We start from the raw sequence: 247,619 nt of genomic DNA, 5'->3' as shown, positions 1-247,619 counted from the left end.
CTTTATTTGCATGTGTGTGTATATATATGAAAAATAATATGTCTATGCATCACATAAACTGAATGTATTCCTGATCATGTCTCCATATGAACATGCATTATCTTGTGGTGCTGTAAGCTTATCTTGTCTTTGGTCTGGATAGTCTGTAAAGGTGTTTTAACATACACAGGATAATTGTGCTAAGTAAATTGTCTCTGTCATGGAATCCAGAAACCATGTATAGTAGCAACTTTTCCTCTGTGGCATCTTTTTTATTCTTCTGATTTTTCATATTGGAACAAATGCAAGGGGTTTCTATCCACTTTTTGCAGGCTCACTAAAAACAGCTTTTTCAGAGAAAATTTTTCAGAATACCCTTGTGAACAGCAGACTTTAATTAATTAATGAGCATAATTTACTCCGTTGGCTTGTAGTTTATGTTCCTTATTGCTTGTAGTAAAAAATAAGCCTATACCAAGACTGTGGGTCCAGTTGTATTGTTTGGAGTCTGGACTAAGATATTGTGGCTGCATGGTTTTAATCACCTTTTCAACAGCTATGACAGGTTTTAACATAGGGCATTAAACTTAAGTGAGTCTTACAATGAAAAACCAACTTTATCTTTGTATCCCAGGTTGCTCTTTATTTCTTGCTTCCTTGTTCAGCAGTGAGCTGTTCAACAGGAGCCTGAAGTTTGCATTTTTCTTCACTGTGCCTCCAGTACACAAGCCAGCTGTACCTTTAAATAGAAACTTGTTCAGTGGTTTTAGAGTTACTCCTAATTTAAGCTGTGGGATCCTCATAAAAGTCAGAAGGATGTCAGCTGGAAGTGAAGCAGCCCTTGCCTGTTGCTAGGCAGGCTGAGTCCCAACTGCATGGCATTTTCCAAGGTGGTGGCCCTATGTTCTTCCCTCCTGGTGTTTTAATTCAAAATTTACAGTTACCACTTTAAAACTTTGGGCAGCCAGGTGTGTCTTATATGAAGGGTGGGCAGCACTGTAATTGTTCCTGTTGCAACCTGTATCCATCTCCATAGGAGATGATCTGTTATTTTGTTAAGTGCAGCCTTGAGAAAGGCCTCTGAAATAAATGTGAGCTCATGGTAGAAATACCTTATTGGATGAGGCCTCAGCTCATGTGAACTCTTCCCTCTATCTGAGTGAGCTCTCAGCAAGAGAGCTCTTTGGGTAGAGGTAACGTCCTGAGAGAGCAGTCTTTGGGAATCATTGCTGAGAAAAGTAACTGCATTCTGTATGGTTCCCCATGTTGTTGCTTAAGTCTAACTTGTGTGCTGAGGCATGATTCTGGTGTCTAGAATTTATCCCCCCTGAAATTATGTTGCGGCTATAAATTGTAGACTGTTTGAAGGTGGAGAGGGAAGGAAAAGCTTAAATTTGATTAAAGGTAGTAGAGAAAATAAAAGAAACTTGATATTGTATAATCTTAAAGAATATTGAATTTAGAATTGCATTTGTGTCAGATTTCCAGGATGGCTGGAGTTTAATTACTTAGAAGATCCAGTCAAAGGTTTTATAATGCAATGAAATTATTTTCACAGCACTATCTCCTTAAAATCTCTTTCTAATATAAAACTGATTAAAACATAGACTGAAATTTAGTCATTGAAAATACTTTAGAAGAGTGGTGTCAATTGAGTTTTCATTATGATTCAAACACAAATTCTTCCTTGTTATCTTATGTAATGAACTGTAATCAAAAAATAGCCACATTATTCCATCACTCTGCAATTACCAAATACTGTTTGGGCTGCAAACAAGGATTATTATGGTCAGATGAAGCTTTTAGAATGTAATGAATTGTTGGTTAATTAATTTTATTCATAAAATTGTAATGTATAAATTTTTGCATCTCGCTTTAGGAGAAGTTCTTTTAGTTTTATATGGGGCTCTCTAGGGCATCGTATGTTAGAGCCAAGACAGAGTTTTCCAGCATTTTGAAATGTCTAGACTGTGTAGATAAACAAGCCAGATTAATTTTAATCTATTTTGTACTGTACCAAAAAGTAATAATGCCAGTCTCTACCACTTTATTATTTGCTACTGGAGCATTATTAATTTGGGATGTCAGAGGATGCAAGCTATTCAACTATCTTTATCTCAAAAACCTGCTAATTAGCAGACAGTTATTAGAATCATTGTGTTCACTCAGCTGAAATACTGTTGGTGAGTCACTATATTTCAGCTATTGGCTTCATCATAGAAATAAGGTATGGCATTACAATGGGGTTACTCTTTCTGTAGGGGCAGGCAGCTGTAAAGATACAATACTACAGCAGAACAGAACAAACCAGGCAGATCAAAAACCTGTAGGATCTCAAATTACCCATTATCCTTACATAAGGGTTTGGCCTGCATTCTACTGAAAATATTTGCTCTTCCTTCTTCAGCTAGCCTTGATCTCGGTCTCTTAATCCCAGCTCCTCCTAGTCACTGCTTGCATCCTCACCATTTAATTTTCATTTTTTCTGTCCCTGTCTCAGCACCTTGTCTTCTGCATTTAAAGGTATAGCAGTCTATGTGCTTACACCACATTCGTCTGCTCTTTTATTTTTTTTACTGTGCTCTGACTTGAGACTTTCCGGCTTTCATTCCAGCTGTCATTAGAAAGGCAGGCAGAAATCCCGGAGCACTCTGCACTCCATTCTTCCCTGTTTTCCACTTTTAATGAGGCTTATTGCTTTTGTAGAGTCTCCCCTTTTCTTAGCCTCTCCTCTGTCTCCTTTCTGCCTTTGATTACTGCTTTACTGTCTTGTAGATCCTTTTTATTATGTGAGTTCCTACAAGGTTTAACTTGTACAGAGTGCATTTTTTGTGGAAAAAGAATAACAACGAAACCTCACCCACCAACCCTCAGAGTTATTGTCACTTACAGTGCTTTAGTTCACAGAGTGCACAAACTACGTTGCCCTCAAACAAATTTAAATGAGGAGATGTGATCTAAGACCGTATTTAATGTGTCTCAGCTTGTGGGACTAGACTGGAGGTAGTTCAGAGTATCCCCTACTTCCCCAAATGCTTTTACATTAGATACTGTGATTTCAGAAGTGAGACAAACTACACATTTACTCCTTTTGGGCTTTACTACTTGCAAACATGAATGTAGTCTCAGGAGCTTCAAAGAGTCTTTGGTGTTTTCCCCTTTCTTTGATAAATTTCTCACTGCTCTCTTCATAACTAACCACTCTGTGCAGACTAGCCATAGTCTGATGTTTTCACACTTTGAAGAATTGAAATGCAGGGAGTTAGTTTATGAGGGGAAAGAAAAGCAACTTTAGAGGTGCTTGATCTCCAGTGGCAGTAAGATGAGCTGGCCCTCCCCCAGAGCTGGATGACTCCTGCCACGTGTGCAGAATGGCTCCCAGCTGGGACAGAGCAGCCTAGCACAGGATGGGAATGATGGGTCTCTGGAAAGGGTAGGACTCCCTGTACTGGATTTAGGTGGAGGTTTAATGGAACTCTGCTTATTCATCTCGTTTTCCCAGTCCCTGGATATCCTACACAAGCTTATTTAGAAGCCGACCAGAAGTTACCCAGGTACTGCACAGAAATGATAAAGTTTCATCCAAAGGTAATTCTCACTACATTTTCACAATTTTGCATAAGTGCCTCTTAAAATCAATCTAAAATTTTTTTCAGGAAGACTTTGAAGAGGGTTGAAGTTCACCAAGGTTGAAAGTGCCTGAAGTTATGGTCCAGACAGTTTCAGCTAGATCCATTTGTCTCCAATTTCCATCAGCAGGGCAGCAAAACTCAGGTAGCATCCTCAGGAAGATTTCTACCGAGAAATTGTTTGAAGTGCATCCTTAGAAGAGCAACTTATGTAACAATTTGTGCTAAAGTGTGCCTTCTTTAGTAGAAACTGGCTTATATTGAGAAAGCAATTTCCTTAGGTTCAGATTAGTACCACTTGTTTATAAGCAAGTAGCAAAGAATTGCCTCTGAATATCATTTAGATATATTTTCACCATGAACTATGTTATTTTTATGGTTTATTGCATAACCACCTCCTTTGATGGCTTGCCACTAAGAGTTGTAAGTAAATTCCAGAGCTCTTCCACCTCATGGTCCATAGGAAATTATTTAAGTTGAATATGAGGTAAAGAATGTCATAGCTTACACATATATTATATTTATATATATATTTTTTATATATATATATATATATATATATATATATAATAGAGCAAATGAAATATTGTGATTCGCTCCCTTTCCTTGCTTTTTAAATCCTTGCTAAGGCAAGTTCTTGTTCTTAAAAAGAGTTTCTTATAAATCAAAATAAAAGATCTATTACCCCCAGCCAGTCTGGATGGTTAATTTGCACATATTTGCTATTTGTTTTAATGCATGCAACTACTTTAAATGCAGACATCAGTTCAAATCACATACTGCTTTTAGTACAAAAATGAAAATGTTTATTATGCCATTAATATGAAACATGCAATCTGTGAACTGTAGGCATACCATGGACTAATTTTTCTTTGTTGAAACCTCAAACAGATAATGTTTTGACCAGATGCATAACCTGAGAATCTGGGCAAAAGCCATGAAGTGAAATCTTAATCATATCCAAAATCTCATCTTTACTCTTCTCTGGGCAGCAGCCTGGCTGGGCTGGACCTGAGCAGAGCTTCCACTTGTCAGTCTTCCATTAGCATCCTGGGGTAACTTCCTGGTTCATTTCAGATGGGGAAACCCTGCTGCACTCATGCTGTGACCTTGCCAGAGCTGTGAAGCTGCAAGGCAGGACTGGGACAGCCTCTCGCTGATAAACCTGCCCTCGGCTGTGTGACTTTCTCAGGCTGCATTGCCATGCTAGCCACAACCAAGAGCTTTTCTTTGGCCTGCACTGCACTTACTTATAAAAACTAACATAAATTTACTGTAATTTGTGGCTGTCCTTGCAGGACAACCTCTCAGCATTTCAGTGTTCAGTTAGTAGCTCTGGCACTGCTGTTGCAGTCTGGTCACGGCTGCTTCAGCGACAGGTGAATTGCAAAATTCACCTGAGAAGCTGTGTACTTCCTTGGATAATTGGTGTTCTGAGAGTTTACTGAGAAGGCAGTGGAGACAACATGTCATTATTAAAGTAAAGACAATGCTTTTGGGAATCCAGAATCTGGTTTAATTTACATTTGGACCTCTGGTCTCTACTTCAGAAGTGCAATTTTAAATAATTTTTTATTAATGACGTATACAATGTTTTCCTTGTTTTTCAACATAATAGCTGAACTACCACATTAATTATGCATCTTTGGGGATTTTTTTATTTGATGCATTTTGAATGCCCTTCAGAGAGAGGGAGGTTTGCAAGTCTGACAAGGTTTCTCTGAGGGAATGAGAAATTTCTCCTGTTACTTTTCCAGTTGCTTATAGTAAGTTGAATGCTCTCATTGGTGCAACTGAACTAAATCCACTGAAGTAACAGAAAATGTGTCCTTTTGTTACAAGAGAAAAGTGTTACTGAACCTGGGCTTAAATTCTTGCATTTTGGTCAACACTCATGGTTCAACACTTTTATACAAAATCCTGCATTCAAATTTGGATATGCTGATAGAAATGAGTCGGGGGGGGGGCTTAGTTTAGATATCAGGTTTTACATGCAAAAGGTGGTTGAGCACTGGAACAGACTCCCCAAGGAAGTGACCACAGTACCAAGCCTGACACAATTCCAGGACTGTCTGGACAATGCTCTCAGGCCCATGGTGTGACTCTTGGGATGTCCTGCCAGCAGCTGGACTTGGTGGTCATGGTAGGTCCCTCCCAACTCAGAATATCCTGTGACTTTATGATTCTGTGTAATGCTTGACATGTGAAGTGACTCCTGGGCTTGATGTTCCACCAAATGAAAACTCCTGCTTTCCTGGTGCAATGAGTCTGTTTGGGCCTTGGCACTACAGAGATTGCTTTGCTCTTCACGTTATGTTGCTGCAGGAGAATGTAACATGGAGCCCTGAGCCTCCTTTCCTCCCCCTATTTGCTATCCTCCCATTTTCCATAGATTTTATGGGGTACCTAAGCATTCCCTTGGAAACTGCAGTCCTAAAAAATGAGGATAATGACCTTTTCATTGTGTCTTAAACTGCCTTTTACTTAGGTGTCTGTCAAGGGTGTAATTTCAGAGAAATTGTATTCTTCTTAATCTGCCCTGAGATCTGATGGTACCATTTTAATTTGAGTTAGGAAGCCTAGCTGTACTTAGCTTTTCACCAAACTCCTCTAGTTTAATAAACTTGTATTTAGTTTTGTGTTAATTATTCCTGAACCTGAGATCTTCTTGAAAGGTGGCAACTGAATGAACAAATACAAAATAGTTTCATGAGAGAACTTGTCAGAGGAAAAAATTTGGCAGTAATTTGAGTAAATGATAGAAAAAATATCAATGGATTCTTCAGCTATTTTCTAGAGGGATGTTATTTTTTTTCATAACATAAGGAGTCATCATTTGCTCCTGAAATTAATAGCTCTGTTTTTATTTTTAACATTCATAATTAGACATTAATTTGCTCCCTGAATGCTTGCATTTCAAATTCTACAATCATTCCCTTTTGAGCAAGTACTACTCTGAATCTCTGGGAGAAAAATTCATGACGATTAACTATATTTGAAGTGTTACGACATTATCTGGGTGATTTATTTTTGCATTCACGTGGGACACAGTCCCATCCATGAAGTCACTGTAAGAGTGCAGGCAATCCAATAAAGGCTTCCACAGAACATCACTGTGCAGGTCTAACCCTCACAACATCCTACACTAACCTCTTGTTTCTGCTTTTAAATATAACTTTTGCAACACATCTCAAGAATTGTTTTCAATTGCCTCATGTTTCCTTGGGTTTTTTTTCCCCTCTGCTGGCTCTATTGTTTCTCTGTTTGTCATTCCTCAATTACTCCTCCAGGACAATGAATCTTTGAATGACTGTGATGCACCTTTCCCTTCATGGGCGCAACCACAAAGAAACCTCATGCTGGGAGACTTTCAGCCATCAGTATTTTCTGGCCTGTAGAGAATATACTGAAGTGTGGTGGAAGTATTTGTGGCTGGAACATTATTAAGTACATATCAACACAAGAGAGGCATCACTGATCCCTCTGTTTGGAATGCCATCTCCCATCAAATAATGTGATGCTGCTTTGTGAAGAAGGCATACATGAAATACATTCTTTCATGTTCATATAGGTGTGGTGCCTAGTTTTTCGGAAAATAGCCTGTTTTTCAGAAAATAGTCATCCAGGCAGCTCTTTAGGAACATTTTCCAGTGTTATGACCTGTACAACCAGTGAGATGATGAAGTTTGATTTCTCTTTAATACCTCTTGATATCTTGTTACCTATTGATGCATCCAGGATGTAGGTGGTAGATTTGAACCTCTTCTGCTTTATCCCTGTAACACACTGTAAAGGTAACAAAAATGGGGTTTTTAAATTGGATTGATTATAGTATAAGAGGTGCTGAAATCTTGCCCACAGAATGCCACTTCACAGGAAAAGGTATCAAGGTGAGAAAAGCATAATGCATTTGCCACTTTTTTCTGTAGCTTCCCAGATGTGGGGTTTTGTTTCAGGTCCCATGTGCTGGAAAGCTGGGTGCCAGAGCAGTGTCCTCTTAACAGCAGAGCCAGCTGTGTCTGAGCCATCTGTTGTGCCTGAACAGCTCTCACAGGGCTCCTCGCCATTGTGCAGAGGGAAGCAGGAACCAGAGGAGGCTGGAAGGTGAAGGTTTGAGTGCTCAGCCCTCTCCTGCATCATTAGGCAGCTGAAATACCCTTGTGAAGGCTGCAGGGGAGAACCTCCACTGGGCTGTTTGTAATTGAAAGTCTCTGCTGCATTTGCATGGGGTTTCTCAAGCTTTGGAAATTGTTCTTACAAGGTTTTGGAGAATCACAGAAAGGCTTGGGTAGGAAGGGACCTTAAAGCCCATCTAGTTGCAACCCCCTTACCATGGACAGGGGCACCTTCCACCAGACCAGGTTGCTCAAGGCTCATCCAGTCTGGCCTTGAGCACTTCAAGGGATGGGGCATCCAGAGCTTCTCTGGGCAACCTGTGCCAGTGCCTTACCATCCTCACCCTCAAGTAAAGAATTTCTTCCTAACATCTAATCTAAATCTCTTCTTTCAGTTTAAAACCCTTGTTCCTTCTTGACCTATCACTGTATAAAATGTTGTTCTCCTTCCATTTTATAAGATCCCTGTAAGTACTGGAGGGTCACACAGATCTCCATGGAGTCTTCTCTTCTGCAATTTGAACAGCTCCTACTTTCTCAGCCTTTCCTCAGCAGCTCCAGCCCTTGGAGAGTCTTCATGGCTGTCCTCTGGATCCAATTAAACAGGTCCCTGTCTCTCTTATGGTGAAGCCAGGACATACTCACCACTGGTTGTGTAGTCTACATGGTCCCAAGGCACAGGCACAGGGTGAGGTGTTTATTTGCACACCTTTATCCAAGATGCATCTAAGCCTGTGACAAAACTGTCCCTCTGCAGAAATGCTGGGATGCAGAAAAAAAAGGTACAATTTGAAGAAGGAAAGCAAACTGCTATACACTTTTGTATTGCAGCACTGTTTTCAGGAAATGTTTGGAATGCTTTAGTGCAGTAAATAAAAGAAATAGAGCTAATAGGTTGCCTTGAACCTGTTATGAAGAGGGAAATAATAAGCAGATCTCATATTCCAGGAGGTTGAACACATCAGGTGTCAGCCTGACATAATGACATCTCTGCTGTAGGCTGCAGTCTGTCTGAGGCAGGAGCATCATCCAGGGGAATCAGTTCCTCATCTTTCAAGGAATTACACTGCTTAATACACACATTTGTTTCCCACTGTAATGCTATTGTACAGTTCTCTGTACTGATTATTTTTGGTCTTTAAATTGGGGTTTTATTTGTGTGTTAGCAGTCTGAATTTAATATCTCTTTGCCTGGGGTAAGAAGTGAATACCTTGCTTTTATAATACAGCCAATTCACCTCTCAGGTTTCACACCAAATGCTGCAGGATTTGAACTCATCTAAATTACGAATAAAATTATTTCAATTGGAATGAAATTGTCATAATGTAATTATATAATAATATATGTGCATAATATAAGTATTGGGAATAATACATATACATTTGTGAGCGATATGGTGGAAAATATCTTCCTCCTATTAAAGATGTGGGCACACATGCAAAGATAAATGACTGGCCCAGCAAAAACCTCTGCTGTTTTTCTAGGCAAACAATTCAGTGGCAAACACAGCAGTCCAATGGAAAATTATTTGTTAAATAGAATTCAGAACAGGTCACTGTAGCTGCTGGGGGGGTTATGCTGATGAGAATCAAGATCAGTAGTTTATCTACAGTTTGTATTCTAATTTGTTGAAATTCCTGAATAATTTTAATGTGATTCAAATGTGTAAGGCAATTAAATGTGATGTTCCATAGCCAGAGAGCAAAGTCTGTGTGTCCTCAGTAGGTTTAAAATGAGCCCTAAAGCCTTTATAAGACTTTCTGTGTGGGAAGTCTCTAGAATGGCTAGAGGCATGAATTGAATGTACTGTAAATAAACTGTGGCATGAAAACTTTCACTAGTGCTCAGGGAAGAGAGAAAATGCTGATGAATGTCAAAACTGTAACATTTGAATGCAGTGGGTAGCTCCTGCCTGACACACATAGGAGCAGAGAAAAATTGATTAATTCAGCCAGTACAATGAGGGGGAACCCTGACTCTGACACTGCCATTAAATAGGAAAAATTCTGGCAGGTAAGTCAAGTTATGCTATGTGGGTTTTTCATCACTGTTGTACTTTTCTGAGGAGCTGCTGCCCTGATGCCTGCTCTGCAGATGTGATTCTGCAGCATCAGGGGACACCATGATTTTCTCAGGTCTGCCCTGTGAGCCCCCAGGAAAAGAGATTCCTCTCTTGATTTCCAGTCTCTATTTCTTGGACAACAGGAAGCAGACTCAGCAATAATAATGGCAAGATAACTGTAGCCTTGGTCCTGAGAGTCTGGGAGGTTCCCAGGCTTGGTTGCTGTTTCTCCCTTATTTTCTGATGGTCTGACTTCATTCTGTTGTCTGTTATTTGTGGCTGTGCAATGCTAGGCTAGGGCTGTGTACCCCAAGACATGAAATGGGGACATGCCTCTCTTTCTCTTGTGCTCTTGCTTTACTTTTTACCTCCTTCCACCCCCAACAAGTATCACAGCCATCCCTTGCGCTGTGCATGCCACAAACTTCAAAACCTGCCCAGAGAGCCCATGGAATCTCCATCACTGATGTAATGAGGGAATGTTGCTTTGTGGATATAACTATTACTACAGCATCTGTGTAGCAACTGAGAGACTTAAAGGCATCATCTGAGGCTGGTGCTGGTTCAATTGGGATCAAAATCTGACTGTCACCAGCCTCTGAAAGAGTAGCTGGGAAAGAGGCTTTGCTAGTTCCTGTCTGCCAGCAATGTTGCAGTCATGAGGCTTTTCCCAGGCTCTTTCTTGCCAGTTGTGCAGCTCCTGCAGAGAGTGAGTGGGCTCTGCAATGAAGTGGAAAGCCTTTCTCAGATGGGGGGTACTTCCTTATCACCTCCTTAGCAGCTTTCCAGTCCAATGGCCTCTCTAACCAGTCCTGCTTCTTTGAAGTCTTCCCTGTTTTGTTGTTTGCTTGGGTTATTTTTCTTCAATAAGAGCTATTTCTTTCAGTAGCTGTGTGAAGCTTTATCTACTCAGCAGGAGAATATCCAGAGCAATTCCTAAGTATCAATGTCTAGCTAGTGTGGATGGCACTAATGGAAGAAGGTGCAGATGTGCCAAGGAAGTTTGTGGCCAGGGTGATTCCTTTTTTGAATTGCCCTTTTTTTGTGTGAATTGATAAATAGCTTTAGCTTGCAAGTGACTATAAATATAAACTGCAGAATGTTGAGAAATATGATACATGCAGTCTCAGTATCTGTGGAAAAATGAGGTGGAGCTCAGCTGTTTCATAGTAATTTCCAAATACTGTATGCTGAGGCTTTTGCTCTTTCAATTTAAGAAGATTTGCAAGGAGAAAGGCCTAGCAAGGGAAAGGGAGAGCCCAGGGTAATGGACTTTCTTCAAATACTGGTAGTTCAAATAGTCCCCTTCATTTCTCTATATGAGATACACATAAGTGTGAAGTGAGATATTATAGCCCAGGGACTGACCTGTGACCAGAAAATGTTTATTTCACATCCAAGAGGGAAAAAATACCAAGGATAAGAAAACATGGTATTTGCTAATGGTAGGCAGGTAATGCAAATAGCCTATGCAATTATAATCAAGAAACTATTCTGTCAAGTACTGTGTAATGAAGTAATAAGAGACAATCCATCCTTCATAAGAGTAAAAGGTAAAAAGATAGAAGAATTATCCTAACTTTTAATAAGGATAAAATACAAATTTTGGACAAATTATCTATTTGGCAGGGCTTGGAAGTTGTGTGTGCATTTTCAATGAGCTGAAAGTTAGGTTGCTTGAGTGGGAGAAACACTTTCTCTCTAAACAAAGCAGAAATTTAAAGCTCAAAATAAAATAGTCTTAGAAGTCAGAGACAAGTGGAGTAAAGAGCTGAAGCAAGAAATCAAGTTTAATTGGTGTCATCTAGAGTGCCAAAAAGTGCATTTCATCTTCATCATCAATAGAGAATGAAAGAAAAGTAAAAGACAGTCCAAACCTATTTAAAATAAATGCTTGTTTGGGGTCTTTGCAAAATGTGACTTCAGTGGATTTGTTGTGTTCCCACACCTCGGCTTTCTGGACTCTGAAATCTCAGTAATGAGCTGTTTGCTGACATTCTTTTCAATTAGACCATTTCTCATTGAGTAGGAAATGTTATTCTGTTAAACTGATTTCGTTTCAGGATTGTTTTTCCCTGCTGACACAAGTCAGGTCTTTATAGGCAGGACTGACAGCTCTAGCAAAAACCTCCATATCACTGCAGCTTGCAATGATTTTTTTCTCTTTAAAAAGAAGTGGGGAAAAAATCCAAAATTAGATTGAAAGAAAATAGTCTGTTTCTAAAAGCCTTTTCCTGGGACTTTTTCATAATGTACCCTAAAAATCAGGGGAATACAGTAAATGTTGTGACTGGAATGTTTTACTGCATTTTGTGCTGACAGAGCAATCATTCTTGCTCTGCCCCCATTCCCTTATCTATCCTTGCAGCTTGTCAGGAAAATCCAAGTTGGTTCAAAACAGCAAGATGCAAGTTCTCAGCTCAGTTACATAATTTCTCTGGCAGTGTATGTATTCTCTGGGCAAAATATGGGAAAAAATCAGTTTTATTGTAGACAAGCATGACTGTCTTAGAAATAATTTGGCCTTTTAATGGTTTGGATGCACAGATTAATTTTTGAATTTTCTTTCTTCCAGTGTTAGGTCTTTCCTTCCTTACCTTCAGGCTGCTGTGGACTCTGAAAGCACAGGTAACTGGGGATGAATCAGAAAACAATGATTCAGTTCCTGCGCTAAGGCTGAGCTTGAAAACTTGAGCTTTCATTCTTTATCTGTTGCTCAAGTTATAGCATAAAAAAAAGGCCAAGAGCCTTAAAATCTGCTAAAACTAAAATAGCTAACTCCTTACTATCTCTCTGGGATTAGGCATGTCATCTTAGTGTAACTCCCAGGGCTTTGGGGATAAGAGCATTTCCCTCATTTGTGGAGGATAAAGACTGTGAAGTGCTGAAGGTCCATTGAAGTAAATTGACAAATTTAAGTCAAGTGAACATAAATCCGGATTTATCTCCTTGCCAAAAATAATCCCACCAGAGTCAATACTCATAATTTATCGGTTAGAAGTGCTGCTGCTGTTGTCCCCACTTCCTCAGGTTGGTGGCACAGTGATTTCCTGAGGTCAGAAGTTCTGTGCTGTCTGGACACTCAGTGTAGGTCTTCCTCCTCATGCCACCCTACACAACTGGTCTCCAGATTAAGAGGATTTCTACTGTAGCAATAAAAGCTCTACTTTAACAAAAAAACCTCTTGAGTGGGAGCCTGCTGAAATTTATAACCCTTATGTTCTGAGGATGCTTTTATTCCTTGTGATCTGTTTTTCAATGTCACATATGAAAACCTGGAATGGGAAAGGATGCTGGCTGACATTGACATTACAAATTTAATAATTCTGGGACTTGCTGCTGTTTCTCTTCTTCTAAATCACAGAGCTGTCATTGCTCGGCTGGGTGTAGTAAATACTGCTGTGGCTCTGCAGCTCGTGCATGTCTGCTCTGACTCATAAATTGCAAAGGGAAAATTGAAATGGGTGAATATATTTAAATATTCATTCATTAGAGCTGACTTCAAAAATTAGAATTTTCCTGAATAATCACAGTTAGAGTATTAATGTATATTTATCATGATGGGTGTGTTGTTGAGGAGGCACTTAACTCCCATCAGGGATATTTTACAACAGTTGCATCTTGTATTGATGCATCTTGTTTTGGCCCTTGCAGATGAAGATGTTCTCCCTACTCTGGCATAGAGTAACTGTCTGCAGGGGTGATCCTTGCCTCAGCAAGAAGGGGTGGGAGGGGCTTTCCCACTCCCCACAGGTGTGGGATATGGGGCTGACAACATCCTTAAGGAGCTCCTATCTGGCAGAAAACAGAGTACCCTCCTCTGCAGCACAGGGATTGCAGGAGCCTTGGCACGAGAGAGCTCAGGGGCTTGGAACACTATCCCTCCAAAACCTTGGCACCTTGGACATTAAGCTGGTGTCTAAGGCCTTGTGGGGTCCAAAAGGAGCAAAAACCTTTAATCGCATGAATATTCAAATTATTCTTTTTAACTGCAGCTGATCAAAACCTCTCAATCATTAAAATACAGTAAAAAGAAAATACCAAAGAGAAAATAATGTGAGAAGTGCTGGAATGAATGACAGGTTGTTAAAGAATGACTGAATCACCAGAGTTGTTTTCAAAAACAAAGTTTGTTTTCAAAGACATGGAGGAAAGATTGGGAAAACAATGAAAAAGTCTGGTAATATTGATATAAGACCATGTAGACAATGTGCCAAGGTTTGGTGCATACAGGTCAACGTGTCTGGTCATTTGAAGCTGTTCTAATGTCTGTAAGTCCTCTTCTTCTCTGACCAGCACTTTTGTCCGGGGCTTGGAACAACTCACTGTTCATATCGAAATGTTCTGGTGTTTGGCAGTAGAAACGTGAGGAGGATGTTCCTTGAAGAGAATAAGAAGCAGTTAGTGTCCTGAAAGGAATGTCTTCCAAGAGAAAAATTTGAGAGAACTACATCTAGACACTTTAAGCAATATTTAAGGAGACACATAACAATAGTCTGTAAAGATTACAAGGTTGCAAACATGAACGGGGGATAAGAATTTTGTATGAAAGTCCAAAGGATGCGAATTAGTACTTTAAAATTAAACAAAGGAAAATTAATCTAAGGACCTGCATAATCATGCTCTGTAATAGATTGTGAAGTAAAAATTCTTTTTAATTAAAAGTGCTGGAAGGGGAAAGAATTAGTTTGATTAATTTTCTAGTTTGAGTGAAGAAGTTAGAAACCGTTGAGTTGAAAATTACCTGTGTTATGACTTGCCATGATTTAAACTTGAAAATTTTAGCTATATCTAGGCTTCTAAAAAGTTTAACAAAAGTGGCCTGCATTATTCATAATTATTGCCATTTTGCACCTTTTTTAAAGAATAATTGGCAGGGAGAAAACATCTCAAAAGTGCATTTTCCTTCCATGATTTCATAACAGTTTTGCACTGTTATTCCTGGTGAATTATAACCCTAGTAACATTTTTGTATTCTTGTCTGTTTTGATATGTGATTCAATATCCCTGACTCTGATCTCTTTCAGTCCCCTTTGTTTTCCCCCTGATCAGTGTTCTGTGTCATATTCATTCTGTTTTCATCATCAAAATGACATTTTTTTATCTTCTGCTTCACTGCACTGTTGGGGACTTGCCACTTCTTTCACTTGCCCTCTCTATTCTTACTCATGGCCATGAAATAATTAATCAAATCAAAATTCCTGCCATAGTTGCCTACAAATCCTGCATATGAAATTTGATTTGGAAAAGTGAAGTTTTGTAGCAGCATGGATGCACCTTGGCATTCTTATAATGCTTAAGAGAAAATTGAACATTTAAGTCTTTGGGAAGAGGTATTTCATGGCAGATTCTGAGCCACTGGAGAGGAGGGGTCTTTGGCTGAAGATCTGTTGTTTTGCTTTCTGGAGACACTTGTTATTAAATGAACATAAGACTAGAGCTCATCAAACCATGTCTACTTGAGTGAAAAAGGGAGGTCAACTTTTCTGGGAAGGATCTTTCAGGTGCTGTTCTCTGTCAGAAATGTCCTACAGATGGAAAGTACTCTGAGGAACATGGTGGCAGACAGATCTACTACCCCTTGTATGTGGGTTCAGGTTTATTCTCTGCCTTTGTCTCTTCTTAACAAGGTTCTATCTCCTAAAATCTCAGTGACTGTAGGTCTGTACAAACAGGTTGTCTGATGGCACAGCAGAACTCTATTGGCTCTTTTCAGTATCTCCAATGACATAATCCAAATCTCATCATGATTTTTGTGAATTACTTCCTCCTGGTGTGAAAACTGAAGGCAAGCAAAACATTAAGACACTAGCACAAAGAAAATTTGAATTGATTGTGAAAACATCTATCATTGTTCTGTCCTTATGCTTCATATCTCTCTCTGTGGTTGTCTCAATGAATCTAAATTTATTGCGACAAAGTGAACCCCAAAATCCCAGGAATAAACCCTTTATTATAATCTTTCAAAGTTATTTTTTAATTAAACTAAACCATAGTATACCTGTAAATCTGAGAAAATTTTTGTGAATTATTGAAACTTTTTCTCATGTTCATAGGAAATTAGCAAACTTACCATCAGATTTTCTAATTAAGGAGAAATGTAAATCAACACATTAAAATGGAAGGACTTTTATAGCCATTTTGATTGATTCAGTTGAAATTAATTACAGGGTAATATATTGTTCTGTAACAGAATTCATTACAGAAAAATGTTACAAGGTTATAGGCTATTTTACAAAAAAAACCTGTACTAATTGGCTGAAAAGGTTGGGTTTAATCTATGTATTAGTGCACATAAACTGAGAAAAAGAGTTAAGTGAAGCATAGAGGCAGACTTTGAAACTACAGTAGTATGAAAGAATATAATAGAACAGGATATTAAATAATCGGAGATAGAATATCTAGAAGAAAGGTAATTTTGTGTAATTGCCAAAGTAGCACTTTAGGTCAAATAATGAACAACATTATAAAAGAATTAGTCTGACACTGTGTTCCAGTTCATAAATGACACAATTTACTCTTCCATAGCTTAGATATTTTCTTAGGTGAGGTAACAGTTAATTTTCACCTCTTCCATACAAATCCTTATATTCATTGACCAGAGAAATTAATGTATTGCCTTAGGGATTATCTACATTTTATATACTTGAATGAGTCAACAGTGAGGTTTTTTCACATTTATTTTCTATCTTGGTGTTTCGAAGGGGAAATAACAGCTCTTCTGGATCTCCAAGTCAATTTACTGCAGGTCACATCCTGCCATAAGTAGCTCTTGGCCTTTGGAAACCTTCACTGTATGTGTTTATTATCGACTTCATGGAATTATTTGCAGCCTGCCCTACCTCTCACACTCACTCTGAGCAAGTTTGGGAGCATAAAAATCACAAGGCATGTGACAGTTTTGTACTGAAATGAGCACCACTTTGGAGCTGTCTCGTGCCTTAACTGTGTGATGGGTTTTGCTACCATTTTTCTCCATGGTGCTGCTACAGACCCTGGAGGAGCTGCAGGGACTTGATGCCTGATGGTCTAAAGAGCACAGCAAGTACTTGCACATCAGTAATGGTCAAATTTTTACATTATACATGAAGGAAATTGAGAGCAACGGGAGCTATTCATGCCAAGTGCATTGAATCTGTGGCCCCATGACTGAAGATTATGTGGGAAATGAACATTTCTGTAGTCCTGGTTCATAGTTAGTTGCCAGGTAACTGCTTTCAGAGAATCAGCAGAAAAAGTATATTTTCTTAATACCTATTGAGTAGATCATTATGTTGGAATAACAAGAAGCTAGTTTTATATTTCCACAGTGATCCCACTGACTACTGATCACCACATACTGCACTAAGCAAGGTCTTCACCCATACATGAGCTGTCGAGAGTCAGTATTTTAAGTACAGGATATGTGAACATGACTTAAAATAATTATTAAATATTTATTGCTATATTTTACCTTTTACCAACAGGAATAAAGAAGCCAGGAAGAAAATCCAGAGGATTTCCCTTTCTCTCCTTTTTGCTTTTATTCTCCTCTTGTTTTGCTCTCTCCCTTTTCCTCTTGTCCCAGTTGTACACACCATAATGGTGAAATGGTGAGAAACAGAAAAATTGCTGGAGGAAATGCCAAAAGTACAGGTGAAAATACATCTCCTTGGAGTAAAGGCTACAGACGGCCAGACTTTCCTTAGGCTTTAGAAAAATCACTGTTAGAAATACCAAGCTACATGTAAAGAAAGGGCAGCTGTGGAATGTAACAGTCCTAAAGGCGTAAAAGATTGTGTCAAGTATGTTAGTGGTAGAGGAGGAGTTTACATCACTTGTTTTTGACTAATTTTCTGTTTTCATTCAGTATGCAGAACCCAGTCTAGTGAACTCAAGACTGTGCATAAACATTTTCTTTTCCTTGCTTACTTTCAACAGGCTGATGAGAAGTCATCCTCCCACACTCAGAGGGCACAGGCTGTGAACCAGTTTTCTCTGGAGCTTTCAGAGAAAGAGAGACACCTTTAGAAAGCAATCCAGTTCAGCAGCTTTAGTCATTAATTTTCTCTGGACTGATGCCCCTCAGAGCAATTCCATGTTCCACTGAATGAAGGGAAAAACAACCCCAAAATATATCCACTGGTGTCTTTTATTAAGTTATGCAAAATACAGTATTAATTATGACACTGCATGCATTTTAGACAATATAAATGCAAGCCTACAGAAAATGTGACAAAGAAACCCTCAATTACTTTTGAGGTAGTATACAAGGAGAAATAGGAAAGCAGAAACACAGTGGATTAAAAGAACAAAATATTAGTATCACTTTGTGCATACATTAGTCACTCATAAATACATTTGTATGAAATAACTTAAGATACAATTCCATTCTTGTTGAAAAATATACTTCTTCAAATTCACCATTCTTGTTTGTTTTGATTTCACATGACATTTTATGGTATTTTATCAGGTGGGTTTATTTTTTTTGTCACTGCCATCATGATTTTACCCTTTTCCTCCAAGAATTTAGGCACAGATGGCCTCATGCACAAAAATAAATAAGAAACCTGCTTGAAGGGAAAAGAATTCTGCTCAAATAGCTTAGGATAGTCTAATAAATACATTTTTGTTTATAAAAATATTTCAGGTTTATAAAAGAGGGGAGGGGACAGTCTCCCATGTGGAAAGGATGTCAAGTGAAAAGTGCTGTATAACATTTTTGAAGAGATTTTGTTTTAAACATATAGTACCATTATGAATATATATTTTATAATAATCCCGTTCCTTGGAACCTTATAGTTCACTAGAAGTATCAAATGCTGTTTTCCTCCTTTTGTTTGCTGTCTTATTGCCTTTTGGGGAGATGCCTAGTTCAGAAGGGTTCCGTATAGCTGTGCTTTTGTAAGGCTGTCCTTCCGACTCAGACCAGTGCTCCCAGTCCGCTGGAACTGCGGCTGTTTGCTGTGCACACCCGAATGGCTCCCTTGATCCATGGAAGACTGGTGGATTTCTGGAGCCTCCACTGAGCTCTGATTGAGTGACTCTGCTGAGCTGTTGGGGCTCACGTCCACGTATTCTCTTTTCAATACTGGGCTGTTTTCGATGTTTTTGCTACTGCATAACTGGACGGTGATCCTTTCATTTTTTTGGTCTCTTGATTCTTTTGTTTTGTAAGCGGGCAATTTGTCCTGTTTACAGCTCGTGCTGATGTCAATGTTCAGGCCACTGTCTGTTCTCAGGAAGCAAGAATCCACAAGTCTGCTTTGGCAGATGTCGTCTCCCTCTGAGCAGCTGTCTGCTTTGTAACTAGCATAGATGGGGCTTGTTCGACTGTCCCCCTTCTTGATGGGGCTGCTGTAGTACTGCTCTGAGAAACTGCAGGGCGACAGCCTGCCAGCATTCCTGTAGGAGTACGCTCCAATGTCCTCCACGCTCAGCTGCCTCCATCGCCCCGGCAAGTCTTCTTCCGAAAGGTGGGTGCTCCTGCACTCATTCCTCATTTTCTGGTTTGCCAAAGCCTGCTGTGGTGTTATGGCTGAGAAATGAAAAGGTTCATTTGCATATGGAGGCAGAGTCCTGGTGAAGGTGGGCGAGTTCTCATTGTCGTCGGCAAGTTCCATGTGCTGAGCGGGTTTGGGCTTGGCAAACCTGGGGCTGCCCTGGTGCTCGTAACCCGCGGGTGACTTCCTCTCAAACAGCTCCTCTCGGTTGCTCATGTAGATGGCCTGCTGGGAGGCTGTCAGGGTGTTGGCTTGGGCGTTCTCCTTCTCCTCAGACGTGACGCTGAAGCTGGAGTAGGAGCTGGAGGTTGGCAGAGAGGTAATGTACTCTGGGAAGGCTTCGTGGGAGAAGCTGGAATGGAAACCGTCCTCTTCAACGGTGCTGTCCGTGGAGTTTTGGGAGCGCAGGAACCCCACGTCTTTCACCTGCGTGTCCACACTCTGCCTCCTCTCCCTCCTCCTCTCCTCGGGGCAGTAAAGGGCCGTGTCACTGCAGTAGATGTCGGACTTGTACTGGGGTCTTTGTCCGACTTTTCCAGCAGAGTCCTGAAAATTGAGATCCCTTGTAGATGGGCTTGACAAGTGTGAGGACAAGCTGTTTGGGTCTGGTTTTTCCAGTACTTTGGCAATAACACAAGTGGGTATGGTATCAGCATAAGAGGTGTGGCACAAGGGGACAGAAAGGCTGCACCCATGTTTTTCCAGGTGGATGCTGACTCTTTCCTGAAAGTCAGTTGGCAACTGCAACATAAAGACATGGCAAGGAGAAAGAAGAAAAAGGTATATGTTAATAGAGGTGTCAGATGAGTGCTGTTTATGACATTACATAGCTAACCATACCTGGTTCTTTGGCTGATGTGATGGTCACAATCTTTGCATTTCTGGGAGCAAATGTAATCAAATTACTTTTGTTTGTTTACTTAACATTCGTACATCTTCATCTGCTTCTGCTCACAGATAACACTGTGAAACTGAAATGTTTCCTTCCAAATTAATTCAGGTTGGATAGGAATGATCATAGAATTGCTCAGGTCAGAAGAGGCCTCTATGCTCATCAGGTCTGGCCATTAACCCAGCACTTCCAGGTTTAGTTTACTGATGTAAATAAAAGATGTAGTAAACAACAATCTTAAAAAGGCAGGTAGGGAAATTACAGCCTACAGCAACACTTTCCAGACTGTGTGCTTGGGTGTGATTTGCAGTTGGAGTGTGGGTGTGCAGAGGTCTCTGCAGGGGTGAGGAAGGAGGAAGAGATCAGATTTATTCTATTCTTCTTTTGCCTTTCCTCGAGCTCATCTTGCCTACAACCCTATGCCAAATTGGCTCCTGCCCTCCAGCATCACATTTGATAAACAATGCTGTTTGAAGATTCAAAAAAGCTGACTAACACTTATAGAAAAGTGGTACTGGCTGCTGTGACAGGATTATTCCTGTGCTGGGAAGAAACTGATGAAGCTGGCTTCCTTGCCCCTTCAGTCGGACACTGCTTGTCAGATCAACCACCCACATAAGCCTCAACATGTCCTGACACAATGATAGAAATAAGCACTAAGACCTGAATCCACATTGTGATTCCTGTGACAGAATTAATCAATAAGTCTGCTTTGTATCAGAAATCATATAGGCCTTTTTTTAGGCAGTCAGGATCAGGGCTGTGGATGGTGGTTTCACCTGCCATTCTGTCATGTGGACTGGAAGAAAGAGAGAGATGACATTCCTTGGTGAAGCCTAGTCAGGTATCACCAAGCATGCTTTCTTGTCAAATTTTATCTGCCTTGCTCACTTCAGATCTCTATCAATGATCAGACAGCAGTATGAGAGAGGTTGTCTCTCAGTATTTCTTGCTGGAAATCAGAATTCATGTTTAGAATAAGTTTTGAGTTTGTGATTTTGATAGCTCCTTTGATATTCATGTTGATTTATGCCACTTGGGAATTTATCCCTTCAGTGCTGGGGTGAACTCCGATTTACTCAGCACTTTCTTTTTATAACTAGAAATCAAGTTCCTCTTTACAAAATAATCAGTGGTAAACCTTATGACCTTAGCAATCCCACTTTCTCCTTAAATTTTTTCCTCTAGAGGAGAGAACACTACAAATACCTGTAGTTGTTCCTTTCCCCTTTATTTTTGGCAAAGGAAATTTAAGGTGCCTGCTCCTTGTCATGGCCTCACATTTTGTAAGATATGGAGATCCTCTTTTAGCTTCAGTGGGAAGTTTTTGAAGCTGGTTTAATCCCCAAACATCACTGTGTTCAAAATATGGCATGTAGTGAAATGGCATTCTTGTTATTTGTAGTAGGACAAGTGTTTTTTCAACCAATGTACCTTCCAGGATATTTTGGATTAATCATTATGTTGCTAATTAACTCATATGTCTTCCATTGGAAATAAATGATATTGGCAGTCTGCTGGCAGACAGCAGCATTAGTCATAGTAAGTACAGATGCAACAAAAATTGAATAAACAGGTCATAAAATAGGCCTGATGTAAATTGCCTTAGAAATGAGAAAAAGAAATACAGTTAATTTAATGTGAAAATGCTGTATGGGGCAGCTCTTATTTTAGTATCTTGTAGCACCACTGTTTGATCTACTTTACATATGTCATTAAGATTATAAAATGTATTAAAAAGAACATTATTTTGTGGGCATTGCACTGGAAACTGAAATTACTAAAATCATACTGCTATCACATTACTATATTGTACAGTTTAGGTCTCTGGATAACATACAATATTTTATTAGGCAATATATGCATTTGTAAAGAGTTTATTGGCTGTGACAGCACATTCACACTTGCTAAATTAATACATTCCTGGACTTATGAGTGGAGACTGCCAATTTAACTGAGTATATGACAGTCTGGGAAATTGTGGGGAGATCTCACATCTCTGATAGTTTTCTGCAAATAAAGAATTAAATGCTTTTAAGGTGTTAATTAGAACAGGTAGGGTGCTTTCAAGTGTGAGTAATGCCACGATAATTCCTCCATACAGTTTACTAAGGGAAGTCAGTTAACAGGAAAAAATAACAGGACCAAGATAACAGTTAATTTGGAAGTTCTGTCTCTGTTCCATAAAATCGTTGCCTGTTGGCCAGAAGAATCTTGCTCCATCTTTATTTACCAGGGTTGTTCAGGGCTCTGAAGCCATCTACTGACTCAGAGATGGTTTGTGTATTCCAAATTTAATTTTGCAATATTCCATTGCAGAATTGCACAAGAGAGGCCATTTGGGGGGATGCTGACCTGATGGGACTGATGAGGGAAAGGCTCTTCTCTGTAACCTTCACTAAAGCAATATATGTGAGGAAGGTGCTATTGCTTTGTGCAGGGCCTGGATCCCTAAAGAACTGTCTTGTTTACTAAGATAATATTTACCTCCCCTTTAAGGAGCCTATTTCTCAAGCCTCGTTTCCTTGGAAGCGAGGATTATTAATTAAAGTTTACACCTTGGAAATCAATCATTCGGTGCTCTGGTTTCTTTAGAAAAAGATATTTGTTCTGGCAGCCCACTTTAAAATTCGGGTTTGGAAACAAGCTGGACTGGAAAATAGCTTCAGGAGGAAAATTGATTGTATCAGAATCTCTGACGCCTGTAACTTGTCATTTCCCTGCTCTCACCCCACTGCTCCTGAACAGCATTTTGCATTCTGGAGTTCACAGCACTTAGTGTTGCTAAAACCTTTGTTTTACAGGCAATCAGTGGAGGCGCATTCTGATGGCTAGGAGAGGTTTGGGGAAAGAGAGTACCTTCAAATTCCACCACGGGCTGTGATTTTGTCAGCACCTCTCTTGACTGCACAAACACCAGCAGGTGCACCAGGCCTCCTGTGGCTTAAAGAAGGGTGTGTGGAGGAATAAAAGCCTTGAGGGCAAACAAATTCTGGAATTGATACATGCAAAATAACCTGTTTTCCATACAATATTTATGTCACTGAACAAGTTTGGTCACATTACCTCTGAAAGTTTATGTGCCCTGTCATAGTTCTTGCTGCACTGGAGAAGCTGAGCAGCTAAATTGCAGTCCTTCCTGTAGAGCTCCTGGAAAAAAACAAAAATAACCTCTTCTTTACAGTTTGCAAAGCTCTTGTGGGTTTCAGCCTTTCTCCCATGCCTGATAAATCTTTTCAAAATTCACTTTGGGAAGATTTGGAGCATACTTTAATTTCTAAACAAATTAAGATGCGTTGTTGTTTCTTGCACAACCCAGAGATATTTCCCCCTTTGCTCTGTGAGAGCTGATAAAATTACTAAGAATAAACTTTTGAGACCTGATGCAACAGAACAGCAATCTGCATTTCAGAAGATGGATACTTACCATTAAGAACTGAATTTTATACTGTTAACATGCATGGAACTGTGAAGGCTAAAAAACCATGATCTTTTAAGCAAAACCATTTTTTTTTTTACTGGGTATTATCCAGACCAGCAGTAAAATACTACTTTAGAAAGCGCTAAAATAACCTTAGGAGACTGTGGGAGAAATTTATTACAGAAATATATGTTGTGTTGGTTTTTTAGAAAGGGAGACTCTTTCAACTTTTGATATTTCTTGATGGTTCCTGGCTCCTTTAATATTTTGTAGAATACAGCTATAGAAATATATTAAATCTCACTGCAAATATTTGATGCTGCAGAACAGAATATTTTCACTGGGCAAGAAATTACCGTGAGAATTCCACACAGGGAAGGAGAGAATTTAAGCAAGCTTCTTATACTATCTTTGTATTGAATGCCTCCAACAGCCTATTTAGTGGGAAAATTCAGCACACAGATTTGCCCTTCACCCAAATTTAATTTAGCACACATGACTGTGTAACTGTATCCTTCAACCAGTACCTCTGGCTCCCTGAAGGTAAGACCAGTATTTTGTTTTTTCCTTTTCCTTATCCAGTTGCATAAAAACCAAGGTTGGCTTCAGAACTTGACTTTATAGGTGGGCAGAGATGAGACATTCAAAGCATAAAAGTGCTATGGGCACTGAGCTCTGTTAATCTGTAAAAATTAGTATGTGTTTATAGACAAAAGGTGTGGAATACTGATATAATTTGGATTTTCTTGGCTGTTAATGTTATAATTTTATTGCATGCCAATTCTTATGGCTCCATTAATTCTTTTAAAAACTGATAAAGAAATTTTCTGTGAAAAAGATATTTACTCTGTTTTAAAATCCCATTTTAAGGTATTCTGTAATAAGAGATGCAACAAGATGTTCTTGTGAATCTTTGAGGGATGGCAATAGTTGTCCTGTGAACATTAGTTCATTTATCTTCATATTCAAGGACCTTTAGACACTTTCATTTTGCAATTTTTTTCTTTATCTTTGTGAGATTTTATACATGCCCCTTCTGCCTCAAATGTACTGGGGAGACATTAATTTGTGGGTCTAAAATTTTATATTAGGACACACTATTTTAATTCCTGAAAAAGAACCGAAGAATTCAATTTAGAAGTATAATCGGTTGCACGTGCCTGGAGATTTTGATATGTTGCATGCACATAAATAAATATATTGCTGCACAATGTATAGACAGGTACACTGAGTCCCATATGGCATTTCCAGGCCCACAGAACTGCTATCTCTCCAGAACCTAATCCTTTCTTCAAAAGCTCTCTGCCTCTCTTTCTGCTCAGCGGTTGTCATGGAGAGTACGAAAAGCATTTCTGACACTTTATTTTTAGCAGCTTTAAAAATTACTACAGAAGAATTACATGTGAGCTACATGTGCCACGTGTACTTTGTTCTCAACCTGCTGGGCCAAGCCATGTGACTGGGGTGACTTTCCCTGCTTTAATGTTTGCCTGAATGGAAACCAGCCATATCTGTGGCAACTAGAACAATAACTGGCAGTTAATGCCAGAAGTGTTTCCCACAGTTTAAAAATGTTTTTGTATCGAGAGCATCATTCTACATTTCTGTCAGAAGAGAGAGGGGAAATATAACTGAAGAAAGAAATATCACTGAGACAAAAACCTTCTCCCCATGTAGGATTCTTCAGTTGATCACTTCTGCACTTAATAGGTATAATATTAGCGGTTTGTTTTGTAGTCCTTTATTTTAAAATTTGGAATATAACCTTTACTCTTATTAGTGATACTACTACACATAATCATAGATTATCCTGAGTTGGAGGGGACCCACAAGGATCATCAAGTCCAACTCCTGGCCCTGCACAGGACCATCCCCAAGAGCCACACCATGTATCTACACTGTTCAAACAGTCCTCGAACTTTGTCAGGCTTGGGGCTGTGAGCACTTCCTGTGGAGCCTGTTCCAGTACACAACCACCCTCTGGGTAAAGAACCTTTTCCTGACATCCAGTCTAAACCTCCCCTGACTTAATTTCATGCAATTTTTTCAAGCCCTGCAAGGGCAGAACTTTGTCCATGAGCCCACCTCAAGTCTGAAGCAGTGGGACTGTTATTTGAGGCCTCTGGACCATATTCTAGTGCTCACAGTAAAACTGTGAATACTGAAAAAACTTCAAATGGAGCTCAAACCTGACTCCATCAAGTAGTATAAATGCATGCCAACTTAAAGGGAGAGTTCTGCAATTTTTTTCCACCTCTATTTTAAATCAGAAATAACTCCACTGATTTCAGCTGAATTAGTCTGGAGGTACACCTGTGCTTCCAAAACCTGGGTGTAGCCCATTACTTTTACCACACTCCATTACTTATAGTTAGAGTTATGAAGTAACTCTTCTTTCTACACAACTTCTGTAAAAGTGAGGGGTCAGACTGGAACTTTTTATTCCAGTTGAAAAGCTGTTAATTGCACAGGCAGAGTTCACATCAACAGGCATTTTAATGAGATCAAATGCTCCCAGCTATGATTAAGAGTTCATGTGAAATATGGGAAGATTGAACATAAGATGCTGGAAAATAAGTCCTAACAGAAACATGTCTTCTGTAGATGAATTTTTTATTAAATGTGGAAGGGATGGCACAATAATGAACTAAATGCCTGCAATATTCCTCTCTTTGCTGTCTTTTTAGGTTTGTCTCAGGAAGGATTTAATGAGCTTGTTGCCAGCTGCACTACTCATGCCATTTTTCAGCAGTGTTTAATGAGATGGAAGGTGACAATTGCCAGAGATGTTCCCTGTTTTGTCCCACACAGAGATAGGTACAATTTTACACATGAACAACTGCTGGAGAAAGCCTGGCTCCTGCTCCCTGCAGGAGTGGTCTGAGTGAACAGGCTGGGTCAGTCCAGCCTTCTGCTAGCACAGTTTGCTTGTGCTGGGCTTTTTGGTGAGCAAAAAAAGACCAGAAGATTAAAGAATTGCAGGAAATGTGGGGCTCTACACTGTGCCTAAAATCCTTCCAGTGAGTCCACACATGTATCCCTGCAACAGACCTGACCATATACTTGAACCAGTTTCCTGTACTGGTGGCAAAATCAATGTAGGAATATTGCCATTTCTTAGAATATCTTTTCCTCAGTTTCAGGCTGGACGTAAGGAAAAAAATATCAATGAAAAGTCTCACCACAACTTGAAGCTTAAGGAGAGCTGGATTTACAAAATGATGGGAACAAACAAACAAACATAAATTGTAACCGTCAAGGTAACAAGTTTCATTTTATACAAAGATAAAATATTCTAAAATTTCATGAGAAGTGCAAGACCTAATTTGTTTCTGAATATAATCTCAAAATGAATAGTTGCATAATTAAATACTTACATTGTCTTCTGACAACTTATCTATCGTCACCTTGGCTTCTATTAAGTGATTATTGAGTGCAATTATTTCATGGCTCAAAGCCCGTTTTTCCTCTTCATAATGTTGACCCTGTTAAGGAAATGGAGTAGTCAGTGTTTTTTCTACTGTCAGAATATTTCAGATAAAGGCCCACAGGTCGATGTTACTCTCAAATCCAGAGAAAAGCACAACAGACCACTAATTATTTTTTCTTTTTTCCCACCCCCCCCTTTATTTATTTTCTCCATTATTTTGCTATTTGTAGTTAGGAGATGAGGTAAAGTCCTTTAGAAATATGGATTGAGTTCAGATTAGGAACTCAGATTGAGTTCAGATTAGGAACTTTCACAAAAGCCTCTAGCTCTCTAGTTATCCTGTGCAAGAGCGTTATATTGAGCATCAATCAATACATCTCTTCTTTGTCACAGGACAGGGTCTCTAACATGGAAGGGACTGGAGCTGCTCTTTTACTACAGAAATGTTTCACTTATGCTATTATTTCCCATCCTCATAAGGAAGGAAGAACAATATTAAAAAAGAAAAGCAGTTATGTTTGAACCAATTTCATTTTAGCTGTTGGCTGTTCTGGTTGATTTAAAAGCCCTGATTAGGGTCGTTCATTTCTCAAGGTGAATGTTTACCTGATTGCAGGGTTAACCCTCATTAGCAGAACACAAGCCACTGTGGCATATCAGGAAAACAGTCTGATTCAAATTTCTTTCTGCCCACTAATTTAATCTTGTTACCAGTAGGATGTAACTTTATTATAAATGCAAAGAAATCAGTGGAAAGAATGAAATTCTACTGGCCCTTCCCACATTTTGTCTCATTTTGATTCATAGTGTTTATTGTACTGCCTCTCATATCAAAAATCATTGTGTAACAGCCATTTATAACCCTGCCTCCAGCCTTACATTGGTGTTAGAAAGTATGGTAGCTTCTGAGTGCTCTGAGATGAAGGCATCTTCTGTGCACTCGAGCTGCAACAAGAAGATTTGAAAATTATCTTGAGGGTCTTTTGGAAAGGTGCATTGCCATAAGAGCAGAAAGTAGGGTGAACCCTAGTATACATCTGCTTTGTTTAGTAGACTCAATCCAGTGACAAATTCAGTCTCAGTGGTGCTGAGAACAAGAGGCAACAGGTGGAAACTGAAACACGAGAAGTTCACCTGAATATGAGGAAGGAATTCTGTAATGTGAGGGTGGCTGAGCAATGGAGCAGGGTGCCCACAGAGGCTGAGGAGATACTAAAACTCTCACTGGACACAATTCTGAGTAAAGTGCTCCAGAGTACCCTATTTGAGCGGGGAGATAGGACTAGATCTCCAAGTGGATCTAGTGGATCTGCTTCACTAGAAGTGAAGTGGTCCCTTCCAATCTCAGCCATTCTGTGATTCTGTGAATGTCACTTCTCATTTTTAGTTGTGAAGGTCTGAAATTTCCCAAATGCCATATTGCCAGGGTCACACAAAAATCTTCTATCAACACACACTTGACCTTGTCAGCTAATTGACATCAATGGGAATTGGGTGTTTTGAAGTCTGAATGAATATCAAGGTTAATTATCCAGCTGCAAAGCACCAGCTTGTATGTATTAGAGGAGGGTGATTAAATTGGAAGTGGCAGCTCTCATTCTAAGCTGCTATTTAAAGAAAAACACCTTCTCAAATGGTCAAAGCAAACACACAGTTTACTTTAAACTTTGCAGATACGATTGAAGTGTCTTTGTGAAGGTCTGAGCTGGCCTATTTTAGTGTCAGTTTTCTGTGGAGTGTCTGTTCCCTGCTGTTGCCAGCCCTCTGTCCTGGCAGTCCAGCTGTGCCTGGAGGCTGGTTCAGGTTTGACACCTCTCCACTCCTCATTCCCATTGATCAGCCACTCCTGCCTGGGGACTACCTCACAGAAGGCCAAAGTGCAGCTTTGAGAGCTTGCAAGGCTCCAACCTTGCTGATGTTAACCAGACACAGGGCTGTGGTTTTTAATTAGGCAGATCAACGTGGTTTTATATGAGACCCTTAACTCTCATTGATTTTATAGTGAACTAAACAACCAGGCACTTTGTAAACCTCCTGGCCATCTGTGCACCTCTAAAAATCTGTCTCCTTTGAGACTGTGACTGAAGATTACATTTTCAGAGGTATTTAGCTGTGTAATGAGATAGACAAGTGACTACCTAAGTAGTCGCAAAAAATATGTCCCCTCAATTTTCTAAGTAATTTCATGCTTTTGAAGGATCCAGGTCCACTGAGTACAGACATAATCTTCCAAATAACCATTTGGATGGAAGATCTGATCAGTCCTTGTATGACCAGTTGTCATGCCAGGACAGCTGATTTGTAGAACTCTGTTGCTCTAAATCTCTCTGATCCCAGTAACTGTTGCTCTTGCCTAGCCAAATTGAACTTTGCTCATTCTGTTTTGCAGTTCAGGAGAGAATATCTGATCAAGGATTTATAGTTTTCAGGAGAGAAACTAATAAAAAGCAGCAGATTCAGGCATTGGAAGCACTAACTTTCCAGTGCATTTGAGTAATGCTGAATCTGGCTGAATTATGATTTCATTTTATTTCACTTATGATAACATTTGGATAATGTTTCCCAGATTTTGTATCTGCTGAAGCATGACTTTAAAAGACATTTTATATTTGTTGAACTGTAAAACTCCCCTCAGTTCAAATTTATACTATACAGGTCAGCAGGTGGACACCAAAGTAATAACCACCTCAGTAGTGCTGTGGAGAAGAGGGAATAAGAAGGAAAGGCTGGTCCCAATCTTCTCCACCATTATTAGTTCACATCTTTCTCTTGAAATCAGTGTTGTTGACATGAGCAAAGAGTCTGTTTTAATGTGGCAAAATGAGGTAGCCTAAAGGTGGGCAGGACACTGAAATCCTTTGGCATATTGGCCACACACTGTGTATCCATCTTTGGAGGTTCAGGGCTCCAGCCAGATATTATTGTGGTGCAGGTGTGGCAACAAGAGGACAAAGGCTTAGTCCTGACACCACCGATGGGAGAGACAGTATGGTAGTGCTGGATCACTGCATTAGAAGGATTGCTGGTCACTGCAGGCTGCAACTTTGAGCCCTCCAGGTGCAGTCAAGCAATCATATTTTCAGCATCAGATTGTCAGAGAGGCATGAAAAGAGGATGGTAATCATAATATTAATGCTATGATCATGAGTTGCAAATATAAATGCTTATTTTACTTGTAAGCACTTTTGGCAGATCCCTCTATTTCTGGTAGCTTATAGAAGCTTCGTCCTCCTACTCTTCCATAAGGCTGATGACCCCTCCTCCCTCCTTTTGGCACTGCTTTCTGCTCTGCAGGTGCTCATACCCTATCTCTCAAAACTCAGTAGTGAATTAAATCACTGGTGCTATTGATATGCCAATAGGCTGCAGCTGGGATGAGGGTTCCTGAAGTCCACTCCAAAATGCCAGAGCTACAGACTGCAGTGGGCTGAGTGGCTGGTGGATCCTTGTTCAGAAATCTTTGTTGAGTCAGCTCTGTGCATCTTCTGTCCCCCTCATCCCTTGACACAGGGCCAGCACACAAGAATACAGCTCTCTAGTGTCTGACTAACACAAGAGGACTACAGTCATGTGCCCACATCTGAGTCAGATGAAATTTGTTCTGCCTGGTGACTCCAGCAATCACAGCACCTAGGCTGAGGGTACCTTGCTCCTGTCCTGGACTTAGCATGACCCTCAGTGCTTCCTCATCAGATCTGAAGAAGGTATTGAATATCTGTTCTTCACAAAGGAACCAAATTATATAATAACATATATAATCTCTGTCTGGAACCTTGGGGCCTTTCTACTAATTTGCATCTATCACAGTGAAAACATCCCTCACATATTTATAGATCCATAAAAATATAAGTTGATGCTTTCAAAAGTGTTTGGTGCCATCTAGTCCCTACGTCTGAAATCTGTGACATAAGTGGGGTGAAAAGAATTTTGGTAGGTTGATTCAGCATGAAATAAGTACTAGGTAAGGGTATTTTTAAAAGTAACAAAAGCTGGACGAACTGATCTGCTTATCTTGCGTATTAGTGGATCCATAAATGTTCCTATTCTAGTCCTCCAGCAGAAATGGGCAGGCTGAAAGTTGTCTCTGTCTCTCTGGTAATGTTTCAGTCTCCCTTCATTGCTTTCCAGCAGCTGGAGGGTGTCCTACCATAAAGCAGTGTCAGCCTATTAGTCAAGGCTTGGTTGCTTGCTGTCGTCTCTGCTCTCCTGTGGGAGCTCTGATGTGTAGAGACCTTTGGAAAGCAGCCTCGGATTTGCAAATGGGAAGTGCTGGTCTGTGGAAATGTCAGACTTTTCAAACATGGCAAAGTAAATTGTGATGTTCCTGCAAGGAACATTTCTGTTGATAAAATTTCAGTGCTACAGTGACAATAATGTAATGGTGGTATTGGCCAGCAAGGTATTAGTGGCCAGCAGTATTCCTTTGGAAATTCTTCTTAATAAGTAATGCCCAAATGACAGAAAGAGAGGGACAGACTTTATCTGTTACAAATACCACCAGAGTGATACTGGTACCCCATCCTGAATGCCTTGACAGAGGTTTACTACAATGTTTTTGGATGAGGAATACAGGCAGAAATTTTTCCCCTTTTTTCTCTATTACTTGTCCAGGAGGAACACAACACTCTGACAGGAGAAATACACCTTTGTGGACCAGTGTAACACTGTTAATTCAGTACTTTTCTCCTAGACCAGCAGTCACAATCATTTCACTGTTTATGCTTTAAGGTATCTGCTAAGAAAATGCAGGGAGTTTACTATTCTATGGCTTGTAGTCAGCAAACAAGTGGTGACTACACAAGTGGGGATATACTTTCAATGTTTGTATGTTTTACGGTGACATTTTATAACCTCATTGAAATCACCTCATGAAGAACAAAATTGAGCAGCTGAAGATGACAAACTGGGACGAGTGGCTGGTGCAGCAGTGGGTGGTGCTGCCATCCACAGGGACTCACAGGCTGCAGAAATGGCCTGACAGGAACTGCAGGAACTCCAACGAGCAGAGGTGCAAAATCCTACACCTGGGGAGGAACAACCCCTTGCACTAATATGTGCTTTGGGCCACCCAGCCAACACTGCAGCTTTTCAGAAAAGGTTTGGGAGCTCCTGGTGGCAACCAAGTGGAACACAATCCATCAGTGTGTTTCCTTGCTGCAAAGAAGGCCAAAGGGAACCCTGGGCTGCATTAGGCAGTGTTGCCAGCAAGTTGAGGGAGATGATTCTTCCCTTCAGCACTGCTGTGGCCACACCCAGAGTCCTGTGTCCAGTTCAGGTTCCTCAGTACAGGTGGATAAGGACTTACTGGAGAGAGTCTATGGACATACTGGAAGGAGTCTAGGAAATGGTCAGGAAGACAATTAAGGGATTGGAGCATCTCTGTTCTCAGGAAGGACTGAGAGAGCTGGGACTGTTTAGCCTGGAGAAAAGACAGCTTGAGTGGGATCTCACCAAGTGTGGATAAATACCCAACAGGAGGGTGGAAAGAGGACAGAGCAGGCTCTCTTCAGAGAGTGTCCAGGGACAGGACAAGAAGCAACGGGTACAATACCAGTGGCACAATACATGAAACTCAAGCAGTGCTATCTGAACATGGAAAACTCTTTAACTGTTGAGGGTGACCAAGCACTGAAAAATGTTGCCCAGAGATATCGGGGAGTTTCCCATCCTGGAGATATTAAAAAACTGTCTGGACATGGTCCGTGATGACCTGCTGTAGGTGTTTGAGCAAGGAGTTTAAAGCAGCTGATGCCCAGACGTCCCTTCAAACCTCTGTGAGTTCTGTATGCATGGCTACCACATCTCACTGGACTGCTGTGATAACTGGGAGTTATGAAATGACACTTTAAATTTCTGTTATTAACAAATGCTGATATTTGCATATAAGTAAATGCTCTTATTTTTATGGAAATATGATTTAATAAACAATTAATACATCTCTAAGTCCTAATAAAATCGAGAACAAATATGCATGAAATATGGTACAAGTTCACTTATGTTTTTCCCTGGTACTCCATCAAGGCTTCCAAGACCTCAGATTTGACTCAATGCATGTGAATGCATCTCTTCTGGAGTCAGTGATGCAACATCTGGTTATTACTGATAATTATAGCAATCATGGAGGATGTGAGTGTGTTATCTATCATGAAGAAAGGGCCTTCAGAACCCCTGTGCATTCTCAGTGATAGTTCAGTGACAGCCCTTCAATGATGAGTGAGGATGAACTTGTTTTATAGCATCTGTCAGTACATATCTCATATTCTGGTGGGAAATGAATAAAGGTGGCCATTCTTTGTGGAATGTGAGATTGGGAGATTATGAAATGGTCTCTCCCACCAAGTGTGGAAGATTTTCACTGTTGCAGAGGGTACTAATGTGGATTATTTGAAGCTTAGGTGCACTCTTCTTCCTATGCAGGTGTGTCGTGGTCTCAGCTGAGCAAGGCAGCTTTCAAAGCAAGGGATCTCTTGTAAGCAAAGTCTTAAATAGAAACATATGTGGTGGTGGGCCTGGCTAGCCAGGGTTATAGCCAACAAGGTAAAGAAAACAATACTGAGAAATATGGTGGAAATAAAACCTTTTTTCCTCCTGTAACTCTGAAAGTTAATAGCTGCTCTATTTGCAGTACTTCCCTGTAGACCATATGCATACCTTGTTTTATCAATTGGCTCATAAAGAGGCAAAAGATGGTTTAGATTTGCAGGCCTTTTTGGATATTCTCTGCAGTAATTCCTGATTTTAGGCATGTTAGTTTCTGCTCTGCAGATCTGCATGTTTTTATGGCAGATGACATGTTTGTCTTTGTGCGTGTTTATGGATGCTCTGTGTGAGTTTGTCAGTGAAGAGCAGCGGATATCCCCTACTCACACTCACTTGCACTCATGGGGAAAAACTGTAATAAAAAGAGTGAACTGACAAGATCAGAAGAGCAAATAATAATGAAAGACTTTTCAATGAATAATGAGACTGTATCAACTGATACCAGTTCACAACATGATCCTTGGGGTGCAGGATTTGGTGCTGATAATTGTAGCATGAAAGCAACATTTAATACACATTAAATTTTTAGTTTTACTTCTTTGCATAACAATCTTATTTTGATTTAACAGTAAAATGAGTATCCAAAGGAGTTGTTCACCTACAGATTCACTGAACTCACTGAACCCTTAAAGTCAATTTAAGAATGTGCATCTTTACAAGCAAAAGAGGAAAAGAGCCAAATATTTAGCAGATTTATGAGGTAATTCTTTATCAAGTTACACACAAAACTGCAGGAATGTGTAGGGATGTATGTAGAGGCTGTGGCAGCACCCTGATTGCACTTCATCATCTACCACTGTCTCATCTTTTCTTCCCACTGCAGTAATCCCCAGGACACCCATCCTTGTCTCAATACCTCTTCAAAATGCTAATAGAGCCTGGCTTTCAGGAATGCTGCTACATTGTGGTAAAGAGCAATGACTAATTCATTATATTTATCCTACAGAATATTAGATATTTATTTAAAGTGATTTTATGTTGCCAAGCTGCCAAGGTTGCAGACAAGGCTGCATTCTTCAGAGACAAATGTATGGCACTATGGATTTGAAAACACCCATTTTTCTGGCAGGTCAGAGAAAATATGTTGTTGGTGTGTCTTTTGCCTTAGGCTTTACCTACTGCAAAAATCTGTGTCATGTTGGAGTTCTTCCACATAAAGAAGATTGTGGCAAGAACATTATTCCAATGTGACATGCCTTTCTTATGATGAACACTTGGGATAAAAGGAAGTGACAGATATATGACCCTTGGGTTGGCTCAGGAAGAGACTGGATTGTCTGTCCTTGCTCACAGCTCAATTTTTTTTTTTTTTAAATTTTATTTTGTAACTCCTCCTAGGAGCTCAGCAAAATAATTTAAAAGAATTACATAGTCATAGTGGTATGAAAGGAATGGAGATTTCAGCTGACCTAGTGGTAAGGAGCAAAACATTTTGCAAAAAGAAATAGAAGTTGTATGAAGGGGTAGAAAAGGAGAAGTTCCACTGCTGCAGACCACACAAGGTAAGATCTTCAGGCTTGTAGCTGTCACTCTCAGGACTAATTGCCTGACACCCAAACTTTCCAGCCACAAAAGCTCCTCTGTGGAAATGGAGAAAAACTGGAAACTGGATACTGCTTAAATGAGTTATTTAGATGGTCTAGAAAGAGGAGGTGGCATTATTTTTTAGGAATAAAGAAGTAAAATGGTCTAGGAGGAAAAATGTCATATTCTAAACTTTGGAATATTCATTCATATTAATTGCAGCTTATTTTAATATGCAAGTGAATTCTAATTAGAGTTGACTACCTAAACAAGGACAATTTCCCAACCAAATAAAAGTAGTAAGGGTCAGATTATTTACAATACTTTACTCTTTAATAATTTGTTCTGCTCAAGGAATTTTGAAAATTCGCATTTCCTGTCACCTTTTGACATTTTCTTATAATAATTAGTTGTGTAGAAGAAAACTTAAATTCCCCTCCTTTCCCCCTGTGACTAAAAGAATGGTTTCTCTAAATGCTCTCTTGGGAGCTAAAGTACTTCTCTCTCAGAAAATTGTTCTCTGATGTATCAAAGTCCTGCGGCAAGGCTGACTTTTCCTCTCTGGGTTTATCCTTGCACTTGAGTGCACAGAATCCATTCTTGCAGTGAAGAGCTGAGATGAGCTGGATTTGTGCCCAAGCTCTGCTTGGTGGACTCTGAGCAGCCCAGAGCCAGCCCAGCAGCTCTGCCCTCCCCACAGAGCTTGTCACAGTGGAAAATCTGCTATTAGGATTATTGCTGCATTATTGTTATACCTTAGACTTCTCTCTCCTCACTACTCCACATCTTGGGCTCTCCCTCTTGTGGATTTTGATCTTTCTAAATATGTCCTTGGCCAATGTGGGCATCCCTTTATATCCTGTTCCCCTAATCTCTTATATCTGTTTAATATACATTGAAACATCTGCTGGGATATCGATTGGGAAGATTTGGTAAGCTGTCTGAAAAATTGTAAAAATGTAGCACAGGGAATAAACATAATATACTTGTGTCTTTTCTGTGTGAATTAGCCTCTCCTTTTTTTTAATTAAAATATAAATCTGCTATTTACTTTCCAAAATCTCATGTTGGGTAAAGGTATTTAAGATTTGGTGTTTTCCTCCCACCCCAATCAACCCCAGATCCTTGAGAACATTTTGAGAAAATCCCTATAAGCTCTTTTCAAGGCAAAGCAGGGGAGATCCATTAAAATAAAATACTCTTTTCAAATATCCAACTCCTCAGACCCTGCTAAACAGTGTCGTTTTGGCAGCATCCCAATTCAAACTGCCATAACCAAATATAATGACTACATTAAATAACTATTGCAAAAAAAAAAAAAAAAAAAAAAAAAGGTATAGAAAAGGAAACAGCCACTATTCAAATTCCTTTAACAAAGACAGAACTTTGCTTCCAACCCCGCTAGTAGGTTACTCAAGTCTTTGTCTCTTAATGCAGTTTGGGGGGTTGTTGTAATTATTTTTAATATGAATTTAATTGTGACTGTTTGGAATTGCTGGGGAGCCCTGCATGGAGGGAGAGATGGGACAGTGCCAGAGAGCTGGAGGGGTGTTTGCTGCAGGTTGTGGTCATGGGAGGCTTTGCTGGACAGAGCCACCTTTGATCCCCACAGTGGGGACACTGTTTCTGCTCACTGTGCTTGAGGAGCAAACTCTCCTGGCAGAAGGAAAGGCTGGAGAACGGATTTCTTGCTGTAACTGATTAAGTTTTACTATAAGGAAAGTGCAACACTTCCTTCCCATCTGACTGCTGGGATCAAATCCAAAGAAAATTAAAGAGGGATATATTTTTATGAACAAGCAGATAGGAAACTCACTGCAGGGTGTTTCTTGTGTTGGTATTCAGGATGGTCATTTCAGCTGTTGCCTCCAGAGTTTGTGTAGAAGGGAGAGACTAATTTTTGATCAAGAGAAATGTCACAACCTTTGTTCCATGTCATAAGATCAGCTGTCTTGAATCAGAACTCCTCTCCTTTGTGCCATTTGAGTTTGCTGAAATTTCATTTGCCCCCTTAACTATCCTGAGTTATACAGTAACTTCACAATCTCTCTCTCTCTTTTTTTTTTTTTTTTTTTTTTTTTTTTTTTTTTTTTAAGTGGTGAATCTTAAAAGGTCTTTGCTGCCACATAACAGTTCACGACCCCATCAGCTGTGCTGGCACAACTTTGGCCATCCTGAAAGCCAGACTGACCAAAAATAACTCTTCAAAATTGAAAAGCTCTTGTTTGGAAAGAGATATTTTAAACTACTTTTTCCATTAAGAAAAGTGTACATGGATTCAATGTCCTCAGTATTTCTCCATGGCCTTCAGAGATCTGGCTCACAGGTTAGTTTAAATATTTTCCAATAGCATCCCAAAATTCAGTTATCTTTTGCCCTGGAGCCTGGCAAAAATTTGAACACTGTAATTTCTTAATTCCATTTATTATAGCTATTCATCTATTTCCTAATAATATTAAGTCTCTAAGGTATTATTTTCACAGCAGCTTAGAAGTATTAATATCCTCTTGAGAAGAGGCTAAAGCAAACCTTCCCTTATTTATATGTCAGGGGTGTCATTGTCCTGGTCTAAGCCAGACACCTTCCTGCCTTCATTCAATCAGCATAGAGATTTCTTCAAAGCATTAAATTCCTCATTGTATGATTTTTTTTTGGGGAGGAGCAGCTCTCCAATGGTGCCTGCTTCTCTCCACTGGCTGATAAAGATGCTAAGGATAATAAAGCTTCAGACGTACACATGCAAAATAGACATCTAGCATGTAGATATCTAAAAGTAGGTAAAATGAAGCTTACTTTGAGTAACTAGCTCAGTGACACACAAATTGGGTTTGGCAGAGGCAGGGACTGAATCCACACCTCCCAAGACATAAATCTAGTAATTCATGGGAAGCTTGTTTTTCTGGGTCTGTAACTGTCCCCAGGGAAGAGCAGCATGAAGAGATTTTGCAACTAATGTGAATCTATTTGAGACAGACTTTCAGTAAGTTGAATGTAATGACCTGTTTGACAGGAAAACCTCAGGAAATGAAGAATATGCTATTTCCCTGGATACCAGGAGCTCTATGCCTCTGCATGTGCTAACAGCTTTCCCCCTTTGAACAGGTCTGGGTCCTGAGTGTACTTCTTGTTTTATCTGATTAAAAAGCTGACTGATATTTAGCATTTTCTCTCTGTGAAGCATTTATATTAATCAGTTTTCTTTCTTCACAGCACAAGACGTGCGAGTTGCCTGAGTCTCTTGCTGAGGTAGCTTCTTTACCTCTCAAGTCTTTCCAATTTTCAGACAACTTGAATGATTTTACAAACCCTCTAAAAGTTTGTCTTTTTTCATCTCAGAAATTCTGCCCCTGTCTTCAGACCGGGACTTTATTTTGTCTGAAACTGAGGCAAAATTATCATTCTGCTCTATTCACTTCTCTCATGGTTACACAAACATTACTTTTGTTATTTTTGTCATGACTTGCTGCTGGGTGTTCATGTGAAGTTGTTCAACCAGCCTGACCTTCAGAGTCAGTGACCTTTCCTGAGTCCCCCCTTTCCAGAGCACAACCCATTCCCTTTACTTCTTCCTTCCCATTTTTTGTGCTTTGGTCTGCAAAGCACCCTCACAGATTTTATGCTTTTAAATGTGTGTGGAAAAACATATTTTGACTGAATGGGAACATTTTACGGAAGCCACTGGCCATTTGAATTGATTTGCTTATCAACATTTAACAACATTGCTAATCTTTTTAATCTCATTTTATCAGCAATAATTTTGTGTTTACTTTTAGGATACTGTTGAAAACATTGGTTTGTGCTGGGACCTCTACCAATCACTGAGCTGTCCTGATCCAGCCCTCTGAATAGACCCTTTTAAATGGAAATACCACAGCGCCTGCTACTTTTCGAGGTGACTTTTGCTGCAACCCTTATGCTAACTGCTTTTGATATTGTATCATGCTTATTTAGTAATCACAATCATATGAAGTGGTACTTGTCAGTTCTTACTACCCAAATATATCTACTCAATTGCCTTTTCAAAAGAAATTGTGGTTCACTTAGTAATTTTTCATAAAAATATGTTGACTTCCATCATTTATACCCTTTGGATTTAATTTCCCAGTTACTGAACAACATAGAGAGTAACTTTGTGTTTCTACAACCTCTAATTGCCCCATTCTATGCTTGACCTCTTGGATGATGGTACAGTTGGTTCAGAATTATCTCTACATTTAGAGTCTTATTTAAAATGAACATCACATTTAACATTAACACATTAGAATGTATTTCTAATTTAGTTTGGAGTAGGAAGCTGGGAATCTGTTCAGCTGGTTCTTTTATGAATCTTAGGTGGAAATTTATGTAGGCTCCTGTTTTATATAAGAAGGATTTTGCAAGTCTTTTCTAAGGCACATTGCTCAACATTGTCTGTAGTTTCCATTGACTTTGGAAGTTGGGTTGCAATCTGTAGTAAAAAAAAATGTTCAGCCTTAAAGCAAAGAGTGGCACAAGGTCTCTGCCTCCTGCCAAGGGCAGCCAAGTGAAGAGGGAAAGGTTCTCATCTGTTTTCTGGCTCATGTGGCAAGGCAAGGACTTGAAGTGCCACGAAATGGCCCAGTTAGGTCAGAATGAGACATTTCCTTGCACAGCTGGTGCAAAGAAGAACATTAAAGCTACTGTGCAGTCAGGAGGGGGCTGCTGCACCTTTGGACTACACAGACCCACAGGGACAACATGGAGGATCTTTGCCCAGCACAATTGTCCTTGAGGTTTGAGGTACCCCAACAGCAGAAGCATTTAGTAAATCTCTGGGTGCTACATAGAGAAATTTTGGAAATTTCTTCTGGAAAACATCCAGATTTTCCTGGATGAGATTAAAACTGTCCATGATGAACTTCCCACTCTAATTTGGGCACCCTTGATTTCTTTTCTTCAGTGTGGTGTCTGTCAGGTGCCATTGATTTGAAAATTAGTTTCTGCTTATAATGAATTCATTTACTTTCAGAGACAGCTCTCTGGAAACTGAGAAAAGCAAAACCCAAACCCCAAAACAAAATAAAACCCATAAAACTTCCTGGTAAACTCACTATATTGAAATTAATTATCTTTTCTCTCTTTTGGTAATTTGGGTTCTTTTTCCACTTCTCTAGGGGATGGTTCTTCACCCATAGATACTGAAATAATTTGACAATTATTTCCTTCCTGCCAAAAGAATACAAAAAGCCTTGACACAAATTTCTTTGGGAGCCTGGTAGGTAAACTGTTCTCTGCCATTAAGAAAATGATATTTAATGCTTTAACCAAGTCCTCTTTCAGCACAAAGAATACAGCTTTACTGGTTTATGGAAAACATAACTATTGGGCAGGGTGTTAGGCCCCTGAACCTGTCAGAATAGGAAGGAAAAGGAATAGACTCACAGTTGTGAACACATTATTTAATCCTTAGGGCTTTGATCACAGGAAGGAACTTTAAAGAAAATCTTTTTAATCATAGTTGAGGATGAAATGAGAAATATTTGACAGAGAATAGACCCCACAAAATTGAAGATTAAAGCCAGGCCCAAATGCACCACTCTACAAAAGCCCATATCCTTCTGGTCCTGTTGATTTTCTTCTGGTTCCTTCCATCTCACTGTTCTTCAGAAGTGTTTCTAGGAAGGTAGTTTAAAATTCAGTGAATTTTTTAATTTAGTTAGTCTGACTTTTGTCCTCAGCCATTGGTTTATGACTTTTGTTTATGGCTTGGTTTATTGACTTTTTTTCCCCCTTGTATTTCCACATTGTTCTGTTTGAATTTATCCTCCACACAATGTAGTACATTGCATGTACTAGTTGTCTTTAGAATTGACATCTAATTTGCTGTTCCTCTTTTTAATGCTTCCTGTCATAACATCTTACGCTTGAAGAGTGCAGATATAATTTGCTTTTCAGCTACTGAGGTTTATTTATTGAGAGCATTGTGCTAATGTGGATGGACACTGAAGAACTGTGTTGATTCTCATTAGTGATAAGAAATTTGTGTCAAGGCTTTAGACAAAATATCTGGTTGTTAAAATGTTTCTTTTATCCCAGTTTTTAGCTCTGTCTCTGAATCTTAACAAATACCCTTTCTGTTCTGCCACTCCAAAACAAGAAAATGAATACTTTCCTAGTCCATGAGTATATTTTGGACAAGAGGAAAAACTTCAGGCAACCTGACAGCTAGAAAGTGATGTTGGCCTCTGTACTAGTCTCAAGTTTCATCAGAAGTCATAAGAGTTGTTCTAAGAGATAAGGAGATCCAGTACATTCTGAACAAAAACTTTTAAAAATCTCCTTCTTTAACTGACTGTGGTAAGGAAACCTTCTGGTGTGCTCCAGAATCTAGCTCCAGTAAATGAGTAAAATCATCAGCAAAACAACAGTTTGGTTCTCTCCCAATTTATCTTAGACCACTGTAAGAAAATATAACTTAATATAGATATTTTAAATTTCCTGAAGTATATTTTAATCCATATAGGTAGGAGGAAAAAAATGCTTTCATTGAAGGCAATAGAAGAGCTATACTATTTAAACCTCATCACAGCCTGTGCTAACTGCTTTTGGTGATAAAACTAGGCACTACTGGAAGGTACAGAAACACTTCCTACCACTCTGGCAGGATTTCAAAGTCCATATTTTCCAGCAGATTAGATACAGAAGGTTGATTCTAAGCAATGTCTTAATTGCTATTTTATAGCTAACAAAGATGCAGCTTAAGAGCTGGCAGGAGATGCCATGGCAGATTTTAGGTTCTCTAGATCTGTCTGTGTGAAGATCCAGGCATTCATAAAATAATTTGGCCAACTCAGTCAAAACAACTTGGTTTTTTAATAGTTTTTCTAATCCAGCAAGAAGACCACTGTGATCACTCATCTGATCCATCTAGCTCATGTCATAAACATTTCAGTCAGCAATTCCTGTGCTTGAAGAATGCAAATTTTGCTTTCTATTGGTAGGTAACTGCCAGAATAACCTGCAGAAAGCTGGCTGACACTTCATGAGGAGATAGTTGCCTGGCTGGAGAAGGCTGAGTCTGACAGTGTCCTCTGCACGTCCTGGCTCAGTAAGGACCCCCCTGGAGGCATTTCAGTGCTCCACGTGGATGAAGGTCATCACCAGGGCAGCTTGCCTAGTCCTTGGGCTTGGCATCTTGTGAGATCTTTGAGCTCTGCTTTGGATGGGCATATGAGTCTGTCCAGTCTTCCCTGGGAAGTCCTTGTCAGGGTTTACCCCCTTCCACCCTCAGAGAAAAGAAAGGCTGCCCTTGAATGGGGCTTAGAGCCAGGTCATTGTCATGAGGGTGGATGGGTGTGTGAGGACTATAGGAGAAATGGAAATGAAAAATGCAAGTGAAACAGTGAGATCTTTAAACTGTACAGCGTGTAATTTGTCACTATTTGTCACTGTTAGGTGACCATGAACACGTTAGAAGCTTAGAATTGAAAACCTTAATGTATTCTTTACAGGAACAAAAGCTCCTGAATTATGCATCAGTTTAAAATGTTCCTACTACAGGTGACTCAGCTTCTAGATGCATTATTTAAAGAGTTCTGTGATATCAGTCTGCTGCCATGGAACTGCAATCTATACCTCCCTTTTTCACTGATGTGTCTTTACAAATCCTAATTCTAATCACAGTCATTGAAAACAGTCCTACAAAGAGACTTTTGCAGTTTGCATTCATCTTCACTCACCTTTGCAGCTGCCTCCAGCAGTGTTTTAAATATACAGTAGAACTGATGGTAACTCATTTCTAATTTTGGTGAATCAAGGCTGGAATCATATCTGCATTTCTAGTCTATGAAAAGATATTTCGACACCTAAACTCTGTTAAGGGATTGTCTGGAAGATGTGGAGCAGCATCAGAACAGCAGTTTAAGATGCTCAAGTGCTCTGTGAATAGGAAGGAAGAAGTGGAAGCAGAACCTTGCAATTTCAAAATATATGCCAAGACAGAGCCCTGTACCTTGTCTCAGGTCAGGGTTTTAATGATACTGTGATGGAGGAAGAAAAGGAAGAAAAGCTTAAGTTATGGCTTATCTTCAAGCTTCAATCAGTAAACCACTGAACAGAAGCTACATCTTGTATCACTTGATCAACTTTTACACATCTAGAAGGTCACAGAAATGCCTGGAAGACACCTCAAAGACCATTTAGTACAGATGTGTATTTCTTTTTGTTGTTGTTGTAGTGTTGCTTAAATAAAGTGGCCTGAACATACTAAAATGTTCAGGAATTACCTCTAAGGCTCACGTAACATTAGTAATCTGTTTCTATAAGTTTTTTTTTCAAATTGATGCTATAAAAACTCTGATCTGTATTTCAAAATGCAATGGACAAATCAATTTTAAAATAGAATTTGCTTTCCAGGCTTAAAACTTGATTAACCTGTGCTCATAGCATGAATGAGATGCACCACATTTCTTTCAAGAGAGGGTTACAAATCAACCATCTCATTGGGATAAATTATGATGCCAGAATGGAGTTGATGAGAGAACCATTTTATTATTATACCACTTGTTTGGAGGATGAACAGGAATTTCCAAATTAAAGAATCAAGTGTGTGTGAGAGAGTGTGTGTGAGTAAAATCCCTCCAGCCTGAACCTTTTCATAACACTGATGTTAATTTCTCTCCTCTCTCAAATTCCATTTTTGAAGGCACTTTTCATGGCACTCCTGAAAGTGGGAAAAAATATGACTGGCTACTTCTTTAGTGATTGCAGATGATGCCACCTCCTGACTACTGGGAAGAAGTGCTGGATAAGAGTCAGAAATGAAAAGTGAGTCAGAATAGATTATGTGTAAATTTTTCAGCTCCCCAACTACATGCAATAGAACTTCTTGATGATATTTACTACCAGGCCCAATTCTCAAAGTTACTCAAAGTTACTCTGCATATTAACCTGAGCAGGATCCTGAAAGCCATATAGTTCCCCTGGTATTCCTAACTATGAAAAACCAAGGGTTAACAAGCACTGAATATATTTGGAAAATGAATGGCGTGAGAGTGCAGAGGAGCTAATTAATGCTCCTACCTTTTCAAATGCCTGTTGAGATTGGGACAAGAAAAATGTGTTTTGCCCTTTAAGAAAAAATTGAAAACAATATCAGTTATGACAGTAATACTGGAAGAAAAAAAGCAGGTGCCATATGGTGTTATGGCATATACAGGCACTACAAGGATGATCGTTCACTCAAATTAATAGAAATTTACTGATGGGATGTTACTGCTTTCCCTAGTATTGCAGTAGTTCTTGGGAGATTTATTCATTAATCAGGACCCCAGTAAAGAGCAAAATGCCACGTAGAGAAGAAAAATGAACAGATCCCAGGGTCAGTGGGGATCAGCCTAAGATACCTGAGCCAAATCCTGTGTTCTAGTAGAAAGGAGCCTGGTTTTGTTTGTTAGGAGAGCCCTTTAAGATTTGTGCTTCTACATCTGCATCATTCTTTTGAATTCTTCCTTGAAACATGACTCTTGCCAAAGACAGAGAATTCTTTGACCTCATCAGCTGCTGGAAAATCTGTCATGTTTATGATATGTCAGTTAAAATATACACATTCTGTATTCACAGAGCCCAAGAGTGATAGGTGGGGAGTGCTGCCTTGCGTCGGAGATCTGTGCTGTCTCAGAGATGCTGATGTTTATCTGTATGGTTACATGGTCATGCTCAGAAGTGGAAAAATTACTTTTTGTGCTCTATTTTAGGGATTTCTCTGTCTTTGTCTGGATATAATAATTCTGTATCAAAACTGAGTATGTTGGTAACTCCTGGTATCTCCTCTTAGTCTTCCTGTTTGCTTTGCTTTGCTCTCTCTCTCCCCACTACCTCCTCTATCCAAACAATTCAGCCTCTGTTACTTTTGCCTTAGCCAGACTCAGCCTGCAGCCAGCTGGCTTTCAGCTGACTCCCTGACTTCTGTGAAATATTCTGTGCATTTCTCTAGCTTAGATTATTTTTGTTGTAAACCCTCAGCACGCCTTTATTTTCACTGCTGGCACAGAACATGGTCCCTGAAAGAGTACATGACATGAAAGAAAAGCCATCATCTGCTGCCCAGTCAACACATGAGTGAATCCAAGGACAGAAGTCCTATGACTGTAGAACACTTCCAAAAATTTGGCCTTTGTCTCTGTGAGGCAAGAAGGCCTTTGGAAGTTTGTCACTATCCATACAAAGGCATTGAAGACAGAGCAGTGTGGGAAAATGCTCAGCTCCCAAAGAGAAATGGTGGATTTGTATGTGCATTGGACTGGAGAGGACCCCATGAGTTAATGATCCTACTCCTTGGTGTTGCAAACAGCTGGGCTGGAAATGCTGACCCTAAACTGATCACCCTTCACTGATCACTGTTCAGCAGCAATGGGACTAGGCTGTGGAACTGATCCTAATAAAAGTTGTTCTAGTCCTCAGGATTTGCAACCTTTGTCTAATACACAGGCTAAATTTATTAAAGGCTAATGAGTATCCATTTGCTATTTCAGCAGAAATGTCTTTTAGTTTAAATAGCTTTTAGCCTCTGCTAAGTTTACAGAAACTTAGACTAATGAGTTTATTGAAAGCAGTCAGAATCCCCACAACCTTTATTCTCTTAGGCCACACAAGCCAGCATCTTTTAATCTCATTTCAGAAGATAAATTCTTCATTTCCTTGATTATTGTAGTTCTGTTACAGACTAAATTAATCTTCCTTGCATCTGGATGCCTGAGACTGCATATTGTATTCCAGATGGCCTCATCATGGTCTTGTTCTCTAAAAATGCCTCACAAGGGACATCTGAAACCAAATGATTTTTCCAGCTATGATTGACTAATCAAGCCAGAATTTTATTGCTTTCTGGCACCTCCAGTGGGCAATCCCCAATTTATAACATATTTTTTTCATTAGTTTGAGAGCACAGTTTTGTCCTGCCCATGGGTGAGCACAAGTCTGAGCAAAGTGGGGAAGAAAAGTGCCTTTGCTGCTCAGTCAAGTGGCTGCACTTTCCCCAAGTGAGTGACAGTTCCCCCAAGAAATTGATTCAGCATCAAATTCTATCTGACGTTGAGAGTGCTAATGTATTTCTATTGACTACAGAAGCAACATGGGAATTTCATGCTCCTAAATTTGGTGACTTGGAAAAGTAGGCTGAGCCTGTCCAAAGAGGTGCAGTACACACACACACACACACACACACACACACCCCCCCACACACACACCCCCCCACACACACACCCATACACCCCCACACACACCCCTTGTAGTGAGCCAGAGGCACCCATTCTCTTCTGCGCTTCCCAGTTCCCACCACAGCAGCACAACTGATGGAACTGATGTAGAACTGATTGTAGGAAGGCCTTATTATATTTGCTTTCTCTGATCATAAAACTCAGTTCCCTAGAATGACAGTGGTTCAGCTACCTTTTCACTTAGCATGATCATATCCTGTTGCCATGTGGTAATGTTCTGTTTTGTATCTTCTGTATGAATGTCTGCCTCACTTCTTTTTGGGCTATCCTGAACATCAATTTCTTCATTCTCCTTTAAACAACTTATTTTATTCTTATAGACTTTATTCTGTCTATTTACACAGATGAGGTTTATTTTGCTACATGTTTTATTTTCCCTCGTGTAGTCTAACATACCTTGAGTTTTGGCAATTTAAAGTTTATTTCTATGATTAATGACATACAAGTTTCTCTTTCCAAGCCTCTCAGATTCTCAGTTTATTCAAAATATTACCTGCAAGGAAATTTCTCATGCAGTGAATCTCAGAAATGCCCTATACAATTTTTCCTTCTATTCTGCAGTGCATAATTCTCTATCCTTGATTTCAAGACCTTATAGGTATTTTTCACATTTCAGATTCTTAAATTCTTTAGTCCAGTTAAACAACCCTTTTAATTCCCCTGAATTTTATTATAGTCTAGATAAATATTCCTCTCTGATATTCACTATTGATTCCGAAGTCAGATCTGCACATACAAATCTGATTACTCTGTTTCTGAGGTATCTCTCAAAAGAGAAAAAATTGGTTTTTTATACATTATTTCCTTAATGGTGACCATTTGAGTGCTTCCACAAGCTAGTACTGGTTGAGATTCTCAAACTGCCTTTCCTTGGGGTGGATCATGTCCTCTTTACAACTGCATGGACCTTCTCTGTGCCATGGTAGTGACTAAGCAACTTCCTTTAGCTGCATTCTGTGCTCTCTGTGGAAAACATCTCCAGTAGATATTCTGATAAAAATTAGTAGCAAATAAGGAAGAAAAGAAATGAACTTGCATTCTGCTACACTTCTAACTGTGCCTGTAACTGTTCCCATGACAATCAGTGAATTAGTTTCAGTCTAACCAGTATCACACATTTACTGGATTTTAGTTACTTCTTCTATCTTATTGGGAGCACTGTGGAAGAAAAACCTTATACCATGGGAACTGTTCTTTCAGGCCATTCACATCACTGTGAGATGAACTATTTCTCAGTTCTCCTTCCAAGTTTACAAATACAGCTCAGACAAAATGATATCTCTTGTGGGAGAGAATGAAATAAAAAATAGGTATTTTTTACCCAGAACTCAGTCATCTAACTGTGTGGCTTGCAACTAGATTGAAGTAATTGCACTGAAATTATGAGGTGTGTAACAGCAGAAGGACTTCGAAATTTAAGGATTCATTTTTTAGGTTTACAGTGCTATCCACAGCAAGTGATTATCACAGTTCTGTTTTTTCTTACAATTTCTTACCCATTCCTTAGGCATATGTATCGTTCCTAATACACCAGAGACTGAGAGGAGGATCTTTAAAACTCAAGATTTGAGCTAAAAGTGATCCTGTACAGGTAAGGCTTGAAACAGGCTTGTGTCTCCTGGTGACAGAGAGAGGATACATATGCTCATTTAATGTAAACCATGGGCTTTAGACTCTGCTTGACAGCTTATTTGGTTGACAGTTTAATTTCTGGTGTGTGTTGCCTTGTGTGCTCTCTGTCTCTCCCTCCTCTTCTCCCTTGCTCCTCCCCTCCTCTCCACTGAAATTAAAGGTAGGACCTTGGAGATCCTTGATCATCCAGTCAAACTTCAGTGAGATGTGATTTCTTTCTCAATTTGTGTCTTGGGATGTTGGGCTGAAGGTAATTTTATCTCCTTGAACAATGTTAAAGGAGGTTTGTGATTTCAGCTATGCTTGTAAGAACTAATTAATAGGTCATAAACATGTTATTGGAAGGAAATGTTTACCCATAATTTTGAAAAAAAGGTAAATTTGAAGATTTCTTCATCCTCACAGGAGGGAAAAAAGTCTGCTACAACACCACATGTATGTACCTTTTAATTAGGTTATTTAATCAAGATCCTTTTGATTTGAACATTATTGTTTTGTATTGCAGTCTGGAGGGACTGATCAGTCTCAGATTCAACTTCCCATGGATACCCAACAACACTTGGCTGCAATGCAGGATGGTACTGTAAACTACTGGGAAAAGTCTCTTAAGGGCTATCTCAGAACATGGGGATTAATCTTGAAATTGTATTTCAGCTCCATTTCAATTCTTTAACTCTTTGCTCTCTGGAAAAGAAAATAAACCTTTACTGCTGTTCTACCATTCTATGCAGGCATCTCTGTATTTCAAGCACATAGGAATTTATGTAAAATACAAGCTGGTGATTTAAATTGGGTTGTAGGAAGAGCACTGGGAAAGGCTGAACAAATAAAATGGAACTAGTTCATTCATCATTTTAACAGCATTTAGCTTGGCTCATAAAGAGAGTGGCAGCTTCTATTGCTCATACAAGGACTTATGCCACTATTAAAGAACGATGCCTCAGCTACTTCTGCTCCAAACTGCAGTGTATGACAAACCCCAGTGGACTGAATTCTATTTAATACTTAGCACCTAAATGCTAACTAATAAAGCAAAGTGGAAGGGTAGTGCTTAGAAGCAGCAATCACAATATTAAAACCTGATTTTAGGGAGAAGAATAATAGCTTGGACAAAACTTTTGGCTCTGCATGTTAAAATATGGGATGTTTCCAGATTAAAAGTTGTTGACTTTTACAAATTTATGTTCCATTAAAACAAGAAGATGTAATAAGATTAAAACTTCATTGAAACATGACTTCTGCTTTAAAAACTTAAGTGATATGACTTAGTCACTGTGGAGAAATCTTGCTAGATATTCTCTTAGGTTTTCCTAAACTCATCACTGACTTTCACCTATCTCTGCTTCCAAGGTTTTAAAGAATATCCTGTCAAATAATTTAGTCTCCCACAGATTCAGGACTTCCGCTGCAAAAATGAAGGATAAGTGAGGAAAACTCCCTGGTTTTGGCCAACAATGCCCTTTCAGAAGTTCTCCCTCCAGAGAACTGCAGTGTAGAAAACTCCTGCATGTTTCTCCTTTGTGAAATGGGATCTCTGGGCTGCTGATGTATCCTGTAGTCTATTTTTACTCTGAATCACGGTTGTACCTCATGGGAACTGTCATTCATTCAGGGCAGATGGTGCAGAGAAGTCATCCAGACAAGGACCCAAATGGCAAATCCCAGAGACGCTTTGGTGCTGTTTCTGACACGATGTTCAGTTGAGGCTGCAGCTACAAAATGAACACCTTTCTAGATGAAAAGCTGAAGTTTGCCCTTAATAATCTGACACTGCTTGAGAAAAAAGAATTCAACACCATCATTCTTGGAGATCAAACATCAGATTGTGTAATTTTCCATTGAAAAGTAGTTTAACCAAAGCTTTTCTACCAGTTTTGTAAAAAGCCTTCTAGCCTTTTATTCTCTGTGCCCACTAAGTTAAAATTACTCCTGCAGAGAGCAAGGTGAATGTCTGTCTGTCTTGGATGTTCCCAAATCATATCCAAACACTGATGAATCTTTACTGATAGCTTCATTTATGTGTTTCCCTCTTGGGGATTGCTGGGGGTAGCTCCTAACTGGCTGCTGAGGCCTTCAGTACAAACAGAGTTGCAATTTGCTAATGGGCTGTGCAGAAAAGAATGTGTCAGGAAAAGCTGTGGGAGGTGAATATAAAAATGTCCCAGTAACGCATCTAACCAGGGAGGAATGAAATACAAGCTGTTTATCTCTCACATTTGTTGTGTTTTCATAGTTAACCCTTCTAGCCTAAAGGTTGCATCAGTTTATGTTTTCCAAGCTATTTCAATGAAACCAATAAAAGGTCTAAACAAGAAAAGAACTGTATTTCTCAAGGCAGGAGTACATCTACCCTATTATCTGGTGGAGAGCAGAGGTGACCAGAGCAGTGTACAAGAGCAGACCAAGTGCAGAGTCATTGTTTCCCAGAATATCACTCAGACTCCAGGAATTTTCAATTCAATTACCTTCATATTTACAGGTGATACTATAAAAAAAGTAGTAATTTCTTATCACTTTCTTAATCCAGATATGATTTCAATATTCATGGTATCCTGTGGCAGAAAGATCTTTACCTAGGTGCTATGTGGGTAAATGCCTCCCAGGTTTTGTTTTGAATCTATCACTTGCCCCTGCCATTTGATGCTCTTTGGTTCTTTTGTTGGTTATGATGAGAAATAGCTTCCCTTTACTCATTCCTTGCTTTTCTAGGAATTTTGTGGACTTCTCCTGAGATCTCTCTCTGCCATTTCTTCAACAAGCTGGAGAGTCCTGTCTGTGCATTTGCCTGGAACACATGCCTCAGTGTTCTCATCCTGTTGCTCTTCACTGTATATTTTTTTTTTTGTTTGTTTGTTTGATATGTTTTTTGAGATGGAGAAACCTAAGTGGCATAGAATCATCAGATAAGATGCACCACTGACTTTTACTAAGGGGGCTTAATGAGAAAGAAGGGGACAGACATTTTAGTAGTGCCTGGTATGATAGGATGAGGGGTGATGGTTTTAAACTAAAGAGGGCAGATTTAGATAGAGATAGGAAGAAATTTTTTACTATGAGGATGATGAAACACTGTCATAGGTTGCACAGAGAGGTGATGGATTCCCCATCCCTGGAATCAGCCCTTCAGTCAAGGTTAGATTGGATGGGGCTCTGAGCAACCTGATCTGGTTGTGGATGTCCCAGCTTATTTCAGAGGGCTTGGACTAGATGACTTTTAAGATCTCTTCCAACCCAAGCTGTTCTGGGACTCTATGACAGCAGACAGAATAGTTTTAATTTGGTGTTTTATCAGAAATATCTCTTATAACTCACATCCATGAGAGGTAATACTGGTTACAGATCACTGAAGGCATGTGCGAGGTTAGTGCTGGGTTTCTGACATGCTGTCAGTCACTGCCTGGAAGTCCTTCTGTGGATTGTTGACATCACCTTTTAGCCCCAGGGCCCTGACTATCTCACTACTGTCGTTGCACTGATCTACCAATTTCTACAGGCCATCTCTAAATCCACACAGACCTGAGATCAAATCTCATTTTTCTTCACTGACAAAATGGACCACTTATACATTTCATTTCCAACCTTTCAACTTCTCTTAACAAGAGAAAAATACAGATTTATAACCAACATTATCAATTAAACCATAATTTAAATCTAATCACTCATGTCTTCTGTATCTTTTCTACATGGAACATTTGTTTCGGGTACAGTGATTTTATAACAATAACTACTTCAATGCCTCTGTTCTGGCTGCCAGTAAGCAATATGAGGGACATCACACATTTCTAGGGCAGACAATCAATAAGTATGATGATATAGATCTGGAGTCAGCCACTTTGCTGAGACGTATAGTTGTGTCATGTCTGTCCATGTGTTATGTCAGTGTCATACTGTGTCCACTCCCTTCCTTTTTATTTTGGAGAAGTTTTGTCTTTAGCCACTGAAGACATTGCTCCTGGATCCAGCAGTCTGTTTGATATCCCGTTCTGGTTAAGTACGTGCACTGCCAACTTAGGGGTTTAATTTCCCTGTTTTGCATAGTGTTTGGTTGGAGATGAAGTAGGAATAATGGGTGCAATAATGGTCTGTTCATGCCTACAAAGTAAAATGAACACATTCACAGGCTCACTTCCTTCTGCTGTTGGTGCAGACTGTTTTACTCAGGCTGATTTGCAGTGGAAGCTTATCTCTGGGTTCTGGCTGTGAGAGGAAAAGTAAATAAGCCCAAGCAATTAGCGTTATGTTCATGCAGGTGAAAAGAGCCTGCATAAAGCCCTATTTACTCTTGCCTTCAAACTCCTTTAATCATCATTGTGGAGCTTAAGTTGTACACGAGGCTTTTGTGTGGTGTACTTCCCAGACAGAGTATTTGAGTGCTTCTATTTCACATAAATCCTCAGCCCTAGAGACATATCTGCTACCAAAATAACTCTGAACATCTTCTCAGTCCTTGATGGAATGAGCCACTTTAGTAATGAGTGGACAAACTGTAGAATCTCCAAGGTCATTTGAAAGTTTATAGTACTGCTTAGTGGCACTGTAAAAAATAGTGCTGATCCATGTAATCCTACATACAATGAATAACTGTGGCAAATGTAAAGTGATGGGGACCAAAGGTTACTGAAAAACATCCACACTACCTTGGTAATTATCAGCACATCTAATGAAGTGTAAACCTTTGTGGAAATCAATATACCACTGGGATTGTCTTTTCTGTAATTTTATATTTCTTATAATTTTTTTCCCTAGTAATGGAATTTATTTTTGTTTGCTTGTCTTAATAGTACTTTAAAATTGAGCAGTTAAAATCTTGTTGAGATGATTTCCCAAAAAAACTTTATTCATGTTACTGAAATTCACAATAACTGCTTATTTCTTTCTCATGTGGTGCATCCTAAAAGTGAGCTATTTATCTATTAGGCTCAGATTAGTGGTGGCCTGAGAGGATAATTTCAGGCAAAAGTTCTATAATATTTACTGCAGCAAAGCTCTTCCTTTAAGGACAAAAAAAATCACAAGGCTATTGAACTGATGATTGTATTCTCTGGTAAACTACAACAACAAAAAGGCAAATTTAGCCCATTTATTAAGAAAGGCTTTAGGTATAAGCAAATAGGTGAATAATGTGAACATTGTGTACTTGAGATTTGTAAAATTGACTGAGTCATAGATTTTATGGTTAAAGATAAGTTTAATCAGCTAATGTAATCTTATCTATAAATTAGTTCATTGGATTCCAGTCGTGCACTGATACAAAAAAATGTGTTTGCTGAGGAGCATCTATAATGTGTGCAAGTTTATGTTCTTGTGTGTGTTTCTCTCTCTCTCCTTTTTTTTTTTTTTAATTATTATTTTTATTTGTATTTTTTCCCAAAAACATGATGTATCTCAGACACAGACCTTAAAGGTAGCTGAAAATACTGGGTATTTATCATCATCATCCCTGGTCAGTTGTCAAACTTTGACTCCATCAACTACCACATGTCTCATTAGTGTACATGTTTTTCTCTTGGTGTGTTCTCCTCCCAGGCTGAGAGAATAATCCATTTTTTGCTCCCAGACAGGGAATTTACAGGAAGGACAGAGAAAAATATTGTGAAAAGGGAGCTGGGGAAATAAGAGAGAAGAGCCATCATGAAGTCAGTCTTTCTATTCCCCCTCTCCCTTTGGGAATTTAAGGCTAGCCTCATGTCTGAGTATTGAAACTGGTCCAGATATCTCACTGAGGTGGGTCATATTGGCATTTTGAAGAAGTTGTAGATGATGGGACAGAAACAGGCAAGAAGGTGTTCCAGGGGGATCTACACAAGAGTCTCAGGCTTCTGACCGCTTACTCCCATTCCCCAGGAGTACAGGACTTCATCTCTCCTCACTGCTGTGTAGTTGACAATCCCTAGAATTTCCCACAAGAGCTCTCTTGGTCTCCCTCCTTCCTTTCCAAATTCCTGGGAGTGCATAAGATGGAGGAGGTGAGATAGGAAAAAAAAAGGGGAAAAAAAAGATAAAGGGCAAGAAGAGGAGGAGAAAGAAAGCTGTGGAGGGTGTTGGTGTGTAAGGCTTCCTGATCCTGGTACTACAGGTAGTAGTAGGGTTCTTGAGAAGTGTATTGGCCACTCCATAAATGCATGCCCTGCAAAGCATCTTCTGTTTCCCATGTTTGCATCCTGAGCCAGATCCTGGGCCAGAAAACTTCAAACCTTTTCTAGACCGCAAGACTTCAGGTTTGGGAAATTTTGCTCTCAGTGGTATTATTTACCCAGAATGATGACTGAACCCTGTGAAAATGGTAATTTTGATGATTGTTTGCATGTCATGCACTCATTTTTTTCCAATTACTTTCACATCCACCGTTCCAAGTCTATCCAATTCCAAACATGCACTAATCTATATTGTTCCAAAACTCCCCATTTTGGTACATTCTGTCCTTTTCATGGGGAAGTGATACACCATGTGCCTGAAATCCATGCGTGTCTCAGACACATTTCTGGTGTACAGCTGCATGTAACCAGGTCCAGGTGTAAGGAACACTGGCAAGAGCACCTCACTGGGTAGCTGGTTCTACACTCAGGCCATGAGTAATATCTGAATCACTGTATAATTGCTTCAAAGAGATGCAGAAGCCAGCTGCTACAGAAAATGGAGGATAGTAACTACTGACCTTCTTGGGAGTGTTTGTAGTTCTGTACTCAATGTATTTTCCCAGTTATGAGTTCATGTTAACTTGACAAGTGAAACAAAATATTTACTTGTCCTTTACTTTTCGCTTTTTTACAATTATATTAAAATTATCTTCTTTCATTGGTAATGCAAATGTAGAGTGTGTTTTCAATTATCATGAAAAAAATAATCTTGTAGCCACCTGATTGCTGCATCTTTTGAATTACTTGGTTTGCACACTTGTTTTTTTTTCTAAGAATTAAAAATTAGGGGAGATGTAGTTGAAAAACAATTATAAGAGTTGTGGGGTTGGCAAGTGAAACTGTCCTTTTCCATCTTGGACATTTTTCATTCTTCGTTATGACAAAACAGGTGTCTGAGTTTCAGCCCAAAAACTAGATGAATTCTGACAGTAAACAGCCAATCACTCATGAATAATCACTATTATGCTCAAGAAAAGGGTGAAGGTTTTGTCTATAACACATTTAACACAGGCTTAGTACAGGACTGCTGAGTTGAAAAGCACTGACTAAGTTGGAGTTTTCCTTTGTGAGCACACAGCAGCTGCAGAGATCTATTCTGGGAAGGAAATGTGGTGGACATGAGGAAAGGTGGAAAATGTCCAGAAGAAATAAATCTGAAGTCCATGGAGGTGATAGGACAACGACACATGGGAAGTGGAGAGTAAGACAGAGATTCTTCAGATCTAGTTAAGCAGTCTGCAATTCAACACCCGCGCTTTGAAATAAAAGGAAGTGCTTTGCAAACGAGCCTCTCCATAGGATAGATCCCTTCTATGGAATCCATTTTTAGCCCTTTTTGTAGGAAAATTGCTGGTGAAGTCACACAAGATAGCAGAAGTCTTAGGCTTTTTAGGTGAAGTAACATTAAAACCCTCATGGAGTCCAAATTAATTGGAATGAGTTTAATTGGGACCACCAGTTCACTGGGAAATCTCCTGGGGAACAGATTTAGTTTAATGAGAATGGATGGCAGAATCTACTGATTAACTGGGAGAGAGTTAGCACGTGTTGAGCTTAATGGGAAGGGCTCTGACAAGTTTCAAAACGTGTTCAAGGTTTTTTCTAGCTCAGAACGATAAGGTCTGCTTTTAGTTACTATTGTCAGAAGAGATTTTATTTAGGAATGAATCCTATTCACATTGTTTTCCCTAAAAATTCAACGTTCCACCAGCAGATTACACAATTGTGATATAATAAGGAAAATATATATCTTTAAAAAAACTAACCATCTCTCTTCCTGCATAAATATAATTAGAGATAGATATAAGGTACGTTAGCAGGGAAAGGAAAAGCAATTCTGCTGTCAATGGGCATAGCAGACAAGACAGGATTGACAGATGCTTATGATATTTTAGCAGCTATGTTCCTAAACTTTCTTTGCTGTCTGTATCTGTTTGGTGCTAAAACATTATTCCTACTCTGATCACTTCAGAGACTTATTATATGCTTAAATTTATAGAATTATTGAAACCATAGCTAGATGATGTATAAAAGTTTGTCTTCAAAGTTCCTTTGAGTGCTGTGTCCAAGACGCATCTCCCATACTTGCTCGTACAGACTTTTTGTATCTTTTCCCTTTGAAAAATACTGTGATTCTCCAAAATTCTTGGCATCCCTATTTAATATAATTCAGAATTTCATATGCAGTGTATGATGTCATAACTACACCTTAATATCTACTGATGTTGCCCTTTGGTTACCCTTAATTGCTTATATAAATTCACTTAAGAGTTTTACTTTGAGTTGAAAACTCTCTCCTAGTAGCACAATGTCCTGCTGAGAAGGTTTTGATTTAAGATCTCCCTCTGTTTAATTTGGCTCATGCTTAAAATTTTGTACTGTTGAATTTTAATTCTTTGTACTGTTCCCAGGGATCCAGGGCAGAAGAGTCTGAGTGCAACAATAATATGAATGATTGATACAGCCTCTATCAGAGTTGCCAACTTGCTAATCTCAACATTTGCAATGTTAATGTTTTCTACAAAATTGTCAGTTATCTTGTCTATTATGGTATTAAATAACCCTGGCTGCCAGAGCCAAGCTGTGCAGAAGTCAGCTACACAGTTATTAAACACATTAAAGTAGAAGATATCAAAAAAGAGCCTTTTCCCTTCCTCCTGGCACCTTTCATTTGTTGCAGCTGTTTGATCGTACTTCAGTTCTAGTAGAAAAATCCATGTAAACAGGTTACTCTCCAAGGTCCTGTTTTACTGTGAAGACAGCAGTTTATCCCACCATTCTGCTCCTTTTTCATTTCTACTGTCAATTCCTATTACTTCTTTCCACTTCACAATCCAGTGCACTCTTCCAGTGTGAGACCAGACCTCCCACTGACAAACTGTGGTCATAGAGAAGGCATTCCTACTTTTTTTCCAGTTATCATTTTCCAGACACCAGGCTGCTTCCATCAAGGCTGTCAATCATCTGAAGACTCCTTGGATTCAACCCCTCTATCCAGACTCAGAGCTTTTTCTTCCCTGTCAGTGACATCCTGCTCTCTCCTCAGCCCACTGTAAGCATTTTTTTTTTTTTTTAAATTTTTGTATCTACACTGTCCTCTGTAGGTCAAAAACTGGTCCTGTTTGTTACTGGGCACCTAATGAAGCAATTTTTATTGTGCAGCTCATGTTCTACCTTCAGCTTTTTTGCTCACAGGTGACTCTGTGTGTTACCAGGACGAAGGTACAGAATATCTTTTGAATCTAGGGGGAATGTGAAAATACAGAGTTTCCTACTCAGTAAGAAGTGGTGTAAAATCACAAGAATTTTCAGGCTTTTTCAGCATATACAAAGTGTCTGCCACAAAAGAAAAAAATTATAAAAGCAGCAACCCCCTGTAGTGAGCCATCCAACCTACTATTTCTTTCAACAGCTAAATGCTGATAAAAGAATTTCATAATCCAGAAGGAGAAATGTGGGGTAGAGTTTGTGATTTTAATAGAAAGCAGGAATCTCATTAAAAAGAAGAACTAATCTGATTACTGCGTGATTTTCAACATGAAAAAGTTGCATCTGAAAGTTGACTTATGTGCCTATATCCATCCCCCAGAATTTTGCTTATTGAATCCCACAGAATGTATTTAAAAATAATTATTGAATATATAATACAGGATCTACCTTGACACAATAAAACCTGATCATGTCAGTCTTCTTCTTCAGGGAAATAATTGCTTGAAAATCACTTGATGGCACAGTAGAAAGTCCTAAGTAGTCATTTAGAAGACAGTTTCAGGATTCTTGGTCTCTTAGCTGTGTTAGCAAATTTTGACAACCTGAGCAAGAGCTTCCCAGACTGCAGTATTAGGCATCTCTGCAGAATTGCTTAGGGCATCTGTTGTTGATGCAGGAGGAGGTAATAGAGTCTGAGTAGGATGGGAAAAGATGCATGGACACACTGCAAACTCATCACACACCGTAGGATACAGCAACTCCCTTCAAAACACAAGAAGCTGCTACAAAGCTGAGCTGACTCTACTGTATTTTGTAGAAGGAAGGTTGCAAGCCAAGATGCGAGAAAGTGGAGAGGCTCAGAAAATTTTTAAGAGGACCTTTATAGAAATGACCTTCCTCTGAGATTTCCTACAAGAGTTGAGGCATTAGGAGAGGATGATCAAAGCCCTTAGAGCTCATCAGATATTGATTTAAATACCCACGAGCTTTAGGATATAGAGACATACTTCTGTGGGTGTGTAAAGTCTTTGTTCACTTCAGGTTAAATCTGATCTCTACTTCATTATGAATCCAAGCTTTTATAAATGTCAGTCTTGGTAAAGTAACTATTTTCTTTAATAAAAAACCCTGTTGGAACTACAGGAACAGCTAAACCAGGAATGAGCAAAATATAACTTTGTACCCTGCTAAATAGAGTATGTTTGGAGATGCTACTTGTCATCTATATAACACAATGTCCTCTCACCCCAGCATGTTATCAAACACTTATTGACAATAAACTTGGAGAATCATACCTGGCTTATCACTATATTGCTTATATAGTCTATGTGAAAAGAAAACCCTTTGAAACTCTGCTCATAAATTCCCTAGTGCTGGGCAGCTATCTGCTAATTCTGCAGTGCTTAATAGAGCACAGTGAATATGAAAGCTGTATTTAGAAAAGGAAGTATCTTCACACCCTTGAGAAAAGCTCTGAATACTTAAGTAATGGTTCTTGACTTACTTTTAGTCATTGTGCTGCTATTCTTTCCATGTTGATGCACTGCTTTTAAGAAAACATGATTTTATGGTATAACTTTTTAATGTCTTGGACTATCTGCTCTACTTTAATTTGGAAGTTTTATTTTTAAAGATTCTTTTAAGTGTATTTCTCCTGTAGGACAAAAAGAAAAAACATAGATATTCATGGGGAACATAGGGATTCATAACTTTCATAACTTTGAATTATGGAGTATTGTCACATCACAGGAGCTGAGTATTCATTTCCCATAACTTAAATTCATCTCACCATGTACAGGAAAGACACTGGATAAAGCTGCTTGTCTAGTCACTGGTCAGTGGTAGAGAAGCCCAAAGGATGCTTCTGCCTACGTGCTTAGGCACCTGTTTGAAGGTGGCAGTCATGCTGTAGAGATGTTTCCATCTCTCATTGGAATGGAGGGGAGCCTGGGGTCCAGGTGAATCCTTATACTTAATTAATAAGCTGGAAGTAGGAGACATGAAACTCAAGTTTTGTCCCAGCTTCTGACTATTGCTTCCTTGTATTAATTTTCCCAAACCCAAAAAGCTCATTGACTTCACTTCCATGAGAGAACTAAACCCAATGCACACTTCTCCATGCCTAGGAAGTAAAATATCAAAGTTATTGTTTAAATTATTTCTACTTATAAGGACCCCAGCTGTATTATTACACCTACCTAGTATCTTACAGGTTATTTTCCTGTATCTTTTTCCTTTCTTTACCTATTCTCTATGTTTCAGACCTTATGACTGGTGCTGACTGCTATCAGTCCTTCTTTCTTCTTACTACTTGTACAGCTTCCATTGTATGCAGCAATTTTTACTTCTTCCCCTAAAGTTTTTTAATTATAGGTTTCTAGCCTTTTATTACTGGATGTGAGATTTGTTTTTAGCAAAAGAATGTGAAAAGTGATTGATAAGTGTTTAAAACCTCTTCTCCCAGATGGCTTGGCTCAAAAATAATTTGCAAGATTCACTCCTTTGCATTGGAAACAGGTATCATTGGTTGGGACTTTATTCTGTGTACCAATATCAAATGTAACAAATTCATAGTCTCTCTCTCTTTAGTTACAATTCATTTTAGTTCAAAGATGAGTTCCTGCATTTATCATAATGAAGGCAAGGAGCTTCATGTTTAAGGTAGCATTTTCATAATCAGGAGATTGTTACCATAATTTTTTAACCACTGGTAAGGAGCTCTGTACTGGCTGTAAGAGACCATCAGCATGGGTTGTTAAAGCTAAAGATGACATAATTTTCCCTCCTGTGTGTTATAAACAGTTTTTTATAGAGATTATGCACAACTCTGCAATGTTGTGGTCTGTGACCAACATGAGATCTACCTCTGCTGTCTATTTATATTTGAGTTATATTCAGGACACTATTTTAGAGTTGCCAGGCACAACACAGAGCATTATTCCCAAGCTCTGCAATCCACTTAGTCTATCCCAAACAAGCTGCCTTAACTATTTTATTTGAGGAAGCCTTTTCTATGAGGCTGGCACCAGGGCAAATACACTGCTTATAAATCTCATAGTTTATTACTAGATTCTTAGTTCTGGCATAGTGCCAGCTAAAGAGTCTCTTTTCATACATCTTGGTGGCTTGATTGGTTTTGTCCTTGGCACCTTGATTGTACAGCAAAAGAGAATATTTCTTTTTCACCCTTCAATCCCCTTTTTATTACCTAGGTTGATGCCTGGCTGGTATTGCCAGTTTCACAGGCAGGTCTTTCCTATTTGCCTTAGATGAATACAGCTAAACCAAGCATCTTCTTTTCCTCACAGCAAATAGATGAGGATTCCACAGAACCCAAATACTCCACCTAAAGCCACATGCCTTGCTATCAGCTCTCTTCCTGCTTTCTATTCTGTTTTCCATGTAGTATAGGAAGGCTCTCTGACCAGGATTTGTATGAATGGCTCCTGTCTTTCAGCAGTTTGCTGGGAAGAGGTTTAGAGACAGTAGAGCAAGCTGGCATTAACACCTGTGGGGGACAAACCATTCAAATTCCTCATTCTAATCTCTGAGTCTTTAGAACTGGTTAAATCGGCTTATAGGAGGGTGTATGTAGTTAAAATGTTTAAAGAAGCAGGCAGATTCATGCTTCTTTGGAACTCTCTTCCAAAAGGTCTTCTGGCCTGTATTTCTTCCTCCTTGTGGAATATATTCTCACTCTTTATTCTTTATCTCTGTCTATTTAGCCAAAAGAAAAATTCCTGGAAGTTGAGCAACAGAAAGCGGAGCAAGACCATGTAGTGAGGGTTTATGAAAAATCTCATTGCAGCAGATAAAGCCAATTACATGTGTCACCAAGGAGTAAAATAAGCCCTGTTCAAATGAAATTTCTTGCCTTGACGTTATATTTACAGAGCTCTTGCGTCACTGTAATTGGGAACACTGAGATGGAGATACATTAATATAACAGCATGAAAATTCACAGAGGAGCAGAGCAGGTACTGGGGAATCATCCAACAGGGAGATAATTCTCCAGTCACCCTGAGAAGGGAAGAGGAGACAGCTGCTTTCCCTGATATTGCACGGGACTGTCAGCATCTCTCCTGCCTACAGACTTCTTCCCTCCTCAGTGTGCTCTAGGAAGAAATATGTAACTGGAAAAAATGAAGAAGTGAATAAGACACTCAGACTGAGAAGAAAAAGCTCTGCACTCTCCAGCAGCTTACCAGGGTCTCTCCTGGTTGCAGGATTCCCAGGACTCCAGCCAAGGAGGGAAGGGAACCACTGCCCTTGGGGTGTCTCCAGAGGAGAGTTTTGCTTGCTCAGCTTCCTCCTCATGTCAACCCCATAAGGTCACATGGCTTGAGCTTTTAATGTGAGAAACTTAAGTGAAGGAGGTTGACACAGCTATATTTTGAATTCTTTACATTTTCTTACAAGGCTTACTTGGAGATCTAACCAAACTAACTTCCCTGTTGAGACACCTTTCATTTGCAACTTGAGTTGGGTATTGAATGGCTGCACCCTATTAAAAGAAACTAAATCTACCTTAATAAGATTGATTTAATAATTAGTAACTTAAGCTCTAATTTGCTTTCCTGGCATCTTGTATAGAAATCATAATTCTACTTTACTAGGCATTTTTGTCTATTTCTTTACTGAAATCTTTGATATCTCTCTGTATCCATGCTAGACATTTGAAAAAAAAATTGCTAAAGTATTTAAACAGGAAAGTACCAGAAGTTTTGATAGAAACCTTAAATTATCAGCTAATTTGAGATGAAAACATGCCAATGTTGTACTGTGTTCACTTCAATTAGTCCCTTCATACAAAAAAATTAGATTTTGTGACAAAACAGAACACATTACTACTTTAACATCAACCAATGTTGGAACAAATTTCACTGAAATTACTACAGTTGGTGGATAAAGATCCATTCAGGAAATCATGCTTTAAAAAATGCATTGAGAGAATTGGGCTAATTTTATTAGAAGTTTTAATTCAGATTCTCAGTCTAGTAGTTGGGTAACTGTGAAAGAACTATTTATTAATTTAAAGCTCATACAGCTGATTGATACATGGTAATGCATTTAAGATATAATAATCACATCTTCCTTAATTGAATTGTATTTGCTCAGACAGAGCATATAATTAAATCAAGTCTTTTGTAATCCTTCTCATGCCAGATTATTCTACGGTACATTGGGGAAGAATAGTCAAAAGTGTGAATTAAGTTAATTTAAGCCCATTGAAAAAATCTATAGTCATGTGAAACTTTGGCATATCAATAATTTTCCAAAATAAAGAGATTTATTCTTCCACACAAATGTTCTGCAATAATTAAGAAGTATATAGAGGTAGCAAGACTTAAAATACAACTAGGAAGGAACCAGTTGTAAGAAAACCCAGCAAATTTCTACAGCAGATAGTGAAATCCTTATACTACATGACCAGCAAGTCATTTTAGATAATTGCTCTCAAATGCTGTTATGGAGAATGAAGATATCAGAGGGACAACACAGAAAACAAAGCCAAGACATGTCTAAGAAATTAAAGAAGAGAGGAATGAGATAATGCTTTACTGGACATTTCAATGTAGTTATCTATACACTGTCAACTGCATGATGGAAGTCCAGAGCCTAGGAAGGGTACTCCAAGACCAAAGGATAAAAAACCTGGTGTCAATGAGGGGGAAAAATTGGTCAGAGCTGGAGATGGATTTCAAGAGATGCCAAGGGAAAGACAAAGCAATAAAGGTATTTTTCAGGAAAGAAATATATCCGGCAGCTGAAATTTTTTTAATCACTTTGCTCCTTTACTAAAAGAGCTGTAAGAGGAGGACAGAATTTAGGCATACAGAGGTTTACTTATTGAACACATTTTTCTGATTGCTGAGGACCTTTTGATAGGATAAAAACTATACCAATATAATTCATCTTCAAGATTGGCATTTTTTCTTTTTATGATCGATCAGAGGAATTGAATAAATGGACGTGCTACAAATGTATCTTCTGTGCCCATAACATTTTATACTATCTATTCTACAAAGCAGTGATATGGAAAAAAAGAAAAATCTTATTCTCTGATAAATGAGATGTTACCTCAAATCTGAATTATTGACCTAGTCTAATTTGTCCATCAGAGGTAATTATAGAATTTATCCTTTTTAGTAAGCAACTCTTGCTTCCGATTTTTCTGATTAAATATCACCTGCATCAGAATCTGATTTTTGCTCTTGATTTCCCAGTACTATAATTTTGTTAAAGATAACATCATAGGACTGTAGTGTTTTCTCTGAGGATTCTGATATCATGCTGTCTGGCATTTCACTTGAAGAATGATTTGCTCTTAATGTCATATTCAACCTTGTATTAGCAAAGGTCTTATAAAGATTTGTTTCCTTGACTACCCCATGAAACGCAATTCCATAGCTGTAAAAGGAAAAAAAAAACTTTTACATTGGTGTATAATTAATAACGTATCACAGAAAGAATTCTGTTTCACAAAGTGCTGTCAAGGTTCTGCATGGGAAGTAAAAACATGCTTTTCTTTCTGTGCAAGTGATTTGTAAAAGAAATGCAGGATGATTACTTTTCTTCCTGGTACAACAAGTACTAGTGTTGATCTTTAATGTTTCTTCATGGGGGCATGCCTGCACTGACTGAGCAGGGTATGTCACTTCATACAGCACTTCAGCTTAGCACTGACAACCATAGGAGTTTGCTCCCAATTTGAAATAATGCCAACCTACATGGCACACCCTGTGTAAAAGGGCATCACAATGAAATCTGCTTACACCCACACCTCCTGCTAAAGGTCATCTTGTCACACTGTCATCTTGAAATATTCCTGAGGTTTTCAGTTCAGTGCAAGTCCTGCGTCTAACATGAGCTAAGGGCAAAGGCACCTCTCACTTCTCATTCAGATTTTTTTGAATGCAAATCCAAGCAGAAAATTTAAATTATGAAGAGGGATACATTATCTAAATTCAATGAATGAAAACAAACCTGGCCCTAGGCTGAGGAAGGGTCCTGCCCTTCCTGGCCTGAGTTCTGCTTAGATGTGCTCTTTGGTATAAAATATGGATGAACAGAGTATCACTTCACAGGCTGATTGCTCCTCTAAACAGGAATTAGCTGGCTGCTCATTTTCAAGTGTTCAGGAATTTGCTCCAGGCACTGGATATCTTTTGTGACAAAAAGTTTTTTACCAGTTTAGAACTGTTTTATTTTGCTGACTTAGGACCAGTTCCTTGGGAAACCAGCAGCACTGAGGATCTGTTGTTTATAAATGAACATAATTAGTTCATTACCTAACCCAAATTACAGCAGGACAAATTTACTGGAAGCCAGAGGGTAGTTTTACTTGCCATCAACTTCCTTGGTCTCCTACATTGCAATTGTGCTTGAAAAAGGTGTTTTTCCTATCAGCTTATTAGAAGCCTTTCTAAGCCAGCCAATCATCCTCACAGCCTGTGCTTTCTCCCGGCACTGTAGAGGAAGTTGACAGAATGTGCTTATAGTCTTTCCTTGTACCTATCATCTCCCACATTTCACATCAAGGGCATGCCTTGCCAAGGTGGAGTCCTTCCTGATAATAAAATGCTAAATAAATTATAGCTGGAGGGAATAGAGATGGTGTTGACTGATGCTAATTCCCTGAAGTCAGTGTAATAGTATCTTCTGAGGCTGTGTTAGTGACAGGAGGTTGAAAGAAGAAATGTTTGTTTCTGAAGGAAAAAAAGAAAAAGAAAGAAGTACAGGATTAAATATTACTCCTCCAGTGAGCAAAGAGGATTCTGCTGGAGGTACATGCCACTTGTAATAATAAAGAAAATGTTTTATGATGTTGATGATCCTTCATATCTTTAGTACTGTTCTGTGAGCACAAAGTGTGCAACCAGAAAAAGAGAATGTACTAATTCATCTTTCTCCATTCCTCTCTTGATTTTCACCTCACAAGTCATTGTCTTGTCTCGATTACATCTGTATTCTCTCCTGTACAGATGAAATTAAATAGTTTTGGATTCTGTAGATGCAATACTATTTCCAAAAGCTACTTTTCTTTATTTAGAAAAAAAAATATATATTATGAAACAAATGATCTATAGTGACCTGGACTAAATACTCTAAATACTATATACTAACTGACTACCAGCATTCTGCTCGTATATGCTTGCTTGCTTGCTTTCTCTCTTATCTTTCTCTCTCTTTCTTTTTCTCTCTTTCTTTCTTTCTTTTGCTCTCTGATAAACCCTGTCTTTGTCATTTTCAGTTTATCTGAAATGGGAGATAAGCAGCTGGCATTGTAAATTGGATCTAAAAAGACCTAGGAAGTCTGTTGATATTCTCTGTAGGCAGTGGATTTGGTCAGAGAAGACCTAAAAGTTACTCATATATTTGCTTCTTGATGTCCTTGACCAAGACATGTAACTCTTCTATACCCTGTTTTTCACATTCACAGGTGACACCAGCTTTTGTGAACAACTTTGAGATGTGAAATGCCTGGTACAGAACACCAGGCTTTTCAGGCTTATTCTTGTTCTTGCGTTCCCTGCCATTGTGGTAAATTTGCTGATAATCACAAAGGATGGAGGAACTTACGAGAAATAGGTCAAAGCCACCCACATCCCATATATATATTCTGTTAGTCAGTATGGTGTCCCAAGGGGTCGTCCTGAGAGACAGAGACCAAACCATGGAGATCAGAATGAAGAAAATGATCGAAAACCTCAGGCAACAGAAATGCACATCAGTGGCCAAGAGATAAGACACATTAAGAAGGAGTTTTGCTGTCATGCAGCAGAGACAATGCTGGAAGTGAGAAGTGCCCAATGTCACTTCACAGCTTCCTTAGGTTGCTCAGAGAAGATGTCCTACTGAGGGGGTAAAAGAGAACAGAACAGTTCCATGCCTTTTGGAAAAATGGAAAATAGTTTCCACAACAGTCTCACATGATGTCATATCCATGTAGAACAATTTGGGAGTGGCTGGGCTGCCTTAGGTGTCTCTTGGGACTGGGCAACCGTCACTAAGCACATAACAATGGAGCAACAATGGGAGGTGAATCACTGTTCAGAGAGAGTGAAAGGACTGAGGATGTCTGAAAGCCTGTGCTCTGATGCTCATGTTCCCAAACTATCCAGGAGAATTCATTTGTTTGACTGCAAAACCTACTCAATCTGAGCTTGTGTGGTTCCTACAGGTGTTAATGTGTGTAGGTCCTATTGCCTATTTGGCAATATTTTTAACTTGAAATATGAGTGTGAAAAGAGTTAGTGAGAAATTGACATCTTTAGCACAAAGTGCCTGTAAGCATAAAACCATGTAGCCTTAAGTCCCCCTAGAAATGCACTTTTTCAACTGCTATTTTTATAAATTACTTGTTTCTGTGCCATTTACGGTCATTTCCTTCCTTAGAAATGTTATTTTGCTGTTTAGTCCACAAAGCACAAACCTTCTCTGGCTTCTGCCTTAACTAACCAACCAGTATAAATTTCTCTTGAAATTCACAGCTGTCTTCACTGAATGTGAGTAAATGAGCCTGCCAGGTTGAGCTGACTCTAAACTTTCTTGTCTTTGGGATGCAAATCCTTTTAAGTATATTTAGGTCATCTCTATTTCATTTTCATGGGACATGGGGGAGGGGGAGAAATTTCTTCTTCCATAAAGGAAAGAAAATTTAAAAAATGTCTTTAAATCACTCTGTTCAAAGTCACTATCAAAATCATCATGTTCCATTCAAGAACCCAAGGATGCTGGGCTTCTGTTACTATATTTGTGTGAGAAAAAGGATTTCTCTCCATTGTGTTCATCTTGCACTTATGATTTAAACCATATTGGGGTTGTGACTGGTAGGTATCATAACAGAGTCATGTGCAATCTAGTCACTGGTTCAAATTCCAAAGCCAAACCTCTGGTGCTTAGATGTTTTTAAAAACTGAAATTGTTCATCAAATTCTTCAGCACTTCCCATATTCTTTACCTTCTTGGCCTGGATATCCAGCAATCTGCTTCTTTTAAAATAACATTTCCCTGACACAAAGTCTCAGAGCACCACTTAAAACTGCCCAGTTCATATTTAATTCATATTTGGATTTCCCCAACTGGAAATGCTTAAGTATATATTATGGCCAGCAAACTTGAACCCCACAGATATTCAAGAGCTGGATAAATAACTCTTAATAACATAGAGCATAAAGTATTTTCTATACCTCTTAGTCCTCCTCCAACTCATAGGCAGAGGCAGAAATGGGATAAAAATCAGTGCAATGCTCAGAAAGTGCAGCATTTCAGACATGATCAGCCTTAACACAAATCCCTCTTTACTGCTGGTTTATATAATTTCTTCCAACTTTATGGCAGAGTCACACTCCCAGCCTGCCTTAATATAAATGAAAAACCAGACTTTGATGTGTAATATTGTAAAAGTTCTATGGTAAAAATTTAGCTGTAAATTTTGTAGATTTTTATTGTAAAAATGTAAGAGATGATAAAATGTATAATGCACTGTGTGCAGAGGGTTGGTGCTGGCTTTGCAGAGATGGGAACCAGAGCTGATGCCATCCACCAGTCTGTCTGTCGAACTTTGTAAAAAACACGTATTTTAGAGTGTTTCTGGATAATAAGGTCTCCTGTGCTCTTTGCAGCTGGATTTCTGTGATCATGTTTTCAAGAACATTCAAAATGCAGATGGGGGAGGAGGAATGGGTGCAATTTTCATTAGCAGTTGGGTTTATTAAGCAGCTATTATTAGGCACCAGTTCTTCCCAAATGAGGATACCATTAAAATGTGGCTTATGGTATTAAAGGTAGAACTACAGAACTAACTGCAACCAAAATTCTTAAAACTTCAAAAGCTTTTTAAAATGCATTGCTTAATTCCAGAAGGATCATACAGAGAATACAGCTGGATTGAGATCATATAAAGGATTTCTTAACTTGTGGCTGGGATGACTTGCAAAATCTACTTGTAACTGCTGTTTGTGAGCAGCAGAACTATGGCAGAGCATGCTCCAAAAACTCAAACAAGTGTAAAGGAAAGCAAAGATTACTGATGACAACTGGAACTAAATATCATAAAAAGTTATTTGATTGAACCATGCTGTGACAGAATTGCTCTGCAAAATGTGAGGACTCTGCTTAGTCTTTCTCCACATCTTAATGGAGAAAAGAGTTATAAAGATTAATTATTTAGGCAGACAGACTGTATATTTCACTTCTTAACCAGTGCTTACAAGACTAAAGAAATTTTCTCCGGCTGAAGACACTTACTGCGGTAAGAACAGGAGTTTCATGAGAAGTGACAGCAGAATTTTAACTCTGTGCCACATTCCTCTACTATTCCATGTGTTTAGTCTTACCCAGTTTAATACAGCAAGCTCTCTCCTGATTTCAGGATTGCATTTTTTGGCACTTAGCCAAATCAGACACCATGTTTCATATTTTATATTTATATAAAACTTGTATATCACAAGTTCTGATGTGACAGAGGTTTCAATTGGATACCATTTCCTGTGATCAGAAGTGTGTTTCCAAATATTTTTAAATATTTTATGGATTAGCACCCAAAAGGAAGCAGAAACCTAGAAGAAAAGTAACTGCTACATCAGCTTCTTTTCTGTGACTGCTGATGAATTAATGATTATCCTTTTACATCTCTTATACCAATAGCAGGCATGAAAGGCTTTAACATTCAGGATACCCAAAAATGCTGGAAAAGGGAGGTCACAGTGGAATCCTAGGTAAGATACAATGAGCAGGGACCAGTCACTGGGAGAGGGGGAATTGTGACTCACCTGCTAGGGCAGGCCTTTCTTTTTCTAGTTGTTGAATTTGAGCCCACCAAATAGTCAAAATGTGTAGGTATGTGTATATATATATGTGTGTGTGTATTTATACAGAGGGATGGGGTAGGGGAGAGAGGGAGAAAGTAAATACATGGTTTATATATTTGAATTTGTGTAAGAGTAGAGAAATCAAAAGTGTTTGATTTTAGAATGACAAACAAAACTATTAATACACACAGCTGTTCCTCCTAAGATGGAAAGGGAGAGAAGGGTATCCCAGAGCCCAGTCCACAATAAGCTATCTATTAACCAAACCAGCTGTTATTTAATTTCACTGTCTCTGAAGTATTGAGGGCTTTTGGAGTGCTCTGAAAATCAAAAGGTTTGACTTATCTGAATCAGACACAGTACTTCCTCCTCTTTTTCCTTTTAGTAGAGTTTCCATTTGACATTTATTTTGTTTTGTGTCTTCAGTTTCAATATTTCAGAAAGCAAAGGAGTTAAGTGGTATACAGAGCCTGATTGATCTTCTTGAAGCCTCTAAAGCTATCTTCAATGACTGTCATATTAGTGGGATAAAGAAAGGCACAGTGTTCCATGGGACTGGTGCTCAGTTTTTCTGTGCTGTGCTCTGAAATAATTTCTCAAGGATTTAACTGGATGCTGAAACAGCAATTTAAAAATTCTTTGCTTTGATCTGAAATATCTGATAAAAACACATGGATTTTCTGGAGTCTTTCTTTCTGTGTTTCTGTGTTTTTATTTCATTTACCAGCCTGAATGACTCTACTTTATTTATCTTTTATGGTGCATAGGTAATAAATGTTGGGCTACAGACGAAGACAAAATCCTGAAGTGATTTGGGCAAAAAGAAAAAGCAACAAAGAAAGAGTGGGAAAAAAAAGCAATAACCTGAGACCAAATGTTATTTATGCTTTTACAGTGTTAAAACATATATTTATGAACAAATGTCAGCTAAAACCCAGCTGTGATTTTGCCCTGTTGTTAGCCAGTTGCAAAAGCTCAGTCCCCTATTCATTGTTAGCTATTGAAACAGAATTGTGGCATAAGAACAATGGCCTTTTCAAACATTTATTTATTTCTAAAGGCTGGTGCCTGTCCTGAATGTTACTATAGCATGTGCATACTCAAAATCCACAATGAATTGTTCCACCCAGTCCGAGGTGCTCATCCATGCAATTGCCACCTGAGATCTTTGGAAGTTCAAAACTGTCATTCTTTCCTCTCTAAACCTTATCCTCACATTCCTTTGTCGTTTTACTCCTACCAGTAAGCACAATGTTCTAGCAGCAGTAGCAAAGAGCCAGGGCACCAATGGTTTTGCCATCTTTTTGGCATCTTCAAGCTGTTTAGAATCAGTGGTGCTGTGCCTTGCAATGTGGAGCCCACAAAGACTGCAGTGTTTTCTTCTCTCAGTTATTAATTGGTCTCTGACAATGACATTGACTTTGTGGTGGCAGACACATGCAGATTGGAAATTAATGTACTGAGCTCAAGAGTTACAAAAGAATTTAAAAGTTACACTATCCAAGCTCCATTAAACCACTTCATAATAGTTGAGTGGAAGTATCTAAGAAGCATGAGAAAACCTTGGATTACCTTATTTAAATTTGATACTTAATGAAAACATAAATATTTAAAACCCATGAAGTTATTAACTAAATTAACCAGAATTATTTTAAAGGTACAATTTACTCAGCTAGATCATCAGATCTAGGCAATCTCTATTTAAATTGGTGGAGCTATGTCATTGTACACAGCTTGAGCTCTTTATCATGATATCTTTTCTAAGCATAACTGCTTTTAGAGCTTGAGGGTGTTTTTATGACAGCTACATACATGCTTTTCCAATGACTTAAGAACCATAAACCCACATTTAATATATTAAAAAAAGGCATTTATGATAACTTACCATTCTGTAAAGTTTATCCTCCAGATCCTGATTAATTCTTTGTAAGGCTAGGTAATTGTTTTGTATCCTAAAACAAAGATGATATCATGTAACTGAATGCATTTCTTTTCATGTTGTTTGTTACCTGTATTTTCACATCAGTACAAAATCTTGGCTTGCACTACTTGAATTCTATTTGCTTATCACTCCTGTTACCAGTCAGCGGTTCCTTTGAAATGCAATTACCACCTGCTTCCTAAGCAAACGTCCAAACTTCTTTGTCATATTTTCTTACTATATTTAGCAGCAAATTCCAGCAGGAAGTGAAGATATGTTGGTCGTTCTGCACTTGTGTGCAGACACACATTATAGCCTAGGAACCCACACAAGGTAATTATAGTTTTACATCAGGCTCAAGAATAGTATGTAAGAGAGGAAGCTTGAGCTCTAGGCTTAGGCAGCACAAAAAAAGATTTATCATGAAATTACAGCAGAATCCTAATGACTGTAGCAACATGTGGGCATCAACATGTGACTTAGAAGAGAATATTTCTTCTTTCAACAAAGGTTCAAAAAGTTGCCTATTTTTTCCAGGAACTATATGTAGATTGCTTAGCTGAGACAAGATGGGTATTTATTTTTGTCAGCACTTAGGGACTGAATGAACTCACAAAATGAGGCTTCCCTACTTATTCCAGAGCAACACACCAAAGAAAAGTTTCAGCCTGCACATCTTTAGATTACTTAGATGGTAACTTTGGTATTGTAATGAACAAGCTGCACAGCCTGTGGGAAAACTATTGGTATTTTGGTAGTCACTGTGGCTTTCTCTCTACAGAACCTAAGGAGGATTGCTCCTTGTTCATTAGTACCCATCACCTCACTACAATGTATAACAAATGTAAAGCAGATGTTAGAAGCTCATCTGTGAAAGATTTGTCTGGATAAATCTATATGACTGTACTGATCGATAGATCAGTATTTATTTCCAGCAGTGAGAAGATTTTAGATAATGTGCAAATGTTTTCATTGTAAGTGTGAACACAGATGTAATCCACATTTATAAAGCAAAATGCACTTCCTCTGAGAATTCTGGATTTGGGTGTAGTTTCTTTGGTTATCAGGGTGGGACTGGGATTAAAGAAGTCTCTTTGTTTATCATTTGGTTAGGAGTGGCTGCTGAAACTGGAATGAAGATCTGATTTCCAAACATGCCGTAGTTGGGAATCAAAGGGTCCAGCCCACCCCTTCTTGGCAATGTGATGCTTATCTCGGCTTCTGTTGCCATGGAGATTTTCTTTCCACTTAAATGATCAGAATTCTCCATTCAGAGCAGGTCAGTGTCTTGCAATGCCCCTTTTAAGGGATGCAGAGCTCTGGCTGGGGCTCCCAGCATTGCAATGACATCTGCTGCATGGACCTGAGAGAGGATGTCTGTGCCAAGGAGATCTGCTCTGTGGATATAATTAATGACATCCCCATGGGTGAACCTCCTCAGGGTGCTGAGGGTCAGCCCACAGTCAGAGCAGCCATTTCCAATATGCATTGCAACCTGGGACAAGTCCCAGTGTTGCCTATATTTTACAGAGCTGATGAGCAGAGACTTCCTTTCTGCGAGAAGGATCTGTGGGTAAATTGTGTTTGCTGAGGTGGTCACCCAAATGGGCTGAAAATCTCTGAGACTTGTACTGTGAGACTTGGTCAACACTCACCAATTCTCACAGTGCTATTGTGTTTGTGTCCAGGGGACTTAAAGGATTGACTGAACTTCACAATTCTCTGTGTTGCCCATGCTCCTCACAGCATTTACCACTAAGCCTCTCTATAGACATTGATTTGTGCAGCTCTAGGTTTTCTTGGGATTTTCCCAGCTACTTAGCTATCAACACAACAGAGACAAATCTCAGAGTACTCTGTACCCATCTTTTCATGGTACAGAAGAAAGCAGAGATGATCTTGATACAAGAAAGGTTAAAATGGCTTTGCCTGCAGCTACTCAGCACAAACATTTTGTTTCGCTGGTAAGTATGCACACCATGATGCAGGAAGAAAGGATTTAGGTAAGTAAAATAGTGTCTTCTGGCTGAGCCCAGAAGTGCCCCAGCATCTCCTTTGTCATGGTTTATTTTTTTTGTCTAGTAAAGCAAAATAGAATAGGTTAAACTTTCTTTGCACCCAGGAAATTTGTGGTTCAAGTGGAGGTGGTGTAAAAACTGATTTAAACATTAGCACTTGCAATGCCCTAAAAGCTTTCATGGGTTCAAAAGCACTTGCATAACTTCCTGAAAGTAAAGGGGAGAAAAAGTTGGTTCAGGGATTTTCTAGCCCAGATGCCCCCTGTACCACAGGCTATTCTGCAGTGGTAACTGATGTGGGCAGCTCAAAGGAGACCCTGAAGGTTCCCTTTCCATAACTTCGAGACCATGAATAAAACCAGCAGTAGCAATTCCTGCTTGGATATCAGACTTATAATGGTAACAATGGGTTTGCTCCTCAGCTTCTGTTTTCACCTTTTTCTCTTGGTATGGATGATTGAAATGTTAATTATCATTAATTATTTTTCAATGACAACACTTTCATTCAAAGATGGTGGTAGAGGATTTTGCAAGAGTTTGTCACAATCTGCTTCTCTCTTTGTAGCTTCTTTTGCCTTTGCCCATTAAATTTTTGCCTGTTGTATATTTAGGAAAAAGTAGCCCACAAACTCTAGTTCTCTGACACATTCGTTTTGCACTGACAAAATGACCACCTCCCAGCACAGTCTAATGAAATCTATTAAAAAATCCACAGTAAGAAGGAAGCTGAGCTCCAAAAAAAGTGTTTCTATTGAGAACAGTATGCAAAGGTAGTCAAAATAAGCACAAACACATACACATGTACACAAGCACATACACATGCACGTATATGCATAAACCCCAAATCGGAAATTCACTGTGCCAAAAGAAGTGTCAGCAAATGTAGGTGGCAAGGAGAGAAATGGACCCAGAAATACATGGAAGAAAGTGTTAAAGTGATAAAAGAGGAGCAGAGTCAGATCAATCTTTAGGCAAAACTGTAAGATAAAGGGAAGGGGAAGTAAACAGTAGGGAAAATTATTCAAATTTGAAAATGTTCTGATGAGCAAATGGTAACTTAACCTTGTTTGCAGAAAAAAATACACCCAGATGGCCTGAACAGTGTGAAGTATTAAATATTTTAACCTTGTAAATCTGGCTTTGAAAATAAAACAAAGGATGGTCTTCCCTATGCTGCAAAACTGCTCTAAGGATAAACTCACCTGAATTGATAACCTATTATCCTGTGTTGATGTATTTTTGTGTTGTTCATGTTCATTAGGAGATACTCATGTGACTTCAGGTGCACATATGTGCATCCATTAAAAAAAATGTTTAATTCTTGACCAAATAAGGGCCTAATACAAAAATATTCTGACCATATTGAAGATGTCAGCTGTCTGTGCTCTAATCCACCAAACAACACACTCCTCACTAAACTGCAGATTACCACTGAAGAGGGAGTCTGCAAAGGCCTCCATTTCTCTGCTTCCACTCAACCTCAAGCTCTCTTCAGGCCATGAAATACATCTAAAATAAAACTTAATCTTGGGCTGATTTTCTTTAAAAAAGAGAATTTCTTCTGGAGTGTAGTTAGCTTTGAAAAGTGACTCTTGAAAGAGTAGCTTCTTGTTAAAAAAAATTATATCTCTGTTATCACAAGTTATACCAACATGCTTGTAAAAACAATAGTTTTTCCTTCAGGATTCCTGTTCAGAACACCCCTTCAGTCTGTGAAATGCCTTGCTTTTGGTGAAATAATTATATGTGTGGGCTAATCTCAATGCTAAATATATGCCTGTATGGGTTTACTTCTCACGCCTTAAAATAACTCTACTTTCTGTTAAAATATAGAATGGGGACCTCATCAAATTGTTAGCCAGGGCAGGCTCTCAAGGAAGAAACTCAAAGTAAACTTTGGAGTCCAGATGTGGTTCCAAGTTTGTATTTTGAATTTTTTTTAGATTTTAATTTATAAAAGCTGTGCTGATCATGTCAGATAAGGGACCAGTGTGAGGAATATGAAATCCCCTCTCTTTTCAGTCACTTTTCAAAGCTGAACCTATGCTTTACCATTATTACTTTCAAATCTAGTTAGCACTGTTCTCCCACTGAGAAAAAAGAAAGAGGCCATCTCTAAATGTTTGTAGAGAGGTTGAAAACTTGATCATTAAGCCACACAAGTGGCCTTCTCCCTTGAGTAAAAGTGGGGAGGTCTGGCAACAGCACAGGCAATTGTAGATAAATTAAGACAAAGACTTTTGGAAAGGATTACAAAAGGATAGTCATTCAGGCCCTTGGAAAAAAAAATGCACTTTGCAGAAAAGGAAATTTAATAACAGAAATGTTCTCCAGTGTATGAGTGGGATCTTGTTACACAAGGCCTGTTTATTTATGGGGGGATGAATTTCTCTCCCTGTGTGGTGAATAAAGGAAGAGACACATAATTGAAACTAATTCTACTTCATCATTTTTCCCACATTGATTTTCCTCTGTGACATGTTGCTGACAAGCTTTTGGATGACAGGTTTTTTTCAATCATCCTTCTCCAGGTTGACAAATCTAGATGTTCGATTTGCAGGATGCCTTGCTATTCTCAATAGAAACATTTTTAAAGCTCACCTCGTAAAACATTTTTGGCTTCCATTATGATATGTCTTCAGGGGAGTAATCACCTGCCTGAAACATAATTTTTAATATAAGTTTTCTTCATAATATGGTACAATGTTCTATTAGAATATTGGAAAGTCAGTTCTGCTAATGTGATATTCTGAAATGAGTGCTAGAGTTGGCTGTGAGCCCCTGGCCTGAATTTCAAAGGGTGCTTAACCCATTGGTGCCCAGTGTAGTTGATAAGAGGCTTTCTACTGACAAGGAAGCCCATCTGTTTTAACAGAAGTAGGATGGTCAGCCCTCTGCTGCTTTATGGCAACTGCCCAAATTGATATTTCAAGAGAAAAGAGCACCAGTGCTCCCTGTCCTGGGCTTTATTGAAGCAAAACTACATCATGAATGAAGTCACTTTCAGTGGCTCTGCTCTAAGTGAAAAGATAGGAAAATTATTGTTGATAATAAAACTATATGGAGAACCTCCAGACTGCTCTTGATAGACGTGTGCAGATTTCAAAATCACAATGACATCTGCATATTTTATTTTAATTTTGTGAAGCATCCCCAGTTAGAGAAACATCTAAGTTATAAGACCACACCAGGCTGTTTCCTAAATTGAGATCTTACAGACTGTTTATCCATTCTGTTTAAATTTTGCATAAAATGTTTTGGTTGACTCAGTTTATTGGTGGTTTCTGTCATTGTTTTGGTTTGTCTTTTGCCTTCTTCAAGGAATGAAAAATATTTCTTTGAGTATTGCCCTGGAATGATTTATTCTGAATTTCGTTTTGAGTCATCCAATGAATTAATCAAATAGTTCCATTAAGGTATCAGTTTAAGAAAGTCTCACAAGACATGCAAATACATTCCTGCATAAGTGGATAATTCTAGTTTCAGAAGATTCATTTGAAAACAAATGAAAAACTGGATATTAAGAATCATGATAAATTTTAGGCTAAGTCTATAGACCATTTTAATCAGTGCCAGGAATGTCAGGAGTGCCTGCTTAACATAATTTATCATTAACATTAACTAGGCTCCCAATTTTCAACAGCACTGTATCACAGCTACAACAGTTTTAAATAAAGCTTTTCAGCATCATTCCATTCTGCTTGAGACCAAAAAGGAAATTATTTGCTGTACTATAATGCAAAATGCTTTAATATTATTTCAGTTGAACATAATCTCAGCTTTGAGTGATGGAGAGCAAAATTCTGTTCTCTTGTATCAGTGCAATGAAGTCTAAACAAAGAAAATGTGCAAAGTCATTAAAAATATTTGTCTGTATATATAGAATATAAATAATATAGGTGTATGTATATATATATATTTATAGTGGGTTTATAACCTTTGTATGTGTAATGCCATATGGCACTACCCCACATGTATGTTTATACATAAATAGTGTGCTATTTGCACATATATAGGTGTATTTCTATTTGCATATTTGTTTTTAGTACAGAGACATATCATATGTAAATAACTTCATGTGGCATGCAGTATATATTCAGGTAAATGAAACCTATATATTAAATACAAATCACAATGTGTTATCAATAAATAATAAATCATGCATGCCTTCACCTGTGTTTGTTTTTACTTACATACGTCTTTAATGCAGTCACTTTTAAAATTCTGTTTATTTCAAAAAGTTCATTACTAACCTTCTCAGTTTTTCAGTTACTTTTTCAAGTTCCTCCTGAGCACGTCTCAATTCTATTTCAAGATACTGACGTGTAGAATCAAACTCCGTTTCAAGCATTTCCAGCTTATGGGTAGTGTACGATAGGCGCTTTCGTAATTCCCCCTTCTGTTCTTGCAAAGTACTAGAAAAACAAAGACCACAGCTGTAGAATTTAGCTGCTCCCAAAAAGCTTTTCATGATCCACTCTTTGACCAGTTCCCTAGAGTATAGCTTGGCCTCAAGCCAGAAAAGCGTGCTTAATTTTTTACTGCACTTTGAAAATCTTCTGATTCAGGCAGCTGACTATCTTCCATCTGTCCTTTCTGGTGCATTTATTGCTACTATCTCATTATCCAGAATGGAATATGTTGTGAAAGAATCTCCATTAAAATACAAAACACAGTCTAAAGTTTGGTTTCACACAGGACCTTCCATTTAGGATTATTTTACAATAATATGACTGAAGCAGCAGGTCTCTATAGAGCAGCAACAATAAACTATGCAAAAATATTTCCTTGCCTAAAATACAAATTATAATTCTCTGGAGGAAGAATTTTTCATCTTATTTGATTCCTTTTTTCACCCCAGTCATTTCCACAGAGATGCCAGAGACCTTATTATTCAGCATTTCATCTGGAGAATGGTAATCTATTAATAATATCACAATTTTAAGGTTCTGGATCTTTCCCTTTTCCCCCCCACTTACTTGGGAGCCAAGGCTTTCCAGACTCAGGTGTAATCCCTAATTTTTCCACAGTTCTTTTGCTAAAGAACTTATGCCCTCATTGTAAATTATTTTCAGTTAGAGTCTTAAAACTAAGCATGAGATTCAGGTGAGCCACTCAGCATATGCCTTAATTCTTATCTGCACAGCAGAGATTTTGTATCTTTGTCTATTTAGTTTGCAAGCTCTTTAGTCCTCTAGCATTTTTGCAAGTTGAACAGCAGCATGGGACTCCTGCCAGAGCTGGGATCTCTGGAGATGACTGGGACTTGGATCATATACTGCAACCTCAGTGTGGAGCTGATCTCTTGGCTCCAGGTGGGACCTCTGAGGCACTATGGAACTGGGGTCTTCCATCACCTGGACACAAAGTGCATTGTGAATTGCTGTGCCTTTTTTTTTTTTTTAATCATGTGGTAAAAATAGTTCTTCAAAAATGAATGGCAAATCTTGATTCCTTTTGATGTCAAGTGAGTGCTGCCATCAGTTGAAGCAGAATAATGTTTTGGGTCTTTAATTAGACAAGAGAGTTGGGAACAACATGTCAGTCTTCAAGGAACACTTATCTGAGCTGTCTGCAGTGTGACTGGCTTCTCTTCTGCAAGCTGTGATAGGAGCTCAGTAAGTTAATGCAAAAGCCTTACAATTGCTGCTTGCTTGATCCATGCAGCTTTGAGCTGGGGAGCAGCCGAATGTTTTGCCAACACGACGCTCTATTTCAATTGCACATATTGCGTGGTTACAGTTATACTTAGATTAACACTTGTGGTTATATTCTCTTAAAATAATCTAATTCAGACATTTAATGCAGCCCCACTTAATATAACCATTTAATTTTTATATTTTGCTTGATGAATTGAACTTTGAAGTTATCTAGGGAACTGAAAATCTATGCTGCTCATTTTTACATATCTTCATTGATGATGATGCCACATCATGCTACCTTTCACTGGCTCTGTTTCTGGCCTGTTCCTGCTACTCCTCTGCTCATCTTGGGAAAGAAGAGTAGTCAGTGCTCTTTCCTCTAGCCTGGAAACTCAAATTTTCTGCTGTGAAGTGGCAGATACAGTGTCAAAACTGTTTAGAGTGAAAGGAGATATGATCTTAAATCTTCTGCTGCTCTAAAAATCTAACCATTCGGATTTGTACAAAAAATAGACAGTAGGTCCTCCAGCTATGATTTCGGATAAAAATGCCCAGGCTGAGGCTGCTGGACAAATGCAGTTGAAGTCAAGCCAGATCAGGGAAGGTTAGAGCATCCTGCTGCCCTGAGAAGTTTCGGACACAGGGAGCATAACCTTGTGAGGAAGAGGAGCTATTGGCTACAAATATAATGGTTATGCCAGGAATCTTTAAGTAATAGCTGGAGAATGCTTAGTAAAACAGGAAAAAAAGGTAAAGTTAGTCACGTCCAATAACTTTGTTTTCTGCTTCCTCATGAATGTACTTCTTCCTTTGGGTATAAATTGTGAGAAGATTAAGCAGGAGCAAAACCCTTGACTCCTCAAATGAAGTTGCTTCTGCAAAGACCAGTCTATGTTCTTAGTGCTGTGTAAAGCTTAATCCTGAAGTGGAAGACAGTGCTGGTCTGAGATGCCAAAATGTGCTTTCAGATTCAGCTCTGGACAGTTTGGTAGGTTCTGGCAGGATGAAGCATATGCCAGAAGGATAAACTTTCAGGTCACTTTCTCCCTTGAAGTTCACTCGGAAGTATTTTTATTCTTGAATTCTTAGCTTTCAGAATGAGATTATTCAATCCCTTAAAATCAAGACTATTCTAGTGAGGTTCAGTGAAACAGTCCATTTACATGGATTCTTCCACATGATGTTTTGGGTAGTAAACCATAGGTGTAACTTTGTTCAAAAAATGAAGCAACTCCACTGATTAAAGCATAACTTAGGCAGCTTCAAAGATGAAAGTTATTCTCAACCAGCAAACCATAATTCTGAAAAGATCTACTCATTCCCACCTATGCTGCAGAGATGGAGTGACATTTTTAAACTCTCCCAAACCTAGGAGAACCCCTCCTCATTGTGTATTTTGTCATTTGATACAGCTGACTGTTTTTAAGAGGACATATAATTTTTAGATAGGAAATAATCCCTGATTTATGATGGGATTATTTAGGATACATTAGGAGATGCATAACAGTGAATCCTTATTAAAATACAAGTTATTAGATGGAAGGGCAAGAATTTTAGGAGGAAAAAAAACTACATTCTTACACAAATATGCTGAGTGGCAAAACACTTACAGTCACCTTTATGGAAGAAGAAAAAAGAAAGAGAGAGAGAAAAGATCCGAGCTGGGAAAGTGTTAAACCGTCTGCTTTAATATCCACCTTGAGTCAAGCAAGTTCTGGAAAGAGCTAACTTTAAGCAATGGCACAATGAAACTTACACTCGTGAATGGCACAATAGGGAAATTTTCCCAATTCTTAGACTGTAACCATTGAATGGGTACTAATAGCTGTAACACTGAGAGCAGATTTCCCAGGATTCCCAAGATGGCTTTGATTTCTGCATGAGCTGAGCCTTATCTAGATACGTTACTGGTTTGAGGTAAACTGTTGTTTTCTCTTTTGATTTTGGTTCTATATGAACAAGCATCTAAGAACCAAAGGCAAAACAATCAAGTAGAACAGGAGAAATAATAAGAGGATGCAATGTATCAAATTCTTCATCTTTAATAACGGGAAGAGAGTCTCAATTTTCATTTTGTACTAATCTAAGGTATTCCATGAGACTTTTCTTTGTTTGTTTTAATGGTTTGTCTTTTCTTTTTTTCATATCTCATGGAACAGATGTTCTTTCTCTGGAAACCTTCCTCTTCCCATTATCTTCCAGTGTGATCACATAATGACATGCTTGGATTCTCATTCCTTATGCTGTGTTGTGGTTTTTTTTCTCTAGAAATCTGAGGTTTCCATGAGGAGGGTGTAATTTTGTTCTGTACCACTGTAAATTTGATAGTGGTAGTTTAATCAGAGTTGAAAAGGGGAAAAAGATAAAAAGTCAAAACTTGGAGTTACAAAGTCAACCATTTAGCATTCTTTTTTCTTCAATCCAACTAACCAACTCCATAAATTAGCTGCATTTTGTTTCTGCTTGTCACAAAGCAGTTAATTAGAAAAGTTAATTGCACATTTTTTTTAATGCTACTAAAATCACTGTATTTTGATTGATAATTTATGTTCTATGCATAGTTGATCCTCATGGTTCTTTAGTTTTATATATATGTAAAAATAAGAAAATAATTAAATGGAAAAAGTACAGCCAGGAGAAAGGACAGGACTTGTTTGCAAATAAAAAGGATTCTGGTAGTGCTATGGCTTAGCAATCTGATAATGCTGTCTTAGAAAACACAAGTCCTCTGTTCCATGGTCTTCCTCAAACTCTGACAGCTTTAAGGAGTATGGAATTATGGGGCAGGCTCAAAGGTCCTCTAGATTATTCCACCTTTAGCATGAGGAATTGCCTGTTTCTTTTAATGATCTCTAATGTTCTGCTCCTGTCTGCTCTTGCAGACAATCTGGTCTGCAAGTCATTACCCACTTTACTTCATTAAAATATTTCTTTAACAACAAGGGCAGTAATAACAATATTAGATATTTAAACAGGTGAAAGAAAACCTCTCAAGAGAGGCTACTTTAAAGGTTATTAAAAAAGGGTTTTTAAACTTTCCAAAGTATTATTTTCACTGATTAGTTCTGTTTATATTCATAAAAAGTATAAAATAGATGAAACATATATTTGCACGGAAATTTGTGCCCACAAACATTATCTCAGCCTGCAGCTGTTGGTCAGGGTTAAGCTGTAGTGCTGGCTGGAGAAGCTCCAGGTGAAATCCATATTCCCACTGGATTTCAGACAAAGCTGAGATGCCACATGATAAGGGCCTGTTCTGAGGAAGGTGTGCTGGAAAACAAGCAGGTTTTTTATTGTACCTGTCTGATCTTCTGCCACCTCATCTGCCTGGCAGATGGGCTGATGAGAAAGGAGTGCTGGCATGTGGAGTTGGGGATGCTCAGCTGCCTGGAGGCCAGAGAATTTCTAGAGCCTTCTACCTTCAAGTGGCCCACAAAGAGGGTGCTCCCTGAGCCTTTACTCCCTAGGAGTTGATGTCTATGGGTCTGCCCCAGTAGCGGAGCATTCCAGCAACCCCACATCTCCACCTCACTGGTCAAACTGCTTCAGCAGCACTTTCCATATCTGCCTGCCACCCCAGGGCTCTGGCTTTAGATGGTTCTGCAATGCTGTTTAAAACCAGAGCAAACCCTTTTTTTTAAATTATTTTTTTATTTTTATTTTTAACTAGGGAATTTTTTTCTGAATGGACTGATTACATTCCTTCACACTGCTCCTGAAGTGAGTGAAAAAAAAAAAATTGATTGATGGTATTAGGAGGCAAATTAGCAGTGAAAGAAATGTGAGACGAAGGCAAGATAGATGGCCATGCCAAATATACTGAAAAACACCCATATCAAAGGTTCTCATTTCTGGGTAGCGAAACAGACATTTTAATGCAGCTGTGAAATACTAAGTAGAACTAATTGCATTTTGTGGATAAAAAGCCTGACTTGGAAGAAATAACGTGTAAGAGGAAAATAACCTGGACTGGGTTTTGGATCTCTGAGTTTTGAACATGGCTTTGACAAAGGTTGTGCCACTCAAGAGAGTTAAGGCAAGACTGAGTTTGCCTATTGCTGGTCAGTTCTGGCTCCTGTTCTTAGTCAAGAACAGGCAATACCAGGATGAAATTAACCTGACCTACTTTAGAAGCCTACTTTTAGATGAGTTGACGCAAATCTGGAAGTACCCATTTCCATTAATTACAAAAGGAATCTAGTCAAGTATCTCAGACGCAGACAATCACATCTCATCAGATAACTCCCCCTCTTCCTGACTCAGTTCTGTGTGTATGAGATGAGGTAATAGTATTTCCTTTCTTGTTTGCTTAGATGGCGTGGGGGCCCACAAAAAAGTGTTTATCAGATCTGCTTCATGTCTGAGATGTGTCACATTCTAAAAAAAAAACTTCATAGGATGAGGAGTTTGGGGGCATTGAGGAAAATTTAAAAAATGTGTTCTGAACAGAATTTCAAAAATAATGTTTTCTTCTTTTACCCTGGGGGATTTTGTCTAGGAAAAGGTCAATAATAGTCAACCCTTATAGAGGAGTTTTCTGTGAAAGAGTATAAAGATCAGGAGAGGGTCTCTGGAAAAGGCCAAGGGAGAACCTCTGCACCCAGTCATGCCATGCCAGTTTGGGCCACTGATGACAGACATGGCAGCAGCCAGAATGTTAGAGGCAGCTTTGTGACCTTGCTTTCCTGAAAGCACAGTAAGTCTGCTGTGGATCTCTGCAAAGAGATGGGCTCTTTGGCTCAAGGAAAGCAGCCCTCCACACCCCTGGCTTTGTTTCTGATTTTTAGATGCAACTGATCATCACAGAAATGAATATTATCAGCCAGGCAAGAGACAAGGCTCTGGGAAACACCTTCCTGACCTGTAGCTCACACCCCAGGGAGCAGCAAGTTGGGAACAGAGAGCTCTGGGGATGTTCACAGCTGGCAGAGATGCCAGCAGGTCCTCAGTGCTACTGCGTTACTACTCAACAGAGCTGGACTGCATTGCCAGCTTGACTTTGAAACTACCAAGGACTTTTGGCTTCAGCGGCTCTTGATGATCCACATCTGGTAGTCTGGATTACCCATGACTTTTTATTCCAGGATATCTTTGCTGAACATAACTCTGGAATGGGTCTGCATACTCCCCAAGGTGGACGTGCTGCAAGAAAGGCACCCAAACCTCAGCTTGGAGGAACAGCTTTGAGATGACAGTTGTGACATTGAATCTGACCCCTCAACAATATTTTTTCAAGTTGTAGGTGTTGGGAAATGAAGTCAAAGCATTTTACAAGTGTTTTCTAGATTAATGAAAGATTTTTAATGAAGCAGTAATTGGATATCTATGTTAATCAAGTTTTGATTAAGTGTTACATACTCAGGGTCACTATTTCAAAAGGTTAATGCCAAAACTATCTTCTTTGTCTGCAGTTTTTGTGTCTAACCTTGCTCTTGCTTTATTGATTAGGAGGGTGATAGGATTAAATTACAAAGTCAAGATTCAGAGTCTGAGAATCCAGCTGCACACTTGAAATCATAAATTTTATTGGGGAAAGAGTTTACATGCTGCAGCTCAGACCCACAGTCAAGCCCACAAATCTTTATTCAGCAACTTCATCTGTGCTTCAAGAAATTTGCTTATGCAAATGTGTATCCAAGTTCTTCAATAGGCAATTTCCTATAAATTCAGGCTCACACATGCTATGTTCAGCTTACCTATATTTTTTAAAAAAAATTTACCAAGATCTGTCAGGATTTTCTTCTTTACAGTACATCCACCAAATGTCTCCATTACTTTTGAAGAAGTTTCTTATATTTGAAACTTTGGAGTATGAACAGTTTGCCTGTCAAATTGCATGCAGATCTCTCTTTCTTGTAGATATATATACAAACATATTTAGACAAATAGCTTTTGAAGGAGTTTTTTTCCAAGTATTAAACCATTTGAATTTTCTTTGCAGTACTTGTTTTCAAAATAAACAACCTGAAGCTGGGTTTGGATTATGAAAAGGAAGGCCTGTACATATGTTTCAGAACAAATGTGTGGGTGATCCAAATCTGGAGCTCAGATAGTTTCCAAATGACTGATGGACACATAAAACAAGTAACAGAGTCCTTTTCTTAGGTTCCAGGCATTCTGGCTGAATTTAAACCATAGAATAGAGATCCTTTATCAGAAAAATTAAAGACAGTCATTTAGAATGGAAGTGGGGAAGAGATGTTTAGCAGTTGAAGTGCCGAGTGCTGTGCCATAGATCCTTAGCATGAAAGCCTATTTGAGGCACCTGTAGAGTTCATACAGCCACTTTAAAACAGATACATCACTGGATTTTGGAAGGTAGTTTTTCTTTACTTTGGACATGAGTACTCACTATTTCATAATTCACACAATTAAAAATTTAGACGTGACAAGTTACATCATATGGTAAATGTGTCTAAATTGTACTGGCTTTGTTCATAGGCAGTAGAAAAGAGTAAATCTCTTTTAAAAATAAAACCAAAGTATGTTTTGGTTATTATGACCTGACAGTCTTTCATTGCAGAAAGGTGAGCTCTATAACAAATATCAGAAGCCCACAGACACATCTATCCAACAAGATCATTCGGTATTAACTATAATATGAGGTGATAAGGATACAAAAATTCAGTTATGTGTTGACATGCAAAAAAACCCTTAGAGGACCATCTGTCAGCACTGAGTTGTTTTAAGTGAATGCCATTATTGTCAATGAAACGTGACAAGATTTTTAAAATCTACTCATAATAAAGACATACAAGTTTTCCTTTATTTAAAGGTGCTATCCATAACCTAAGGCTCTGAATGGATTGAATAGAAATACCATGAATAAAATTACAGCTTTCAGAAATAGACACTAAATGTGCTTTGATTGTTTTAAATGAAGTTTCTCCAGCAGATAATTTTTGTTCCCCCCCAGTGTACTGAAAGATACAAAGGGCAAATTTAAATGAACTGTGAGAATCCAGATGTGTGACCAGGGAGTGTTAATGTGCAGAGCACTAAACAAGGGTACAGAGCAGCTCATGGAGAAGGAAGGATGTGCACCTAACAAACCAGGATGTGCACTGTCACTGCTTGGTGCAAGGGCTGAAAAGGGACTAAAGGGCTGAGCCAGCTCTCTGAGGACAGATCTAATACTTCTGCTAACTTGATTTGGAACTGGAATCTTCCAAATAAATTTTGTCTCACCATTTTTGCTTACAAGACACTTCTGAGGATGAATACCTGAATATGTGAGAAATGAATGCAGTGCACAGCAAAACAGCAGGAGCTTTGTGCCCAAATTCAAAGGTAACTAAAGCAGAAGAAAAGGGTGGAAGCAGCAAAAGTTTTTACTATGATCTTTGCCTTCTTCCAAGCTACCTCCTAGTGTCTCTGTTAGGCTCTCCTTAAAGTGCAAACTAATTGGTTTCAGCTCTGGCAGGTAGACTCTTAGTAGCAGCAGCTTAAATGTAAATCTTTAGGCTCAGTAAGTGATCCTACAGAGGTTTGAATAAGGACTGTGCCTGTTCAATTTGTTTCTCTATATTGCTAGAAAATGAAAGGATGGGGAGCTGGAAAATTTGGTTCCAAGAGAAGAAAACCAACATGTGATTGCAGGAGGAATACATGCTTTCTGGCTCATTCTCTAGAGATGGGAAGGATTACTATAATGAAGGACTCTGATCATGTTCATGCCCTACTTCATATTTTCTGCATTGTTAAAATGTTGCCTAGTGCTTGGAACTTCTGAAATGAATCAGCTGATTAAAGTGGGAGCGAAGAGGGAAACTTGTGGTGTGGCCACCTTCATACAGCATTTGTCCAAGAGAGCAGAATCAGAGTGACACTGACTCCTTCCTAGGGCTTAAGGGATCTTCACTGTTTTCTGTCCACACTCTGCTGTTCATGTGTCTCTGGAAGAAGGTTCACCTCTGGAAGAGCTGCTATTTCCTGGCTTCCCAGAGGCTGATAAGTTTGTGTAAAATTTTGGCTAGCAGAAATGGTGAGTTACAGTGTACAGTTGCAGGGTTCAAAAGGTTAAGAAAACCAGCAGCAAAGGCTGGCTGCAACAAATGTGATGTAACACAGGCCACTGAGGAGGTTGCCTCAGACAGAAAGTTATTTGAAGTTGTTGAGCAGTTGTTGACTGCTTTCTAATGTCTGTCAGAATCCTTCCCGTCTGCACTGCATCTCACTGGGGAATCCAGACTACCAAGAGGTGATAAGAAAGGGGAAAAAAATAGTAAGGTATTGAAAAATTGAGGAAACAAAATTAGAGGTAGGCTTCAATTTGTGATTAGAAAGCTAAAGAGAGCTCTCCAAGTGATTAAGCAGGCTGCCTTCAGTTGCAATAGCTCTCCTTACAGCTTCGAGTGGCCAGCTTCTAGATTGCTTTGGTTTGTAGCCATGGATAAGCACTCCCTCTGGAAATTACTGAGAGCAGCCTGCCACATCAGCTCACAAGCTTATAAAGTTATATTTTAATTGTGTTATTAAACCTTCCTCACTTTTGTTTTTGTCTGTTTATTTCCCAGATTCATCTGGATTGAGCTGCGCTGGAACAGAAGTGTGGTTCCTCCTGAATTGTGCAGTTTATGTGTAATAGGAATGTAATGGGAATGGTGAAGCCCACTGCCCAGAAGCAATCTGAAATTGATCTTACTCTTTCTATTAAAGGACTGTGATTGGAAGTGTGGTAGGGGAATACTGGAGAAATGTGCTTTAGCAGTAGGGATAGAATTTTGTTCCTATTTTATTTGGTATAAAACATCCAGATATAGGTTAACAGACAGAGGTTATAATGTCTCTTCTCATCTTAACTATTTCTTTCCTTTCCCAATCCTTTTCTCTCTCCTCTGATTTGAAATTCATCTTTGTTTTGCTCAAAGGACTCATTTAGGTGGGTTGGCTTAACACTTCCATCAGAAAGGTTATGCTAAACAGCTAAAAAAATCAAATATAGTCTTCTGGCTCGTGAACCAGTCAGACAGAATTACTACTGGGACTGAGGGTAGGGGAGGAACTGCAGATGCTACTGCTTTTTTCCTTTATAAGTAGTGTATATTACTTTATTTGATCAAATTATTGGATTTTCCTTTTAACTGTATCTGCTACAGTTGTGTTCTGATCCTCTTTTGTGACAAAAATTTTGCAGGACAGAAGCTCCTGTTGTATCTCTAACTTGAATCCACAGGTGCTTGCCTCTAAAAAAGTACTCATGCTTGCCTGATGTTACTCCTAAAGAGCCCAGGGGAAAATGCTGCTCTTGCCAAGAGTGAGAGGCAGCACTGCCCCTTCAGAACCTTCAGAGGCCATGGGCGCAGTCAGTTCTACTGCACTCTGTTCTCTGGCATTTGGCTCCCCTCACACACAGCTGTATGACACTGCTCAGTGACCTGCCAGAGAGGTGAGCTCTGGGCACTTTCTGGAAGGCTTTCTGGCAGTAGAATAGATCACTGGTTTGTTAACACAAGCAAACAATTACATTAAATAACTTAAAAAATTTGATTTAATGAATTGATTAAATAATACTCCTAAGCCAGGACACACCCAAATTCTCAGCTGTGCATGTGTAATTCAGATTCTGAGGGAAACTATTACTACATATAGACTCATGTATGAGGTGTTGAACAGGAGCAATGAGAGCTACTGGCTCGTACCTGAATGAACTTATTTTGCCTGAATATTTCAAGATATTTTTAGTTTTCCTACAATAACAAATGATCCTCAGCTCTTTGATCAACTTGATATTACAGAAAAACAAAAGAAAGAAAAAAAGAGAAAGGAGTTGCCATCTGTCATCTGTAGCTAATTATTTCAAGCCCTACCTTGTTTTATACACTGCAGCACACTATTTTGGGACTTGTTAACTGAGAAGTCTTCTACTCTGCAAGAGTATAAATGAGTTCACCTCAAGCAAGTTCCCCACGGCTCAGCATGTTGTGCCGTCATTTCACACAACTTTCCTCCCAGCTGAATGTCATAATTTATTAGTTCAATGTTTTATCCTGCTCCCCTGGCTGCATTGGCTTTTCAGTGTAAGACTCTGTTTTGACACCTTTTTATTTTTTTATTTTTTTATTTTTTTTTTTGGTGGCTGTATGGGAAAGGAGAGGGGACAGGACTGTATTCCTGCAGACTGTTGTTACCTGTCCTGCACCTTGACACTGACTCTTGGGTAGTTTTTGGAGTGAGCCAGCAAATGAAGGATCTCTCTTCAAATTTTAGGGACCAAGTCAGGCAGCAGGAGTTCATCCAAAGAGCTGCTCACACCATTAATGTGAAAAGCAATGCACAATGTGCTCCTTCAGAGGGGACATGAGAGCCCTTTGATTCCACCTCCTGCAGATGTAGCACCCTAAGGACTTGTACAGAGTGAGGAGGCAGATTCATTAGTCCAGACTTCCCCAAAAATTCCTCTTGTGCCTTGAGATATGGATCACATAAACCCAGGCCATCGTTTTTGTTTGTTTTTTGGTGGGTTTGTTTGGTTTTGGGTTTTTTTTGTTTGTCAAAATAGAATCTATCCTAATTTTGTAAATGGTGTTACTTGTCATACTCACTATTTTTCAGTTACCAAACAAATGTTGGGTTTTTTATTAGTTCCTCCAGCAAGGTGGTATTTTTCAATATAACTAAAAAGTTGTTTCCAGATATTGTTTTACAGTCTAGATATGTTGAAACAATGAGATTAAGATCTGAGTTACTCAACAGGAAAAAAACTAGCTTTCAGGAAATACAAAAATTTCTCTAAAAGTCTAGATCCTTGTGAGCTTTTCAAAAAGCAGGTAGGAAAATGAAAATTATTTTTCAATAACTGATTATTTTTATTTTTTATGAAATGGCTGAATAGACTGAGCTAAAATCTTGAATGTATGCATTTTAAGTTGTAGTACACTTGGAGGTAAACTGTGGTATTTTCCTCTACAGAATTAAGCTTTTTTATTTCATAAGTAATAACTACAAGTAGACAGTGGTCGTAGGAAAAAAAAAATTAGTGAGCCCTACAAAACGACAACTAAGTATCATCCCAAAACTCAGAAATTCCATGTGGACATCCATTTTAAAACAGACTGTAAGATCAAACTCAGTGATTACACCATGGATGTGTGAATTTCTTCCAATTTTAAAGGATTTCCAAATATTCAACCGGGTTGGAATTAGGGTCAAACATTTGAGTTTTATATGCCTTGATTATGTTTCCCTTCACTGTCATCTCTTGATTTTTCTGAGAACAAGCAGCAGAGCAAAGCTATTTTTGCATCAAGATCTTCTAAACCCAAGTAAGAGTAGAGTGTACCTGCAGAATCCCAGGGGACTGAAAAGCAGGAATTTGAACCATTTTTCCAAGATTGCTGAGTTTTTTCATTCCACAGAGTGTAGACCGTGTGAAAAAAAATCAAAAAGATTCTCACTTATGTTTTTTTTACACTATCAGCACTCTTAAGATGAAATTTCTCACACATTATTATCTCTTATTCAGAGAAAATCAATAGACTGCAGGAACCACTCTGAAGCTTAGTCTGTCTCTATTTTTTAACCTAATTACTTTCATACTTCGAAATATATTACAATATTTCATATGTCATTGAAAGGTATAGGATTAGTGAATGACATTTCTTCTATGTACCTGCCACTTAAAATAAAGTCAAGCAAAAAAGAATAGATGGTGCATTCAGGAGAAAAGTAGAAGAGAATTTAAGCAAAATATGGAAGACTGAGTCATTATTTAAACTTATACTACATGCTGCATAGAAATGTAAACCAGAATCAGTCATAACTCCCCCATTCTTTCAGTACTCTGTACCTAGAGCATTGAAAAATGCTTAGTTCAGGAGACTCAAGATTAATGTAAACCTGATAAAGGAAAGATAAGATAATATATATATACATACCAGCAAGTAAGAAAGGTGGGTGAACTGCCCAGATAACTGTGGTACAAAAAGAGATTAACTAGTTGTAGGCAGCAGTGGATTTTGCAGCTTCTTAAACAACTTTCAGTTTTTATGCATGTTAATAACAACTACTACAGGCTTGGCTGAGGTAAGCATCCAGACTACTGTAACAAACAGATCTGCTGTTCCTCCACTAGTCCAGAAAACACAGTGCAACTGAACAATGAGAGACCATAGACTAACATGAAGAAATGAAACATTTTTATGGACATCAGAAAGTTAGAAAGAAAGCATAACTTCACAAAACATCACTTATTAGTTACCTGTCCCAGAGAGTAGGTGAAGATTTTGCGAGCCTGCCCTGGAGAATTCTAGGTTGCCATAGGCAGGTTGGCACCCAGGAATTTCGTACCCTGTAGCATGAATAGAGGATAAACCATGGCTAGGTGTGGCTCATAAGACATATGAGTGATAATCTAGCTAAATTTGCTTCATATTAGAAGGCATAATTTGGTACTAATTATTATTCAGGATATCTTACTTTAAAGCAGTATTAAAACTACAAAACAGAGTGATGCTACAGCACATATTTAGTAACTTTCTTGTCTGAATTTGTAGGGCAGAATAAGCATTTACAATTGACCTTGTGATGGCTCTAAATGGGTGCTACTCCATCTACTTTACTGCAGAAGCATTTGGTCTTAAGATTTGTGAATCAAGCCCTTATATTTTTGCATTCTTAAAACATCAGCTTAAACAAATTTATGCTTCATTGAAAGAGGGTCATCAAAATTCCTTCTGAGCACCATAGTGAGAACATGTTTAACAGCGTTAATTGAATCTGGGCTGAGGTTCAAGTCCTGTATACCAGGTTCTGTGCTCGTCTACCAGCTGAACAATAGCTGCAAAATGTTTGCTGGGAAAGAAAAACACAAAGAGAAGCAATCTGAACTAGCAATAGAAGCTATGAATAACACAGCAAAAGCAGATCCTGAGCCCAGGAGAAGGATGAGGCAGACAAATTAGCAATGAGAACTGTTGCCCAACATTAGCAACAGGTAAGATTCAGAACAGTCTATGCAGTCCTTAATCAAGCAAATCCTCACTGAAATCAAAGGTGGTTTTTCCTGAGTAAATTCTGAGTAAGGGCTACAATATTTGGCCATGCAGAACACCTCATACAGTATTGCTTTATTCTTTTGCAATATAAGAAATACAACATAACATTCCTGGAAGGGCAGACTCAATAATCAAGTTTTTTCCTCACACAAGCATATCTGTATTTACAAACCAGAATCTTTGCATAACTTTCCCTGTGGTCAGTGATCACTACACGTGCAGAAAATCCTACCTGCAAGTATTCACCATCAATTTGCAGTAGTTACTGCAAAGTAGGGGCCTTCTGGGCCATGAATACATTTTTCCATACATGACATATTTCAGGAGTGCTACTGAGAGCAGCAGAGAATCTTAGTGTTTATGGGAAAGCATAACCCTGCTGAGGCTCTGGCCACTGCTCTAAGTCTGCCCTGGGTTTGGCTTCATGTCAAGGACTACTGGCAGCAAGATGATGGTCTTTGAGACACCCTGAGGAAAAGCTGTAAGTGAATTCCAGCATGTCACTTTAGTTATACCACTGAGTTGTACCCAAGGAAAAAAACATTTCAGTATCTTTTAACTTCTTCCATACTGGACTTGGATTTAGTATATGAAGACACACAAGGAAGACATAAAAAATATGAGGGCCTAAGTATTAAGTGTTTTCATCACATGAATTTACAGCAAAAACAACTTTGAAATCAAAGTGGGGGTGAGAATAAATCTTTGCAGCATAGCACCTCAGTACTCTTGGTTCTTCAGTGAACTGTCAGTATTACTTTGGATTATGCATTTTGAACAGCTTTTTCGATGTTCTCAAACTGCAAATGTCATAATCAATAGGTGTGTACATATTTAATACACACAGTTCTGTAGCACTTCACTGTGCATTTTCATTCTTAGCTTTGGATATTAGGAAAGCAGCCAGTTGTAGAAACACAGTTATGGAAATGGTCTTTCTTTGGCTCTCCATTTTGTATTTGCATACTTTTAGGTAAAAAAATGTAAAGTACTCCTAAAAATCACCTGAGCAATCTTAATTTTGAAAAAAAAAACCCAACCAAACAAAACAGGAAATTTAGCCACAGGTTTTTCCAGAATGAGCAGAGGCTTTTCAGGTCAGTACATTTTGCATATTTCTCTGCACTTCGCTAAGAAACCCTCTATAGGAGTGTTCTAACAAAATAACAGAACTTGAAAATCCTGAGATGGGTTAAATGAAAACATTAGGCTTTTCAAGCCTGCAAAATTAATTAAATTTGGGCTCCTGGTGCAAAGAAGCCATTTGAGGAATGAGAAATCTCTGCTGCCTTCATATCCATTACCACTTTTCCTCCATGTAGTCTTAATCTAATCTATCTCATACCTTTTACTGATGTATAGCAAATGGCTTTGCTATAGGTAACCTTGACAAAATATTTTAAGGCTGTGAGGTTGTGAGATGTTTTGACAGAGATGGGAGTGGTGTAAATTCCACTTTAGCTATTTGTTCAGTGTTTTTCCTGACATTGCTTTTGTAGTAAGTCGCATGTAATTGCTCCATAAATGAGCTAAGACAGAGAAAAGCTCTCTGCTCTAAATGGGGTGGATCTTTCAAAAGCTCCCCAAAGGGATTTAATAACATCCTGTCTCACATAATCAGTGTCAGTTGTATTCAGTCTAATCCTATTCTCTTATGCAAGGTCGAAAAATAATTAGTAATGGTAAGATTTATTTGCCTGATATTAAACCACAAAAATTAGTTTGTCAGCCTCTGCAGTTTACATGGGATATTGTTTTAGCATTGGTAAATAAGAAATCAGCAATACAGACAAACATTTTTGTCTAAAGCAACAGCAAATTTTAAAGGAAACAAAATGGGAAAAGCTCGTGGTTCAGTCCCTGTGTTGTTTCCTTTCTGAAACATTTGTAAGAAATTTTTAAGTACGACAAATAAGAAACCAGCTTATTTAAAGAAATATTGCAGAGTCACTCCAGGCAATTAGTAGTTTACTACAGGAAAAATATCAGTCTTGAACAACCTGATGATAAAATTTTTCAGATTATCAATTTTTAAAACTACTTTTTATTATGCCAAGGCATTTTTCTCTTCTTTCTCCAGAGCTTCACTCATACTTCACTGATGTGATTGAGACCGACTCCAGTGTCAAGTGGGGTTGGAATTTGGACACACTGTTGTAATAGTCTGTGTTGTCTTGTCCTAGAACATGTAGTATGTTACTTCAGATTTTGTCGGTGGCTCATCTGGCAATAATCACAGAAGATACTTACAGACATATAGAGAATATGAAAAAAAGAGACATGCATTTCTCAGTGAAACACTGTCAACGCTGTCTAGAGAACAGCTAGCAGTTCATCAGTTTTGGTGCCAGGAGGTCATTGACCCACTGTGCCTGGAGTAGACACATACAGACTGCCATGTCTATCTAAGAAACAATTTGATAAGGAAAATAAATGCAGTGCCCCTCATGCTCCCCTCTCCATATTCTGTAGTTGGTGAATAAATTTTTTTCAGTTCTCTCTGAAACTGCAGCTGAAGAGGGGAGTGAGAATCTGTGAGAGAGGCCACCCGACAGATGCCAAGGTCAGTGCAGAAGGAGGGGCAGGAGGTGCCCCAGAAGCTGGAGCATGGGCAGCCCAGGTGCAGCCCATGGTGAGGGAGTTGTGCCCTTATTATCTCCCCAGGGAGGGACTCCACATTGGAGTAGGGATCATGAAGAGTCCTTCCACTGAGGAGGGAGGAGTGGCAGAGACAAGGAGTGATGAACTGACCACAGCCCCCATCCCCCTCCTGTGACACTTGAAGGGAGGATATGGATGACAGTCAAGAAGGGAGGGGTGGTGGGAAGGTGTTTTAAGACTTAGATTTTATATTCTCATTATTCTACTCTGATTTTATTGGTGATAAACTGATTTCCCCAAGTGGGGTCTGTTTGGCTCATGATGGAGATTGGTGAGTGATCTCTCAGGACATGAGCCTTTCATAATATTTTCTCTCCCCTCCTTTTCCAGTTGAGAAGGGAAAGAAGAAGGGCAGCTTTGGTGGGCACCTGGTGTCCAGCCAGGGTCAACCCACAACAGGACAATCTATGTCTATTTTACAAATTTCAAATACAAATCTGAAAGATTTTTCTGAAATGTTTTCAGAAGTTGGAGGATATTGTGGTTGCTCTACTTCTGAGAGGAAGACTTAGTGAGTGGATTTAAGCAGTCTTTAGACAAAAGTCACCCCAAATCTTACACCTGTTAGAGGGAGAAGGATCTTCTGTAAAGTAGGAAGGAAAGTATCCTGGTCTACATTTTAGTTTAAAGTCAGTGATTTTTGAGACATGAAGGGGATTTGAAAGTCACCCTGAAAGTGGGTTGTGCTATTATGATTTCTGTGCTTGCCCAATTTATCCCTATTTTACCCCGCTACGAACAACTTAAGCTCAAGAACCGCTATTTTTGCTCCTATTAACACCATGAAGCTATTTTAAGGGCAGGCTTTTATAAATACTAATAACCTGAGATGAAACATTGACAGAGCAAACTGGGAGAACCACAGGGGCACCTTAGAACATACTGTCACGACTCTACCTCTACATCCCGTCCTCCTGGAGAAGGCACGTGGCACTGGTGCTGATTTAGCATCACAGACTTACAAAATGCTGTCAGCTGTGCTTTCCTTCTACCTACTTTCCTACCAGTCATGCCAGGGTAGGTAAGTGGCTGTCATCTCCATGGAACAAAGGGTGAAGGTAATAAAGATGTCAAACAATCCATTTTCTGTGAGGAGGTGGTAGTTCTATTCCTGGAGTTACCAGAACTATCCATGACCACAGCATTAAATAGTGTAAAACTGCTGCACAGATTGCAACAATATATCTTAATGAATATTTTAATTATAACTCCCTAGTTGAAAACCAGGGTCCTATGGAAGCATGCATCCCACCACTTGGGATATTTTGCTGGGACTAGACAAAAAGCTCTGCAGTGCAGACACAGAGGCCAAATGTTTAAGACTGGAAATGTCCATGAAGCAGAAAAGGGAGGAAGATGAGGACACCTGTAATCAGTGAAGTTAATACCTACTTTACTACAGTATAGGAACACAGAGATGTTGCTCTGCCAGCTCAATTTGACACATTTTAGGAGAAGGTTTTTTCTCTGAAAAAGGCCTGCTGGCTTCCATACCTCTCAGTAACTTTCTGACCAGGCAAAAAAACCCATTTTTTTTTTCCACTCATCCTATTTCTTGTCTTTATTTTTTTCTCACTCTTCTAAAAAGCTCCTGCCATGGCTTCTCTTCATTTGCCCATCAGTTCAATCCCCAAATTAGATGTTTCTTGTAGTACGGCCACTCGCTCCTCTTGGTGCATCACCTACTGCTCCTGGTAAGAGACCACTCCCATGTGCCCTCTTGGGAAGCCAGACACTGAAAAACCTTCACCTGCCATAAACATTTAGGGAGAAGTCTTAGTCTTGAAACTCTAGGATCAAGAACACTTGACTGAGACTGAATCTACATGAGATCCAGTTTAAAAACTAATGCTTTTGAAGTGCACAACTTTGAAAGTTTATAAACTCTCCTGTTGTGGTCTGGGACACCTTCCACTAGACAAGGTTGCTTAAAGGCCCCTCTGCTACCTGGCCCTGAGTAATTCCAGGGATGAGGGATCCATAACTTCTTTGAACAACCTGAGCCTCTCACCACTCTTACAGCAAAGAATTTATTCCCCGTATTTTAATCCAAATTTATGCTTTTCCAGTTCAAAGCCATTCTTCCTCGTCCCATCACTGCATGCCCTTCTCAAATGTTCCTCTCCAGCTCTCCTGTAAGCCCCCTTTAGGAAGTGGAAGTCCTCCAGGATCTCCTCAGAGCTGTCCTCAATCCATTCTCTGCTGTAGCAATGTGGCAGGATGGAGAAATGCTCCTACCTTCTCAAAATGTCTCCTTCAGAAGCCACTCAGAGCAGGCCTCAGGAACAGCCATTTGGGGTCCATGCACACACACACCCCACAGACAGCTCAGAGGAGGAAAGACAGGAAGGGCTTCTTATATGTGTTACAGCTGAGGTTTATTCCATCATGCCAAAGAGATCAGGGACAAAAGACCCAGACAACGTGGTGCTCGGTGGTTAAGTAAGGGTCAGGAGCCAATAGTCTCAGGGCACAGGGGTGGTACAAAGAGCAAGGCAAAGATGTGAGGTTGGATGGATTGAGATTCCCTTTTCACCAACTTGGCAAGCCTATGCTAATTATAACACAAATTCCTGACAGTCTGGAAAGCTCCAGCTGCAAATCAGGCTGGTTGAAGTCTTCTTAATTGTGATAAACAGGTATGATTCGTGCTGATAAAATTGAAACAGTAATCAATATTTTTAAAATAATAAATAGAAGTTAAAATGTTACTCTGAGAAGAGGGAGGGGGAAGGTCCCCCCCTCATCTCCAGATGTTTAAGTGAAGAGCAGGAAGACAGGAAAGAACCGAGAAAAGAGGAGCTAAATTTATCTAGAAGACTGGAGATTTTGGGGAAAGTCCAGGAAAGTGTTAATTATATTAAATTTATTGCCTCAGTGTTCCCAGCATGGTATTCCCATATGTAATATAAGCTTAATACACGTGTGTAATTTAAGAGGTCACTGAGAGGGCACATGAAGAAGACAAGACTTCCTCCCCACAACCCCCAAAGGTGGGGAGACCCCCGAAAAGGGGATGGTGGAGCCTGCACAGTCAAGGCAGAAATGGACAGTGATGAGGGCAGTGATCTTAGGAATCGAAAATGGGAGGAGATAAGACACATATGATAAAAAGGGGTCAAACAGGTTATTCTGCTTTGTAAGTGAGGCAAGGGCCCCAGCCCTGCTCACTTGGTACCCCACGGTCTATTTGCTCTTGTATTATTTTTAAGAACCAATATACATTATTTATTGTTAGCAAATTATTGTAACTTTTAAGCTGCTCAAATTAAAATTGCTGCTATATTTAATTTTGTTTGGTTTTTTTTTTTTTTTTTAATTGGAAATTAGGCAGCACATGCATTTATAACATTAATGAAGAAAGTAATTGGCTATTTTTTCTTATTTGCTATGAGTAAACACACCTCTTTTTTCTTATTTATATTTTTTGAAATAGCTGAGGCATTTTAGCACAGAAATGTGGCACACACCATTCCCATTAATGCAGTCAAAATTTTGCAAAGCATTACGAAACCTGTCAGTTGAAAATTTTGGGTGGCCTCAGTGATCAATAATGCTGCTGGGTCATCACATCTCCCTTACCTGCCTATTCATCCACCTATATTTGTCCAACCATGGGGGTGGCCTTATGTGAAGTAAATGTATATGAATATGCATACACATATGTGTATGTATATGTATCTACAGTCTTTGAATCCACTGTTTTCAAGAAATATATGAGAAAAATAGTGCACAAAGACTTTGAATTGCCATGCTTAGGCTATAAATATGAGAATGGATAATTATTACTCTATTAGGCAGGTTGACAGAGCAGTTGTGGTAGAATTGGAACTATTTGCAATGTTTAATTTTGTTTGTTGATGCTTTCAAAAATTGTGTTGCCAAAATATGAATTATATTTCATTGAGACCCAAGGCAGTCAGTTCAACAGAGGTGTATGAACAAAATATAAGAATTTATGACTAATGAATAAATGAACTTTCTGTTCTCAAAATGCTAAGATGACTTACTCTCTGTATGATAACAGAAGCTAATCGGTTTTCATAAATTTCTAATTAACAACACATTTAAGCTCTTAAAAGTATCTGTGGAAACAGCTCACATTTTTCTGAACTTTTGTTTTACTACATTAATGAGGTAATCTAGTTTATATATGAATATCCAATATTGGCTTTAATCTAGTGGGTTATTGCAACAAAATCTAAGATTGTGAAGCTTTGCATGCTTGGTGATCAGTTTTCTTGGTATCACTGTGGCACTATATTGTGGCTATATGACTTCACATTTTGTCAGTCTTTAAATGCATGAAATATACTAATAGATCTGAAATTTAATAGCTGGATGAGTACAATGTTACTGATTATTAGATTTGCAGGAGAAAAAGAGAAACAGGTGCAGAAACACTCCCTCCTGCAACTGCAGAAAGATATGATAGGAATTAGTCATTCAGTATCTGCATGGAAATAATCATAAATTGTTAATAATATTTCATTTTGAATCTCCTTGAGAAGCTGATCATCTGCATATTGTGAAAAACATCAGCTTTACTGTCCTAAAACTTATAAACCATTGCTTTAAAATAAAAAATCAGTCATTCTTTTCAGGGTTAGAGATCATCCTTGCAAAATAATTCAATGACAGCTGATAGCTTGCATACTACTAAAATGCATTTTGTTATTTCCAGTGGGAAGCAAGAGCCATAAATGCATTGTATAGGTGCCAAAATATACCTGTTGTTTGTGGACATTTCCCATTGGAACTATACCTGCTAATGTGTTTTAAATGCTTCCTGAAGGGTCAGTATCAGCAGTGGTTCTCCAAAGCTGCCAGAGATAATACACAACAGCTTCTCTGAGGCATTTATTTTTGTGATGAGTTTTTGCATAATGGCAGGAAACAGATTTCATGAGGAATGTTTTTTCCTCATGCAGGAAAAACAAATATCAGATTGACCTAAGGGCTGTTCTTTTCTCCATTGGGTTCTTTTCTTCAACTAGCTGAATAAGAGTTGTTTCTAATGTAATTAGGCCATCACGAATCATTTCCCCCCTCCTTTTCTCTATCAGAAATGCTTTATTCCAGTGTCCCAGCAGCAGATCCTTTTTTTTTTTTTTTTCCCACCCTTTTTTAATGGCATGACTTCAGGCAATCTTTACAACACTCCAGCTGCCCTCTCTGAGGGCACTTAAAGCTCTGTTTCAATGTGGAGAACATTATGGGGTAGCTGTCAGTAAGTATCAGGTTGAAAAGATTTCTTTGTCTATGTGTGACTTTTTATCAATCTTAAGGAGTTGGATTTGAAAAGACATTTTTATTTCCTAGTTTGAAATATTAAGATGCTTAAGGTATCAGCTGCATAAATTAGTAATGTATTAAAAGCTACCTTCTAAAATCCTCTATTTTCAGTATAATTTTCCTTTTCCATAATTTTTCAACAGTCTTCCTTGGAGCCTCTAAGTTTGGGAGCTTTAGATAATCACTGACTCATTTTGTCATCTAGGAATGCACTATGTAAGAGGTCTTTTCTAAATATATGGCTGTGTTTACTGCATACATCAACTGTGCTTGTATTTATATCTCATACCTTTTCCAAAATCTGCTGTGATGGTTTTAAGTAGGGGGATGTGAATGTGTGAATAAAATCATACTGAATATAGAGTAAGATAATCTTTACTGAGAATAGAAGGTCTTTTGTGCAAAGACTGGGCTGTGCTTTCAGAGTTCCAGCAATCCACGCCTGGAGCCTCCAGAGAATCTAATAATTGCAAGACATCCCTTTAAAATCACACACACTTTACATGGTAAGAAGAATAAGGCTAACACGTAAGACTGAAACATACCATACCATAAAGAGGTATCCTAAATTATATCTGGTGGCTCAGTAACTTTCATTTAGTCACTGAATGCAGTACTAAAAAGGCTTTTAGGCTAAAGATCTGTTTTCTAAGCAGCTCCAGTAAACTATGGTGTGAGGAGTTTCAGCAAGAGAAGGAACATGCTAGGGAAAGGGCAGTGATGTTTTTGGGAACATTATGCAGAATTTCAGTCACCCTTTCTCAAGAAAGAGATTCAGTCTGGGAGAGATGCACAGAAAAGGGCTTTTCTGAGACTTTGGGTATCTTAGAAAGCAAACTCAAAGTAAAGTTTGTCTACGTCAGTCTAAAAAAAGAAAAACTGAGTGGCAATATGGCTGATATTGTAAATGTAACAGGGAGGGGCAAAAATTATTTCCTCTAAAGAAAAGTGATGGCTTAAGAAGAAACTCATCATGATTACATTTTCTACTGGAATTTTGCAGATTTCTAGTGTCTGAATATGATTCTGAAACAGCCTTTCAATAAGAGTAGCAGACAGAGAACCACTTAGAAGATGGAGTATAGGGTTGCCTGTAAGTGTATGATCCCCCAATATCCAGGTTCCTAAATGTCTTTTCTCCTAAGCTGATTTTTCACAAAAAGTCTATTGTCAATAGACATTTTATAACAATGGATCTCAGCCCTTCCAGATGTCACTCCCTTCAGTAATTGGTACTTGTGGGGGAACAGAACCAGGCACCACATTAATACTGCCAATGACTGGAGGCAGAAATGGAAGAAATGTCATTGGAAAAAACAGTCCTACCTTTCAGAACCTGATGCAGCTAATGAATTTGTCATTTGATCTCTGCTAGCAATGCATTTATCATCTCAACACTTTTATGTGTTTACAATACGAATGCTCTGCTACAGAGCAGTTGAATTTACAATTGAGAATACTATGATTACAGAGATAATATCTAGAGAAACATTCCCAGGAGATGCTTCCAGGCAGCTTAAAATCAATAGACAAGATGAGTATTTTACATCTTTTCAGATTTTTCTTCTGATTTGACTATTACAACCCTTATCTTTCACCCCTGAAGAGCATGGGTGCTTTCACTGTGGATAGATTTCTGCTTTCCTTTTGCTGAGAAAATTAAGCAGTGAGTGATCTGCTTCAGAAATCTGCTCACTGGAGAATTGGTAAATATGCATGTAAACAACTGCCCTAGAGTATAATCTGAGCTATTTTTATGTTACATTTTGGTAGGTTAGAAGAAGGAATTAATTAAAACAAGAGAGATTAGACTTCAGAAAGTGTTTTTCTGACTCCTCAGAAACCCAGTCAAGGCCTCGTTTTCTCCTTGCCACCACAGATTTAGATTATTTTTGCCAAATCCTGATTTTATTGAAGAATTTATATAACAGTGACTGTACATCTGGTAAAATAATTCAGTGAAATTGCCTGGGCTAGCTGGCATGAAGTTTATCCCTTATATATCCATGCAGGTCGTCTCAGTCCATCTTTCATTCTGTGGGGCTATTTGAATTGATTGTTTCTACCTTTACGTGCCTTCCATGCTACAGCACAGATTTTCTGTTGTCTTAGGGTACACTACATTCATTTTGCAGGCACTTCTCTTTGCCACGCACTGTCATATTGGACCCTTGGGTATGCCAAATAAACAATACAGCTCCCAGTATAGAGACAAACAGCTCGCTTTTCTGTTGCTTGGCTTGCTCCCCTACCCTTTTCCTTCTTCTCCATTTAAAGTATGACTTTATTGAGGGAGAGGAAATCTCTTGCTACTGTGGGACAACAACATGCTGTATAATGAATCCTTATCTCAGGATGGGACCTCAAGTGTAAAGAGAAAAACTCAGAGGAAGATTCTGGTGGGGTCACTTGAGTGGAGGGTCTTTTGAGAAAACAAGACTAAAAAAGCATCCAAGGGATGGCAGCATTAAGATGTGTTAAAATCATCCCAATACTCTGAGATCTGTTCAGTGTTATATTTTAGAATAGCTAAAGGAGAGATTTCAAAATTATTTCATTATCCTGCATACCAATTTAAACCAGACAAATATCAATCAAACATCTGAATCCAGGATAATGCAGGAAACAGAGCTGACTCAGAGCCAAAGAAAATGCAGAACTTCACTACCCTGTGGATGAGTTTTGTTGAGGGATGCACTGCAACCCAGGACAAGGGAGATGGCAGGGCTGTGGAGAAGTAGGCATGGTGCTCCTGCTTGTGCCAGGACAAGGGGCCATGACCACTGCTGCTTACAGGAAGGATAAGCAAGAGTTTTTAGTCTACTTAGAGCATCCTTTCCTTTGGCAGTAGCAGAGGCAGGTCTCTGGCAGAAGCAAAGCCAGCAGATGCCCCAGCAACTGCACACTTTGTCTATGTCTAAAGCTGGCTCTGCAAATCCCATTCCATTTATTTCAGGGCTTGAAACATCTACTATACCTGGCGCAAGGCCCATCCTATGCTTTGAAAGTGCTTTTGGGAAAAAAAAAAAAAAAAATGCCACAAAACAAAATTGCCAGGTGTGAGCAATCAGAGCACAATTAAATCTATTATGAATGGAATGAATTATCTCCTTTAAAAAAAAATAATAAAAAAAAAGCTGTTGTGGAACATGTCTCATTTAGCAATTAAAAGATGTGTATGTTCAGGTGAGTCTTATTACTGCCTGGCTAACTCCTGTCATGTGGTTCTTCAAACTTTCCCTTGCCAGAACAGGCTGTGTGGCAGAAAACAGACTCAGTTTTCATCCAGATGTACATCAGTGAGTCACGGGCATGAGACTGCTTTATTCAGTGTAGACAGTGTCTGCCTAGGATTACAGCTAATGGATACTGTTAAAACTAGGGAAACAGAAATGCAGAATGTGCAATGGTGAGAATCTGGCCACATGGAATACATCTCTCAAAGGGTGTACTTAGTAGTGCTCAGTGAGCACTAAAGGTGGGACGGGCTCAGAAGCAATACCTGGCTGAAGTGCAGGTCCTGTTTTCAAGCTATGAGTACAGGAAAATTGTTCTCTCTAACCAGTTCCCCGGACACACAGAATCTGGGGTTCTGGAGTGCCCTGGGACATTGTGCAGACACTGATCTGTCTGGGAACAAGTGGCCAGGCTCCCCAGCACTACTGAGATTCCTCTACAAGGCAAGAGGTACAGGTCCTTGGTGGAACTTGACCCATTCTTGGTGCTTCAAATGCCCCTACCCCACAGAGATGGGCAGTACAGACTTAGCACAGAGCTCAGCAGCTGTGATTTCTTGTTTTAAGCACCACTTGTAGTGGTGCATATCCCGCACTTTCAGTGATTTGAGCAGAGGGAGCACTGTTTTATTTCAAATTGAAGACTTTAGCCTTGTTTCTAATTTTCCCAGGATATCTCCTTGCTAGGTGGCTATCAGCACAGATTTTCATGCCTTCCACTTGAGACTTGGCAATGGATAACCAGGAATAGAAAGTCATGAAGGCAGCAAGAAAGGAAGCAAAAAAAACCCCAAAAAACAACCAAACAAAATAAAAATCACTTCTATATCTCTCCTTTTCCTAACTATATTGTATTTCTCTCTTCAGCTGTTTAAGGATTCTGGGTTCCTTTTTCAGGCAGTCTGAAAGTCCCCTCTGGACCCAGGGATCAGTTCTAGAAGCAGTGCCATGCCTGTATTTTGTGCCCAGAATACAATTTGGCTCAGGCAGCAGAAAGAGCAAGCATGTGTACTTTAGGTGCAGTAAACTAATGCTAACTAGGCTGTGCAAACAATTTAAATTTTAACACCTTCCTTTGAACTTGGATGCCAAGTGAAGCTGATGGTTAATTGGGCCTGATGTTTGCAACAGTGTTAGTTTTTTTATGGTACAAACATGGAAAGCAGAAGGTCTGGGAGCTGGTCCCCTCAAACAAGAAAACCCAACATATAGAGGAAGCCAGAAAAGCAGAATTTCCAGTCTAGTAGTGGGGCCAAGACACAGAGAAATCTGGTTCCTGCTTTTGAAAGCCCTGGTGGTCATGAGCAAATAGAGTCAAATTACCAGCTCAGTCAAAGGGTAATGTTCTAATACCTCCCTGAAGGATACTGAAACTCCGGCCAGTCCTCAAGGAGTTGGAAGATTATCATGTGGCCCATTCAGCCAAATCTTTTAGGGCTGCAGATGTCAAGTGAGCTGTAAATAGCAGATTGCACTTGCTTTACTCTCATGTAATTTTAGAGTCTCTTTCCCCCGGTCCCCGCTAAAAGGTATCATCATCTCCTTTGCCAGAAATGTGCTACTGCTTAGCAGCTGAGTAATGGGGTTTGTCTCTGCAAAATAACAGCTTTAGGATCCTGCCAGCTCCAGACCAAGAAGCTCTTGGCTTCTACAAGTATAGAAGTTATTGCATTAAAGCAGGCTAGATTAAAGGATTGTCTCTTGCTTGACTTTTGAACTGGGAAAAGCATCAAGCCTGATAAACAGACACCACAGCTGAGCTAATGCAAATGCCAGGAGTTGGGCAGCACTTGATGATGAGGTAAGCAGTCCTCCCCACCCCCCATCTGCTGGGTGGTATTTGCAGAAGCTGGTGACTACTTAATAATGTTATAGTCTGCAAGGGACCTCTGGGAATGTGAGATGAGAGAGGAAGTGTTTGTGGGAGAAAGAAGCACTAAATAAAGATAGCTCATGTGAGAAAACAGCAAGTCCTCAATTATCAAGATAGTTTATTCAGAACAGTTTGTGTTTTCTTTTTGATCTGACATGTTCTCCTTGCTTTGTAGAAAGAGAATTTTGGGAGCTGAAAGGCTACTTCCCCTCAGCTTCACTGGTCTTGCTTGTACATAGCTCATTCCTAACATCCCTTTGATTTCCTCTGCATAATGAGAACTGAGAGTATAAAATTAAGAGGTTTAACTTTCTCAGGTCTTTATATTGCATGTGTGCAGGACAAGATCACAGAAAGTACTGGAATTTCTTTACTGTCTGAGCAGTAGCTATTCTGCAGGAAGGCTGACAACCTTGACCATCTGCTCTAACTCACTGCTAACCACTGCACTGTTGCAACTAGTGAACATCTGAGCTCTTGGTATAATCTTGGTATAAGAATTCAGGATTTTTTTTTTTTTTTTTTTTTTTTTTTTTTTTTTTTTTTTTTTTTTTTTTTTTTTGTGCCTCTAAACATAGTTAAACAGTGTGTTTTGTTACTTATTTCAGCAGCTGCTAGTCACTTTCTCTCAATCTATGGTCTTTCAGAAAGAAACCACATTCCTGCTTTGCTACTGGAAGACTTAGGCTTGATCCTGGCAGCTGCATTACACTTTTAGATGAGCAATCTTCTTGAATACTTACAGGAATATCCACTTATAGCTTGTTCTAACAGAATCTTTCTTTTCTCACTCTGTTTCTCCTTTGAAAGTGTATTTTGGCATCATCCCTGAACTTCCTACTGGCAACTACCTCTTTGCTGAGAAGTGACATCCTTTCACGGTCTAATGCCCAGTATCTTGTTCCTGTCTTGTTTACATGTAATCCACTTTCAACAGCTCCAGACATCTTGGCAGGAGGGCCAAAACACACTCACTAACTGTATTTCTTGGCCTTTTTCTGATAAGACTTAGACTTGCTCTGTTCCCTGTGGACCCTCTGATGACTATGGAAGGGGAATTTAAAATCCTATTCCTTTTCTTCCTTGCCTTGTTCCAGTGCAACAGGAATGGCAGTTCCTGCACTCTGGGGAATACAGACAAGCTAAACTGTTTGGATAGCAAGAGGGTGGAAAGGCACGGGGCCAGCAGTGTCCTGTGTCTGCATTACTGGCTGACATCTGGGAGAGCTCTGCAGGAGTCTAGCAATAAAACTCTACATTTTCTCTTTAATGGGCTTTGTCTAAAAGGCACATTTTGATACGTTAGGATTAGTTTTTGTCCTGGTGTAGTTGATATTGAAGAGCCAATAGGAATTTGGGTTTTCTGCTTTGATTTCATGTGAATTCTCTGGCCAAACCTGTGGCCAAAATTGAAATTTAATAGTAATGTTTCATTATATGACAGGACTTTTATGCCCTTAAATGGTTGCTTACTAATATATTATGTATTTATAACCTGGAAGAACCATGATCTGCTACCTTCAGACTCCTGAAGACTAATCCAGGCAGATGATCATCTTTACTACCTCATTATTCAGACCTGAGTTAGCAAAAATCCCTCACATATTAGAAAGTTCTGACTGTTGGGCACTTTTGATTGTTTTTCACTCTCAATATATTTCAGAACCACTGCAACCAACCATTTGTCTTGGACAATTAAACCAGGATAAGGCTATAGGAATGGGAAACTGAGGAAGAAAAAGAAAAAATATTAAGGTTAGCTAGTGATGTGTTCAGCTAGTGTGCACATTTCTGGTTTATAGCATGAGTTATAAAGAGTTATTACATTGAGTATCAGTATTCAACGTGGGAATAGGTCTCTAAAACTAATATTAGTCCTGCACGCTCAGTAGAAAGCTGTGTGACCACTTCAACTTTTTCTAGATATTTCAGTAAGTGTTAGGGAAAATATAATAAGCAAATAATTTCCATTTTGTAAGGGTTTCACATCCTGGTGTGAAAAGGCCCTTCATTTCAGTCAAGACTTGCTTTTTGATTAACTCTCATGGGTAGTGTAAAAGTATTAATAGATTTTTCTATCCTCACTGTCCTGATGTTCAATCACAAGCTTTTTCCAACTCTGCACTTTTTTAGAGGACAGTAATTTGTTGAAACCATTCTTAGCAAGTTGATGTCAATCTGATTACAATTAACAATACATTCCATTTCCATTTCCCACTTTCAAATGAAGTTGAATGATGGCAGCACAAGTCAGAAAAGGGATTTAAAGTAAGCTGAGGTCTCTCTAGATTTCTATGAATACAAGGTTCATTCTTTTAGGGTAGGCAGCAATTTTTTGTATGTATTCCAACACTTTTCTGTTCATTTGGGCCTGACAAGGTAAATGCATAATGAAAGTGAAAAAAGAAAAATAGATGCAAAGCAAATGCAGTTGTTTGGATGTATTGAGCCCATTTGATGGTGTTGAAATTATTTTTCTTATTTTTATAGTAATTCATTTTGTTCAGGCCTGCTAGTGTATGTCAAACACAACGTAAATGAATAAAGAAAACAACCTTTTTTATTCATAAATGAATAAAGAAATAAGCCTTATGTGTCAATAAAAACGATGTACTCTAAAATTAGTGTGTCTACTGCAGCTCAGAATAATAAATAGAGAACAATTTGTTCCCTTTTATGTAAATTGAATTTAATTCTCAATAAGAAATCCAGCAGCTTTTGCTTAAAATGGACAGTCCCACTAATTTAGAAGATTGAAAAGCATGGGTAGCCTCAGGAAGGATAAATAGGGAGCTGGCAGGTGAACCACCCCAGTTGTGGGGGGTTGAATTTCACAGTTGAAATGTTCTTGGGGTATGCTCCCAGTAGCACATATGACAGCCAAATTCAGACTGTGATGACAGCAAAGGGCCATGGAAATGCTTTTCTTGGAGGCTTTGACTTGCAGGTTACCTGGTACAGATGGACTACGGGGAATGACCCCAAGGAAAGGAAACTCACTCCCAGCATTGACTCTCTATAACATTTTCTGGAGACTGTCTGAAAAGTTCTCAAGAGAAAGCATTAGTATTTCAACAGGCTGCAGAAAAAAGTGCCTGAGAGAGCTCCTGAGCAAGTTATTGGCAGCCTGTGCTGCTCCAGATGAACTGGCAGAGGAAAGGTCAGAGGAATCCCCATTTGGAGAGCTGGACTGAAGCAGGAAGGTTAAGGGGTGGAAGACAGGATGCAGAGAGAGAAACAGAGTGCACACTCCTTTCTTCAGTGATTTGCTAGGTATTTGTGCCTCCTTGGACATCACAGCTGAGATGTTTCTTGCCTGGGGCAGTTGTATCCTCACCTTTCATTTGCAGCCTGGGAAAGGAGCAGTGGGTGAGCTCTGTTGGTCACTTCATCCTTCCTAAAGCAGAAACCTGATGAGCCTGACACAGTCAGTAAAACCCAAGATCACCTGCAGAGAAACTTCAGGGTGAACCCTCAACTCACAGGGCTGACATTACTGAACCCTCAGTCACTTTTACTGGGCATGTCTTGGCTAGTGGTATTTCACACTGTTTTTGAGGATTGTGTTAGGAGTTTAGGTTTTTCTCCTCATTCCATTTATTTCCTGTGACTGGAAGTACTGAGAAAAATCTGAGATAGAGATATTTTAAGTATCTGCAGGCTTGGACCAATAACTCTACAGTGAAGCATCACCGGTGTGAAATACTCCAGTCTGCTAATTTAGGTATAAAATTGTGTTAGAACTTGGGTGCTTAAGGTCAGGGTGATGTGCAGAACCTTGGGTAAAATCTGTGGGTTTAATACTGAAGTATTGGTGGCAGACTGAAAATACTTCTCTTGTGGTACATGCCAGACTTGAAAGTTTTAATTAAGTAATGTACTTCGGACCTTTCATTTTTTCACATTATGTGCTTTTTTACTCTATTTGGAAACTATACTCGTGTCACACTGTTGGCGAGGAAACCTGTGTATTTAACAAGATTGATGTAGTGTTGCTGGTTCTCTCCTGTGGCCCTGGAAGCACTTTGGATGTTTGCAAATGCCAAATGAGCCCCATGAAATACTTTCAGGTGTGTGCTGTGGCAAACAGGCTGCAAGCACCATATTTGGTCCAAATTAGTGCTGTCGTGTCAGTCAGTGAATGAATAGCATTGCTGCTATTAAAAAAAAACCCCACAGTATAGTGTGTTTACCTATTTTTCATCCATAGAAGAATCTAGTATTCACTGAGAGACAGATTATGGCCACTTATGCATAGTAATTTATAGCAGAAATATAAATTTCTGCTATAAGCAGAGTATGCCTCATTCTTGTACTTTATGAATGAGATACGCTGTCACAGGAAGTATTTGCAGAATGGAAGAGGGGTGCTTAATATTTCCAGTCTCTGCCATCTCTGACATTTCAGAACCAAAGCAAGCGAGGCAAGGACCCTAAATTATGAAGCGCTTTTCTGACCTGCTGTTTTACAAAAATGAGGCACAGCAATGAATGTGAAATGGGTGCTCAGTAGTGAATTAGGTACCTCTAGCAGTGCTAAAGGTAAATGGCTTATTGCTTTCATCTCCCTTTTCTTACTGTTCACAAGTAAAGTACCATCATGCTTTAAGGTAAATCAGATCTGCCTTTTATGGCACAGTGTGAATAGACTCTGGGCTATACATTTTATCTCCCTCTGGGCTAGATTATCTGCCCTCCAATGCTGTTAGGCCACTGCACTTTATATGACTTTTTCTCTTCCTTCTCACCAAATCAAATCTCACAATCTGAAGAGCAAACAAGTCACAAAGAAACAGTTGAAGGCATCGCAAATTTTACTGTAATGCAAGACTGAAATAAGTACTCTGCACCACAGGGATGTGGCCCCAATTGTGTTTCATACTCCATTTAATCAACTATTTGGGATTTTTCTTAAAATTAATTTAGTTTTAGTCTTTCTCCCTTTTTTCTAGTTACAAATAGTCTTTCAACTACAAGACTAAATGTATTCCTGCTCAGTTTGTGCTCATTTTTTTTTATACCCACACTGCCCTGTCCCTTAAAGCATTTACGTACCTCTCTGCTCACTCATAACTTTTTTCTACTCATAAAGAACAATATGGGGTGGGGGGGAGAAATGAGGTAGTCAAAAAAATTACTTGTGAATTACTGAGGTTTAAGAAGGTATCTCCTTGTAATTGAGACAATAGGTGAATTTGAAGATTGGCCTTTTCTTCTCCTTTGTCCTCCCTGTTGGCTCAAGTCAGTTACATGTACTGATTTGTGAGATCTGGCTCCAAAGAAAAGAAATTGCAGAAATCCAGCTGAAGGGACATCCAGCATAGGGACAACCTGCACCCTAATACCTCAGGGGGAGGTTAAAGGTGACTGAGGAGATCAGGACAAGGCTAGGCAGAAGGGCCTCACCGAGAGGTGAACACTTTTGCTCTGTTTCTATCTCAAGGTCTGATCCAGAGTTCTACTTGAACTCTTGATGGTTTTGCTCTTGTCACTAAAGCAGTTTCATATTTTCAGTAAAGATTGGATAGTTATTTGGTCATTTTTAGACAGGACTTGCTGATAGCTGCTGTTGGCTCCCTGTGTTCTCCAAAAGGATGGTGTGTTCATTTACTGTTCCTGAATTCAGAGCACCTTTATCACCACACTACCAATGCAATGAGGTCTTGAATACCTTGTTTCTCCCATCAAAGATGAAAGCTGAGTCAGAGACACACAGCCTCAAAGTCCAGTGTCAGAGCTAAGATTCTCCTGCCCCTGAACTCTCTGTGCAATGGTGGTGTGCCCCTTGCACCAGGTGCCCCTGGTTTTGCCATGTGTGGCAGGCAAGATCTAGGGAGGTGGCTGTGAAATTAAAAAGGTTTCAGCAGAAATAATTTCTCTGGAGCATGTTTCCTGCATAAATGTCTGCATGCTCCTCAAGAAGAGAAAGATCCATTTTTGATTTAGGCTAAAGTGATTCCAAGGGAGAAGCCTGCTCTTCCTTGTAGCAGAAACATATGTGTTGTAAATGTCAAATCACTGCAAGACTTGTATTTTGATGTCGTTTGTAGCACAGGCTACAACTATTTTTCATTCAAATAATATGTCTTGGCTGGGAAGCTGATAAGCAGTCTCTGAGATTTAGTTATCTTTTTTTTTTCCCTACCTTGCAGATACTTTCTGTGTGACTTAATCCCTTCCAGTTCCAAGGAAAAGCTTTGATCTCATGTATTCTTATGAGCTGCACTAAATAATCTCACATAGATTTTTGATGTTGTGACCTTTGCTAGTGTTAAATTCTCTGCCTTTGCTGGTCAAGCAAAAGCCTCCAGGGCAGGTTCAAACTTTCAACAGTGGATGGCTTTACTTTGCTCTGGGTCACACAACTCGCCCTCACAAAGTTCAGTCACATAACTCTCCTTCCTGTTGGTGCCATTGATTTTTATTTTTCATGGTTTCTCTCTGATGTTAATTAAGTTTTGTTTTTAATAATTTGCCTCATCCTCTGGAAGAGGTTTTTATAGTGCTAAAGCCAAGTAACCTTCTTTCCTCTTGTAGTCTGATCCCAGTAATGAGGTGTTCACAGACTGAAAATGTTCAACTTTCCATGTTGGAGAAACAGCATTTTTGTGAGGTCAAAAAGTGGAAAAGAATCTTCATTAAAGAAAATTCAAACTAAGAGCCTACATCCTTGAAATCAGCCTGAAATATGCTGCCTGGGCTCATGGGATCTTGAACAGGGATTTTTAAGATTTCCTTACAATACTAAATGAATATTAAGATCTTTTCCAGAAGAGATTAAAGCCTCTGGCTTTCCAAATACGTGCTTCTTATGAACTGAAATGCATATGAAAAACTTATAGTGAGGGTAAGAAGGCACCGTGATGGACAAGCTGATTACACTATACTGGATGACCTATTGATTGGGCAGTGCATCCAGTTCAGCATGTTTAAGCATTTTCCACTTTGCACAGGCTGCTTTATTGCCCTGAGTTGGCACAGGTCTTGCCTGCACATCCGGGTGATGGAATAAAAGCAAAGGCTTCTTTCTGAGCAATTCTTGAACTTGAAGAAACAACATGTATTACAAGAAATCATCTGTTCTGTACTGGGTAGGTGCACATACAGCTTGGTACTGTTGGTTTTCTTTCTTTGTTTGTCTGGTTTTAATTGTTATTTCATTTTTCAGTATCAGTCACTTAAACACTGTGCCTGAAACCACACTGTTCACATCCTTTTACAAAACATGACTGTCATCTGTTTACTAGTAGTAATGGCAGTGCCTCAGCAGTGCTAGCAAAGATGATTGGAAAAGATGTCTGTGTTAATATGATAAATGCCACTGTTCAATTTCAAGCAAAAAACAATTTTACACAACAGCATGTCACGCATCAATTAATTTTTCCCTTGCTCCAAGGTGTAGCTAATCTATGCATTTGCAGCACTCCTATTACTGCACTATTTAGACATTTTCAGGTTTGGTGTTTAGAAAGGTTTGAGATTCATTTACTAATTGGGGAAAATAAAGACTATCCAGTTTCATAAATAAAAGAGCAAAAATGAAGAGTAACCATGTTATTCTGAAGTACTAGATGACCTAAGTTAAAATGGAGTTCTATACAAACATTAATTATGCTCTGTGCTTCCTGCTGGGTAACTGTGCTCAAGAAAAATTGCTCCCTACAAGTCAGTGCAAGCTGTCATTTCAGTGAGCATGTAGGGGTTTGTAATGGGCTGAAATATGCACCCTGATGTTTTATACAAGTGACTTCCACTACTCTGTTCCTTTTAGGCTCTGAGAAAAGACCATTCACAGGAAATGTGGGGCCTGGCTTCTCTGGCTTTTTGGAAACAATAGTGATGCTTTAGTTGTAGATGGAAAATCATTTTCCCCTGGACAGTGGCTCTCAAAGGTTTGGTTTTTTCTTATCTCATGTAAGTGCACACCATATTTCATGTATGAACATAAGGATATGAATAAATCTAACACTGGCATGTGCAGACATGGAATCAGTCACCCAGATGACCATGCACAAATATGGTATCTACACAGGAGGAGTGAGTTTGTGTTTATGTTCATGTCTGCCTACCTCTGACCACAGCTTAAAAATCCTAAAGGAAAATAAGGAACTTGCTCCAGTCATTTTGTCATTTATGTATAGAAACACTTTGTCTCTTTCTGGTAAATGCTTTTCTTTAAATGAAATGTTGCAGACCCATATAATCATAACTGATTGAGCTCAGTGTTTATCAGAAATTATTCTGCTGGATGGCATCTGTTACGGGGGTAAAAATATAAATATTTCTGTCCCTAAATTGAACCATGTAAAAGGAAAAAATACTGAAATTAAATACATCTGCAGTAGATACAGATGTTGTCCTTTAAATTCGCATTCCATCCAATAGGAATTTCAGTGTATGGACCTAGACTGGGAATCTGTAGAATCATAGAAAAATTTAGGTTGAAATGTGCTTCTGAAGGTCATATGGTTAAACCTCTAGTTCAAAGCAGATTCAGGCAGACCAGGATGCTAAGGGCCTTGCCAAGTCAAATTCTAAATATCTTTAAGAATGGAAATTTCATAATCGCTTAAAGCATTCTACATTAATCTTCCTCTCTCCTCTTGTCTGGTCTCAGACCATTGATACAGTCAGACTTAAATTCAACCAAAATGCACACCAAGAAAAATGTTCCATTTAGAGAAAACCCAAAACTGGCACTGGAAAATTTTTGCCCATCAGGGAAATCATTAGTGAGAACTGGCAAAGGGGAGACAGGATTTGATAGCAGAGCACTGAATTCTCTGTTAGAGAATTTCACACTTTCAGGGCTGCCTTGTAATTTCTAGTGGAAAGTTTTAGTGCAGTAATTCTTGCTTAGCCTTTTGTGTGGATATAGAATCTCAGAAAAGTTTGGTTGGGATGGGACATTTAAAGGTCATCCAGCCCAACTAAAGCCACTGCAATGAGTGGGAACATCTTCAACTAGATCATTTTGTTCAGAGCCCCATGCAACCTCAACTTGAATGTTTCCATGGATGGGATACCTATCACCTCTCTGGGCAACTTTTGCCAACATTTCACCAACCTCCTTGTAAAAAAACCACAACAAACTTCCTTTAAGGAACAATTTAATTTTTTTAGCCTAAATATACCCTCTTTTAGCTTAAAGCCATTTACCTTCATCTTCTCACAACTAATCTTACTTAAACTAAATAATGTGTCCCCTTCTTTCTTATAAGCCTTCTTTAATTACTGGAAGGCTGCAAAAAAGTCTCCCTGGACCCTTTTCTTTTCCAGGCTGAACAAACCCAACTCTCTCAGCATTTCCCTCTCCAAGAGGACATGCTCAGTCTATGACTAATTGAACAGATTCAGCCTTCCAAAAGAGTTTATCTGGTGTTTGGATTTACTTCTTGTTTTTTTCCACTGACATTATTAGTAGTTTGTCTGGCTTATGGCTCTTTTTCCTGCTGAAGGAAGTTGGGCAACTCTCTTATCGTGGCTGTCCATTGCATGGCAGAGGTGATTGCTAGGATCTGACTATGCAGACATCAATGGTGGCACTACTAGAATGAGAATCAGAAAAAAAAAAAAAAATCACTGTATGCTTATCCTCTCAGTGCCTTAATAGCAGCTGCATAGTGAAAGGTTGAGCATCCTTACATTTTCCATTAATGTAAAACTTCTTCACTGAACTCAATATAACTACACAGGACTAAGGAGAAGGCATGTCTGTAGCCTGCAGTAGAAAATCCAGTTTAGTCTTTGTGCTTTAGTATCATCACTGGTGTACTGCAGGAATGGTCAGAAGACAATAATTCTTCACCTGTGTGTTTTAAAGGTCTTCCCAGTGCAGCTGCACTGTTTATTCATTCTCATTCCAGTCATCTCCTTCAATATCCTTTTAATTTGATGCAAAACACCTTCGCTGCTAGAGCAAAATGCCACAAGCAGGCAAGGTGCTCACTTCTGAGGAAAAGCAGCCTGTTCTGCAAGTCACTTTTTCCAACCCCACACAGATTTTTCTCTAACATTTTTTTTAACTCCCTCAGATGGAAAGATAAAGCTTGCTTCTAGTATTGCAAGTATAAGCAGCTCTGCTTAACATTAGTTTTAGGGAGAACTTTTGAAAGTGTATTTTAGGAAGACTCAGCAGCTGGAAATGGATGTTTCTATAAGCACACAGACATATCTGCAATGTACCCAAGCCTGACACTTGAATGGATGCAATGCTGGTACAGTTTTTCTCTTGGAAACCATAAGAAGCTGGGGTTGTTTGTCTGGGAGCCACAGATAAAGAAGGAAGGCAGGTGAATGCCTTAGCTGAAACCTGCAGCTACAGAAAAGTGACCTGGAGTGCAGGATTGCCACTGCAGAACCTCAGGAAGAGGTGCTCTCCCATGCTGCTTGATGGCTTTGGGCTTGGAACTGTCACCCATAGACACTGGGCTAGGGGTGCTGCAGTTGCTGAGCTTATTCATGTAAGTGCTGAATGTTTTGTTTCAAATTACATGCTGAAAATGTCCATTTGTTCCCATTTGAATATACTCCATTCAAACTTGCCAAGATTTATGTTCTAAAATGGGAGCTGATGTCCCATTCTTTACAATCACTGTATTAGCACTCAAATAGTCTTGCTACCCAGCTGGAGAGTCCTTTGAACAATCACGGCACCTAAATATGGGAGATCCATATCTAGAATGCAGTTTATAATGCAGAACTTAGAGTCCAAACAGCACTTCTGAGAATGGGAGCAAAAGATGCAAGGGTTAGAAAAAATAAAATGCACTGTTTCTTTCCAAGTCAGAGTAAAGAGTACAACTTCAAATGTGAAGAATGCCCAGAAACTACTGCAATGCCTTATTTATCTAATGAAGACTGAAGTAACTAATGAGCTTTTAATGACGTAGAATCAAATAGCAAATATTAACTCCTATGCAATTAGTCATCTGCAGATCTGAATCTTCCTCTGGTGTCCAACTAATCAATAAACTCTCTTGTCCTACCTGCACCTGGTATATTTTAATTAGATAACCACTTGATGGAGGTGCCTCATAACTTCCTATATCCTTACTTCATGTTGTTTTTTTTTTCTCAAAAAGAGCTCTCCACCATTCCCATTATACAGATAAAAACTGAGGCCTAAAAATGTTAAAGGTGACATCCATACAGTGACAGATTTGCAGTATCTCTTTGTTCCTTTTTTTTCCTTTTTTTCTTTTTGTTTTGTTGTTGTTGTTGTTGTTGTTTGTTGTTGTTTATTTGTTTGTTTTGTTTTGTTTTTTGTTGTGGGGGTTTTTTGGGTTTTATTTGGTTGGTTTGGTTTTTTGGGGTTCTTTTTTTCTTTGGGGGGGCATGTTTTTTGGTTTTGAGAAATAAAGTATTTTTCTTAAAGTAGTCTGCTTCAAAAATTTCCCTGCAAAGATGTTTCCAGCTTGGATACAAAGTTCCCTCTTACTAAACCACCCTCTTGGTTTGTTTAACCCTCACCTGTAAGAACTGTGTGTGATGTACACCACGGCATCTCCAAATTTCTGCCAACATCCATCTCCTGCCTGGGTGCAGGATGCAGTGCCCCGAGTGGCTGGGCAGCAAAAATGCCTCAAGTTTTCCCTGATGGCAGAAGAATCTCTTTGCTTTGTGACATCCCTCTAAATGCCTACTTTAGTTGGCCCTGCAAAAAGAATAGGATCTGAAAGTCTCTTTGATTGATATTTCAATCTGTCTTCTCATTTCTTCTGCTGCCTGCTTCACCTATATTCTGTCACCAATAATTTGCTTTTAAATGTAATTGATAAGCTTCCAAACCATCCATCTTCTCCTTTAACCACAACTTCCTTTGGTGCATTAATGACTGAAAAGTTACATTTTCATTTAAAGTGAATTTGCAAAGCAACCTTTAGATAATAGGCAGTTCTAATATTCTGACATCGTTGCAGTTATTAGAAGAATAAATCAAAGGAAAATTCTCCTACTGCCTGCACAAAATGGGGGGAAAGATAAAGCAGAGGCCCCAGTAGTGTGACACTACACAACAGCAATTACCATAAACTGAAAAGGGCAGAAAAATGGTAGCTAGAATTGGGCTTATCTCCCTGAAGTTGAAAGGTGTCAGAAAGAGAGGGGGGAGGAAACTCCACTATTGAAACTGAAGTCATGGTAATTGCTTCATCTCACAGTTTCTTACTCCTTATAGGATGACCTTTTATAATGCACAGGAAAACATCAGAATAAATAATTCTGAACATTACCTGTAGAAACTACAGTAACTATTTTGATCCGAACGCAGCTCAGTCTGCTCACACTGGTGGTGGATTTAGCTCTTAAATATACTGGTAATAGTATTTGCAAGAATATATGCAATGATTCTTATCCAGTATCCCCTAAGTGATGTTAGGAGCTTGTATCTCTGCAATCAATAGCAGTGATTTTCTGGGGATTATTTGTACTTGGGGTCAAGTTAAAGAAAAGGTCTTTGTATCTGGATCCCTCCTCAAAAGGGTTCTCTGCTGTGGAGAGAAAATGAGAAGAAAAACAGTCTTTTTGAAATAATTTGTGAGACAGGGAAGAAATAAGCAGTTGGCATCTTGATTTGGCTGAGGGATGTTCTGCTTTTGAACTTGTCCCTGCTCCTTGGCAGATTGAAACTACTCATTGCAGAAATGGTTATTCTGCCCCCGGAGCAAGAACTTTGCTCTCTTGTTCTGTGTTCTCTGCCCTCTTAATATTATTACAAAAGATCCCTGCATGTGGTCTCTCAGCTTTGATAGAAACCCCTCAAAGAACTTGGAGAAGTCACTTAGCTGTTCTCAGCCTCGCCTTTAAGAAGGCAGAAGTACTCACAGGAGCCACGGAGGGTTCCTGAGACAGGGATGACATCTAGAAGCCCAAAAGTTCCTTTGTTGGTGAAACAAACCTACACAGTGAAAGCAACGATTTCAGATTTCTCTCTCTCGCTGCTGAGCTCCTGCTCTTTGTTCAGGGAAGGGTAGGCAAAAAGGCATGTTTTTTTCTTTCCTTTACATTACAATTCCAATACAACATTTGCAATGTGAAGGCTTTGCATGCTGGTTTAGAGGGTTTTTTTAAATGAGACTGATGTTCAAGTACTCTAATGATCACTCACATCACTCTTATTATGCAGGTAAACAAATGTGTCTACCTTTACAGGGCCTATAATGCTCTACAGCTGATGAGAACCATTAGTAACTTGACCTTCCTGTCTGATTTGTACTTTTGCATCTAATAATAAATAATCACATGTGGAAGAGTCAATAGAGAAATAATGTAACACACTCCTTTTAGTACCTAATTCAGCAAAATAAACCATGAGAACCATTTCAGTAATTTACTATAGTAAGTGCTCTCAGCAGCTTCTGTATTTCAGCTGTTTGGTGCTCCAGCATGAAGAAAATTATCTTGATAATTAGTTATATTGTTGCTTAATAGTCCCCAGACAATATTCTACTTTTTTTTTTTTTTTTTTTTTGAAGGAACAGGCCTTTCCTTCTCTGTCTCCCTTCCTCATTGCAAAAAAAAAGTGTTTATCTATGTATCTTTCCCTTTGCTAAATCACATTTTTTTTTTAATGTTTACTATTTTCTCCAAAAAGTTCTCAGTTATTGAAAAACAGCTTCTGATTAGCAGCTGCACTGATGGAGCTGCAGGAGACTCCCTCTTCTTGCATCTCTCTGAGGCTCTAAGAAAGCTACAGGAACAACTCCTGGGCTGGGAAGGGAGCACAGGTTGGGGGGACCAGTGTTGGCAGCACTGCAAAAAGACTGCAGAACTGTCCTATGAAACCTGGTTTCTCTTCAGCTGGGCTTCAAGGGAAATACAAAAAATGAAAAGGATAATGAAATAGACTGGCACTAAAGCAGAATAGTAAACATCAGTCTCTGTGAAGTTAGATGAAAAATAATCTTTGTTAAAGTCGCATGTCCTTAGGCATGGAGTTTTCAGCTATTTCTGGAGTAATATAGTGAAAAATAATAGTCTGAGGGTCAGACTAGGAGCACATTACTTCCTGGAAGCACTCAGGCTGAGGTGACTTAAATAAGAGATTAATCTCTTAAAAACTGCTGGAGTAGGAAATACCAGAGGTTAATGTTTTGCAGACCTAACTCAACATTTGGGGAGGGAAAGGGTGAAGTTGTTGTTGGAGCAGGAGGAGAATTCCTCCGGAAGGCAAATGGGTGGGAAACACATGAGAAAAACACACAAGACTAGGGAGAGATGGGGAAAAAGGCTGGAGACTTCTGCATTTGAGTGTGGGTGGTTATGACCTCAATAAAAAAAACACTTCCCCCAGTGTCACCCTCGGTCTCAAAGTGATTTTTATTCCTCCTGTTCCAGAGGAACAGACTGTCATCACTCTTTTTTTCTGTCTCACATCACTCCCTCTGTGGTACTATTTCTTACAGCCTTGGCAAGAAGCATCTTGTTTGCATATACCTCTTATAATAAACAACATAACTTCTAGTTTACTTAACGTCTCCAGATTTTGTGCTTTCTCAGTACTGGCCTTGTTGCAGTCATCCTTTCAAAGTACTCCCATTCAAAGAAACCAAGCTTTTGTCTCTAACTTTTTGACTGTAGAGATGTTTTGTTTTTTAAAAAAATTACTTAGTGACTCAAGCTGCACAAAGTACCATTCTTACTTCTCACCAGCTGGTGGTCCATATGCCGCTGCATCTCTGCTCTTGTAAATACACGTTTGAAGTCATGCTCATAGATCAGACTTTTGGTGGTTAATATGGCAATATGTTAAAATGTCAAGCAATGCAGAATGAGTGAGTCACGGGAAAAAAATAGAAGCAGTATTCTGCACATTTATAAGATTTTCCTTCTAAAAGGCTCCCAGTGGTCTGCAGACTTTGGGGGATTTCTGCTAGTCTGACAGGGTCAGCACAGGGCTGGGATTTGGTATCTTGATAGAAGCATCTGTGAGAGGCAGTGGCTCCCAGCTTCTCAATGTTGTCTACCAACATGTTTAAACTAAATTAGGAACAAAAAATACAGTCTGACACATTGCCCATGAAAGATTGCCAGCTTCTAACTCCAACTCTTCATTACTCTGGAAAGAGTGGTGAGTGTTCTCTGAGGAGATGGTAATTTGTGACTTGGTGCTCAAAAAAATGAAAAGAAAAAAAAAGAAGGAAATCCTTTGAACTTTGACAGTGCTTCAGAGAGCATCCTAATGACTGTGGCTGCAACCTGTGCCTGCACAGCAAGACATCAGAGGCTTCAAATTTTTGGACCTCAGTCCATATTTTCAACTCAGTCATGGCAGCACCTTCACCACCTGCATTTCAAGCAGAGGTACAATCTCTGACCTCTCATACTTCCCCTTCTGATTGCATAATTGCCCTTAAATTTGGCAATGACTCTGGAAGCCAATGCCCTAATTTCTAGTGCTGAAGAAAGTAGCCAGGGTAAGAATAGAAAATGCAGCTAAGAGCTTTCTACAAAAGAGCTACCACTACTAAAGGGATAACAGTTTTTGTTGATTTTACTGATTCTGCTGTTAATAACAATGCCTTCTGTCATTGTGAAAGTTGTCTACAATTCAGTGGCTCACAACAAAAGTATAAGGAAACAATTTGTGCCATAAATCCATGCTGCAGCTGTATGCCAACTATGGGTGCATGAATGCAGACTTATAGCTGGAAACACTCTGGATATGAATTGCAGGAGTATCATGTGAGTGCTTTATTGTTTATATGAATGTAAAAATGTATAAATAGCATAGCCTTTCAGAAAAAAGAATGTGTTGTTTCCTTGAGTCTCTTTCCAATGACATTAATGTCTCTGCAAAACTGTAGCGAACTCTTCAGCTTCTGTGTGGTCTGTGCAAACCAATATGTAATGTAATTAATCTATGCATAATGAGGTAGATAACACTCAAAAAGGAGTTGCTGTTCTGGGAAAAAATTGGAGTCCTCCAAGGATGCAGTAATGGATTCATTCAGTTACTTAGAATTCAGCATGCAACCATATCTGTACCTATTTATATCTTAAGACGTTTCCCAATATTGTGCCTATAGAGATGGTGAATAAGGAGGCAGGATGGTCTACAAATCCAGGCTGGCAATTTGATCCGAACTGTCTGCTCTACCTGCCATGATAATTAGTAGTTCAGTTCTATGGGAACCTTGAGATGAAAATCCTAGTCGACTTGGTTTTTACTGTTTTAGGATTTGGAGTTCTCTTTGGGGGATGGAGATGAGAATGCAAAGTAACTGCAAAGCCACAGTAGAGAAGTCCAGTTCATATTGTGTTACTGAAAAGCATTCATTAAAATTTTATTACCAAAACTGTAACTCAAACTTTCCATGTTCATTGAGCCCAAGTAAAATGACTCCTATTTGCTTCATATTCTTATGTTATAATAAAAGTTGTTTTTTACACTGGAGCACGGGAGGGTTATCACTGCATTAAAAAAAGAATGGTTTTAGACAAAAATAAATATTCTTAAAAGTGAAGTGTATTGAGCCAAACTGTCTAGGTTAACACTGTTTTTCTCAAACACCTCCAAGTCATTGTGTGCTTGAATTAATGGGACACCTATCTTGGAATTTTTTTCTTTTATATTTAGATGATATCCAGTTCTAGTTTGTAAAGAAAAACTGCCAGAAGGTCACAGCATGTGATGCCCATCAGTTCTGCTAAGTGAATCTGCTGAGGCTTTATCAATTTAATAAGCATAACACAGTTAGGGAAAAGTTAGGAAAGCAAGTTGAAGTCTACAGTTACTATAAAACTCTGCATCAGCAGCTTTGTCAAGGTGGAGAAAAAAAGGTTCTCGTTTTCAGAAGTTACCATTATCTAGAAGTCTTTTGCATCATATGCAATAGGCAAGACAGCTTTAGTCCTCTGAACTGACATTTGTTAGCAGAGTACTTGTTTAGTGATATAATTTAATGTATTTTTAATTTTTCAGAAAAAAAAAATCATGACTTTTAGGTTGTGATTTCTCTTGTAGATTGAGAAGGAGGGAAGTGGGGTGGGAAGGGGGGGAAGTTGCTTTGTTACTAAACAGTATAGGTCAGCTAAATTTGGCCCAAAGAAACTCACGTCAGTCTCCCCTACCTATGACTCATTTCTTCCCTCTCCTGCTCGTATGGTCTGTTGCCAGAGCTACCCCTTGAGTTGTACAAAGGCCTAATTAACCTTCTTCATGGAAAAGCCAAGACTCTTGGTCCTTCCTTCACATGGAACTGTGGTCTATTGTGTATCTCCTAGAGGCTTCCTGCTCTTGGTCCCTTCTGGAAGTGAAAGAGTTTAATAAAAACATTTGATGTAAAGGCAGGACACTGTCAGCATCTCATGAAGAAATAAAACAGGAACAAAAAACCATGAAAATATGCTTTGGGAGACTTCTCTGTTGGGAATGTCTTTTAAGCGAGGGGGCTGCAGTAGTTCCAGCTGCAGAGCAAGGGTACTGCTTTGCCTTCCACAAGTGAGAAAACAGAAAATTCTGTCATTCAAATTTTCTTCATCAGTACCATTTAGCTGGGGACCTCTGCAATCTTGTCAGCTATCTAGGGGCTCCAGAGCAAAGACTGGCATTAACTGGGCTATTCTAAATTACATTTTGAAGTGTGGGCTGAAAATCTACCTGGAAACCTGCCCCTCATGCCCATTGCCCTTGCTGACATTGGTGCAGTAAGGACAGGGATAAGCCAGGAAATGTGTTTCTTTTCCAAAAGGCTTGTGAAGGCTCAGAACTGAAGTAGAACTGGAGAGGTTCAGACTTGTCAGGGTCATGCTGCTGATGTGGCTTGGGTCTCCAGGTGTTTCTTTTACCACGTGGCTCTACCCAGCACTGTGTTTGCAGGGTTGCAAGGAGATGGCAAAAGGGGATTTGAGGGCCAGCTGCTGTGCACATTTGGACAAAAATAACCCAGGCCAGTCATGTACCCTGTTAGCAACAGCCTGTCTATGAATTCAGCACTGGAAAGGAGTAGGACAGAGAGCCATTTGGGCTCGTGTAAAAGCTTCCTGGCCAGTTTTGTGACTGGGACAGTTAAATTTTTCTGTGTTTTGAGGCATGCTGTTTCTTTCCAAGTAATTACTTAAATATTATTGCTGCTCTGTCTTTCATCACTCTACTTGCATTGCTTTGGGCTAGTTTGCTGTTTTTCTCACTTTTGCCCAGTCTTCAGAGTATTTGACTCAATCTTCCCTTCTTTATTTCTTGGTCTCTTATCAGTCTAAATCTTAATGCAAATAAAAATAAAAGCATCATTTTTATTCATAAGCCGAGAGTCAAAAATAAACATAGTTTATTTTGAATTCAAACAGAACTGTTTTAGTGCTGTAGATAGCTTGAATGTAGCCTCAAAAATCGAATTTCCCTATAGAAAACAGCACTTGCCTCATCATTAAGGATGAGTTTCTCTCCATGAATATACCTCGTTACTAGTTTCACACTGAATTGATGAGCATATTGGGCAGAGCTGCAAAATATTTACTATTCAGCCACTCATGGATCTGCTTTAAATCTTGGAATGTACTTGGTACACCTTGGTCTGGACTGTTTCTGATTAAGTCCTTGGAAATCTTCCTTGTTACAGGACAGAGATAGGCTTCATAAAAAAAGGAAATCATACCTCAAAGGGCAAGTGAACCAGCAGTTACAAACTTACTTAAATATGCACATGCAAAGTCACGTGCCACGCATTTAGTGCTACTTAAATGTAATTTCAAACACCTACATCTGTAGAACTTCTTAGCAGTAAGGCCAATTATGCAGATATATAGGCAATTTCTTTTTTTATCTGTAGACTACTTTGTACAGGTGAAGTACTGAATACTGTGTTAATTTGTGCAATACCTTGGTTAAGCCAGCAGCCCTGAGTTAAATAACAGAAGAAAGATTTAACACTTTTTAAACTAGAAAGCACAGAAAAGAGGAGTGCTGATTGCTTCTCTCTTCAAATTGCCTGCTGCAGGAATGAGCTCTTTGGGCTATGTCAAGGGAAAAAATTATGTAGCCATTCATTGTTCGGAATTCCAGTATAGTTCTTGGAATGCCTGAAAAAGAGAGCAGTTTCTTAAATGGATTCTTCTGTCTAAATGGCAGTTACAGCTAACAGAAACATAAAATGAGTTCATTTGCTTGACCTGATTTGTATAGAAGCTTCAGAGTTAAGACCCTTTGCCCTGACATGGATTTGAAACTGGTCTTGAACAGAAGGCAGCGATTTGGAGCTGCTGAGTCATGAGAGATTCTTGTGAGGATGAGGGTCTTTGTAGAACAGCAGTGACTCCCTGAAGAGCTCATTGGTTTCCAAAAAAGTTTCAAGCTCCTCTTTTCTATGACATCCTTCTCCTCTTTCTCCTTCTTTTGAAAATGGGAAAAATCAAGGCAAGGTGGTAAAAATTTGCATTTTGCTCTGAACAGCTGAAATGACATTTGTATAGTCAGGATGTCCTAGTATGCCATGCAAGTAAATCAGCCACTGCTTTGCCAACAACATGCTGCTCAAATACTGCTTGTCTCTTAGATGGAAGTCTGCTGCTTGAGTTGTGTGTATATGTTCACTTGAACACAACTTCTCAGTTTTGGTTTTGCTGACACAGTGGCAGTTGGGCAAGTTCAGGATGACAATTTGATTTTTCAATGATTTTCAGGACTTAAAAAAGCCATATATGAAGAAAGTCTTGCTATAAGGAACGACAGAGCTGCATGTGACATGGAGACCCTCACTTTTATCCCAGTGCAAACATTACTACAAACCAAGAAATGCGGGGTGACTCTGCACTGTTCATTGAGGTGGATCTTGTTTCTCCTGGAAGAGTTGAATAACAACAGTTGTGCAGTTCACACGAGCAGTAGAATGGTCACACACATGAGAGAAATCCGTCAAGGAGCTACAGGAACTTATGATCCTGCTGTTCTGCTGGAGGGCTCTGTATATTATACAATCCTCACATTCATGAATTATAAAAAACACGGTTCCACCTCACTATCTACTGTCTATTTTTCAGCACATTGTACTTCATGCTAAGCTGGCTTTAGGTCATCACTAAAACATAAAGACAATTCAGTCTTTTCAAATTTTTAATGTGAAAAGCTTAATAGTTTTGATATACTTCAGATGCTTTTGATTTTTAAAGAACACTGCATCAAGTGTGGTAATACAGTTTTTATTTGAATGCATTCTGTAGTCACTTGTGTGTAAATCAAGAATTGATTGGTAAATTAAATTGCCTAAGCCATGCCAGCAGCAGCAGAGCTGGAAATTGCAAAAAGCCTGTAATAAAGAGTTGCAGACAAGTTATCTCCTTTCTTTCATCAGTCTTTGAGCTGTAGCAGCATCAAGCATTCAAAATCTACTTGATTTCACCACAGAGCACACTCAAGTGCAGTTCACAAACTGTACTGTCCTTGAACCATCTGGGGTTCATAGCATGAAACCTCATATATTCTTCAGCTTATAAGATTGTTTTGTTACTGCTGCAGTGGCTGCCACTGTTTACTTTGCAAGTTTCTGCTTTCAGTGCTCAGCACATACCCCCCAGTAGCTTTGGTCAAAGTGTTTACATAAACTGAAGCCTAATAGCAATAAAGGGGATGGATCCAATTTTCCCACCTTTGGATTTCCTAGAATCATGGATAATTGTGACTTTGGAGCTTGAAGGGGGAGAACCCAACAACAACAAAAAAACCTGTTCTGTAAGTTCTGCTCCTTGTGATACAAAGTTCTGAACGTATTGCAAGCACTATACAAAATGGATTTTTCTTTCTTTTTTCCTTAATATTTGTCAAAATATTTATTTATTTTTCTTTCCTGAGAGCTCATGGCATTGCTCAGTGCTGCATTTTGCCTTGCAAGAAAGGGGTAGGCAGAACATTATTTGTAAGCTAGGCATCACTGAGGTCCAGCCTCTTCCCCATGACTCACTCCAGCTCCTGGCTGATGGCATGGCTCATCTACTCCTACCTACTTCCTTGGTCTCTTCAGATGTTTGCTCATCACCCACTTGTCCCTGCAGGCCACTTTACACAGCTCTACCTGGTTTCATTCAACTTGAATCTGTTCTGCCCTCTGTTTCTGTCATGTTTCTTGTTTGGTGGATGCTTTCGCTTCACTCAGTATTTATCTAGGACTAGAGGATGCTATAACACAACACTTGTTACATCCACTGATGGGGACAGTTCCCTGCATACTGACATCACTGCCTTTTAGATCATTCTTCCTGGCAGCAGACAGAAGCTCAGGGCACAGGATTGCAGGACAGCATAGCAGCAACACTCTTTCCTCAGCTGGAGTAGGGCTGGTTTGACTGACTAGCACAGAGAATAGTAATAGTGGAAATTAGGTGTGATAAGCTGCACAAGCATACTGTGCCTCTGACAGCACTAACAAAATTCTCAGAGGTGCTGGAATAGGTAGATCAGCATGGCTCTGTGCCTCAGCCAATCTAGTCCCAGGGATATAGCCCCCCTGGGGTCTGTGAATATATATCTGTGTGTCCATCGCTCCCATTGCTGTGTTTAACAACCACCAAACTCAAAACTGAGTGTAGTCTCAGGGGGAGAGAGAGACATGTGCTTTAGCTACAGTCACACCTTGGATGGCAGCATGAACAAACCAGATGTGCTGAAAACAGCACTGCAGGGCTGTCACTGCTGCTGGGACGGCCTGGCAGTTAAAAACATCTTGCAAAATAGAAGAAAAATGAAAACCTGTTTTACCTGTTTGAATATGTGTTAGGCAGATTTTTTTATCCTTTTCCTTTTCTTCTCCATCTTTCAAAATGCAACCAAAATTCACCCACCTTGATGACTTTTTACCATCACCTCTAATGACCCCAAACTCATGGCCCTTTCATGCTAGCATTTCCCTATGCTCTATTTCTTCCGAGCTTGCCCTGTTCCATCCCTTTCCCTGTGTCTGCAGCTGGGGTTTCACATCCCAGCATCAACTACAGCCTGAAGACACTGCTGAGCAGATGGTGGAGCTGCTTCTTGCACAGCCCTGCTGCTGTCCTGTGGCATTTTGCTTCTGTACAAGGCAGTGGCTCCCAGCATATCAGCTGTGGATGTGAAGACCAGACCTAGGGTAAAGTAAACCATGTTTGTTGGTTAATTTTCTGGGGGAGTTAAAAAATCCTCCCCTTGTGTTTAAGTATATGGTAAAAATAATGTAGATACAGGCTGAGAGAGGAATAAGGATAAGGTGGGGATGGCAGGAAATTGCAGCATGTTCATTAGCATATGAAGAGGGCTATATTTATACCAAGTGCAAGGAAGGCAGCATGATCAGGTGGGCATTTAGGAAGGTATTTACATTTCCAGCAAACCACGGCAGAGGCTTTTCTCTAGAACTGCATGTGCCTCTGATGTTCCTTTTGAAGAAACCAGTATTCCTTCCTTACCACAGATGAACTCAAACATGCTTGAGAAAAGTCCAAGTCTAAAAATTCAAGAGACTTGGATCAAGCTGCTGACTTACTACCAGCTGTGTGTGCAAAACAAACCACTTTGCTTTCATATGTTCTGAAACAAGGACTACAGTGAAATGAAGATGTTACCTCACAGGTTTCTTGAGGCATGGGTCACTTTTATCAGAGATCCCTGGGTAACTAGTAAAGTGACCCTACTGACACTACCTAAATAAAGTAATCCTCAGCTGAGGAATACCATGATTATATTGTAAAGTGGAAAGAAACTGTGAGCCTGGCAGTTGGTGATGGTCGTGATGTGTCCTGTTTTGTGTACTTTTAGATATACAGTTCAGCCTGTTGTGGATCTTGAAAGCTTAGAACTAAGAATATTGATTTATAGAGTTTCTGAATTGTCACTGAAATTTTAGGAGTGAATTAAATAAAAAAAAAGAAAAAGCTTTTATTGAACAATATCTGTCTCTTTAAGTGACATTTCCTGTGGAATGAGATACTCTTTAGTGTAAGGAACCCGAGAAGCTGGTCAATATTTGTGTATCAAGTATTTACAGATTTCTGTTTTGTCAAACCTTACATCATCCTCACTAGAAAGTTTAAATATTACAACCTATATTTCAAGCAGGATGGAATGGAAGCAAAGAAAAAGTTGTCAAGAGTCTGTACTGGAGTTGCAGTGGAACTGGTCTTTCATTTGCACATCTAACCATTCTATGGGTTCAATCTGACTTAAAGGAGTAGTTTTCAGTGTACTGGCAAATTTTTATGCCAGCCACCACAGATCTACAAGGCCTCAGGCTTGGAAGGATTGTGCTTCTCTTGCACCAAAGATAGCACACTGCTGAGTCAAAATAAGATAGTATAGGTATATTTGAAATTCACTTTTTTAACTAAGATTTTCAGTCCTTGTTTATAGACATGAAAAAGAATCAGATCCAAAAAACTGTATTTAAAAGGTTGGAATCAGGAGTAATTAATGCATAAAGTGACTCTATAACCATACACAGCCAACCTACATAAGTGCAGATCCTCGAGAGTTTTGTGATTAGTAGTTAGCCTTACTTCTGCCTAATATATTAGTACCTTGAGATGTAATGAACATTGTACTGCTAAGAATCATTTACAGTGAGTAAAATTCATTGCAAAAACTGATTCTTTTCAGTCAAAGTTTTTAGCACAAAACTGCATGTTTCTACTTCTAGAGGAAGGTGTCCCTGTGTCAGGCTAAATACTGACAACCTCCCACCTCTGCTTCCTACTGCTCCTTCCACACATAACTCCTTCACAGCAAGCCCTTGCTGAAAAGGACAGCATGTGACATTGCAGGTCACAGCAGCTCCTTGGTCTGCAAGGAGAATTATTGCTGCGTTATGTGAGACGAATCACATTGTTCTGGACAGATTCTCAGTGAAGGAATGCAACAATAAGGCTTGTATTAGTTTGCACTATTGCTTGTGCTGCCTGGCTCAATGAATTTTATGGCTGAACAAAAAGCACGAGCCATCAGTGGATCAATTTTTCAGGCTCCTGCATTCAACCCTCTCTCTGAATAGGCCTGGCTACCTCAGTCCTTGAGGATGCTCTAGATGGAACCCCATTCTCCTGGGCTGGGGAATGAACAAAGCTCACACAAAGACTTGGAGAGCTGCCTTCATAAAAGGTTTGGCCCTGTGAGCTCCCAAGGATTGTCACTTGTTCTTCTTATTTAGAAAACTTTCTTCTCCTAAAGAGCATTATGGAATGCAAACCTCTATTACCCCAACCCTGAGCATTTTCAACCTGGCTTCACTGTCCTGTGGTTATGCACCTTGCTCCTGCTGTCCTGTTTGTTTCCCTTTTGGTCATTACAGAACCCTTTTCTCCTCCCTCTGTTGCAGGAGCCTTGCACCCTCTGTGCACCCCAGCTCCATGCTCTAGTCCTTGGCCAGCACCATCCCAGGTGATGTGGAATGGCATCTCCTCAGCTGGTAGCAAAAAAAGAGTTGGGGAAGGAGCTGGGCACAGGAGATAGGGCAGAACACTATGAAGTGTCATGTGGGAATGGCTTTTCCATGCTACACTGGTTTCTGCATATAACAAAAAAATATCTCTTTACTCCCAGCCTGCCATTTTCCTCACTTTTCTTTCTTTCTTCTCCTAGCTTCAGGTTATCTCTCTTCATGACCTCTCTGAAGCCACTGTGATTAAAAAACACAGTAATTTGCTTTTTTAACTGAGTACCACACTTTGATAAGTTTAGAAAAAAATCTAATTCCTACCAGGCTGTGAGTTTACCAACTATTTCAGATAACAACTCCAGATAGTTTTCGTAAACTGCCAAGGATTCTGTCTGTTTGCATCCAAGAGAGTGACCATTGACAGGGAGCCTGGAAAATTTTGGGACAGAGCAGTGCAGCTCCTGCACTGGGTCCTGCTGGAGTTTCCTAGCCTGGTTTGCTTTTTGGATAGGAGCACAGGGAACTCTGGAACTGGCCTTGCAGCTGCTGGGATGATGGGGACAAACCTCAGCCAGAATCAACCTTTGCACACAAGAATTTTTAACAGAAAATTTCTTTAACAAACTTCTGAGAGAGCCTGACCCTTCTCCTTGTGGAGTTAATAGTGAAGCTCCTACTTAATTTCAGTAGGGCAGGTGTGTAGTACCCAGGGAATACTGAGGTAAAGACTGGCAAGCCTGACAGCTGCAAAATCGTGGTGTTTGGAAAATGGAACTTTATGAATGCTTATTCTCATCACAGAAAATTCTTTCCTTTTTTCACTACATTCTGCTCATTCTCCTGGGCTCTGCAGCCCATTGTTGCAAAAGAGGCAAGACTAAAAGCAGAGGCCAAGGTATGCTCAAGAAAGCATTACAAGAATTAGATTGCATTTGTGCACACATGCTTATCAAGCAAACATGTAAAAATGCAGCCACTTGCATCTTCTAAGAGAGTCATTCATGACAGAAGTGTGCATACACTATAGGTGATTGCTTGGAATTTTTATTAGACACCAGTCCATGTACTGAAGTACTTTCTCAGAGATTACTCAGGAAAAACTCACAGCTTTAACCTTATAGTGCTCAAATACATGAAAGTCCATCATGCATTGAACAGTGTTTTTCTTTCAGCACAAAAGTTACAATACTTCTGTTGTCATGAACCTCTATGAAAGTGTATAAGTTGAGTGCTTTAAAATTGCATTCTTAGTAACTTTTGGACATAGAGCTTCAAGTCCACTGTAAGAGACTTAACCTCCTTTGCCTCAAAAGAAAAACAGGAATCTGTTTCCAGCCCAGAATTCATTAAACACTTGATCAGATTTCTCTTTTACATTTACCATTTCTTCCCCAGCTATTTCTAGAATTTTAGAACTTTTCTGCTTTTCTAATTACTCAGGATAGCCATTCCAAAATGAAGGAATCTAAAAAGTTGTTCTTGGACAACAGTTGTCACTAACTGGAATTACCAGGTTCAGAGAAGGAATTTAGGCTTGTCCATTAAACCAGGTAAGATCATGGCCAATGTATTTGATTATGAAAAGAAGTTCCATAAAGTATTTAAAGGGCAGTAAAAAGTTCATCTCTTACACATCACTTTGATAATGTGTTAGTAGACAAGGTTTTACTAGATTTTAATTCATTTATTAAAAAGGGCTAGAATGCTTTCTTCTTTCTTTTTCTTTCTCAACAACATACACGAAAGCAATATCCCACAAAGCAGACTTGCACTAGGACATGAGATGGAAAACTTATAAAACCCATCTCCTTTTGCTTGAAGCAGAGAGATGTTCTGAGAAACTGGTACAGTATGACAACATTTTAAACACAGAGGAGACGAGATTTATCTGGCTGGTATACGATATAAAACAAAAATCGAACACCAATGTTACAGTGCTATATTGAAACAAACCACATTAATTAGATGCTTTGAAGTCAAGCCTATATTTTCTTCAGCTTTTTCATGAATTATTGATCCACTTTCCTCATTAAATGGAATGGCAGGCTCTTGCAGTAAATGGACAAGTGGCTACAACATTTATATAATCCAATATGCTCTGCATCTGGCAATAAAACATGTTTGTGTGTAAAACATGCTTTCTCAATTGACATCCCTTGCAAAATAGATTTACTAGAACAACCACATTTCTTTTCTTTTGTCTCTAAAGCACAGCTTGCCTTGCATCATCATGCAATCCAGCATTCTACTCTGATTGTATTAAGCAAAATATTTTCCAAGAGCCTGTATTGTGCATTGTACAACAGAACATTTCTTCTCTATAATGAGATGTAAATAAACTGTCTCACTTACCTTATTTTCTCCATTTCTGCCGCAGAGGCCTACAAGAAATCAAATAATAGGAGCAAGTGAATGAAAGAAAACATTCACTCTGCAGATCTATGCATAGTTAAGGCTTTCCGAATGCTTCTCGACAAGTGGCTACAGAGCGGCGGCGGGCGAGCCCCACATCTGCATCAGCCGAAAATCCCGGCGGCAGCTGGAGTGGGGAATGGAGCCGGGCGCGGTGGGAGCCCGCGGTACCCACGAGCCATGGGCACCGGAATGACTCAGTTGGAGCGCTGAGGCACAAAACGGGGAGGGGAAAATTAAAAAAAAAAAAAAAAAAAAAAAAAAAAAAAAAAAAAAAAACCAAGCAGCAGCAAGTAACAGGTTACTGAGCCTCCTGGGTTTCCCAGGGAAAGTTGAATTGCCGTGCTGCCCTGTGTGCGGTGGGCATGGCAGCGGGCTGGGCTGCCGGGGATTGACAGGGACTTCATCACACGGGAATTCGGAGCTCAATTCATCATCTTTCGCGGAGCTCGACAGATGGAAGGACACGAGCTTGCCTCCTTAGTGGGAGTTTCGAGTAATCAAATTACTTTCCTCAAGTAACACACTATCCCGACAATTGGCGTCTCGATACAAGGAGGCGTCTGGTTAACCCTTGCGCTGCCGCTGCCCCGCCTGGAGCTGCCGGCGCCCCCCGCTCTGCCCCGCCGCGCTCCCGTTCACCCCCCGCCCGCGGACAGAGCGGCGCTCCCGCATCCCACTGACCCCGCACAGCCGTGGGTGGTCATGTCATTCCTCTGCCTGCCTTCCTTTCACCCTATGGATGCTGTAAATCCCTACTTCTACAGCGCCGAGAGTCGTTAATGTCTCCAGCAGTACTTATGTGCAAAGCATAGTCTCGTTAACCCTTTGGTTTCTTTTTTTTTTTTATCATTATCTCGTGCGGATCCCAAATAGCTGCTCTCATTTCATTTTAGCACAGCGCTGGCACGGAATCTCATCTGTTCTCCCAGTCCCTCTTTATTGTAACTAAGGAAGGAGCACTCAGAGCAATCCTGCAATCTCTGGAGCCAGATAAATAAATCTCAGCATCTCAGAATCTCTTATTTATACTGAAAGCATTGGCCATTAATCATAAGCACTTTAAACCTTATTGATTAATGGCTAACAATCATATTTGAGTATGAAATAAATTAAAGATTAAAAATAGAGAAATTTAAATTTAATCAGTTAACCAGCAGGACATTTGTCAAACTGCCTAATAAAACATCCCAAATGATAAATTGTTGGTTCCTCATCGGGTCACTTGTCTTCCCTTTCTCTCATTTACTTCTGATTTGCCCATTACAGAAGTTGTCAGTCAGGCTGGTATGCCTGACTTGCTGGTAATTTTTGATGACAAACATTAAGGATTTTAGCCATTCACCATAACTTGGTAGGCAGGAAGCCAGCTGCAGGAAAAGCCCTTAGTTTCTCAGTAACATCTGTAATACATGTTTACATGGTCCTTGTTATGTTGAAACCACAAGATTGTATGTGGAATCTTGAGATTAAAAATGTAACCTAAAAGCCTATAACTGCTTTCTCTAATTTATCTCTGCCCATTGAACCCTGCATATTCTGTAGTACACAGGAAATAGATTCAACATTGCTGATCAGAAGATGAACCACAGAGGTTTTCTCTCTCGGCACAAGAAGCTACTGGCAGAGCCATAGGCTTGTCAGCTTAGCTCTCCAGACATGAACTCCTCAACACGGCCCTGCTCATCACATTTCTTTAATTTTGGGGGAGGTGACATAGTTCTTTTGCAGGGCTACTCTATTTGTTTGCCTTGAACTCTGGGAGTGACTGTGAAGACATGGTACTTAGACTATTTGATTTCAGAACTTCTATTATGGCAATATCTGCAGACATAAAGAGAAGATACCTGGCCTTGCTTTTGCCTAGTGTTTTGGATACTGCTGCACTCATGGGGTCAGTGTGGGGGTTGCTTTGTGTGATTAAATCAAAGTATTGAGAAGAGGAGCTGTAGACTGATGTTTTGCTGATACTCATCTGTGAATGCAAGTGAGTCATTGGCTGCCAATCCTGACAGGAAATTAGTAGGGAGAAAAAAGCACAGTAAATGCCTAACACAAATTCAAACAAGAAAACTAAACCAAGGTGCAATTACTTTTTTTTTTTTTTTTCTTTCCTGGTAGGACTGGGGTTTTACCTCCTAAATATAAAAGCTCTTTGTTCCATGTAATAGGGCCAATTTTCCTTTGGACCACTGAGGATGTTCTACCTCTGCCTTTCCCTGGCAGGTTGTGCAGTGAAGAGATGTCTCCTCTCTGACGTGGAAGCTGTGGGTTCAGATCAATCCTCCTCAAGGAGGATGCTGTGCCCAGGTCAGGGGCCTCTCTGGGCTGCAGCACTGCAATGCTCTATTATGTCTTTTGATGGAGATCCACTTCCAGTAAATAACAGGAGCACAGGACAGGACTAAAGTCTGTCTTCAGCAGATTGCCCTAGCTTTCAGCTAGGGAATCAAATGAGTACATAGATGCCAGAAACAGTGGGAAAAAAAATTACAGGAGTATCTCCAGAAACATGGCTTTCATCCCAAGCAGTTTATTTTCTCAGATAGCTGTGTCTTTCAGAAAGGCAAATTTTTATCCCCTTTTTCCCTTTTTCTTCTCCTTCTTCCATTTCTTCCTCTTCTCCATATTTAATTTTTTTTTTCATTTTCCCCCCAAAAAACCTTAGCAACTCACAACTATTTTAAAAGTATCTTGTTTTATGAAACAGCTTTGTAATTACAAGGTGACATTTCTACTAAGGCAAAATTGCTGGTCCTAGCCAGATCCCTGCCATTGATTTAGGCTGTGGAAGCTTAGAGGTTGCATCATCCTCCCACTGCTGTCCATGAAGGCTCCTATCAGAAATGTCTCACTAAATTGATTTATAAATATATTTTAAACAGCTCTGAATTGGAGACTTTAAGGACAAATCTTGTCCTTAAAGTCTAATGGGACCTATTTCAAGCAGATAGACCAAAGTTAAGGTTGGTGCAAGAATGTCCTTAATGATAAGTCATCCATAAATTGTTGCTTGCTAGTGTGTTGGTTCATTTCAAGTGATTCTTGATGTTTTAACTGAGAAGTGATTGAAGCTGAGTGATTTTTTAAATTAATATTTTAAATTAAGATCAGTAATTACCTTTAATTATAAAAATATCAGATGTGATTTATTTACATGATTTTTTAAAAACAATATCAACGCAGTATGACTAAAATAACAATTTTCACTTTTAATAAAAAGTTTGGTCTGAGTAACTCAATAGGCTACATTTCTATATGCAGTCTCTACTTAAAATACTGAGAAAGGTTTGAATATTTTAATTTTTACAGAACATACTTTATGTGGCAACTCTGCCTGGAAGCACTTTTGGGCAGTGCCTAATAATATTGATAGAGACCTGATTTTTTTCCAAGTGATTGAGGGAAGCAAGTGTGATACACTGGTCAACTACCAAGACTCACCTTTTTTGGATGTGTTAAACATTTCAAAGTCCATTTTGGGGCAGATATTAAAAAAAGAATCAGTTACTTTATTATTATTATTATTATTATTATTATAATACCCTGCTTCTTACTTATTCTAGATTGCAAGGTGACATTCCTTGATATCCTTTGAGAACAAAGTCATTTGCTGGCTTGAATGAAAGCATGGATGCTGTTAATGGAAACCCCAGAAAATTTTACTGTGCTTTTTTCCCTCTTTAGGATATGATTATTGCCTTTTAGATAGCACAACCACCTCTGGGTTGTTTTCAAGTTAGCAGAGTGAATAAAGGATATTGTGATCCTCTAATTTTTTCTCTTTCCATGTTTCATTAATAAGTCAAAGAAGCTCAAGACAATGGCAGCATATTTTTGTTCATTGACATAAAGCTCAGTATAGTGATCCAGTTGTTTGGGTTTTTCATGTGATCAGTGTCTATAGTATTGATTATTGAACCTAAACATTTTTTAATGAAAAAGTCATGCTGATGGTCTATCATTCTATTCAGTTCACATTGTGTTTATATTTTATTTCATTTATGATCCCTTTTGAGGAATAGTCAATCATGAGATTTCAGATCTTGTGGTTGTCTAATGAAATTTCTTTCCTCTTAAACCTTGAGGTTAATTTTTATTCTTCTACATCTGCCCAATGTGCATGTGAAAAGAAGAGGTACCCTGGAGGTGAATTTTTCATTTTACTTATTATCTTTTTTTTTTTTTCTTGGAAAAAAGCTGTTTCATTTTAGAGGGAAGGACTGGACCTGGAGTCTGGCTCAGTCCTCACCAAGTCTTCCCACTGTGTTCACTGACATTGGAGTCCCACGTTGGCTTGTTGCTACCAAAGGTACCAGAAAATAAAGAGTAGCAGGAAGTTACTCCACTCATTTATTCTGACTGTTTACACAGACTTGTTTATTATTGTGGAAGTTACTTTTATTTCTTTGTTGAGGAAAGCTGTCAATGAGAGCTCATTCACAACTAAAGTTGTCTGGACTTCTGGCATATTTGTAAACTGCCACATATTTTCAAGCCAACTATATTATTTCAACATTCTTTTGTGCTCCCCCTTGTAGTAAAGTGTTATTGATAGAAACCACTGTGGTCCATTTTCCTTTCTTCTCCTACAGAGGACAAGAGTTAAAGATTTGATTTAATAAAAATTACAGTCTACATAATTTGATAGGATCAATCTTTAATTAGATGTTGATCAATTTTTAGAGATTTCTTTTATTGACTTTAAAGTACCACTCAGGCAATGCCCAAAGAAAGACTAAAAATTAATCTATAGAAAGTTTAAAAGAGCTGAAGGAAGTATCCATTTGAATTTGGTTGTATTAAATGTATCTGATAGATGTTTACAAAAAGAACCATCTTTCTGTAAAACTCTTGCCTGAAATTTTCATGGAGATCTACAGAAAATTGATTCCAAGTCTCCACAGTTGCCACTGTAATAGGTATTTTGCTCAGAAAGCATGTGCTCCTGCCACACCTCCACACCATGGGCCATCAAACACCTCCACTATGCTCAGACCAGCTGAAGATAGTTCATATATAAAAGATGAAGAGATTTTACGCTGAGGGAAGAAGGCAGAAGCTGCCAAGAATAACAGCCTTTATCCTTTCCAAACTATTTAACTTGTTGGAGCCACTGAAATGAAAAACATTTTCTCTTGTGAAGAGGCACATCACACATATTAGAAAGAATGGGAGGGCTCCATTAAGCTGTGGTGGGTTTTCATGTTGGACATGAGGAAAAGCATTTGTCAACCAGTTTAGACTTACCAAACACAAGTAAGCCATAACAAATCTCTCAACACCACCAAGAGCAGCACTGCACTTTCCCAGCATTCCCTCCCCTTCTGGGACCAACTTCTGATGTTTCTTGGGGCAAAAGAAGAAATCCTCCACAGCAACACTAAGTTAAAAATGAAAACTCAGATTTTTGGGACTAACTGCACACGGTAAAAATATGGTAAAAATGGACTTAAGTCAGTAAACAAAAAGATAAATTGTCTTTTTAATTCTAAGGGCAGATGACTGAGTTCAACACCCAGAATTTTTACACTGCACCAGAACACCAGTAGTCTGTCATGCAATGTCCATAAGGCTGCAGGGATCCATCCTGAAACAGTTAGATTTCTTTCCACCTTGTTTTTCCTGAACACTACTAAATTGATTGAAATCAGAAGGTGATTTTAACCATGCTAAATTTTGTATGACCAGTTCTCTCTTTGATCTTGTACCAATTTTATGTTTAAAGCTTATTACTCCCACCTTATTTTTACATTCCCATACACATTTATGAAGGGATGTAGAGATGTAGGGATTTTCTGAGAAGGAAAACAAGACGTGATTCTCTTACTGCTCTCAGAAGATTGTACTCCTTTCCTTCAGTCATTTCAATATTCCTTCTCAGGATCTGTTCCAAATTCCCTTAAATCCAATTTGAAAATTGGTGATCAGAATATACATCATGTACAAAGCACCTTGGCAGTACCAAGTACGGTATATGTATGCTTCAGTGACTCTAAAGAAAATATATCTGCAGTGCATGTTAGGCTTGTCTCAGATTTCTTGTGGTTCTCTCTCACTGGAGGCTCAGAGATGTTTTACAGTCTAACAACACACCTGGATCTCTGTTTCTCTGCTTCTGACAAATGATGAGCTCCACAAAATAAAGTCTTGATGTGGGTATGCTGTGCTAAAATTCCATTATTCTGCTTATAAATAAACCAGTTCTTAAATGAGCTTCCTAATTATTGTCAATACCTCAAAATACCTTTATTATTTAGGCAAACCTGTTTATTGGCTCAAAGTCACTAACAAGTATTTGCAACAAAATGTGTCCAAAATCTTCTTTGAAAGTTCCAATAATCCCTTTCCAACATGACAGATTTCCATTTTTAACATTTACATAGGCTTCTCATTCAGATTAATCATCTTGAATTACTCTCAATTTTATAAGTTTTAGACAGTAATTCTCAACTGAGCACTTTATGAGATACTTTGTGCAAATCTAGATAGATCATGGCTTGTTCCCTGAGTATGAAATTGCTTCTCTTAACAAAAAGTTACTTTTGCAAAAGCTGTCATGTTTTATGCCACCTCTCCTCATCCTTGATTTCTCAGCTTGCTTGACCATGAAGCCTTCGCTTCGCTTCATGTTACATTTTCCCTTCACCACTTAAGATATATTTGTACCACTGCACACAGAGAAAAGCTTTGCTTCTGAGCTGGCCTATTCAAGTGTCAGTTGAGCAAGATTTTGGGCTGGGGATTACTGCAGGATCCCTAACATCAGCACAGTGAATACTAATCGTCTGAATCTGCCTAAATTATGATGGTTTCTGTTAAACCTTCCTCATCCTTCCTCAGACATCCTCCAATTATTCCCTGTTCCTTATCATTCATACTGAAAGACAAGGGAGAGAATCTCTTTAATAACTGGACAACCCCTAAGTTATTCTGAACTTCTGCCTGACCTTCAATATATACTAGGTCTTCCTCCTTCTTTTGTTTTGTTTCTCTGTTTGTATGGCTGAAGACATTTGCAGCACTAGTGTTCTAAAAATCATTAGCAAGTCTGACCTCACTGATTTTTTGTCTGAAACAGACTGAAGAATATTCATAACAGAAATAAGATAAAAAAGAAACGCTGGGAATTTTTCTCACAACACACATTTAAATTCTCCACGACACATCCTGCATGTGTGAACATGTATCAAACAACATATTAAATTGAAACTGTAACCTACAGGCTTCTCTTTTGCATGGTTGAGAAAACATAGCATTCTCAAGCTGTTTTATTTCCTAATATTTTAGAATCTTTGGTTTGCTTCCTTGGTTTCTTTTTCACTTTGTAAAGTCTCAAATCCACATTACCAACAGGGGTAAATTAGCAGAGCTCCACTGAAGTGAAGTCTTGCTGGTTTATATCACTAGAGGTTCTGATTTTAAATGGCTGTTTCAATGAGTCAAGCTGATTTCTGTCATACCCAGTACCCCCAAGTAGCATAAATGCTGTAGTTTCTCTCAAAAAATGGTCCCAAAACAACCTATACCTCTTTTCCATGTCACAGGGCAAACCATCCAGTGAAACCTGAACAAAGACCATTGAAAACAGGGGGCTTCCTGTCTTAAAATGATAGTTCAGACTCTACCTAAATCATTCACTATATTTTTGCTCAGTTAGATTATTTGAACCTATGTCTGTAACTACTGTGATTAAATGCTTGGGTTTTATGTAAACAGTCCTTGTAGTCATCAGCAGAGGTGAGGATCCATAGTGCTAGGAGCTGTATAAACTCTTCAAATGAAAAGGAAATGTTCCCAGATGACCTGACCAACTAAAATAGGGGCAGATGTGTACAGTATTTTTGTTTCCTGAATGATGCAATGACACAGCAGCACTTGTGACAATGGATTGATGAACTGTTTTCTTTAGAGCTGTTCATCATTCTATGATGCTGTAACATTACAAAAGGTTAAAACTGTGAGGTGAAGCCACACTGATTGCCCAACCAATCCTCTACACTTCAGTTCCATCCAGTGTGACCCCACTAGTGACAAGGTAGCTGTAAATACTGTGAGACTGTGGAGACAGAGGAAAATGCAATCTAGTTGACTAAATGGACTCTATGTCTCCTAAACTAATATATGACACTAGTAACTGCACATTGCCAGTACCCATATGTGGCTGTCTGTAATACAGACTGTGGTAACTGCGATTATAGACATGATATTGGAGCATTTAGCTACAGCAGTTGTCATTTTAAAAACTCCTGTTTGTCAATAGATAATATAAAGGTTATCTGAGACAGTCAGGAGTGACTGCAATATCCTGGTGCACTGACCCCTGACTGGGTAGGTGTGGATTTATACTGGTGGGACAAAGCTTGGGTTATCATGACCCAGGATGGCACATGAATTCTAACATAGCTGCTCCTATGAACTTCTGTGCTTGCATCTTTGTGTCTCTGCATATGTCCCTACAGAGTGAGGATGTTTTGTTCATAAATTTTGAGGATGAGAAGTGGGAGAGAGAGATGGGGGGGGGGGAGCAGAACTGCAAAATCCATACATCCTACACTTGTAGAACTGTTATAAAACATGCATTTTATGCTCTAAGTGCATCTATACCTGTCTAGATGATAAATCATATGGGGACCTGTTAAACAAAATTTCACCTTTAATTCTTGTGGTCCCTAGTTTTGTGCCCTGTGTTCAGAACCACCCCTAAGGGAAAGGTTCAGCAGAAGGCAACCAGAATCCTAAGACAGTCAAAAAACTCCCTAGCAAAACCAAGATTGCAATGAATAAAGATATTTGTCTTCAAACAGGGTAAAGATGACTGTAAATCTGCCATTTTTCGTGTTCGGTGTGGATTAAATAGGAAATAATGCATTCAAAGTGAAGATAAAAAATGTAGAGAAAGTGTTAGTGGTATTATTTTAATCACAGAAATAGTTATGTACTTTGGAGATTTCCCATATTACCTGTGGTATGTTCCATAAAGATTGGAAGGATTTACATACAACTTCCCTTCCTTGGGGCAGGAGGACAGATTAGACACCTATTATGGTCTTCCTGACTCTTTTGAGTCCATGAACAAAGGACAATATAAATCAGGGCAAATATTTCTTGCAACAAACAGAATTTTCTCTCTGCTTTACTGCCTTCAACACGAGTCAATTCCCAAGGCACAACTGCTCTCTGGGGCCTGTACACTGGAGTCTTGAGCAGATTTCCTAAAAGTAGGACATTTGGATTCATGACTTTTGTCACTTGTGAACTTGTCTATGGACAGAGAAGAGTAAACTAAATCAGGTGCATCAATATACCCAGGCAATATCACAGATACTTCCTTCAAAAGAAAGGCAAACTTCAAAGCTTTCACTTCTCCTGTCACAACACTGGTGGAAAACAGTATCTGTTTATTGATTCACCTTATTTTTCATCCTACTTCCAACCAACTGGAGTAGGGCTTCAAAGTCATACCAGTGGTGCTGCATCTATTTCTGGAACAAAAGTAATTCCAGAGAATAAAAAGCCATGGCCTGTGATAGATCATTTGGATTTTGCCTGTAATTGTTTAAGAGAACTTTACTTAAGCAATAAAAGAATGAGGCCAGAGAATAATGCTAGGGAGATCTTTGATCTTCCTCCTTCAAACCAGTCTCTCCACCAAAGGAATAGGAACTTCCCAAAAGATAAAAAAACCTCCCCAAACCCAGAGCAGACTAGAAGGGAATTAGGATGTTACTGGAATGAAATGAACTTGCTCTAGTCACAACTTTGACTTATGTGCCAGGAAAGTATAAATATGGGGAAGCAAAGAACAGATCATATTCCTAGAAGTGCTGTTCGTTGATGCTGCTTTTCTTTTTATGCCAGTGCAAAACCTCCCTCTTATATCAGTTGCCTTAGGGTACATGCAAATTATGCATCTGTAAAACAGGCATATCTCAGGCCTTCTTTGTTAAACTGTAGTGTCTTCTGCTATCCACGTGGAGGTCAAAAGATGAAGAGCAATCATATATTAGGAATATATTCCTAATATTCCTAATTGATTCCTAATATATATCTATATAGTATTGTGAATGTATTTATATGGACAACTCACTTAGACTCTTAATTACTCTGCTAGGTAAGATAGGGATTAGAGGAGTATCTCTAAGCTTTAAAGAAAACTTGAGTTTCTTAAGGGAGTCCCAAGGCCAGGCACTGATGTTAAAAGGCAGAAGAAATTTGAACTTTATCTTTCCAAGTTTTTAACTAATTTGCTAAGTACTTCATCTGTCTCTTTACTACTTTCTAGGCAGGGCATGAAAGTAAGAAAAGCTCCTTTTTCCAGCTTCCCTCTGCACTCCTGCATGAGCTACCCAGATCTTAACTCCAATATTGTCTAGGAAATATTTCCTAAGCTGCAGTGATTTTTGTTTCTGCGGAGCCACAATATTACTGGTGTGTGTCACCATTGCTGAGTCCACTGGTGTCATTGTAATAATTTGAAGTGTAATATAAGGTGACTTCTATGCTGGACTTGGATGGTATCTTAATTGCTACAGGGTCATCAAAGGTCTTTTTATTTTCACTGCACTGTGCATTAGCATTCTTCTCACGGGTTCTTTTCTGGGAGTTTAAAGAAGTCTGTTCTTACTCCTACACAAAACGTGGAGTTGCTAGGCTTTACTGTGGAGACATTAAATCTGACTCTGGAGATTCCTTTGTGGAAAAGGAAGCTGCATTGTTAAAATTACATCTGGCTTTTGCACGTGTCACATTTCACGGCAGCACTGAGCCTGTATTATCTAGTGGCTTTGCCTGCAGTCTTTCTTCACACAGTGCTATTTTTAGATTTTCATGCTGTTGGAATTCAATAGTCTAGTTGTCAAGGCAAGAACGAGAAGATAGTTAAGGTTGAATTTGTCAATGATTCAGCCATGTTCATTGCTACTATTACTATATAATCTTACCATAGTGGGGGACAAATACCACATTTAGAACATGTAATTGCATGGAACTGACAGGTTTTAGATTGAAATTATAAAGTACTTAAATATAATTACAATCCAGATTTGAATTATTACAGAGTAAGTAGAAGATTATCAGAAGACTCTGGAGGAAGCTGTAGTTTTTCTGAAAGGAATGACAGTCACCCACACTGTGACTTCAACTAACATTTTACCCTCTGTCCTCTCTCCTGCCCCTTTTTTCCCTATGGGCACTTTCTTTCATATACACTTACGGATACACAAATGAGGAAGAGTTTGGCCACGGTGTTAGATGAGGACAGTGAAGGATCAGATCAGAATTATTCTGTCCTGCTGCATGAGAAGAAATGAAGGCATTTGCAGTTAAATAGAATCAGGATTAAAATCCATAAAGAGGATGGCTCCAGTCACCTACAGATTGGGGTTTAATACTGTGATTTTACATTAAATAACTGAAAAGCCATGAATGAGAAAATAGACATTATTCTTCATAGGTGAATACCTTTGTAGCATATACCTATTTAAACCATACTAAAGGCAGTGATCCAGTAGAGCATAAAACCGACATAGAGCTCTGATCATAAGTGTTATTTCATTGAAAATAGCATGCTCTTGTGCTTAGCAGAGCTCCTGGGTCATAAAGAATACAGAATTTTAAAGATCACCAAATTATAGACCTCAGTGATTTACTATTCTCTCTCAGTCACCTCAATAAAATTACTCTGATTTAGCAGATATGGTATATTTCCTTTAATTTAGTTAAAATTAGGAGATGGAGTCAATGTAAAAACTCCACTGTGGCACCTGAGATGTTTAGGTGCCAGGGAGACCTATGCACCTCTGTTGCTGTAGCTGTAACTTGGGGGTCCTGGAGGTGCAGGTGGTAAAGGAGGTGGTTTCAGGTCACTCAGGGTACAAATTGTTTGCCTGTAAGGCAATGGAAATGGTAGGGCTGGGGATGGCCAGACTCTCCCTCTGAACTGACTTAAATGAACTCAGCTCTTCCTATGCTGGCAAAAACTTGTCAGCACGCTGGAAACAAGTTCCTAGATATCAGACACCCAAGGTATTATTGATTAAAAAAGGATTTGAGGGTGCCATATTACAGATACAAGATAAATACCTACTTGGAGAAATCCAAGGACTCTTAAATTTTCCTGCTGTACAAAGTTTAGTTTAAATCACAATTTTTAGACAATAAGCCATAAACTTCAGTTGTTTGAGTGCTGTCTGGCAGGAAAACCTGATTATTGCCAGTTTGCTCTTTGCAGTGTGGAAGATTTGCAGGATGAAACAGCAGTCTCCTAGCAACCACAGATCCTCTAAAAAATCTTCTCTTTGATAGTTCTTAAAATATGTTAATGCCACTAGATATTGCAAAATAAAACATTGGGATCCACACCTAATGAAAGGAGGAATTTTGGTTTATATCTTCAGTCTAGAATAACAATGCACTAGTCAGCAACAGTTCTGACAGTGACTCAACCCAGTTTGGGTTGCTAACCATTTTTGTTTTGTTTAATTAGAGCTGCATTACTAAATCCCAGTAGTGCAAATGCTTATACTAATAATTGTGTGTATGAGTAGTCCCAGTGAACTTCATGTGACTATTTATGTGTTTAATTACTTGCTGGACTGAAGATTTACTGTCTGAATTTTAGTGGGTAATATTTTAAAAGAGTGCTCCTCTCTCTTCCCCTGGTTATCTACAGGCATCTTATTAGGAGATTATTCTCTGACAATTTTTTTTTATACACATGCTGAGAAATAGAGAATTTAAATCTTGAAAGCAAAGTTCAAAGCTCACATTCTTATGGGAGATTTTGATTCAGCAATTATCTTGTCCTCAGAGCATCTACAGAGCACCTCACCCTTCCAAAGTGCAGTAAATCTTTCAGGGTGAGGCCCTGAGAGCAGGAGAGAAATAAAAAAGGAGAAAGCATGTTAATCAATTCAAATGCCTACTACGAGGGACAGCTGCAGTGGTGTGCCAACAGACATCAAAAGGGCTACACAGATGTAAGCCAGCCCAGGATGCAAGACTCTGCATTTAATGTAGAGTCCCAAAGGATTTATTCATGCTGCTGCATTGCTATTTTTAATGAATGAAGCAGGAAGGACCGTAGTGCCAGGCAGAACTTATTGTAAGGGAGTGAAATTCCTATTTCTGAAAAATAAGGAGGAGAGTTCACAAATGGTTTTTGTCCCCCCCTCAACCATGCCTTTCTGAAGAGACAAAAGAATTAAACAAAGAACAAACTGTATGAAATAGCTTCTCAGGAATCTTGGAATTAGCAAAAATGTATCTTCCCATATGGAGCTGAGCTATAAAGAACACATGCATGCTAAGTCTCTGTAGGGCAGTTGAGACAGTTAGAAAACGTATAGCATTTCTCATCCATTTCTACTGATTATTGTTTAAGTGCTAGAGAATCTCATTAGTTTGGTCTTTATTATGTTTGTTTTAGAGGTTTCACTAAGAGGAAAAAGGATTTTACTTATTCCTCTTACAGGCAAAGGACAACTGACCATTTGTGGTCATAATATCTGCTTGGCTTATTTTAAAGTGAAAAAAGAGTTGATGGAACAGAAGTGAAACATTTGAGAGGCAGTGTCGTGTCTACCTCCTCCAGAGCAGCCCTGCCTGAGCTCTTGAGTGCAAGAAGAAGGGAACTTTCCTTCTGTTTAAAGCATTTCTATTTGTAGCACATTGAAAAGAGCTGCCACGAATTTCTATGCATGTAATCAGTAAGCAAAGCTGCAGCAAAGTGGAAGGGGATTCTTCAGGTAGTGAAGTTCTCTGTAACTGAGGACTGTGGCCTTTTGAGTAATTGTAAACAGGTATTTCTAGATCTTCTAGATTTCTTAACCAGCTGAGAAATATTGCAGATATTTTATTGTGTCCTTGTATGGAGCTCTGACATTCAGAATCTTTTTAGAAGTTACTGCAAAGGCAAAGAAATTTCTTTCTGTGAGTTCACTGGTGTGTGCTGCCTACAGACACAGCCACTCAGATGATTACTGCAATGGTCTGAAAGGAAAGCTTTTTACAAATTTTATTGAATTAAAAGTGAGATTATAAGCAAAAAATGAAAATTGTAAACAGGTCTAAAATGTTTCTCTGTTTTTATCCTACCCCTTAACTAGCAAAAAAATGATGAAGGAATTTCAGTACTGTAGAGAAATATCTTTTTTCTCTGTTCTACAAGACTTTGTTACTTTATGCCTACATCACTGTTTAGCATGATAGTAAAGCTTGTCTCCAAGTCTGATTTCTTGTTAAAAGGCAGACAGATTATGCAAATTATTCTCTTTTGTGACCCCATGTTATTTCTGAGCCACAGACCATATGTGAAGCAGTGCTATTGACCAAGGTCAATCAGACACCAATTCACATCCCAGGTGGCTGCTGTTGAGTCTGGAAAAAGGGACTGAAACATAAGGAGAGGCTATCAAAAGGCCATAGAGAGAAGAAGAATACAAAGGTATCAAATAATGACAGCCTACACCAGCAAACTTGTCATGTTGCACTAAATAAATTTGTAAGAGAAGTATTATTGCTTTAGAAATGTTTCTTCCAGTGCTTTGCTAGGTTAATGGTTTTCTGATGAATACCTGACAAAGAGGTGGGGAGCAGGGATTCTCACTTTTCCCAAATTGCAGAGACATTACAGAACTGTTCTCTTTCTCAGGAGGTCAACAGAAAGTCACTGAATACTGAGAGTTTGTAGAAGAAATGCTTTTAATATGGGCCAGGGAAGGTTCTCCCTTACCAAGTGTCAATGCAAGAGACTGAGCAGAGCTGCATCAAAGTGACTTCAGCCAGAGTGGTCCTCTTAATTATTTCAAAAATGCTTCTGGATAGATACAAGTGGAAAAAGAGTGGGAGTCCAAGAGGATTTTGCTCCACTGGCACTAGAACTGCTTTTTTGGGAGTGGGTTTTCTTTGACTATTGCTATGTCAAAGGGGCTGGGTATATTTTGAACTGTGTTATACCCATCACTGCTATAGGAGAATGGCAGGTTTGGGCATCAGAGAGACAAATGCATAGGGATGAACAAGAACAGTCACTTGCAAAGACTCGAGGATATTGCACAGGCTTGGAGAAACAAACATCTAAATGGAACCCTAATAAATTAATGAACAGTGCTTTATAAATAGTGTCACTGCATGCTGACTTTCCAGTCAAGGCTAAATGAAGACATAGTGACTTCTTTTAAGAAGTCAGCTAAAAAGGGAGATTGTGATTCAAGCAGCAAAGAAACCTTGTTAGAAACCTTGATTCAATTCCTTCATCTACTTCACATTTCCTTTGCAGTAAGCTTCTTGAACCCTACTATTGCTAAGATAAATAACTGCTCTCACATGTGGAGGTTTAGGGTCTAAGTCTCCATCTATCTTACTATTTATCCCTCACCAGCACTACAAATATCACTGTTTTTTCCTGTTTAGTTATGTCGCAATCATACTGTGACAATTGTAATCATAATTTTATTTCAGTTAGGAAAGCTGTATTATTACTGCATTGATTTCATGAAAAAGACAAGGATAATACAACTAATAAAGATTCAACAAGTTAAACTCTATGAGCTGAAATATATTTTTATCTGTGAAAGGTTTTGTTTTGCATTTAAATTGATTTTTTGAATCAAAGAGGGAAGATGTTGCTGAGGTTCAAGACTTCATCTAGTTTCACAAATCTTGCTTTTCACCTTGTTTTCTGAGTGACAATGGGACTACTCAGGTGATGGATTTGTGTCTTAGCATCTCTGTATTGATACCTGTAAAGCAAAGCTTCACAATATCACAAACAAGGGAGAGAGAGAAAAAGAACCAAGGACTGTGAAATCTTCAGAAGTAAAAGGAGATGGACTCAGTTAAAAAACCCACTGGCAGTGTCGTATCTGTAAAACACTAATGCCTGACTATGGCAAGGAAATGGGGCATTAAATTAGGTGTAAATTAAACTGAAGGCACATTTATGTTGGTAGTGGTCTTTGGTGTGACAATACCGTTGTGAATACAAAGCTGTAAAATAATAGCCCTTGTCCAGAAGTAAACAAAGGGAGGCTATGCATCTGCCACATGCTTTGCAGTGAAGTAGAAGAAATTTTAGGGCTGAGAATCTGCCTGAGACATTAATCAGGGATAGGCAGATCGATTAACAGTAAAGCATATAAGCACCTACAAGATATGTAGGGGCAAATAGCTTTCTGGGTTGCCAAAATAAAAAAAAGTTACAAGGAGAACTTCAGGGTAGAAAATTATCATCTCATACAGTTCCACATTTCTTCTTCACACAGTGAAAATATGAGGAACTCAAGTAAGAGAACCAGAGAAATTATTATCACCAGTGTGGCAGAATACAGAATCCATTGAACCAAAAAAATTATATGAAGCATAAAATAAAAGGAAGTGAGACAATTAACTAAAATATCAAAAAGTTAAAAAAGAACATGTCTAGAAAATCTAGGAGCTAGTGGAAAATATAAGGCTTAGCAGACCAAAATTTGGTATATAATATTATGACATTTTTGAAATCAACATACCAAGAGACTTCTTTCACAAACACTGTAGGAAAATGTCAAAGCCAACCAAAGAAAGCTCTTCCTATGATATCCTTTTACAGCTGGGAAAGGATCTAAATTTCCAGGCTGAAACTGCCTCTATTGATCTCTTGTGTGATTTTTGCTGTTTGATGCAACTGTTTCCAGAATTCCTTCCAACAGGCATATTCCTCTAGGAAAGAGAATTCACTTTAACTTCCAGTTTGGTATAAGTATTTATCAGTGAGAAGATGACATCACTCTTCTCTCTCTTAAACTAAAGGGAATAGCAAGGCTTTCCTGTAAGCCTGTACTTCAGACATCACTAGGAAAGGGCTGTTGGGATCATCTCCTCTTTAAGGCTGCAGTGAGGCCAGTCCAGCATCCCGGCTATGACTACAAAGCCAAATGAACCCTCTGAAAGAAATATTTCATGCTGCCAGGTCATTATTTCAAAAAGAAAAGCTGTGGTTTTTTTCTCTTTAGAGCAATAACTGACACACATGAAATGAGCTAGTCAAGTTTTATAGGGAGAATTCATACATTTTATTACACCAGTTGGTACATTTCTGAAAAGCAAAGAGAAAAGCCATGACACCCTTGAAACTTTATTTGGGAGAAACAAAGGTTTAGACACAAAGAGTCTGCTGTTGCTGCTTTCTTTCCCCAGCTATATCACTTGGCCCAAAAAATTTCTCTTGTTCTGCAAACATTGTCTGCTAATATCCTTATATTATGAAAGCTAGAATAACTCTGTAAAAATGCATGGCATGGATTTATATCCTTCCATATTTTGTTACCAATGTATACAGTTGTATTTAGCTTGGTGATGACCTTAACACTCCTCTCTTTCCTGGTCTTTCACATCAGTGATCTCCAGAGTCGCATTTTGGGATTCAGTGCTCCTGGTATTGTAGCATCTAAACTAAAAGTCCTATCTCTAATGTTTCATAAGAAAATGAATGAAGTGACATAGTGAGTGATTGGGGAAGAATTCATAAGTAGGAACTAACTTTCAAATTCCTACCAGGTAGAATTTGAATTATGCCTTGCTGCCTGGGGATTTATATACCTTCAGATAAATGTCTAACTTCACTCTGATTCCTATTGATCTCTTTAGACCTTCAGGTTGTTTTGTGACAATAGGCTCCACATGCAACTTACTCTATTTAAAAATCACTTTTGATCAGTTTTGATCTTATTGCCTCTCTGTGTCATTTAAGTCTTTCATTCTTGCATTATGAAAGCAGAAAGTGGAACACCTGACAATCATTTTTCTACCCATGGTTTTGTATATGTTTCTCCTAAACATAATGTGTTCTTTTTGCTGTCTCTTCCTAAAAGAGTTTTTTAACTTTTAGTTCGTCTTTCCCAAAAGCTTTCTTTCTGATTGTTGTTGGCAAGGTGACAATCAGAATTCTTTTTTAATACTCTAAACCACAGTTATATGGTCAGAAAAATGACATTTTTCTCTGCCTGTGTAGTGTTTTGACGACAGCAGTGCTCAGCAGATGATACTGCTGGGTTTTCCATGGGAGTTTTTTGTTCCTGTGTTTTCCCCTAGAATGAATTTAGACTTTTGGTCACCAAGCACACTTGTATTTGTCAGGGCTGAACTTTGCCTTGTGCTCTATCTTCTTCCAGGTCTGTTAGTTCTTAAAAACTTTTATCTACTGATTTTTCTGAATAAGTTTGTGCATCTTTAAGGCTTTTTCCTTCACTTTTCGTCTACTTTTCCTACATTATTGGTAAAATATGATTCGGCAGTCCTCATGTTAACCTAGTATTAGCTTTTAACTTTTATCAACTTTTTCAACATTAGTTCAACAATTTTGAACATTCCTAATTATTTTGAACAACAAAAAATATTGAAATGACTGACTTCATTCTGTCTTCATTTCTGACTTCATTCAGCTGGTACACATTTCCCTGGGACCTACCAAATGTGGAATATGTAATCTTATATGACATGGAGAACAGTAACTTTAAGAAGTCTTTGAGAAGGAAGAATTGGAGAATTATACACCAGTCAGCCTTGCCTTTGGTCTGGAATAGCCAGGGAGCATGTATTCTTTGGATAGATTTCCACACACTTGAGTTTCTTCTGTCACTGGATAATTGCATCTTTCTTCAATGGCAGCCTGGAAGTTTGTCAGTCTTGTTAAGGCTGATCTTGCTTAACTCTGTGCAGAGTCCCATCTTTGAAACTTAAATGTTCCATCCCATTTAAGTTTCAAATCTAAGGTTATGTTAGATTCTTTTCAGCTAAACAGAACTCCTTAATCCTCAGCAGACTCTGTTTTATGGTCTCCTGGTCTAAAAGTATGATCTTAGCTTTATACACCTGGATGTATAATTTTATCAGTGACTATTTAAATGTTCTACCAGTAAGGTAGAGGTGAGATCACTCTGTCCTGATATCATTGTTCATTGGACTGTGGATGTTTGCATTAACCATGAATTAATCATGAAAGGTTTTCCTTGCAATCAGCAATGAAAAGGCTTAATAATCTTAGACCTGATTCTTCAGATCCTTGTAAGGTGATTTCCTTTGAAACAACTCTCTAAAGAGTAGTTAGTCTGTTTTGTATGCACTGTAAAAGTGTTTTATTGCCATAATATAGCTCCATACATTTTTCAAAAGAAAGCATCATGTCATATTAATTCAAATATCCGTAAAAGACTGTTACAGCTGCTCTTTTAAATTAATCAGTCCTTCGGGGAACTTTGGCCAGAGTGTGAAGCTGACATTGTCTATAGGGAGGGCAACATTACAGTACTTCTTATCAGAGTGATGACATTTTATAGAACTTTGAAAAAAAGCCAGTTTAATTATTTCCTTCCCACCTGCTGTGATTATGCAAGACTCAAACTGAGAAATCAGCTGTTACAATTATTTAGCATCATAAGCTGAGACTCAGGCTCTGTGAGGACTATTCAATGCCTTCTATTGGGGGTGTCCTTTGATCCTTACTGTTAAGGCTGGGGACTTGACTGAAGCACAGTTTGCTTCCTTCTGTAATGGGCATCTGTGTTTTCCTTCCCATTAAAAGAGTGACAGGACAGTGGAAGTAGAGGGAGTACAAACCAAAGTCTCAAATGATATATAATCAGGATTACTGGGCACTGGAATGCTGCAAGTTTACTTGGCTGCCAGGCTGACAAGCTCATGAGTGATGAGATTCCAGAGAAACATCAACAATTTTGTCATGGAAATCAATCCCAAAGATAGTCCCTCTCACCCCCAAGCAGTACCTGTCACATACATCTCATCCAATTTGGGAATACAACCCAAAGAATGAGGACAAGTGGTGACTCCAAGCACAGGCGAATACTTTCTTGCCTGTGTTTGTTTCATTGCCTGACACATCAGGAAGCACACTCCCCCACAGTGAGTGTTTGCAAGATTAGGTTCTTGAGCCCTACTGCTTTGCCTTTGACTTCACATCTCAGTAATGAGTAGTTCCACAGTGGCCATAATGCATAATACATTGATAATAACAGCGCACGTATCATTAGACTTCCTACTTACAGTATTTGTCATAATCCTTAAATCACATTTTTCCACAAATAAATAAAACCCAGCAATAGATAATTTCAGGCTTTTATATCAGAAGTGCACCAAAAGCTATAGTTCTTTCAACACTTGGGTTTGTTTCTTTTCCCTAGTTGTCTTTTAATATTTTGAGAGGTAAAGCATTAATATAAAACAGTGATGTAGCTGTCAGTTAACTTTTAATGCATTTTGATGGAGAGAGGTAGAAATACATCACTGAATAAAAAGACTTTATTTTGAATTACTGTAGGCCCAAGATGAACATGCAACACCCCATTGCACCAGTAGAAAAAAAAAAAAAAAAAAAAAAAAAAAAAAAAAAAAAAAAAAAGCAGAAGTATTAAAGAGAAGCAGAGCTGTGAAAAAGGTCTGCTAGATCAGGTATAGTATAGATGACAACTGCTAGGAAAGAGTTTAATGGTGCACCTATCATCTGTGAAGGCAATGGATGATAATGGAAAGCAAGATAATAAAAAGGTAGATTTATTTCTCACAGTACCAAGTTCTGCTGCTCTTCTACTGAAGTTAATAGTTTACAGTTAATCCAGACACGGTAATTTAGCTGCAAAACTGTATTACAGGGGTTTGAGTGCTGTACTTGACATAGAAATGTAAGATATTTTTAACTCTGAGCTATAAAAGGAAAGTGCAAATATAGAAAGTCTGCAACTGAACTAAGTCTGAACCACAACAGCTCTGCAGGCTGCAAGTCCTGCCAGTTCTGGCTGGCAGAAAAGACACTGACTGCTGGAAGACCCAGGACAAACTTGAGACAAGACAAGTAAAATGTACCATGACATGCAGTCATTCTATGTACATCAAAGTTTTCAGGGGGTTACAGTGCATGGATGTTATAGATGGACCTAATTTAATTTATTAATAGGAATAGGCTTCCCAGGGAGTTTGGAGAGTTACCATCCCAGGAGCTGTTCAAGAGGTATCTGGGTGTGGTGCTGGATGATGTGGTTTAGGGGTTACAGGGGCAGTGACAAGTTAATGGTTGGGTTGGATGATCTTAAAGGTCTCTTCCAACTTTGATGATTCCACGATTTTATGATTCTGTTTTATTTTTGTTGCATCCACCCCTACTGAAATTACATAAGAACAAAAGAATAATCTCTTCAAGGAAAGAAATTTAGATGGCACACAGAGGGGTTAATATGCCCATAGATTTAGATGCTCTTAAAAAGACCAAGGACGACAGCATAGCAGATTTATTTTTGTACATCCAACACCTTTGTTAGAAAATCCTGTTATACTCAATGCCCAAGGAATTTCCCTAGAAAACACATTAGTGCCATTTCTAAGGTTTACAGAGTTGATGCCCTAATCTGGAACAAAAATAATGAGGTTATGTGATAATAGGGTGTAAGTAACTTTGAAAATAACAAGTCTTACTGGTCTGGAGCTAAAAACTATCAACTGCAATACAGAAATTTTCCTTTCAACAAACTGAAGTAATTGAGAAGCTCATAATTCCCTAGTTACCCTAGAGAAACACATCCATGTTTTTGTAAAATTGTGTTATGACTAGGAGGCTCATAAGCTATGCTAAACGTGAAATAATATAAAATATTAGTGACACAATTCAGTGTCAATCTATGTGCTCTGGTAAAAAAAGGAAGGTGCACAGACATTTGTGGAAACAGGTAATTCTTCTGGTGAGTGTGTTTAGTTGACCTGGAAATGACACATGCAAAACTGCCCTCTGAAAAAAGACTGCTCATTTTAAATAATTTTAGGGAACTGCGGAGTGAAATAAACCTATGTTCTTGTCTTGGAGTACTAGGGCACTAAGCACAAGATTCAGTTGTCCCTCAGTGCACAGGACACCCCAAAAATCACCCCAGGTGCCTGAGAGCATTGGCCAAACACTCTGATGGGCTTGGTGCTGTGTCCGCTTCCATGGGGAGCCTCGTTCAATTCTTAGTTGTTTTCACTCAGCTATAAAGATTATATGATATACTAACACTCATCATAATGTAATTATCTATTTAATTATCTATTCCAGGAAAAGATCACATGTTTTCTGTTGCAGGCTACATCTCAAAAGTTTTTTACAAAAACCAAAGCAAGGCATAAACACTTCAGAAGAGCAAGAACAGAAACACTCCTAAATATCATAGATTTGATAAGTACTATAGGGGAATAGGAAAAATTTCCAGCATATATTAGAATAAGGATTCCTCATTTTTCTAAGGATGTTTTTGCAACACATCCATTTTATAAGAGGATCTTGAAACACTAAACAAACTGATTAAGAGTTATTTTTATTTTGCAGCTGGAGAAACTGAGGAACTGCCAAATTTGACCCTTACCCAAAGTTACACAATAAATCAGTGGAGACAATTGTAAGAAAAAACAGTTTCATTCCCTATAAGTCTGTTTCTAAATTTACTTACATTTTAGCACAATGTTTATCTGGAAAATAATTGTTGGCACAATAAGTAACAATCAGAGCTGGAGCAGCTGTGGTGTTAGCAATTGTTGTTCCACACAAAGTAAGGATTTAAAAGACATTTGTTAGCCAGTTCGTCCTGACAAATTACAGCAGCAGATATGCACCTTCATAAAATTCCATTATAGCTTAGAGGACACATACTAATATTTATTATAGCTATTAGGCGTTATAATTTTGAGAAATGTAAAAATCAAATATTGATCTGTGGTAGTAAAATAACTGAGTTACTAGAAGAGTTACCTCTTGTTTTTCTTCTGATGATAGAAGTTCATTAAGAGTAGAAAATAATCCCTGCTTGTCATGACGTTTAGCTAGCTATTGTGTTATTAAATAGTGATTCAGCCAGAAAAGTTAATTTGTTTCTTCCTTTTCAACAGGAAGAACTTAAAAGCTTATGCAATGAGAAAGTGAAAGCTGAAACTTTCTTCTCAGCATCCCACTCTTTGTTACTCACATTTCCCAACACGGGGGATGTATTTCCTTCAAGGAAGGAAGGAACATTTAAGATGTGAATGAATACAAATACAAGAAAAGCAGGAAACCAACCACAGCTGTCAATATACAATTTATAGAGCTGCAACACTGCTGGGGTAATATCAGTCAGTGATGCAATCACCTGTGAAAGGAATTCCTGCAGACCTGAACTCAGAAATGAGACATTAGCTCTGTTAGTACCCAACATTTGTTCTGAAGGCCTGGTGGTTGAAGGACAAAGCCTCTTTCCTTCCTAGGTTACTTCCTGCAATGTTAGTTTCTACACTCCAGAGCGATTATGAGCAAGATACAAAAAAGCTGCCAGTAGCTTGTGAGTGGAACAGTCTTACTTCTTTCTGCCCTTGCCTATTTCCAACATAAATAAACATATAAATAATAATTTGCCAAGAGCTTCCCTCCTGCTGTAGGGAAATGTTTCATGTTTGGTTGGAATAATTAACAGGCTTTTTGTTATTTTCTACCACCATATGCTGCTTTCCTGCTCTGTATTTGCAGCTCCTCAGACCAGCTCCCAATTTTGCAGCACTGGGAGTTGAATGGCAGATTAGTTGTGGAAGGTGTGGAGAGAAAGGGGAAGGGGGGGAAGGGGATCTTATGCACTTCCACCTTAACTCTGGAAGGAGAACTTGGGGCTGCAAAGGTCTGCTTTTTGTAGCTATCAATGAAGTAAAAAGCCATTTACTTTTAACTGGGGACTGAGTGGCTAAAAAAAAGAGCCAAATTAATTTTGGTTTAATTATTTATTGTGTTCCAGTTCTCATGACTGATTCTGTTTTAATTGTATTTTTAATTAACTGCATTGATTGCAATGGACTGTACACTTCCCTCACAGAACTGCTGACTGGTTTAGCTTCCATTTTGTTTTACTTCAACATCAAGAAAGGAAGCAAAGTAACACAGGTTTATCCAGGGAAAATGAAGGGTCTTCTCTGCATTTCGCTGGTGAATATGGGCACTTATGAAGTTAATTTTAGGAAGGTTTTGTTAGCAATTTGTTACTCCATGTAAATTTATTAGCAATTTGTTACTCTGTGAGTAACTCTGGTTTATCATGGGTTACAATATGGTAGTTCTGTTTCCTCCTTATGCTAACCGGGCAATATTTAATCTGCTGCTGCTGCTCAGGGCTGGACTGGGTGGGAGTGGCAGGAGGCAAGTTGCTGGCACAGCACAGCACTGCCTCCATCCCTGCTCTGTTGTCATCCCACCGTGGGGCTGGGGCTCCCCTGACTCTGTCAGGTCAGCCAGGGGCACAGGGGGCAGCTCTGGCCCCGTGCCCTGGGCACCTTCCTGTGTCATCAGGCTCTGCTCATGCCCTCTGGCCTCTGACTGCTCACAGCTGCTGCTCCTCTGAATTCTGCTCTCTTACCAGCACTCTTGTTTTCCCCTTGCAAGACTATGAATCAGCTGTGAGTCTCCAGAAATAGGACGTGTCTGGTGCTCTCCGTGCGCTCGCAGTGCCGCGCAGCATCGCAAGCGGAGCGAGGGTCTGGCTGGCTGCTGGGGAAATAAGTGGTTGTGAACCAGTTTTTGAATTCTCAATAGCTGCTCATTTTAGCCGCGTTCACACAGAGGGTTTTTGCTACTACGTTTATCCAGGGAATAGCTGTTCTTTGGGGGAAATATCTCTTAATTTTTAAGAGAGCAAGTGTAGCTGTGTGAACAGGCCTGGTATATATTCCTCATTCTCTTTTGTTTAAAATGCTCTCTCTGCTCAAGCAGGGAGCAGAGGGCTGAGAGTGCCATACCCATGATCATTCTTGCCCAACTAACATCAAATATTAATGCAAACAGCTCATAAGCTCGACAGACGCAGATGTGATTTGAATAATTTTAGTTTGTCTTTGCAGGTATTGAATTTACTGTTAGAAATTGAGAGCTGTTGGCCAACAGTGTCACAACAGAAGGTTTTGCACACTACAGTCTAGGAGCTAGTTGTTTAGCTATAGGTGCTCCACCACTGTTGTATCCAGCTCCCTTGGGTTTTTTAAACATTAAGTTCCTAACAACATTTGGAGATTCCCTTTTGGAAACTGTGACAGAAAAAAACACTTGAAGGCTTTTCAACCAAGAGTGATTTTCAATACAGGAAAGCTTTCTTTAAACTTGGTAAGTACCTGCTACTTTTGGGAAATCAGCATTTTTGAAATTTCAAAAGCATCCTCTCAAGAGTATTACACAGGGGCATAAACACACTTCTGTAGTTTCCAACTCAGATAAAGAAACAGAATTGCCTGTTTTCTTTACTCTCTGTTGACAGAAGGTAGCGGTATCTCAAAATAAATGCACTTCTTGCTAATAGCAAATAGTTTTGGTACCCCTGAGACCCTGGTCACAACTAAGGATTATGAACTACTCTCTCAATAAGATTTTCCAATCAGTTTTGCCTCTACCTTTTAATATTTCCCCCTTTATCCTCCCAGGATACTTTTGAGAATATCATGGGAGACTTGTTTTAAAGTCAAGATTTATGGCATCTACTTCTTCCTTACCCACAAGATGTCTTTTCCTGTCACCTAAACCTTCTGGCATTGAGGAGTTTCATCTGAGAAGGTCAAATTTAAGCTGCTTTGTAAAGAGGAAATTGTTGAAACAATGCCTGAGCTAGTCTGTGAAAATACTTTTTTTTTTTTTTTTTTTTTGAGTTTTATGAAAAACTATATATTTTATAAATATAAAATAAGTTCCCAAATGGAACCTTCTCCTTATCTGACCTGAGGTCAAAAACAACAGCTCCTGATATTCTGAGACATGAGTCATGCTGTTGGGGGAGCTAGGCTTATTTTCTGGGACCCACATTGAGTATAAAAACCTTTTAAACCACCTCATAATTACTAAAAGTTTCTATTCTTTGAATTTGTTGGGCTCAAAGTTTTAATGCTACGTTTTCTGATGAGAGACTAAAATCCATGGATCACCAAGCCCACAGAGAAAACAGAGTAATGCAAATGCAGCTTTGACAGATTTAATGTAATTCTGATTCCCTCTTTTCTGTCCCCAAAATGCTTACTGTGACGGGTTCATATTAATAAGTAAACTTTTATTTTACTCCTGTTAGATGTTAGAACACAGTGGGAGTGCAGGAGCAAAGTTACATCTATGTTTCTATTAATTGCACGCAGTACATCACTGAGCAGAATTTTAATAGGACTGAAAGCCTTAGAATGAGTGGAGAAAAATATCAGTCACTCACAACTAAAATATAAAGCAGAGCAACCTCTGGCTCTTGGCAGTGCCTTGCCCTTTAATCTTTTCTTGGTTCAGAGATTTTCACTATGTGGACCAGGAAAATACCTGTGTTAAGTACTGCATATGGCTGTGTGAGAGAGTCACTGCATAGCCAGGTCTTTGCTTTTCTGATATGCCACAGCCATGCTGTGCAGGGCAAAACCCCACATTTTGTAAACACGACAAACACAGGCTGCTGGATGAAGGAAGAAATGAAAAATGAGTTGAAGCACCTTTAAAATCTTTGTCATAAATAACACTTGTAGACCAAAGCTGGACCAGAAAAGAGAGATCTGCTAACCTTTTCTACCTCTTGCTCTTTCATCTTCCCTTGCCTGGCTTTGCAGTTTTCAGACATCTCTACTGATGGTAATTGTTCTAAGGCTGTTGTAGCTTCCATTACTCTGAAAGCACCATTTCTTTCTAAAGGCATCCAAAGATAAAGAGTACAATTGAGGAGTGTTTTTCAAACTCAAAGGAAGGGGAAAAGTCATATTAACAAAAATCTCTGGGAAAGGAACACTAAACGTTTCTGATGGCAAATTTCACTTTGCTGTTGCATGTGCCAAAAGATACCAAAATCAAGGTGAACTGCATGTGCTCAGGATTTTTCTCTGCTGAGTAGCTAGCTGCTCCTCTGAAGACAAATAGTAGATTTGGCTGGAAAATGAATTAGTTTTCTGGTTGGAGTTCTGAATCCTGTGCAGAAATTCACCATTATAATATCGGAATTTCTTTCCTTTATACAAACATGTCCCTCCTGACTCACTTACTGCTCTCCTTCTCTAAAAAAGAAGGGGTGGGAGGGCAGAAAAGGGAGGACAACTGAATTAAAAACCCTAACAATAAAAATGCAGGCTTTACGGTGAAACAATTTCATTGAAAACACATTCTTGTTATTGGGAAGCAGCTCAGACTGCCAATTTTAGCCTGTCTTGAATAAATAGCTTATTCTTTTGAGCACTGGCTTATAGACATCTATGCTCTGCAAAGAAGATTTTGATCTAATTTGTATTTGATGAGCTGGGAAGCTGTAAATGACCATATGCGTCATCTTGGGAACATTGTAGCTTTATGCAGCCTTCGAGGAGACAAAGGATCCATTAGTGACCCAACGGAGGTGTTTTAGAGGAGGCAAGGAGAACTCTCTAAACACCATCTGCTCGTACTGTTGCTTGTAAAACGATGTCACATCTGCTGCTCTAAAAACATTATGCTGATCTGCTACAGTAGACGGCTGCCGTGCTCCTCTCAGCTCTGGGAAAAGGAGTCGGGGCCACAGCACTGGGACAAGAGGTGTTGACTGTAGATGAAATTGCACATGGCCTGCTTGGCTCCCATATCTTGTGACTGAACCATAAATGTCACCGAAAAAAAAAAAATTACGGAGAGGATTCAGCGCTCTGCTTTTAACTGGTGAAACTGGGTAAATACTGTGACTCTTGGTTTTTGCTGAGGTACATCTTGACCCAGCCTGGCTGCTGCTGGTGCAACTAATACTGCTGCATGCTTCAAGCCTAACATGGCTAAGTTCTCTCAGAGACTGAGAAGATATTTGAGATAGCTTGATTGGTGGAAAATAAGATTTGTCTTTGATTTCAGATGAAATGAGCTCAGAAGGTACTACCATTTCCTTTGGCCATAAGATTTTATAGCTTGGAGTATTTGGCTGCCTGACACCTATGAGGTGTTATAAAGCTAATTTACCTGCCCTGGAAGCTCCAAGTGTACACACTGGTGTAGATTTGCAGTACTACTCATTACTACTATACCCAGAGTGATCATTTCATAATAGTGGTGTATAGGAAAACAGCACTGGTATCAGAGGAGAGAGGTTGTAATGATGCAATAGAAATCCTTGGAAGTACCAAGGAACTGCAGCCCCAGATAATTAAAGATTTAGTACTTGGCTTTCCACACCCAAATGCAATTGTTAGGATCTGAGATTCTTACATAGTGTTGCCAAACACAGAGACTGTTCTCAGGAATCTACAGACGAAGAAAAGAATCACAGAGTGGAGTTGTTAAGGTGTATGTTGCTTGCAGTTCAGTGGCTATGCTCACTTCACGTAATAATGAGTTTAAACTAGTAAGTTTTAAAATTACTGTATTTGCCTGGTATTTCTGAATGGTGAAAAGAAGTGAACACCATCTTCTGTCAATCAAGTTTATGGTAAAGGAATGAAACCATCTATTTTAATACCCATTTTGAGAAAAAAAAGTAAGGCTACTGACAACATGTTGGTCACCTCCAATTTGCAGAGGGGAACAAACTATGCAGTGTCCTGTGGAATACCATGGCAAGAAACAGGCCAGGATGTCAGGAAAGGTGGCCATGTGGCATTTTCCACTGCTGAGACTCATAAAAGGCCCTAATGATATGCTCTGTCATGTAGATATCATGCTAAAGAACTCAAGCATCTGACGTAGTCCACTTTCTTACTTTCCTCTGATAACCTAGAGATACCACAGCTTCATTGTATCAGCTAGGGAGGGCAGTTCTACACGGGCCCACCTGTCTGAAAGAGCAGGAACAGAACAGAAAATAGGAGGCTGGAAGACTTTTCAGGTGTTTGGCTACTGGTTTGATCACTGAACTGGGCAAAGCACCTCAATACCGTTTCCTTCTGGTCCCACCTCTTATATTTCTCTTTTAGCATATTGCATGCATGAGTCAGTGAAACAATATATACTTTCCATCATAATGTATTTGAACCCAAATCTTACTTGTAAACATCACTGTACTGTAAATAGAAATGAAAGATTTGGTATTCATCCAAGAACAAACAAATGCCTATTTTTACATCTTGGTGTCAGGCTGGAAGGGCTGAAATAGGACTCAAAACCTTGTATAAAAGAGCTTTGACCTAGAGCAACAAAATCTTGTCTGCTCTTTCAGCAAGATTCTGTTAGTACTCAGGTGCCCTAGAAAATGAGAACCTAGAAACTGCCCTAGAAACTTTCTTTTAGAATGGAAGATTGGTTGCATTTTCTACTGCTGTGGAATTCTACCACAGCTTTTGCATGACAGTCTTCCTCTATTCTTACAGATTTCATAGTTTTCACAGAATATTCTGAGCTGGAAGGGAACTACAAGGATCTTCGAGTTCAACTCTTAAGAGAATGGCCCATATGGGGATCAAACCCCTTCATGCCTGTGAAGTTCAGGTGTGTGAGGTTCTGATTTCTAAAGATGCTTGTGCACCTTCAGGGACCCATCCCTGTGCTCAGGCATTTGTCTTGCAAGAGAACCTATAATGAACAACATGAATCCTCATGGATAACAAATAGTAATAAAGCAGGAATTAATATAATTTTCCTTGTTTGTGTTAATGTCTGTGACACTGTGCTTTAGTGGCTACCTACAGAGTTCCTTAGGAATTAAACAGCCTACCTAGATTAGAGAGATAAACATGAACCTTTGAATCTTCTCAGTACCCTATAAAAATGTCTACTCTGGTTATATTTCTTCTTTCTAGCTATTGTAATTATGATTTCTTGTGAGAGGAATGAAAAAGGATGTTATTCTACCTTGTGCTTCATTCATCTGCATTTTATAAAGATATCATCCTCCTTTGTAACAGGCAATTGTCCCCTTCTGTCTCAAGGGCTATAGAAATTAAATCCTTTAGGGCATACATTGCTTGAAATCAGAGTAACAACGAATACTTTGTTTTCAGCTGGTTTTTCTAAGGCTACAGGAGGGAATTGAATTGCTTATATGGGGACAAAGTTTGGCCCTTGAGACTAAATCACACAGGAGGGAGTATGACTGTACAGTGACTCTCCAGGTAGCTGAAGCACCAGCCTGAGCCAGGTGATGTCTAGGAAATAAGCAGCTGCTGTTGCATCTATCTTCACCGGTGAAGCTTTGCAGGTCCAGCAAATTATTCTCAGACTTGAAGTTCAGCAAAGTGAAATGCAAGGTCCTACACCTGGATCAGAGCAATTTCAAGCACACCTACAGGCTGGGCAGAGAATTGATAGAGAGCAGCCCTGTGGAGAAAGGCTTGAGGGTGGTAGTTGACAAAAACTCAATATGAGCTGGCAAAGTGTGCTCCCAGCCCAAAAGAACAAACATGTCCTGAGCTGCATCCAAAGGAGTGTGGGCAGCAGGTCAGGGAGGGGATTCTGTCCCCTGATTCTGCCCTTGTGAAACCCTACCTGGAGTTCTGCATCCAGCTCCTGTGTGTCCATAGGAAGAACATGGAACTGTTGGAGCAAATCCATGGAGATGTAAAAAAGGACTCAAGCACCTTTCTCTGCAAAGACAGGCTGAGGAAATTGGGGTGGTTCAGCCTGGAGAAGAGAAGGTTGCATGGAGAACTCACAGCAACTTTACAGCCACTGAAGGTGCTACAGGAAAGCTGGAGAGGGACTCATTGTGGACTGCAGTGATAGTACAAGGAATGCAGGGTACAAGCCAAAAGAGTGGAAATTTAGCTTAGATATTAGGAAGAACTTCTTCACTGTGAGGATGGTGAGGCACTGAAACAGGTTGCCCAGGGAGGTTGTCAATGCCCCACCCCTGGCAGTGTTCAAGGCCCGGTTGGGTAAGGCTTTTAGCAATGTAACCACATTGTGGAATGTGTCCCTGGCCATGGCAAGGGGAGATTGAGACTAAATGGCTTTTAAGGTTCCTTCCACTCCTTAACAATCTTAGCTCAGCTGGTCAGAGCCTGGTGCTAATAGTGCCAAGGCTACAGGTTTGATCCCTGTGTGGGACTTCACTTAAGAGCTGGTCTTGATAATCCTTGTGTGTCCCTTCCAATGCAGAATATTCTGTGATCCAAATATATTGGGGTGTCTAGGGAATGACTATGAGGATTATGAGGAATCTATGGCTACGGTAAATTCATGTGGAGCATGGCCAAGTTTCTGCTCCTCACCACCTGCCTTATCCAGTCTTAGTTTACAGTATGTGCAATCTTAACTTCCAAATTGTAGAAGTGGCAATATCCCAACACAAACTTATTTTTTAAGACAGCTTCTGCATCTTAGTAAGTCATTTGTATTGATCAGGTTTGCTCATATTTATTTTGTGTGATAATGACATGGTCTTAGGTGAGAAATGTAGAATTCCTTAGGTTATGTATACATATAGTTACAATGGTGAGGTCAAAAATTGTTTCTAAGACCTCTTGCACAGAGAAAAGTGTACTATCAACAGTTTAATGTAAGATGGAAAGATACAGCTCTCCTAAGAAAGAAATTGATTTCCTGTGACCAAGAAAAGTCAATGTCTAATGTTGTGTCATATGGCTCCTTGTGCAGGTAAAAGTAGGTATGTAAAGTTGAAAAGCTGGAAAGTTGATCCTCATTCGTGTATTACTGAAGTTACTGAAATGTAATTTTCAGGTTGATCCAAACTCTAAGGTGCTGCAGACTTACTCAGATCTGAAGTCAGACTCCTGTATGATTATTTAAGAATTAAATTTTAACCTATATGTTCTTCCTGGAACAGTAATAGTGGTATATAAAGATTTCCTGAAGGCATTGGTTACTTGGAACAAATATCTTTGAGATAAAATATGTATTAAAAGACACAGGCTAATCTCCTTTCATACCTGGCTTTCTTTGAAACATACCTTAAGAAAAAATGTGTATTGCCTGGACCCATCCACGTTTCTCTCTGTATTGATCTGGTCTTTGACAGATTCTGACAAGTATGTCTTTCCAGTTCTTAGAAACTTTTCATTGTGTATAACCCTTTTCAGACATTTCCTGCATTTTTCAGCTCACTGAACTGGTCATATCATTTCAGTCTGGAAGTATGACATAGTGTTGAGTTGCGCACCCTTCACTGCGTTAGTGGGGATTCGGAGGTTTGCTTTCATTTACTTATAGCATTTTCCTTTCCTGATTTTGTCCAGTGACTTCAAATTTAGATCAATATATAGGAATGAAAAATTATTTCATCCTGCTGGCCAAGTTACTAAAATATTTAGATCACACCAAGGTCATGTCCATCATATTTTGGAATTGCTTTCTACATATCACAATTCCCTTTAACTTCAATCACACAATGAAGCATCCTTTTTTTTTTTTTTTTTTTTTTTTTCTGCTAGCTGTCCAGGAATTCCTCTGCATAAATCTACAGTGGTGGTTGGGGTTTTTTTTGAGATTTCATTTCAGCAGCAGCTGTTTGCAAACCAGTAGGTACTTGCAGCAGAAATTGGACATTTTGACCAGTTCTGAGGAGTCTAAAAGTTGAAAATCACTTTAGTGAGTCTGGATCCAATCAACAGTAGTACAGAGGCAGTTGTGGAACACCTCAGGGGTCTTCAGAAAACATAATAGACAGGAGGCAATGTCACAGCATTCATCTTCTGAGTCACATTTTTCTTTTATTAGGTGCAGCTTTTTTAACCTCAAACTTTCAAGCATGCTCTTTCATGCTCCTCAGGATGTGTTATTATATCTCTGCTATCCAGTATTTTATATTTAAGTCAATGTAATCTCATAATTTCTTTCTCTCAAAGGTTATCTTCTGCAAACAAACAAAAATTTGACAACGAAAATATGGAACAGTTTTAGGCAATGTTCTCTATGTGTATTGAAATGAACATACATAACCAAGAACTTTTAAAATAGCTTTACAATAATGTCATCCAAGATTATACAGTTATGCTTTTGCTCCTAGCTAGGCATGCTTCAGGTGAAGACTTGGCACTAAAAAAGTTGTGCTGAAATCAAAGTTTTTCCATGTAGGAGACATGAATGTGTAGATAAGACTGAACATGTTTTGGTCTTGTATTTTGCCCTGCTCCTCCTTTCTTTTCTCATGTTGAGCTCTGCAGTTGGAGGCATTGTCTGTTGAGGTAAAATGTCTAGTAACTACTGTGTTTAATTTAAATGACTAGGCTTAGAGCAGACTGGTGCTTCAGCTGGAGTAGACTGATGGCTACACAGTGTGGAATTACAGAGCACTTGGCAGTGTTCAGTCAGTCAGTACTCGATCGGCTGGAAGTTTCAATCTGTACATATAATCAAGTCCAGTGGAAAAGATGCTCTGACAGATGCTTAATTGAAATTTGAAAAAAGCACATCTTGCCATGGGCTCAGATTGAAGCCTCCTCATCCCTTTTAGGACAGCTCTCATTGTGGAGCTCTCCTCATCCCTCACCCTCCTCAGCTCTCATTGTGGAGGTCTGACACAACACAGCATGCAAATTCTCTCTGTTTCATTACATTTCACCTCTCCTCCCTCCAGATATCTTTGATAGGTGGCAATTAAAACATCCAAAGACATAAAATCCTAAGCTCAGGTTGCTAAAGTTTGAATAAAATTATTAAGACTGGGCTATTTTCCTATCTGCTGCAGTCCTCTGTGAAATGAAACAGCTTTTTGTTTCTTTGTTTTCAAACTTGAATAGACTTTTTAAAGAATAATGCAATTCTAACAGCTCCCAGTTTAGCAACGTCTGTGTATATGTGTATAGTCTTAAGCAATAGTTCCTGGACCTTTATTGTTTTAGTGGAATTGCAAATACCACTCTGGAGACATACCAACATATTGTATCAGTGCAAGGTTTGGCAGTTCAGGATTCCAGACCGTGCCATGCTAGCAAACAATTTCCCTTTGCCCTCCTTCATGGGCATAAAAACCTCTTCTTCCTCCAAACAAAGACTCTTATAAGAAAAAAATTAAAAACATAAATATTTTTACCAGACCATAGAAGAAAGCTTCAGCCTTTTTTATTTTTCCATTTTTTTTTCTTTTTTTTTTTTTTTTAATTTTTAGCATTTTGTGGTTGCTTGGAATTTTTTTAGCACATCAAAATAGAAATTATCAACTGATATGTATTAATTCCAGACACACAAACATTAGCAACACTTTCAGGATGTCAGAGCTCTCAGTAGTACTTAAACACACTAACTGAGCACTCTTGTTTAGTGTAGAGATGCCTGAGCAAGTTCTAAACTAGTAAGCTTGACTACCTGAGTGGTCTGTCACAGTGCTCTCTTCATTATTTTCTGAGGTTGCCTTGACTGTTCATATCAAGATGACCTGGTTATATATATGCTTTATTGCAGTGCAGAAATAACCCTCTTGTTTGAATTTGTAAAGCTATCTTCCAGACATCAAACTAAAAGGACTAGGGAATTGTATTCCCTTTTTCCTTCCCCCCATACCTGCTACAGCTGGTTTCTGGAGCTACTAAAATTAAACATTCCTTGCTTGTTCCCATCCCAAAGAAAAGTTTGTTTACGTGGTAAGAGCCCACCCAGGAAGACAGAAACAATTTTCAAATAGTCACACTAATGCATAAGTACTTGTCATATACCACCCAAAGAAAATATTTGAGAGAGCTCACCATGCTTGTACTTCTAGGAAGAGATGCAGATTTTGTGGCTGGCATTCCTTTGCTTTGAGAAATCATAATTTCTACTGGCAAGCCAGTAGGTCTTGTTCTGCATGAGACACCATTATCAAATGACCTGAGAGAGGGACTTGTATCCAGGGACAACGATTTCTCTAATTTGTGTGGTCGTGCTCCAGCCACGATGTTGTCACTTCTCAGAGTCTCTAAGTCTACTTCTTCATGGGTCTTCCCATCTAGAGTGTTTTCTTTCCAGTTTTCAGGAGACTTTCTCTTTATATGAAAATCATCTAGGCTTCTCACACTGGATGGAAAGGTATTTTTCAGTTTAGCAGCTCGGTATGCCCTCAGGCTCATGGGATCAAGCACTCTGAAAGTAACTTCATTAATAAATTGAGAGAATTTGAGTTTAGCTTCTATTTTTTCTTCCACAACAGACAATGAACTTGATGATCCTTGACTCACCAAGCTCAAGTCAGATGTAGAGGAACTGCTTTTCTTGTGATTCTTCTTCTGCCTCTGGAGCTTTTGACTTGTGTTTCCCACTTCTGCTGGATATAGAGAAGAGTGTTCCAGTCCGTGAGTTTTTTCACCCCCTTTCTGACAGTGCTTTGATCGATGGGGTCGATAGCCTTCATCCTTATTTTTGCTTTTACCAAAGCTTTTAGCTTCTGACCTTGTGCTGCCCCGTAACTCAAAGCTGTCCTCACTGGAGCTGCAGTGTTTTGAGTAACTGTTCATTGTCAAATCTCCAGCGAGGTTACTCCCTGCATCAGTCCCTACTTCTGGTGCACATGCAGCGGTGCATGCACTGCATGCTCTTTCTTCATTCACCCTGCCACCCCCCTCTTGCTTGGCTGGTCTTCCAGGCACAGCACCCTCTGGCTTAACTGGGGAAATGGAGCCTTTCAACAGCGACTCCATTTGCTTTAGTGTCTGTGTGTTGTCAAATAGAGTCACTGGAAGAGGGATTCCCATAAATCCTCCTCTAACTTGTAAGAAAACACACGTCTTTGGAAGGCATGACTATGCACCCACCACATTTTGTCCCACATGCACCCCAAATTATGCATATGTTTCATAATTAGATCAATACAAAATTCTCATCATTTTAATTAACCATACTAATGAACAGAATCTATAGACATGCAAATTTTCCAGGGTATTGAGTGTTCAGTGGATGAGCATGGGCTTTTATTGACCCAAAGCAACATATGATATATTCCTGTTTGTTGAACTGGAAACCAAACTACCATGATGTGGATCAATTCTCACTAAGTAAAGTCTGGGTTGGTTGTGTTTCAGGGCTTTTTAAAATCCAATAGTAGAGAAGGTCATGCTATATTGTCCTAATGCTACTAGTGTTTGCTGTTCTATTAAAAAAGTTAGTGACAATTCTGCTAGGTCTGCTAGAAAAGCAAACAAAACGTGAATCTCACTTTCTACCTGCTTGTTTTTTGTCATAGCTTTAATTCTAAAATAATTTTTAAAGGTTAGGATCCAAAGCAAGGTGCAATATCTCAACATTGTCAATGAGCTTGGAGTAGTAAAGATAATTTATTCAGTATCATGTAGGTGAAGTTCTTCTCATTTTTCACTGTCTTTATAGACAGGCAAGTCCAAACTGTGAAGCGAAGTATTTCTATTTTGGGTTTTTAGATGCGGGAACCTAAGGACTAGTTTAAGTGAGATTAAAGACTATAGTCTGACTTTATAATCAGCATGAATACTTGTAGTGGCCCAATGGTGTGTTGCCACAGGAAATGACCAGAAAAAAAGACTGAATTATAAATCTGAAAAGGTGTTTTTGGGGGGTTTTTGCATCTCCTTATTTTAGCATAAGGGTGAAAGCAAGTGATTCACCCCTTTTCGCATGGTGGGATTCAGACTCTGCTTACATCACTGTCAAATGCAGCAAGCAGAGAAAGAGAAAAGAAGATACTCACAAACAGAAAACTGAGTGACCTCTCTTAAAAACAAGAGCACATTTAAAAATATCGTGCATAGCTGACAGGTCAACAGCAGCTTGAGATGAAATGTACTTCCATGTGCTTTTGAAGCAGACATTTAGGTCCCTCATTACAAGGCACTTTACTTACTGCCTAGAATTTATTGTCTCCACGTTGGTAATTCCAACACTCATTTAAATCATAGTTCATAAAAGCTGCTGAAGTGTTGCAAATCTCTCAAATTAACATAGTAAGTACATTAATTTTGCAAATAACAGGGGGACGTGAAGATCCTTTTAACACATCAGAAATCAATTGCTTTTACTGGAATTACTTTTTGAAATGCTTCCATATTTCTATGGGACTGTGCCATTCCATTGCATACTACAAACATTATCCTGATCACAGAGATAGTGTGGATTAAAATGCATAAATCTTGCTCACACTGTCTTGTTTTAGATGAATTTATGCCTCTCTCACTTGAATGTGAATGCTAACAGTTTAAGAGGCTGGAAAAGGCTTTCAATTGTCAACAAAAAAGATTTTCATGACCTTTTCAACGCAGTCAGTGAACAATACAATGTTACTCTCTTCTTGTAAAGCCAGAATATTGGGATTTTTCTGTATGTCCAATACAGACTTGCACAAACTTAATGTAACTCTTGAAGCAAACAGGATTCTGAAATGCACAAGGTCTATGCTAATCCATTTTAGGTCTTTTGCCTTCCAGATCCATTAGAGCTTGGCAAACTGTGAGTTCTGCAGTTTTAATGGACTTTATTAAGAATGCCTGTTTCAGAAACAAAGCAAGCCTCACTGTTGAGCCAGAACCTGTAATGACGTGTACCTATTTGGGGAAGAGCTTTTTTATTCATGACAGATTGGGCTCCATTGTAGATGAATAAAACTATGCTAACTACAAGCATAAATTCAGCTATCCATTGCTTATGTGCAAATTTTAAGGTATGAATTTAAAAAGTCTTTGGTACAGCCAATAAAAATGGATTGTATAACTCTCTTTTATTGTCAGGAAAGAGCTCTTTTGTTCAGAGAGATGTTATTTGCATAGCAGTGAAATATATGTATAGGTACAGATATAGATATATGGTTATAGGTAATTTAGGTAAGTACATAACACTTGTGGGTGTCATACTGCTTATATTGCTGCTTCTCTTTCTTCAGATGGTTTCTGATAAAGAGTCTAGACACATGACACAGACATATCTGATTATTGAGAAAAAAATCATCCACTGCTGCAAAATGAATAATTATTTCTCTTACTTAAATGATACAGATCTTTTCATATCAATCACTGTGAATCTTGGTCAGAACAGATGCTATCAAAGTTTTTAGTAAGTACAAATGTTGTGTTTGTAAACTTTCAGTGTTCTCTCTTAAGTAAATTTACCAAAATATTCTCCAGAGACTAGCTGAATTGCAGAAATTATTTCCGTTATGTGTACAAATAGAGAAGCTGAATATTAAAACAAAATATGCTGAAAAATCTGATTATTTGATATCTTGAACTTTTTAATAATTAGTGTCCATTTATTTTCCATATGTTAAGTGACTTATATTTTGAAGTGTTCAAGTTATTTTACCTTATATATTTAAATTGCTTTGAAGACACTGTGGATATGAGGAATTTCCTGTTTCAATGCAAGCAGGTCTGTGAATGGCAATAGTTTGCTGTTGTAGTCTGGGCTGTACTCTTGAAATAAATACCTTCAGAGAGCTCAGAAATTCCTCTGTTTATTACTACAATATGCCTCAGCTAGGTGGATGCTTGACAGATTACTAAATTATTCTAAACCAGTCATATTAACATTAAAATAATTTTAAGAGAAAAAGCTATGAATTAATTTTGCCCTACTTTAAAAATGGTGGACACCATTGTTGGAATAAACCAGGGCATCTGTGCAAATGAAGTGAAAACTGCCTGACCTAAGTGACAGAATTCACAGTAAAACAGATGGTCCTTCATCAGTTCTGCCATTATCTAGTTCATTGACCTTTGATCAACACCTGCACTTTGGTCTGTAGCTGCCATTAACTGGCCTTTAAATTAGGAAGGGACTGTATTGTCTAAATTAGGAAAGGACTGTATTTTATTATGTACTTCTGTGATACCCAATCTTGCACAATGTGACCCTGATCAAGGGGGCATCTCCAGATACCATCAAGACTTACTCATAAGTCAGACATTTCTAGGGACTCCAGTGGATACAGTTTGAAATTTTGTGTGTTGAATGGCCAAGGTGTTTTATTTTATTTTTAGTGTTAATATAAGAACATAAATAGTGACACTGATCCTTTCCTGGTAAACTGACGGTTGAATCTGGAACATTTATAAAGGAATAATAGTTAGAATCATATCTTAAATGGGACTTTCATAATTAGTGTTGCATTTGACAAGATTGAAGCATTCAGGAATTTGTCTAGTAAACTTGTTACTTAGGAAAACACATCAGGATCTTTCTAAATTTAGGCTTCTTTATCTTCTGAGTGTCATTTTACAAAGACATTATTAGAAACCTGCATATTTTGTATAAACATGGAGCATAACAGAGTTACCTGCAAATAAGACTTGATGCAATGGAATACTTCTACAGACCATTGACTGAAGATTTTAAATTAAAAGCTGAATTTTGTGGGAATTAAAAATTAAAACAAATAATAATTCCACCTTCCCTTTTAAATAATATCCCTGGTTTTTAATCTTTAGGAGATGTTAACTTTAGCTAATTGTATTAAAAGCAAGAACAAGCTATCTTGTATCTGCTGCAGGATGTTGTTATGACAACTAGAAGTTTTTTGTGTAGAGCTCTGGAAGATACGATCATTTTTGGGTCAAAGCAGACAATATTCAACAGTTTTAGTACTAAGTTTTTTTTCTGTATCTAAAAGTGTGTCTTTTGATATATGAACAAGAATATTTTCAGCAAATTATCTACATTAAAACCCACAAATATGTAGAAAGGTTTTTTGCATTTTGAGATTCATAAGAAATTTTTAAGTTATTATTAAAAAAAAGAATATCTGATTTTTAAACAATATTGAGGTTTATTTTAATTGCAATTAAGACTGGTTACAGAGCCTTTTAGAGTCAGTGAGTAGACTCCAAGACTTTGGATGAATAGTAGCACTGTTTGTGCTGTTCTTGGTGAAGCTAAGAATGAGTTTTTCATTATAATGGTGTGTATTTCCTGTATTTGTGTTCCTTGTTCCCACTCAGCCTTTCAGCTATTCAGAAATATTGCCTAAGCACCAGGATCAAACTAAGTAGAATTTGTAGGAATGGCATTCATTTCAAAGTTCTCAGTTTGCCCTAAAGATGTGTACATCCCTCAGCAGTTATTCCACTCTTAAAATAGCTATATCACAACCCTCCCAGTGCCCATTCTTGCTCAGATGTACTCTTCCCTCCTGCCTTTAATGACAATTTTATCACGTTATCCAGTCCTCTTCCCGCTTAATGCAGTTAATTTTGAAGTGTTTTATGGACCTTTCAGTTTTGCACTTCAGTTTATCTCTTTAAATAATACAGATGTTCTTCTCTGGGTTTCCTTCCAACAGATGGTTTCCTTTTCTCCTTTTTTTTTTTGGTAATGATTGTTAAATGCAAATTTGCTTTTAATATAAGGTTGCCTACACCAGCTTCATCAGCAAGACAGTGTTTCCTTAAATTCTTCTCAGAATTACTCTATTTAGTTGTTCTCCAGAAATTCTACCACATATTCAAATTAATGTGAATAATATCTATTTCTAGGATGCTAAGCCTCACATAACAAAAATTCAATTTCACTAACTATTACTTTTAATATTTCTGTTTCCTTTTGGAACAAAAAATTCCTAATGGAGTGGAGACGTATTCAGTGTTGTATGTATTGGTTTTACCTCACTAGATTCTGTTTGAAAGTGTTTCAGCCCTAAGGAGAGTTTAAGCAGACGTTTGCTCTAAGTCTGTAGGATCTAGCTGTCTTCAGGACCTGTAGAATGAAAATTCAGATCTTTCATTTTAATGCATGGCTGTTAATGGGGGCAAGTTAAAATGGGTTTTTCCTTTCTCTATAAGTTGTTGGTATATTTGTAACATGTTATGACAAACAGAAAATTGGACCAGTAGTGCCACCATTAAATCAGTGTGGATTCTTAAGAAATGGTAGGTTTTGTTGGCATGAAAATGAGGTGAAAAGCTACTGTGGTGTCTTAAAGAACAGAGACTTATATTTCTATGCAGGAATCTGCATGGTGGACAGTTTCTGCATTCAGCCTTGAATCTAAATCTAAATATATAATGGATCTAAATTGCTGTAAATTCTCATTAATCAACCTCTCCACCATGATGAGTAAAACATTTATCTGTTTTACAACTGCAGGGTGACTAAACTAAAGGCAACAAATTGCTGTGTCATCTTTCTTGTCAACATCCATAAGTCTGATTCATTTAATTTATAGCTGTATACTAGGCAGAGCTGTGATAGGCCTGTAAGAAGTGCTGAGCATTAGAGAAGAGATGGTTTTTTGGTATAAATCCTGCACCACCCTGAAAACAGAGTCACTGTTCTCTGGCAAATGCTACAGCTGCAGTAACATTAGAGACAGACATCCAATTAAAATGCAAGCTATATTTATAGCTTTAAAAATAAATGAAAAATTAAAGAGAAAAATGCAAGCACAAAATGTTTTTATCTCTCTCTCTTTTTTTTTTTTTTTTTTTTTTTTTTTTCAATTCCAGCACAACATTCCATTGGATTCAGGCCCTTACTGCACTCAATATCATCCTGTCAGAGCACCTTCCATTACTGTGCAAGCAGCCAAATTAGTATCAGTTGTAAGATGTTGGCTGTTGTGTTGTCTACTCCCTAGCAGTACAAAATGGCACTGTGGACACATGTTACTGTGCATATCTTTAAAATTTTAAAAGATATATACAAGGCACTTGTGGCAACAGCTAATGACATTTGGCTTAATGACCCTTAATTACCAAGGGACTTTTTCTCTCCCATGGAGGGAAATTTTACTCTTGCTGAGAATAGCCAGACAAATGTAGACTGTATTTTTTTTTCCAAGTGTTTTAAGTGATTTTTATTTATCTACTGTCCAGACAATGGACTGCTTGGAAGAGAGGAATGCAAAATTATATGAGGCTAATCTACAATGTAAGGAACAGATTAGTGGTCTAGTTAGGCCAAGCTTCAGAGCATAAACACTAGAGCTTTTCCTTCATGTTGGAACTTCTTAGCACTAAAAAGCTTGTGATATCACCTGCCTGAGAAATTTCTGTCCCCATCCAAGAGAGACAGAGCCTCCTAGCTAACAGAAGTTAATAGCATCTCTGATTAACAGTTTATCAGATTTGTCTTTAAGTGACCAACCGCGGCTGCCTACCTTGACTGGGAATGAGTCCTCAAAATGCTCTCTATCCTCTGCCAACATCATCTTTTTCTTGCTCAGTTTCTGCTTTAGCCAGCTGCTCCATGAGCTCTTCTTCACACGCTGTACCGTTTTTGTGGCCGTGCTGTAGGATGGGTAGAGCTGTAGGTCATCTGCATTACACTAGCATTTGATTCTGTGTCTCCAGCTCACTTTGTAGTTGCTTGGTGAAAAGACAGTAAAACAATTGATCCTTCTGACAATACACAGATGAGGAGTCTTAGTTTCTTCTACTGCTCCTTGAAAATGTGTATTTTTAGGAAAGTGTCAAATCCTTTGGGTCTAGTCTTTAAACGTGTCCTTCTTTGAGGTAGTCTGGCAGTGTCATGTGGCTTTCCAAATTAGATATATCATTTTCCTCATTTTCCTCTCTCTTTTCTCTCTTTTTTTTCTCCAATGATAATAATAATAATAATAATAGTTATTATTATTAATATCATCATCATCATCATCATCATCATCATCATCATCATCATCATCATCATTACCACCATCAAGAAGCGGGGAAAAAAACATGAAAAAGTTTAAGACAGTAGAGAGAAAGAATGAGAGGAGGAATGGAATTAGTTTCTCATGCAAAATCAGGGTTAGGATAAAAATACACTGCCTTTTTCTTCAGGTGGAAAGAAAATATTTCCCACTCATTAATTATGTTATGTTTTAAAATCAATGGTATTTTATATACCAGTTTATTTTACTTTAATCCATTCCTAACTTTATGCTGGATGCCACAATCTGCAAGGCCTTGCTGTCTCTGAAGTCATATACTGTCCCTTTCTGATCTTATATCACATTAGTGAACTAAGGCTACCTAAAGTCCTTCCCTTCGATGCTTCAAGAAGTATTGAAGAGATCTTTCAGTACAGCAGTGTTTTTCTTGTCATTTTTCTTTTATATCTGCAGGAATATGCAATCCTACTAATTAAATGTTAAACATAGAGGGGAGTATAAGACTGGAAGTAAGACTTTGTTAAATGCATAAACCACAAAGGAATAAGCTGTTGCTATATTCTCTCTCTTCTTTTTTTTTCTCTCTGTTCAATGAGGTCATTCAAATTAGTGAATTGTGTGTTAGACAAAGTTGTTCCAAAGCATAATACAAAAATTCACAGCTCTTTGTAGTGGGTCAAATTCTGCCCCCCCCCCCCCCTCCCCCCACATAGGGGTTTGACTTCATAAGAGCAATAGACCTGCACAGGGTTTGTGGGATTTCATAGGATCACTCTTTCACAGGATTAGGAAACCACAAACTTTAAGGAAGGAATGAGCCTTTTTACCCGGGCAATCCCCTCAATTATGAAGTTACCATTTCCATTTGAAGGCCTCCTAAAGGTAGTTCTCCACCCCTTCCTCACCCTCCTAGTCTGTCTCAGAAATAGTTATCAAGGGATTGCTTCCTCTAGTTGATGAAGTGCAAGAGCTGTGGAAGGGTCTAAGATTATTAGTGGCATTTCTGCTCACTGATGTCTCATTGTGTCCTGTGGGGATGGCACCATAAATATCACTATTTACTGGTCTTGTTATTACTATGCTGTGTTTTCCTGAGATTTTGGGAAAGGCTGTGAAATGTCAGACTAAACCTCTCCATTACTGGCTTCTAATTTATTAGTTTCTTCAGAGCTGGCCCTTGGGAAGCTTAAAGCTGCTTGTAAAAGGAAGGATATATTATTGTTCACCATACCTGGAATTTTGTATATACAAAAAAAAAAATACAGTAATTTTGTTATCTTTGTTTCCATCCTTTACCTCTGCATATACATAAGCTGCCAAAAAACCTTCTATGTCTATTACACAGTAAATAAGGAACGGTTATCCCAGCTCCATGCCTCAATATGTCCTGAAAAAGTTAGCTTAAAAAAAAGCTTGCCTGCATAGAAACGAGTTGGGCTGGAGTTATGGTTTAAAATGTATTGATCTGAGTAATTTGAAAATAACTGAGAGAAATAAATGGTAATTTCTTGATTGCTGTTACTATGGGTTGTTGGGGGATGGATAGCTTGAGATGGAGGGAAGTATTTGTGTAGTTTTCAGCGGAAGTTAACTAAACCGTGTGAATTTTTTTTGCAGCATAATTTCCCCTTCATAAAAAGCTATGACAAACAATATTACTTGGAGGTATAGGATATGCTTGTGCTAAATGTTTCCAGAATATTAGTTCTGGTGCTGTAATGCCTCAGATGCAGCTGTAATATATTTCTTCTGAGGGCTGCAAACCTGCATGTTTACAATCAGAGTTGCATGTCACAAGAACTGGTGATAAGCAGATATGACTAAATAAGAAAAAAAAAGAGGCCTGTTTATATTTGGATATGTGTGTTTGCATACCAAATGTAAAAGTAGCCCTGTGCATTGCCTGTTCCTTTCTATTACAACAGTTGCAATTTAAACACGAAGCGAAATATTGTTATTTATTTTTCTTCCATGGCCATAGTCCCACCTCATTCATTATCTTAAAGAGACATGTCCATCAGAGCTGTTTAAATACTCTTGCAGAAAGCAAGCTACAGTATGAGCTGCTTGTTTTGGCAAATGTTATGCATTTCTGTTGTTTCTCATACAAACAATTATTTCATCTGTATTCTATTGGGTTTATCAATGTTTGAATAATACTTTGTATAATTAGACAAAGTCATGCTCTACATATATTTCCCTTCGTTTAATACAAACCTGAGCTAGGTTTAATGTGTACATATTAGCTTTATTAATATTAATGCCACTGCCTGAATTTTTCCTTTCTTGAAGATATAAATAATTTTGGTAATTTCATACTTAATGGCCAGTAGCATATTGAGAATACATATTCCAGTTTTGCTGAGATCAAATAGACATGTTCCATGATGTGCATTATGCAAACAAAAGATACATAACTAATTTAAAAAAACCCTATCATGACAGTCAATTATAAATCATTTCCTTAGCTTTCCAGGACTGCAGCTTTAGGAAGCTCCATCCATAAAATTTGCTGTCTTGTACCTTAATGTATTAACTATTTCCTTTTAAAGACAGTAATGTCTGCCAAATGAAACAACAGAGCATCTTAATTCATGTTTAAAGCAGGCATCCAGTTGTCATATTGCAGCACCATTAATTCAATGCTGAAGACTTCTTACTACCTGTTATAAATTTTAAATAAAAAAATAAAAAGCATGCAGTAAATAGAAGGCAATACTTACTTGAGAAGGATTCTGCAAGCTCTGTTCTGCTAGTCCACAGACTGAAATGATGGAGCCAGATTTAGAAGTAGCTTATTAGGTGCATGCTGCTCCAACAGTTACAGCTTTTCTTTTTTTTTAACTGAAAGATGGAATCGTTTTCTTTTAATGAAGCCAGCACAGAATGATATGCTGCCCACGTTGCTATGAGAGACTAAACTTGCAGAGCAAAGTCTGGCAATTTCAAAATAACTTACCAGGGGTCGTTCACTCTCAACCTGCCACTGCTTTTCTGTGTAGTCACAAACTTTGGCAGCATCAAGCAAGATCATGGAATGCCACAAATGCAGGATATTACCACTTAGTCATGCACACTTGAGACTGAAAGTGATTGAGGCAACATTGTTTGTGAATATAGGTATAAAATCGGTTTAGCCAAAAATCTTTCCAATTTGGAACACCCACTGAATTCTCTTAAAAGGGGACAAGGCTCTGATTAGTCTATCTGCAGTACCTGCTACTCTCCTGGTGCTGGATGCTACGGCTAGAGCTCCAGCCCTAAGAAAAGTGTGTAGGAACCTCTCCAAAAGGTATTTTGGGAGAAAGACTGTTAAGCATCACATTTTTTTTGTTTGTACACAAACCAATTCAATTATAAAGACATGTAATTATGGTTATAAAACCATCCATATGTATCTACATATTTACTATATAAAACCACACAAAATTTTGGAGTTTCATTGATGTCAAATCATTGCAATTATGAAGAGAGGTAATTATGGTTATAAAATTATCCACATGTATCTGTATATTTAATATATGGAACAAGTCACAGTTTTTGAGTTTTAGTGATATCACCATTTAAAGTATTGGAATGTTTTTGTTAGGACTCTCTCTGTGGAAAGACCAACACAAAATTGTATATCATGGTCCAAAAGTTTGTTACATCTGCAGTATTGCACTGCATATATAGATTTAGGCCTGCATTTTGAAACATATTTTGTCTTTTGTCCAAGAACACTTTAGAATAGAGAGAGCTCTCTGATCTATTTTTCAGTTGGAAATTCCTCTGAGTAGTCAGGTCTTGGCTGATTTGGTTTGCCCAGATCCTGGATCTTTCATCTCAGATGTTGGGTCGGTGGTGAACCATGATATTACCCATACTTTGCATCATTACCTTGCCAGCCTGAGGTGGGGAGAAGGCCAATGTTCAGCCATACCCCATGCCTTGACTTGAAAAAAACCCAAAAGTGTCAGTGATAGAGAAGGATAACTGGCTATGTGAAGTTATTGAAATGCTGCTTTTGAGATCCTAGCTGCATCCCAGCCAGAGCGGGCTTGCTCAGAAGCTCCTACTTACAAGTGCTACTTATCAGCTCTCAGGAGACTTGGGTTTATTGCTCCGACAAAGTTTTGATCACTGTATGATCAACCAAGTGCAAGAACTTGGTTGTCCAAGAAGGCAGATCTTCACAGCATCCCAGGGGCAAACATAACAGTACAATCTTCCTCTCACCAGAAAAAAAAAAACAGGCCTTGCTTCTTGAAAAGGCAAAGATTAATGGCTCTGCAATGACACTGAATTCAAAACTCAAAAGAAGGTTCTGGAATCTATCACTCATTGCTTCTAACAGCTGCAAGGTGCAGATATAGAGCAGAGGTTTGTAGCTCACAACTCTTTATTTCTTCAGTAGGAGAGTGGCTCTTGTAACCACAGGATCTTGTAACTTGCATCCCTATTTCTGTTCCCATTTGTTTTAACCAATTAACCAATTTTAACCATTGTTTTAACCAGTAGTGACATGGAAAATATTTGGCTTCTCTTCATTCTGTTTGGTTTTGTGGTGTTTAGGGGAGGACAGGGCTGTTTGTTTAGTTTAATATGTTGGTTTGGTTTTAATTTTTTTTCCAGAGCAGTGAGGCCATTGCAAAATTCTGGAACAGTTTTTGCACTCCAAGATCTTTTGACTAATAAGTTCTTCTCCTCAAGCTCCATTATATCCTAGAAGCAGGCTGGTGAGTTTGGACCAAATGCAAATGTGCAGTGATTATATATCAGGACCTCCATGTATGAGGAAGGGAGAAAGACCACTGTATTTCTTATGAGAAATGTAACTTTTTCTCAGTGAGCTGACATGAGAGAAAATATGACTCCATTTGCAGATTTTGCTTTAGCCATTGCCATACTTACAACTGGGAGGTCAGAGAGACAAAATACTTGTCAGCTCTGTGTGCATATCTCTTTTGCCTATGAATCTTGCAGGTTGAAAAATGTTTTTCCACATGTTAGGGAGACAATTCCAAATTAGTCCAATGCATGACCAGTTAAGGTTCCCAAATGAATGTAAATCAAGGCAGAAGAACTCAATAAACAAAATGTCTGTCATGAGCTACAAAAAACTCCTTTTATTTCTCCTTCCTTTTCCATTTCTCTGTCTCCAAGGCTTGCTTCTCCTTTTGCACACACTGGTGTGCTGTACCAAAAAAATCTCCTTTGACTTCCTGCCCCTCTTTGAGCAGAGCTTTCTCCTGAATCCATAATCCTACTCTGAAGTCTTTTACAGGACACATGAAGCTTCTCAGAATGAAGGGCTGGCACAATCACTGAGCTTGGAGAAAGATACAGGATTTATGATCACTAGTGTGGTTGAGGAAACAGTAAAATGGTTGATTCTAAGTATATCTTGCAGAACACTGCTACTTAACTGCTATTTAACATTCTTTCTATTTTTGAAGGTTTTTTTTAATCCACCTTCTTCTTTTTTCAGTAAAATTATTGCTAACAATAATCTCAGAAGCAGTAGGGAAAGAAAGTACAGTCAAGGCTCAACTGTGAATTTCAGCAGTAATGTAACTGAAGTCTTTGGCCTTGCCCTGCTATGGGAGTTGAACTGAATATTTTAAAATTCATTCAGTGTGAAGGGTATTTCTCAGAATGGTGAGAGAAAGAATCCAATGAAGCAGATATTTGTAAATTTGGTGCACCAACAGGTAAAATCTGGGGCAAGATTGATCCTGTTGCTCAGTTGGTCATTGATTGTATAATAGTTTATTGGTAACTTCATGTGGACAATATTTTTATTGCACCAAACAGAACAAGGATTAGATCCTCCAGTACCTTCCAGTTCAACCTTGATGAATAACAGCCATTGCCACAGAAATACTTCCAGGAGACTTCAAGTCTTTTCTAAGAGTTTATGAAGAATGGATCTATATGAACTCAAGTAAAATATGTTAGAAGAGTCACAACACTCGAACAAATAGTAGCTTTGGAAAGTTTAGTGTCTATTACTGTCACTTTCTTTCAGCGTAATGTTTTAAATCCTTCTTATAAGTACCCTCATCACTTCAGATCAAGATATAAAATAACCAGAGGTTAGTAGCTGGAAAAATGCCCTGTGCAAAATAAAAGGTAACTTAAATAAAGTCAGTAGGTTTCCCTGAAACAAATTGCTATGGAGTGTAATAAATTCTTGAGAATTTAGAAACTTTACTAAATTTCACAGAATCACAGAATGGATTGGAGTGGAAAGTATCTTAAAGTTCATCTATTTCTATCTCCCCTGCCATGGCCAGGGACCCCTTACACTAGACCAGGTTGCTCAGAACTCCATTCAACCTGGCCTTGAACAGGTGTGGGGCATCCACAACTTCTGTGGGCAACCTGTTCCAGTCTCCCAGCACCCTCACTGCAAGGAATTTCTTCCCAATATCTAATGCAAACCTGCCCTCTGTTGTATGTGTATACATACACTTACATAAATGTACATACAGCTGTGCATATTTTAATGTGCTAATTAATGCTTTCATGGGAAAAAAAAGTCATGAACACAGTAAAATGGAATGGCCACTTGTATATAGAGGTTTTCATTAAAGTGACCAAGAATTAGAATGAATTTGACATCTTTAATTGATCTTGGTCATCCTCCCTTCATGAAATGATGTAAGCAAGAAGTTTGGAGAAATAAGCATACCCAGTCTTTTTGTACAGGGAATATTTTCAAATGCTAAGACACAAAATAACAGAAGAGGCTTGGGAATGGGCTTCAGAATCCTTCCCTGACAGTCCAAAAACAGTTGTGCAAAATTTCACAGCCCCAGGGAGAGAGAAAGGGGGAACCCATGTGCCTTTGTTAACTCAAAACCCATAGAGGAAGCTTTTGTGTTTGCACTCTGCTGTCTGCTGTGTCTCTTGGCCAGCCTTGGGGAACTTCATGTGTGGTTGGTGACTGGACTGGATCACTGAAAACAGAAGTCCTAGGAAGGATTGGTCCTGCAAATGCTTTATATTGATGCAGCAGGACTTTTGGATAAACTTAAAGTCATCCCTTAAAACTGACAGTCTAGATATTTGCTGGGTTTGACCTCAGCCTACAAATAACTTCAGCTGCTTTGAACCTCTATTTCTAAAAAAAAAAAAAAAAAAAAAAAAAAAATCCCAGCTTGTATCCTGGAGACCTAAGTCATTCCTTGGCTGGGGGATTGTTCTGTCTTTCAAAGTCCTCTGGGACTGTTCAGCAAAATAAGTATGTCTCATCTGGCTGCAGCACTCATCACTGTCAAGTGTAATCGAATATGGGGAGAGGAGAGAGAAGATAACCTTGAAAGAGGGGGTGTGCTGCAAAGTCAGGCAATAGAAAGCAAGTTCCCTTTCACGTGTGCACTCATCTTTCCTCCCCCCTCCCCATGTTTATCATTCTCCACACATAGCCTGCTATCTGCACATCAGTCACGCTCAACTCTCCGCAGCCTGGCTATTGCACACCTACGCAAAGATTCCCACAGCCTTCATTCATTTCAGATCTGTGTCGGCATCTAAACACCTCTATGGAAACCACAGCATACACAGAAAATTAATGTCGTTAATGACAGCGTTGGTGAAGGCTCCACTCTTTTCCTGGGAGATGGTCACTCTGGACACTTGTAGGTTAGATTTTGTGTTGCAGTAAATCTTGTCCCTTTTATTATTAAAAAAGAAAAGGTAAAAATAAGGCAATGCAAATGTCATTTGTAATGACTTTTGAAAAATACAAACTTTACTTTTGTCAAAAGAAACATACAATAATTTGATGGCGTCAAGCTGAGAACATTATTAAAACTAGGGAATTTAATATTTTCCTTTTGAAGGTACTGACACCAATATATCTTGGAGCAACTTGGACTTCACCTTGGATCAGCAATGCTAACAACATGACCTGTTACAATCTCTATCTTCAAATTTCAAGTGCATTTTTTTAGCTCTGCAGATAAAGCTACTCAATGAGAATGCTTTTCGTTTTTACTCTTTTTGTCTGTTGCTCCAAGTCTTTATAGATTTTCAACAGGATAGTATTCTTTATACCATCTGTAACCATCATTTTTCCAATATGTTGCCAATGTTGTTTTTCTTGTTATTTCTCCTACAACTGCCTCAAGAAGATGTAGAGAAGGCAAAAAATTAAAATCAGACTCCAGATGCCAAAATGATTAGTGAAAATGCATATGTCTGTTAATCTCTATTTAGACAGCTTTTTTGCTAAGTATATTTGCTGTACATTGTTAAATTTGACTCACGTGAAAATTAATTTTTTCAGGCCCTTCAAGGTAGAAAAGGGGCCACTATGGCCCTACATCATGCTAGCTAATGTGAGAAAACAGGTCTTCCAAACCATAAACGTGTCCAGTTTCTAGAAAAAAAGAACTGTCATAGTATAATTTTTCTATTTGGTCTTTCTTAATCTCTAGCAAAAATGAATAGAAATTAAATAGTATGCAGTACTATAGGCACTAAAGGCAGATAAGATTACTTGTGATTTAGACATAATGTCACTTCTTGGTATGAAGAAGTTGATTGACTACTTCAAAAATAATTTTTCTTGCTTGAATGCCTGAGGAAATATTGATTGCTTTAGAGTTGTGTTTCATCCCATGGCTTAATACGGCAATTGTTTTAGAGCCTTGCTTTGAACAACCTACTTTATTCCGGAATATGAAGAACAAACAGAACTTTCTAACTCACCAAGATCCCCCTGTAACCCTATCCTCAACCATAATCCAATACCCATCAGCTCCAAAAACTGAAAATTATGTTTCCAGGTAGGTGTCATTAGCTGATAATGGGACGTGACATCCCATTCTACCACAGAGCATGGCAGCTGCAGGATGGTAACAGTGTGGGCTATTTTTCTTGCTGAGGTGTAGTGTCTCTCTTCCAGGGACTGATGGATTCTTTCTGCCAACAAAGAGCACCACAGTTCCTCACTGGCTAAATGCCAACAGCAGAGGATCAGAATTCTTAATGTAATTCTTAGAGGGAAAATAAAGTTTCAACTGTTTATGCCACCTATCATGTTAATCAGCTAATTTTTTTTAATTTCTCAGGCTTATAAAATGTATTCTAATTTAAATATCTAACAATTTATTTAGATTTCAGATCATGGAGTCATATGATTGCTGGATTTAATCTATAAGAAGAGGAAGCTTTAGCAAATGCTAATGTTGCAACTGCAAAGAAACAGAAGTAGGAAACCCCAAAATAAAGATCCAACATTTATTTTAAACTAATTAATTAATTAATTAGTATCATACCCGACTCATAAAACAAGTTCTCATTAGCTGGAAATGACAGTTTGTTCACATTGCAATTCGTAAAGACATTTCAGGACATGATGTAAAGAGCATAACCCTCCAAAGAACATGACCTAGCTCCAAACAGATATAATGTGTTGGAAAGTGCTGATTTAGACTAAACCAAATCGTTCTTGGACCTATTTGATTCTACTGAGAAAACATAATAACATCTGCTGCAGTAATGATTAAACTCAAAAATGCCAAGTTCTAGGTGATCCTCTGTAGGTGCATTAGATACTAGAGATACATTTAATAAACTTTTAATAAGTTTCTGGCAAAGAGCAGGCTCAAAATTTCATCATCCAAATGGTTGTTTGGATTAACTTTCAATTTTTAATCATCCTAAAAATTCAAGGATCTTCAGATATCTACCCTGAATTTGTCATTAAACTGACAGATTCCCATTTAACTGACAGATCTCCCATTTAGGATTGTTACATAAGGACACTGCTGGATAGCCCTGATGCCTTATTACAAATCTGCCCATAGTGCTGTGTTTCAGTCTCCTGTATGGAATTTGGCAAAGTTGTGCTTTACACAATAGTCAGTATTTCATGTCTTAACTGTTGAAGAATTACTCTGTTGCTGCTCTCATCCTCGATGAATTTCCCTTCAGAAACATATTGTTTAAAGAAGTTTTTTTCTGCTAAAATATCTTTTATTTCTGGCAGCTTAATCTGTCAGATCATCTTTTCTGTGCTGTCAAGAGGACTATAATGAGATAGGCTGCATTAAGCGATACAGAATAGCAATTCACAATCAGTCTGGAAAAAGTACTCAGGTAGTGATGAAGGGTTGCAGGGGTAGATAGTGGACCATCAAAATAGAGACTGTCATTATTGCATTATCTGGTTTTTTTGCTGTATGTGATGTTTTCTCTTTACCTTCCCTCTTGCGAATCATAAGGATTGTTTTTGAGTATTCATGTTTATTTTGATCAGTAGACTTTTGAATCAAAGTGTTTCCTAGAGGAGAAAGTTTGTTTATGGGGGAAGTCAGATTTTTACTTTGGTACTGTATATTGCTCCAGGATTTTGAGAGCTAATAACCTCTGCCCACATTCCTACTAGGAAAACTAAAATGAATTGTCTGTCTTTATCATCACAAGGTTGGATAAAAGTATATTTTATATGGAATTTGTGGGATGTGCACCTTTGGGGACATTTATTCCTGCAGAATCTTTTGTGATTCTTGAGCTTTAAAAAGAGAAAAAGAGAAAACTAAGGAGTAGAAATATGCCTACAAAGTTCAGAACAGCTGCTTCAGAGCTCCCAGGAAAGGCCAAGCATGTTACATGACATATAAAAATCTTGTGGTAAACAGTAATTAAGAGGATTATCAAACCCTTGAATGAATAGAAATGCTCTCTGTTGCAAATGAACTATATTCAAAAGTGTGAAACTTGCCTTAAGTAACAGAGAAGACCAGAGGCAAAGAAGGGAAATTCAGCAGGTAGAAGGAAGTGTTTAAAAATGATCATATGTGGGATATAAGTTTGTATGAAAGAAAGCAGGAAGGGTGGATTAATGACTCTATTGAATTAAGAAAATGGATAAATTCTCATGCAGTCTAGCATACCTACCATATAGAAATGCCAATGTTTTCAGGCAGTTTTGATGAAGACATTTTGCTGGTCTGAATGCAAATTTGAGTATTTCAGACAGTTTTATGATATTAGAAGATGATAATTTTCAGAAGTGCTCAATACTACTGCCATTTAAAATTCAATTGAATCCCTGATGTTTCCGTGTGGTAGTACCACAAGCACCGTAATTTTTTTGAGACCAAATAATAATAGAATTAGATGACTGTTGTCTCCTGAGTGTGTTTGCTGACCTGAGGCACCAATGGTTTTCTCAAGGGACAGTAGCACTCCTTGGTTTAACAATGTCTTTGCCTTTTCAGCCTTGGAGGAGGGGTTGCTTATCAGCCAGCTCCTGGGCCACAATGACCATCCCAGTTCCTCTGGGTGCATATCTGACTTGGCCAGTAGTTTTCTAATATAACCTGTTACCTTATTTTCCAGATGTCAACAATGTTCCTGGTTTGATGTGTGTTCAGAGAGAAGAAACAAGCAGAACTTTGCCTGAAGCCTGGTAGACCTGAGTTATCCTCTAAGACTCTGAGTGACACAGTCAGCTCTAGCAGGTCATCCTTTTCAGAGACACAGCCCTCACAGGAAAATGTTTCCCCACATGAATGGAATATATGTCTCACATAAAATCCTGTACCACATCAAATTACGCTGCTTCAGAGGAAGGCAAAGTACTTTCCTTCCTGTAGCAATTTTCTCCAGTTGAAGTTATTCAGACCCTATATCCTAGTAACCAATCATGCCAATAATTTTACAATAAAATACAAGGGCTGCATATGAGGTACTTTATCAAGTCAATTGCTGCAAATGAGGAGGTGAAATATTTTTCCAAATGCTCCATAATATTTGCTTTGATTGGATTGTGGTAATAATGTATTTACTGTTACCTGTCTAATGCAGGATAAATAAATGCAGAACAAGCAAAGTCAGAATTTGACAAGAATACAGGATATCTAGTTAATGTATTTTTATATAGGTGAAAGTACAGACAGAAATACACTAGTTATAAAAGCTGGAGTACTATTTATCAGAGCAATGTAATAGATTTAATGTGTGTAATAGATTATGTAAGGAAGACAGGTTCCTGTTTTTCTCTGGCCAAAAATTGTTTGGACTAGAACTACTGACAAATTTCTGCAGCTGCAGAAATTTCATTTTCTGTTCATAAGGCCTTCTCTTCAATTTCAGGCTAAGAAGAAGCTTACTTTTGTCTGCTGTTTATCTAGAACTTCTTATGCAGTACTGTGCTTAGCAGCAGTTCCTACAGACTTTCCTGAGTTGACTACAGTCAATGATGGATGAAATTATCTCTGGATAAAAGAAGACGTGTATTACAGTTTATAAAATGGTATAGTTTCTCATTAATTTCTTTCATGTCATCACTGTGCTCAGCGTGGTGTAAATATGCATCTTGGTTCGAAGAAAGAAGAGGTGTAACTTTATCTGTGAGTAACTATCTGCTTCCATGAGTTAGCAGCTAGCTGTGCATCATGCCTTTTGACATTTATGCCTGTTCCACTGCCTGCCCAAGATGGTTTGCCCAATAGCTTCCCAGAAAAAACACTTTACAGTACAATATGCAGTATACCTCCACCTCTGTGCTCTTCCCACCTTTTTATGAGGCAATGTGTTCTGTTCCTCAGTGTTCTGCTCCTCAGGGAGCACTTTTGAGGCCAAACTTTTTCTCTCTTCCATGTTAGACACAGTTTAATCACTACATTTTTGCTACTAACATCTCTATTTTGGAATACCCAATTCACTGAACTAATTGCAAAGATATTTTTCCAGCTCATAGTAAAAGTGCATTATACAATATTTGTAGCATAAAACAGCTGACAACCCTCTTACATAGCCAAAGCAGATTGTTCTTTGGAAATTTCTTCAGGACCACTGCAGCTCAACAGTTTTCAGGTCCAAGTTGGGATCAGATCTGCAGGCTCCAATCTTGAAAGATGAACTATATCTTTATAGCAATAAATTTATATCTCTAGCACTGAGGCTGCCTGTCACAAAATAACCTTGTCCATATTCTTGATCTCTCTTGTCTTCAAAACAGAAAAGTTATTTGTAGATTATAGCTTGGAATGTTTATTCATCCATATGGATTCTTAGACTGTGCCCAGGATTTAGGAAAGGGCTAAATATCTTGAGTCAAAGCTGTGTCAGGCTACAATGTCATTGTAATGGTTTAGATAATTGTGTTTCATTGCCTAGGAATGTTTCTTCATACTGTTCCCTAACCTGGGTCTGTCTACCCAGGACAGTTACATTCCTCATAATCGTTTATCAAAAAGCTGCAGGAGCTCGATTCTGTCACATTTCTCTTTCTTCTCCAATTTTCAGCTGTTTAAACTCAGCTACGATAACAGCCTTGCTATTACTGCTCTTTTATTTCACCAAAATATGCTTTTGCACCTCTTTCCATTATGTCTGCACCTTGAATAATCCAGTGAGCTCTTCATCCACTCAAGAGTCACAGTCACATTGTGTTTTGGGGCTGTTTCCATTTTATTTTTTACCTCTGTGGTTTCACTTAACTTCAATGCAATATAATGGTTCAACTAAATTTTTTTTTCTGAGTTCACTGCAAAAAGTATTCCTCAATAGCTGCTTCTTTTACCTAGGCAGCATCCATTAATTCTATGCTGCTGATTTTCCAGGAATAACATCACTTTCATTTTTTGTGATTTCTATTCCTCTTTCTCCCACCTCCCCACCTGTATTTTTACATTCTCTGTTCTGCTCATTGCTTAGAGCAAGTATAGTCTAAAATCAGTATGTTCTTCTTTTATTCCTTAGTGCATGGATTTGGATTTCTAACTTTAGATACCTAAGCCTGAATATTGTGTCACCATATATAAATGCAGTCCATGCCTAGGAATAGGTTTGCACTATGATTTACAAGTTTCAGAAGTTTTTTGTAATTACTGGTGATAAGTAAATCCCATAGAACCTCATATGAATATCCTATTAAAAAAATTGCCATAAAGTTTATGAAGTATTTTTAATGAAAATTTCGGGCATGCCATCTCAACTTTTTGAATGGAAAATGTATTCTTTTATCTACAATGTAGTTTAAGAGTTAAGGAGCTCTGGAATGTATGCTGTGAGCTACACTGTACTCCATAACAGTAACCTTGCAAATCCTTACATGCCCATAAAAACCACCAATTTTTGTACAGCAATTTATTAGGGATTAATTAAGATTAGGGACCAAATTTGGTGTTCAGTGTGTATTTACAGTCATTGCATTGGTCATTCAAGAATTTTGACCATCTCAAAAGCATGGCATCAACTATACTAATTAAAACTGGTTTAAGCTGGAAATCTGCCTTTGTTACAAGCTTTTGGCACCAGTAAACATTGTATTTTGAGTTCTTCTCATTCTCATTTTCACTTCAAAAAATATGGTTCTGAGGACTGAAATGGAAAGAATGTTTACTGGAGTAGCTTCTGCTTTTGAAAGGCAAAGGAGGAAGTGGTGAAGGATCGACCAATGTTGGAAGGGACCTCAAAAGTTTATCTGGTCCAACCTCTTGTAGGCAAGGGGAGACCGATGAGATTACCTAGCACCCTGTCCAATTTCATCTTGAAAACCACCAATATCACTATGCTTAAAGTAATTTTGCATAAATAAGCTGAAAATTTTACTTTGAAAAATGTGGTGGGTGCTGCTCTAAGTTTTCTTTATCTAAAAATTTATTTTTAAAGTGGAAAATGGAATTTTATTTGTAACAAAAAAGCAAATTTTTATGAGTCTTGGATAACACTGACAGAAAAGCATAATCTGATTAAAGCTTGCACTCATTTAAAAAAAATAAAAAGGAAACGTCATTCAACCAATGGGTATAAACAAAATACAGCCAGATATTCTGAGTGCATTAGACAGGCAGAATGAAACATAATTAATGGTATATGTCCTTGACGCATAGAACCAGTGACTTATCTTTAATTAAAGAGAGGACCTAAATATATTTGTACATGATAAAATGAACAGAAAGGGTAGAGGAAGAGGAACAATGGAATTCTGCCTATTGTGCTTCTAAGGCTGCCTTTGTTTAGCTCAGATGCATTGGCATTTCCTGCTCTGTCTTCCTTGTAAAAGATCAAAGTTTTGTAAGGGGTATATCCCTATAGGCTTCGAGAAACTGGTAGAGAAGGGGAAATTATAGAGTTTGCCTGCATTCACAATATAGACGTGTGAAAGAGCAGTTTCACCTATTGTGGAAACTCCCAGATGTTTCAATCTCTTTTACTGCTAGTCATCAATAAACCAGGGTGCAGAGGGAAGTTGAGAAGATATAGAATATTTTTAATATTCAGATCCTGACATCAAAAGAGGGGTTGATTTTGGACCACTTTTAGAGAATAGTTCTAATAATTATTTTGTGCATTATACTGAAACTGAATGTGAGGACCCAAGGTGCTGGCAACAAGTCAAAGTTGAATGTACCTATTTGTTACTTGATAAAATGAATGAATGGTTTCCAGCACAGCTTCTGAACTTTTAAAAAAGGTCACTCACTCACTGCAAGGGAAATTGTCTTTCAATCAAGTCTTCTCCCAGCTTTGACTTGATTTATGTCTTATTGCAAGTATTATCTGAAAATGAAAAATAACATAATGTCATAAAGGTGTTATTGGAAAATGGAAAATAACATCACTTCCATTATTGCTGACATGAAGCCAAGCTGATCTGTGAATAAAATCTTGCGGAGGATCAAAAGCTCACACTGTGTTGTTGCCACCAAAGACAGTTCTCAAGAGAGCATCTCCCTTTGTGGCTACTTTATTTTTAGTGTTACAGAAAGTCTTTTGTGGCTCTGGGAAAAATGAAGCCTCATTATTGGCCTAAATAAAAGCTCACAGTTGTGAAGATGCTTTTGGCAATGAGATAAGCCCCAAATGGACTTGAAATAGGGAAGAGGGGTTTTGCCATGTGAATGAATGAGAAGCCCTTCCAAGGCTTAACAGGCAGAATTGTAGAAGGAAGTGCAGGTGAGATGGAAATAAAGGATTCAGCTCCGTAAACTAGAGGCGGCTTGGTAGGTAAGGTGACCTTTTGAATTGATATGTCCTTTCCACTGCTTAATGTATAAGCCTAAGAAAGCCAGTCAGTTTCTGATTATCTGTTTCCAAGAGTGTAATTATCTCACAAAGACAAAATCATGCCAGATAACAGAATGCCCAGGAACTACACAGGAGCTGTAGGAGCCTGCAGGGCATAATCTGGAAGAGTTATGACACTGAGAGCAAAGAACCAGGAAGGTGCTGAGAGAAGTTGTTGAGTAAGAGAAGAATGAAACCCAAACACATGTACCAGTCTTAAAGGTACAGAACACACAGAACAGACGATTGGGGATACAAGCATCATAGTCACCCTAGGACACATGTATATCCTCTGATGCAGTGTATTCACCTCTACATTGCAAAAATGACTGGTATGATATACCCACAACAGATTATTTTTTAAAAATAGAAAATAGGTATATCAGGGGTGAAAAATGCTGAACCATCATCTGACACAGCCAATTTTCAGAGTTGCTTGCTTTCTTAATTTCTGTTTTCAGGAGGTCAGATTGAAAAGAAACATCCCTATCAATTTGAAGAAAATGAACTGTTTTGAGTAGTTTGCAGTTTATTCAGCCTTGTATCTGGACAGACAGTATGGTCCCTGAAAACAGTATGTTCTGTAGAAGAGTGCAAATGCATTGTCAGAGCAAACTGCATCAGATAAAACTTCGCAACATTATTACTAAAACATGCTCAAGCTTCACTCCCCAAAGCACCTCTGTCAGTCAGCTGGTGTCATCCAGTGACTCTCAAACACATTGACTGAGTAAAATTAATAAAATAAAATGAAGAAAATTACTGTTTGGAGATGCATACTCAGCCACTAATTCTTTATTATACACTCATGAATTTTATTGAATATTATTATTCATAGCCCAAGCCATGGGTTTTGACTGAAGCTTCCTACTTGGAACTCAAAGAGTTTTTCTTCCTAAAATGTAGGATATTTTGATTATTCATTACTATTAAGGTAGGACAAAAAGCCTTACCTGTCAGCTTTCTGTCCATGGGATCTTTACTAATTCTATTTTACAGATAACACAAAATCTCTGGCTCATGTTTATAGACTGCCTTGTAATTTGTTGCTCCAAGGTTCTATTCAGCAATAAACATGATTATCAATGTCAGATCTGCCAGCAAGCTGCTGTAAGAGTTTGAATATCCCTAGAACTGCATGATCTTCTCTTTTTTCTCTGAAACATAAGGCAGAAAAAAGGTGCAGAATGAAAGGCCAGCATGTGGCTTCTTGTATGACAATGAAGTACCAGCAGTAGAGTAAAACTCCTTTAATTTGTGGATTTGGAAGAAAAGAAAGGAGCCTACTATGATTAATATCACTGTCGAATACACAACTTGTCTTCTTCCAACAATTTATTCAGAGGAAATTTTCAGTGTGTAAAAGAATAGGATTAAAACTGGTGAGCAAGACTGACTCTATAATGAAAAATAGATTATTGACATTTAGCTTCAAACATGTAGGATAATTCCTACACCCTACTTGTACAGATGCTGATAGGGAATCTGACATGGGGCTGTTGTCTGTGCAGCCACACAAGGAGATAAGAGACCAAAGTTGAATTAATTTGACTTCTGAACTGGAATTCATCAGAAGTAGTGTAGCATTTGAAAATTATACCTGACTGAATTGTTGCTTTACCAATCAAAAATTGAGGAAAGAGTTCCATGTACATGCTATGTACATGAATGACAGAACTGCTTGCCTTTATTCTCAATATCTTCCTGACTAGCTGGAGTACAGAAAGCAACTATGGAGATGGAAGGAAAATACGATTTTCTGTATCATTTGTCCTTACATTTCATGGGACTTTCTTATTTACTAGTACAGAAAGAATTTGAGAGCAAGGTCTTGTTTGCTAAGATATTAATTTTAAACATCAGGGTAACCTAAACTGTTATGTTTGAATTGTATATACTAAATGACAACATGGGCAGAACTAATGATAGGTTATTTAGATGGGGACTGTTTAGGTAGTTCATTGCAAAATTTTGCCAAACATAGCCCAACATGTTCCCTGTTTGCATCTAGGAATTGTCAGGATTTACTTTTAGAAATTAAATTGATGTGTGGGAATATTAGCGTTGACATAATACCTAAAATCAGAAAGTACAAGTAATACTTTATGCAGAATAAAAGTGGATCTAGCTACTCAGACATCAAATTCAATGTTGAAACTAAGATATTTGCAGTTCTTTCTTGTGGGCCACACATTGTTGACTCAGAGATAAAAGAGAAGCTCTGTTCTGTCCTGAGCATAAAAGCTGAATCTGTACTGAGTTCCAGCTAAGTGGAACTATTTATGTTTTGCACAGATTGACACAGAATGGCATTTGTAGTTTCTCTTTGCTGTAGTGACTGCTAGAACTTAAGAGGTTTAGGAAGGAAGTTTTTCAGAACCTGGTGAAATTTTTTCACTAGAACCTAGATTTTTCACTAGAATCCTGGCACTGGAAAAATATCCTTGCAGAAACCAAACCAGTGTGTTGAAGAGACAGACTCTGTGTTGGGCTTTGTGTCACTGCAGTGAATGGCTTATATTTAATGTTCTCCTTAAAGACTTTGCTTTGACTTAATGGTGCCTTATTTGTACTGGAGAAAGGTAGTGTAGATTTGTGACATTTGCCTCCAGTTCTTTGGTATGCAATTATTAAAGATGCTAAAATCACTTTGTAGGGGTAAGTTTCAAACTCTCATTATTAGTAATACATTTTAAAAATACTGTCTGGGAATGTTTTATGCAGTGATACATCTGCATAAATTTCAAGCTTTAATTTCATGGGAAACACCTGCCATTGGATAAAGCAAATGGCTACACACTACAGAAAAACAGACTCTTTCCCTTCCCCTCTCCAAACCTCTTCCTTCAAAATGTACAGAGGGGAAAAGGGATAGAAATGAAAATGATCATCACATAGGCCTGAATTCCAGTTTTGGAGGGTTTTTTGTAAGGTTTAGGAGGCCTTCCTGTTTAAAGAGCAAAGAAAGAATTTCAAGTGGGGAAAACCTTGTAATTCTAATAATATTGACATTCTAGGCTATCTAATTAATATCTTTTTTATGCCTGGGCTGAATGGTCAACTTTAAGTTAAGCAAAAGATCGGGAGCTATTGAAATGCAAACGTTTAGTCCTTCAGCAGGGAGCAGGAAGGGCAGGAGACATTTACACACCACAGGAGCCTTGCAAAGAGACATCTATTCCGAGCTCTGTGCTGGGGGACTGCATTAGCGCTCTGTTTGCTGTGCATGGCTCAGAGCTACAGCAGCCAGGGCTGGCTGTGAGCTGAGGGGAGGAGGACACTCTCCTGGGAGCAGGCAGGGAGAAGGCAGAGCTCTGCAGAAGGGGCTGGGCAGGCAGCAGCACGAAGGCACATCACCACCACATGGGTACAGCCTCAGCTGAGCTTTGTTGACAGGAGAGACCTGACAGTCCTCAGCCATGAAGCAGAGTTTACTCAAGACTGAAAACCAGCAGCTGGCCTTGGCAGAGGTGGAGTGTAATTAGCATTGTTACACCTCAGAACAGCCTTCCCCAATAATTTACTCTATGGGCCTGCCTCACCTTCCTTTAATATGATATTGTGAAGGCAATTGATTCATGTTTGCAAAGGACCAAGTGACCCATTAAACACCAAGTTTAACTTCTTTTTACTCATTGAGAGGGACAAAATTTTATTGCTTCCCTTTACATCTGGACTTAGCCCTTTTCCTGCCAGTTAAGGCTTGTTATAAGTGACAGTTTCCATGTTCATCCCAATCAGGCACCACCTTGCTGGTGCATTGGCATAGTTGCCCACTCAAAACACTGAGGCCTTGTAAGTTGATTCAAAAGATTTTCAAAATAAGGAGTAAAATAGTGTTATTTTGTGAAATACAGGTGATTTGTTTATTGGCATATATATGTGAAAAGAGAGGAAGAGATTTATAAGAATGCTAAAAGAGGAAGCGCTCCGTCATTCCTTTTCCCTATTAACTGCCCCAGAAATTGGGTTTTAAGGTTTGAGGGAATTGAAGGCAAATCTTTTTTCTTACCTTAGGTGTCCAGACTTCTCTCAGAGAGATTCCTTCAACCATTTTTTTAGAATTTGGTTGCCCTTGATCTGTACTTTTATTGCTGTTCCTGTGTCCTCTTTGAGGATGAATCCCACCTTTTGTGGTGTGTAGGCTGGTGGTTAGTGGTACCACAGCTCTGAGGTGGATTGGGAGCTCTAGAGTTGTAAAGTGTAGTGCTGAGATAGTCCTAAGAAAATGAAAATTAGTCTCTAGCCTAGGAAATTGCGCTTTCCCCAGGGGAACAAAAGATTTTGGTTTCTGTTGCTGATTAGAAAAGCAAGTAAATGTTTTTTTAGAAGTGGAAAAAGACCAGAAAGAAGGATTGCAGACATACCTCCACATAACAACTTATTTTCATCCTACTTAGAGAAACACAGTTGTTAGGAGGTGTGGGTTCATTTCCCTGTATCACCAAGGGGAATTCTGTGTCCTATACCCCACCTGAATTGCAATGGAAGGGGAAAATTGTTCTTCCATTCTCTGGGGATGCCAGCTCTCTTAGCAGAAGCGATGTTTTTAATTTAAACTGAATTGGAATATTTCCAGGCTAGCTGCATCATTAGTTGAAGATGCTGTTTTCCATAAACAAATACGGCAAGTGCCTCAGACCGAAAACAGCACTGTCCCCAGTGTCACCAGCTTGTCCTCAAGAGTGTATGTTTGACACAAAGATTTCAACTTGTTCATCTAAGCAAGGGGAGAGCTGTACCAGTGAACTGGATGCTGGAAGGAGAAGAATGTCTGCCCTTTACCCTTCCTCAGCAAAGAGGTAAGAGGTGTGACAGGAAGGAAGGTGGAGACGCAGCCTGTGGACCAGGCTGTAAGGAGAAGCTGCCATGCAAACACTTGTGGTGAGCTGACTGTTCCATCCAGGCATTCTTGGATGTGCAGCTGGGTGAGGACAGGAGCTGCAGGCCCTTCTTACAGACTGGATGAAGAATCTGTATTTCAGTGTTTGCAGCTGGAGTGCACCATGCTGGCTAATCCACTGCTGCTTTCCCTTGGCTCACAGCTGAGAGGGATAGCTGGTGCTGAATGGATAGGTAGAATTTTCTTCAAATATGAATTCATACACAATTGATTATAAAATGTATAAGTCCAACTTATTCTTTTCTTGCTAGTGAAGTAAAAGAGCTGTTACTCTGAATTTTTCCAACAGAGTATCTCTTTAACTACTAATTTAAAACAACATCACTGGTATATGAATGTTATTCTAATCAGCTGTTTAAAGGTTTCTGTTATTCACTGCTTCCCAGTAGAGGAGTCATTAAAACCTTGACACTTTAGTGTTTAATTAATTTCTGCTTCCTTTTTCATTTAAGGTCATGTATTTCAACACTAGCAGCAAGTGATAGACTTGCCTTTTACCACAATATCATTAGAGAATAAATTGCACTCTGTACTTTCCTCAGTCTAATAGTCTGGAATCTTTGAGCTGAATTAACTTGACTGTAATTGCAGTGCTGTGGCAGAAACATTACAAAAACCAGAAGTTTTATAAAGTTTTATATAGGCATTTATTTTGAAGAAAAATTCTGGGCACTTATATGTCATTTTAAGGTAGAAAAATGGTGGTGGCAGAATATAGCTTTTAATCTAATGTACTGTAGCCTAAACATATCTGCTAAAAAACTGGAACTCGTTGGCTAGAAATCTTCATGGGCAAAACTGGTTCATTGACTGTTCTGAAAGTTAATCAAACTTTCAACTGTTTGTAATGAGAAGATAAGATTAAACTTTAGCTAAATTTTAGATGCCAGACTTATTAGACTCAATCTCAGGAAGCAAAATACTCCTAAAACAAACTTACATTTTAAAAGAATTTTGATAAACTTGAAAAATATTGACAGTTCTTGAACAGTAGTTTTAAATTTGGTAGCAGTTCCTTTTTTGTCAGAATGTGTGCTTTTCAGTGCCTGAAATACTGCAGAAATTTAGCCAAGGCAGCACCTTAAAGTAATTTGTTTGTACATGCTAAAGAGAGACTTCATTTTTACTGGCTGATATGTCAAGTTATTCCCTCACGATTGAAGTGAGTCAGGTTCATGCTACACCAAAAATGTGAACTTGATCTGCAATAACTGTTCTGGGCCACGATAAGCTTGGACATTAAAGCATGGAGCAGGGAAGTTGTCTGTCTTTCTCTCATCTTCTGTAACATCTGTGCCCACATCTGGTGAAAGGGAAAGGAGTAAGAACACCTGATGCCAAAGCTGCATTGCAGAATGGAAAGATGGGGACAAGGATTCTGATGAAAGTTGGATGATTAAGAAATTAAGTGAAATGATAGTAAATTGAAGTTGAAAAGATTAAAATGAAGGAGCAGATAAGGAGTGAATGCATAAAGAATTAAGGACACAGACATAGCTAAGGATAGCTAAGAAAGTGTAGGTTACACATGGAGCTGGTGGGCCAGGGTATAACTGCTGGTGAAGGAAGGCTGATGTAGGGAAGAGAATCTTGAAGAAATTATTTCAAATGTTTTGTAAATCAAAATAAGGGATATTCATATGCTAAAGTTAAATGTGCCAGCTTATTCTATCTTGTATCATTTGAGATTTCAGAACCTGAAAGCATTTAGAATTGCATAGAGGTCTAGGTTCAGCTTCCACTGATTTCAGTCACATCTACAACATCCAAATACATCTGTTAATCCAATCCTGTGGTGTCCACCTAGTTACACAGAAAATGAGGAATGTAGAGGTCCTATGTCACATTAAAGCATGACACAGGCTTTAATGATATGAATACATGTATTTATTTATACCAGAAAACATAGTTGTATAAGTACAGGCAGCTTCTCAGAATTTCTTGTGGACTTTGTGGGTTTGGTGTTCATGTAGGCATGTACAAATATGTTTATTCCTTGCATCAAAACCTTTTAATAACCAGTGTGGTTAAGTCAATCTGCCTTGCAATATAGCTGCACTGTGGATATCAATTATTAAAAAGTGATTGTTCCTGAGCTGTTCTTGAATTAATCTCCACTATTTACTTGGCCACTTTATGATCTCCACTGCACCACTGTGCTTCTGCTGTATTTGTAGAAAAGGACTGTATCCACAGTAGAGTCTATCCATAGCCAAAGAAATAAATTCTGGATCTCGTGTCACAAGCCGTCTCCTGGATCAGCCTGCCTTTTCTCCATGGTAATACCCACAGAAGGGGGCAGGTTCTTCCTTCAAACACAGAATTTCCCCCTGACATGAGCAGGAATCATGGCATGAGAGAGCTCAGCTCTCCAGAGAGAAGGGACTTGTTTTCCCTGTGTCTGAGCAAAAGTCAGGCATACCTGACAGCCTTTCAGTGGCACAGGAGAGAAGATAAGAGACTTTCTCTAATCAAGCCTTGATGCTAGTGTTTCTATTTTTGAGACAGGCTTATTTCAGTTCTTGAGCTTAAATCAAAACAAAGCTGGGGTTCTGTGAAGCTAAATAGATTATATTGTCACAACCTCCTGTTCTAGCAGCATAACTCCTTGAAAACGTTTTCATTATTTGATCCGAGATAATGACATCAGCTTATTACTCCAGTGTAGCATTTCTTCATGTCTCTAACTTCAATCTTTAACATTTCCAAAGGGCACTTAAACCACTTGGTTTGCAATAAATTTTTTTAATCTAGACTCTTATAGATAACATTTTTATTTTTCCCTGAGAACAGTACAGAATCATATTTCCAGAAGCTAATAATCACTGAAGGCTTTAACTACATTTATCCTTTAGAACATTAGTTATTTCTTTCTCAGTATCTCAGATTTCTCATTGACACTTCTGGGCCACGTTAAACAGATTTTTTTTTTAACCTGTACCTTTTTCCTAAGCTTTCATTTATCATTTTGAAAATCCTATAATTAAAGTAAATCCTGATTCTTTGCTCTGTATTTTCTCCAGCATTTGGATTTGTAAAATTGCAGAGAGCAAGTTAAACACTACAATTAGGGCAGTGAAGAAAATGGGTTGGTATGTGTCAGTTCTTCTTCTCTATGCTTCCCCCAGAAAAAAAAAAAAAATTATATACCAAAAAACTATACCATGGCCTGAATTATTGGCCTTTTTTTTTCCCTAGCTATTAGGCAATCTCAATTGATGAACTGTTTTTTATCTAAGCTTTATTTCTTTCTGTGCTTAATAAGTTCAAAATGGTTCAGACTTTCTTGGTGTGTTTTTGGCAAAGCATTAAATTATATTATTTTCAAAAAGAGTGAGAGAGAGAAGGTTCTATATCAATCTCTTTCTTGGCATTTTGACCTGTGTAATTATTTCTAGTTTCTGATTTGGAGTGTCTGAGGTCACTTGGTCTGTCCACATAGGGGAAGAGGAGACTGAGGGATCTCATTGCAGTCACAACTTCTCCACGAGGGGAAGAGGAGAGGCAGGCACTGATCTCCTCTCTGGGGTGACAGTGACAGGATTGAGGGAGTGGCCTGGAGTTGTGTCAGGGGCAGTTTAGGTTGGATATTAGGGAAAGGTTCTTATCCCAGAGGGTGGTTGGGCACTGGAAGAGGATGCCCAGAGAAGTGGTCACAGCCTGACAGAGTTCAAGAAGTGTTTGGACAATGCTCTTGGGCACAGTATGTAGTCGACTCCTGGGGATGCTCCTCTGCAGGGCCAGGAGTTGGGCTCAATGGTCCTTGTAGGCTCCTTTCAATTCAGCATATTCTGTGATTCTGTGATCAGAGTTTATTTTTGGTGTGGTGATTGATTGCAGTTGTCAGAAAAGCAGCCATGTTCCCTATTTCCTCCTTTTCTGTGTAATCCCTAAAGTTGAATGGTTTAGAAATCTTTCCATATCCAGACTGCAATTTTCCCCTACATACTTTTGTCACAGAAATTGTTATGCATGATATAAGATAAGAAAGAAACAACACTTCTTTTATTTTGGATGGGTATTTTTCCAACTCTCTCAATAAACTAACCATAGTTCTTGTGACTTTTATTTTGTTCCTTCTACACTAATGACAGGAGCAGTGATTCCCATAAGCAAGATACATCACTTATTTTTGTATTAAACCTTACTGACACAGAAAGATACCTATATTCTGTTGTCACTAGGGGAGCATCCATAATTTTGTTTCCAACTCTTCTTAGATCAAGTCTGAAATTTTTAAAGGCATTATGTGTATAAATCATGTCTTAGGGATCAATTTGTTTTTGTCATATGTAACTGTGATTCTCTTGCATCCTGTCTAGAGCCTTTACTGCCAGACCATTTCCCTGCAGCCTTTCCCTGCAGTTTTCTCATGAGTGATAGGAATAAGTCCTGATCTCCAAATTACCTTTGCATTGTTTTGTCATATTATATAGATCTCTTCAGCAACTATATGGTTAAAGATAGCTGTAAATAAAGAGAAACACTCTCTGACCACCCTTAAAAATATATTTTATCTCTTTGTATCTTTGTGAAGCTGGCAAAAATATCATTTTACTGGCTGCTGATGTCAGAAAACTGCAACACAAATTGAGTGACATTCTCTAGGTGTATAAGACTGTAGAGGAGATGAGAATTGGGCAACAGTGTCCACAATCCTGTAGCATTTGCGACAGGTAAGATGGATTGTGAGAAGTGAAGTGGGAATGGTGCTGGGGTTTTACATCACACTTGAACTGTAATGAGTTGATGGAATGTCTGGTAAGCTGAAAGGCTCTGTCTTTATTCAAACACTACCTATTGCATCCATATGACTTAGACTCTTACTGTTAAAAAGACACTTTAAATACAAATTGTGATGCTTCTTCTACTCTTCCTTCCTCATTTCTTTAGAAGAAAATTCTAAACCTTTAAAGATCCTCAAAGAGTTCATTGGCAGCGTGCTGCTATGAGCTTAAATGTGTCCAAAACTCTACACCTTTCTCACATAGGAGGAGTGAGTACAAACTGACTCAAACAGCTACCAGTTGGGTTTTATTTTTAAAACTGAGTGTGATTCCTACCAAATTTATGGTACAAATGTTCACACACAAGTCTGTCTCAGATTAGTAGTGTCTTTAGCATTTCCAAACCTGTCTTTACAAAATGTTTTGAAGGAAAAACTTTATTAATCCCCAAAAATGGAAAAATTACATCTGTCTTTTATTAATATTCATGATGTTTTTCAGAAGCAACATGATTTTTTTTTCTTTTTGGTATTTAAAGGGAATATTATTATCTCAGGGATGATTCACAAACATATGAAGTTGTTGGGGTTTTTTTTTCTTTCTGAGAAAAGCTCCTCTGTCAGAATTTTAATCTTCTTACACTCTCTGTTTATTGTAATAAATGATGTTGCATCTTGTACACATTTTGCAAAATGACAGAATCACTGAATAGGAAAATTAGCCACAATTCCTAGTGTTAAATGACATTCAAGTGTTTATATGTGTGGGACAATTAAGGACTTTCAAGCTAGTACTCCAAGGCAAGATGTGAGGAACTCTAACTCGGTTTTGGTTGTGGAGAAATATATCTCCACTGCTCTTTTCTCTGAACCTGCATGTTGTAATGGAACATCCTCTCCCTGTCCCACTCCTCAGGATGCACTGTGACCTCAGAAACACTCAGCATTTCTGGGCTAAGTTCCTTTTGAGCTTATCAGAAACACTGTCTGATCCCAGGAACATGTACTGCCTAACAACCTCCTGGTTTTTAGTGGAAAGCCCTTGGAAATTTTTCTTGCCCAGGTTACAACACAAGTGGAACACCACTTTTGCTATTGAACTTTCAAAGAAAGTTACCATCTCAAATTGTAGCCAGGATGGAAGATTACTATAACCAAAGCCAATTGTCTTGTGACCCTATCAACAGAGGTCCTAAATGAGACCCTTTGAGCTCTCCTGGACTGCAGCAGGCATTCAGGCATTTCCAGCCTGAGAGGGATATCTCACAGGTTTGCTGTACTTGCAGGGCTGATGCTGAACACCAGCAATGGAGCCTGGGCTGATATCCCAACTTCCCAAGGCTCAACTCTTCTCCCATTGAGAAGATGCAAAGGAATATTCACTGAATTCAAGGGGAATTTTTCACAGGTGTGCACCTTGTACATTCTCCTTTAGGTTTGTGTGTGTGCAAGTGTGGATATGCTATAACAAATGTACTATGAATGTTGCTCTCTTAGATTCCTAGGTATGTTAAATTTGTAAGTCAGGTAGGGTTGTAAGTCACTGTTGTGCTTACTGTAAATTCTGTAGAACCTTTTGTTATACTGTTTATAGATTAAATGCTGTCAAGTGCTGTTAAAACCTTTAGGCCTAAAACACTGGTCAAGTCAAGGGTTAAGTTTAACAAGGGGCTCCACTCTGAACCTTGTGACTCAACAGGAAGGTCTTCCTTAAATTTTTTATCATTACCCTTTCCTATTCTTATCCTTTTTCCATCCTCAGCCTCCATGTAGGTAATTTTAGGCTGATTTAAATTTTTGATTGATTGATTCTAGATTGTAGTCTGATTTTTCTCTGTGTGCCTTAGCCATAGCAGGAGAGTGAATGTTGCCAACAAATTTTGTCATGGTTTCACTTTAACATTAAACATGCTTTTGCAAATATGTTTGCCAATGTCTCATTTGCTGCCCATTGCTGTAATTTCATCTCATTAGACAAAGAAGGATTAGGGGCAGGAGAATCTAACCCCTCATGTCAAATTGAATTCTTATTGTAGTGACACCTGGAAAGCCTCTGGTTTGAATGATGATTTCTAATACTGAAGAATGTCAGAAAGCAAATCTGTGTTGTTTTGGACTGAAGAAATGCAGAACATTGCCCAAAAAAGGCAGTGTTTTAAGAACACTCTTGCAAGCATCCTTTCCTTCTTGTAGCAATCAGGGTAAATCCTCACTTGATTGGAGCTGTAGCAGAAGGACATGAGCAAGAGGCTGCCACAAACACTTTGGATTTCAGGTTCCATTATCCTGAGTTCCACACATAAGAGAGATGGTAAGGATTTATTTGAGGGGGGCCTTTAAAATCTCAGAGGGAATTTTGTCTGAATGAGAGCTAGGGAAGGCTTCAATAGTGGGACAGGATATAGGAATGTACATAAGGAATGTAAATAAGGAATGTAAATAAGTTCCCAGACTGAGAAGGAAGCCTGTGCCTGTCAGGTACTAAAACAACAGTTGCTGAGAGCCAACTGAACCTTTACTTAGGACACAAAGATTAATAATGTGAGTAGCAACCAAAGGTGAAGTGATTCAGAAATCTAGTTTTCAATTTTTAGAAATACGAAACAGGATGGATTTTATAGCAGCAGATGTAAGAGGGGAGGAGGAAGGGGCAGGGCTGTGAAGGAGCTACAAGATGAATTTTAGATTGTATAAAAGGCATTTGGCTGTGAATGAAAGAATGCCATTTAAATTCTTTTTCCTCTTGAAGATAATCAGGGATCTGTCGAACTAAAAATCATGAAAGGGCAGTTCATATGGCATGAGGCCAAAAGCAGCTACATGAATGTGTTAAGTAAGCATCCTTTGTAGCCCATCTGTGAGGACATACAGACTCTGCAGCTTCCTAGCAGTCCTGGCAGGTCCTGTGCAGTGTGAAAGGAGGGAATGAGGCAGCAGAAAGATAAAGTGACGATGGTGAGCTGAAGGTTTTGTTACTTTAATCCTAATTTAGGACAGTTACAGCCAATAGGATGGAGTCAAATCACTAACAAAGATGCACATTATTCAGGGAAACAAAGGGTCTCTTGTGGTGCTTGGAGATCCCACTGGAATATGCAGTTGCTTAGGCTATCACTAACCTAAATGTGGTCATGACCAGTCAGGGTTTCTTTTCCATCATGAGTTTCCCCTTAACCCCTTTCTTTCTCATCTGTAGAAAGGTGATTCTTTATCCCACAGGACACCTTATCTAGTGCATTGCTTTGGCTTGATCCCCATGAGGTGGCAATGGCTGTACTGGATGGCTGAGCATTGCCAAAATTTGATCATGTTTTTGGAAACACATTCTCTACCATTGCCATGACAGATGTGTTCCTTGCTAGACCAAACATAGAGAAACCTTTATAAATGTGTTTTAAAATTTTCAACTTTTCAGTCACAATCTTTAGGGGGTTTGTACTCATGTTCACACAGAGACATCTGTTTTATGGGGCAAAGGATCCTTTCAACAGACATTCAAAACTTCTCCCTTTGTGTCTTATTCTGAGAGAAACTAATCAAGTAGTCAAGGAGTTCTGGCTCACTGTGGCTAATGGCACCCTGGCACTGGCATTTGAAAACTGGATTTCCAACTCCAATGGAAAGTGCTAATGCAAAATTCATCCTTAAAAAGAAATCTGATTGCAAGCCAAAACCAGAAGCCCCAAACTAAGTCTTCAATTTCAAAGCTGCAGCTGATAAATACTTTTCCTGTCTGTCTTTGTGATGGCACTTAGAAAATTTAAAGAAACCTTATTTTTAATGTCTGAATTGTTGGTTTTTAAGTAAAAGTTTTGTATGAGAACACTATGTTATATGTTCCAGAACAGAATTTGAGAATTTTTGACATTATCTAGCACTTTACATTACTGCATGTCAAAATTGTTTCTCAAAAGTGGAGTATAGTTTCTTGGGTTGGTCTTTGCTTGCTTGCTTGTTTTGGTTTTATTGTTGTTAGGTTGGTTGGTTGGTTGGTTTGGTTGGTTTGTTTGTTTGTTTTTCCCCAGAAAGCACCAGGAATCTGATCAAATATTAAGTTGTCTTCTTCACAGCACTCAGGGCTGAAAACTCTGAGGTGGGGACACTGTGTGCAGAACGTTCACATCAGTGGTCAGCACAAATTATGGATTGTATCTGGGCTTCTGAAAAGGTGACAGGAAGCCAAAGAAATTGCAGGATGTGCAGGATGGAAAAGGTTCTTCAACAACTTTAGGTTCCCTCTACAGGATAAAATCTATAGACAGCTGTCAAACCTGACTGGTCACAAATTCCCTACCTACTCATTTGAACAGTTTTTCCTATCTTTCCTCTTTCTGCCAGATCCTTCAGATGTGGATAAGAGTGGGGGAGAGATGAACTCTGAAGGTCATCCAATGCAGAGTAGGCTATTCCCAGGCACGGTTCTAGGCTCCATTCCAATAAAACTAGAGCTCCAAAATGGCACAGGTTCAGGTTTCCAGGGCTCAGCACTCAAAGCTGGGGCCAGATGTGACACCCTAAGCATCCCCTGGCTTCCAGCTGCAACATTCATGGCTGCATCTCTCAAAGATTTCCTCAAAAGCTTTTTTTTTACTAATTTCTTTCTTTTCTGAAAATAATGTCCATTATATCCTTAAAACCCAGGGTTTTTTTTTATAAAAAGAGATCTAAATATATGTTTACCTGTCAAATAATCTGAAAATGACCCATGCAGGCAATACGTATCATTTAAATTGAAGAAAAACATGGGAAGAAGCTTTTGCTGTGCAGGGGAAGCAAGGATGAGTCTATATTTTCCAGATCAATGATTATTTGATTAATTTCCATTTTAAACACCATATAATTGTGATTTCATGGGGGCTTTTTGCCATTCTGGTCACTTTATTGCTTTTTCAAACAACCAAACATATAATATTTTTTCTAATATGTCAAGCGTGAGCCTGCTTTTCTTGCCACTCTTGATCACTGCATTGCTATGCTGCTGTGAAGAAATCAATTTAAATCATTACAAAGAAACGAACTTGGAAGAACTTGTGAGCTTTAAAAAAAAAAAAAAAAAGAAGAGAAATTTAAGTGAGTAAGTGCTATAAATAGTCTCTTGTCCCAAGGGGCATTCAAAGAGAGAGTGAGTGCATAAATTCTACTTAGAAGAAGGTTACTCAGAATCAGATAACATGCAGATCAGAGATTTTAAATGGAAAACTTTACCAAGAATGCTGCTGTGTAATTCTGCCAATAGAAGCCATAACTGGTCCTTGTGAAATTCTACCTTAGCTATAAGAATAGAAGTAGCATAGAGAATAGGTGCACAGAAGGAAGGAAACAGGTTTTCTTCAATTCCTCATCCTTTTTGCCCTTTTATTTCCTAAGTCTTTGGATTATTTATCAATTGTAATAGATTTTTTTATACACAGGCAAAATTTTGGGGGATGGGGCAAATTCTTCCCTTATTTTTTTCTTTGTCCCAATTTTGCTTAAAGGTTTTGAGGGTTGGTTTTGGTATTTTTTTTTCTTGTTTCTATGTTTGAAGTTGGTTTGTTTGGTTTTGTTGGTTGGGTTTTTTGGGAAGGGGTTTACTTGTCTGCTTTGGGGTTTTTGTTTGGTTTTGTTTTGGGGAGGTTTTGTGTATGTTTTTGGGGGTTGTAAATAAGAAATCAGATTTCTGTTTTATGGTTATTCAGAAAGCTTTCTAGGTTACTTTTGTAGGCATCAGAAAGATGTTCTTTGAAGGACTAATTCAGAGAAGGAGCTTCATCTACAAGCCCCAAAAAGATTGAATCCAGCCCACTTTTCTGTCCCTCTTGGCCAGAAGACAGAGATTGGCCTCAGCACAGTAAAGTATATATTTGTGAGTATTTACAAACATAGAAATGGTGCTGAGAGCTGGTTGCATTGTACCTGTCATCATTCAGAGGTATTGACTTGTAATTGCACTATTGGAGAAAGAGAGAAATTTCATACAAATTACGTGAATACAAGAGGAAGAACAGGGAGATTCACCAGTGGCAATCCACTGCATTGGAGGAGGAGTCACAGCTAGTATTGGTCTGACAACAAGAACCCATCCTCCTTCATTAACACAGGTCTTTCTGGAGTCTATTCCCTCCATGGAAAATTTAAACCTTTCAGTCTTTCAAGGTTTTAATAGTGGTCACATTAGGAAGTGGCTTTCAGCTCTAAGGATGCCAGAGGCCAGAGGAAAAGGCAGGCCAGCTGTCTGTCTGGGTTTTTCTTTCCGTACTGTCCATGGATGGCAGGACACACTCTTTCCTCAGTTCAAGTTTTGCTTTAAGTTTTTCTCCTTGAAACCATGAGAAACGAATCTGCAGTTTTCTTTTTTTTTTTTTTTTTTTTTTTTTTTTTTAATGGATGTTAAGGTGTCCAAGTTTTCAAATAGAAAAGACCAAAGTTCTTGGACAACCAGGACACAGATCAGTGAAGAAAGTTTCTCAGATCCAATAGTTCTTAATGATATCCTAATAATGAGGGGGGAAAAAAGTGAGATTGCAGCTAGTTCACTGGTATAATAATGTGGGGGAGAAAAGAGGCAGAAGACATACCTAACAGTAATGAAGGTGAAAGATTCTGGCCTTCTTTTTCACCCTGAAGAGAGTAAGAACACTCCTTTGGGACACAGACAGATAATAAAAGTTTTTAGAAATAATTTTATACATCAGCTTAAACCACATTAAACCACATTCACACTGATTCCACAAACCAGAAAAATTAGTTAGAGATAACACTTTCCCTCATTTTGACTGCAAATTTGGAAATTATGAAGTGATTATGAAGTGAAATATTTTTATTATCAGAAATGAGTAATTTAAAACCCAAAACATGTATTTTGGATTTTTGCAAATGTTCATTTCTTTGTAGTTGGTTTGGGGGTTTTGTTTGTTTGGCTTTTCTTGGTTTTCTGGGTTTGGTGTTTTTTTTTTTGTCCTGAGGGAGATGTAGTCTGTCAGTGTGGCTAGATTGGGCACATCATCTTAATGATGCATCAAGGGACCTATAAGGTGCATTGTACCAAAGATTTACATTCTCTGTGACTGCTGTGAATTCTCTGCTGTTTGCCCTTTGGGCATGAGATAAACAGCATTTGCTTCAGACAGTTCTTTGTATCAGGTTGCTCATGCATTTCCCATACAGCAACTGGAAAGTTTCACAATCTTTTACTCTCTCTCTCTCTTTTGTTTTAATTGAAAATTGATCTTCATATGTTAAGCCTGCTGCCTTCTACAGACCTTAAAATCTTCATGGAAAAAAGGAGAGAAAAATTTATGAGCCCAGAGTATGCACAGAATGTTTAATTACCAATTTCTTTGTAGAATTGTCTGCAGATCTGCATTCTGGCACTAAAGTTGAAGGAATGTCTTTACAGCTAGGGTGCCTTCTAATTAAATTACTTGTTGAGTGGGATTTCAAATATGGCAAAGTTTTGCCATATGGCTCCTTTAAAATCTTTAAATTTGGGGTGTCTGAATCCCATAGACTCTAGCATACAATCAAAGTTATGACCTGCTCTATCCTTAATGACTGTATGACAGAAAAATTGTTGTCTAGAATTATTTCTACTAGATTCATAGAAATAAGAGATGCACAAGTGCATAACGTGCCCAGGTTTTAATAAGAGCAGCCAGTGCTACAGTAAATATGTGAAAAGCCAGGCAGGAGTAAGGCTGCATTAAGAGAGGTCATGCATGTAGCAGGGAGATACCAGACAGGAGACCTGCTGGGAGTGTTTCAAAAAAGTTTAAAGCAATGTAAATACTTTAGGAAGCTTAAATCAATGGGGGGAAAGGAAAAATATATTTAAAAAGTGGCAGGTTATTTTTTTTATTATTTTGGTGGTTTTTTAGTGAGTTCTTGAAACCTGAATTCAGACAGGTGTGGGAGATTTTGCATGATCAAGGGGTTTTACTGACATGTGAATAAAACTATTAACTAACTCAGTTTTGTATCATTTTTTAAGTTAGGGAGTTTAAAGGCATATATGGCCTAGATAGCACAGTACTCTTTCCTCTGGAACAAAATCCTCTTCTGTTGTCCCATTAAAACTAAAAGGGTGTTTAGGTTTGACGGCTTTGCTCAAGCAGAGTATCTGACAGGTAATGACTTTCAACCATCCCTTTCACTGTGACTTTCTGCAACGTTAGGCAGGGATTTTTTTTTTCCCTCTCTTTTAGCAGGGAAAGTTGTGGGGAGGAGTTTGACGGGACCTGAGAGCTTGTGCTTTCTGTTTGTTCCTGAAGGTCAATCTGTAGCTTGCTGCGAAGGGAAGCCAGAGAGCAGAACCGGGAGCAGTGCCAAGGGCAGGAGGCTCAGCTGAGCTGCTGTGGGGTCAGCAGATTCTGCACTGTTCACTCTCAGGCCAGAGGTGTTTAATGTCTGCTGACATCTGGGGGGGCTGGTAACTACTCTCAGAGCTGACCCATGAACTCTGCTTTACACTGACATCGTTTCTAGGGCGCGTTATCGCTCTGTGCCAGCACAAAGCGCTGTCAACAGCCACCACTTGACAAATGAACACATCTGCTCCTGTGTGCACAAAGTGCAGGATCAGGTCAAACAATGGAGACCATCTATTTTTAACTCTCTCCTGACATGATGTTCAGACTGGGGTTCCGTTTCTGAGGCCGCAAGCTGCTCCTCCTAAAAAAGTCCTCTCTAAGCTGCTCTTCTCTAATTCTAAAAAATAGTAGATCTTCATAAATAAAAGATAATATATTATATGCCCATGGTATATGTCCATGGTAACATTTTGGAAAAAAAACCTTTAAAAAATGCTTTTAACAAAAATTTATTCCCTCTTTCCTAAATTGCCTGAAATGACTAACACCACTGAAGACTTCTAGCCTTGATGACCAGCTTGACATAAATGGCCTTTTGTGAGATCTTCAGCATTTCTGTGAAACCATTCTGACATTCATTTCCAAAGCCTCAAAATAAAACCACTCAAATGCACATGGGTGGTTTCCTTAGCCTTTAATTGAAGCTGTCTTCTCCTTGGCAGCATATAAGCTGATATATTAGAAAATTGGTTGTTTGCTGTGGCCTGCTCTTTGCAAGGAGGGATTTAGGCTTCTGCACCAGTGGCTTGTGTGGATGCTAATTTGTCAAAGTGACTTAGAAGTCTTTTTCTTCCACAGCAAAATGAACTCAGATACCTGTTTGATACAGCAGAACTCTGTCTTTCACTTACAGGTGCAATCTTTCCCTTGTGCTTTGGCATCACAGAATATCTGTATTAGGCACCTAAGGTTTTAACTGTTAGGACTCTGTAGCCTCTAATGATCTGGAATTAGAACTGGAAAAGAAGGGAAGCAATAACATTAATGCCCTTTCATAGATATGGCCTCAACCTTTGTCAAGATAAAATAAAAAAAATCCAGGTATTACCAAAAGTTCTGGACTCTTGCCACTGCTAATCTGACTCAGTAGAGACAGGTATTCAATAAAGCCCAATATGTCCTTGATTTTCACACAGAGATAGTTTTTTTAAAAAAAATCTGTTTGATCCCTTTTGCTTCTAGTTGCTTTGTTTTTCTTTTTAACAGCTCATGGTCTGTTAGTCTCCAGACCAAAAGAAAACCACTATGATGATGTAAATCAGACAGTGATCTTACTGCAGATCAATTGAACATTTAATTTTTCTTCACATAAGCTACAAAATGTGTGCTCAGCTCCAATATGTGGGTTTGGAGCTAACAGTGAGGTTTAGTCTATAATCAAGGACAGCAGATCAGTAACTGGTGGGTACTGGTATTGCTCTAAAGAAACTACAGTGAGAACAGTGAATGTCAGAAGAATTCTAACATTTGCACCAATGATATAAAGGCTAAATAACAGTAAGGAAGATTACCTTAATAATTTCCTTCTTCCAATGAACTGACAATGGATTTGTGACACCTTCTGCAAAATGCATTCGTGTGTTTATCCTTTGATTTTCTGCTATCTTTGATTTTTCTACTCAGCTCTGGTAAGACCTCACCTGTAGTAGTGCATCCTCAGCATAGGAAAGATGTGGAACTGTTGGAGCAGGTTCAGAGAAGGGCCACAAAAAGTTGAAGCACCTCTCCTATGAAGAAAGGCTGAGAGAGTTTCCTTTGTTCAGCCTAGAAAAGACTCTAGGGAGACCTTATTGTGGCCTATTGATATTTAAAGAGGCCTTGTTAGAAAGATAAAAACACTTTAGTAAAGCTTGTAGTGACAGGACAAGGGTAATCGTTTTAAACTAAAAGATAGTAGATTTAGACTAGATACAAGAAATAATTTCATTTTACAATGACTGTAGGGAGATACTGGCGCAGGTTGCCCAGAGAGACGGTGGGTGCCCCACCCATGGAAACATTGGAGGTCAGGTTGGATGGGGCTCTGAGCAACCTGATCCAGTTGAAGATAGAATCACAGGATTGCTAAGGTTGGAGAATCACAGGATTACTAAGGTTGGAAAAGATCTTGAAGATAAATTAAGTCCAGCTGCCAACCCAACACTACCACCATGTTCACCATTAAACCAAGAGCCACTTCAACATTCTTTTTGAACAATTCCAGTGATAGTGACTCCACCACTGCCCTGAGCAGTCCGTGCCAATGCTAAACCACCCTTTCTGTGAAGAAAATTTTCCTAATATACAATCTGAACTTCCCTGGTGCCACTTGAGGCCTTTTCCTTTTGTCCTGTCACTTGTCACCTGACTGACTCCCACCTTGTGACAACCTCCTTTTGGGTAGTGGTAGACAGCAATAAGGTTTTCCCAAGTCTCTTCTTCAGGCTAAACAACCTGAGATCTCTCAGCTGCTCCTCACAGGACTTGTGCTCTAAACCCTTCACCAGCTCCATTGCCCTACTCTGGACACAATCCAGCCCCTCAATGTTCTTCTTGTACTCACAGTCCCAGAACTGAATTTGAGGATTGAACAGGATTTGAGGTGTGGCCTCACCAGTGCTGACTACAGGGGGACAATCCCTGCCCTGGTCCTGCTGGCCGCACTATTGCTGACACAGGCCAGGATGGCATTGGCCTTCCTGCCCACCTGGGCACACACAGTTCATGTTCAGCTCCTGTCACCAGCACCCCCAGGTCCTTTTAGCCACTCTGTCCCCAGCCTGTGGCATTACAGGAGCTGTTGTGGCCCAAGGGCAGGACCCAGAACTCGACCTTGTTTAACCTCAAACCACTGGCCTTGGCCCGTCAATCCATCCTGTCCAGATCTCTCTGCAGAGCCTTCCTGCCCTCCAGCAGATCAACATTCCCACTCATCTTAGTGTGTCTGTGACCTCCCCCATGGCAGGGGGGTCACACTGGATGGTCTTTGGAGATCCAACTCAGGCTACTCTGTGATTCTATGATTTTGGTAGATATGCTGATATACATTAGCAAGGCATCTGATGCAAGCTGGAAAACTGAACATTTCATCAATCATACAGAATATTAAGTTTTGAGTCTCTCAGAACAACTTCTGCAATTGCCTTTTCTGGATTCCTGTGTTTCATCCTGGCTGTGTAGAAAAGCACTGACAAGGAGCAGCACACAGAGGGTGAGGCTACCTGGTGTTTTCCCCATGTCAGTGCTTGCTGTGGTGTGGAACCAAGAAGCTTGTCACACCAGCCCATGTGCTGTATTTGCCTGAGCCATACAAATCCTAAGCTAGGATTCTTGTGCTATTACTCTGTTACACTCAGATGCTAACATGAATTTAAATGAGGTGAGTCTAACTCAGTCATAATGTATTGAGAGGAAAATAATTATTTCAACAAAGTTATGCCTTCTTCATAGTTACCCTGTAGAGTACAAAAAGTGCAAAGTACCCCTTGCTTAAATTTAGTAAATTTTAGTCAGTGTAGACCTTTCCTGAAAGCCCAAATTCACTAATTGTATTATTCATAAGTCAGCTCCCATAAGTATAAAACAACACATATTACATCAAGTAAAGTTAATCCCAAATAGAGAAGGGAATTAAAAAAAAAAGTTGCACCTAACTGTGCGTGAACTGTGAAATGTATTTTTAGATTAATTTTTTATTTCCCCTTGTCATTTCTGATCTTGAGTGCATTTGTAACCATCTTGTTCTCATCACTTCTGTTCCACACAACAGGTCAGAGATGCAGACATCACTCTTGTAGAATTTATTTCAAATCTATCCTCTCCCCTGCTTCCCACACATGTTAGTAAAAACCTTTAATTAGGACAATAACATTTCACTGGGGGGAAGCCGTCCAGAGTTTTCCTTATCATTCTTCTCTGGTAATGGCACTTTTGACTACTTCTGAGCTCCCCACCCTTCCATTTTTGCACACTGTGGGAAGTAATTGTATCATCTCACCTACTTTTGTGCATGGTCTTGTAGTATAGCTAAAGACATTTCCCAGATAGCTGCTACCAAGAGGTGTGATCTTGCTCTCACTCCCCTCTTTCTGATGTGATTGTCAAAATTGTACCTCCTGATGGTACAGGCATCCAATCCTTGAAGAAGCATCTTAAGAAGGCTAAATCAGAAAAAGATAAACACTTTTTCCTCTTCTCTCTTTTTTTTATTGTTTAGGGTTGGTTCAGGTCTGGAACTTCAGGAGACAGATGAGACCATCCCTGTGCACAGCAGCCAGACACTAAGTTGGCTTTGCTAAGTCACAAGCAGCACATTCAAGTGCCTAAATAATCTTGTTCTACTCTCAACACTAAAGTGGAATTAAAAAAAAGTGCTCTCAACTCCCATTAAGCACCTTTAAATATTCAAATGTTTAAAAATTTAGATGACCTGAACTGCATCTAAGAGGTTCCAATTGAGGAGCAGGAGTCTGTTAATTCACATACCCATTCCTAGTGGCCTGAGCATCTTCTCTGAGTCCATAATGATATTTTGGGTTGGAGCACTTGTGTGGTTTTAAAGCCCATTTCCCAGCAGCTCCCACTTCCAACTGTTCATTCAGTTCAGCATGCCTTTACATCCTATGTTAATGATAATTTTTCCTTTAAATAATTCAGGTTTGATGTCTGAGACAGATCTTCTGTAAAGGAGTTCATTAATTGCTTGAATGGTATATCAGAGGTAAGTTTGGCCAAGAGATGTAAAATCCATTAGGAGATGTTAAAATGAAGAAAAAATGCTCACACTGGAATAAATTCAACTAAGAGGCACAAAGAATAAAAGGTAGAGGAAAGAATAGCACAAGTCTTTCTATATCCTTTGTATTCATCTTCAAATGACACTATTCCACTTTTAAATTTCAGCTATTACTGAGGTAATGGCATTCAGATTGTCAGTGTAGTATGAAAATTACAGTAAAGAAAATATCTCTAAATCTTCGGAAAAGAAATTATTCAGTCTTACATGTACAATAGCTCCTGCCAGAATAAGGGGAAGCCACTGCTTTCATTCAAGTGACCTACTAAATGCCATCTACCACATCAACCAATAAAACATTGTCTCTTTATAACCCTGCCAGAAACTTGCTGTTATTATCACTAGACCAGCTACTTTGATTTTCAGTCTTTTTTTTTGGGTGGAAGAGCTAGCATCTTAATGAATGCAGAGAAGTTTACAGTGAACATGTCAGATGAAACCCACTCAGAGGGAGATTTTACTGGGGAAGGATGGAAAGGATACAAACCCTATGACTAGTTTCTGACTTCTGCTCCTCTGCATTAGGGCTTGGAGCTCATAAGCTCCCACTGCCTACTCTGAATTTTCTTTGATCTCCCCATATTTGATGCACAGCATGAGGAAGACTGAGAGTGCCTGTAGCACTGTGCAGAGTCCTAAATTTCTCCCACGTTTTTGCCCCACAGTGCTGCCCAGCCCCAGCAGGTAATGACCCAGTGACATGCCCCTGTTTTATAAGTAGGTTTTATTTAAGTGAAGTCCACAATTTGCCTCCTATAGTGCAGATACAATTTCAGGCAATCAATGCTCTGCTTGAGGCACTTCTCCTAATTATAGCAAAAGATCATACGGTCTTGTTCCCCCTGCAGCTTGGGATGTAATTCATCATATCCTTTCCATGCCTCCACAAAAACTGAGTAATGAATGGAAATGTTGAGTGTTGGGTGAAGGGGGTTTTTTCATCTCTGACTTGTTACAGGATCTTTGTAGGAAAATCTGTTTCTGTTGTTAAAGTATTCATCATTAGGGCTTCCTTGGGCTTTCCTTCTCATCCTTACCATTGTATATCCAAATTAACTTCCTGGCTTACATTGGATAGACTGTGTAGAAAGAAGTGAGGGCAGAATGAAGCTTGGGCAGAATGGAGTATTCAGTATATATCTCTGCATATTCTTCATATAGGAAACTGGCTTCCTGAACAATTGCCTGGATTTCTGAGGGATTTGCCAAAATTGTGAACTGTCAAAAAGACTAAAGTAATTGTAGTATGAACAAAAAAAAAATTTTGAAAAGTGGACACCTTTAGAATAAATCTTTGCTCAGACTGCTAGTTTTAGTATACTCTCGGGATTGACATGGTAAGATAATCTGTTAGTGTGATGAAATTCAGGATGGCTATAATATTTAGTGTTTCCTAGTGTTTCAGTGCCATTTATTTTAATGCAGCCCAGAATCAAAACTTGTCCCAGCCTCAGGTTGCAATGGTCTATGTTTCTGTCATTCCTGATAGACTTGTCCCTCTTACTCTTGATGACTCATGGTTGTGGAGATTTCAGAATTTTCCCTGACAATATATTACATGCCTGCACTATACTTACTGCTAAAAAAGTTCTCCTAATAGCATACTTGAGTATTCCTTGCAGCAATACATGCCCACAGCTTCTTGTTCTTCCCACCATGGACATCTGACACACTCTAGACGTGTCTCTGTGGGCGTTTGAATAGAAGTCAGGATTTCAGACAGGGTTTTTGGATGGAAGGATTGCATCACATGTCTGCTGAGCTATTCCTGTTAATAGAGACTATTGCAGCATTCTCTTTTCGTTGAAACAGCATGGCATTGTTGACTCATGTTTGGTTGATGGCCCACACCATCCCTCTAATATGTTTTTTTTCCCAGAACTTCTTCACAACCAATTGTTTCCTGGTCTTTATTTGTGCTGTTGATTATTTCGGCCTGAATGTTGCTGAAAATTACCCAAAAAATTGCCTACCCTGATTAAGATTCCCCAGCACACACTGCTGCAGTTTATCAGATTAACAATGCAAGTTAAGTGCATTTCTCCTTGATTCCGCACTCCATGCTCCGGCTTCACATTTATTGCATGGACAGGTGATGTCTATATCCTGACACTCAAATGTTTGGGAAGATGGGATATGTTTTGCCAATTGTTGAAGGTAAATTTGTAAACTCATGAGTTGTATCCATGGAAACATCAATTAAACATATGAGTCTGCAGGCTACCCTCTAGCTCTCTCATTAGAATCTGGGTGTTCTGTAGACCAAGTCCTTCTAGTCCAAAAAATATAAATCATCAGGAGCAGTCATTGTGTCCAGAACAGTCTGTGAACATAAAGAACACTTGTAGAGCTCTTTAATAGATTCCATCAGAGTTTAAAACACATCCCTACCAAAAAAACCCACATTAATTCACCTGGTTTTGGACTCCAAGTAGTCTGATTTTCATATTCTTTATTGAGCTCAACTGTCACAAGAATTGGGCTAGGAATCAGAAGTGTTTGGACAGTGCAAGAAAGTATTTAGCCAACAAGTATGGCACCTTCTTTGTGGCAGCACTTGCATACCAATACTGGAATAAGTGTTCATTTTTATGAACCAGTAGAGATGCTGCTCTTAGTTTCCCTTCAACTAATTAACAAGCCATTCATTATGTTTTCATGAACAGAGTTATGAGAGAAGACCTGACTGGTTGGTCTGAATTTTTTTCCCAGTCCAGACACTTATTGGCAACCTTATTCAAGGCATTTTGTCTCTGCTACCCAGACTCTACTCAGTTCTGTTCTTAGGCAATGGTTACTGGCTTCCTGTTCAGAAACAACACTTTGATGGCAACTAGATTGGGGAATTGTTGTAAGCCTTCATTGCTGTGATTTTCAGTGAACCAAAAAAAGGAATTTTTTTTTGTTTCCAAAGAGAGGACAATTACTTTCCAAATTTAGCTTTCTAATGCAATATTTCAAATGAGCTTTCTGTCCACAAAATGTTCTGCAACATTAATTGTTTTACCAAATTTTGCTATCACTGAATATATTTAGAAAAGTAAATTCAGAAGAGATTTGAATGCTGCCAAAAGTAATTAACTTTAAAATGTGAATGAAAATGTATATATTATGTGTTAAATATTCAGCTATGAAATTTGCCACAGAACTTCAAAAGTGTTGCATTTTCAAGCAAAAATTTCTGGGAAGGAATTTATCTGCAAACTCTTTTCGTGATGCTCTTATAACTTTTTCTCCTTAAGAAGCTTTTTTATTATTATTATATGTCTGACAAATCTGAATAGAATTCAGGGGGTAAAGAAAAGACACTTCTCAGCCAGATGTTAATCCTTCTGTTAAATATCAGATTATGGCAGATAGTAGCAGTATGAGAAATTGTCATAGAAAAGTTCAGAAAAATCATTAATACAAGAAAGTATTTGGGCTCAAGATTAACTCCAACCATACTGAAGACCTTTGATTTTCTTCTACTGCCATGAGGCCCTGTGGGGGATCAGCAACTTATTTTAGATTTCAGATTTGCATTTTCATTGCTAAATGTCCTTTTGGCAGGAGCATTTCTAATATTTTTTCTAAGTACAATGTTTAAACAGTCTTTCTTGCTATAAAAAGGAGAATGAATTTAAATTTTAATAAGAAAAACCCACAGTGTGCACCAGCATAAAATTAAAGCCCCCCTGTGCTGCCTTTTGTCCTCTGAGTTTTTTCAAGGGACTGATATCACTCTGATATTAATTACATTCAGTATTTCTTATGAATGTTATGATTAGGATTTACAGATACAATCTTTTTAATAGACCAACAGGTTGATATAATTATAATTTTGTTATGTGTAAAGCTTATGTGAGGAAATGGATTCTGAAACAACTACAGGCAGGTATTTCTGTATATTCAACTACAAAACCCAACACACCATAGATTATTTTATTCCAACATTTGTCTAAATTTGCTAGAATTATAATTAACTGAGTAAAGATGCTGTTGAGTGTTGACACAGCATTGTTGTCGTATCTTTAATTATTGCACAAAAGCCAAAAATGACAATTACATTAAAATATGCAGCCATATTAAAAGTATGACTTAATTTTCATCATCAGGAAAAAAAAAGAGCTATTAACATTCCCATTAGGAGGAAATACAACTTTTTGAGGCCTAATTCTTAAATGTAATGAACAGAAAAAAAACCCTCCTGAATTTTATTATTATTGTTGTTATTATTGCTATTATCTGTAGATCTGTGTGCACAGCTGTGTTAACTTATGAAACCTAGAGAAGAAAAGATTCCTTAGAAAAGAAATTACAAGATGTAGCAGAAGAGCAAGATGAGAAGATATTTCTGCACTTATATAGCTCTTTACAAAGGTTAACCAATAATTAAATGTGCACTGGTTAAAAGGGAATATCTAAATCTTGATTTCTAATAGATGCAGAGATAATTCCAGAGGTAGTTTTACTAGAGAGTTTAGGGTCTAGTCTGTCTTTTTTTCTCTGTCACAGAAAAGAATCTCACTGTTCTTAGAATACATGAAGAATCTGTATAAACTTAAACATGTGCTGCTCCTTAGTAATTTCTTATCAAATTTTCAGTTGTGTTTCTCATTGAATTTCCATGAATTTTGAAAACCCTATGAAAGAAGTACCTGTGTATTTAGATGCCCAACTACTTCCTGCCTGGCAGGAATACAAAGTTGTACTATTTTATTAATTTTTTTCCTTTTTTTATTTTCCTTTGTGTGCTGGGATGTGAAATTAAGCTTAATTGCCCATGGAGGAATTGCATTCATAGCAAATAATCAGAAACATAGAAACGTTTACATTGGAAAAGACCCTTAAAATCATTGAGTCCAAACATAATGAGTACCAATGAAAACTCTGATTGAAAAGTTATGAGAGCATGAATTTGGTTTATAACTTCATTCTTTGCACGTGTCCTTGTGGAGACTCTGAGTCCCACAAAAACAGTCACATTCCCCTTTAGGCTCCACTAATTCTGCTTAAAGTGAAGGACGTAAGGAAAAAAAATTCTCATTTATGTCTCTGGTCATTCTCACAGTTTTCTTCACTCAGGTTGGAGATCTGTGGAGTTAGGTTATTAAAATAAGTGCGGTCCTCATAGGTGCGTGACTGAGTTTTGACTGTATTTATGAGGCCAAGTGTGGTAGCTGCAAATCAGCTGGCCTGATGTGTAAGTGAAAGTATAATTTCTCTTCTTACTATGGCATTGCAGTTTACCAAAGATTTTTTCATCTTTGTTGCTGTCTGATATTGACAGGAATATACTGTTTAAATGCCATAAAAGTTGGATTTTATGCAATAATTGTAGGGTTCACAGTAGCAAGTCACAATTCTCTTACATTTTTCTGTAGGAGAAAGTGCTTTGTATTTATTTAATTTTTTAATTCATCATTGTGTTTGTTCTTGTTTGCTTGTCATTCAGACTCTGAAAACTTCTGATTTTGGTAGTGTCCAGTAAAGAAGGAAACTTTGACATTGAATCAGTTGGCAACAGTAATAGATTTTATTAAAAATGTACAGTAGAAATACCTATTTCTCAACATTTTCAGTTACCCTAATTAATTAATAAATCTTATCATAAAGAGAGAGACAGAGAGGTCTGAGCTAAAACTAATCTTACTTCTTGACTGACCCTCTAGCAAAATATGTTATGCCAGACTGTCTATCAAACCAGTGGGCATTAATCACTTGCTAATTCCACCTCTCCTTTTGTTCAAAGGCTATACAACACAGATACAACTGAGATCAAGTTTCAGCTGCATGAAAGGTTGACATTGTTCCCTTTCTAAAACACTTTCCTGTCAGCTGAACAGGTAAGAAGGCAATAAGCTATAAATTCTCATTAAAAGACTTTGATTGTCTCTTTGTTAGGGTTTTATGATTCTCTGAGACCTCAAGGGGAGTAGGTGTCCAGCTGTCCTCAGAAGCTGCAGTGACTAGGACAGCTGGCTCCCTTAGGAAGCCCTTGCCTTAGCATTTGAAATTACTAAGATATACAAGTGATCTACAAAGCATGTGCTCACTTCAAATATCTTCTGCAAGCTTCTAAAGAAGTCATACAGCCTTTAAACATATTCCTGAGGCTTGTTTGAATTTAAGGAATGTAAATCAATATAACCTCAAGTTATATTTATATGTCTTTATTTGCACAATGATCTAAGAGATTTCTTTTAGTGGAGAGAAAGCAATGACTTGTATTTCAAGAGACAATGGGCACATTCGATAGCACTTGGCATTTGCATACTTTTTCTATATCTGCAGTATGCTGGCAGCTTTTACTGTGCTGGAAAGGTCACTGGACTGGAACGAGTGGGTGATAAGGACAGAAGAGCTGACTGTGAGCATCCCACATGTTTGACAGCCATGGATTTGGGTGCTCTTGAAAAGGCCGATATTGACTGAAGCTTCCAGGATGTGACTTTTACATGAAAGGGTGCAGTGGTGCCTGAGAAGCTGTTTCCATCCATAATGAAAAAGAAAGAGTAAGTGTTATTTTCTACAGGTGTGAAAAAGGTGGTGAAGCCAAACAGAAAAGACTGAATATGTTGTAGTACAGGGTGAGAAAGAGAAGGCCTGATGTGACTATGCTTATTAGAGCTACAAAAAAAAAAATGAAGTTAATGAGAAGTTCACTTTTCAAATCATCCAATAACTGTACAGAAAATCTGCCTATGCTATGCAATTGCTTATTGTGGCTGCCTGACAGAGATCTGCCACATTTCAATTACATTTCAATTTGTTGTAGAACAATATTTCCCTATGAACCTTCCAACACTATAGAAGAAATAAGTTCCCCAAAAAGGCAGTGCTGTAGATGCATGACTGTTCCTGTTTGTGATCAATAAGGTAACAATTCCAACTTGCCAGCTCAGGCTGGCATATTTTTTTTGCATCTAATATTTAGTCTAAAGAGAGTATAGCTTGGGTTCATATTGATGGAGTTCTTCTGGTCATTCTGCATCTAGATAAAATGCTTGACCTCATACTCCTTGTTTCAGTTCTCATTCATTTAATATGTGTATTCTCATGAGCCCTTCCTCATCATTTACACGTGTAGCATGTGAGCACAGGTTCTGTGTTTCTTGGAAAGAACATGGCAGCATGTCCTTATTTATCTCAAATTAATGTTAAAGGGAACAAGGAATACAGCTTTACTTGGAAAACATTTGCGATCCTTTCAGATGAAATATTCACATCAAAGCACACGGAAATTTGTTTCCATTTGTTTAGACATCAAAAATCTCACAGGATTTAAAATACTTGTAAATTATCTGAGCTTAAGTTAGGAGTTTGCCAGTGCTGTCTGATTTGAGGCTAGTTTTTAATTGCTGTTTATTCCCAGTCAAGAACTGCAGATATGTAAAATTCTTGTTTAGAAAAAATAATGCATTGATATATATATATATATATATATATATATATATATATAATTAGTATAAAGGCTGGTGTTTATTTGGTTTGTGTGAGTGATAGCATGCACCCACTCTGCTTTTATCCAAACATATTTGCTGGTCCTTAATAAAGGCAGTAATTTATTTGTGTGCTCCTGAGAACACTTACAAAGAAAGCATATGATTACAGCATTCTCTGGAATTCTCAGACCCATCAAGCCTCTCTTATTTACTCACAGTAGTCTGATACCATGTTTAATGGGGTGCTTTGACTAATAATAGGGGCAAACAATGATGTAGAGGGGAGATAGGTCTGCCCTGCACTTCCACCTGGGAGTAAGAGAGGTAAGGCCTAAATAAAGGAGGATTCATTTGGCAGAAATGTTTATGTAACAAAGTCACAGGGCAAATAACAGCACTGATGTTTTTCACTGACGTCTTAGTGTCAAAATAATAGTGCATAATTGAATTCAGGCTTCAGATATTAATGTGGCTCTCAGATGCTTGCATGTATTACTGCCTGTATATTCAGTGGCTCTTAGGCACCTGCTCATACCTGCCCTTCATGTTTATTTGCAGTGGAGGATTTGTAGTTATGAACTGCCATTTCTGAAAATCCAGCAGTTGGCAGTGGACAATGTGCAAAAAAGCATTTCAGATGGGCAGTTGAGTTGTTTCAGACTCTGATTTGAAAATTATAGCATAAAAAATGTAGAGGAAAGAAGTAATGCTCAGTATTGTTCAGGCAGAAAAGGGGAGTTCTTGTCTTGCATCCAGTAAAACCAAGAATTCAAATTTATAGCATTTTGGTAAAGGGACCTCTATTCTGCCTTGCCCCTTTGTCCCTAGATGATAATTCTGTTGGTGATCTCAGCTTTATATATTTCAGTGGCTATTTTCTAGTTTATAACAAAGTTTATAACAACATGCCTGTTGCTTTGTGTACTGAAAAGAAGTCAAAAGAGCTTAATGAAATTTACTCCCTATTACTCTTGAATTGGCATTCACAGTATAAATCATTTTTCACTGAAAAGAAGGGACATGTTCTTTGGAAAACCTTCAAGATTTTGCTAAGAAGCACTAAGAAGAGCAACTGTGACAGGAAGGCTTACCTTGTGAGGATGGACTGTAACTGGGAGGAATAAAAACAGACTCTTAATACTCAGATTTAGGGACCCAAGATATCATTGCACCATATTGCATTTATTTCCCTTATAACACAGGTAAATAGTTTTCACTTTGCCTTTTCCTCCTTTGACAAAGAATTTTTTATTCTTTGGAATGGGAGGAAACATTTGGAGTTTTTTTATTTTAATGGGAAGAACTTCAATGTTGTTAAAGTCTGCAGTGGTTCGGCTACCAAGGGTGCAGCTCCGGCCAGCCCTGCCGCCACTACAACCTGGGGGCCACTTTGCCAGAGGAGTGAGCAAACCCGACCACGGTGCGGATAGTGCGCAGAATAGAGAGGCGGGACTCTCAGGATGTGCAACCAAGGGGGTGCGTGTTCCCCAAGGCAGTGCTCCGAGACAGACACTGACCTTGGGATGACACGGCTCTTTATTGAGTGGGTTACAGGGGTGGGATTGAGTGGGACCAATCATAACCTTTTGCCAACTTATAATGAGGGAATGCACAACTTTTGAACCAATAATAAGTAACTTGGGGAGGAGGAATGCATGATGAGGGGGTGGGGAAGTTATATAACTTAAAGATTGACATATAACAGAAAACTGGTAAACAACTATTATGGGATAGGGTAACCAGGACAACCAAGGTTTTGGCGGGAAAGTCTGAGGGAAGGAGAGAAGGAGAGGCCATCTTAAACAATAGTAATAATTACAATTTTCCAAAACGATTATAAAACACTACTTATAAAACCAAACTGGAGCAGTGAAAAACCCAACTGGAATTGAATTCAAGCACCACCACAAAAGTCACTTACAATGCTCTCTTCTTGCTATTACTTATGTTTTGCAAATATTTCTTTTATGTAGGTTTACTAAACTCAGAAGCTGTATTGTGATGGACCTCATTAAAAGCATTTCCATTTCATTCTTCTTTGAGAGCTACATTTTCCAGGTTACCATTTCCATGGCCTTTGTTCAGCAATACAGAGGAGAGGGTTTTTTCTGTCCTGAGAACACAGTAATGTTGAAAAGCAGCTTCAGAATCAGCATATTTTGTAGTTGATTGTGTACATGAAAATTTCTTCTAAAAATGAAAAAAAAAGCAAACTATTTTCTATTAAAAGATGTTGATTTGCATTAATTATATTCCTATCCTTTATTAGCTAGATGAATTTTCATGCCTACCTGACATTATAGTAACTAACCTTATCCTTACTGAGCGCTCACGAGTATTAAGAATCTTCCTGTCTGTTGTATTTCCTACTTATTCAACAATTTATTTTCTACAGTAGGAATGTTAGTGTCCAGGATTTACTATGGAGAATTTGCAGCATTCTTGGGTGCAAATTCTCCAGAACTACTTGCTTTAATAAAAAAAAGGTTAAACACTGATGTAGTATATAACAGCCCCTTTATCTGCTTATGAACTAGAAAGTATTCTCTCTGGGTGTGTTTATCACCAGCTTTTTCCCAAGCATAGATTATAATTTTTTTCAAATATTGTTGCCTTTTCAGTAAGTTAAAACTTTATCATGTCTATCAAGTGATGCGTGTGTTCTAATGCTATCAAAAAATATATCTTAGAAATTTATATAAAAATTTGGAAGCCATATTTCCATAAATATTCATAACAGTCTTGTCCTTATCAGATGTTGATTTTTCTATATTTCAGAAATTCTAATTTACTCTGATATCTATTTCTCCTGTTTCCCCTTCTGTCATTTTCCATCCACAGTGATTGCTGCCTTCATTCATCCACTGATTTGTAGATTTTTAACTGTCTCTAATAAATTTTTTCATTAAAAAAATCCCAATTAAGTTTAACATACCTCCCACTAACTTTCATTAACTTTCTTGAGCCGTGATGAACTGTTTGTGCCTGTTTGTGTGTGAGATTAACCTACTTACCTCAATCAACACCAATGAGTTATTAACATTGCCTCCAATGCATCCTTCAACATCAGTCTAGTGATTAAGTCATCAGGAGTTACCTTGTGAACTGAAATTACACTTGAGTTAAGAGATGATAGACTGTTCTACAGAGCTGCATAATATTTTACTGTTTGGTGGCAGACTGCCTCCTGTGCCTGTTTCCATAATTGATGTCCTTGCTAATACAATTTCTTTTTTTCCAGATATATAAGGAGGGGTTTAAGGACTAGCTTGCCCTGTTTTCTGATTAGAATCAGTAATCATTTATGTGTACTCAAGTTTCTATAGAACAGGTTTATGAGTAACTCAAAACAATTCAGGGGAATATTAATACAGAATAGAGATATCATCCTCTCCATTTCCTCTTTCCCCATCTTATTTTGTATCTGTTCTCTTCTGCTTAGCTTAGCCATAAATGCACAGGATTGAACAGAAAAGTGCTTAGATATTTATGATAGTTTCCTGCAGCTCTTGCCAGCTCATATTGAGATTTTATCCCTGATGTGCTGGCACAGAAGGTTCTTTTATACTCTAGGTCTCAAGAAATTAAAGCAAAAAGGTAGAAACAGGAAGGTGAGTTCACCCACAAATTGCTCAAGAGGCTGAACTCAAAATTTGTATTTTGGTACTCCCCCTCAAAAACAGAAGAGCCACAGGTTTATATCTGCAAACAGAGATTGTACAAACAAAAGCTGATTTCTGCTAAAGATAAACATTTAATTTGATATGACATATGGTGTTGAAGACGAAAATATAATGAATATCCCAGGTCTGTGAGGTCCCCTGTATACCTGAATTCCCTTCCCAGTGTCTTTTGATGCTTTGCTGCCTCTGAAGATGCCAGTGAGGGGAGTCCACCAGTGTCTTCAGAAATGTAACCTCTGCTGTCCATTCTGAGCAAGTTAGTGGCACAAACTATACATACTACACCTAGGTTTGTGCAGAAAAAAAAATCTTGTTAAATCCTTATCAGATTTTTAGTAAGTGCTTTACAATAAGACTATTTCTCATTATTTTAACAGCAAGGAAACCAGCAGGGGCCTATAAAATTAATATTTGGAAAAATTAATAAATTATACTTTTGCTTATCTCCAGAAACTAAATATTCCTGCCTTTCTACCTGGACTATTGGATTCTTCTCTTAGTTTTCAATGAAATTGGGACTTTTCTTTTTTTATATTTATTTATTTTTTAAATGTATTTGGAAATTTGTTCCAGTTTTTGCCTTTGTTTGATATCTGTGTAACATGGCATACATCATCAGGTGGATGAATTAAAGGGCCTTTGCTGTGAGTTTTATCTTTATTTAACTAGAAAACTCTTATGATAAAACCAGCTTTCACCATACTTTGTTTTAATGAAAAAGGCTGTTTTTCTGCCAGTATGTTGGGGCAGATGAGGCAGGAAAAGCATACAAATATGGTTGCCTGGCAAGAAATACTGAAAATACAAAACCTGAGAGTGAAATAGAAATGAAAGCCAGCTTTGAGATGTGATCATGGCAGGCAGGAAGATGGTGATTAGCTGGAGATAGGTTGAGGGATAGAAAACAAAAGACTCAAGGGAGTTGCCCAGCCAAGGTATCCAGGAAAAGGTAGATAAGAAAAGTAGTCTTTAGAGTTTAGAATATAGGATGATATGGTAATATGGTAGTGCTCGTAGGCTGCATGCAAAGTTTGTAGGTTTTGTATCTCACATGCCAGGTTGGTCACTGTAAATTAGAATATTCAACACAAAAGGAGATATAATGTATTGTAACAAGGACCTCATCCCTCTTACCCTACCTCTCTTACCTTACTTCTCTTACCTGCCTCACTTCTCCTAACTCCCATACCTTGCTCACCTCCCTTACCCCTGCCACCTGACTTACCTCTTTTACGTGTTACTCACTCTCTCTCTCCCTCTGTTTTTGGGACTTCCCTTCAGCCAAGGCTGGTGGCTGGAGGCCCTTTTTACCCACAACCCTTGCAATAAAATCACATGTTCTCTCAAAAGTGTCTCAAGTCTACAGAGTTCTCACTCCCTGCCATCCAAGGATGCCCCCACACCAGTACTCACTGGAGACTGAATTTTCATTTCTGAGTTTTCATGATACTTTCTGTATTCATTTTTCAATCACAGTTTGAGCCCCTGAGTTTGACTGTTGGTGAGCCACACAAAAATGCAAGCATCGACTGAAAATTAATTTTAGAATAGAAACTTGCTAGTCTTATTCAGTTTTGAATAGGCTGAGTCCAAATATTGGTGCAGAGAACAGAAAAAAAACATCTAGCAATTCATGATGGACTCAGAGCATAGAAACACTGAAAATCTTACTAATGCAACTAATTTTTTGGGCTTGATCACAACAGCAAAAAAATTTCACTGGAAATGTAATGCATGTGTGTATAGAAAGAGGATGCTGATAGCTTTCATCTTCTTACTTCACGATTATCAGTCCAACACACTTCAGTTACAGGCAGAATTTAATTTTGGTGTAACTTGGCTTTTTGCTGTGTCCTATATTGAATGCACAAATACTCATGATCTGAAAACATCAGCTGAGAAGAGCTCAATGTCCTATGCTGTCTAGAGAGAATTAAATAATCTATCATTGCTCTACAGGGACAATTTCCGTTTAATTAAGTTGCTGTCTTCTGCAAACTTCCCTGTCAGACTCTCACAACCTTTAGAGGTGCAAGAGGAAAGGAAGAAAGCAAAGCAGCTGTGGAGTCCCCACACTGCAGCCCCTGCCAGCTCTGGAAGCGCCATTTTGACAGGGATGGATGTGGCCCTGGATGCAGAGATGCAGTTTAATTCAGTCACAGTTTTGTTTATTGGGACATTTAAGGACTGTCTGAGGTATAACTCATCCAGTACAGGTCAGTCTGCCTAATGTAACCACCTCCATCTGAGGGACAATGAACTCCATCTTCAAGCTTCATGAACATGTCTCTAGCAGAGTTGGTGAGGAAAAAGCCTTCTCTGGCCTCAGGGAGGGAAGGGGGTCATAACTTTCAACAGGAGATCTAGTTCTGGTTTGCATCACCTTATTGAGGACCAGTGTACCTTCTTGCTCATTTACTTTCACAAACACCTACTTATTTCTACTTAAAATATAACCTACCAATGAGGTTTTCAGGCTGCTAAGAGGAGGGTGAAAAGAACATTCCCAAAAATAGTCTACCTGTGAAGGCTGACTAAACTTTCCAGCCTTGAAACTATCTTAGGACCCACACGGAAGTCCAGAAGCTACCCTGGTGTTTGTAAAGCTCCTGGGGTCTGAGGAAGAGGTTAACAATCTTCTCCCTGACTTCACTGGCTTGTTTATGCCAATCTGCTCAGGGTTTCTCTTCTGAAGGGTACAGAACCCAGTGCATAGGTTCTTCTTAACAGAACTCTGGCATTTTTTCTCATGTTTCAAATCCAGATCACTTTATTTCTGGGATAACACAAGGAGAGCAGATGCAGAAAAGCAGTATCTGTGGAGCCATACACACCTGCTTGCCTTTTCTATGGAAATCATTATGACTGCCAAAGAGAGACATTGAGATCTGAGCAGGTTTGAATGTGCATTTGAACACTGGAGGAGGCTCAATACAAGGAAGCAGCATAAAAATAGAACAAGGATGTTCTATCTCTCTTTGCTGTAAAGAGGCACCACAAGGCAGAATCATGACAGTGGGTTGTGTTCAAACTGTGCATACCAATGATGGCATAAAATCCAACTCAAAAGTCATCTCAAAATTGAAACCTGTTTCTAGAGGAATAATAGATTTTAAGAAACCATTGTCTCTTATATGTGCATTTCAGCAAGTAGGCAGAGAAAATGGAAGTGATCACACAATCTCAACTGATATCCAAATGTTTGCAAAATGCCATTTGTGATGTCACAAAAATATAAGGTCCTCTACCAGGCATTCCTTAGAATGACAACAAAGGAGTTCATACGGGAAGCAATATGTTATTTGTGTTCAGACCTGCCCTGTAGCTGCTGTGAGGGGTCATTCTGCCCTGCCTGTTGAAAGCTCTGAGCCACTCAGAGCCATGCAAGCAGGCCAGTTGATTGACACTGAAATTATGGCTTTTCTCAACCATTCTTCAGAGGTCCATCTGTGGCAAGGGATTGTGGAACAGCTTTACAGAGCAGGCACTCAGCAATAATTTCTCCAAATACCCCCTACCAGCTGGTTATTTCTCTTAGTCAGGTTCTAATGTGAAGGGCATGGCTACAGGTCTGGTCTCGGATACAGCAGAGGCAGTTCATCATACTGTCTTTCAGAAGTGTAATTTACTCCTTTAGGGGTCTTTTATGCCCTTTCATGGGCTCAGCCAGAATATTGTCTTCCACATACAAAGTACAGTATTTGTTATTTTTTTCTCTGTGCATGAGTAACAGTTTTTCTTGAAAAAAGGAGAGGGGAAAGATGAAAACAGTTGTTATAATGAGGAGAAATATCTGATAAAGTAGTAGAAATACAAAGAGAGAGAAGGTGCTACCACTTAGCTAGGTGTTCTGGAAAACAGACTAAGGAATAGCTCAAGGCCAAAAAAATTTTCAGAACCCGGGTAAGCAGAAAAACCATGAGGTGTTGTATGCCTTCAGAAGACTGTCTCTGGACCTGAAACTACAAACCTGTAATTGTGCTGAACTTTTAATGTCACAGCCAATCTAAGATCTTAATGCTCCACTGTGGATGTGAAACAGAAAGAATAGATGAAAGTTCTTCTAGAAAAATATCAGCAGTGTGCTTTAAGGAAGAAAATACCTGAATTCCTGATATTTTAAAAATTTTCTTTCACAAACTGAAAATTGTTGCTCTCCAGAGCTGATTAGTATTTTCCTCCTTTCATCTGTCACTTGCAAAGAGATATGAAACATTTATTTTCCCAACCTTCCCAGAATCGGTAATAAATTGTCAGAGCCAACTATTCATATCTGGTGGCTTTTTAAATAAAGGATTAGCCCTTCAATATTTCATTTTTCTCCAGAATTGCTCTATAAGCTTGCTGGAGAAGGAGGTAATACATAAAAGTCTGTGAGGGAAAAGCTATTTGTCCAGTGTCAGAGAAATATAGGCAAGAACTTTAAGAGTTATTTTATTTTCTCTTCCTTCTACTCTGTGTGTCTATATAGATGTATACAGGTGTGTGGGAGAACTGAGGGAGACAGACTGGCTGTCAGAACTGCCAGCTTTTGTTGAAGTTGTTATTGTGGACTTTTGCAAGCCAGCAGATTTGTGACAGAGTTAAACTTTTGATAGGAAACTATACAGGAGAATATATCTTGCTACTGGTAATATGGACACGCTCTTAGAAAAAAACTTAAGTGCTAAGTAATGCACATGCACCTCCCTTGAAGGCTCCTTTGGGGGCAAACAGAAGCCCTGTGCAGATTTATGAGAGCTGTTCTGAGCTTTCCTCAGCTTGGACACCGTGTTGAGTTCAGTCTGAAAGTACTGAAGTGAAAAAAATGATGACATAAGCATGGGGAAGAGAGATGTGTTTAGCTACCTAATGGCTCAAACCATGATGAAGAACATTTCTGAAAAACAGCATGTTGCTTTTGAAAGGTCACTGGAAAATGTGTCCTTGGGGAAGATTCACAGTTGCTACTTTCCAGCCTAGTGTCTGTCCTAAGGCATGAACCTGAGAAATACGTGTCACTCCTCCATGTTTTTGTGTTGAAACAGCCCTTTGGGAGCTGCTCTCCTGTTCTCATTTGAATTTCAACCTTTACGGTCAAAGCAGAAAGGAAAGAAGTTTACCTGTGTATTATTTACTCTGTTTTCCTGTGCTATTCTCCAGTGATGCATGAGATGCCATCAGTGTATTATACAGGGCACAAGAAATACAACATGACTGAAAACCATTTGCATCTCTGCTAAAGTCTAGATCCCAGTTCTGTGGATTTGCAGTGACGACAAACCTCTCAGGATGTGGAAAATGCTATTTCCAGAAATTCTCTGCTCTGTGTGCAGGTCACATCAAAGAGAGTTCCTGCTTTTTAGCATCAAGGATGGAATTCCTTCTGTCACCATGAAATGCAATACTGCAGTAAAGCCATGATTTGGAGCTGTAGAGGCTAAGTATAGAGACAAAGTTAGAAAGAGCAGGAATTATATAAACAAATGGTGCATGATCTGCTCAGATCTTACTGTGAGAAAATGATAAGAAAGGAGAAATGATTTTCTTCTTCCAGATGCTGAGTAGGACTCATTTGCACACCTGCTTAATTCCATAGTAACAAGCCTTGCACTGGTGTGTACTCAGCAATGAGTTCTTTTGATGGAAGTAATGACTTTTTGTGACTTAAGTGTAGAGGCAACTGAAGTGTAAACTTGCAGTAAAAAATGTATAGTTATGGTCTGGTAAGGACTGCTAAATGCCTTCCAGTCCTGTTTGGAAACCACAGTTCCCAGTCCTCTTCACCAAGTGTTTAAATTTTCCTAGCTATGTAATTGAACTTTAGATATCTGGAGACATCTGAGGAAAATCCTGTCAGTGAGTGAGAGTGAAGAATTTCATTGCAGGAGCTCACAGAAGATGGGGGCCTAGTATGGTTTCTCTGGAGATATTAAGATGTGTTGGGCAAAAAGTGATGCATTTCCTTACAACCCATGTAGCAATGAGGTTATATTGCAGCAGCCTCTGCAAAAGCTGCCACTCTGGTCTAGTCAAATGAGACCAGAAGTTGATCACGCAGAAAGGGAGAGGAAAAGTGGTAGTGAAATATTTACCATGACATGATGAAACCATCAGCAAATCCAGCCTGTTTTTCTGGAATGAGTAACAAGGTGCTGAAAGCTTCTCAGCTGTGTGGTAGGACGTTGGCTCCTGGCAGTGAAATTGCACAATCTCCCTGAAGTGCAGAGTAAGAACATGGAAAAAAGAGGTTTTTCAGCCTGAGGGAAGGGGGCTGCAATGAGTGAAATTACTGAAGTTCTGCTCACATCCATTGCTCAGAAGACATGACAGTGACTAAAGGCTGGCCAATCATGAACCGTATACTAATCACAGAAGCACAGAAGCCATTAGGTTGGAAAAGACCTTTGAGATCATCAAGTCCAGCCTATCACCAAACACTACCTTGCCAACCAGACCATGGCACTGAGTGCCACATCCAATCTTTTCTTAAATACCTCCTAGGACAGTGATGCCAACACCTCCCTAGGCAGCCCATTCCAATGCCCAATTATTCTTTTTGTGAAGAAACTTTTTCCCTGATGTCCAACCTAAACCCCTCCCCTGGAGCAGCTTAAGGCTGTATCCTCTTGTCCTGTTTCTGGTTGCCTGGGAGAAGAGACCAACCCTTACCTGACTACATCCTCTTTTCAGAGAGTTGTAGAGAGCCATAATGTCTCCCCTGAGCCTCTTCTTCTTCAGGCTAAACACCCCCACATCCCTCAGCCGCTGCTCACAGGACTTGTGCTCCAGACCCTTCCTCAGCTCCATTGCCCTTCTCTGGACACACTCCAGCCCCTCAATGGTCTTCCTGAATTGAGGGGCCCAAAATTGGACACAGCACTCAAGGTGTGACCTTGAGGTGTATTCGAGCTGAGTACAGGAGGCTGATCACTGCCCTGGTCCTGCTGGCCACACTATTGCTGACACAGGCCAGGATGGCATTGGCCTTCTTGGCCCCCTGGGCTCACAATGGCTCATGTTCACCCAGTGTCCCAGGTTCTCTAGGGCAGCTTTCCAACTGTGCTGTCCCCAGCCTGTAGCACTGCAGGGGTTGTTGTGACCCAAGGGCAGAACCTGGTACACGGCCTTGTTGATCCTCAAACCATTGGCTTTGGCCCATCAATCCAGCCTGTCCAGATCCCTCTGCAGAGCCCTCCTGCCCCCCAGCAGACCAACATTCCACCTCAACTTGATGTTGTCTGTAAACTTGCTGATGGTAGACTGGATGCCCACATCCAGATCATCAATAAAAAGGTTAAACAGAACTTGGTCCCACACTGATCTCTGGAGGACACCACTAGTGACTGGCCACCAACTGGATGCAACACCATTCATCACCAATGCAAATAAGCAACAGCAAAGAAGCCATCTCCTCCAGTCTTCTACCATGCTTGTGTCTGCAGCAGGATCTGCACATCTGCCTTTCCTTCCCAGAGAAGCAAGCAAAGCACTGATGGATTTCAGACCTCTAACAGCAGCAAGACAACTTTTATATTATTTCCTCTTTCCTCCTTCCAAGTCAGTATAATGCACCTAGTAGCAAAATGGTTCTGGCTTCCTGCTAACTCTTGAGGTTAAAGAAAGGAAAAAGAGAATTGGGCAGTAAAGAATGCCTCCAAGTCACAGCACCTTCTGATGTACAATTGCAAATGAAATTACAACAATTGAGATTGTAGCAATGGAGACAGCCTCTGTGGGAAAAGAGAGGGTTACTCATACCCTCCACTATTTTACAGAAAATCTTTCAAGGCAGCTGCTACAAAAGCAGTGTTTCTAATGTGTACAAATTATTTCAATAAAAAGTTCAACAGTGTGTATTACAGACCTTCCAGCATCTAATTGGAAAGCCTCCGTAAAGTTGTTCTATTAAAAAATGAACTATAAAAACAGTTTCTCCCTTTTTCTTCATCATTAGAGACACTTGCAAGGTCCCAGGAGTTTTATTGCAGAAGAGCTTTGTTCATAAACACCTAACCTAAACTCAGTCATCTTTTTGTTTCATTTGGTTGCTGTAAAGGTGATTGCAAGACGGTGTGCTGTGCACCAGGAGACATAAACCAGTAGCAGGTCTCATCTCACTCAAATTCCTCCCTGAGCTCCAGCATTTCTGGCAGCTGGAGCTCAGGGTTTGCTCTCCAGAAAAGATGCTTGGCTGTTCCCATAAACACATTTATCTGCTGCAACACAGACTATACAGTGTTGTCTCATATGAAAATAAGTATTCCAGTCAGACATTCTGCCTCCAGATCAACCAGAGAAAACAAGGTTTTATGCAAGGTAACCAGGGATGTGTATCTATTGTTTTGCTTCTATGATCTGTCTGGAAATGAACTCCAGTGAGCTGCTTCCCTCTGTACTCTTAGAGAAATAGCAGAAAATTTAGAAGATCTAAAAAAATGAAATCTGTAACAGCTTTCATAACAATGTAGAGCTGGTGGAACTGGGAGTACAATAGTTAAATCTCTGAATTTCATATATTTTTTTAAAGTTCAAATATAGCAAAACTTTACCAGAATTCCTCTGTTCAGTAAAAAAGAAAAAATTCCTTAAATAAGTTTTTTTAGGTTCTACCACTCCATAAGATTTGTAAAGTGCACCTGCCATGTGATGCAGAACTTTGAAAGTCAAGTAACACATCTGTGATATGTTTCCCATCAAATAAAAAGGAAGTAAAAAAAAAAAAATCTGATTTATCTGAAGTTAAAATTTCATCACACAATCCTCTTTAAAGGAGTTGGAAATGACGTGTGCTGAGGATAATGTTTGCTTATCTTTGATATAGGTACATTCTGCCTGTGGCTGATAGATGTCTTTATGAATACAGTTGCAGTGAAAGAAAAAGAGGTTTCATAAGAATCTGGTTATTTTAAGACTTTAAAAACACCCCAAACTACACAAACAGGAACCACATATGACTGTACTATGAAATATCTTGACAAATACAGACACATACACAGAAAGAGGAGATGCCTTTTCATTTGTCCCAGTGAGAAACAAAGAATTCTGCAAAGCAACTGACTTAAAACAATTCCTCTGAACTACTTTTTTTTCCCATTTAAAAAGTGGCTCATGTGCCATTTGTTTAGTTCGGCTTTCAAGGGGATTTGTGTAGTTCTTTACTTTAGACTGAAATGCAAAGATGTGAAAGGATTATATTATTGATTTGGCTGGGAGCTCCTTCTTCCAACCATTTTCATGTTGTTTTTTTATCACCATGAGTTATCACTATCCTGTGGAAGGTGTATTGAATTTTAGACTTATTCTGTTAGGTGAAATGTAGTTACTTCCAATGATTAACAGTTATTAATGTTATAATAAATTTCTAACACTAATGTCGCCTCTACTGCAGGATGAATTTCTCATGCATACATTGAGCTGGCATCAGATAATTTCCTGTAATTTGAGGATTGAAGGAAATATTAATAAGACTTGGGGAGGGTGGAGGATGGCAAATCCTTTGAACATCTGACTAAGTAAATGGGCATGATAATTTTGTAAAAGCTCAGTATATTTCACTCGGTATATTCTTTAAAATATTCCTGCAAGGGAAGTGTAAGAGTGATGACAAAAGCTCACAGGTTCTGTTGATCTATTTCCCATCCATTAAAATATTTCTCATGCATCTGAGCATTGAAACACCTGTGGCACTTGTTTTTTTTTTCCTGTGCATAGTTACTCAGCATTTTGCTGACAGCCTGGAAGCAGATGTTTTACTGTATCATGCAAGCCCACAATGCCTTTGTTTCTAGTTTCCTGGTATGCTTGTGGATTTGCTGAAGAAAGATGAAGGAATAAAGAGCTCCCTTTGAGCAGCTGGTTCTTTTCCAAGCCACGTCTCTGACAGTTACCAATAGCTGATGTTAATAAAAACACAAGATGTATAACTCTTAAATATTGGATTTCTTTTAAAATGAATGTCAAAATCATTCTGATGAAGTTGAGGACAGGGATATTCATTAATGTCCATGTTCTTCAGGAGCCCAAGCAATTAAGGCAGTCACAGAGCTGAGGAGATTTCAAGGGCCAGCACAGAGTTTGCAGCAAGCAGCTATTGCATTCATAGATCTCATTCCTCCCATTCCCCAGGGATCTAAACAAGCTCAGCACACTCTGGAGAAGCTAAGCTACCTAACAGACTGCAGCAACTGCCTTTAAATTCCCATGGAGGTACAAGTAAATCTGTTTTCTCCTTCAGCAGAGGCAAAAGTGAATTTCTTATCCCTCCTTCAGAGCACAGGGGTGTTTCTGACAGGGAGGTGGGTACACTCTGGCCCATCCTCATCTGCTCTGCTGAATTTGGCTCCTTGAGTGAGACTGTGAAAAAACCCAAACCAGTGCCATAGCCAAAAGAGACATGAAAACTCCCCCTTTTCCTGCCTTGAGTTTCTCTGGATTGACACTGCTGAGAACTGAATCAAATTTGTGGCTATTGATATGCAGATGTTACAGTCTTTCACTGCATCGGGACAAAGATGACTGCATTTCCATGTTGGTTTTGCACATAAATATGTATATTATCCAGTGCCCCCGCTTCCGCCACAACGACGGCAACTGATGTTCAAACAGAACCGGCTACGCCAGACAAAACCCACAAATAAACGACGCCTCACGAAACAGGCGCTTCCCTTTCCTTGCTTCTGATTTTTTTTTTTTTTTTTTTTTTTTTTTTTCCCTCTGCCATACACAGAGCTCAGGCCAAACAGGATCCCTCTGGCTGCGTGTGTGGGCGGCCAATCTGGTTTTCTCCCAAGGTGACAGCTGCTCGGCTTCCACTGAGGAATGTGAGTGCCCTCACCTGGCGGGAGCGGTGCCATCCATCCATCCCTCCATCCCTCCATCCGTCCATCCGTCCCTCCCTCCACCCCTCCATCCATCCCCCTGCGCCCCGGAGCGTCCCTGCCGTGCCCGGAGCCCAGGGATAGACACAGGGAAGGGTCACCCTCTGCCAGGGAGTGCAGCTGCTGAAAGAAGAGCTTTTAAATAGCTCCTGCTGTTAAAACTTAAAATAAAAATGTGGTATATTTGGTATTATTAGATTAAATGAAAGACTGTTCTGGCATGTATTCTATTGTGGCAGAATACATATATCTATACAATATCTATTCTATTTAATATCCTTATTTTTAATCCTGTCATAAGTTTCTGCAATAATTCACAGAATCAGAGCAAGCGAGGAATTGTTTCTACCTAGATCTGCTCAATCTATCATACTTGATAGATTAGGTATTATTTTGGGGAAAGGAATGCAGTCCCTTGGTTTAGCTTAGGTAAGGCAAAAAAGGTATTTGAAGAGTGTAAGAAAAGTGTTTAAATGTTTATTTTTTATTTTTCCTTGCTTGATACTGTTTATTTATGTGATTTTGCAATGTTAATAATATTTTTTTAAAAAAGCAACTTCAGTGAAGCATTTTTGATCAACTCGAAAATGTCTTCACTCTTTTTTTTTTTTTTTTTTTTTTTTTTTTTTTTTTTTTTTTTTAATTTTGGAATGGTGTAATTTCCATTTCAAAACAGATTTTGTAAATCTTCAGGCCCTCATTTAAACAAGAATTTTAGAATTTTGCTCTCCACGCAGAGCTAAGTCATGAATCTGGAACAGGAGCAAAGATTGAAAGAGCCAAATGGGGCGGCAGTTAAATTTTTGATATCCAGTGCATTAATTCTGTCGGAGAAAGAAACAGGATTGTAGTGCAAGAATCAAATTTTGTGATGTGCTCAGCACAACAGCATTATTATAACAGCATTCAGATTCTATAGATAATTCCTGTTAATTGTTAACTGTATCACTGTATGGCTCAATATCCCAATAGAGATTTAAATAATGTTACTCTGAACAACACATCCCAAGTAAAATAGTTTAAAAAATACAAGTGGTGAATTTCAGCTATGCAGCAACGTCTTTGTTAAAGGATTTTTACACATTACTATCCCAAAATAAGACTACTCAAGTAGCATCAAACAAGATTCAGGAAGTTAATCACTGCCCATTTCATAGCCTATCAATGTAACAATTCCTTCAGGGCAGAGACTTTTTATTTTTTCTGAAGAACTAAGCCATTGCTGTCCAAAGCTATCACCACTCTCAGGCTTTCCATTCCCTCCAAACCACAAAGCATTAGCCCTAATCCTTAATGTCAATTAGATGAAATTCAGATGCAGAACTTCAGGCTTCTTTTCAGCCCTTAAAGGATTCCATTACTGTGTACTCCAGTGAGACTATGAGATCTTTTTTGCTTTCTTAATCCAAGCATGACAGAGGTTTGGAAACAGCAGTTGTTCCACAAGAGTCAAGACTTCATCACTAATTTAGTATTGCCAATTCTTACAGGTCAACTTCATTTGGGGAAAGGAAATTCACATGGGGGTCATTGGAAGTTCTCCCCACCCCAGGTCATGTGCTCAAGGTAAAATCGTCTTTCTTCTGAAAAAGAAACCACATTTCTTTGGGCAAGGGTAGTGAACTTACAATGAGGGCTGCTTATAAAAAGGAATTAATCTTTAAAATTTTACTGTGCATTTGGGTCTCTGCTGGAGACATTGCCATGTTACCCTACATGCAAGACCCAGCCAGACTTTGCAGAAACTCAGTAGTACATTGCATCCACTGGAAAGCAGGGCTTCAACTTGTCACATGCCTTCTCCTGCTTTGAGGGCAGCTTTTTACTTTTCCTCTGGGTCATTCTGTTCTGCCAGAGCTCATCAGGAAGATCCAGCTTGGGAAAAGAGACTCCATGCCCCTTCACAGCAGAAGTACTAAGTAGGGCTGTGACTCATTTCAGTGACTCCATTACAGCTTGTTCTTAAAAGTTCTGATGTGGTCAGGATTTCCATAGTATGTTCTGTTTCTGAAAAACTTGTGTTTATTCTGCCAATGTTTTCTGTCCTTCCTAGTTCCTTTTCTGACCTGAATAGTGCGACTCAGGAATGTCACGCAGTTCCCCAAGCCCTCCATCTGTGTGGACTTCAGGACTGACATGCAGTTGCAAGTCGCAATTTCTTCAGCCTTTTACACAGACATATTGAATGTCTTTGACTTCCATCAGTACACCCACAGCTACAATTTCAGAATGCAAAGAATGTTCTTCTCATTGGTCACTTTCACTCAAAACAATGTTATTTTGGTTCTCATCAAAGATCAGTCAGTTCTGTATAATTTCTAACTCAATTACTAAGATTCTGCAGCATTATTGTCTTGACCACCTAAGACAGGAGTGACAAACTCAGCTTTGAGGTTGTCTTCCCTGACAATCAGTAAAATTATGTTACTAAGTTGAATCACGTAAACCATATGATTATTTTTCACAGAAAATATATTATATAAGGCAAACTTGTCTGTCTTCTCAGGACATCTTCACACTGGAAATGGGGTAGAAAATAGAAAAAAATTCTTTCCAGTTTATCCACAATGATGCACTGTGATGGTGCCAAGAGTTAACAGCATGAGGAACTCACTCCTTCAAAGCCATCTCCCCTGTTGGCAGGAATGAGGAGGGAAGGGCCATGGAGGAAAACTCCTTGTGTCATATATGAGATTGGAGATCACCTAAGTGTGAGCTAAGAAAAATAGCAGCGCCAGACTGGTGTAAACTACAGAAAATTAGAGGAATTAATAAGGTCAAGGTAGGTGTAGATATACCTGGTGTCCAGAGGGGAATTAAAGGGCACATTGTCAGGCATAAGTAGAGCCAGACTTTTGTCTCAGTTACAAAAAGTCCCACCGCAATCTAAAATGATGGATTTCAATTTGCACAAATGGCTGTCACATTTAAAAGGTTAATGGAAAGGGTATTTTCTGCAGGTCTGTGTGGGAATGCTGATTGCGCCGAGCTGATACACTGGTGCGCATGAAAGCCCTTGAACACAATGTTCACAAATGGCCTGTGAGTGCTCTGGTGTTGCTGCAAAGAGAGAAAAAAAATAGAAGCCTTGTTTCAGAAAAAGTAGTGGGTTTTGCCAGCAAGAAGAAATAATTCCAAATACAGGCTCCTAACTTTGTTGGGAAAAAAAGTCAGAGATCTTCAAATCTATGGAAGTTTCACCTGGGTTTTTTTGTTGTTGCCACATGTGCTGGGGTTGGTGTGGAAAGAGCCCCTCAGGCATTTCAGTAGCAAGTAAAGCAGCTGAGAAAAACTATGGCCTGTGTAAAGTCAGAGGGAAGCTGAACTGAGGAGTGAAACTGGTGTTGTGGTGAAAGCAAAGAACTTTTGCTGTGCTCTGAAAAAACTCCAAATAATATTCAGAGTTGTATGAAGGGAATATTGTGCAGTAGAACCTGCTTCTTCTTAGATTTATACAAAGAAATCAAGCTTTGTAAATAATTGCCTTAAATAAAGTCTGGTTTTGTTTGGGTTTTGGAGTTTTTTCTTGCTTTTCCTTTTTAAAAAAGCACCCCATCAGTTCCTGCTCATGAGAGCCACCAGAGAGCTCTGCCTCACTGTTCTCAGGCAGGTAGAGAAGAGAGCAGGAGAGAACTGCTTCATTTTATATGAAGTCTAATAGACAGAGCTGCACGTTTGGGAATGATAAGCATTTCCATTTTACTGTGGCTTCTTTCCAGGCGCAGTATTCTGGGGGAAGGTAATATCATTTCTGCCAGACCACTTTTGAGATGTCTGACATGCAGTTGCTTTAGCATTTCTGCTGCTTGAGAAAAGAACACTTTCCACTTTGGCTAAAGGAGAGTTCTCTGCTTCCCCAGAGGGCTTTGAAAGACTCAATCCATTTCAGCACAGAAGGCAGAGGAAATACTCCCCTTGACTTCAGTTAGAGTTGGGTCTAAGCCCAAACAAGGGCTGATGAATGAGCTGAATCAGCTGCAAGTGTTCTCTGCTGGTGTGATTGCCATCTTTTATGTAGAGCTGAATAGGAAAAGGGATTTTGTTTTTGTCCTCCTTTCACTACCTTCTGTATGCCTGCTTGAGAAAGCTCAGGAACAGGACAAGTTTCCCCCCAAATCTTAGTTCTTTGTTTCGTTGCCAATCATTGCCATAGAGCACCAGTCACCTCTGCCTCCTTTTCTTCTGCATTGCAGGCCTCTGTGCTGCAGATCATTAATTACCTGTTCAGAGTGCACTTGCTGTGCATGTGCAGTGTACTCTGCAAATATGTGTTCTGGCTGATAAAGAGTATTAAACAGATTTCCAGTCACATAGCCCATGCCTGTTTTTCCAGTAAACCCAACTGCATTGTTCATTTATCCAACTTTTTTTTATACTAGCAAATAGGATTCTTCATGCTATTGTTCTGAGGGCAAAGGGATTTATTGTGTAGTCACTTCTCATATATCTGCTATAAAAAAAGATCCAAAGAATGACCAAGACATTTAAAAACGCAAGTAAACTTTTTTTTGCTAAATATAAAGGAAGCATTTAATAATATATATACGTTGGTAACAAAGAACCCCAAAGCAAAACCACAAGGCTTTTAAAATAAAATTCACAATATTCTCAAAAATTACTTTTAAAATAAATTGCTATACCCTGTTGTCCTTTTTCTTTTACTCAACAAAAGAAAGTTGTAGGTGACTTTAAAAAAATGGAGAAGTAAAGAAACTAGCATTTTTTTCCACATAGCTCTAAATGCCCATGCACAATTGGTGTTTTCCAGTCTGGGCTCCAGTGGGAAGAGGTTTTCCAGAGCATAATCTAATTTTTCTTCCTTAAACACATATTGTATCAACATCTGAAAGGAGGAGATCATGAACTATATTCCATGGCTGAAAATCCTGATCAAAGTCCCTCAGCAGTTCAAGTGGCCATTTGGACAATGCATTCTCTGAAATTCTTTTGCTTTATAAAAATGACTTGGAAGATAAAATTCACCCTTAGCTGAAAGGGAACAAGTGTTGGTGAAAGACCTGTCACCAGTCTAAAGCTGGCCAGGTAGGGACAAATGCTTTGTCTACGTGGGCCTTTCTGCACATAGAGAAATTCTGACAATTGAGATAGCACTTCTCAAACTTATGTCCTTTGGGAAATGAAATCAGATAGGAGTTCATTTAACAAATTCTGGGTTGCCTAACAGTCAGCACAGAGGGAGATTTTAAATTATCATATCTGTTAGATGTATGTGTATGTATATTCTGGTATTTGATTGCCTTTTGACAATCTGCTGAGTTGCTTTTGTTGGTCTTCCAAGGTACCCATTTTATAAATTACTGTTGAAAATGTAGTTGCTCTTGTCTTTTTTTTTTTTTTTTTTCTTATATGAGATAATTATTCACTACTCTTTCTTCTAGATGTGTTCCCAGGCACTTGGCAATCTTATGAGTTTCTAACCTGAAGCTGTCTCTCCCTGACTCTGATACTCCATTGGGAATCAGTGGAGTATTTTCCCCTTTGCTGGAGGTAGACACAGTTAGAGTGCATCTTTATTCTGTGTCACATAGTCTTCCATCTGTTTTCCAAATCTCACTAGACATTTGATGACTGTGTTATGTCAATGTAACAACAAATTGTCATAGGGACTCAGCTGGCACTGGCATAAGCAGAGTCATTTGATTCTCCTCCCAGTTCCAAGAGGACTCCAAGCCAACAGAAGGCAGGCAATAGGAGTAGCAGGTACTGCCCTTTTTTGTACTAGGCCAATGTCAAATCTCTGTCAGCTTAGTGTAAAATCAATGTAATTATCTCCTAGATGTTTTGGAAGCAAGCTTGTGAGCAGGTATTAAGTACTTTGGGATATGTCCCTTTTCTTTTTCATTTTGAAATCCTAAATTATCGATTTTGTCATTTTTCCTTTAATTTTCCTTGTTCTTCCTTTCTTCCTGAATTTTGTGTAATACCTGATAGTAAGGACTGGGGTCTGGGGGAGTGTGCTTTTTCTCCTCTACTCTCATTTTCCAAATCATCAGTTCATATTTCCTGTTTTAACATAGATGGACATCTGTACTGATGGCACAACAGTGTGATTTCTGTGAAAATATTTGCCACTAAGGGAAAGTGTAATGCACATTCAGAAACCAGTTAGCTGTAGTAAAAATTGAAAGTCCAAAATGATGACATGCTCTTGGTCTGCACTGTGTGGGCAATGATGGATCCCAGCCCAAAAAGCCATCCAGCAGATTAACTCCTCTTGAAAAAAATCCCTCCAGACTCTGAGCCACTTCTTCTGCCCAAAAAAACTGTGATAGACAAAACACTTATTTTCAAGCAAACAATTATGAAAAATAAAATAAAGTAAAATGACTGATGACCAGTTTCTAACATGAAAAGCATTCTTCTATAAATGCAAATTTATTCATGGAATGATAGACTACCAGATTGGAAGGGACCACCAGAGGTCATCTACTCCATCCTTTCTTGGCAGTGGCATAGTCTGGACAAGATGGGTCAGCACCCTGTAGAGATGAATCTCAGAAGTGTCCAACACTGAGGAATCCACCACTTACCTGGGAATTAATCCAGGTGCTTATTTTTCTCATCATAAAAAAAATTCCTCTTATGTCCAATCAGAATCCTCCCAGAAGCAGCTTTTAGCCATTACACCTCAGCCTTATCCATGTGACTCCTGGTAGAAAGGGAGTTTCAATTTTGTTTTTATCCCCTGTTTAAATGCTGGAACATGATGATAAGGTCTCCCTTAAGCCTTCTTTTCTCAAGGGTGAACAAACCCGGATCTCTCAGCCTTTCCTCATATGTCATATGGCAGCTTCCCAGTGCTTTTATCATCTTTGTGAACCTTCTCTAGACCCTCTCCAGCCTGTCCACATTTTTTTTTCTATATAGGAGGGACCAAAACTGTACCCAGTATTTTAGGTTATTCATCTTAGTGGATTAATTAGCTCTGATATTTTCTGTTTGAAAATATATTGCTTTTAAAATACATTATTGTAATTTTCAAACTTTTAAAGGTGGTGACCTGTCATCCTCATTTCATCAGGAAAAAAACTCAGCAAGGATGGCTGGGGATGATGACCAGAGTTGGTTGTCTGGTCAGGGATATCTTGGAGCAGGAGAGAAAGGGGTGCCACCATGGACACAGAAGTATCAAAATCAGAAGAGGCTCAAATAGGGTAGGAGAGAGATCTTGTTCATATCTCTCTGTATGACTAAATGACAATTTTTATGTGGATAGTCTAAGATGTTGTTGTTCAACTCATGTCCTAAACCAGCCTATGTGATTCCATCCAGCATGGCAGCTTCTCTCCCAGGAACATGGGAATGCCTTGTGGAAATGAATGTAAATAATTTGTAGATAAATCATCTATAATTTGGGAAGATTAGAACAGTCATTGCTATTTGTCATGTGTTTGCAGATCCCTCGGAAAGCCTGAAGCTTACACTTAAATATTTGGATGTTGATGACCTGGATGATTAAACATAGAAAAACACTAGAATTAATTAGATCCTGTATACATCCCCTCATATTGGCTGGTGTACTGTCTCCTGCTGGGGTTTCACAGCTTGGCAGTTGATCCATTACTACAGCAGAGTGCATTCAAAGAGACATTTGTTCTAAAGAGACCTCAGAATGAGAACAATTTAAACAAATGTGCTACATTGCATAATGATAATGGACCAGATTGAAGTCCTCACTGCTCAGTTTTTCACAGGACTCATGCAGTCAGTGATGGATTTCATGGCACAGCTCACATGAGTAATTGCTCAGCACTGTGAGTAAGGGATCTGCAATATGTCATTCAATTATTATTTATCTAATTATAGCCTTTGTTAGCCTAATGTGCAGATTTACAGCAGAACATGAACACACTCACCTGAAAGTTGTATGACACAAAGCAATGACATACATTTTCTGTCCAGAAAAGTGTGTGACCTAGAAAGAGATTGTGTGATAACAAGGGGAAGAGAAGAAAAACGAGAAAAAAAAATAGAGAAAGAGAGAAATGAGATAAGTTTAATCAAAATCAAACACATAGGTAGGGTTAGGAGGAGGGAATGCAGTGCATTTTTCTGAATCTTATAATTTATAGCTATAAACTTGGAGAGATAGCTTAAAATATCTTCATATAACTTAATCATATAATTTAATCATGTCTTATGATTACTAACTTTTGATAACAATGACACAAGTACCATTGGCCTGATGAACATAATTTTAACTTTCTTCATAAACCATCCAAAATTCCTTTTATTTATTCTAGGACTTGAGTCTTCATGGATGAATGGAAATTGATCCTGCCAAATTTAAAAAATGTTCACTTAGGAAGCTCCAGAACTTTCTACATAAGTATTTTTGTCTTTTTTCTTTTCTTTTTTTTTTTTGCATTTGCTTTTAACACAGAAATCAGTGGCAAATTTCAAGAAGCAGTGCTAATTATTCTCTGTAGTAAGAACATTTTTCACTTGCCTCAAGCTTTGCTGCCATTCAGCTGTTAGGATTGATAGTTCTGAATGATGTTTAAATGCTTCTGGATAGTTTAAATGGCTTAGAAAAAAATTAAGCTGAAATAATTGTAAGGTTAAGAAAAACAACAAGTTTGTACTCTGTAGGGTAAAAAAACCCAACAACTTCTTGTTTGCAAATTAATTAAATTAGATAGGTGTTTGTTTTATACTTTTTCTTCTGAAATTGTATCCAAATTCGGGTTGCTTTTAGGATTTTTAAAAAGTGCAGTTCAGATGTAATCTATAGTTGATTTGAACTGCAGTTTACTGAGCAAAGATCAGGGCTGAGAGTTGAGGAGTGTGAAATGAGGACCATGTAATAGCTAAGCCACAGGGCTGCAAAAAAAAGATAATTTGAGAAGAGAGGGGAGAAAGGGGAATCAGCAGGGAAAATTGAGTCTGCTAAGCGAGCACGCTTCAATCAAGTGTATGGAAATGAACTGGGAATCATCATTTCTCTGCTGTCACAAATATCTGTGAAAAAACTAGTAAAGTGTCCGCTCCTCTCCAGCACTGATTCAGGCTGAGAATGACAACCTCAGATTGCTATCCATTATTCCATTAGCTGAAATTACTGTAATCTCCCCAGCGGAGCCAAAGGTTCAAAACCTTCTGTGGAGTCACTCCTCTGTCAGTGCAGCCCTAGGTGATGGCATCTGGGGGCCTGGTTTTAAAGGCCAGGGAGTGAACTGCAAAGATGAACTTGAAATGACTTTGCTGAAGATAGAAAATGTGCGTATGTTCTTGTTAGGAACTTCAGCACAAAAGTTTCTTTGAGCTTCTTTCTTTTGGCACCTTCTCCGCCTACACTGAACTCCAGAGGCAGAGGTGTAGGCTGGAAGCAGCCAGCAGAATTGACAGTGCTCACTTTGGGAGCAACTGCACAATATTTCAATTATTTCTCTGCTGCTCAGTGCAGGAAGAGACTTTTTTTGATACCCAGGTACATCTGCTCACTGACTCCCTGTCCCTGCCCCAGGATAGATGGATCACCTGGGTGGAGGTCTGTGCTTGCCCCATTCAGAGAGCAGCTTCTACTCCTTTACTGCATAGTGTTCAAACACTTTAGCACCACAACTGATGTCTCATGGATTTATTTTTTTCTTTTTCAAGTCATGATCATTGTTGTAGTATCTGAGCACAGACAAGCCAAAACTATTTTTACTGAGTGTGAAATCAAGAATTGCTGTTTATTTGTGTATTCACAACATGGATTTCCAGAAAATGAAACCATTGATTTGCTAAAAGAACAATTCCCAGATTCCAGTAGCAGTGAGGATTATTCAGCTTTCCTATAGATACATATGTTAAATATCCATGAACAGACGCATGCAGCTAGTGCCCACTTTTGAGACTCCCAGTGTAAAGGACAGACATTCCACCACATGATGTCATAAGGACAGAAACTCCAGCACATTCCAATCCCATAATCTTGAAATAGCCCTTACTCTGGCTGGAATCCCCTCTCTTCCTGATGTGCAACCTTAATCTCCTCTCTGGGTGCCAAAACCAAAACCTAAAAACTCATCACCAAAAGGCAAAGTCCCAATGAGTTATATGTGTCCTTTTTGGATTGCATTTCTCCAGTATACATAATAAATAATATGGTTTAGGGATTACCTGAACTAAGTGTATTATTGTGCTTTAACACTACTCACTAATACTGTGTATCTGGCCCAAACACTGGAGCACTCCAGTTGCTTCTAAGTTCAATGACAGAGGGAAAAGGGTACATCACATACAATTGCTGAACACATGATTTCTATATTAATGTTTGAGTCTCCTAAAAAATGAAACTAATGTGAATATGCTGGAAAATGCACCATAAATAAATTGCAAAACGTCACAGCTTATTTAACCTTCCATGTTGAAAGGCAGAGTGAGTATTTAATTAGTTCCACATAAGCAGTGTTTGTTTAGAGAAAATCTTTAACCTTGATAAATTATTGAAGAAATTTCATTAACCTTTTGACATGAATGGGGCAGCTGTCATGCTTAAAGTTACAATGAAAAGGTTTGCACACGTTGCAAATATTTTCAGACACATTCTGCAAGTTAGACTTGAATAGGTTTTTCTATATTTAGGAAACCTCTAGATTTCTTTGACATACTGCCCCAGAACTCTGAAAGATTTAGTGATCAGAATGGTTCACTGGACATTGTTATTTTCCTGTACTGTTTTGTGCAGGCACTTAAGAGAATGCCAGATTTGAAGTGTAGCTGACAGCTGAGAAACATGATTCCTGATTACAGTACACATATTTTCAAACTTAAATAGGTTAGCAGTTATGCGTTGAATAATTTATCAGAAGAGAGATTTTTCTCTGCACAAACAAGGTGTTGGAAAACACATATCACTGCTTCATTATTCAGCCACATTATTCAGTTCTCCAAAAGAGTTAAACCCCCCTTGTTCTTGTGCTAGGCAGTATGGTTGTTGTTATCAGCTTGTGCAGTTGGACAACCCAGATACTGAACATGGGTCCAGCGCAAGAAGGACATGGACCTGCTGGAATGAGGCCGAGGGGGGCCACAAAGATGGTTAGAAGGGATGGAGCACCTCTGCTATGAAAAAAGGCTGAGAGGATTGGATTTGTTCAACCCGGAGAAGAAAAGGCTTTGGGGTGACCTAATTGCAGCCTTCCAGTACCTGAAGGCACCTACAAGAAAGATGCAGAAACTTTTTACAAGGGCATGTAGGGACAGGAGAAGGGGGAATGGCTTTAAACTGAAAAAGACTAGGTTTAGATTAGATATGAGGAAGAAATTCTTTACTGTGAGGGTGGTGAGGTACTGGCACAGGTTGCCCAGAAAAGCCCTGGATGCCCTATCCCTGGAACTAATCTAGACCAGGGTGGATGGGGCTTTGAGCAATGTGGTCTAGTGGAAGGCCCTGCCCATGGAAGGGTGGTTGGAACTAGAGGACCTTTAAGGTCCCTTCCAATCCAAGCCATTCTATTATACTGATTTCTTTGAATTGCCATGTGGAACTTTTGGATGATTGGTTAATTCTTGTGTCTAAATTTCCTGTCCTTCACTCAGTTTTCCAGTAAGTAATCCACAATTTGGTCAAGGGTTTTTTTTCAGATAAAAATTTACATCTGAAGAGTTTGTGAAAAATACTGACTTCATATCAAATACAATTGGATTTGTTCTCTTACTGAGAAAAATTAAATTACACAACTGATGTTCCAGAAAGTCTACTTTTTGTGTAAATAAAAGTCCTAAAGTCTTAGGGTTTGAGTGAAATTCAGAGCTGGATATTCATCTGGGGCAAACTTTGCATTCATTTTCAGTACGTGAAGATTAGGCACACAAGGATTTTTTAGACTTAATTAATCATCTGGCTGTGAAGTTTTAATCTATATTTCAAGATGATACAAACCAAAAAGGCTCATGGTAAAAATGTAAATGTAGCAGCAGACCCTGAAGCACTGCATAATCATGAATCAGGCTAACTTGCAAAGAATCTATAATTCATATTGTAGGTGATCATCATTCATTATGGTTTGTTTTTGTTAAGAGACTTACTGTATACTTCAGGGTTTTTCAGCACTTATATATTATACACATCACTTACAAGGGCTTGCTAATTATTTCAGAGGCATCAGATCAAAAAAAACTAGCAGCAGACCTCTTTAAAGACTACTCATGTGGTGGTTGCTTACCTGGTCCCCAATTACCAGTGGAAACATCACAAATTTAAAGTTGAGAAGCATTTGTCTATGCATTCCCTGTGTGCTATTTTCACAAAATCACCTGCTCCTTTACAATTGTATAAGCTGAGAGTGATTTCAGTCAAGGCACTGTAATGGCATTTTTGTGAAATTATTCTTTGTATAGTCAAGTAAATCGTTCTCTTTTTTCTTTTTTTCTTTTCTTTTTTTTTTTTTTTTTTTTTTTTTCTTTTTTTTTTTTTTTTTGATACCTTTCCTTTTTGAGCAAAATACTTTCTATTTTTCACAAAGACCTTATTCACAGACTTTGTGTTAGACAAGCAAAAGACACAGGACCAATGTTCAAGGTAATGTTTGAATTTCTGTTTTAACAAAAAGCCCAACAAAGCCATGAAATCTAAATTCTGCCTCTGGTTTTTGGGGTATTCCAAATCTAGGTCAAAGTACTCCATCTCTAGCCTGATTCAAGCGATTTCAGGAACATCCTCTTATGCTAAAGCTAATCTCAGTCTTCTGTACATTAATTTTGTGCATTGGCTTTGCAATCATTTGTGGGCAGCACAAGGGAGTTACCTCTGTTCTTACTCTAACAGCATAGACATAATCCTCCTGAAACAATTGCAATTTTTTACTATTTCAAGCACTTAACACAGCCCCATTGAAATCAAGGTAACAAACTGTAGTGCGGCACATTCCATTTAAAGAACATACAGTGGGACAACATCTGTGACTGGGTTCAGTCTGAATCTGGGAAAAAAAAGGCCTTTAAAAATAGCAGAAAAGTTCCCAGGATAGGGAAAC

At 38.7% G+C, this 247,619-nt stretch overlaps 1 protein-coding gene across 2 annotated transcripts; it reads right to left on the bottom strand.

Annotated features, from left to right (window-relative positions):
• Window positions 1–18,635: 18,635 nt before the first annotated feature.
• BEGAIN (brain enriched guanylate kinase associated) lies at window positions 18,636–173,455 on the bottom strand (the record flags this gene model as incomplete). Of its 2 annotated transcripts, none has more annotated exons than XM_083862892.1 (8): window positions 18,636–20,009; window positions 23,227–23,310; window positions 26,959–27,066; window positions 70,990–71,056; window positions 77,297–77,458; window positions 90,888–90,977; window positions 131,433–131,461; window positions 173,405–173,455. In XM_083862892.1, 8 exons carry the CDS (start codon window positions 173,453–173,455, stop codon window positions 18,636–18,638), a joined length of 1,965 nt encoding a protein of 654 aa, XP_083719018.1. The 2 variants fall into 2 exon arrangements, with proteins under 2 accessions (XP_083719018.1, XP_083719017.1); XM_083862891.1 differs by lacking the exon at window positions 173,405–173,455 and adding an exon at window positions 166,059–166,805.
• Window positions 173,456–247,619: the final 74,164 nt, after the last annotated feature.

The sequence above is a fragment of the Zosterops lateralis genome (genome assembly GCF_965231275.1).
Source record: "Zosterops lateralis genome assembly, chromosome: 6".
NCBI classification, from domain to species: domain Eukaryota; kingdom Metazoa; phylum Chordata; class Aves; order Passeriformes; family Zosteropidae; genus Zosterops; species Zosterops lateralis.
The sequence above is the reverse complement of the archived record's forward strand: the minus strand, read 5'-3'. Positions and strand labels throughout refer to the sequence as shown.